Genomic DNA, 221,050 nt, shown 5'->3' on the forward strand with positions numbered 1-221,050 from the left:
GATATATTTTTAACTTATTTTACAGAATAATGGTGAACTTAATTTAAACCACTTGCCTTTTATTTTATTAGTAGCTACACAGCACATAAGCTATAACTTAAAGCAACATAGAATCTAATATTAAATACTCATTATATGCAGTGTTCCTTTTTTTAAAGATTTTATTTATTTATTCATGAGAGACACACACACACACAGAGGCAGAGACATAGGCAGAGGGAGAAGCAGACTCCCCATGGGGAACCTGTTGCAGGACTCAATCCTAGTATCACGACCTGAGCCAAAAGCAGACACTCAACCACTGAGCCACCCAAGCACCCCTATATGTAGTATTCTTGTAAAAGAATTAATTATCAAATCCTCCAATTTGGAAAATTTCTAGATTAGCAAAAGAATCTATCAAGTAAACATGTATTGTCCTGACAGTTTATCAATTCCTGCTTAGATCACCAATCCTGGAATATACTAGAACTCAGATTTTTTAGGTTTCTGTTTCTGAATATGATGTTCTTCAAAGAGAGGTTATTAAGTTGTTTCCCATAGGGAACATACTACATACACAAGTTAATCTCACATGCAGAATCTTTTCCACACAAGAACCACAAGAAATCCAAGAAATCTACCAGAAAAGTTGACAAAACTTTCATAATTATAACAGACTGTTAGAACTAGCAACATTGGTGGCACAGAAACGGGAGGCGAAGAAGGAAATAGAACCTAGAGAATTGGTTCAAACCTCAGCCAGAGGAATTAGGAAACTGGAAACTTGATGGTATGACCAAGATTTGCTTTTGTTTATTTCTCGAATAAAGTAAAGGAAACCATGACCAGTGGGAAAATTCTTCCCACCTCCCCAAAGGGAAGCAGAAGGGGCCTCAGAAGGCTGTCCCCAAATAAGAAACTGAAACACTTAGAGCCAATTTTACTGCCAGCAAAATGCAGGCTGTTTCTAAATGTAGCTAATGATGGGCATATCAAACTGGGACAACTTAATTTTAATTCCAGGACATGCACATCAAAGGCTTGGTTTTCCTCATCCTGCTTTTCTGTTACTGCCATAAGTGATGTAAATAGTACACTTTCTTCTTTGGGAAGAATAGTGGGAGTGGTTTGTTTTTTAACTCTTCTGTTTGTGTGGACACACTTGACCAGAGAGAAATCTGCCAATTGTATAATAATATGTAAACAATTCCACATGCACCTCAAGACTGCAAATTCTTTGATGATAAGGGCCAGTCTTGGGCTATTTCCATATCCTTCAGTCTCTGGCTTATGCACATGGGGGAGGTATCCATGGGAGCTGGTATTCGAAGGAGAATTAAGGAGGAGTTTCCTAGAGACCTGGGGTAGTCCTCACCCTGATGGTCACAGACCAGACCAAACTGTTGTGTCCATCAAATTAAGCAGCCAAATTAAGAGGTGGAGTCAGAGGAAGCCCCTCCCTCATGTGAATTTCAGACAGAAGGTGGTAACTGATCCCTCAAGGAAATCCTTTCCTGAATGTTGGCATCCTTGGTAGGATAATATCCTATATGTATTAATCATTGAAACTGGTTTCCGTTGATTTTTTTTTCCTTGTTCCAGTATGTAGCCAGCTGTGGATCCCAGGATCACTATGGTGGCAGACTGACACATCCTGTCTTCCTCACCTCTAGAAAGATCCACCTTTGGGCTCCTTCCTCTCCTTCCACCCCTCCTCTTCTTTTCCTTTCTCTTATCCCTCCTCCTCCTGCTCCTTTATCAAATTAAGCATGATCATTCACTGTTTTTCACCTAACATGCAACATTATAATTGTACATTGTCATAATACTCAGACTTCAGTTGGTGTCAACAGATCAATAGGCAATGTCAGTCAGAGCAACTGGGAGAAATTAGTCATTTATTATGGCTTTATAACCACCTCTGGTGGCAAAAAGAATAAATTATGCCATAATATTACTGGCTAGCATTTTTTGAGCACCTGGTATTTACCAGAGAGGCAATGTGATAAGTATTCTGTATATATTCTTTTATACAGTTCTTGCAACAACCTGATGAAGTAGGTACAATTATTCCCATGTCACAAATGGGAAAACTATAACTTAGAAAGACAGGTGAGGTCAATTGCCCAATTTTTCACAGCTAAGAAGTGATGAAGCCAGGTTTGAACCCAAGAATTTTGATTCTTGAACTTAGATTCTTAGTTACTATGCTATTCTGCATTATATCCTAGTGGTGGGGAGGGAGGAGCACCATTCTTGTTTTATTCCCCTGAAGTTTCAGTATTTTGTGTTTAATTTTTTGACATTCCATCTTGTGAACTTCTGGGAGTCTATAAAGTTGTCTCAAAGTCTCTTAATTTAAAAAAATGTTTGAGGATGCAATTCTAAGCATCTTTTTTTTTTTAAACAATTTTCTTTGTTATTTTATTTAACTAAACGTTTATACTTTAAAAACTCTGCTTCAGCTTCTAAGTGTCCCATAAACTCTGATGATCATTAGGACAAAAGCAGGAAGAAAACTCATGATCTTAGAATTGTTTTCTTTGTAACATGTGATGAGTCAGACTTGCAAAGTTCATAGCACAAAAGCTCCTGATGAATGTTAATTCTGTGGAAGCTGGCCATATCATCCTCTTTTTATAACAAAACTTTCTTTAGATGTTCTGTTTGTGGCAGATTTTCCCGGATGTAGATTAATTTTTTCCTTTCTTACTGATGCATGGGTAGAAGGTTTATTAGGTCATAAATTCCATGGCGGTCCCATATCTATCACGAGGAGACCTTAAGAAAGTCATTCTTTGAGCCTGAGTGCTTTCACTTTTAGAATGAGGTGTGGTATAATGAAGATTCCAGTGATAGCTCCCTCCCCTGACCCTCAACCACCCAGGGCAATAAGGGCGGCCTGCCTCTGTTTAACTGGATCTTCACCCTGATTGATAAAGAAGATAGGCATTTTAGTAAACCCTGAAAGTTTCTTATGTTTCTAAAGTCAGTGTTATCCCTTTATGATATGTCTTAGATTTTCTCATCTGAGAAGAGATTTTCTCTTCTGTAATGCTTAATTAATAGCATGTATTCTGATAGGAGCCAGCACATGTAAATAAGAGGGTACTGGACCATGAGCCAGATCAAGAGTACTACTAAACAGATTTACAGCTTGCTTGCTTGCTTTCTTCCTTCCTTCCTTCTTTTTTCTTTCTTTCAATTATAGCAAAATACACACAACAGAAAATGTACCATCTTAACTATGTTTAAGCATACTGCTCAGTGGCATTAAGTACTTTCACCCTGTTGTGCAGCCATCACATCACCGCCATCCATCCACAGAACTCTTTTCATCTTGCCAAACTGAAATCCTGTGGCCATTAAACAATAATTCCCTATTATTGCCTCCAACTCCAGCTCCTGGGAGCAACTGTCCGACTTTCTGTCTCTGAATTTAACTATTGTTAGTATTTCATATAAGTGGAACCATACAGTATTTGTCTTTTTTTGATGGCCTTATTTCACTGAGCAAAATTTCTTCAAAATTCATCTCTTGTGACATGTTTCATAACTTCCTCCTTTTTAAGGCTGAATAATATTCCATTTTATATATATATATATATATATATATATATATATATATATATATACCACATTTTGTTTATCCATTCATTTGTCTGTGGACATTTAGGTTTCTCCTCCTTTTTGGCTCTTCCAAATAATGGTGCTATGAATATGGATGTCCACATATCCCTTTAAGCCTCTGCTTTCAACTCCTTTGCAAATATACCCAGAAGTGGAATTGCTGGATTATATGGTAATTCTATTTAAAATGTTTTGAGGAACCGTTGTATTGTTTTCCACAGCAGCTGTACCATTTTACTTTCCTACCACCTAGCAGGCAGAAGGGTCCCAATTTCTCCACATCCTCACAAATACTTATTTTCTCTGTGTTGTTGTTTTAAATAATAGCTATTCTCTAGGTATACAACTGAGAACAAATATTTATTTAACACCTATTTAACCATTCACTGTTTTAGATGCCAGATCACCACAAACTGACCCTACTCTAATGGGCTTATAATTCTAGGGGAAAGAGCAGAAAGAAATAAACAGGAAATAAAATATTTGCAAATCGTGATGAATGCTGTGGAGGAAATAAGGAGATAAGGCAAGATACTAATGGGGACCTACTTCAAAAATCCTTTTATGAAGGCGTAACGTTTAAGTGAGATAAGCGGATGATAGCTAAGTGGAAGGGAAGAGTATAGAAATGAGCAAAAGGACAGGGGCAAAGGATGTGTGAGGAACTTGAGTCTAGAAAGACTTTGGAGTGTTCAAGTTGTGGAGGGCATGACAGTGTGACCAGAACAGTGCAGCAGGAGGACACGAATATGGTGAAAGGCAGGGGCCTTGTTGTTCAGGTGCTGATGAGCCATTTTTCAGATCTGGGATCTTATTCAATGTTCAGTAGGAGACCATTGAAGTTTAATGCGGGGAAAACAGTATGCTCTGAACTTTGGACCAAACGCTGACTTCTAAGCCTTGGGTTACTAGGTGTCTTCCCAAGAGCCTTTGCGGCTTCAGGGCTGCGAAGATGATGTTCCTGGGCTCCTGGAAGCTGTAGGCACAGTGGTTAAGAACTCACGTTCTGGGGTGAGGCATACTTGGATTCAAATTCCAGCTCTGCCACCTACTAACAGTATGACTTTGAGCAGGTTGCTTAAGCCCTCAGAGCCTCGGTTTCTTCAGGAAAATGGGAATAAAGGTACTTTTCTCATAAAATTGTTTAAGGATAAAATGAGAAGATGTATACAAATCCCTTACCATAGTGCCTCGTACACATGAAACACTACTAAACACTATATTATAACCTTATATTGATTCATTCAACAAGCTTTAATGAGAGCCTATTATGTCCCTGGCTCTGTGCCAGGTAGAGAGGGGTGAAAAAATGAGACTACTGTCCTGATTTTCAGAAAGCAGCAACAGCTCAAATGTTAATGGTGCTGAGTGCAGTAGAAGATGTATTATAAATGCACAAAGAAGATGCATAAAACCAGGAGTGGGGATGGGGAGTTAGAGAAGGTACCCCAAGCAAATGATAACTGAATCAAGTATTAAAGGATGAGCTGAGGGGGGTGGAGGGCATCCAGACAAAGAGGACAACATGAGCAAAAGCATGGAGACAAGAAGTGGCGTAGAAGGCAAGAGGAAAATGAGTTGTGGTTCAGGGGATACCACATAATAAGTGTCAGGATGGGGACTGAGGAAAGCTAGACAGGAACTGGATCCCAGAGGATTTTGTATAACAGGTGGAAGAACTTGGGGTATATCCTATAGGCAGTGGTGAACCATTGGAAGATTTCTAGAGTGGAATGCCTATCCAGATTGGAGTTTGGGATAGTTCACTCTGTGGCATATACAGAAGATGGATGTAATTGGGAAAAGAACAAAGAAAGGAAAACAGGTAGTGGCAGTTGCCATAAACCAGGCAAGAAAGAGATGGTGTGAGTCTGAATTAGGACATTGAACATAAAGTGGAGAGGATGAGGTGGATTTTAGAACTACATTTAGGAGGCTAAATTGGCAGAACATGGTGAGTTACTGGATGTGGAAGCTGTAAGGAATGGAGATGAGTCCAGGGTGACTAGAAGCTATTAAATTGGGTGCCTGAGTGGCTGGCAGACTCAGAAACGGGAAGACGGCTTCCTGTGCATACTATGGTGCACAGCTTTCAAGACAGAAGCCATCATCCCCGCAGCCTCCAGGAGTAATGGCAGCAGAGGGCTCGCAGCTGAGTCCCCTCTGGCCCAAGGGAGCCACTTTGCTTGAGGTTACGGCCCCTTGCCAGGGGCAGCCCTCATTCATTGATGAGCTGATTAAAGGGCACAAAAGCTAAACTCCTTTTCTCAATTCAGAAAAAACTCTGGAGGACCATTTCAGCCCCAGAGCTCTCTGAAGACCAGCTGAGAGGCCTTTGTTGTGTCTGTGAAATGCTTCAACTTCTCTCCATGTCTTCCAGGTGCTGTTCCCTAGAGCACTCCCCAGGAAATTCCCTGCACACAGATGGCTGTTTCAGTGTCTGTTTCTCAAGGGACCAGACCTTCGACAGAGGGACCATACTCTGTTTCTGATGAGTTTAGCATGGTATGTCTGTAAGACTTCTAGGTAGAGGTATCTAGCAGGCTTTTGGTCAGCTAAGCCTAAAGCTCCAGACAGAGCTGTGGCATAGAAATAAAGACTTGAAAGTTATGGCAGCACATAGATGGTACAATCCCTTAAGGGCAATTTCCAAATTAAAAAAAAAAAAAAAAACAACTAAAACCCAGAAGTCTTTCAAAAATTCATTTAGTGACAAAACCTGCCTGATCTCTTCTGACACCAAAACCTAACCTGAACATACATGAGAACTATTTATAACCCCTGTAAAAATCCCATTTAGTGTGAATATTTCTGTGTTTTGCTACAGAGATATTCATGTGTTCGACTACAAGGTGCTGTCCCAGACTCTTCTGGGATCAGTATATAATCTCCAGTATATGCTCCTTATTACCTTCCCAAAATCTGAAAAATTTGGAGGTCTGAAGCCATTTGGCCTTAAGGGTTTCAGATAAGGGATTGTAGACTTCTAATTGGGGCCATGAAAGAGGATAAGATCACCTAGGAAAGAAGTGTACACTGAAAGCTAGCAACAGATAGGCAATGGTAGTATTTCAGTCTAGCCAAGGGAAGGGTGACTAACAAAAGAGAGAGAGAAGAAATGTTCATAAGGTGTGGTTAGTCAGGAGAGGATAGAGTCATGAAGTAAGGAGGACAGAGGGCTTTAAGCAAGAGGAGAGCTATTGGTGGACTCAAGTGCAGCAGGAGTCTAAGGGCCAGGCACTAAAGCTCATCCCCCAGAGTTGGCCATTGGTGATTGACCATGGCAAGCACAGTTTGGGGAGAGTGGCAGGGGTGGGGGCTCAAATGCCATGGATTGTGGAATGGATGGGAAGTGAAGAAAGAAATGATAGATGCTGGAGGGGCAGGGGAGTGTTAGTTAAGCCCAAAGAAAGCATTGGCTGCGGCTGTAGGAAGGCAGAGAGGAACAGAGAGTGAGCGAGAGGTTGAGAGATAATCAGATAAGATGGAAAAGGAGGCGGGAAGACCTCAGGTGGGGGTTAGTGCCAGGTGGAAAAGGGGAGAATGAGAGCTGGTGTAACATTCAAGGAGGTTGGAACAAAGGGAATGAGAAACGGATTCAATGTAGAACAATGGGTGGGTAAGAAAGCCCAGAGTTGAGGTTAGTCATTTCTGATGACTTCCATTTGTTACTGAAAAAGACTAGGCCACCTGCTGAAAGTAAAGGGATGCAAATTGAAAGGGATCGTGAGGAGAGAGGTGAAAGTTTGGTGTAGAGAGGGAGTCAACTAATAAGATCAGAAGGATGAGAAATTGGTGGTCTAAAGGTAGAGAACATGTATTGACATTCATTGACACAGTGGTGTGATTTTTTTTTCCCTCAGCCTTCAGCTTTATGCTGAAGATAATGTTAATTAAACAACAAACTATCCATGTAACCATTGAAGTTGTCACAAAGATTATTTAATGACAAGGATAAATGTGTAAGCCATGCTGTAGGAGATATGGTTGGTACCTTCCTCAGAACCCTGTGGCATTCATCTCTGCACAGATCTCTCTGTTCCTGAGAGGCTGCTTGCTGTGGTCACATGAAACTCTCTGCCAGAGGCTTTCCCCTGACCAGGAAACATGCTAGAAGTCAGGGCTAAAGGAATGCCTGTCAATTCCTAGGGGAATTCTTACTCACTCCCCAAATTCCCAGCCCAACCAATTACTAACGGGAAGTGGATGGTTAAATACTTCAGCTTCCTCAGCCTTCCTTGGGGACAATTTTGAGTTGTTTTCTACAGTTTCCAAGAGTTCCCCAGTAAAACTCAGCTCCCTTGCTACAGAATGCCAGTTGGATTAATTATATACAATCTATCTACTTCCTTCCTGTGGTGATTTTTTGAAAGGCCCCAAATTCTTTGGCATTCCTCCCTTAAGTGGTAAGGTCTATGTCCCCTTCCCTGGGGGCTTGGGCCAGCCTTGACTCAAAGAATATGGCAGAATGGACACTAAATGATTTCCAAGGCTAGACCATAAAAAGCCTAGCTTCTGTCTGGTTTTCTTGGACTCTCACTATTGGAGAAACCAGACACCAGGTAAGAAGTCTGGCTACACAGAGGCAGCTGTACTGGAGAGTCCACATGCAGATGCTCTGGTCAACCGTCCCGATTGAGTTCCTTGCAGACCCTTAGCCATGGGAATGGGCCATCTGGAACATCCCGACCAGCAGGACCCTCAGATGCCTGCAGGCTCAGATCTCAGAGCTGAGCACCCCGCCCCCAATTCCTGATGCACAAAATTTTATGCAAAATAAAATGATTGTTAGTTTATACCATTAAGGAGTAACCTGTTACCCAGTAACTGGAACATTTCCCTTCCCTGTATCTCTTCCCTACTTTCTTACTGGTATTTCCTGAAGTCATTTTAAAAATGAAGTATATTCTCCTACATCTGTATTTCAGAATGTGTTTCAAGGAGAACTCAAACCAAGAAAAACCATGTTACAAAAATAATGATTTTGACCACAACCATGAAAAGATCACTAGAGAAAAAAAAGAAGAAATGTATAAAAATTTAACCAGGTTAATTCCTAGGTAAGAAGATCAAGGTTCATTTATATTTTTAATTTCTTTTTTGTGTATTCTGTAGAAGTTATAAAATATGTATGTATTTCTTTTATCAGAAAAAACATATAAAACATGGAAAAATGAGTAATATATTATTGAAATTTTTTCCTATGAAAATTGGCATGTAATAGTTTTTACAGTTGAACTAAGATTGTATGATGAAGTATTTAAGGTATAACTCATTCTTCTAGCTTAATGAGCCTACTGTGCTCATGCCTGGGACACAGTGATTCTAGAACCATGTGACCCACACTCACAGCTGATTGCACCAGGGACACCATATCTGAACCACCCCAAACCAATCCATAAACTAACCAGAATTCAGCCATCTCCTCTCTAGAACTAGGAAATGCAATGCCCATGGGGGCATTGCCAGAGGCCCGGTAGGATCAGGAGCACAGCCAGCCCTTCTCAGGCTGATGCTACATAGAAGCTGAAGTAGTATGGGGAAGCAGAGGCCGTGAGAAGGAGAAGATGCTGATGTGCTGTGGGGAGATGGGCCAAAGGTAAAGACAAACAACAAAGAAAACCTCTCTGTGTCTCTGTGCGTGTGTGTATGTGGGCGTGTGTGCACATACTCATGTAGGGACAGAGACAGAAAGATGACTTTCCAGTTCCCATGAGGCTTGGCAATACTTCTCATACTACATTTCCCTGGGATTCTCTTGTATCTCTTCAAAACCTTCTTTCACTTGACCTTACTTGAGTGGCTTCTGTTCCTTATAACCAGTAGAATCTGATCTGAATGAGTTCATTTCCCAAGACTGAAAATAATACTGATGCTGTCTTAGTTGAGGCTGCTTCAACACAAATACTGTAGACTGGGTGGCTTACATAACATGGTTCTAGAGGCTGGGAAGTCCAACATCAAGATGCCAGCAGATTTAGTGCCTGGTGAAGGTCTTTTTCTTGGCTAATAGCTGTCTTCTCACTTTGGTAGAAGGAGCCGGAGAGTTTTCCAGGGTTTCTTAATGAGCACGCTAATCCTATTCACAAGGACTCTGCCTTCATGCTCCAATCATGCCTCAAAGGCCCCACCTCCTAATACATCACATTGAGGGTTAGGATTTTAACATGGTTTTGGGGAGGGGACACAAACATCTAGTCCGTAACAAATAGTAACACTAATTACTTAACAAGAAAGTATTATTCATATTCCAATTTCATCTATGAGGTGGCTGAGACATAGGTAAAGTCCACGGTCCCATGGTGGACAAATACAGAGCGGGATTCCTGAGTGGGCAGTCCAGAGCCCAAGTCCTTAACTTCTGTGCCATTCCATCCCACATCCCTGCATTTCTAGGTTGGAGGCCTGAGGCTGTTGCTTTGGTTGATGACTCATCATATGCTGAAGAGGTAAAATGTCAAGGCTCCCCAAGCTGCTCAGTGGGTTGGAGGCTGTCTTAAAACATTAACATGTGCACAGTGCACCACACATGTGGTGATGGGCATATCATTCTCCCTCCCCACACTTATACTCCTCAATGGTAGGTATTCATTTTCTTTCTTTCTTTTTTTTTTTAAAGATTTTATTTATTTATTCATGAGAGAGACACAGAGAGAGGCAGAGACACATGCAGCGGGAGAAGCTCCCTACAGGGAGCCTGATGTGCGACTCAATCCCAGGACCCTGGGTTCATGACCTGAGCCGAAGGCAGATGCTCAACCACTGAGCCACCCAGGCGTCCCGTGCATATTCACTTTCTACCCATAATTTGACTGGCAAACACAAGATTGCTCAAGAATATTAAGAGGGAACCACACACTGTAAAATGCCAAAGGACAAGAGAAAGGCAAGGAGAGCTAATGGTGGGACACAACTGTGGTGGCATCACCAGGTTGTCTTGGGCAGGTGAAGTCTTGGGCAGGCTCAGGTGAGTTTACCTCAGGTGAGAGGTAGGAAGGAGGAACCAGTGCTTTCACTAATATTCTCTTATTTCATCCTTGCCACAAGCTATGAAGGGAATACCACTAAACTTATTTTAGAAATGAGCCACTCAGTGAGGCTCAGAGACGGTGAGCGATTTGGCGAAGGATACACAATGAGTAATGGCAGAGCTAAGATTCTAAATCCTGTGCACTTTCCATTTCAGGATACTGTCTCCTCTGTCTGGGCTACTCTACATTTGATTTTACTTACTTCTTAAGTCTCAGATTAACACCATAAGAGCTAAGGTAGCAAATCTGACCCTAACAGTATTAAAACTTAGGTAGTTTCTTTTTACTGTGAACCTCAAATTGTGCTATACAGTGACCATCTGTCTCACTCAGGAACATATAAGTCCAACACAATCAGTTTTTTACATAGGCACATGTTTTCTGAACGGAGCTGCTACAAATTTTTCAGTTTGTAAATTGAAAGCCAAGGCCAACCGAATCAGATGTTAGCAGGCTTCCATACCCATTATTAGCCTCACAGACAGACATACCAAAGAAGAAAGGACATAATAGGCAAGGAGATAGATCAACTCATATCTGATAGTACCAATTCCATAACTCATTGGAATAGGTCATCTTCTTTCAGAGCATATCCATAATACTCTGCTTGCAAATTTTTTTTTGTGAGTAACAGAAATAGAATCTCAAAAATATGCAACTATAAGGGTGAGGTTGGAAATTTCTCTCCAAGATTTCCAATGAGGAGATAGGTCCTCCACATAAATAATGAGTCCAGAGTTTTTAGAGTGAAATGAGATCAGTCATTTGTGAAAGATATGTCATTTCATACTTCAGCAGCTCTCTGCGCCTTTAAAAATGCAGGGCACGGCCACGAGTTAATGCTTGTACAGGACCGTATATCTTTTAATCCAGCCTGAAAGTCAGCCCTGAAAGCAGTGCATTTAACAGAGGACATCAGTGGCTCACGAACATTCAGGAAAAGAAGAGAACCTGCTGACATGAACGTTCAGGAAAAAGAGAATGCAAAAAGAGCCTTTCTGACTTTTTAATTTTTTTGCAAACAGTGACAATAAAGGGAAGAGACAGGCCTGAGAAACAGTGGGGGAGGGGAGTCACCAGCTCCTCCAAACAGTTTCTCCACTTCCATGACCCCGATCTGCTTTCAGATGGAAGAACTTCTGAGATTCTCCAAATCCACAGCTGGCCCAAGCCACTGAAATACGACTGGACTTGTAAGAGCCATGTTTTGGGCCCTGGCCATCCTAGGTGGTCCTCACCCCTGAACCCTCAAGACCCTAATGCTACTGAGCAGTTTCTTGGGAATGAGAATTACACAGAGTCAGTGTGGAATGTGAGAAAAGCATGACTTAGCCCCAGAGAGCCTTACATAACCGAAATCCACAGTGTACCGCTGACCAGCTGTTTGGTGATGGCTATGCTGCCTGAACTTGCTGAGCCTCAAGCATCCTCATCCACAAAGTTCACTAGACGAGCATTTATTTAGCATCCGCCGCTCTGTGTCACTCCAAGCTGTTCTAGGTGCTGGCGACACAATGCTGCCCTCATGGAGGTTTCCCTCCTGATCTCAAATCTTGACAGAAAAGTTTCCTCGAAGAATTGTGAGGACTTGAACTCACAGCACAGAGTTTCTGGAAGACTGCTGAAGGGCTTCAGAGACATCAGCTCTTTTATTATGAGAAGTTGATACGTTCTTAAGGTCATTCCTTGTTGCCACTCAATGGCCAGGGTCAGAGCAGGCACCAGAGCATTTGCACCAGATAGGGAGTTTGGTTGTCTCCTGCTTCCCGAGGAGGTTGCAACCTGTTCTGAAACTTTTGCACTATTGAACTTTAGAACTTGGCCTTGCATGAAACATGGCAAGTTCTGTCTGGCTACACAAGGTGAGCTACTCATGAGTTGCATCCCTTGACTTGTACAAAGTCTCGTCAGTTCAAGGGCTCAGGTATAAATTATTGGTTCCCAAATTTCCTTTGTCTGTTCATAGGAACTCAGAGTTTATTCATCAATATAGCTACTCTGTGCCGGGTGCTGGGTATGGGGTTAGGGAATAGCGAGGACAAGGTAGATGTGACCCTGTCCTCTTACAGCCCATTATCTAATGGTTTATGTGGGGGGGATGGGCTCAAGGGGAAAGGTTGGGGTTGGGAGTTACTGATAAATAGGCATTTAAGTGGCTATTTAGGCACACAGACCTTGAATCAGACTGCTTGGGCTCAAATGCCTCCATTTTCTCATCTGTAAACTGGAATAATCTGAATTGTGGGAGGATGGGACACCTGGGTGGCTCAGCAGTTGAGCGTCTGCCTTTGGCTCAGGTTGTGATCCTAGGGTCCTTGGATCGAGTCCCACATCGGGCTCCCAGAGGGGAGGCTTCTTCTCCCTCTGCCTATGTCTCTGCCTCTCTCTCTGTGTCTCTTATGAATGAATAAAATATTTAAAAAACAGAGAGAATTTTGGGAAGATTAAATGAGTTGGTATATATAAAACTCATTTAGAATAGTGCCTGGTATGTGGTGAATGCTATGCAAATGATTACACCAGTGTTGAGTCTTACTAAAGGAAATGTCGGTGTAGTCTAAGGGATCAGGGAGTGGTCGGTCTGGAGGAGTGTCATATGAGCTGTGACCTGAAGCTACCCGACTATTAGTTAAGTAAAACATATCTCTCAAGCATGACCCATAGGACACCATTATAAAACCTCTTTTACAAAGACCACAGTAGAAGGGGCTGGATTGGAAAGGAAGGGAGTGGTTGGGATGTTTTCTGTGTCCTTTTATTTGGAAGACGAACTCATTGGTAAAATTATGAGAGCTCAAAAAAATTCTAAAAAATTAAAAAAATAAAATGTTGGGAGCTCAAGAAGTACAAGTGTCAATCATTTGATCCAGATAACTGTATTTGTATAAATTCTACAGTCATATTGGGGAAAATTACTTGTTTTCATTAAAGGCAAGCCTTTGATCTCTGATCTGACAGCTGCATGTCTATATAAAATGAGACACTTTGACATCCACAGCTCTGATCTCAATTGGACAGGTGGTTTCCCACACACTAATGGAATAGAAAGACAATTGAGCATTATTAGATAGGAGAGAATGTCCTCACACACAGGAAAACAGCTTTTTCCTTTGAAAAACCATGATAAAGAACAGAAAATGACTGACAGAATCAGAGCTTCCCAAATGTCAGAAGAGCTGTTTCAGCTACACTCTGGCCTCTGTTGGGGAAGATTAGGATAGTTTTTAGACAAATATTGAACATACCTTAGCGTTAGCTGATTCAGAGTGGAATTTGCTGGCAAAAGAAGCCTGCTCTTGGAGCATGTCAAAAAGCTAAGATGTGGCTTAGACGTTTTGTATTCAAACAAAGCAAATTCCATGGGTAAGCCTCATTTATACACACTCACTGCAAAGTAAGTAGGCTGGGAAAAGTTAGTAAGTAAGTTAATAAGCAGGAAAATGTTAGTGTAAAACTTTCCTTGCTCCTTCATTTGGCAAATATTTAGAGAGTACACAACACACATATGCTAGATGCTGGGGATATTGTGGGGAGGATAGCCAAGGTCACTTTGCCCCAGTACTTTATAGACTAGAGGACAAGACAGATATTTATCTAAATGAGAATCAAGTCTGATGCATGTTGTGTCAGAGGAAGTAGAAGTGCCATGGGAGCTTCACCCCAAGGTGACCTAACTCAAGCCAATGACTTGGGGAAGGTGTCCAGTGTTCCAAAAGATGAGTAAGAGTTTGCCAGTTGGTGGTTGGAGAGGAGTGAGGCATACTTTGGGCTGTTTATTATTTAAATGATAATGTAGAAACTATTTTTTACATATTTTGTAGAGAACATTCAATTTTCCCTTCACCATCCAAATTATTATTGTACATGTTGAGAAAAGTCAACTCATATTTGTAGTAGAACCATGAAATAAAAAAGAAGCTTTTCTTAGAATACTAATAATAGTGGGCTCTTTTGTCCAAAATGCAAATCTGATATTTTCATTTCACTTCTTCTGTCACATAGAAGAAACCATCTAAAACCAGATGACAGTGGACAGCAGGCAAGGCTGTGGAGACCTTGTACAATTGCTGCTAGGGGAATGTAAAATGGTGCAGTTGCTGTGGAAAACAACCTGGCAATTCCTTAGTTACCATCTGACCCAGCAATTCCACTCTTAGGCATATACACAAGTGAAATGAAAATCTAAGTCCAGATAAAAAACTTACACTTGAATGTTTATTCCTAATATTCATAATGGCCAAAAGCTAGAAATAACCCCAATGTTCATCTATTGATGAATGGATCAACAAATATGGTATACCTGTATAATGGAATATTATTAGGCCATAGAAAGGAATGATGTACTGACACATGGTATAGCATACATGAATCTGGGAAACACTACGCTAAGTGAAATAATCCAGACACAAAACACCATATTATATGATTTCATTTATATGAAATGTGTAGAATAGGCAAATCTATAGAGATTGAAAGTAGATCAGTGGCTGCATAGGGATGGAGGAGGAATAGGAAGACAAAGGTGGGGATGGGGGGGTGGTCATAGCTACTAGGTGCAAAGTTTCCTTGTGATGCAATGAAAATGTTCTAAAGACTATGGTGATAGTTGCACATACCTGTGAATACACTAAAAACCATTGAATTGTATTCTTTAGATGGGTGACTTCCATAGTATATGAATTTTATCTCGATAAAGTCATTACAGAATAGAAGAAAAGGAAAAAAAGCATATGCCAGGCACCTTCCTCTCCGGGTGTTGGAGCCAACCAACATGGGCGGATGTGGGATTAGTGTATGATGCAGACACATGGGCCTGCTCTTCTCTGTGAAGGTTCTTTGGCCTCTGGTTCCTTCTATTCATTTTTTTCTTCTTCCTCTATAAACACCAGGAATACGTAGGTGTCATTTTTTTCCCCTTTCTTTTCAAATCCTTATCCCCTACCCTCTGATAACATTACAAGTGCAATACCTTTAACTTGGTTTGGAATTGCGATGCCTTACACTACTATACTATAACCTAATAACCTCATTTTCAAATTTTTACCACTGTTATTAACCATCCCCACGTATTTACAGGTTAGCCTTTTCCCTATGGCTTTAACCTTGCTATTTCTCCGTTATTAATCTACAGGATTCAGCTCCATGGAATGGCTGATAACTCATCAGCAAGCCATGATTACATTAGTTCTCCTCTCCAGAGGCCCAGGAAAAGGATTGAGGTCAGACATGACTGATCTGATGATCCCAACTGAGCCAGTGACAGCAAACATTTTAAATGTCAGAAAAGCTGTTTTGGGAAAATTAATACTAGTGTTCATACATAGACAAGATGTAAGAGTGTCAAGTAAAAATAAATAAATAAATAAATTTACAAAACCATACCATTATTTAGCCAGCTATCCAGTCCCCCTATGTAACACAAAATTAAAATTTTTACATCTGGCTTGTTCAGCAATCTTGGCAAGTAATGCAAGTTAGAGAATCCAAATGTCATAAATGTTTGGTTTTTTAATGTATCCCATTTGTGGCCGCAGATTTACCTTTCTACTAATGTAATACATAGCTTAATATTAAATTGTTTGCATTCTATAAACACACTAGATTGGTGGTGGGAAGTCAGCCAAGAGTAAATGAGGAGTTCGTGGGAAAATCTACTTACTTTCAAAATTTTGCTGGAGCTAATTTGCAAGGAGAATAACCCACATGTGGATTATTGAGGGTTAGCTGTGTAATCCCCAAAGAGCAAAACACTGGGTAATGATTCCTATTGAGAGAGATTTACTGCCAGTTTCTGTGTTTCAGGGATTTTACATATATTATCTCAAATTCCTACAATACATTTATGGGGTTGATATTATTATCCACATTTTCTAGATGAGGAAACTGAGGCTGATGAAGCCAATATTCAATAGGCCTGGGCTCACCTACCACACAACATTGTCTCATTTGTTCATGCATTCATTTACTCAGCTGCCACTGTAGTGAACAAAGAACTGTCTCAATTGTGGTATAGTACCAGTGGGGAGCAATTCACCAAACAAATCAAAGGGAGGACAAGTGAGAGGTTCATGTCTTGATTGTAAATAGTTTTAATGGCAAAGCCTAAAAAGGAAGGATAGCAGAGGCCAGCATCGATATAAAAAACCATCTTTTTCCCAAATCAAAGATCTCTAGTCAATAGGTGACAGGCTGCCGGAAGATCTCGGTTGGATCTCTAACTTGCAGCTGTGATGGGCGTCTCTCTCTCCACACACATGGTGCTGCTTTAGATGTTAGAGTCAGTTTTCTTTGATTTGTAAAGTTCAAAGGAACTTTGTTAGACCCAAGTTTACTTACTTGCAAGTTGAATAATAGCATATAGGCAAAAGAATTTGGGGTTGACTAGTAAGCTGTGGTCCCCACCCAAATTGCAAATATTTGGGCAAAATCAGGAAAGCATGAAATGACAAAGTAGCAATGAAGGGAAATGGACTACGCAGGAATCTGGTAACGGACTTTGATGCCCTTTGGCTTTATTGTATAATCAACAGTTCAAATCAAGCCAAGACAAATAGTAGCCAAAGAAGTAATATTTTATCTCATGGTCTCATGTGCAGGCTAGATAGCCACTCAGCTCATACAAAATACAATCCTCAATGTTCTTTTTTTTTTTTTTTTAATTTCTTATTTGGGTGTAGTTGACACACAATGTTACATTAGTTTTCGGTGTACAACGTAGTGATTCAATTTCTCTGTGCATTATGCTATGCTCACCACAAGTGTAGTACCATCTGTCACCATGCAACCCTATTAGAATATCACTGAGTATATTTCCTATGAGGTACTTTTTATCCTGGTGACCTATTCATTCTGTGAGTGGAAGCTTGTAGCTCCTGCTCCCCTTCACCCATTTTTCTCATCCCACCCCAACTCTGGCAACTATCAGTTTGTTCTCTGTATTTACAGATCTGATCATGCTTTATCTTGGTTTACTCATTCGTTGCGTTTTTTTAGATACTATGCATGAGTGAAATTGTTTGTCTTTCTCAGTCTGACTTCATTTAGCGTGATACTCTGTAGGTCCATCCATGTTATCACAAAGGGTTATCCAGGTGGGCCCAATCTAATCACGTGAGCCCTGAAAAGTAGAAGAATCTTTGCTAGCTGTGGTTGGAAAGTGATGTGCCTGTGTAAGAAATGTTGCAATACTGGCCTTAAAGATGGAGAAAAGTGGCCATGAACCAAGGAATGTGGGCAGCCCCTAGAATCTGGAAAAGGCAAGGAAAAGAATTCTTCCCTAGAACCATCAGAAAGGAAAACAGCTCTGCTGACACCTTGACATTAGCCCAGTGAGACCCAGATGGGACTTCTGACTTCAGAGTTGTAGAGATAACCCATTTTACTGTTTAAAGCCACAAGTTAGTGGTCATTTATTGCAACAGCAGGAGAAGATTAATATGGGAGAGAAAAAAATCAAGGCATTTAGAGAATCTGACTCCTTTGTCAGCACATCCTTCCACCCAGTAGCTCTGTGGTTAAACCTGGACCAGGATATTTCTTGGTTATGAAGCACATCTAAGTAATCTCTAGCTTCTTAGACCAAAGTCAAAACCCGTTAAAATCCTTGTTACCTTTATTGATTTATTAGATTGTTTCTTTGTTTTTATACTCACTGAAAAAATAGATTGCATGTTAATGTCTTTGAAATTTATTTATTTGTGCCTTTCCCTTAACTGAAGATCTATAGTACAATTTAATTATTAATCAAAAAGCATTCCCTTTATTATAAAGAAATTTACCAAATAGTCAAGGGCTCTTCTTACCTTAACACTGATTTAGTTGGACCAGAGAATACCAACCAAACAATTCAGTGGGCCCAGAGACTAATATTATCATTATCATCATTATGACAAATACACTTAGCCATTTTCCAATTTTTTACTGCTGTTGCTAAAAGCAAACCTTGTGTACTTTCCATTATAAAGTATAAAGTGGTCTGAGGCCCACATGAAAATAAGGTACAAAGTAATAGCTCAAATTAACTGTCAGTAGATAAATAGGTCCTTATAGCACAGACCTCTCTGGATTGAACAAAATCAAGTTCTCTGACTCCCTCAGTTAAGTAAATCAGGTTGACATTATCTTGTCTTTGAAGAGCATCATCTATCCTTTATAGTGGATATAAAAGAGAAAGGGCTCATATTTTGCATTCATAGCTTATTATTTCCATGCACACTACCACTTTCCAACTCTTGTAATGATCCTTTTCTCATTTGCCCACATTCTCTCCATTTTATCGCAGCCTGCCATTGCCCCAAACAGATTGTCTAAACTTTAGTCCCTGCTGCCAAAGTACACATGATCAAAAATTAAATATCTAAAGAACATACCTGTGATGAAGCTTAGATCATTCATTTCGCCTTGTGAAAGGCAGGTTTACTGTGAAGCAAACAAAACTTAAGCTTCAGGGCCTCTCTCATGGAGGAGTCCTCTCGTGCATGGACATCTTCTGGGGCCCGGGGAGGGATCCTGACCTGTTCACACAGTTCTAGATTTCTGTGAACTTTACACAAGCAAAATACTTTCCTTGTAATTGGTTAAGCCACTCTCTTTCCACTATGATTTCCTATCTATTACCCCACTGCCGATGGTGTTACTGTTTCAGGGATCTGGTTAAGGGAAATTGGGTTGGGGGCACATTAAGTTGTGATTTAGTGGGATATATTTGTGAGGGCTGCGGTCGCTTCCTTATATAGTAAGCTACTACTGACTGATCCAGTACAGAAAATACTCCAGGTACTTTTCCTGCTTAAGCCAACTTATCAGGCATTATGACTTCAAAGACCAGGGTCAGGGGGCAGGTCAGGATAAGACCGTGTCCTGTAACACCTAGCACTGGAAGTATGTGGGAAGTAGGTAGAAACAAGGTTTGTAATGATCAGAGCCAAAAGCAACTCTGAGTAAAATTCCTCTAAGCATCGGATGTGTAAAAACATCAGCAGAGGATTCAGTTATCCTCAATGCCTCATCAAGGCAGAAATTCTCTCCTGTCAGGGTTATACTTGATGATACCTCATATACAATTATAAACTCCAAATATATTTTTATGGAAATCATCTAAAATAGATTTTAGTAGAATTCCCATCTTTCTGGCTTAGAATTCTGTGGCAGCAAGAACATGCATGTGATGCATGTGTGAAGTTACATGTTTTATGCATCCCATCTATCAATAATGAAACATGAATTTTAACCGGCCATGCTAGAGGAAGACAACTAATTTTCTTTTCTCTCTGTAGAAAGCCATGCTACAAAATTGATGTGGTGTGAAGAGGTGATCAAAGAACATGCAGCCAAATTATATAAGAAAAAAGGCATCATAAAGGGATGTGAAATAATGAAAAAAACAAGAATGTTATATATTTCTAGATTTAGGGACATTTGTAGTATTTATCATCTTATATTTAGAATGTTTTCATTTCTTTTCATTGTAAGTAAACACGAACTTTTATTCCTAATCTTGTATTTATAATTTTACTCTTAGAGAAGATTAAATAAACTTCAGGCCCCACAAAACCTACATCCACTCCTGCATCCAGTTCTAATCATTGATTACCCAAGTTTGGCAATCTGTGGGGAGACATTTATTGTTCATTGAAGGCCTTTGGTTTATTCTACTATCTTTTGTATGTAAACCCACTGGGAAAATAAGAGAAAAAAACTAACAAAACACTGTGATATGTCTGAGAGCAAGGTTCATATCCTGAGCACAGGGTCAAACAAACATGAAAGACCACCCAAGTCCTTTTCTCAAAGTCTGCTTTCAGGGGAACCCAAAGTAAGAAACATGCCTGTGTGAGTTTGCTCAGGCTGTCGTAACAAAGTACCATGGAATGGGTGATTTAAACAACAGAAATATATTGTTGCATAGTTCTGGAGGTTGGATGTCTGACATCAGTGTGTTGGCAGGTTTGCTCCGCCTGAGGGCTGTGGGGGACAATCTGTTCCCTGCCTCACTCCTAGCTCCTAGTGGTTTGCTGGCAGTCCTTGGTGTTCCTTGTCTTGTAGCTGCATAACCCCGATCTCCACCTCCTGTTCACACAGTGCTCTTCCTGTGTGTGTGTCTTTGTACCCCAATTTTCCCTTTTTATAAGGACACCAGTTCTGCTGAATTACGGCCCTCCTCATGACCTCATCCTTACTAATTACCTCTTCAAAAAAAAAAAAAAAAAAAAAAAAAAACTTCTTCCAAACAAGGAGGTAGCAGGGATAAAGACTTTAACATGTTACTTGGGGGGTGGGGGGACACAATTCAATCCATAATGGTACCTTAATTTTTTTGTCCTTTTCTTCATTATACAAACAAGCAACTAAAACACCTGGTGCTGATAAGAACACAGTAAAGTGACCATTCCTATATATTGCCATTGGGAATGTTAATTAGAACATTAAGAACATAAAATCTAAGTTAATACTGGAATGTAAACTCTGTAAGGTCAGGATCTTATCTGTCTTCTTCACCACAGGAACTTCAGGTACAAAAAATAGCACATAAAAGGCATTCAACACATCTCCCTGTTTTATGTGAAACCATGACCTTGAAATGCCTATACTAAATGGCTATTGTTTGGTGATGATCAGAATACCCAGACAGAAATGTTGCTAAATACCAGAATCTTGACTAAATAGATGGAAAGGGTTTGCCCAGCCTGAAAATCTGTTCAAAAGAAGAATTTAGATCTTTATAAAAATAATAAAATTTGTTGAATATGCTGGGATTCATGCAATTGAACAGAAACTATAATTATACTTAACTGTATAGAAAACATGTGTATTATATATTCAGTAAACCCCAAACAAGCTTTCCAATTCTTTCTGCACTAAGGAATTGGTATCCTTACCCTAGCTAAGTCTTTCTCATTTTTCCAATTCCATTTACAATTTCAAGTCTCACAGAAACCAAAGCAAGATTCTCCGATGCTCTGAGTTAGGTTAGGTCCTCCTGTCATTGACTCTCACAGATTTCAAGACTCTTTTTTGATTAGTACTTACCACATTTGAACTTAAATAACAACTTGTGGTATTATTGTTCCAATCCTTGCTTTTACGTTCAATGAAAGCAGAGCTTTGTCTTTTTCACTAAGGTAACCTCCAATGCTTGTTCAGTGGCTGGCGTGTATTTGCTGGCCAATAAATATATAGTGAATCAACTAATAAATTAGTGAAATAGTGAATAAATGAATATGCTTGAAATGTCACTAAGTGGGCAATCTCTAGTCTGGTCTAGATTCCTCTCCTTTGGGTGTTACCTGAATTCTGTTGATGCTTTTCAACTTCTTTTTCTATACCAGTATTTGCAGGAATGTGATTTTCTTTTATTGTGACCTTTATTTCTCAGCAGAAAGCCTGATTGCTTTGAGTTTGACCAAAATAATAGTCTTTATCAATTTCATCACAAAGGAGACTTTGTTTTCCTTCCAGAAGCTCTGTGAAGATGCCTACTACTGCTTATTTCTTATCAGAGGCACCTCCCTTTTAATTGGCTGCCCCTGGCATTCTCTGTTTTTTTATTCTGGGTTTTGTGTGTTCCTAGGTCAGCAGCCTCTCTGTTCTGCCCACGTTGTAAGGATGGCGGAGAAATTCTCCTTTTGGTGGACAGAGTAACTTACTGATTGAGGTCAGTGCTACAAAGAGATCCCCACTGGACAGAAATATGTGCACGGTGAAGCTTCCTTTGTAACATTAAGACTTATTTCTGGCTTTCCCAAGGAAGGCTGCTTTCTAATTTAACTATTGCAAGTCCACTATATCTGCAAAGTATTATTTATATTATATAAATATTATATATATCTGCAAAGAAATATTTATATTATTTCTATTTAAAGACCATTATAAACAATCATATTATTTACTTATTTAAATAACAATTTTTCTCCAAATAAGGATTATTTCTTTAAGATAGTCTGTAAGTGGAGATGCTGGGTCACCCACTGAGGACCTTTTTTTTTTTAAAGGATCTTGATACAAATTCAGATAAATGTATAGCAGCATAAAAGAAGACCCTCCTTACTCAACTCTTCCTGACTGTATATTATGATTTTTATTTCTTTTTTTTTTTAAGATCTTATTTATTTATTTGAGAGAGTGAGAGAGAGCATGAGCAGGAGGAGCTGAAGAGGGAGAGGGAGAAGCAGGCTCCCCGCTCCGCAGAGAGCCTGACTGGGGGCTCCATCTCAGGCAGATGCTTAATCAACTGAGCCACCCAGACACTCCTGTATATTGCGATTTTTAAAAACAAATCTTTAGTTAATAGTAGTATTGCTGAAAAATTATAACAGTTTGTTGTGTTATTTCTTTGATTATTATCAAGAATCAACACTCTTGCATATGAGCTGACCAGCTGGATTTTCTCTTTTGGGTAATGAGCTCTTTTACGAGTATTCTATTGGCCAGTTACCACTGGGGCCCTATGGGTTTTCATATCCATTTGCATGAGCTCTTTTGCATAAAATATACTTTATTGAAAACATTTTTCATTTTAATATTTATCTCATGGCTTTTTATGCGTAGAATTTTCATTTCTATAGATTCAAATCTGCTAATCTTTGCTTTATAATTTCTTCTGTTATTTCTAAGCTTAGGAAATCTTCCCCCTTGTAGAAATTTTATAAATAAATGTCTATTTTCTTTAACTGTTTCTATTTTTGGAATTTTAAATATTTAACATTTTAATCAACCTAGAATTTATTTTCATGTATGGAATGAAGAAATCAACTTACTTTTCATTTTTTTAGACACTTGTCACAGTATCATTTATTAAATAATTAATCAGCTGCCTGGATGGCTCAGTCTGTTAAATGTCTGCTTTCGGCTCAGGTCATGATCCTGGGATCCTGGGATCGAGTTCCACATTGGGCTGGGTTCCCTGCTCAGCGGGGAGTCTGCTTCTCCCTCTGCCCTTCCCCTCTGCTCATAATCTCCCTCTCTCAAATAAATAAATAAAATCTTAAAAAAATTCATCACTGCCCAATGGTTTAATATACTTTCTTATGGCATAATAGATACATATATGAAATAGAACCAATTTGGGAGCATCAAAAGCAAAATTTCCTGGGTGCCTGGGTGGCTCAGTCAGTTAAGTATCTGACTCTTGATGTCAGCTCTGGTCTTGACCTCAGGGTCATGGGTTTAGGTCCCGTGTTGGGTTCCACAGAGCCTACTTAAAAAAAAAAAAGGCAAAATTTCCTAGGCAAAATTTTCTCGGTCGTGGGCTACATTTTGTTACCTTGCTACAAGAATACTAGCAAGGTGGCTGAAACAAGTATGCCAGTAAAAAGATGGAGGAATTATACAGATTATATATAGAGAGGTTCATTTTCATTTACAAAGTCATAAAAATATCATGTCTGTATCAGTTATTACAAAAGAAGTGTGTAGTGGGATGGTCCATTATCCTGAATGTGCATTAAACTTTTCAGGTATGTTTTAGAATGATTTTGTTCATCAATAAAAACAAATCACTGATATTTTGATGAGAGTTAAACTATTTATTTGGCTTCTGAAACTCTAAACTCTCCAAGTTTCTCCTCTATTTTACTAGTTGCCTCCTTCCAGTCTTCTCTGCTGGATTTTCTTCCTTGTCCCAAACTCTAAATGTTAGCGACCCCTCGACATTCCTCTGTGTGCATTCTCTCCACAGATGCCCTCATCCAACTTGCCAACTTTATGGTCCACCCATCTGCTGGTGGCCCGAGAAGTGCGCCTAAGTCTCAGATTCATAACAACTGCCTATTCAACATCTCCACTTGGAGTCCAATAGACATTTCAAGTTAATATGTTCAAAACACAGCTCTTGATTTCAATTCTCAGCTCCTGCTCCTTCCCTGCAGTCTCTGCCATCTCAGGAATTAACACTGTGATCCAACAAGTTGCTTCAAGACAAAAACTTAGGGACCAGCCTTGATTCCTCTCTTTCTCTGACCCCTTACCAACCCATCAGCAAACCTTTTGTCTATCTCCAAATGGATATGGAGTCTATTTCTGATTCCCCTGCCCCTATAACCCCAGCACAAGCCTGTTTTTTTTCCAGCCTGAATTATTGAAATAACCATCTAACTGCTCTTACTATTTCCCCCTCATTTCTACCCTATGTATTCTCAGCACTGAGACCAGACAAAAATGTTTTTAATGTAATTAAATCACATCGTCACCTGATAAAAATTTTCCAACGGCTACCATCAGGCTTAGGACAAAACCCAGAGCTTATATGGCCCACAAAGCCCTAGAAGATCTGTCCCACTTACCTCTGTCCTCATCCCCTACCAGTTTTCACTTAGCTTGCTCTGTTTCAACAACATCAAATTGCTTATTGTTCCTGGTAGATATCAAGCATGGCTTCATGTCTGGGTCTTTGCATTCACTATTCCCTCGCAAGAAACACTATCCCTTCTGGCAGCCACATGGCTCTCTACCATACTTTATTCAACTCCTTGTTCATATGTTACTTCCTCAAAGGCCTTTCCTGACCACTCTGTTCTAAACATTATCCTCCTTTCATTCCGTCTCTTAGCTCTGTTCTACTTTTATTCAATGCACATATTACCTGACATTATGTTATAGTAAGGCTTTATTGGATGTGTCAGCTCCATAAGAATCTAAACACCATGTGCGCAGAGTCTGTGTTATTCATTCCCTGCATGGTTATCTCCGGACCTAAAATTTTGCTAGGCATATGGTAAATGCTTGATAAATACTTGTTGAGTGTCTTGATTATATCTATATAATTTTGAAAATATTTAAATACTTAGTACAATGTCCTCATGTCCAGGAACACAATATATTTTTCCATTTTCTCAAGCTCTAGTAAATATATCTCAATAAAATTTTGCTCTTTTCTTTGAATAGATGAAAGATATTATGCATTAAGGCTACTTCTAAGACATTTTATATTTTTTTGTTGTTACTGTGTATGGGCTCTCTGTATTTTTTGTTTTCCACAACCATCTCAAATCTTTTTTAGAACTACATATAAAAAGGGGCACCTGGGTGTGTTAGTTGGTTATGAGCATAGGGTCCTGGGATCGAGCCCCACATTAGGCTCCCTGCTCAGCGGGAAGTCGGCTTCTCCCTCTCCTGCTCCCTGCCACTCTTGTGCTGCCCCTGCCTGTGCTCTTGCACATGTGAGCACTTTCTCTCTCTCAAATAAATAAACAAAATCTTAAAAGAAAGAACTACATATAAATATGAATTTTAAAAGTTTCCAACTGATTATTTCAATTATATTGGATCGCTTTTGATTCCTATTTATCTTACATTCATCCCCTGTGTTTAATCAATTTTTAAATTATTTCTTTGGGGCACCTGGGTGGCTCAGTCTCTTAAGCATTTGCCTTTGGCCCAGGTTGTGATCCCAGAGTCTTGGGATGGAGCCTGGCATCACGCTCCCTGCTCAGTGCAGAGCCTGCTTCTCCCTCTCCTTTTGCCCCTCTCCCCCACTTATATGCCCTCTCTTTTTCTCTCTGAAAGAAAAGAAAGAAAGAAAGAAAGAAAGAAAGAAAGAAAGAATGAAAGAAAGAAAGAAGGAAAGAAAGAAAGTCTTTAGTTAAAAAATATTTCTTTGGACTTATAGTTGTGTAATGACTTATCTCAAAATAAACATAATTTTATGTCTTCATTATTAATAATATACCTTTAATTTTGTATCATGTCATATTGCGTTGGTTATAACTTTCAAGAAAATTATTTCTTTGGACTTATAGTTGTGGAATGACTTATCTCAAAATAAACATCATTTTATGTCTTCATTATTAATAATATACCTTTAATTTTGTATCATGTCTTATTGCATTGGTTATAACTTTCAGGAAAATATTAAATAATATTCCTTATTTTGTACATATTTTTAATGGAGATATCACTAATGTTTTACCATTAAATATAATGCTGGCTATTGTTTTTAATCTTATACTTGTTCTTATATTAAGAAAATATTTTTTTCTATCTCTACTATTAAAATAATGCTATTAGGATTGGTGTTGAATCTTATCAAATACATTGTACATAGAAGCAATTATGTTTTTTGTGTATTTGGCATAACAATTTGATGTATTATACTAATAGCTCTCCTATTATTTAATGATTTCTAATCTCCTGTGGCTTTTTCCATTACTATGTAATGTAGCTAGATATTTATTTTGCAAAGTTGTAGGCATTTTATCTGTCTGTACATTGCTGGATATTTTAATTCAGGGTTTTCTTGCTGCCTTTTTCCCCCTTTCTTTTCTACCTATTTCACTGTTACTACCAAACTTTATTATTATTGACCAATAGATAATAGAGACTTCTTTGCTTCAGAGCTTGTCCCGAAAATATCTTGACATCTTCCTAATGAGTAAAAAGGACTGGGTGGCAAGTATCCAAAGAGGAAGTTTCCCATCAAGCTGGGTTAGCAGATTATCACCTTCCATTATAGATAAAACCTGTGGAGCCTCCATTCAACATTTATTAATGGGAACCACCATTTATTGAGAGCCTTTTTTTGTGTCAGGCACCTTATATATGCATTATCTCATTCAGATGTCATGCTAATCCTGGAAACTGGATATTAATATTCCCATTTTACAGATTGGGAAACTAAAGCAGAGAAGGGTTAAATAATTTGAACCAGCTCAAGTGGCTGTTGGGTGGCAGAGCTGGAATTTAAATACAGGGCTTTTTCTGGTTCCAAAGTTCACTCTCTAAACTGCTACAAGGCTCACAGGGCAGGGCCTGAAAGAACTGACAGTTCTGTAAAGGGGATGAGATATAGCCATAGATAACCGCATCACACGGCAGGATATAATGATTACCATGAAAAAGGGTCAAGCACAGTGTTTTTCCTTATGCTTCAGATTCACTTGGAGAATTCTGGATAGAGCCTTTAGGAAGGAGGTAGCATAGCACGGGGAGGAGGGTCTTGTAGACTGAGAGCACCCTAAGGGCACATAATTAGGAAAGTCTAGGACATGTTTACAAAAGAAAGAACAATGCTCTTTGGTTGGCGAATTGTGTTTGTGCTGCTGTGTAATCCAAGATCAGGCTGGAAACTTAGATTGTGTTTCTATTGTTGAACTTAAAAGATAGATGAAGGGTTTTTTTGTTTGTTTGTTTGTTTGTTTGTTTTGAAAAGGTAGGCTATGGGGTTAGTTATTTGTAGTTTTTTAAACAAAGGGTTAGCATAGATCAAAGACGGGAGAATGAGACCTCCATATGTGGCTTTAAACAATATAGACAAGAAATTTGGGAGCCTGATTTGAAGTGTGGCAGTAGGAATGGAAAGCTGGGAGTGGCTAAAGATCAGATACAGGGGTAGGTTTCTTAGGTTGGTGCAGATAGATAGGATGCTGGCCACACAGGGAGTGGCAGGATCAGAGATGCCTTTGGGTCACTGAGAGCCTAAGGCATTGGAAGGACTTTGCCCCTAACAGATGGAGTGGTAATGGGGGCAAGCCTGGCTGGTGGGCAAAAAGCTGAGGAGACACTCAGATAGAAGTTGGTTGTTTCTAGAGAGTTTGATTTGGAATCATCTGCCTAAAAATGATAACTGACTTTGGGGAGGTCATTAATGTCTTTTATGAGAACAGTCTTAGGAAAGGTTGGAGACCTGAAGCCAAGCAGAGATTCTCAATCCTAGCTACACCTCAAAGTCACCTATGGATCCTTATACACACAAACATGCACACACACACAACACAAAACAGGAATAGCTAAAAAAGCTCCATCCTCATATCTGTTGACTCAGAATCCCCAGACGTGAAGCCCAGAGCCCTGTATAATTTAATGGTTGCATAGGTGATTCTGTTGGGCAGCCAGAGCTGAGCGCCACTGGGGCAGGGGTAAAAGTTTGCTGTGAGAAAGGAGGAAGAAAGAATGATGTGGCTCTCATTCCTAACCTGGGGGAGAGATGCACCCTCGGGGTTTCTCTGTAAATTTCCACTTTCACATCCGTCAAAGCATCTCTTCATTTTGCAGATTCTATCAATATCTAGTTAATACATTAGCAGGAATCTATCCCTCTTATTATTGAACAATAAAGAATCAAAGGGTGTGAGAACTGAAAGTAAACCATTGTTTTTGTTTAGGGGGTTGCAAACTTTCTTTCATATGGGATACACTGCAGAAAATGAAATCCTGCATGAAACCCCAATGTGCAAACTGATAAAAGTAATAGTGTTTGGAGACAACTACAGCCCGGAACCTACTTACTCTCCCATTTGCCCCCAGCAGGAACTACAGGAAGTTCTTCACATCAAGATCTCTATCCCACACGTTCAGTCTCAACTCCGCCCTTCCAGGTAAGGAAGCTAAGGTTTTTCAGTAGCCAAGTAACTGAGAGAAGGTGGCAGATGATTTAGGGTAGATCCCCTACCCCCTAACACAGTTTTCCTTTCCTTTCCGCGGTGTTGCCTTCCTGGCTAACATCTCCCTAAAACCACACCTTCTATTCCAACAGAGAAAAGCGTGCAGGGAATCAAATTACCCACAGCAGCTTTGGTACAAGGTTAAGTGAGGGAAGAGGCTGCACCTCCTGACTGCCCTGAACCATGTGGTTTATCTACAGGGATCTCATTTATCCGAGCTGCTCCAGTTTCAATTCTCTCTGGTGGTTCGGAACGGAGTGGCCTGTGCAATCGTTATCTGGCTAACTCAGGGAGATAAAAAACCTTGTTAGTTTTAAAGGGAAAGTTTCAGTGATTGAAATTTTATCAGCGGGATGAGCATGGACAAACGTTTTTTTTTTTTTTTTTTCTCAGACAAATCTGAGGAAAAAGGAATGAGACCTAAGGAATTGTAATTGAAAATGAGAATTGTTAAATGTCTTTTGCATATTTTATGTGACTGTCCAAGGGGCTGCTTTGGGGGCATATTTGGCATCTAATATACTTCCTAATTATCCCAAAGCCATCTCCTGGTTGCCACCCAGCGCCTGGGGAATGTTTGTCACAATGGAAGAAGCTACAACTTCTAAAGGGCTAAGATATATTTCTGACCTGAGGAGAGTTTGAATTCCTGTAGCTTTTAAAATGTATCCAGAAACTTGAAGGGTTCTTCCCAAACAATTGCATCTAGGTGATTTAACTGCTCTACTCACTCAGGCAATTTATTTGTACAATGCATGTTTGCTGAGTTGAGTTGCTAATATTTGGTTGTATCATCATGATTCTAGATGGGATCAGGAAAAGCCAGTCCACTTCTCCATTAGTATGCAGGAACATATTCAATCACAGAAGATCGAATGCATCTTTAAAGAAGACTTGGGGCGTGCTTTTCCTTTTCTTAATGCCATGTGATTCTGCAGGCTACTATGTAACTCACAACTTCTTATTCAAGTCTCAGAGAGTGGTTGTTGTCTCTAAATTATCTCCCAGCTCCCTACAAGAGTATGCATATCTTTCATTTCTGGCATCATTGCAAATTTTCTTTATCAATATTGTAAGGAAGGGCCTGGACTTTGTGTCCATGGGGGAGACTGTGCTCTAACTACATCCATCTTTAATTTATGGTAAGTCAGCAGCAAAACTGACAGGATGGAATCCTGTCCCCAGTTGTGGCAAACCTCATGTAGATGACTACAATTTACAGGCCCCCTACTTTGTATGGCCCCGCATTGTAGGTGCTTACCTTAGTACCTGGATGGCTCTCGGAGTCCAACTCACATTTATTCACGTAGTAGTCCTGAAAAATAAATTGGAAGTTCAATAAATGAATAATTCAGCTAACATTCAGTTTTTAATATCTGAAAAATTCATGCTGTTTACATTTTCTCCCTCAATCTCCCTTCTTCCTTTGATTTAGATCAGCAGCCAAAGCAGCTGTGGATTGAAATACATATATATTAATTTCCTGATTCCAGCCTTTACTCCTCCTCTTCCCTTTCTCCTCTGCCTTTGGCCACTCTGCATGTTCTCCAACTTCTAGGACCTCAGGGACTGTGGCTGGTCATTTAGCCGTGTGTTGAGAAGAAGCTCATCTCAGCTTTGCATATTGTCCTGGAGGCTGTGGCTAAAGATATATAATCATGATAATGACAGTGTGCCTTGGATTTACAAAGACTATTCAGTGTACAAAGGAAACACATCTTCATTATCCCTTTGTTATTCAAGACAAGGCTTGACTCCATACAGGGCAGCACATGCACCCTTACCCCCACCCCTGAAACTAGAAGGCTCAAGGGACACTTTTTTTTTTCTTTTAGCAAGATTAAAAAAAATATTTATTCATGAGAGACACACACACACAGAGAGAGAGAGAGGCAGAGACACAGGCAGAGGGAGAAGTAGGTTCCATGTAGGGAGCCTGATGTGGGACTTGATCCTGGGACTTGATCCTGGGACTTGATCCTGGGACTCGATCCTGGGACTTGATCCTGGGATTCCAGGATCACGCCCCAGGCCGAAGGCAGGCACTAAACCGCTGAGCAACCCAGGGATCCCCTCAAGGGACACTTTGAAGAGTGTACTGAACTCAGTATTTCCCAAAACTCCCTGGTGAAGAACATCACCTAGGCACTTGTTAAAAATTCAGATTTCTGGACCTCAAATAGATCCCCTAAATATGATTATCTAGGGAAAGGGCTTGGAAATCTGTATCTAGATCAACAGCCCTAGAGGATTCGTATTACCTGACAATGCTAGAAAACACGGCTGTAGAAAGACTTCTACTGTTCTCAATAGCTCAGTGCCAGCAGTCCTGGGAGGACCCAATGACCATGGTGCTGGGCGTTTTACACGGTGGCAGGTTTATAGTGCCAGAGGTAGATCAACAGCAAGATGCTGGAGATTCCACCTGGCTCCGGGATGTGACTCAGACAGTGGTGAATACTGGGGGACTGATGGGTTAAGAGGAAGGGACAGGCATCCCTTGTAGCAGTGACTGACCCTGTCTTCATTGGCTTGGCCCAGACTTGGCATTTAGTCTGCCTAGGTCTGTAGTTTGGGTGTGTCCTTCCTCCCAGGCCTGGCCATTAGTGTAACACTGTACAAGGTTGATCCTCTACTTTACGGAACATCTTCCCTGTTCCAGACAGGGTATTGGAGAGAAGAAGGTGGTGATGGGCCAGGGGGAGCAGGTGGAAACTGAAGTTGGCAAGTTGTTTTGGGGGGTATATAGGCAGCAAGGTGCTAGAGCTCAACATACTGAGGGATAGTGGTTCCTGTTCTGTACCTCAAGTTTTCATTTTCCATGGTGATATTAGGTATTTGTAGAGCAACTTTGAACATAAAATTTTAGATTTTCAACAATCTTATGCTGTTTTTATTTTTAGAGGATAAACAATCATTGAATTGAAAATAAAACAAAAGTTAGCTTTTAGTTATATATCATTGCTGTGTATTTTATGCCTAATAACTTAATTATGTCACTCTGAAATTGATGAATTTGAAGAAACATGGAAAATTACATTGGCTGTGGCTGTGAATCTAGTGATGTGAAGATGCTGGATTTATGTATGTTAATTTGATTCATATGCAAGTCAAAACACGCATATTTTTAATCAGCAGATGGTTTAATATGCTTTCCACACTTGTAAAAAATGAAAAGTATTGCAAGCTATTTTTTGCCTTGTCATTCATTTTGTCAATAGTATTTATTGTGAACCTAGTGAATGTGGTACATTTGGGTACACAGAAGAGTTACAAACACAGTAGAAAAGATGTCTCTTTTGTAGGAGAAGATGGGTTAGACTTGAACACAGATTTTTCTCTCTATGCTTTGAGGAGTATTTCTCTAAGATTGTTTGTGTCACCTGAACTTTATGACTCAAGTAAGATCTCCTACATATTAGAATTTCAGAGCTGTTTTATAGCTGTTTTTGTTTGACCTTCCATGGCCATATTAAGTCATTTGTTTACTTATTCAGGAAATACTATTATGCAGCCAGCACATGTGGAATACTGGCCTGGCAATATCCTGCAAAGGGAACTTGATCCTGCCTTCAACAAATCTATAGTCTAATAGAAAAGGTAGCTTTGGGGGCACCGTGGTGGCTTAGTGGCTTCAGCTTCTGACTCTGGATTTGGTCCAGGTCATGGCCTTGGGATCATGAGATGGAGCCCTGCATAGGGCTCCACGCTCAGTGGAGAGTCTGCTTGAGATTCTCTCTCCCTCTCTCTCTGCCCTTCTTCCCCACACCATGCATGTGTTCATGCCCACTCACGCTTTCCCTCTAAAAAAAAGAAAGAGAAGGTAAGCTGAACTAGTGAAATGAAAACTCAGGTTTTCAGCTTAGAAGATAGCTATGCTCTCAATCACACATCCCTAACTCACCTCACGTGTATTGGATTCTTGCAGGACACTTGAGAGGGGCCAGAGTTATACAGGAAGACATACAGGTGGTTGGTATCCGGTCCGAGATTGTGCACAAGAGAGGGACCCCAGCTTCCTGATACTTCTACCACAGAGTGTTTCTGCTCTCAGGATAACTAAGGAAGCTCCTTATTTAAAGGTATACTTGGGTAAATTGCTTTGTAAAGTAGATACTTTTATATGCAGTTGCCTCTTAATTTTTACACTTCTGTTAGATTTCTTAAAGTGAGGACACACATAACATAGCCTTAGAATGCATATGTTGGACATTTAATTTTGAACATATTTAGACTTGTGAGAGCAACTTATCCTTTCTATTTGTTGAACTATTTCTCAGTTTATTTAAGTGTAGACTTTTTTATTATGGTAAAATATATATAACATAAGGTTTACTATTTTACCATTTTTAAGTGTACAGCATGGTGGCATTAAGTAATCTGTGCAACCATTACCACTATCCATTTCCAAAACTTTTTCATCATCCCATACAGAAACTCTACCTACTAAACAATAATTCCCCACTCCCCTGCCCTTCAGTTCTGGTAACCTCTATGTCCTGTCCCCATGAATTTGCCCATCCTAGGTACTTCATATAAGTGGAATCATGAGTCAAATATGCCCTTTTGTATCTGGCTTATTTCACTTAGCATAATATTTTCAAGGTTCATCCATGTTGTAGCATGTATCAGGATGTCATTCGTTTGTAAGTCTGAATAATATTCCACGGAATGTTTATACCACATTTGTTTATTCACTTACCTGTTTATGGACACTTGGTTTATTTTCACCTTTTGGCTATTGGGTTGCTATGAGCATTAGTATACAAATATCTGTTTGGGCCCCTGCTTTCAATTTGTTTGGGTATATATATGTACACCTAGGAATAGAATTGCTGAATCATATGGTAATCCTGTTTAATGCTTTGAGGAGCTGCCAAACTGCTTTTCATAGTAGCTATACCATGTAGTTAAGTATGACTTTAAAACTTATTCTATCATAGTTGTGACCTCATTCAAATAAATGATTCAGATAGAAGACATTCAGGTCTTGATTAACATAACTAGTTTTCGTTCCTAACAATTTTATCTTAGTGCTACTATTACAAAAAAGAAAAGGGAAAGAAAAAATAGATCTGGAAGAGGTTTGTATTCATGGTCTGTATGCATATTGCACTTTGTTGGAGTTCTGGCATTTAATTGACTCTGACCCGAGTTCTTACTTCTGTTGGTCTATTTCTTCCAGGTGCACTTTTAGGGCAGGAGCCGTGAACATAGGTGCTTTAACAGGAGATGTGCTCAATAAATATTTGTGGTTGAATCAATTGGTTCTGTATAGTAAAACCTAAATAGATATTGGGGGGAATCTGCTAGTATCTATTCCCTGCTTCTGAACATGAAGTTCAATGTTCCACCCATTATAGAGTCACTGAAAAGAAGCAAAGTTTTTAGAAATGAAAAAAACCTGAGTGGTGAAAGAGGGCAATTACTGGATATGCATGCCTAGCCGTTTAAATGGGGGCAGATTTCATAAGGAGTTGAATTATGCTTAACTGCAAAGTAATTCGTTCTGGTGATGGGTGGAAGGGTGGGGTTGGTTTGTGTGATGGGAATGGCCTTTTGAGATCCTTTGGAGCTGAGAGTGACTTAGGAATGTAAGGGAACATGTGGGCATGTTTGCCTTATAAGAATGGAAACACAATAATAGGTGGTAAAAAAGGAAAACACTCAAGGGCTAGAGATAGGGGGCGATGAGGTTAGCATCTTGATGGATAACCACAGCCTGGAAATTGAGATGGCCTTGCCTCTGTTCTGAGAGAGGATTTCTTGGCACTATTTTTGGGCAGTGGAAGTGGAAGATATAAAGGTTTGCATTTTTTCTCTATTGAATGAGATAAACCAGATAAAAATAATTATTGATGAAGAAAATATGTCAAAATACTGATGTTTTCCTCGGAAATGTTGTCATGGGTGAGTCTTTAAAAAATGTTTTTTGTGTTTTCTCGACATTGTATAATGAGAATAGGTTATTTTTGACATCGAAGTTGATGTTTTTCTCTGAAAAGTTCAGTTTTAAGAGTTTGCATAGTGTTATTAAGGCTTTTTTGGTCTAAGCCATAGAAATAAGCATGGTCTAATTTAATCAAAAAGAACTTTTACTGGAAAGAAAGAAACTGGCTATGGGAACTGAGGAAGGGTGGAAGAACCAAGAGGATCCAGAAGGTCTGAAGGGTTTATGTCCTTGAACTCCGGGTGGTTTTTTATCTTTTTGTTCCTCTGCTCAGTATCACAAAGGGTAGCTTCCTCATACTTGCTAAGGTGAAGGAAGGGCCTGGCACCTTGATTCATCCTTAGCCGACTACTTTCAAAGCAGAAGGAAATTGAGGTGGTATGTTGAAAAGAAAGTAGAATAAAATTGGTGCTGGTTCTGTCATATTTTGTAAAAGATAGAATCTTACTGTACAAGCAGTTATAATTGATTTCAGAAAGTGAAACAATTTTGTTCTACATACACTTATTTAATCATATTTTTGAGACAAATGTACTTTCTTTTCCCATCTCCTTGAGATTCTGAAAGCTAATCTTCTTTAACGGTACAGTACGCATGGGTTTGGGTTAGAGGGGGTGTGGGGCTAGTACTTGTCCTGGGGGTGCAATTGTTCACAGAAAAATATAACATTCTAATTTACTTGCTTTTCAACTAAAAACAGAGGGCACAATAGTTAATCCATTAAATATCATGAGGATACACTTTAATTTTATATTATGGATCATTAAAAAAATTAAAAAAAAACATTTTTTATTGGAGTTCAATTTGCCAACATATAGTATAACACCCAGTGCTCATCCCACGAAGTTCCCCCCTCAGTGCCTATCACCCAGTCACCCCAACCCCCCGCCCACCTCCCCTTCCACCACCCCTTGTTCATTTCCCAGAGTTAGCTGTCTCTCATGTTTTGTCACCCTCATTGATATTTTCACTCATTTTCTCTCCTTTCCCTTTATTCGTTTTCACTAATTAAAAAAATATTTTAAGTTGACCTCATTTCCCAATGGATTTGAGGTGGGATGACCCATTATCTAATCAAAGCTCTTTGATTTGCAAATGTGAGGTGCCCATTTCAAAGTAGCCAAAGCCAAAATGGAATGAGATGGAAGGATTCTACAGAAAAATCTCATAAACATCAGAGACAAGGCTCACTTGAAATCCAGAAGTAGAAAGCCTTTGGTGGGGCTGGAAGCCTTTCAGAGGACAAAGCACACAACCAGTCGTAGGGCCCACGCTGTCAGAGACTGCTGCTGTTTCTCTCAGAATTTATGCTTCCTTCCTCTTTTTGGAGAGAGAGAGAGAAAGAGAAGAGGGAGAGAAAGACTTTGGCTTCCTCCTGGAAACGCAGGCCCTCCAACTCTCCTGAAAACACCGCCATTTCAGCCACTTGAAGGGATCCTTTTGTTACTGAATCCCCTCAAGTGAGACAGACTCTCAGGCTGGCTGCGCTGGACCCACACAGTCCTGTCCACTGTGAAGTATAAACATGGCTGGAGGTGGGGAAGTGCTTTGTGGCTGAGAAAGGGGTGGGTGTGAGCCACGCTGACGGTGCCAGACAGTGAGCTGAAGGTATGGTGTGTATTATTTAAGAGAGACAGGAACAGTTGGGGAAGAGAAGAGAGAGGAGGGGAGGGAAATACAGAAAATGCATGTTACTGAGGGACACATGGAAAGGCTAGAGATGATTCAAGAGGAGAAAATCAAAGGGCATGGGAAGAGCTCAGAGGAGAGTGTTAAAGTCAAAGTACTTTCAGCTGCCTGAAACTGAAAACTCCCCTCACGGTGCCTAACCAGGCAAGTGTCTTCTCTGACAGGAAGTCCTGAGGTAGACTTAAGTCAGGATGCAATAATGTCATGAAGGCCTAGGTTCTCTTCGGTTTTTCTTACTCTGCCATCCTTGTGTGGTCTATTTACAGTCACGCTCTACGTGATCCAGGTGTTGTATCCAAACACAGTGAAATCCAAGGCCAAAAAAATACCATCTCTTAGACGTGAGAACCCCTCAGCAGATTTTCCTCCTGTCTCGTTGGCCAGAATTGTGTCACAGCTCATTTCTGAACCAAGCACTTGGCGAGAGCCAACTTTGGCTTAGAAGGTCAAGATGGTCCTTGGAGTCCCATGAGGGGGCTGGTCTTCCCAGAGTATATGGCTGTTAAAAGAGGGGGGACACTGGAACATTAGTCCGGTTCTGAGAGGAAGAAGGTGAAGGGGGAGGAGAGGTAACCAGCAGCGCTGCTTGCATGGAAGGAAAAGAAACGACTGGAGAAGCAAAGAGTAAAATAGAGAAGAAGGAGGCAGAAAGGTGGGCAGAAAAGCAAAACAGATACAGACAAGCCCATTAAATCTGGTGTCTTAAATCCGGTAAAATGCTGTTGTCATATCTTGCTGTTCAGCTGTGTAACTATCAGAAGAACATGCTTTACCTGTTCTCACTGCCATTTGAGAGGCTGATTAACTCTTCAGTAATTAAACTTATTAGCCATTTTTCAACTTCAGAATTATAGGGGAGATGGCTATAGCAGTCTCCAGGGAGCAAACTATTCTCCTTCTTTTAAGATAGATAAAAATTTATTGAGATATTAAGAAGTTGTGATGAAATAAATACAAGGATTACTCAGTTGTCTCATCTTTATTTATACTTTTATCTTTGTAATTGTAGAAGCAGTATGACCACATTAAAAAAAAATGGAAACCAGAAATGTGAAAACAAAATCACCCACAACCACAACTGTTATTACTTGGTGAGAATTAACTCCCAACTTATTTCATATAGTTGCATAAAATTTCATAGAGTGGTTTGTTTTTCAAAACAGTTATGTACATGGTACACATTTAAAAAACAAAAGTGTATCAAAAAATAAAGCAGGTCTCTTTCTCTATCATATCTTTTGTTTTTTCCAGTGTGCTCTCCAAACCCACCCCAAACCTCTATTAGCAGTTTTTCTTTTTTTTCTTTTATTTTCTTCTGTAGATAACCTGCCCATTATCAAGAAAATACGTGTATATACAAATCTTCCAGTCTCCTTTGCCAACATGTTTTTTTTACAAGCTAGTAGCCTACTGTGCCTGCTGTCTTGCACATTTCTTTTATCACATAACATTACTTTGAGATAATTCCATATCCAGTGCCCTTAAAATTTAACATTATAATGTATTCACATTGCCACATACTCTTTATAATTATCATCCTTAATGGCTGTAAAAGGTTTGAGTAAATGATTCATCCACTCGTTTAAAAAATATTTATCAAGCACCTGCCACATTACCAAGGCGCTAGTGCTGCTAAGATTAAAAGGAGTTGGGCCACACCCTTGCAGGAGTCACAGCAGAGTGGAGGAGACAAGCAGGGAAACAAGTAATTAACACGGAGTTTCCCAGTGCAAAATGGAAGACTAGGGGACATGTTGAGGAAACAAAGGAAGGAACCCCGAAAAACGCTGGGTAGGTGAAACAGGAGAAGGGGATGAAGAGCATACTTCCAGGATGAGCACCAAGTAAGGTGTGAAGTGTTGAATCACTATACTATACACCTGAAACTAATATAACACTGTATGTTGACTATACTGCAGTTAAAAAAGCAGTGTTCAGGTTAAGTAAGAGGCGTCAGCTCACAACCCAAATGCGTGGAGAGCACTTCAGGTAGAGGCAAGAATGACACAGGCAGAGAAACTTTTTTTTTTTTTTTTTTTTTTACAAGCAGAGAAACTTGAAGTGACATTGTGGTCCAGGTTACTACAAGGACATGGGTATGGTCTCTACTCCAGGATCTTTAAGCTGTGGCCATACCATAAATAATGGTATGGTGTACAAATTGCAGTATATAGCTTTCTCCATATTTTGGAGTATTTCTTTGGCTAGGTTCCCAGAAGTGGGACTGCTGAGTCAAAACGTAGGTGCACCCTGACCTGGAACACACAGCCAAAATGCTTTCCAAGTGGATGGTATCCCTTCGTAAGGTCACCAGCAATGAATGAGGAAGCCAGTGCTCATTATCTTTATGCCTTTATCATTGATTTTTAAAAAAGATTTTATTTATTCATGACAGACACACACAGAAAGAGGCAGAGACACAGGCAGAGGGAGAAGCAGGCTGCCACAGGGAGCCCAATGCGGGACTCGACCCCAGACCCTAGGATCATGCCCTGAGCCAAAGGCAGACGCTCAACTGCTGAGCCACCCAGGCGTCCCTTATCATTGATTTAAGATCTATTTCTTTGATTACTGGTAAGGTCAATCATTTCCATATCACTTGCTTCTATTGTTTCTACACTGAGAAATACTTCTAGCTAGAGGTTTAACGGATACTGTTTTCTTCTGTTGCTGTGTGTAACTCGTAATTCCTCCAAGGACTTACTTTTGACATATTAAATGAGAATTCACCTAGACCCTCCCCACCTCCCCCATTACTGATGAGTTATCTGAACTTTATCTTCTCTGTTGATTTTTATTTCAAAGATAAATCCTGCTTAGGGATCAACTTAGTCATCAACTGGATCTAATTTCTAGTCCTCTTCTGAACTGTGTCATCTCACTTAAGACAGACCCTTCCTCTGACTTATCCAGAAATCTATTTAGATATAGAGAGTTACCATACCGCAGGAATAGGTTTAGGTAAAGCCTGTCAGTGCTTTTCTGTTAGTAGGGAATCTGAGGTTGAAGGCAGACCTTACCTCTGAAGCCTATTAGATTGGTGATTAGTGTTCTGTGTGCTTTGGGTAGGTGGAGGGCACTTTTTTTTTTTTTTTTAAGATTTTATTTATTTATTTATGAGAGAGAGAGAGAGAGAGGCAGTGACACAGGCAGAAGGAGAACCCACCCTGCATGGAGCCTGACTTGGGACTGGATCCCAGGTCTCCAGGATCCCACCCGGGGCTGAAGGCGGCGCTAAACCGCTGAATCACCGGGGTTGCTTGGTGAAGGGCACTTTTGGGGGAGGGAGGGTTCTATCATCCAGAGGGCGGAAGTCACTGTTAGCCAGTATCATAGTTCTGTCCTACTGAATGGAGAGGATCTCGTGACCCTCCCACCTTTGTGGGTTCTTGGTGACCTCAGTGTAGCCTCAATCCCTCTCAAGGTCAAGCCTATCCCAATGGGTAGTGGTTTACTTCTCACAGGTAACTTCTCACCCCTTCAAAGCTGGATTATAGGTTGTCCACTAGCTAAGCCTATTTTTGAGAAAACTAAGGTGGTTAACCAGAGAAATCCTATGCGAATGGTTCTCAAGCATAAGTGTACTGAGCATCATCTGGGGGAGCTTAGGAAACACGCAGATTTCTATGTCCAGTACAGGTTACACGGGTGGTGCTGGAAAATTTTCCTGATCTCAGCTCTTTCCAGCGTTTTGAACCCTGGGAAAAAAACCAGAAAACAAAAAACCCTCCCCATAGACGTCACAAACAGTTCTGAGCTGCTCGTTCTTCTTTCGTGGACTACCGGTGCCCGCTCGCCAGCACCTGTGAATGCTCGAGGCGGAGGCTGGATTTGCAGCTCAGGGGCACACCCTCTCAGGGAGCGCTCCAAAAGTTTCCAGCCACTCGTTCCACCCTCCCCTAGAGGTCAAAAGCTTAATGGTTTATAACCAATAATACCAATTCGCATTTCCCGAAAGACATCCCGGAACTTCTGAATTGCTTCTGAGAGTGAGGAACGAGTCAAGGCCTTGGGCACTACCCCGTCTCCGGGGGCATGTGCTGCCCGACTCTGCGTTGCTGCGCCAGACCCGCGGGCGAGGATCGCATCCCGGCCGGGCTCCTTCCCTCGTCCGCATTCTGGGATGAAGCGTATTTTCCCGCAGGTGGGGGCGGGGGGGGTTGGGTTGGAGCCACACTTGGATTCCGGAGACTTTCCTTCGCAGCCCTCCCAATGCCCCCCCACCCCCACCTCTTTTTTCCTCCCCCTTCCCTAACACCCTACCCTACCCCTTTGCTCCCCGCGAAGTCTGCGCCCCCTTTCCCTCCGGCTCAGGGGCCCGGCGCCTTCCGCCGCAGCGCAGTCCCGCGGTGCAGGAGGGGGCTCGTCCGAGCGGCGAGCGGCTCGCGGGCTCCGCACTCACCCAGCCTCTCCCCCGCGTCCCCCCGGGCGCCGTCTGCCGCAGCGGGCGGTGGAGACGGACGCGCCGCGCGTCAAGCCGGGTCACCCCGGCGGGCCGCTCCCGCCCCCCCGTGCCCCCGGGCGCGCCCCCTAGCCTTCCGCCGGCCGCCCTCCCCACGCACCCCGCCGGCTGCGGCGCTCGGGGGTCGGGGAAGGGGCGGGGAGAACCGGGCGGGAGGAGGCGGCGCGGCGACGTGGTCCCGCGGCCGCCCGGGAGCGCGCGCGCCTCGCCGAAGCCGGGGCGGCGGGCGGAGCTGCGGGCGGGCGGCGGGCGGGGCTGCGGGCGGGGCTGCGGGCGGGCGGCGGGCGGGCGGCGGGCGGGGGACTGGCGCGCCGGGCGGGCGGAGCGAGCGGCGGGAGGGCGCGCGCGAGGGGCGGGCGAGGAGCGTCTCCAGCAGCATCTGCTGCGGCCGCGTTTGCCCGAAGCTCGGAGACCGACGGACGGACAGTCGCCGGGCGGACGGACGCGGGCTCTCGCCTTGGGCTCGGGGCCAGCTTCGGCGAGGCTCGGGGCTTGCAGCGCGCGGTTCTCCGCCGGCTCGCGGCCACCCCGGCTCCGGCGGCCTCGACGCGCAGGGGGCTGGAGGTGCGGGAGCGGCTCCCCGCGGTCGGTCGGCCGGTCCCGGACCTGCGTCCCCGCCCCGCGTCCCCGGCCCCCTGTCCCCCCGCCCCCCCCGCCCCGGGGCTGCTCTGAGCGACGGTGCTCCGGGGCTCCAAACTCGGGCTGCCGGGGCAAGTGTCTTCATGAACCCAGAGGATGTCCGGGAAGCACTACAAGGGTCCTGAAGTCAGTTGTTGCATCAAATATTTCATATTTGGCTTCAATGTCATATTTTGGGTAAGTTGGAGCGCTTCTGGGCTTTCAACTCTCGTGGCCGACCGATCCGCGACCATTTCCCCGCTCGTTGCCTGCTGCTTTTACTTTTCGCAGCCCCTCGGGCGCTTGCCCGAGCTCGGGGAGGCGTTTGCCTTCCGCCTTTGCAGCTCGCGCGTCGGAGACAGAAGCCTCCAACCCGCCCTAGGAGTGGAGCGGCGTGCGGGGGTAGGCGAGCCGGAGAGGGGGCACTCAGGCCTTGGGGTGGCTTTTTAAGGGACGAGGAGCAGGGATGCAGATGAAAGGAAGGGCTCGGCAGTTTGAGGCATGAGCAACCACACGAATCAGATTTGCTCCCGGTGGGATGTGGATGTTGGGCAGAGCGCGGTGTCATAATAGGGAAGGCTCATCGGGCCGAGCCGACCCCGAGGTCCACCTTCTCGCAGGGACCTGACTGGACGCGGGCTTGGCTCCGCGTTGCCGCGGCTGGTCTGTGCCATGCTCAGCTCAGCGTGTATCTTCTTGCACCATCTCGGGCTTTGTGTAGGATGCAGATGCGGTGGTATATGGTTCTGTAATGTGCACGCAAATAACGCTTCCTGCGAGCTCTTCCCCTTCAGCTGGGAAGCGCTCCTTTTGCATAATGGACTGGCCAGGGGGCGTGGGGGGGGGTGGAGGGTTTTATTTCCAGGTATGTATTATTGTCAGGATAATAACAAGTCACCGTCAACCTGTTTCAGTATGTTCGTGCCTCACATCCTTTTCTGAGGAGTGACAACAGAGCGGGCCGTTTTTTGGGAAAGCTTGGAGAAATGCAAAGAGGATGTGTGAGACATGTTTTATTGGGGGTACGGAGAGAGAGCAAATGCTTGAACGCGAGATTCAAACCGTGCTCTGGCTTTGCTGGCACCACAATGTGCTGGGCACCTATTGTAATTAGTCTGGGATGCCTACTCTTTTGTTTTGTTTGGATTCTTTGCCTTGATCTCACAAACGTGTTCAGCAACCAGACAAAGAGTTCACTAGGGCAAGGGGGAAAACATTGGTTCAAAGACTGTGTTATTCCAACCCCCCCCCCCCCCCCCATCCCATCCCCTCCTCTTCCTTAATGGGCACCCCCCTACCGGTGGAAAGTAAAGATGGTGGTTGTCTGGGGGTGTTCTCCAAGTTGCTATTCAGTGTAGGTTCAGTATGAGATAAACAATAATCCAACAGTGGGATCAGTAATAATCCACAGCCGCGTGAACACAGGGTGTGTTTATTTTGCTTCTCCTTTAATTTTAGCCATTTCTTGCAAACATATACATATACATATATCAATACAGCTTTTTATATATTTTCCTACACACATTTACCAAGCTATTTTAAAATTTTCCTCTATTTTCTGTTCAAGTATCTTGCGTTGGTTTGCATGTTTTGCAAAGGGAAATGGAAAGGTTTGGAGACCACTTTGTGTGTCAGCATGTCATCTGTCCTCAAGACTCATAAAGAGAATGGGAGGGGATGGAGAACATAAATCAATGTATCTAGTTATTCACAGGCAGGTTTGTTTTTTGTTTTTGCCAGAGATTGTATCTGATTCCTGTGAGTGGTCACCCCCTTCCTGCAGTCATACACTGCTACAATTATAGGAAGAAGAAATTTTCTTTCTTTCTTTGCTTCTCTGTTTTCACCTTTGCTGGAAATGTTGAAAAGTGGTGGGTAGTCACATTTCTGAATGAGGTGTTTTGATTTCATTGGAACTTGAAACTTTGTGACTTTGAGAGTCAGGTACTACTCGGCTGAGACTGGACCTTTTTGAGGCAGTGAGTCCAGGCCTCTTGATTCTATGTGAACACTTCCAAAAGTTGCATATTTCAGCTACCAGGCAACAAAAAGCACCCAGGAGCTTTCTATGCAGTTTCATAGCAGGAGGTGGAAAAGAAATAAAGGGATTTGGGCCTGGTTCCCTGACAGTTTGGTGTAATTTTGTACAGTGTACAGAGGAAAATTTAGTATTTTCTGTGGATTAGGTTGTGGCAAAACCATTAGAACTGTGGAGAGTGCGAAAGAATCGTGGAATGCTTGCAGAGAGAGTTGTGGAATGGAGCTGCATCTTGTCTGATTTTGAAGGTCTTCGACTCTTGGGAGGAGTTTTATGGGAAGGCTGATAGAAGACCTAGGCTGTGGAACTAAACAAGCTGCCCTAGGCGGAATTGTTAAATAGAGAAGTTTTTGCTCCAAGGCCCTTGTCTTATCTGCTTTCTGCACAACCTCTCCCTCCTTTCTATGGCTAATGCCTTGTACCCTGATGCCCTCCATACCTCTCCTATTCTGCTGTCTGCTTCAAAATTACCCCATATTTAAATCTCCCAGTTTATCAGTACCATGGTTTGATCAGCAGGAAGGTTACCATGACATTCAATTAACGTAATTTAGACTAAGATGTTAGTGACTGAAGAGCTGAGGTCAGTCACTTGACAGCCTGCTGCTGTAAAGTTGCACATCTCTGCCCAATACAGAGTCACCATCATCCAGTTACTGCCAGAAACCGTGGACTCAATGCTACTCTTACACAGTTATGAAGAAGAGATTGATAACAAAGAGTATGGTTTCCTAATCTTTCATTGTCACACTGTGAGGTGCTAGAATAAATTTGAAATACATTGAGGACATTTGGAGGTATAGTTCTGATAAAATAAAACTGAACATATGGTAGCACCAGCACTGCAAATTGGGTTCTCTTGCTAATGAGTAGTTTGACCTGTTGCTAGCCAGTTAACTGTCCTTGGCCTCAGTTTCTCAGCTTTTAAAATGAAGGAGTTGGATGAGTTGTAAGGTTCTTTCTAGTTCCGACATAAAAGGTGTCTGTCAAGTTCCAATAAGCTAGGGAAGAAAAAACAAGAGACAGACACTATGTATAATGAAAATAGCATATATTGGGACACTTGTTAAATTATAGACTTTTCTGTTACAGAGACTTGTCTGAAGATAGTTTCTTTTTTCTTCAAAGATCTTTTCATAAGACACACACACACACACACACACACACACACACACACACAAACTCCCCACATCTTTCCCTAATTTCTTCTTGGCTTGTTCATTCCCTGGTATAGTATGCATTCTTCCCTGTCCCCACTGTGACTCTCAAATGTAGTCGTGTGAGTCATTAAATATATTTTTATTATTAGAGTTACAGTTTGGTGTGTAAAATATGAATCCTTTTATAAAACAATTGTAATGATATTCTGAGTAACAAAGTCAACATCTTGTACAGATTCCTTTCTCATTAGTTATCACAGGGTGGTGGGGAAAATCTTACTTTCCCCATTTAACATTGGAAGAACTCAAGCCAGAAGGGAATTGGTTTTATTGAGGGTGTCACCACACTAGGACATTTCTTGGAAAACACTTAGTCTGCTTTGAGGTGGGTAGGGAGTTTTGTTTCAAAGTCACTTCTTTTGGGTATGAACCCTCACATCATGTTGCCCACCATTAATAGATGTTTTGCTCTAAACTCTTGGCTTTTGGTTCCAATTCTTAACAGTTCGTAGGTGAGCAAATTGATCTGATTCTGGTATTGAATTGTTGCTATTTAACAATCAACCCCCACACTTAGTCGTTTAAAACAAAACTTTCTTGTATCTCACAGGTATGAGATTTGACCAGGCCTATCTGGGCAACTGCATTTGGGGTCTTTTGGGCAGTTGCAGTGAGATGTGGCTGGGGCTGGAATTGTCTGAAGGCTCACTGGGGTAAGATGCCCAAAATGGTGTACTCGCATGACTGGCAGTTGATGCTTGCTTCGAGTTCAGCCAGGGTTGTTGGTTGGAGCACCTACATGTGGCTTCTTCCTGTTTCTGAGCCGGAAGAAGGTTCCAGCCAGTTCAGGCTACACCCAGAACTGGCCCAGTGTCATTTCCATCTATTTTACTCATTAAAGCACACGTAGAGCCTGCTCAATTTTAAGGGAGTGGAGAAAGAAAATCCACCTTTTGATGGACAGATGTCAAGGCTGTGCAGGTTGTGGCCATCTTTGGAACATACCTTCTGCGCTGAGCCATAATTTCTTGTTTATAAAGGAAGGATAACATTATCTAATGGAATTGTAGTTCCAAGGGTTCAATGAGATAGTACCCAGTACACTGTCTTTATATTTAGCAAATGGTGAATATCATTGTTGTTATTGTCTTAAGACTGTACTACTTCCATCTTGTACTACAGAATTTCTGGAATACTTCAGCCTGGTAGTTTGGCATTGTTGTTACTGCCGAGTAATGATAATGCCCTTAAGACCTGCCAAGGAGATGAAGCAAGTGGATTCAGTAAATTTAATTGTCACTTATTAGAAAAAAAACCCATGGATCACTGGAAACCTTGAATGACTTTGGGAAAACCAAGAATGATTTGGGAAAACCAACTTGTTTTTTTCTTCTCCTCACAATACAATTAGAACAGCCTTGGATACTTGAGCCCAAATTTCTCTTTGATGTGCTTTCAAATATTACATTGTGTCTTTAAGGGGAGGTTTATCCTGGGTTGATGGCAGAATGTTGTATCTAATTTGTTTTCACAGGGCTCAGACTCAGAGAGGAGAGAGATTTAGGGAACCTTGGGGGGGCATCAAGTAGGAAGCCTTATCTTATGATTCACTATAAATTGTAAGATGTTCTGGAATGACGATACATCAGCAGTTTATAAGTCATAATTTTTGTTTTAATTTGCTAGACATCTGTTAGCTTCGATGGCAACCATATGGGAGTCTAAATTGCCTTTTGAATTACAGGGAGTGGTAGGGAGAAAGCTAAATATGGTTATGAAAGTGTCATGTGGGAAAAGTGTAAGAAAGGTGTACAGATCTCAGTGGGGAAAATAATTGAATACTGGACTTGCTTGGTCTGGCTGCCCACACTTGGGGCAGTGAGAACACACTGAAGTATTTACACTTGATGATATGCTGGAAGATTGAAATGAAGCCAAGGGGGGAAAGTTGAAAAACCAAACGATGTTCCACTCACCATCAAATTGCCAAAGTGAGCTCATTTAGATGGATCACTCTGTCTTAATATGTCCACAATAATAGTTAGTCCCTGGCAAAAGGTGAGAGCAACCTGTATTTCAACAAAGCTTTATAATTATGATCTCTTTCTTCTAAGCATCTCAAAGCGTCTTACAAGCATATTATGACATCTTCGTGACAGATGAAAAAATTGGAGCGCAGGCATGTGGAGTGACTTTTCAGCTGTTGAAGAACATGTCAGGGTTCACTTTTGGAATATTAAGTCTCCTCTAGTAACGATAGCCCTAGCTTCTCCTTTGAAACTTATTTTAGAAGATGCTTTTCATTTTAAAATAAAACATCAAGTAAGTCACTTACATCTGTTCATAATTGAAAAGTGATAAGGTTTTTGCATATGCCTCAATTAACACCACCCACTAGCACAAAGAGTTAGGATGAAAATGTTAAGGAATATGATCATATAATAAACTGTGTAGTCTATTGAAAAATCCATAAATGAAAAATTGGATTATTAAAGACAATGGAGTATTGAAGACACATGCTTCTTTCCATATGTAACACTGCCTCACATTTCTAACTTCTGCATCCTTATACTTCACTGGATTATAAGGGCCTCAGCTGCAGGGACTGTCTCCATCATTTTCAGAAGCCGTGTCTAGCATTGAAACATAGAAGGTATTTAACAAGTATTTGTTGAATGAATGAATTACGAAATCACTGGAAAGTACCTAAGCATCATCTCCTCTAACTTCCTATTCAGCGAAACATTTTCTCTGTGACATTCTGCCAACAGGTTGAAGCATGGATCTGTTTTTGGACCACTTTAATCGTTCATGTTTCATTTGTCCTCCAAGTAGTGTAATCTACTTCCCTTAACTTCCATTCTCCTAATTTACTGTTGTTGGTTTTTAATCTTTATTTTGAAACTATCTCAAATGCAGAAAAATCGCACGTGGTATATAATTTGTTTTTACCCTGAATCACTTGAGAAAAAGTTCCTGGGATGATGCCTATCACGCCAACACTTCAGTGTAGATTTCCTGTAAACTAGGATAGTCTAGAGAGCCACCGGACAGCCATCAAAGCCAGGAAGTTACCACTGATACATTACCATCATCCAAACCTTAGATCTTTTTTCAAGTTTCCCAGTTGTTCCAATCATGTCTTGTAAAGCCAAGAATCCAGTACAGAACACACACTGTATTTAGTTATCTCCTTCAGTCCTTCTCTGTCAAGATCTTGACACATTGGAAGATTATAAACCAGTTATTTTGTATAATGTTCTCCAATTTGGGTGTGTCTTCCATTTTCTCATACTTAGATTCTGACTGTGCATCTTTGGCAGGAAAATGACAGAAATGGTGCTACATCCACCTCGTTGCATCCCATCAGATGGCACTGATTTCTGTTTGTCCTAGTACTGATGGTGGTCACTTGGTTAAAGTGTTGTCTGCCAAGCTGCTCCAACCATAAAGTTACTCTTTTTCCTTCTGCAATTGGTACATATTGTGTGATAGGTTACTTTGAAACAATGTAAATAGCCCAATCCTCATCAGATTTTTAATCTGTTAATTTATTTACAGCAGTAAGAACTTATTGTTTCCTTTTTTCCAATATGTTTGTTGAACTGTTGCCCTCCTGACTTGGATGTTCTAGTTAGTCCCGGTTTGGCGGGCAGGGATGGTCTTTTCATGCTGTCTCCTGTGCCTGTTAACTCCCATCATTCTTTAGCACTTCTTTGCTTTCTGGCGGAACAAGATGGTCCAAGCTCATCTTATAATTTACTGATTTACTTTTGTATCAGCCATTTCTCCAAGGAGCCCTAGTTGCTTTGAGTGGCGAATGGTATTTAGAAGCCAAGATCTGGTTGGTAAGTGTGCTCATTGCCATAAGGGTATCACCACCCTGGGAACTCTTAGTGGACAGAACTATGGAATATACATATTCCATACATGTATATCTGTATATACATATATGTGCATATATACACATTCCGTATGCATTTCTGTGTTTAGTTATATTTTGAAACCATGAGTTGAGTGATACCACAAATCCCTATTTGGTACCACAAGGTTTATTCTTGGTTTTTCCTTTCCTTTATTTATAATTATCTTCTTTGACATGAGATTCCTGGCTCCTGTTGTTCTTAACGGTTTACCTACTTGATAAATCCTCCTCATAGGTAGCCAGTCTTGTACAGTTGCTCCTGTCCCTCACACAATTGCCCTCCTTACCTGCTGATGCTGCAACGAGAATGTCACAAATCCGCACCTCAATACGAACACCCTTCTCACTCTCATTGGGCCCTGATACCCTGCTCTAGGCTTCCAATCCTTCCCCATACCTGTCCTTGCACGAAGGGCTACCTTGCTTTGCCCCCATTAATGGCTTTAGGGCAGAAGTTTTCAGGAAGGAGAAGGGGAAGGCCTCAGGTAACACTCGTGTGATACAAAACAAGATTTTTCTTCCTTTTCTGTAGACCCTCATTGTTTAAAAATAGGTATTATGTCATTCTAAAACCTTCTATTTTCTATCTTTAAAAGCTCTTACTTAGTTCCTTCATGTATTCTTCATGTATGATTTCCAGGTTGTTCTTTGCCCTAGTCATGATACTCTTGCCTGTGGTCCCATTTGGACACATTTCTATTAATGTAGCAACCAGAATGGAATGCACTCTTCACACACCCTTCTACTCTTCCAGAGAGCAGTGGGTTGTTACACTTGAACATCCTCTTAAATCTCTAGGCCATGTTGGACCTAGAGGTAGAAGCCTCTGCTACTGGCTGGATTTGTCTTTGAGGGTTACTCTCACAGGTTGTTTCTTCAGTTGTTTATCTTTTTTTTTTTTCTAAAGATTTTATTCATTCATTCATTCATTCATTCATGAGAGACACACAGAGAGGTAGAGGGAGAAGCAGGCTCCCTTCAGGAAGCCTGATGTGGGACTCGATCCCAGGACCCTGGGATCATGACCTGAGCCAAAGGCAGACACTCAACCACTGAACCACCCAGGCGTCCCTTCAGTTGCTTATCTAAAATAGGAGGAAAATAATTCCAATATCTCACAGAGTTTTTATCTAGTATTAAATGAGAGCATGCAAGTGCAGGTGCTTTGTAAAAGGTAAATCTGTCAATACAAATAGGAGTTATTAACCTAAGCTAAACTGCACAGGCTTCTCCTGGAAGCCAGAGAACACTGCTGGCTCAAAGTGAATTTCTAGTGAAATGAAACCTTCACTTCTTTGTCGGGTGAACTTCTGTTAAACCCATCTTCCTAGGCTAGGTGCTAATCAGAAGCCCTAACCCTCCAGGTAATTATTTGAATTTAGATATAGTTCTATGTATTTATCCCATTTACATGTCTTATTCTGGCCCAGTGGTTTTTAAACTGTGGTATCAGCAGCCCAAGGCTTCCTTGAGGTGTGCCTGGACTGACTGCGAGTGTCTGTGACCTCTCTTCCCCCACTGAGGACTCAGCCAATTGGTTTGATATTTTGGGATACCATAAAGGATTTGGCTTGAAAAAGGGGGTCCACTGCTCCAAAAGACAATTGAAAACCACCATTCTAGCCTTCAGATGTTTTTGAATCTTGATGGTCAAGGCATGTTTTAACAAAATTATTCCTTGTATGGGTCCTTCTCCTATATGTGAATTTCTTCATGCCCAGAAAGTCCCTCTCACGAACTAGAGTGACTTCTGTAAGATTTGTTGATATTTCACCTCTTTATAGATATAGCAGCCTAATTCCTAAGTTGTTAGGAAATTTTAGTCTTCCCACCAGGGGATCTGATTCAGTAGATCCTGGATGGAGCCCTGGTATTGTGGGGGTTTTTTGCTTTTTTGTGTTTGTGTTTTGTGTTTTTAAATCTGTGCTGGTGAGTCTGATGCTCAGCTGACTCTGAGAGGCTCTGGTTTGCTTTTCTTGACAGGGTGTGGCATCTCTTCCCATTGCTTTCTGGAGGGGACACTTGGGGGAGCTGGGAGTGGGTAGCGTAGAGCTCTGACCAAAGTGATTTCACCAGCACATGAAGCTACTGTTCATTGCTTATGAGAAAAATATAATGTGGCCTATTTTATCCTTCATGGAATTTTTTATTAATCCAAAAATGCCAGTTATTTTTAAATCTGAAAGTCCTAAAAACAAAATGAGAAAATTTCCACTAAACAGAACCTCTTGTGCTGCAATTAGTATGCTAAAAATTAGCATCTTATAAGGATAGAAGCTAGTTATTTACTTGACAGGAACAATGAAGAAATAGACATTTTGTTCTTTTGCCCCTGCTGTCCTGCACACTTTAGGGTAGTGAACTGGGTCTAACCACAGATGCCAGATAGTGACCTGTCCTCCCCTTCAGAAATCAGCCTCCCTGGCCAAGATGCTCTTCCTTTCAGCCTCCCTTTCCTGGGGCTTTCTCCTGTGTCCCCAGCCCTGAGTACCCTCATTTGAGAGTGGGGGAAAGCAGAGTTGCTTTCTGTATCTCTGTGGCAGTTTTATTGACTGCCCCACTGTAATGCCATGGCAGGAACATTTCTCCCATATCCAGATGGGCAGCAGTATCCCAAAGGGCTGACAGTATAGCAACGCAGGATTCCTACCCAAGCCTGGTATTTGTCAGTTTACTTTAGAAAGAGAAGGTTGAGTGCAGAATATTCAGAGATTGCATAGTGAATTTTCCTTTTATTTTCTTAAGTACTTCTTTTCTCCTATCCCATTTTAAAAAATTAGGCATTTGATTATGGCTGGGCTCTTAAAGTAGAAGTCTTTTGAAAGAAAGAAAACTTGAAAATAAATTCTAAGTTATTTCTCTGAAATGTTTTACTGGGACATAGTTATCACATCACTTCTAAAAAGTGGGGGGGGGGGGGGGGGGAGAAAAAGAAAAAGACCTGAATGGTGTATGAACTCTGTGGTTAGCACTGATAGTATCTGTATGTACATAAAATATCAAAATCTGAAAATATCATTAATTCTGAAATGCAAGGTATAATTTTTAAGGAATGTAATCACCAACCTCAATAACAAAGTAGTCTTTGGAAGTGAATGGCAAAGCACTGTGGCTCCCCTCATTGAAAAGGCCAAGTGATAATCTATACCTCTTCCAGCTATATTTACTATTTAGATAAGTATTATGAGAGATAGGGCTCTTTTACTTGTTGAGATTTTTTCCTAAATTATACTTGGCACTAAGTGTTGAATTTCTAAAAATCTGGAGGGAACAGCTGGTGCTCTAATAAATATTCAGGCCAGCTATTTTAATGCTTTGTACTTCATTAAGTAGTCCTAATAAAAGGGGGAATACTTGACTTAAGCATTTCTCAAAGTATAATGTTTTGCTTCCAACAAAAATTTCCCCCAGCTGTTAATATTTTCCCCTAAGCAGCCTTAAAACTTAATTCTGCCAAGTAAGTAGTTGTAATCACTGTTGAAGCAATTAATGCCAAAAGTTCATCCTCCTGTTTTGAGGTATAGTCAGTCCTGTGAAAATGGCCCAGCCCTTTAACTGATGAAGACTCCATCAGTTAATTTAGAAATTTAGAATTTAGAATTTAGAAAAAGTCTTTATTTGTGTCCGTCTTAGAGAATGATGATCCAGGTGCATCCTGACCTGGGCGTTCTAGTGCCGTGGTGGGAAGTGGGCAAACGAGTCTGGTGTTAAGGAGCTTGGACTTCAAGTGTGTCTGATTTTTAGCCAGCTCTCTTCCCAGGCTTTGATCTTAGGTTATTTAGCAACCTTGCAGTTCAATTTCCTCCTCATCTGCAAGATGGAATTCTTTTTTTTTTTTTTAAGATTTTATTTTATTCATGAGAGACAGAGAGAGAGAGAAAGAGAGCGAGAGAGAAAGAGGCAGAGGGAGAAGCAGGATCCCTGCGGGGAACCTGATGTGGGACTTGATCCCAGGACCCCAAGATTATGACCTGGAGCCGAAGGCAGATGCTCAACCACTGAGCTACCCAGGTGCCCTGCAAGATGGCATTCTTAGTATTAATTAATGTTATTAATACTAGTATTAAGACCTAACATTTGTCTTGGAGTCATGAGGATTAGAGGAGTTAATATGTTTCAACTGCTTGGAATACTACTCTATTTTCCTCAATATTTTTGGTTGTTTTTTTCTTAACTTCTTTCAGAGCCATTAAAGTAATCTTACATGGTAACATATATTTTTTGTTCTCTGTAATGTTCTGCCTACATAAGTGCATTCTCAAAATAACTAAAGGGAAAAAAAGATCTAACAATATTCACAGTGTTCTTTTCATTATAATGAATGGCATGTAATTCTTATCGTGGATACCAGACCATGAATTTGCATCTATTGTTTGTTGTTAATTTTCCCCTTTTTCTTTACCCATTTAGATTCCCTTTCCATCTTCTTTGCAAAAACCATAGGTCGTGTCTTAGTGTTTTGTGCTGGGAAGTTGAGTTTCTGATGTTGAGCTCTGGTGTTAGGCCTAACACCTGATGGAAATAAAAACCATTTTATTAACATCTGTTGAATCCAGATATTGTGGTAATATCTCGATGGCTGCACCTATATATTTTTAGCTTTTTTGGCATCACAAGTCCTGCATATTTTGGTCATTGTTTTACTCTGTATTGCAGACAAATTCTGTAGATTGTGAAGGTGTCCTTGATGCAGAAGTAGAATTTTGGCCTGAACTACCTGGTCATTGACTAAATAAATGGGCCACCCATCTTGGTGAACGAGTGACTCTGTGGCTTTGTCTCTGAGGCAGTAATGGGAGGCATCTGGAGCTGTGCTCTTTGGCCTCCAGTAATGTCACCTGACTCAGAAGACCCAGGCAGGCTGTCCTAATATCTGAGCATAATCTTCTCTCTAATTGGGCTCAACTCTGGGAGAAAAGGCCAGGGCATGCTAATTTAATAGGTGTAAAGAGCCTTGTCACTCATTCTTATGCAGAAGGTGTACAGAAATCCTCCAGCCCTTGAAGGGCAGAGGAGGAGGAATGAAAGGGAAGGTAAGTAGAATTTTTACTATAGGATTCACTGGTAAGAAAGATCAATGGTAGTATGACATGATATTATAGGAGCACACTTAATTTTAGCCTACCTACAACATGCGCAACACTATTGGTTTCCCTTTTCTCTTTGTTCTCATGATCCATTGATGATTTATGACTTCCCTTTGGTGGACACTGAAGTTATCCTCTTGTCCTTCTGACCTGTGCCTGCCAGTTTCCCAGAGACCATGGAGTATAGCCACCTGATAGTCCAAACAGCAAACCTCAAAGTTCAGTCATCTTCAAACTGCCTGCATGGTTTTAGATAAACTCCTGAGTCACCTTAGAGTTTCTCTAATTTAAATGTGCATGCAGTTCACATGGGGAATCTTGTTTGAAATGCAGATATGGGGGGGGGGGGTGTTGCCTGGATGGCTCAGTCTTTTAAGCCTTTAACTCTTGGTTTGGCTCAGCTCATGATCTCAGGGTCCTAAGATCGAGCCCTGCACCCTGCATCTGGCTCCATCCTCAGCGTGGAGTCTGCTTGTCCCTCTGCCTCTCCCCCTGGTTGCTTGTGTGCAAAATGTGCCCTTTCTCTCTAGAATGAATGAATGTATGCATGAATGCATGCAGATTCTGATTCAGTAGGTATGAGGCCAAAGTTCTGGCACTTTAACAAGCTCACAGGTGAGGCCACTGTGGCTGGTCCACTGATCTCATTTTGAGTTGCAAGGATCCAGACCATTGCAAACGGATTCTTTTCTTTTAAATTGATTCCATTTTAAACCTTAAATACATTTATTAAAAAAAAAAACACTTGAAAAATATCGTTATTCAGATGCATACAATGACAATAATATGGCTTATTAACTTCTAGGTAGTGATTGGTGCCTGCTGGCAGGCCTGAGTCAGAAGCTTATTTTCCTTTGTCACAGTGGAGGTTAACAAGTGTACAAAGTGTTCGACATCCTGGCATCAAATGGAGACTTTCTCCTTAACTAGACTAGAGGATTAAAAGAGAGTTGAAAAGGAAATGACTTTCTTATTCAAGATTATTTAATGCCGGATTCGAAAATGGTCTCCTCTGGTACCCCAGTCACCAGGGAATCTCACTTTGGGGAGCATTGCTTTTAAGCAATTTGAAGGAAGGCATGCATTTGTAAGCTCCAGCCTATTAGTGAGATGGATTGATCTCCGGAGGTAAGTGGTTGGGAAGATGTGTTGAAAGTTTTGCCTACTCTATGTTCTGTTTCTTCTCAGGGAAAAAAGAGAGGCCCTCCCCATTGCTGAGAAGTTGCTAACTCGGGGCCCAATGAGTAGTTCTGTCTTAGGTAGAAAAAGGAAAATGCTTGAAAAAATTGGATCTCAGACTAATAGGAAGTTAACCTTAAAAACGGAAGAAATCTTGCGCAGTGGGTCCCTTCGACATCTCTGTCTCCTCTTCCTTTGAGTTATTATTGATTATGTTCAATTGGGAATGAGTCCATTGATGCATTTTTAAGAAAAGGGCACTTTCTTTATACTTTTCTACTGTAAAAACAATACAGCAACACTAATATACATTTTTTTGAAGGAAAAGAAATTCACCACAATCCCAGTAATCCTCTCTTTCGGTTCGGTTATGTTAAAAATGGAGACTCTTAATCAAATACCCTGAGGGCAGTGAACACACACCCCAAAACAAAGAAACAAAATATTTTTGAGATTCAGTTGTAATCACTTACAAGGATCTGAATTTAGCAAACCTCAGTTACTTAACTTTGTAAAGAAAAAAATGTGCTTTCCTGTCAATAGCTCTTAAACATTTCTTCTGCCTTTCCCCCCCCCTCAGGATCACATTTAGAATGAGTGTTCCAACATACAGTACAAATATCTTGTGAATAAACATCAATTCCACACAACCAAAAAAAAAAAAAAAATCAATAGATCTGCTTTAGGCATTTGAGAAACCCTGCACTTTTAAATCAAAGAGTTATGGTGTTAAGTAACTGAAAAACAAAAACCCCCAAACTCACTCTCTTTGCTTTTAAATGTTTTCAACATGACCTTTATGTAGACGGAAAAATATAGCTGGAAACTTTCTGAGCACCAGTTTTATTGCGGATGCCCTGTTTATCCAAAGGTGCGCAGTACCTGCCCACATGGCATTCATGTGAGAAATCGCTACCTGGTGGTTTTTTTTTTTTTTTTTAATCTCATAAGTGGAATCCTAGGGAAGATAGTGTTTATTTGGTACCGGTTCTTTTAGCTTTGTCTATTGCTTTTGGAAAGAATAAATTGAATGAAGAGGTGGCTAGATGATATGATTATATGTGGCATTTTCATTTTTTTCCTGAGTCTGCAAGATTTAATAATCCCTAATGTTCTTACTGTATGCTTTGAGAGGTTTGAAGTTACTTTCCAGTGAGGATTTGAAACAATTGCATAAAAGTTGGAAAATCATGTTTTGCCCCCTTTTTTTTAAGACACAAAATCAGTATTTTAAAAATGATAGGATTGGTGTCACTAAAAAGAGGATAGAAGTATTTTATATTTCATGAAAAACATATATTCCATTTAAATATCAATATACTTGGATTTTAAAATATCAACATATATAATATGTTATCAATATATATCACTTATGAATATTAAATATTGATCTAGATCCTTGGATTTTCTTTTTTGTAAGTAGGTATATGCTTTCTTTGGAGAAAGAAAAGCAACCTAAATGACCATATGACCTCCAATTTTATTTACAGTAAACTAAAATTTCTTTTATGACAGTATGGTGAAAATATGCAAACTAAAAGAAAATTTAAGTTAAAAATAAAAAAAAGATCAGTTTTAGTCTCTATGACAGAAACAGAAAAAAAAGGTTATGATTGTATTTTTGGTTCTTAGGTGAAGACTAGAAAATTAACTCTCTGAACTATAAAACTACTGCATCTTAATTGGAGGCACCAACAGATCACTAATTATTGCTAAGAACCTTTCAAAATGCAGTTTTTTAAAAAAATTGTGAGCTTTCTATTGAATATTGCCCACCTTGCCCCCCTTCTTTCTGTGAATTTAATTTCAGAATTGCGAAGACAGTGCTGTTTGCTTTGAGTGAAGGTGAATCTCTTTCTCACTCCTTAAAAAGCTTACCCTTCTGATGACAGAACAGAAGGTTGGAATTATTTTCAGCAGGAGTGGCTGTGTAAATATGAATCCAGTGTTCTTTGGTGGGTCTTTTAGTGCCTAGGTATGGGAGCTGTCCTTTTGCTGGTCTTTTGTGGTCCTAATTATATCATCTTAGTGCTTCTGTGTCGAAAGGGACCTTGAAAGTTCTTACTTCCCTTCCCCACTGTTTCACCCCTCCTAATAGCAGAATCCTTTTTTTTTCCTTCCCCAACCAAGATTTTCAGCAGAGCCCCCAGGTTATAAAATAGGGAACAGCTGTGGTCTCTGGAGCCCCGTGACTGGGTGGGCTTGGCCAGCCTCCGCCGCGCTGCACCGGGGACAGTGTGTAGAGGGGACAAGGAGAGTCCTTGCGGATTTTGCATCTTGCTGAGGACGATGGGGAGGGCATTTAGGATTCACCTAGGATGAAGGCTGTGTCGGCTTGTGCTGTCTGCAGGCTGTGTGCACGCAGAATCGCCTCGTTTTCAAGTGCAAGTTCTTTGATTCCATTTGGTTCTTCTAAGCTGTTTTTGGTGCAGTCATTCTGATTAACATCAGCCTTGTTTATCTTAAGTAAGTATTCAGGTTATTTATTATGTATTACTCTTACTCTTTGGAATGAGCAGACTCAAAAAGTTGGCTTCATATGGATTCCATATGTGGCTTCTAAGTTAGCAGAAACACAAAGCCTTTCAATTAATTTGCACATAAAGTTGCATATTGAATAGATTAAGCTTGATGGCATAGGTATTATTTGAAATTCTTTGTCATCTCTAATATTGTTCATTTTTCATTTAAATAAGCTCTTAGGTGTTTGAAGATTCTGTGGTGATTGCCTTTATGAATTCATGTAGGTCCTATTTGTTTTTTTCTGTACTGCATGCGGATACCCATGGAATTTATTTTGTTTTGCACTGTTAGCTCCAGATAGTCCCACATGATCTAAAAAAATGGGAGATTAATTCTTTATAATTTAGCTTTTTCCTCTCCCATCCCCAGGATAGACAGAGAATACTGTCATATCTAAGGTCGTGGTTAAGAGTGAGACTCAGTGGGTTCAAATACTGGCCTTGACACCTCCGAGCTGTGTGACTCAACATTTACTCCATCACTGAACTGTTCCTTTTGGGCAAAAAGTGAGTCTACCCTTAGAATAATGGTGAAGGTTCACTGAGGTGATACATGCAGCTCTGAGAGGGGCAAGCACTCAGTGAGCATGGGCATTGTAATCAAGTATGGCAGGGATAGAGGAAAATTCAGGACAGGTGCAGGCTTTTGGTTCATTATCACCTGGGAAAGCTGGTGACGTCCAGGAGCCTCTGCTGTCCTTTAGGGAGATGTACTCTTTGTAATACAACTTCTCACTCATGGCAACATTTTCTTTGTTTCCTTTTGTCCTTCACCGACTGCGGGAGATTGTACCTCCATGCTTTCCTTTGGCAACTGGATCTTTCTAAGGGTTTCTAGCCAGGACAGCTGCTTGCTCCATTCCCGTATCTTCCTGGACCCTAATTTCCTTTCCTGGTTAGCTGCAGCTGTCCAGTAGGCCCACTCCTGGCATGACCTGATCAGCCCTCTGTTTCTATATCACAAATGCCAGCATTTCTCATGTCGTGCCTAGAGGGCCATTTTGAGGCCATAGACCTACCTAGGGTTTTTTTCTTTTTTTATGGTAGTATGTGCAGAACATTACAGTTCTAATAAAATAACATGTAGAGAGGTGTTACAGGCATGTTAAAGGCATAAGATGTTGTATGTCTAGAAAAGTATGTATTTTAGCTATCCAACAATTATTAATTGAAATGAATTAGTTAAATCTAAAATAATTTTCGTTAGGAACAAAATAAGCATCCATCTGGGCCCTCTACAAAGGCTTGTTATGTACAAATATGTACATATGTTTATGAACATGTTTCTCAATATATTACTTTTTTTGATAGTAATTACCAATTTTCTAATTGGATTCATTATTTACTTACATACAAATTTTTGTTGCAAATGGTGTTTATGGGCTGTTGAACTTTAAGGAATCTGGCTTTTTAAATTGTGTTTTCACTGTATGGGATGTAAAAAGTATAAGTCTGGCAAGAAGAAAGTTGCCTTCCTTCCCAAAGTTAGTGCCTTTCAGAGTGTGAACATTTGCCAAATGGAATTTTTTCTCACTGTTTTTCATTTTCTGAACTATCATAAGTGACTTTCAACTCTATGGATGAAGATTTCTAGAACTGAAGTTTTGCCCAGATTGAGACCAGCTTCTACTCTGTCCGTTATTTTTTTGGTTTCTTGTTCATTTTTTAATTTTCAAATTTTTTTTTTTTAAATTTAAATTCAATTAACATGTATTGGTTTCGGAGGTAAAGGTGAGTGACTCATCAGTCTTACATAACACCCAGTGCTCATTACATCACATGTCCTCCTTAATGCCCATCACCCAGTTACCCCATCCCCCGACCCACTTTCCCTCTAGAAACCCTCAGTTTGTTTCCTATGATTAAGATTTCTAAGCATAGAAAACTTCGAAAGGTGGAAGAGGTGAAAGAAAGGAGGAAGAGGAAGCAAAGGTGGTGTTGTCTTGAGGATAAGATGTGCTTGGGGGGTGGGGGGGGGAATCCCAGACTGTGCTGTTCGACTATGCAATTAAATTGGAGGGGGTGTTTCTGAGTTCCTTTCCAGTGAGGGGCCTATGCTGCTGCTGTTGTAATCCATGCCGTAAGTGTAGTGGGGGTTCAGGTGGAGGTTCTGGGACCATGAACTCCATAAAGACAGTCATCTAAATGTACGAATATACATAGGTTGTCAGGAGACACTCTTCCACATGTTTCTTGAGCTTCTACATGTCTTGCTGGGTGTGCCAAGAATGCTCTTTATCTGGGCCATTTCTTAGAGTGGTGTTAGCAGTGAGCGGTCTTGAAGGATGAGGTAATGTCTCTCCCTGGAATAAAGGGCAATCTCACTTACTGCTTTTTATAAAGCAGCAGGTTCCCTAATGCACAGGTCCTCAGCTGTGGTGTAGGCTTAAAGCACCATGTGCAACTTCCATCTGGGCCCCTCAGCACCGCCCACCTTGGACTTCAGGATGGGGAGAACAGACACAAACATGATGCTCATGCTCTCTGCTGGACTGTGAAGAATAGTCCTTTGTCCCGGACCCGGTGTCTTGTGTGTCCTTCCAGCTTCCAGAGACAGTAACAGGTTAATTTATTGTCTTGTAAGTAGGGTAAAAGCAAATATGGCTAGGCATAGGTGTGTTTTGTGTAAGTTGACTACTTCTCCAGTTAAATATATTCAGCTGTGTCCTGTTTAGAACTTAATCACCTGGGCCCGGCCTGCACCTAGTGTGGTTAGGATAATAGTGGGGAGTGGCTCCTCAGAGCTTCTGACCTTATCAGAGCTTCTCCTGTTCTTCCTATTCAGGCCACTGGCCTGTGCATCTCCAGGGAACCAAGGGAGACTGAGGCATCTTTGCCAAGAATTGTTGTATCCTGAGTCAGGTAAGATGTAAACTGACCTATGCAAGAGGTTGATCTTAGAGTAAGGAGCAGCAAAACCCAGAGGTATTGTTGGTAGTAAGAGGAGTGCCCACAATGTTAGGTCCCTAGGAAGACATCTAGAAGGAGAAACCTAGGGAAGTCCAGGCCAAGGTAGTGGGCCAGAGCAAAGAAGGGGCAGGAAGAGCCCATCTCAGAAACATCCTGGCTCTGCTGAATTGGACGAGGGAAGAAAATTTGTTTGCTTGTTATATTTGTGGAATGAATTGTTTCTCAAGCAGTTAATCAACCTATTGGAAAGTTACCCCGAGATCACCTCCAAGCTGGTTTATACAATTTAGAGAGTGTTCATAATTAGCAGTCATGCAGTTGATAAAAGGCAAGAGGAATATTTGTTTAGAACGATGTTGTTTTTTTTTGTAAAAGACCTGTAAAAGTGTATTTACTTGTTATCTGCAATATATATTTGTTCTTTCCTCCATGTAAAGAATATGTCTCTATGGTAATTAGGCCTGATACTAAGATTCCACATAGAGAAAGGACTCTCAGGGCTCAAATATGAGAAAAGATATTGAAACCTCACTTCTGTTGTTTCCACTGTGAATCTTATTGGCATTTAATCGACCAAATTCTAAGTATTTTTTTTATTCGTTTAATGATACGTGAAAATTATTAACTGTCAGAAGCCATCAAAGTGAGATCCATGATGACTACCAAAATCTAAGGATTCCTGATTAAGTAAAAAAATATATTGGATCAGGAACTGGATTTTAATGGGGAATTATTGGTGGGAGTGACCCCTACCCCATCCCAGAGGACTGCCATATATAGCTACACAGGTTGTGGACTGCACAACTCCTTGGGATGTGCATGATGTTCCCCAGAGTTGTACCGTGTAGAGTCTTGTGTGCATTGGGGGAATCATCCGAAGGTTTAAATAAGTGGCATATAAAGTGAGTGATCCTTTTAAGTTGAATGGGTTCAGACATTTCTGCTTAGTGTGTTAAGTACCACCTGTGTCTTTCAGCCCTTGAGGAATCTGGTGGTGGTGATGTAGGTAGTGGGGGCGGGCCGGGGGGCTTCTTGTGGGGAGTTGGGAGCTCCCTGCCAAGGAGAGGATTCCTCTGTCTGACAAGGACTGCTTAAGGTGCCTTGGGACCTTGTGGAACTTGGCTGAGAAACCTCAGACTGGGGTCTACTCTCCAGTTGGTCCTTCCTGGGCCCAGGGAGACCAAAACTGGGATGCTGAACCTCTGTTACTGGACAAGTAAACCATTTGTTTGCTTATGTTAGTGAGTAAGCTTAATCACTCATTCATGTTCAGGATAATTAACCTTGTTTGCGAAGTGATTGTTCTTACCCGTGATTCAAGATTCAAAGATATTACCAAAATGAAGAGGCTGGCAACCAATTTTTTTTTTTTTTTGGTTTTTTAATACAGTTACTTTCTTTTAATTACATCTTTGGATACACACATGCACAGTGTTTGCTGGTTTAAATGCACAGATTAATAGAGATCATTTTTTTGTATGGAAGATTATTGCATACCTCTGCAAGTAATTTTAGGAAGTAAAAACTAGGTATTAACATACAAACTTAACTTCAGTGTTCTGGATGCATTTTTGTAAAAAAGACTTGGGAGTAGAACTCTCCCCACTGCATAAAGACGCACTGCTGTTGCCCTTCTGCAACACACTGGTTCTGTTTTGTTCTGCCGCTCGAGCTTTGGGGGCTATAGCACAAGGAGAACGTCTAGCATCCTTATAGCTAGGTGGAGTTACCAGCCCCACATGTGTTCCTTATTCCCTATCCAGGCCTGCTGACAACCTCTGGGAAAGCCCAGAGGACTTTTCTATCACTCCTATGACCTTCTCCCCAAGCAGAAGTCCCTATATTTTATGTAAAGGGACTTTAAAAAGTGGAATGCTTGGGACTTGGCATCATCAGGTGAGGATTTGAATCCCACTTGAAATCTCTAGCTTTGTTGTCTTGGCTCATTAGAAGCTTTTTGAGGCTTTGTTGCCTCATAAGTAAAGTGAGTATGTTGAGAAACCCTTCTCTGTAGATGTCCCATGTTTCTTGTGCACATCTTATGAGTGGAGGCATGGACTGCCTTTGTCCCGGGCTCTTTTTAAGGAGGTTTGTATAGTGAAAAGCCTTGGTAATTAAATTCCTGTGACAAAAAATACCTGGGTTTCCTAAGTTCAGGGGCCTTGTGGTCCAGTTCACCGTATGAGCCCTCTTTGCATTGTCCTGTAGGAAGTGTTGCTCAGGGAACTGGCACAAGGGCAGATACTGTGGCTACTGCTCCTGCTATGAGTAAGAAACCATCCTTTGTCTCTGACCCAAGACTTTAGGTCTCCTGCCAGTACCCGTGAAACTGTGGTAGGCTAACTTGTTAGCTGATTGGTGGGTTACAATCTTGGACCCTGCAAGTCTTAACTTGATCAATGGATGTTTGTACGCTCTGCTGCTTCTCTGCCACCTATCGCTGCCGTGGTTTGGGTCCTTGCTGTTTCCCACGTGCAGTGTCGTAGTACCCCCTAGCTTCCCCAATACCAGATTTCCCCCATTCTGCTGCAGGGATGTTTCTCTAGTGGGAAATTGGATTGTGCCACATTGCTGTGCTTTAAATATTTGATTGGCTCTTAATTAGGACAGGATTAAAGGCAGGCTCCATTATAGGGACCTTGCCTATTTCTCCCTTTCCATGATTCATATACTGTTCTCTAGCCACTTGTATGGAGCAAAGGGGTAGAGATAGTTGATGATCATTATGAACTACTCAGCTTCCCCAAGTTCAGTTCCCTCTGCGCTGTGACATAATATGTTGTGTATGCAGGTGTCACCGGTCTGCTTCCCATCCCCTTGTGGGAATTGGGGCCTGAGGAGTAGTGAATCATGAACTCAAGTTTTCTGACTAACTTTGCACTCACCTCTGCTTTAAATGACCTTTTCTACCATTTCTGTCCATCTTCCAAAGATACAGCATCTAGCACAGAAAGTTGTAAAGAATAAAGAGGAGGTCATGAGGGCAAAGCACTTACTCAGGGCCTGATGAGCTGTTTCTGGTGCTGCTGTAATTCTTCTTTTAAGAGTTGATGCCAGAGTGCCTGGATGGCTCAGTTGGTTCAGTGTCCCACTTTTGATTTTTGGCTCAGGTCATGATCTCAGGGTCTTGAGATGGAGCCCTGCAGTGGCCTCCTAGCTCAGCAGGGAGTCTGCTTGAGATTCTCTCTCCCTCTGCCCCCCCCCCCCCATAATCAGCTCGCTCATGCTCAAACAATAAATTAATCTTAAAAAAAAAAAAGAGTTGGTGCCAGAATTAGAGCGTTTAGGAACTCTGCTAAACACTCTCTACCCCCACCCCATTATTTAGGTGTACTCCATTTAGCTGTTTAATCCTTTAGCATGTATTCTATATATATCTTCAGAAATATTTAAGCAATCATCAAAAATACGCCAAAATCTATTATAATATTGTAATACTGAAAAGAAGGCATTTATATCTTTTTTTTTTTCCAGCCAGTTGGATGGTGTCTATAGAGGGGGGCTGTGGAGTGTTCTTAGCTAGAGTACTGGCATGGCACTCTGCCTTTTTCAGTTTAAGTGACTCTGGGCAATCTGTTTTGTTTTGTAGTCTTTTTTTTTTTTTCCTCCCTTTTTAACAGCTTGTTTTCCACCTGATGGTCTTTGATTCACAGCAAATTATTTTCTAAAGGATAAATCAAAGGTGGGTTTAAATGGTTAAAATACAAGCTGACTATTAAATTGTGGGTCTTACAAGCCACCAAATCCTATGATATTCTATCTGGCTAGGTCTACCATTTGAACCATTTTGGACAATGGTCAGAAGATAGACATTGGTCAGTAACCCTTCCTCATGCAGACATTAATGGTGTTGGAATTGCACCTGTATCCGGCACTTGCCCCGTTGGCCTTCTCTGATGCTGATTTCAGTTGAGGGGGCCATTTCTCATGGGTTTGTGAAGTCCTTGTGAGACAGGGCCTGAATAGTGGGGTTTCATCCCAGGTCTTGATAGGGCCTGGCTCCCAGAAGGCATTCCATAAATTGTTTTGAATGCATGAATGACTAAGTAAGAAAATGTGAGTGTGCTTAGTTAACAGTAAACCACTAGCCAAATGCGAAAAAATCCTCCCCGCTGTGCCCCTTCTCTGATGTGGAAAGATGAGCTAGTGCAGGAGTGGGGGGCTGGCAGTGGCGGTTTGGGGTAATGGAAAAATGCTTATCACTATACTTGGCTTTCTCTCTGCCCGTGCCCTATCTCTTGCACCTCTCTCCCTGAAGGGTTAGCAAGTGAGGCTGTGGAGGAAGTCCTAAGCAGCTTATTGTCCAGACTTTTGGGCTCTGTTTTAGTTCAAACCTACAGGGCTTTCCAAAGAATGGGCATCTTTTGTCTCCTCTCTCACCTCCTCCAGCTAAGGTTTATAATCCTTTTTATCCTTTCATTCTCTTCACCTCTCTTTGGGTCTTCATCTGAAGAGACTTATCTCTGACACCATTTTGCTTATCTAGGATCCTCTTGCCTCCCAGAGCTGCAGATTCCTCCTTTGTGTTTCCTGGATATTTTTTCTGGGACCACTTTTTGAGTGAGTTCAGGTATGTCTATCTAGGCAAGAGGGGTGGTGGCTATCTGTGTTTGAAAATTGGGACAAGCATCTAATAATGGATCCCCCCCTCATTTATAGACTTCTATTGTACCTAATACTTTTAGCATCCACATTAAACTGCATTTAATGAATTGGTTTTATTTCAAATAATAAGATTATTCAAAAGAAAAAGTACATATATATGCATGTCAGCTGACAATATTTGAAATAGAAACTTCTAGAAAATCTGAGGATGTGACATTCTTAGGTAATGAAACTTGATAACACTATAACCCAGACTTTGGCCCCGGTTTTCCTTTGTTGGCCTATGTAGGACAAGGCAAAAGGTCCTTTGTACCTATTTCTTTAGAGATAGCACCATGGAGGGGCTCTGTTACTCCCTATCACTTGAGCTTTTGTGACAGATCTTGATATTTGAGTAGTATTTGCCTGCATGTGCTGTCGAGGTCACTGAAAAAAAATCAAAAACCTTGCAAACCAGAGGGTATGATAAAAATATGTTGTTAGGAATTTTTACTGTGAGCATTTTTACTTAAGTGCACAAGAATTTTTGGCTTGACATAGAAGAGGTTGGACACTTCTGTTTTTATGTGTGGTATATTTCATGAAAACCCAGTAGTAGTATGGGGTGGCATAGCTATCGTAATCCAAATGATGCCTTTCAATATATTGATCAGATTATCTCAAAGGGTGACTACCAATCTTTTTTTTTTTTTTTTTTTTTTTAAGAGAGAGAGAGCATGCATGTGAACAGGTGGGAAGGGGCAGAGAGAGAGAGAGAATCTCCAGCAGACTCCGCTCTCAGCATGGAGCCCAACACAGGGCTCCATCTCATGACCCTGACATCATGACCTGAGCCAAAATCAAGAGTTGAACACCAACTGAGCCATGCAGGCGCTCCGACCAATAATCATTGTAAATTGTTAATCAAAGTGAAGAAGTAAATGGGGATCAGAAGTGATTTTACAGATTTTCAATCCTAGAAATGATTTGCGATTTAAAAACCATCTCTACGGTTGAAAGGCAAACTCGATTTATCACTCAGAACTCTCACAACTTCATCTTCACTTGTATCATTGGGTGATATAATTGAAGAGGTCATGGCAAACACTGAGATTAAATTGTTTAGGTGAATCTGCCTGGTTTAGGCTGTTGAAGGATTCATTGACTTGTGGGTGAGGGAAAACTGGCAAGGTAGTTTTGCATTTCATTTTGACCTTACATTGCAAGGGATTTTTGAGGCTGTGTGAACAGGATTACAGGGCAAGCTTAGGGCAAGCTTTAGGGTCCTATAAGGAACTGGCTCTGGCTATCTAATGTTCAGGCCCTTTTTTCTACCCTACTTCCCCCCCCCCCCCCCCCCCCCCCCCCACTGAGCCAGAATGTTGGCAGCTTTCTGACCCATCACCAGGGTCTTCAGATGTTAACCTCCCGATCTCTTTCACATCTGCCCTCATTAGTCTGTCTACACGACCGTTGCCCTGGCTCGAGCCTTCACCCTCCTGATGGCACTGGCTGCCTGCTGGCTCTGCCTCCTGCCTTCCCTGTTGTCCTCTACCCTGAGCCAGAGAGGTCTTGTCTCAGGTCTGTCTGTGACACTCCCATGCTGTGTGTGCCCTCCACAGATTCCCGCTGTCCTTGCTCCAGCCTAAAATTTTCCTCATTATCTTCTCTCTCTCTAGGGCCCACTTTGCAGCCTTATCTTCTTCTCCTCCCCATCCTTCCTCTCCCTCTCCCCCTTCCCCTCCCCTTCCCTCTTCCCCTCCCCCTCTCCTCCCCCTCCCTCCTCCCCTCCTCCCTCTCCTCCTCCCCCCATCTCTGTCCCCCCTCCCCTCCTTTTCCTCTCCCTCTCCTCCCCTTCTCTGCCCCCCCCCCCCCTTTCTTTTCTTCCAGGAATCTTTCCTACTTCAGACCCTTTACATATGCTACCCCCAAATCAGGTTGAACGTTGGAATATTCTTTCCTACTACCCAGGACTTCTGAGTACCCACCATAATTCGGTTAGGTCATTGTTGTTTCTTTAGGTGATTCCTTGATTGTGTTCACATTAGCCAGTCAGCTTCCAGAGGGCCGGCCTATGCCTTGAATATGACCTTGGTGGTGGCCTCAGTCCCCGGGTAGGGGGTTTAGCCCCTCCATAGGGCTTGGCTTTCCAAAGCAGTCCTGCTTTATACTTGTAGTCCCATGTCCTAATAGTGTCCCCGTTCACTTGGAAAATCATTTCTCTCGGATAACAGTGTACATGGTGGTCCTATTTAAAACTGAAGGATGGTGAATCACTCAGGTAAATGGTTCAGTGGTCAGGGTCCCAGTGCAGGGTGGTGGACATTCATTTTTGTTTTTTTTTTTAAACATTTTGAAGAGGTTATATTCCATTGGGCACCAGAGATCTTAGAATATGCTAGTGGGAGGTGTCAAGGGTGTTAAAGAAACAAAACACAGGTGGCCACAGGTAGGTACTTCTTCTGGTCAGAGGGTGACAAACTTAATTGGAAGGGGTTGAGGATATTTTCACCTTGTTGGGCCAGCAGACATGATGGTCCTTGCTGTCCTCATTCTAACATAAGCTCGTCCCCAGGTGGCAGTGTGTTTGTTGGGTACCTGGTGGGAAGCACTGAGATAATCTGCCTCAGTTTCCTGACCCGTCCACAGACTCAAAGGAATGATACGGACAGTGCCAAGTGATCTTGTTGACTTACAAAAAAGTAAATAAATAGATAAAAATCTAAAAAGCAACACAAGGAGGCTCTTTGGAAGGCCCATCCTGGCACAGGCTCTCAGAGACTCAGTTTCCTCTTCTCCAATGTGGCACCTACAGGCACCTGCCTCAGGGAAGGCTCTGAAGAACCCAGCAAGAATAATGCTTTGTAAGACACTTTCAAATTAGTAGTCCCTTCAGGGGTAAAGGGCTTTTTGCAACACTAGTCTGAAGATAATTTTTATCAAATCTCATAGCCTGAGGTCTCAAAACCACACCCGGGAAAGCCCCCCTCAGGCTGGCTTCTGTGCCATGGTTGTGCTGAGCCCTGAAGCACTGGATTCCTTCATGTTGGCCCTGCAGGGTCAGGAAGCTGAGGGAGACTTGCTGAGGCCCAGGCAGTCACGAGAGATGGCCAGATAACAAGGTGAGTGACCGTCTTCTGTTTGCTGAGTGCAGATATGTTCATTTCCTACACGGCACATTCACCCACAGTCTGGGAGGGACGATGCACATTAAAGCCTCTCGCTTCTGGAATGTTCTAGTGGATTCTGGCGGTGGGCTCTGTGAAATTTAGTGCTGCCTTTCTAGCTTTTTTGCCATCTTTTGTTTTGCAGGTTGTGTGCAAGGAGTATTCACTTTGCTTGCCAATTCGGCTTAGGCCAGAGCAATAGATTATGGGAGATGTGCAGGCCTCATAGAGATTTTGCTAGTCCAGTGATTCAGCAAAGCATTTTGTGAGATTGCTCTAATAATTAAATATCTACGATAGGCCGCATTTAGGTTGGCTAGTAAGAAAGGTGAAATGAGGTAATCACAATTATGTGATTTTTTTTTTTTTTTTTTTAAAGTTCTGGCATCTTGTGTTCTCTGCCTACCAGAAATATTCCAGCAGAACTGTGATAATGCCTTTCATCTGCTAAGCCTTCCAGATGGCAGTTTCTCAGCCGGTGAGCAAAAGAGGGAGCGTTTGAGATTTATGAGTAAGTTACTTCCCTTCCTTGGTATGACCCAGTGAACTCTTGTGCGTGATGTGTGCTGAGTGCCAGTGGTACGTTGTCTGAAGTCCTTCACCCTGCAGGGCCTTTAAAAAGCACTGTGCCTTCTGTTAAGGCAAGGACATCTTCAAATTCCCAGTGATCAATGACTGCCTTAAAAGAGCACTTAAAATGCTTTCTCAGGATACTTTCTGTGACCTAAGTGGACTCTGAGTTCCTTGAGGACAGAGGCTGTCCCTCCTGCTGGGCAGCACCAGTGCCAAGGGAAGCCTCGCTATGCCTTTTCCAGTTGGCACGTGGCCTCGGTTTCTGGGCTGTATTTATACAGTTCGTCTGCTGGCTCCCAGGTCCTCCCTTTTTCAGTGCAGGATGTTGACTGAGCATGCAGGCCTGGAGCTATAGTACGGATGGGTTCAGATAATTTTTGGATTTTAGGAGCTCTCAGAACAGTGGAAGAAAGACTTATTTATAAATACACCAAAGGGAAGTGGTGTGTAAGCCGAGGCTGGAGTGGTCAGGGCATGTGTCAGAGGTGAAGTGGCTGTGTGTTTTCAAGGTTTAGGGATTGGCTGAGCAGAACAACACTTGCTGTATTCCACCACCACCACCCCCCCTCCCCCCAACAATAAGAAAATACCCTCCTCCAACTTGCTAGGATGCAGAGCTGAGCCTATATGATGCATTCTGCTATGTGGACTGGGATAGCTTCAGTGCTGGTTCTCTGTGGTCCTTCTCCTTTGTCTTTATCCTGTTCCTTTTTATGTGGAGGGCGCTTGCAGCCTACCTAGAGGAGTGCACCTCTATTTGAACTCCTTTAGTTGATACTCAGAGGTTACCAGTTCATGGATCTCTGTTTTGTTCCCCAACTAAATTTTAAGCTCAATGAGGGTGGAAACCACTCCATCCACATCAAGCACAGTGGCAGCTGGTGCATACAGCAAGCATGTAGGCTAGTTGAGGTGTTTTTGTTTGTTTGTTTGTTTGTTCTTTTAAGATTTTATTTATTTAAGAGAGAAAAAGCACTCAAGAAAGCATGAGCCAGGTGAGGGGCAAAGGGAGAGGGAGAAGCAGACTCCCCACTGAGCAGGAAGCCCAACACAGGGCTTGATCCTAGGACCCTGGGATCATGACCTGAGCCGAAGGCAGACGTTTAACTGACTGAGCCACCCAGGCACCCCGCTAGTTGAGGATTTTTACATGTCCTTATTACCTGGCTCTTTAAGTATGACAAGACGGTTCAGTCATGACTCAGGTATAAACAGAGTGGTGTGTTTTGTTTTATTTGTTTCATGGTTTTGTTTTTAGGAAAACACATGTCTGGTCAGTAGCATTTCATCAATTTGGTGTTCATTCATTCATTCATTCATTCATTCACTAGCAGGCTCCTCCTTTGGGAGCCTTTTTTCCTGTACTGAGTTTTTGAATGCTGTGTTTTTACTGCACTGGGGATTTTATTCTTTAAACTCTATAATTGTTTTTGATAAATCTCTATCTCTTGGATACTGGCTTAGAGATAATTCTTTTCTATTAAGTACTTCTTAGAGTGGTTGACCATAAACCGTTTGAGAAATCACCACTTTTATTAATGACTTTTGAGATTTGGCAGCAACTTAAATTGATAGTAATGGAATGTGCTTTGAGTGGAAAACTGTAAGATAGACAGCATTTCACTCTGCAAACCAGACTGGAGATGATGTATCTGACAGGAAAATATAACTTATTGGTGGTTTAGGTCAGTGTCTCAGGTAATGCAAGGCTCAGCAGTAGTGATTGCAACGTAAGAATTAAAAAGAAACACTTATGTGGTCGGGCACTGTTTTAAGTGCATATGCTATTCATATGCTTGTATGAATTTATTTAATCCTCCCAGTGACCACATGCAGTGTCTGTGCTGCCATTCTTCACCCTTTACTAATGAGAACATTGAGGCATGGAGAAGTGTGTGACTTGACGATGGGTATGGTCGTGTGACCACAAATAGTCCCTCTGGGACTGGAGATATTCTTTTTTTTTTTTTTTTCTTAAAGATTTTATTTATTTGACAGGATGAGCATGAGAGAGCATGAGCAGAGGGAGCAGCAGGCAGAGAGAGAGGGAGAAGCAGGCTCCCCATGGAGCAGGACGCCTGATATGGGACTCAATTGCAGGATCCTGGGATCATAATCTGAGCCAAAGGCAGGTGCTTAACCAACTGAGCCACCCAGGTTCCCAGAAATATCCCGATTATGTATAGTATGTACCTGGAAGATTGGGAAATTTGTAAATTATTCTTTTGGTGGTTTAGGGCAATTATGTTTACTGTTTCCATTATAGATTGTGTATGTTTATGATTGCTAGCTTTTCGTGTTTTTTACATTGTGGAAAAAAAACATGACTATGATAAGTTTTGAACTCCTTTAGAAGGCTTCTAAAACAAATAACATCATGTTTTGATAAGCTAAGAGACTTCCAAAGCATTCCTGTTCCCAGAGGAAAGTGGCTTCAGTTAAAAATGATGAACTTGGGGCACCTGCGTGGGTCAGTTGGTTAAGTTTCTGCCTTCAGCTCAGGTCATGGTCTCAGGGTCCTGGGATCAAGCCTTGCATTGTCAGGCTTCCTGCTCAGTGGGGAGTCAGTCTGCTTCTCCCTTTCTCTGTGCCCCCCCCCACCCCCTCCAGGGCTCTTGAGTGCTTTCCCTCAAATAAATAAATAAAATCTTAAAAAAAAAAAAAAAAAAAGAATGGATTAATGAGGGGTCCCTGGGTGGCTCAGTTGTTACGCATTGGCCTTTGGCTCAGGTCATGAATCCCAGGGTCCTGGGATTGAGCCCCATGTGGACCACCCTGCTCGGTGGGGGGTCTGTTGCTCCCTCTGCCTGCCCCAGCTCATGCTGTCTCTCGATAAATCTTAAAAATGATAAACTTTGCCTCTTTACCAAGTGATACTGGTGAGAAGGCTTTTGGAAAAATGTGAATGTGATTTATACATAATAATATGCTTTCTCTCTGAAGTCTTCTTACTAGAGCAGAATGTGTAACCTCTAGCTCAGTTATGGTATCCTAGCAAGCTGGCTGTTCTGTTGTTTTTTCAAAGCTGGGGCTGCAGATGCTTGTGCTTTGAGGGACGAGGCAGTCAGTAAGAAAGCCATTGAGGGTTGGAGGTGGGAATGCAGTAGGGAGTGATAAGGAGTGGGGTAAGGGGTCAGCCGTGCTTCTGCCCTCTGTGTGGGGAGCTGCTTTCCTCCAGTTGATGACTGACCAGAGAATATGTGGCATGGGTTGCCAGATAGAACCATTTTTTTCAGTTGGATCAACACATTCTTTAAATGAAAAATTTCCTGACTTCAATACTTAGGAAGAAAATTTAAATTAAAGCAGTACTGGAAAGCATGGTGGACCCCACATACAAAGGAGAATAGGGGACCTTGGAAGGAGCTTTTGCATCCATCCTTACACTCTCCTGTGGCATTAAATTCCTGCTTTTGTGTGCCTATTTGGTTGTATAGTACATAGATGTATACCTGAAAAGTTGTGTGTAAGCTAGTTTTGTTTCTTTTCTATATCTAAAAAATAGCCTTATGCCTTATTGTAGAAGATGTGGGCCTTCTGATGTGAGTCCTTGTACAGCCAGTAATCACTCAGTGTATTTGTTTTGCATGTTCGTTCTTCTGTGTTTAAAATGGAGAACACGGTTGGATATTGTATATTGCCTGAGTTAAGTTCATGAGCAAGGCCTGCTTTGGGTTACGCAGATTCTTATGGCTGTGGTGTTTGTTGTAATGAGATTTGACCTGTCAGGGGAGCTGTAGACACTTGGAAGAGTGTTTGGTCCTTAATACTAGTATCTAAATTCTAGGCATGTTGCCTGTATCTTCCAGTTTCAAAAAAATCTATGTCAATCTGTTTCTTTATAACCTAGTGCTGTTTCTGTTTCATTTTTTTTCTGCCTTGTTTTATATTCAATCCTTCTCTTTGGCTCACAACAGCAATCTGGTCCAAAGATTTACTTTTTCTATTTCCAACGCTATCATTATTTTTATGTAAAAAGTATGCTTTGAGTTACAGCAATTCATGAAGCTCAAGCTTCTACTCTGTAGGGAGAGAAAGAGATGTCATTTGCTACAGAGTTGATACAGACAAATGTCCTGCTGCATGCTGTGTTTCCACTGTAATCCAGGGGTTTATTTTTGTGACACTTAAAGAAAAATGACCATATTGGGGCTGACGCTAAGCCAAGATGACACAGGCCCAAAGTTTTTTTTTTGGAGGAGTGGGGGAACAAGGGGATAGAAACATTTGGAAGAAATAGTCCTTTTTCTCCTTCCTTTATGCATTGTGTTTTCGTTAACAGATTATTGAATGCATTACATTTACTCATATAATTCTGTTTCTTCTGGGTTTCCTGAGCACCCTTTGCTGCTGCTTTTGGAACAATTTCAATCTTGTATGAAAGTTTTAAGAAGACTGAAAATGAACTTCTACATGCCTTCACTGTAAGGCTCCCTTCGAGTTTCTTCAGTTTTCCCAGTTATGTCCTTTACATCTTTCTAGCCTCCTTCAACCTGGAAGAGTTCCTCATTCTTAGCTTTCAGGATGTGGACCTTTCGCAGGCCAGTAACATAGAACATCCTTCCTTTTCTTTGAGGATGTTCTGTATTCCTCCTGCAAATGTCTGTGAGGAGAGATGGGCTGTGCCTACGAGGAATTGGTGGCTCCTTCCTTTAGATTTTTACAGCACTCCACTAATACTTTTATTTGAGTATTTAGGATATTCAATTAGTAAGTATGGTTTCTTTCTTTCTTTTTTTTTTTTAATTTTTATTTATTTATTCATGATAGTCACAGAGAGAGAGAGAGAGAGAGGCAGAGACATAGGCAGAGGGAGAAGCAGGCTCCATGCAGGGAGCCCGATGTGGGACTCGATCCCGGGTCTCCAGGATCACGCCCTGGGCCAAAGGCAGGCGCTAAACCGCTGCGCCACCCAGGGATCCCAATAAGTATGGTTTCTTTGTGCTAAATGGGGATACATTTAAGAATACAATGGATTTAAAAAAAAAAATCCCTGCTTTTGTGAAGCTTACATTTTAGTGAGGGTAACATACCACTTAAAAGATAAATAAATAAACTAGCGGGTAGCCCGGTGGCTCATTGGTTTAGCCCTGCCTTCAGCCCAGGGTGTGATCCTGGAGACCCGGGATTGAGTTCCACGTCGAGCTCCCTGCATGGAGCTTGCTTCTCCCTCTGCCTGTGTCTCTGCCTCTCTCTCTCTCTCCCTGTGTCTCTCATGAATAAATAAATAAAATCTTAAAAAAAATAAATAAACTAGCAAGTATGTCAGATAGTGATAGGTGCTAAAGAGGACAAAATCTGGTGGAAGAGAATGGGGCAGGTATGATGGTTCTTGGTAGGGTGGCCATGGGAGGCTTCCCATGAGGGTGATTCTGGAGCAAGACTCACAAAAAAAGTGAGGTAAAGGCCATGCTGATAGCTGAAGGCGTGCAGTCCAGGAGGAGGGAGCCTAGAGGGTACAAAGGCTGTGCCTCAGATGGGCTGGGTGTGGGGAGAAGGCAGCATGGTGGTTGGAGCCAAGGGGAGAGTGATAGGAAAAGTGAAGCAGGGAACCAATCAGGGCTTATGGCCACGAGGGTCATGAGAAGCCTTTGGAGAGTTTTGAGCAGAGAAGTGACAGGATCTGACTTACGCCTGAGAAGGAACCCCCTATTATGTAGGGAATAGCAGGTATGTGGGGATAGCAAGAAGGGTAGAAACAGGAAGACAGATTAAGGGAATGTGGAAAGTCCTTTTGTATAGTTTTGTTCTCTATGGCACATGGAAGTGACTTAGTGGTTCTCATACTTCAGGATCCATAAGACTTATGTGGGCTCTTTGTGAGCAATGCACAGCTTTTTACTTAGAAACTTGAATCCATTAAGTCTCACCTGTACTGTTAACATCTACCCCTCTCCCCCCAAGCAATTCTCAGGTGAGTGGTCCTTAAACCACAGGTTGATACAGTAACAAGTGAGTTTGGAAGAAGTGAATAATTGGTTTATGGAAAATACTTTAAATGTACTCAGGTATGAAGTGTTTCTTACTCTTCTTGCTTGGTTTCTTACATATTATTCAACTTCTAAAAATCTAATAGTATGAATTTTCTCTTGCAACTGATTTAGTGCATAAAGATCTAACTAGGCAAGAATATTTTTTAAAAGAGAAGTGTGTTTTGTAAAATAAACACAATACTGACATGCTACTTTCCTGCCTCTAAGCATGTGGGTTCAGAAGGAATGAATAAATGGTACCAGTAGGATTCATTCACAAAGAAGCTATTAACTGTATTCAAGAAGAAATTGTATTTAAAGAGTAGGTTGGATGAAGCCACAAAAGATATGAATGAGTATTTTCGATACAGATGGGTATTTAAGAGCAAAAGTGGACTAGATCTGGCTTGGCATTGTATTGTACCAGAGGTCCATGGGATGTATGTCAGAAGGAGTCCTGGAAGCAGAGCTAAGTGTAAAGCACTAAGGGACTTGTCTCTTCTCCTTGGTAAATTAAATTTAGTCATGCATGGGTCACATTGGGTTGAACAAGCGGAAGTTATGCCTTGTTTGTGATGTCATGGTCAGGAGCACAGACTTCGGAGCCAGACTGGTTTCAAATCCTGCTCTGAACTATCAGGGTAACTCATGTTGCTTCAGTTTCCACAGAGGTGGGAAATCCTAGTACCAACCTCACAAGGTCATTGTGAGGTTGGAAAATTAATGACCACAAGGTACTGAGAATGGGGTCTGGCATATTATAAAGGATTCAGCAATTCAGCGTTTTGCCCCCTCCCCCTCCAAATTTTATTGTTACTGTTATATTGCAGTGCTTTCAAACCATGTTTTGCTTTCTGGAATACTATACATTTTCAGTGATTGCTGTTTGGGATGAGTATAGTTATTGGTCATGTCTAAAAATATGCTCACTCGTGCCTCTGTTTATACAAAGAGTTTCAAGTCTTAAGTATAGTTTTGGTCCTTTTTATTTATGACCAGCACATTCTGGAAGTTGGTTGCCATCACTTATGTAACATTAGCTCCACCCCCTTCTTATAAAAGAGGGATGCTCATGCTTGCTTCAGGGACATGTGGTGAGAATTAATGAATAAGTTAATGTTTGTGGCTCTACCCCATTAAGTACTAATTAGCATGAGTTACTGCTCTTATAGTCTCTCCAAGTACCATGATCAAACTGATTCTTAGAACCAGGGGCTTCGAGAGAACTTTTCCTTATGTACTGTGGGGAAGTAGCATCTGAGAACATTTGCTCTTATTACTTCCCATATCTACAAATTTTATACCTCCTCAATAACTGAAAACTAAAGTAAATCAAATAACTTCTTGTAGAACTTAGTCATAAAATGTTACTTGTTAAGTACGAAGTGAAATTTTTCCCTTTGGGAGATCACCATCTTTCATTTTTGACTTTCTCATTGTTATGCAGCAGTTACATCTGTACTTAGCAATAATGTTCTAAAAATTTGCCAAGTCTGTGAAGGCATAGTATGGTAGAGGCAGTCCTAGCATTGCGGTTCAAAGGAAAGAAAGTCTGTATTTCAGTTCTGTCTCACTAGAGGTAAGATTTGGAGCCTTTGTACCTCTGGACCTTTGTGTGTAAAACAGGGATAATAATACCTTTGGAATAACATATGTGAAATAGCAGGCACAAATACCAGCATATGTGCCTCATTGTAGTGAATATAATGATTTTATTACTTTTTCCAATATGATTGAATTTGGTAATGTAACTGGAACCAATTTCATAGTTTTCATATGAAGCAAAAGAAGATATCTTTTAGGGTCCTAGTGTCAATTGGATTTCTGCCTGACATACACTTACCTTAAAGATCTAATTTCCAAACTCACTCTGGGAGAACACCTCTTCTGTCAATTGACAAAGTTAAATCATTAAAAGGATGTGAATATAGAGTGAATATGGGATTGTGTGTGTGTGTATGATATTCAAATAAAGTAATTCAGTGTAACGCAATTTTACATTTCCCTATCTTGTATTAAAATTTAGTAGGAGTAGGCTAACCAAGGGCATGGGTCTGTATCCAAGGAGGGGCTTGGCCTGAGGGAGACTGGCCTTCTGTGCTCCACTAAAGATGATGTTTATTTAACCCCCAGTCTTTTACTCACCTAATTACAAAGTTAAAATTTAATTCCTCGTAAATGTACGCCTGAAAGGATTAGCTACACTCTTGATTGATATGTAAAGAGAGTTTTATAATCTCTGAAACTATGGCTCTTGAGGAACAAAATAAACTATAATTTTGAAATGGGACAGAAGATATTATTATAGGTTTATTCTTAGGATGCTCCTCTTTTGACTTGCCTCTGTAATTAAATATCTACTTGTTGGCAAGGAGGGTGTACAGAGGAACGATTATTCCCTTGCTTTCATCACTGTTGATTTCTTAGGGATGCTTTGAAGTGGTGTCCAACTGTCTTCCCTGGCTTCCAGACGCTTTGATGGAACAATAGGAACTTGTTAAGTACATAACCAGATTCTTTCCACACGGCTCCCTCACGAGGTCTATTTTAAGTTATTAGTTAGGTTTGATGTCCAGACTGAAAAGCACTTATTCACTAGTTCTGATACAAGGTCGAGGAGTTTAACTTCTTTTTTTTTTTGTTTTTTTTTTTTTGTTTTTTTTTTTTTTGTTTTTTTTTTTTTTTTTTTTTTTTGAGGAGTTTAACTTCTTACTAAGACCGAGAGCCTAAAAGTTTTGCCATGTACTACCTACCCCATCTCTCTTCCAAAAAAGAAGTGTAGAAGGAAGGAAGTAAAGCGATGCTTATCTTCTTTATTAAAGTGTCAGAATTTAGACCCTTTTCAGATTTCTGTTATAATTTTGGCGAGTCTCTTGTCTTGGCTTTGTCACTTTCCTCTTCTTATTCCACCTGTTTTATTATTTTATTTCTTATGGTGCTCCTTCTTTTGCAGCCTCCTATCCTCTACCCCACCGTTCATTTTTTGGAGCTCCTGAAAGGAGCCAAAACTTCTTTTTCTCTGTACTCTGTACTTTTTCTTTTTCTTTTTTTTTAAATTTTTATTTATTTATGGTAGTCACAGAGAGAGAGAGAGGCAGAGACATAGGCAGAGGGAGAAGCAGGCTCCATGCACCGAGAGCCCGACGTGGGATTCGATCCCGGGTCTCCAGGATCGTGCCCTGGGCCAAAGGCAGGCGCCAAACCACTGCGCCACCCAGGGATCCCTGTACTTTTTCTTAAGGAATGTCATCCATATGTGGCTGCTGAGTCTACAGTTTTTGTAGGTTTTTTTTTTTTTTCTTTTTAAGATTTTATTTACTTATTAGAGAACAAGCAGTGGGGACGGGCAGAGAGAGAGAGAAGCAGGCTCCCTGCTGAGCAAGATGCCTGATGTAGGACTCAATCCCAGGATCTGGAGATCATGACCTGAGCCAAAGACAGAGGCTTAACCCACTGAGCCATCCAGACACCCCCTGAGTCTCCATTTTTAACTCCAGAACTGACCTGCTTTTCCAAGCCTCTCCCACCTGTTGTTTCCACCTGGTTTTGAAGGGCATGTCAAACCCATCTGTCCCAAACAAACTCCTATTCTTTCACAAAAGCTGGTTCCTATTTTATTTTCAAAGCACAATTCTGTACAAAGCACAATTCCACCTGCTTGAAACTTTCCAGGGAACCCTAAGACCTCGCTGATATGAATGGAAATGGTATAGCCACTGTGGAAGACACTCTGGCCGTTCCTCAAAAAATTAAACCTAGAGTTACTGTATGACCTAGCAATTCCACTCCTAGGTATATGCCCAAGAGAATAGAAAACAAATGTTCGTACAAAATGTATCCAGGAATGTTCAATAGCAATGATATTCATAATAGACCACAAGTCAAAATAAATGTCCAAGGTATGAATGGGTAAATAAAATGATGTATACATATAATACAATGTATACATACAGCTATTGTATAGGGGAGTGAAGAACTGATGCATTCTGTAACATAGATGACTCTTGAAAACTTTATATAAAGTAAAAGAAGCAAGACGCAGAAGTCCACATGTATATTCAGATTATATGATGCCCAGCATAGGCAAATTCCTAGCAGATTAATGGTTGCCAGGACTGGGAGGAGAAGGAAACAGTATTTCCTTTTGATTTATGAAAGTGTTTTAGAATTAGATAGTGGTGATCATTACTATATTTTGAAGATGCTAAAAATCACTGAATTGTACAGTTTGAAATGGTGACTATATTAGTTTCTTAGGGCTGCTGTAACAAAGTACCACAAACTCAGTGATGTAAAATGGAGAAACATCTTGTCCCCTGGTTCTGGAGGCCACAAGTCTGAGACCCAAGTGCTGGCAAAGTTGTTTCCCTCTGAGGATGTGGAGGGGTTCCAGGCTTCTCTCCTAGCTTCTGCTGGATTGCTGGTGATCTGTGGCCTTCCCTGGCTCATAGACTCATCACTCCAGCTCTGCCTTCATCTTCATGTGACGTTCTTCCTATGTACGTGTCAGTGTCCAGATTTCCCCTTATTATAAGGACACCGTCCTTATTGGATTAGGGCTCACCTTAATTATCATAACTAATTACGTCTGTAACAGCCCTGTTTCCAAATAAAGTCCCGTTTTGAGGTACTGGTTTTGACTTCATTTGAATTTTTCAGGGTCCAAATTTAATCCATAACAGTAAACTTGTATGTTCTGTGAATTTTACCTTAATTAGAAGAAAAAAATCCAAACCAAAAAAACCTTTAGGGAGCTTCTGACTGCTGTCGAGTAAGAGACCAAAGCACTGAACACAGTCTGGGCCTCGCCTCTCTCCTTGGCCTATCCTCTTCTCTTACTCTGGGTCCTGGCCAGCTGGCTTTCTTCCTGTGCCAGCCATGCTCCCTCTGACCGCAGGGCCTGTGCCTAGGAGTTGCTTGTATTCCTTTTTTTTTTTTTTTTTTTTTGCCATCCCCTTCTTTCTATTTGTTCTGACCTCCGTTCCGGTGTTCCTTTCACATGGGACTTGCGGTATAAGGCTGCCTCCTCTCTCCTATACACCACCCCTGATGTGGTCATCTACTGCTGTGTGCCTGAGCGCTCCTCAACTTCCTGATGTTAGACAACAGCCATCTGTCATGCTCTTGGATTCTGCGGCTCAGGAATTCAGATTCGCTGATGGTGATCTGTTTCTCTGTAATGTCTGGAGCTTTGGCAGGGAAGATCTCAACAGTGTGGGGCTGGAATCTTCTGGGAGCATCTCCACTCCTGTGTCTGGTGCCTGGACTGGGATGACCCAAAGACTGGGTTCTGCTGGGACTGTTGACCAGTGCTGCTACCCATGGTTCCTTGATGTGGCTTAGACGTCCTCACAGCAGTGCAACCTCAGGATAGTCAGACTTGTTACAGGACAGTGTGAGGCTCCAAGAGTGGGTATTCTGGCAAATAAAAAGAAGAAGCTGTGTGACCTAGCTCTGGCAGTCCACAGCCTTGTTTCCATTCCATATGCTAATGGTTGAAGCTGCTGTGGCCCACCCAGATTCACAAGGGGGCACCTAGACCTCACCTCTCAATGGGAGGAATACCAGAATTTGTGGCTGGGTTTAAAAATAACCACAATACTCCTCAATCTATGTTCCTTCAGAGTGTCCCCCTGCTGTTAATCACTCCTCTGTGTTATTATTGCATTAATTTCCATCTTTCCAACTAGATGATGAGCTTACTTTGCTCACCATGATATTCCCAGCATCTAATACAGTAAATGGCACATAATAGATACTTGGTAAGACTACAGAATGGAAATTGACTGTGAGGAGTTAGAAAAGACACAGCAAGGAAAGGTATTCACTTATGCCCTAAAAATCATGAGCTTGTACGTCCGATCCAAGCACCACCACTACCAAATAAGCCCAGTGATCCGTGGCTGTATTGTTTCATCCTCATGATCTCAGTTGTTTGGCAATAAATCTGGCTGCCTTGTGACTATTGATCGTGCAGGAGACATCTGAGAGCTGATACCCATGAGAAAGTCCTCTTGACGCCTGCAGTAAAACATAGCAACATAAGTATAAGTGAAGCCAAATGTTTGCTGAATGAATTCCCCACAAGGGAATAAACAGAATTAAAAATTTAAGGTTTAAATAGGCTAATACTAATAAGGTGTGTGTGTGTGCCCATGGCTTGCTGTGCCTGTTGGGTGAAGAAAGGAAGGGTAGTAAGGGATCTGGTTTATTTTTAACAGACTGAGTTTATCAGAGCTGTGTGGGGCTGATCATATTTATTTAACATGCTTGACAGAATTTAGAATGAGATTCTCCTTTCCATCTCCTTGACTCCTTATTTCTTTGAAAAATTTCAAGTCTGAGACAGATACACATATAACCTTGCCAGGCACATGGTTCACTTGCTCCTCAGACTCCTGCATAGCTGCTTGACATTTGTGCTACAGACTTGGCAGCAGAATGCCCATTTCCCTTCCTTGCCTGTACATTTTCAGGGCAGTTGTTTACACAGAACCTCTTAAAATGCAGAGGGATGTAGTTCAGTAAATTAAAATGCAATTTTATTTAGTTTTTGCCTCTACATACCAAAGACTCCAAAGTAGTGTGGGGTGATAGTGTTGAAAACACTGGCTTTGGAGTCCCACGGACCTAGGTTTTGAACCTTGACCCTGCCACTTTTTATTGCTATGACCTTAGGCAAGTTAGTTACCCTCCATATGCCTCTTTCACTTAAAGGGGGAGGAGGGAGGAGATAATAATAGAGCTGTTAGAAGAATTTAGTGAGAGCATACATATAAAGATCCTAGTACCGTCTGGCACATAGTGAATGCTCAATCAGTGTTAGTTATTATGACTATTATCATGCAAATGTAACTGCTTGGGGTTTACTTGGAATTTAAGTATAGTAATATTGGAATGGCTTTCAAAGAGTGCTTGATCTTATTCTGATTTTGCTCTTAATTGGAAAGTAAGTTTATGCTGTTTCAAGTTTGGGATGTTTGTAGGTTATTAGTGTGATGGTTCCTACCTTGTCTTTAATACTTGTGGCTTTTGCTTTGAAAAGTGTCTGTTAAAGAATGAATAGAAATTCAGAAGGAGAAATGGTTTGAAATTCTGGGACTTTAGAAAGTTGAATGTCTTTGGGGCCTGGATGGCTCAAGCAGTTAAGTGTCTGCCTTTGGCTCACATCATAATCCCGGAGTCCTGGGATCGAGACCTGTGTCTGGCTCCCTGCTCAGCGGGGAGTCTGCTTCTTCCTCTTACTCTGTGTACACGTTCTCTCCCCCTCTCCCCATCTCCCCCTCTCCCCTCTCCCCCTCTCTCCTTCCCTCCCTCCTTCAAATAAATAAAATCTTTAAAAAATAAGTTAAATGTATTTTTCTAACATCTACCATCTACCATCAGTAAGACTGTCAGAATAAGAGACGCTGATTTTAAGATGTCAGCTTTAACTGTGGTGGCTCCCCATTTCTGGACAAGGGTCAGCATGGCGGGGCCTCTGGAAGGACCCCTCAGTTCAGAAGGCTCTTGCTAGTTGCTGCTCATGTAACCAGGGACAATGGCAGATCTGTGGTCTGTCGCAAAGTGAAGTTGGGGGAGGGAGGATTTTGTAACAGATGGTTTCTTGGCTATCTGGGGCCTGTCCAGCTCTAAGCTTTGAAAACGATGGGCCAGACCCTAAACTGGCACGGATATGGGCTCGATTGCCAGAACAGGAAGTGAGGTCCTAGGGTGATATCTTTGGGGCAGCTGCTGCAGCTTGGCTGGTGGGCGGCCCTGGCAGCATTGGCTTCCCATGGTTTGGTGAAGCGACTGTGTGTGGTGCAATAATGACAATGAGGTGGGGAACCTGGCCCGGAATCTGAGGTCGTGACCCTTGTGGGGCTGTTGGCCTGTATTGGAAGGGGTGTCAGCTACTGTGCCTTGTGGGGCTTGTGCCACCTTTGCCATGGATGAAAATGAGCGAATGTGGGAGCCAAAGATCTATGCCTCTTGTACCGGTCAGCCTGGCTTTCCGGTTTGGGTGTGAGAACAGTAAGCAATGCTGTGTGGGAGGGCTTGGCTGTTCGCTTTGACATTAGCTTCCAAAGACTAGGAGCTTATCCCAGAATTTGCTAACCTCCTCTGATACCTTTTTGGAATAATTAAATCATTTTTGGCTGTGTTTAAAAATGTATTTGGCCTGCCTCTTACTAGCTGGGTGTCCTTGGGCAAATTACTTAATCTCTCTGTGCTTAGTTTTTCTTATCTATGAAGAGGCCAGACTGGATGATGTTATAAGCATGAGATGATCTTTAACATCCAACTCTAATTAAATCCTTTTATGTATCCTCAAATATACACATATATATACACAGATATACCTATATACATATACACGTGTGTGTGTGTGTAGTTCTTTGAGTCTAGTTGACACCCAACATTACATTAGTTATGGGTGTATGACTTAGTGATTTGACAAGTTTATACATTATGCTGGATTCACCACAAAGGTAGCTGCCATCTGTCTTGCTACATCGCTATTACAATATGTATGTATCTTCATATATTTTGATATTTGCTTCTTTGAATAGTGGACTCCACAAATTTACTTCTTAGAGTGAAACATAAACCATTTCTTTTGCTCTTAACTTCTTTTTTAAATATTTAGGTGGTATTCCTCCATATCTAGTACTTAAGAATTTGGAAATCAAAGTGTCATTTTATGGAGGGAGGGATCCAGATTTTATTTTTCTTGCAGCCTGGAAATGATCTCATCCCATTTGTTGTTGGGACAATACTGGTTGCAGTTGCTGTTGGGGAGGTGACATATAGGACACATGGCATTAAATGATAAAAGCTTATTCTTGCAATGGCAATAGAGGCCATCTTGTCAACCCTTTCAGGTTGAGAGGAGGAGATTGAGACTCAGATAGGTTTCACCTCTTGTCTGAGACTGTGCTGCTAGATCCTGTGAGGGCCGAGGCTGTGCCCTGTTCACTGTGACCTCTCTCCTGCCTTTTGGGCATCTGGTCCAGCTGGTTTCTTTATTAGCATTTGTCAGAGTGACTTGAGGTAAAGATGGCCTCACATTACCTCTCCTCTGACCTTGGTAGGTTCTGAAATGCCAAGTTACCCATATTCAGAAGAATTATTTCAAGGTAGAACAAACTCCAAGAGCTTTGCTCTTCCTCTTTGGTATGGTCTGTGTAGACATGGGTGGTTTCTCAGGAGCTGGGCTCAGGTCCTAGAAATGTTTTTCATGAGAGGTCACTTCCTATCTCTTCTCCAACAATTCCTTTGTCTCTGCGGGCTCAACTTTTTAAGAGGAAAGCAGAGGTATAATTCTGAAGAATGATGCAGATTTGATGGAATGTAAGAGAGGCAAGAGCTGAGCAGGTTGGGTTAATATGGAACTAAGAAAGCATTGTGAGGGAAAAGTGCACCCAGAAAGGCCTTGCACATCTCCTAGTGTTTGGATAGAATTTAAGGCAGAACTCTGGGAAAAATTGGAAACATCCTCTAGACATTGTACATTCTCAGAAGTGAGTTCCCACATCTTTGTCTCGCTTCCTTTTGGTTCTCATTGTTCTACTTCTTAACTCCCCATAGCTGCCAAATGCCCTATATGTTTCCTAGGACTGTTTCTGCCTTAATTCCATCGCTTCTTCCTTTTTCTAAGATTCTATCTATCTATCTATCTATCTATCTATCTATCTATCTATCTATCTATTCATATGAGAGCACAAGCAGGGGGAGTGGGAGCGGAGCCGGAGAAGCAGGCTCCTGGCTGAGCAGGGAGCCTGACGCGATCCCAGGACCCTGGGATCATGACCCCAAGGGCAGACACTTAATCGACTGAGCCACCCAGGTGCTCCCCCCATTGGTTCTTCCTAATTGAAATAGACCTTATTTTACCATTTACCTTATTTTCTTTAAGACACTAACTCTTAAAAACATGTGTGTGTGAGGTGCCTGGGTGACTCAGTTGGTTAGGTGGTTAAGTGTCTGCCTTTGGCTCAGGTCGTGATCCCAGGATTCTGGGATGGAGCCCCAGGTCAGGCTCTTCGCTCAGCAGGGAGCTTACTTCTCCCCATACTGCACCACCATCCCTCCTCCTCCGTTCATGCTTGCCAGCACATGCACTCTCTCTTTCTGTGAAATAAATAAATCTTAAATATGTTTGGCATTCCAGTGGATCGAAGAATAAATGTGTGTATTTAAGGTCGTGTTTTTATTTTCCCTAAAAGCACTATTAAGAAACCTCTAGGGCAGCCTGGGTGGCTCAGCGGTCTAGCGCTGCCTTCAGCCCAGGGCCTGATCCTGGAGACCCAGGATCGAGTCCCACGTCGGGCTCCCTGCATGGAGACTGCTTCTCCCTCTGTCTTTGTCTCTGCCCCTCTCTCTCTGTGTCTCTCATGAATAAATAAATACAATCTTTAAAAAAAAAAAATCTCTGCATCTGAGAATCTGGAAATAATGAATTAAATGCTAGACTTTCTCAGTGAAGAGAGAAGCTGAGTGGTTGAGAGCAGAACTGTTAGAAATGAAGGGCCATGAAAACCATGGAGGTGGGGGCATTTTGCTAAGTGAAGTAGAAAAATACTGTATTGTTTAATGCCTGAGGTTTTCAGGCTTGGTTATATCTTGTACGGGGGGGAGCCTCTCAAGAATTTTTAGGAAAGCATGACACTAGGCTCTCCTGGTCCCGAGGCACAAAAACATTGTAGCAGGGTTGCTGTTAGGTTACAGGTGACAAGAGAGGGGAGAATCCATATCTAAGGATGCAGACCGTCCCATGGCCAGGCCTCACAGGTACTACGTTGATAGGTTTTTCTGGATCCAAGATCTAGATTGGGGATGTCACCAGCAGGAGTTTGTGACTACTAGCTCTGCTCTAAACCAGCTGGGTGACTTATTATGTGTCTTGCTAATTGTCATCATCTTTGTTAAGTAGAACTTCTGATTAAATTTTTTGTCTTCTCTCATTGGCCAGAGGGCATAGTGCATGTGATGTAGGGAGGATGGTGGAGGTGGTTGACTGCAAGGCCGTTTGGTGTGGGCCTCACGTGCAGGAAGGGCATCACCTGGTTCCCCTAGTGTTATCTGCACATGAACTTATACATTCCGTCACAGAGACGAACTGGCAAGATTGAAAGAAGATGGCATTCATCATCCAAATTTAAATTTGTTTCTCATTAAGGAGATTCTCCCTGTATGCACCATGAATTAATATGTTTTATAAATCTTGTAACTGTCTCATGAAGAGCATAATTAGTCATAAGTGTTTGGGTGTTAGAAATGTGAATTTGTTCAATGTAGGTATTAAAATATCCTGTCAATTCTTTATTAACCTAACTGGGAGTGTTGCAGTTGAGGGGGGCTCAAGCCTTCTCCACTCTCAAAGGCCCTGCTGACCCGTCTTTGCATTGGCTCTCCTGGATCATGGGCTCACTCCTACTCAGTCAGCTGTGAGTGGGGCCACCACCTGAGCTGGAAAACTGTCCCCTTGGTACTGGGAACAGCCTAGGGCCTTTTCCTTAGGAAGTGCTGTGGGTGCCGTGGACTTAATGATGAGATCGAGGTTGGAGATCGGAATTGAAGATGGAGACTGTTGAGAGTCTGGCTAGGAAGACTAAAGAATGGGACCCTCAGCAGAGCTCTGATTGAGTCCTGAGATACCCCAGGTCTTAGGCAGCTCAGCTCACTTCTCTGCATTTACTCTTGTAAACTATAGGTGAACAATGCCAAGTGGCTTTTGAAAACCAAACACTGTAAAACTCACTTGTGTTTTGAGATATCAAGCCACTGCTAAAATACTTTCTTAAAAATGAAACAATTGAGGCCGTTGACAGTTGTTTTGCTAAAATTTCACAGCGAACAGCTCTATGAGAAGAGCAGTCCCAGAAATAAGGAGAGGATAAAGATATGCAAGGGGCCATCTAGGCAGCTAGGTAAAGGCTGGAAGTGATAATTGGCTGTGCTGAGGGAGGGGTCACATTGGAAAACAATGAAAATGCAGTGTGAGTCGTTCTTGGGGGGAACTCTAAAATGAAAAACTGACATTAAGTAGTGACAGTGACCAGGCATTTAAAATTCATAGACCTGCCTTTCCCACCTGACCCCCTCCCCTATTTCTCATTATCAGCCTTTAATAATTTATGCTGTAACTACCACCAAGAGAGGACTGGGTTGCTTCAATCATCAGGTTTGTTGTCATTTGGCTAAAGCTTTGATATCCACAATAGGGACTAGAAAATTGTATGGGGAAAGATTGGTGTGTTAGCAGACCTCGAAGTAAGCAGTCTGGGACTCAGTTGCATTATGAAGGAAGGGATTTTGGACCTTGGTGTCTTGCAAAGACCACATTTGCATTATTAGAGAACACAGGATTATGTGAAAGATGGTCTTTGCAACTGTTAAACTAGCTTAGTGGGTATGGATTCCTGTTCACTCACAAAATCCCTTTCTGATGTGGTTGTTGAAACTCTGACCATACCATAAATGACCCTAATAAAACCTGCCTGGGATATCAAAGTATCTGGAAATACCACGAGAGCATAGGCACCATTTGTAAGCCTGCTGCTTTATGGACAAAGTGCTTATCAGTAATTAAGGCACCACTTTACGTTTTTCTTCAGACTTCTTTCATATAGAGGATTGACTTGGTATTTCAGTATGTTATTTTGCCAGGAAAATGTCAGGTTAGTGCTCCTCTCGATAGGACACTGTACATCTCAATCAGCTGTGGAACTTAGGAAAGTGCAGATGCCGGGCTCAGCCTGGAGCTGTTTGCCTTATTCTCCAGCACAGGGCCATCACTGTGGTTTTGATTGTAACATCTCGGATGTTACCTTCTCCTGAGTTCCTTCAGTAAATGCAGACCCAGCTTGGTGATTGTCACTGAGCTGAGTATAAAATGGTGAACAAAACAGAAATGGTTCTTGACATCCTGGTATTTACATCTAGGAGGGAGCCAGGAAATAAGTACATAAATACTGCAGGAAAAAGAAATGTGTAAATCGCATTAAGCGCGGCTGAGAGAGAAACAAAACGGGGCATTGGAAGAGCCTCTGCACCAAGAGCCCAGTGTAGGTGGGAGGACAAGCCTCTCTGGGGGAAGTGATGCTGCAACTGGAAACCAAAGAATGGAGAAGACTAGCTGAGTGAAGAGAGGGGCCCGAGTATTTCAGGCAGGGGAACTGTTGGGGGGCAGGGACAGCGTATTGGAAGGTCCTGAAGAGGGAAGAGGCTCCCTGGGGAGTGGGAAGTGAGAGAGGAGTATGCTCCTGGAGAGCTGATGGAAGGTCATGTTGTGTCTCTTCTACATTCCCATAGGATTGTGCTTACCAGGTGACCTGCCTGTGTTGCCCTTTATTATTATTGCTCTTTTATTACAAATTCTTTTAAGAGGATCTGAAGCAGACTCTGTGCTGAGCCCGGCTCAGTGCTCAGTCCCATGGCCCCTAGATCATGACCTGAGCCGAAGTCAAGAGTCGGATGCTTAAGCGACTGAGCCACCTAGGCACCCCTATTATTGCTATTTTAATTAAACTTTTATTTTGGGATAATTGTAGATTCCACTGCAGTTGTAAGAAATAATACAGAGAGATCCTGTGTACCCTTCACCTGGCTTCTTCCAGTGGCAACATCTTGCAAAATTACAGCGTAATATCACAACCAGGAAACTCACATTGATGCAGTCCACTAAGTTTATTCAGATTTTACCAGCATTACCTGTGTGTGCATGCACCTGTGTGTGTAGTGTATTTCTATGCAGTTATATCATATGTTGGTTCATGTATCACAATAGTCAAAGTATAGAACAGTTTCGTTACCACAAGGATCTCTCATCCTTTAGAAAAAATTGAGATATAATTGACATATAACATTAGTTTCAGGTGTACTACATGATTTGAGATATATGGTGGAATGATCACCCCAGCACACATTTAAATGTCTCTCTAAAGGCAAAGGGGTCCTTGCCAGTTACATCAGCTTCACTGTTTAGGTCCCTTAAGCTAATTCTAGGGTTTCTGTTGGCTTAGTTTTGGGAGTTGTAAATGTATTTCACTTGAACATTACAAAAACTGAAAGATTAGTTTAAGCAAAAGAATATAATTGAAGGATGCATCATTGTTCTTGTAAATCCCTTAATGCTTGGCCATTGTTTTCTAGCCTTTTCATTCTGTGTTGTCCCCTGCTTGGAGTACTGGGCTGGAAGCCTTCACCTCTAACCTGTCTCTAATGCCTGCTGCTTGCAGCTCACTTGGTGGTTTCTTCCCTCCCTCCCTCCCTCCCTCCTCTTCCATGGAAGGGAGATGGGATAGAGAATTTACTTAGCTATCCTTTGGAATATAATATATCTCCGTTTCCAGTGAAGGAATTCTGGTGGGTTTATTGACAGGTATTGGTTTCTCTCCAGAATTAGGAAACCCAGGAAGTATTAGGTACAACTGCATTATTGATGATAATGCCTTTTGTTCTTTAAGTTTGAGACATTGCCCTGTCTGCAGTTGTAATGTGTTTTTCAGCACAATGGCTGCTGACTTAGGGACAAAAGGAGGCTGAATCCACTGAAATGTATCCCACTCTCCAACCGCCAAGGCTATGGAGAGGCATCAGCTTGGAAGAGGGGTAGGTTCTTTTTTTATTTCTCATAAAGCAACTGAGGAAGCCGAGCCCATTTCTAAGATCCTCTCTGGGTGCCATAAGGGCTGGCCGTGGCCATGCCTGAGAGAAACCTCAGTGGGCTCTGGGTCCTGCATCCCTGCTCAGGGACATCCTGCTCTTACCTGGTGAGATGTGATTGGAAATATGTTTAGTCCTCTGCATCACATGGAGCTGCCACCCTTGTCTCTCCTGGTTACTAGTTTTTATTTTATTTTTAAAATTTTAATTTCCGTATAGTTAACATAGTGTTACATTAGTCTCAAGTGTACAATACAGTGATTCAGTAATGGTATACATTACTCAGTGCTTTTTGTGGTAAGCGTGCCGTTCATCCCGTCACCTATTTCCTCCATCCTCCACCTACCTCTCCTCTGATAACCATCAACTTGTTCTCTAGAGTTAAGAGTCTGTTTCTTGATTCATCTCTTTTTTCCCCCCACTTTGTTTTGTTTCTTAAATTCCTTATATGACTGAAATCATATGGTGTTTTCTTTCTCTGACTGATTTCATTTAGCATGATATCTTCTAGATCCATCCATGTTGTTGCAAATGTCAAGATCTGATTCTTTTTTATGATGGAGTAATTTTCCATTATATATATATTATATATAAAGAGTATATAAAATATACTCTTTTTAATATACTACCTCTTTTTTTTTTTTTTTAAAGATTTTATTTATTTATTCATGAGAGACACAGAGAGAGGCTGAGATGCCAAGACATAGGCAGAGGGAATTGATCCCAGGACCCTGGGATCACGACCTGAGCCAAAGGCAGACACTTAATCATTGAGCCACCCAGGTTCCCCAATATACTACCTCTTTTCAATCTATTCATCTATTTGCGGACACTTGGATTGCTTCCATATCTTGGCTACTATAAATAATGCTGCAGTAAACATAAAGGTACAAAAATTAGTGTTTTTCTGCTCCTTGGGTAAATATTTAGTCGTGGAATTACTGGATCATATGGTAATTCTATTTTTAATTTTTTGAGGGACCTCCATACTGTTTTCCGTAGTGGCTGCACCAGTTTGCATTCCCGACAACAGTGCTGGAGGGTTCCTTTTTTCTGTACATCCTTGCCAACACCTGTTGTTTCTTGTGGTGTTGATTTTCACCAATCTGACATGTGTGAGGTGATACCTCATTGTGGTTTTGATTTTGCATTTCCCTGATGATGAGTGATGTTGAGCATCTTTTCATGTGTCTGTTGGCCATCTGTATGCCTTCTTTGGAGAAATGTCTGTTCATGTCATCTGCCCATTTTTAATTGGATCATTTGGATTTTTGCTGTTGTATAAGTTCTGTATATATCTTGGATATTAACTCCTTATTGGATATGGTATTTGCAAATATCTTCTCCCATTCAGTACATTGTCTTTTTTTGTTGTTTTTTCCTTTGGTGTATGGAAGCTTTTTATTTTGATGCAGTCCCAATAGTTTAATTTTGTATTTGTTTCTCTTCAGAGACATTTCTAGAAAAATGTTGTTATGGCCAATGTCAGAGAAATTACTACCTATGCTTTCTTCTAGGATTTTTTGGTTTCCAGTCTTACATTTAGGTCTTTAATCCATTTTGAATTTACTCTTGTATATGGTAGGAAAGTGGTCCAGTTTCATTCTTTTGCATGTGGCTATCCTGCACCATTGTTGACTTCTTCCCATTGTCTATTCTTGCTTGCTTTTCTGAAGATTGACCGTATAATCGTGGGTTTTTCTGAGTTCTCTAGTCTGTTCTATTGATCTATGTGTCTGTTTTTGTGCTAGTATCTTAATCTTTTGATCACTACAGCTTTGTAGTATATCTTGGTATCTGGGATTGTGATACTTCCAGTTCTTTTTCAAGATTACTTTGGCTATTTGGGGTCTTTTGTGGTTCCATTCAAATTTTAGGATTGTTTGTTCTAGGTGTGTGAAAAATGCTGCTGGTATTTTGATAGGGATTGCATTAAATCTGTAGATTGCTTTGGGTAATATGGACATTTTAACAGTATTTGTTCTGCCAATCCATGAGCATGGAATATCTTTTCGTTTGTTTAATCTTCAGTTTCCTTCATCAGTGTCTTATAGTTTTCAGAGTGCAGGTCTTTTACCACCTTGGTTAATTTTATTTCTAGGTATTTTATTTTTGGTACAGTTGTAAATGGGATTGTTAATTTTTCTTTCTGCTGCTTCATTGTTAGTGTATAGAAATGGAATGGATTTGTGTATGTTGATTTTGTATCCTGTGAACTTATTGAATTCATTTATTCTAGTAGTGTTTTGGAGGAGTCTTTAGAGTTTTCAACATATAATGTCCTCTTAAAATAAAGTTTTATTTCTTCTTTATCAATTTGGATGCCTTTTATTTCTTGTCTGATTGCTGCTGGAGGACTTCCACTAGTATGTTGAATAAAAGTGGTGAGATTGGACATCCTTGTCTCGTTTCTGATCGTAGGGGAAAAGTTCTATTTTTTCCCCATTGAGTAGGATGTTAGCTGTGGGTTTTTCATATGTACTTATTTTTTTATTTTGTTTTCACTTTTATTTCTTTTTTCTCTTATTAATTTTCCCCCAGTTATGGCTTTTATTATGTTGAGGTATGTTCCTGCAAACCCACTTTGAGGGTTTTTATCATGAATGGATGTTGTAATTTGTCAGGTGCCTTCCTGCATCTATTGAAATGATCATTGAGTTTTTATCGTTTCTCTTGTTGATGTGATGTATCACACTGATTGATTTGTGAATGTCGAACTGCTCTTGCATTCCAGGAATAAATCCCACTTGGTTGTGATGAATAATTTTTTAAAATGTATTGTTGGATCTAGTTTGCTAATATTTTGTTTAGGAATTTTGTGTCTGTGTTCATCAGAGATATTAGCCTGTAGTTCTTGTTTTTTGGTAGCATCTTTGGTTTTAGTAACAGGGTAATGCTGGCCTCAGAATGAATTTGGAAGTTTTCCTTCTATGTTTTGGAATGGTTTGGAAAGAATAAGTACTAACTTTTCTTTAAATGTTTGGTAGAATTCACTGTGAAGCCCTCTGGTCCTGGACTTTTGTTTTTTGGGAATTTTTTGTTTATTGATTCCATTTCATTGCTAGTAATCAGTCTGTTAAAAGTGTCCATTTCTTCCTGATTCAGATTTGGGAGATCGTGTGTTTAAGAATTTATCCATTTGTCCAGTTTTTGGCATATAATTTTTCATAACATTCTTATAGTCCTTTGTATTTCTGTGGTGTCAGTTCTGATTTCTCCTCTTTCATTTGAGTTTGAGTCCTTTTTTTGGTGAGTCTGGCTTAAGGTTTATCTTGGTTACTAGTTTTAATGGGTGTATTAATGTCTGTGCATACAAATCCTATTTGTAAGCATTTGATACATTTAAAATATGAAATATTTTATGAAATATTCATGGTGATGAACTGACATTTTAGCTTATCAAAAAAGTAGTATTCTGGTATAACTCAAACCTAGTTTCATTCTGGGGCAGTACTTTCCACAACTATGTGCATTGCACTTACATCCTATTCACTCACAGAGGCTGCCTCACGTAACTTTCCAAGGCATTTGTACTTTGATATTACATTTGATACTTGTTATTAATAAGATTGAGCAAGTGTACTTTATCCTCAATTTATAAAGGAGGAAACTGTAGAAGGGGAAGGTTAAGTGGCTTGCCCCAAACAAATTAAATGTTTGAGTCAGGGCTAGAAAATGGGTTCTCTGCTTCCTTCTGGAATTCGTGTGGAGTAGTCTCCTGTGATAACACCCCTGAGTACATGGTCCTCAGATCATAATTCAGAGGTGAGTAGTAAGGGCTAAGGGGAGGCAATGCCTTCTTTCACCCCTGGCCAGGTGGCTCCCCTTGTCACCGTGTCTCAGTCAGTGGTGCGAGTAGCTATATCTTTAACAAGGTGACCTTGAAATTGATACATCCTTTCAAGTCCTATCAGTATAGTCATAGGAAGTTACACAGCTTTAAGGGAGCCTGGGAAGTGTAGTCTCTACATAGCTGGTTAAAAGTAGGAGAACAGAGGAGCGAGCAATAGGAAGATGCCAGGGTATGTTCTTCCACCTGAGTCATCATCCCTTCTAGTCACAACATTTGGGTGTGTGTGGGGACATTAAATGAGTGGTTAGCTAATAAAGATGGATGGTGAAAGGCTACCGCAGAACATTTTATGATTTTACTGTAACTAAATTAATCGGACTCTTTTTATGTTGTTTTGTTGTTGGTGGTGTTTTTTTGTTGTTTTTGTTTTTTTTTTTTTTTTTTTGTTTTTTTTGTACATGCTTGAATGTGCTTCTTGGGTCCACTTCGTTTGTTCTTTGCTGGAATGTCTTCGTATCCAGTTATGGTTGGTACCTGTTGAGACTGCCTCGGTGAGTCAGCTCAGGCTGAAGGTCCACTTTTGCAGCTCACTTTGAACCCTAAACAAGAAGGAAGTTGACTGACCTGTCATTAGGTTTTAGAAGAAAGATTTTTGCTATTTAAAAGCCACTGAGTGGAGCTGAAGCAGGAGAGGACTGTGTAGGCTTAGGGCATTTCCTGTACAGCAGCAGGACTAATGATGGCAAATTCTATTAGCTCATTTGTGTTGGATGCGGAGCCCTCATGCTTGTTACTTGAGGGCAAGGTGCTCATGCAGCCACAGAAACCAGTTAGCCTCTGATTTACTCTGTGCTCCCCTTCTGCTCAGAACCCTTAGGCTCTAGCTGGTTGTCATGCTCTCTCTCCCTCAGGCTCAGCTCTGTCTCACCAGGCCTTTAACCAGGTAGAGATCTCCAGCCCCATTAAGGTAGGGGACAAATTCTGCCCTGCCCATCCATGGAGTTTGGGGCATTAGGAATCCTCTGAACATGAGAGGTGGTGGTGCTGAACAAGCTCCTAGAAGCTTGTCCATTAACACACCCATGAGTCCAAAGAAAATTTGGATAGAGTCGGTCTGTACCCAGACCCCAAGAGGGATGGAGACTGGTTTGGGGGCCATGCACAAGAGGAGCTTCCTTCACTGCCCCACTCCTGTCCCCTGTGCTACATGGGCTGTTGAGTATCACCAGTATTGCTCAGAGAATGGATTCCCTGCAGACACTTCCTTGGGTGAATATGTCTCCTTGGGGGGACCAGCAAAAAGGGACACATCTGGTTTTCCCTTCATTCTCGCCATCACCTCTGCTTTTGCTCTGACTCTCCCTGCTGTGCTCACATCACTTAGAATGGCCTGGAATGGATGTTTCTCTACTCTGACCCCACAATGGACTAACACAGAGCTTCGAAAAATCCAATATTCAGATCCTACCCCAGTAATTTTGAGTTAGTTATGGATAAGGCTTGGGTGGCAATATCATCTTTTCTTTCTTTTTTAAACTAAGATCTTTCAGTTGAATTTGATGTTATACAAGTGGGATTGAAAATCTTGATCCTAGTGGACTATTTTGGCGTTTGTGGGTTTTTATTTTGTTCTTTTGCCTTTTCTCTCTCTCACCCCTTTTCTTAAACTATGCTCTAGGCCATTGTCATTGTGATTTCTTAGTTTAATCCTAATTTGCTACATAAAACTGTGTAAATTTAAGTCTTAAGGGAGTGATGTAAGCCTTGGTCCATAATAAGAGATGCCTTGCTCAGTAAACAGAAATAAATACCATTTATTGATAACCACAACTTTATCTGGGGGAGCAACAAAAGAATTTAAGGGGAGTGGTGGGGAAAAGAAGACACAAATATGTATTTTTGAGGGTGAATACTAAGATTTTGGAGTTAGTGGGAGAAGTCCTCAAAGGCAAATCGGAGAAATATTGGGGGGAGAGACTGATGATAGAGCACCATGTGAATTTTTTTGTGGGTGAAAATAAGGCACTGCATTTATTTCCCTTGTAACAGTGGGAAAGTATTATATATATATAACACACACATATGTATGTATATATATTTATTTATCTATCTACCTATCCCTCCCTCCCTATGCCCCCCCTCCTATCCCCCCCAGAGGAAGCATGCTGCCACTTAATACTGGAGATGGTGAAAATCCCAAGAGTTTTCATTACAGTCAGGAGGCCTGGGCTTCATTCTCTCACTGTCACTCACCAGGATCGGGATCTGCACTGTCACAGAAGACTGTTCCTTTAGGTGGCAATTCACTGGGGACAGACAAAGGCGCAGTGGGGGTGTGGGGTGGGGGGTGGAGAGGCAGGTCAGAAGCCTGTAGCCCCGTGTGCAGCTACCCTGATGGGCAGATTGAATACAGGAGAGGGACTCCATGTGGCTGCCTGCAGTGGAGACTACTCTTGTCCCCACAATCTCTGTGGAAGAAGGAACCCAGATGAGTTTGCGAAGGCCTCAAAGTTATGTGTTAAACATTGTATGTGTATGTGAGGGTGTCCATTTTTTCTAGGGGAGAAGTTCCATGGCTTTTAAAAATCTAAATCTTTTAGGGCTTCAACTGACTTTAAAAGGAAGCAAAGGATTCCTATCACAGGTATGTTTGTGTGTGATGGGGGAGGGGTGAGCGACTGCATAATGTAGTTGAGAATCCTGTGAATTGAAATAGGCTGTTTTGTTTTGTTTTGCCTTTTGGTCCTTCAATTCACACTCCAGCAGCTTATGTCTAGCATGTTATGCTATAATGAATAGGTCTCCAAAATTAAACTTCTTTGATTTCTTAAAAAATAAAACACTAGGTACAATGTATATTACCTTTAAGACCTTACAGTGTTTCTTAAACTACGCAATCCAATCACAGACAGTAAGTATTTAAGGAAAATTGTAAGAAAATGTATGTGTAGATGATAGGACTGATAAAATACAAATGAATGGTCAAAACCACATAGAGAAGGAGGAAACATGGTGAGTATTAGAATTCCTTCTCTCTTTTTTTTCTTTCTTCGAATTCTTTAAGGAAATTAAATTACTTCAGTAGGTAAGGGGTTAATGTCTAAGATTTTATGGCGTGTCTCCATGTATGTGCCATGCTCTGCACTTTTACCAAACATATGGAAATGCTTTGCTTGTGACTGCTTTCTATTTCAACAGTTGTTTTTTAGGGCAAGTCTTTGTGTGGGATACTTAGCTAATGGGATCCCAGCATGTGGTTCTCTGAGCTTTCTCCCCCATCTTTTGAGAACTTGGTTGTTTTAGCTGCCAGGAATTGTAATAGCCAACAATATGAGATTACACCCAGAACACGGGTAGTAAGGAGGGTGATGGTGTGCTTTCCTTGAGGACTGCCCTGCATCAGTGATGATTTTCTTCTATGGTAATTCAGGATCCTGCGTGGAATTTCTTTTGGGATGGAGGGCCCTCTCATCTTCGGGAGCTGAGCTGCAGGAAGGTGCTTTGCTGTGGTCCATCTACACCTTGCCACTTTATGAAAAAAATTTTTTTTATCTTCTTGTGAAGCACATTCACTTCAGGACTATTCATAAATGCCTCATAAAGATGAAAATGTATTTTTTTAATTTGGAATGAGATTCCTAGTAAAGCCTCTTTAGAATCAAATTACATTTCCTTACCAAGCTTTCATTTTCTGTTCTTCTTCATTAAAAAAATAGTCATAAAAATTCGGGAGTAGAAAAGACTTTTTATTTCAATTCCTCATTTCCTTTCATATGTGTTCAATGGTTGTGTAAACCTTCCCACTTGGGCCGTTGCTAATAATAGCCATTATGCTGTTTTGGAAAACTGAAAAGAAGTATCCCAATACAGAAATACTTCAAAATAGATTTCCTGGATAATAATATTTGATCTGGAGGGAAAGGTAGAGAATAAGACGGGCAGTGGAAAATGTTTAAACGCTGGCATAGCTATATAGATAATTCTTAAAAACTAGATCTCTCTTACAGTGTTATCCAGAAATAGTACATGGTGCAGACAGATGTTTCCTTATCTTCCTTGAGTAGTTTGTGAAGAGAGTCTAATAATGCTTTGGAAGGGTTTTGTGGTCTAAGTGTTTTATGTTTGTCCTATTTTCTTTTGCAACTGCAAATCCGAGCATGGACCTTATAGAATGGGGTAAAGCTAGAATTGGATTTGATGAGTTGCTTTATGTAACAAGGACTGTTTCAAGGTACGGGTAATCTGCAAAAATAAAATCAGGCTTCTTTTGGCCCATTTGCGACTGCATCACACGAAAATAGTTCAGTAGATTTTCCCTTTGATTCGGAGAGCATGTTTAGGTTGTTCGGATGTAAGATACAGGCTGTTGTGATGTGCATAATTTTCAATGGTCGTGATTGCCCAGAGCAGTTGAAACTGCTGTACAAAGATATGCTGTTCAGCTGCCCTTTGGGAGAAATATGCTGGATGCATAAAAATGCCATGGACAGAGATGATAGACGGTGATTTCAGCCAGACCCCCACATCAGGTAACCAGAGCACACACTGCATTCTGGGGGTAGAGTTGCAGTTGCTTCTGATGAAGCCAATTGCATCAAGTCCACACAGCAGAGAGGAGCTACAGGGAAATGCATATTTCATGGTGGCCCATGGTTTTCCTGAGCAGTCCTGGATAGACAGCTGTGATATAGTACCAAAAACACACGTAATTCAAAATGGACGAATTTTAAATAGCCACGTGTGTATCTCCAGTTTCAGACTGTTTAGAAGTCATTAAAAATGGCTCCTCCTATGGTTATTCCCAAGATGAAATATTCTGAGGGACTGACAGTCTGGGGCTGAGCTAATTAAAGGTTGTGCAAATAAATACAAGGCATTTTAAATTAGCATTATAAATGAACTGCAGTATCTACAGAATATTTTGCTTAAAAATTGTATGCTTACTGTCCTCTGGGCATTCTTTGGGTCAAAGATTGAAGAGATTTTCTGCAGGAGGGCTCAGGGGGTAGCAGCTGCCATGCATGGGAGGTGGTAGAAGGCCAGACATCTGTCTCTGACCTTCTTACCTGCTGCAATTGTGTGTTGGTGGCATTGTCCACAGATTAGTTCTGGCACCAACTTTGGAATTGTGGTGCAACATTCTTTGCATTGAATTATTTAGCACTCCCACCATTAAATGTTAGCCAAGTTGTTGCTTGATAATTGGCATATTTCTTCTCTGACATGCTGATAATCCAGTTATTGCTTCAAGGTTATATTAAAATGTTTGACTCTTTCATACCTTAGGGTTTGTGATGATGTCAGTAGACCATCAGAATTTCTGAAATAGTTCTTTGTTTTAACCAAAAGGAAAAAAAACACCCAAAGAAAGGGAGAGAGAAGCATAAGTAATAACCTATAGGGACAGAAGGATTGAGGAATGCTAGCTGGATGTTCCTGGAATAGACTGCTTCATATATTTTAGTCTTGTTTTCCAAATTTGTACAAAAGGCATGAAACCTAGTTTTAGGGTTGTGTTAGAGATTAAGTGAAGAGTCCTATGAAGTGTACAGTTGGAACAATGTAGGGGTTGGGGGCACTGACACCCTCCCCCACAGTCAAATGTCTGCATATAACTTTTGACTCCCCCCCCCCCCCCAAAATTAACTACTAATAGCCTACTGTTGACCAGAAGCCTTATTGATACCATAAATGGCAATTAACAGGTATGTTGTATGTTATATGTACTATGTATTGTATTCTTATAATAAAGTAAGGTAAGAAAAAGAAAATGCTACAAGAAAATCATAAGGAAGAGTAGAGTACTGTACTATATTTATTGGGGGGAAGAAAATCCATGTATGAGTGGAGCCATGCAGTTAAAGTCCGTATTGTTCAAGGGTCAAGGGTACTAAGAACATAGTATATGCTCAGTAAATATTCTCTTTCCCATTTCTCTTCTTTTGGATTTCAAGGATAGTTGTAAAACCTTTTCTTTCTTTCTTTCTTTCTTTTCTTTCTTTTCTCTTTTCTTTCTTCTTTCTTTCTTTTCTTTCTTCTTTTCTTTCTTTTCTTTCTTTTCTTTCTTTTCTTTCTTTTCTTTCTTTTCTTTCCTTTCTTAACACCTATTTCTCTAAATATAAGCCTCCAGGGCTGGTTCCAGTTTGTTCACATATCTTGAAAATTGGAACCTCAGGCTGCATATGGCATTCAAGTACGAGTCCCACTACTGCTTAGGTTATGGCAGGGAGATGACTTCATAGTCCCTACATGTATTATTTTTATTAATACATCCCATGTCATGTTAGCTATTTTATAAGACAGTTCATTGCCGATTCATCTGAGTTCATCAATTCCAGAATGGCATGGTGTCAGAGATGCAGCAACTCTGGCATTTTTTTGATGAGGAGATGTTAGAATGGTTTTCAGTGTAAGAATCTGCTTAGCATTACAGAGCATTCAATTTGTGGGAAGAAGTCCTTATGAAGCCCAGAAATTGGCTAACATAACCTTTGTTTGTTTATCAAGAATAGAACATAGGGGTTGCCTGGGTGGCTCAGTGGTTGAGCACCTGCCTTCGGCTCAGGGCGTGATCCCTGGGTTCTGAGATGGAGTCCCACATTGGGCTCCCCACGGAAGCAGGGAACCTGCTTCTCCCTCTGCCAGTTCTGTCTCTCTCATGAATAAATAAATAAAATCTAAAAAAAAAAAAAAAAAAAGAGTAGAACATAGGTGAAGCATGAGCAATTGGTGATGGAGAGAGTCCTTGTATGAGTGGAGTTTGGGCCTCATTTCTGCAGTGACGATCATGAGTTGCCCCAGTGCTGCAGCCCCACTTGGTGCCTATAGAGCATCAGGATCTTACTGCGGTGCTGATTGATTGAAAGTGCAGATACTCTTTTTTTCATCTCACCTCACCCCATTTTCATCCAGCTCCAAAGGTTAAGTGAGCATCAGACAGGGAAGAGGAAATGGCAGGTGATCAGGGCGGTAGTTCAAAATGACCAAGTAATTCCAGAGATTCAAGAAAGTAATTGTTTCTCAAGTGCCCATTAGGATTGGGCTGCCTTAGAGTCTGCATGGCTCAGCAGTGATGAGAAGGGTGTTGTGACTTTTCTCCTCTCTGATGGCTGGTGCTGGTCTCCAGTTCCGGAGTAAGTAGCAGGGGAATAAGAAGTCTCGAGAAAGCCGTGTGCATGCCAGTTTCTCCTTTCCACCGGGAGGGAGAGCTGGGTCTGTCACTTGCCCCAGGGCCAGTCCACCGAAGCAAACTGGACTCTTATGGTACATTCACTCCATATTGTTTAATTGAAACATTTCTGATCCACTTGAAAGTGTTTGTTCCACTAGAACTTGGAGGTGGTTGCATAGGCCGGAAGCGTTTTGCCCGTTGCCCAGCTGATCGATAAGCTCTCTGGATAACTGTTCGTGAGAGAGGAGACAGAAGACGGAAACCACAGCAGCACATGGATGTATCGAGGGCGTGGATGGTCTCTGTCTTCCATGCCCTAGTGTGAGCTGGCTAATAATGGTTTATCTATTAACAGGCGTATTTTGATAGCAACATTGCTTTGATCGAATTTGTGAAATCAGATCTTTTATGGTAGGCTCATGGCAAACGTCCTTTGTCAACCTCATGAAAGCATGTGAGGTGAACTGTGTGGCTGGGAGATACTTTAGCAAAGAGCCTGGTAGGGTGCAGTCTATGGGTTCTAATGTAAAAAGAACGTGAGACTTTTTGAGAATTTGTGAGTTCAGAGGTATAGAAGAAGGAAAGAAACTGAAAAATAACTTTGGGGGACAGAGAATATGACTTGGCCTGTCTAGCCTGTGAACTTCTCATCCTAAAATAAAAAATCTTCCCCTGCCTTACCTCTTAAACCCATCTCTCATCATTTCACTTTATTGCCTTGCTCCATATGTCCTACATATTAGGGCCTTATTTGGAATAAGAGCACTATTGTAGGATTATAAAAACTGCTATCTTTGTAACCTCTGTTCGAACATCTTCATTTAAGGGGGTTACCAGTCTTTCATGCAAAAGGTCCATTTAATCAGATTGCCTTCCTTAAACATGAGCAATTAAACAGGTGCAGAAGTTTTGATTTGTAGGGGGAGAGGAAGGAAAGGAGAGGAATGTAGCTTTGGAGACTGACACTATGGAAATGGGAGTGGAGGGAGAAGTGCATAGATGGGGCTTTGTCAGAAAGAAATTTTGAGATGGGCAGAGTGTTTCTAGTTTTGCCTATAGCAAAATGTGGAGATAGAGCACCTGGGTGGCTCAGTGGTTGAATGTCTGCCTTTGGCTCAGGTCATGATCCCAGGGTCCTGGGATTGAGTCCCACATCAGGCTCCCTACAGGGAGCCTTCCTCTCCCTCTCCCTCTGCCTATGTTTCTGCCTGTGTCTTTCATGAATATATAAATAAAATCTTCAAAAAAAAATGGGGAGGAAATTCTCTTATACCACCTCTTATACCATAGTCCTCCTTTTTATCAGCTTAATGATGATAGTATCAGGCAAACAGCAGATTGAAAAGACATTTGTGGGTCAGTTTCTAAACTTTACCATTAATTGCAGTGTCAAATGGTACAATAGTGTGGAAAAATCATTTAGCAGCTACCAAAGATAATTAAAACGTGTTCACATAAAGACTTGTGTGTGAGCTTTTATACCAGCCTTATTCATAATAGCCAAGAACTGAAGATACCTAGGTGTTCATCAGCCAGTGAATGGTTAAACCACTTGTGGTATAGTTTATACAGAGGAATACTGCTCAGCAACAAAAAGGACCCAAGTATGGATATATATACAACATGCATGAGTCGCAGAAACATCATGCTGAGTCAGAAGTGTGACACAAAGGATTACATACTGTATGAACCATTTGTGTGAAGTTTTGGAACAGGCAGGACTAGTAGTATTTACATAAGCAGATCAGTAGTTGTCTGGAGCTTGGCATGGGGGAGATTAAGGGATTTTGAAGGAAGGGTGGGAATGTTCTATATCTTGATTGTGGGATTACATGTGTATATAGTTGTCCGTTAACTGTACATTCAGAGTATAATTTAAGTAAATTATACCTCGGGGTTGATTTTTTTTTTTTTTTTTTTTTTTTGCATTCCTGTTTAAAAAGTAAAGACGTGGCATTTCTTGGAAACATTACTACTAACTACGACCGTTTCTATAGAAAATGTTGCTTTCCAAATTTAAAAAAAAACCAAATAACCTTACTGTAATTTGTACAAAATTGGCAGTTATCAGCACTTTCATTATTGATCCACTTTGATTCTTTTAAAGCGGCATTTTGGATTATCTGCTAATTTCAGAAGGCTTTTGGGGACTTTTTAAATGTATATTTTAACAGGATTTTCCTGTAGATCTTTGACAAACTTAGCCACTCTTATTGTTTAAGGAGTAAACGGTATAAATAACAGCAGAACAGCACTACTTTCTAGTACATTTTCCTCTTGTCTACTTTTTTTTTTTTTTTTTACATATATCAAATAACTCTTCAGTCCCTGTTGCTCCTGCCTTTGAACTTAGCAAAACAGACTATATCATTTACCAGAAATTAAGAGAAAACACCTAACATACAGGAGGGGCCTCATAGCCACGCTGCTGATTTCTAATGGGCTGTCAATGAAGCAAAAAACCAGGGAAGCAGATTCCCCGCTTGAGGCAGATGCAGATATGTGAGGTTCACTGGATTACCAAAATGTGTGTTCCTTTTTGTCTTCTCAGGTTCCTGTGCTAATGGGTGTTTATATGGAGAGTCAGCTATTTGAAGAACTCTGAGTTTAAGATCTCAAAATTTCATAGCTATTATCTTGTCAAGGTAAACCTAAATTTGATGGGGCCCAAATTAAAGGGAATTAAATGTCTGAAGAAATCAGTATCTTGTATATTTTGTATGTAAAACGTGGTTGAAGTGGTTGTTCACTTTTCAGGGGGGGCTAGTTCCTTCATCTTAGATGGCATGTTGGGGCCCAAGACCAAGTTCACCTGGGTTGCCATGCTGTTTGTGACCTCTAGAGTTCCTCTCCTGTTCAAAGCCTTCTTCAAGATACCTCCTCTTCCTTAATACTGGTAATTTGGCTCCAGCAACCACTTTATTACCCTTGAGGGCCCTGGTTCAGGTCACGGGGTAGAAATGGCACTAGACTTGGAGTTTGACTCCTGTTCAAGTTGTGACACTACTTGACTTTCAGCAAGTAAATTCTTCTTTTGGGCCTGTTTCCTCATCTGTAAAATGGAGATATCCACAGTGTTCTGTGGAAAATTGGATGAGATGAAAGAGGTGGTGACATCTGGCATTGTGCCTGGCACAATTGGCACTTTAGTTAAACAGGAGTTGATGTCCTTTATTGGGCAGCTTCTTGGCTCTGGTCCCTATGACATACGACTATATGTCCGGTGGCACAGTATCCATTTTACAGAATGCTTCCCCTCAATGAGAATGAGGTTAGAGGAGTTTGTGACCATGCGTGTGGCTCTTTTTGCAATGGAGTTGGTGTACCTTTCTCTCCTGGTCTGTTGTGTGCCTGGCCTTCCCCATGTATAGGGATGTGACTGGAAGTGCATACAGCGGGCTGGGCTACCAAGAATCAATCTGGTGTTGGAGGCTTGTTACCTGTGACTGCATCACAGGAGAGAGGTGTGACTGTGTAAATGGAACTTGATGTGCTATTGAATTAACTCGACAGATTCTTAAAGGAAAAAGAAGCAATCACCCTCTGTGGCAACATTTCCTTGCTACACTTCTCCTGACACCGCAACACCTGATAGATATTTTGCTTCCGTGTTTTTACGCTTTGGTCAGAGAAAACACACTTACCACAGGTAATGAACATTTTTGGGCCATGGTAAAGTGTTTGTAAAAACTTAATTACATCCTTGGTGTTTCTGTTCTGAGCCTAATTCTGGTAGTCTGGATGTGGATGGCATGCGAGTACCCAATTGTGGGTCTAGGCGATTGCAGAACGGAAACAATTAGCCAGCTGAGGTAAAGAAATCCTGCTAAGGACGAAAGAAAGGCGCCCCTCACCCTCTTGTCAATTACTCCAAATTGGTGTTTATAGGGAATTAAGTTCTCTAGTAATTGCCCTCTCTCTCTTTCTCTCTCTTCTTTGTCTGTTGGAGCCCTCATCAGAGGCTTTCCCGAAAGTCCTGGGAATATTTCCGACTTCTTCTCCAAGTCAGTAGTGATCTGGCTGTTAAATACTCACATGCAAGGGCTGGGGCTTCTATGGTACTTCCTGGCCAGGATTGGTCTTGGATTGGAGGGATTAGTTCACCCATAAGAAATAGTACAATCCAAAAATACACCTGCCTCAATTTGCTGACGAGTGTTCGCTGTGCAGTAGTTCACAAAATGTGATGGCCTACAGTTGTCTTCTGGTAAAGATTAAGTAGGTCTCCTTTGTTTCCAGCATGGACCAGCCCAGGGTGGACTTTCTTCCCTTTGGAAAGCATTGAGCTGGGAGGTCTTGCTGGAGCAAGCCCACCATGAGGATATAGGGGGTGGAGTCTAGTCCTGGAGCCACCACTCTCAGCCCTATCATTTTCTAGACCTCATACCGATAATGGACCTCACTATTCTCATCTGTAGAATGTATTAGTAGCTCTTTTCCAGCCAGCCTTCTAGGGATTTTATTTAAAAAAAAAAAAAAAAAAAGTGACATTTATAATGACACGTCGTCAACGACGACACCTTAAAAAACAAAGCACTCTACAAATATGTTATTAAATGTAAACTTAGTGACCTTATTTCAGTGCTCATGCTGGAGAAATGACATTTGCAGTCTTCAAATGTTTCTCCAATGGGACTGGAGCAGCACACAAGTGATTGGAAGGCTTATATTTCCCTTTCATGGGGCTCTGTAATGACAGATCCATATGCCACAGGGCCAGTTTATCTATATGAATATCATAACTGAAATTTCTTTGGCTTCTTTTTTCTGTTGTTTCGTCTTCGTATCTTGGCCCTTTATTTTCAAGAATTGGGAATAATGGGAATACTGGGAAGTTTTTACAAACCGTGAAAATAAGTGGAAGGATCTATGGGAGAAGATATTGTCTAGAAAATAGGCAACGATAGTTTTAAAATCCCTTTTTTTCAGATGTGATAGACTCAGGAACAGAAAAGAGTTGTTAACTTTAAAAAAACAAATTGAAGTTAACACCCAGTACTGCCCTTTCTTTGCTTGGTGAGACATATGGTAAAAACAGATTTCTGTGATCCTCTGCAGCCTCTGTTACTGGTCACCGTGTTCATGTGACATTGGCACAGTTGGCTCATTTAAAAAGTCTTGGAGGCCTAATGCCTCTTTTTCCTTTACTTTGTCATCCTGCAGACCGTGATAAAATTAATTCCTTTTTAAGAGGATCTCTGTGTGGCTCAGCGGTTTGGCGCCTGTCTTTGGCCCAGGGCGTGATCCTGGAGACCCAGGATCGAGTCCCACATCAGGCTCCCAGCATGGAGCCTGCTTCTCCCTCCTCCTGTGTGTCTGCCTCTCTCTATCTGTGTGTGTGTCTATCCTGAATAAATAAATTAAAAAATTAAAAAAAATTTCCTTTTTAACTTCCTGAGACCCGACCATTTTTACAAAGTGGGAAAATTGAAAGGGCTCTCAAAAGTGGGACACAGAACATCCAGCCGGCAGAATAGACCACACAGGCCTGGGCTTGGCAGGAGGACGGCTGGCCCTGGGTTTCATGTAAGAACTCAAGAGGATGGGGTGGGAAGTGTAGGGAATGCCTTCAGAGAAATGCCAAAGGGGCTTATTATTATTATTATTATTATTATTATTATTATTATTATTAATTTTAAAGATTTTATTTATTCCTGAGAGACACCGAGAGAGGCAGAGACACAGGCACAGGGAGAAGCAGGCTCCTTGAGGGGAGCCTGATGTGGGACTCGATCCCTGGACTCCGGGATCACGCCCTGAGCTGAAGACAGATGCTCAACCGCTGAGCCACCCAGGTGTCCCAAGGACCAATTATTATTAGAAAACTTAGAAGTGTCGGGCTTTGCGGACCTGGGTCCATGTGCCACGTTGTGTGTGGAGGTGGCAAGTATGCGCCACCTCACCGGGGTCTGAACGGGAGGACTTTGTTTCCGACTTGCTTGCATCTCCCCCACACCAGTCCCCTCCTCTAGAGTAGTGTAATACGTGTTTGCTCCTCATCGAGCTGAGAAAAAAGGCAGACAGCGGAGGAAGAGACTAATAATTAGGCCTCTTTGGAAGGTGTGAGACAAATTGGCAGCACGGCTGCCTGCGGAAACACAATGGGTCTTTGTTTGCAACCGAGAAGGCTAGAAATCCCGGTGTCCTGGTGCGCCAGGGTTCCGTGGCTCTGGGGAGCCTGGCCCAGCCTTTGCCAAGCAGGGCTGTCTAATCGGATTGCTGATGCACACAAATGTTTCTTGGGCTCTGCCTGCGTCCCTCCAGAGAATCTCTTTTGTCCCCACAGTCTCCAGAATGACCCATCCCCATCCCCCCACTCCCTTAGGCTTGCTTCAGTTTCTTGCAGGACGCGGGAAGCGGCCTTGGCCCGTGCGGTGGCAGCGCGGCCTGCGGGCCGTCGGAGGATACGCATCCGGCCCCGGGGAAAGCCGCCCTCCCTCGGCCCCTCACCCTTGGCTTTTGGCCCCCTCTGCCTCCCCACCGCCAGCACATTCAATTCCCTGCCTTTGTCCGGGGGCAGGACAGCACCACCTCCTTGGCTCCCCTTTCCCGTTGGGGAGCCAAAGTCACTCCTCCAACTGGGGAACTGTGAGCTTCTTGTGCGTGCCGCTGGCGCGGTGGCAGATCAGACCGGGATTCTGACCGCTTGTGTGAAGGGTTGGCAACTCTGCCTGTGCTGTGCCATTGTTTGTTATCTGTAAGGGAACTGCAAAAACAAGTGTCTAGAATTAGATTCAGTGCTCCAGGACCCCCTTTCCTTTCTCCGTTTAGACTTTCTCAACAGAAGCTGCTTTTCGCTTGATTAACTGTAACAAACTCTCTTTGGACTTTTGTGTTTTGGAAACCACATTGCCAAAGGGGAATCGTTGGGCCAGTTGTAAAAGCCCCAAATCAATTCCCCATAATATAAAATGGAGAAGAAAGAATAGAAGGCTTTAATCTCTCTTTTTGCCTATCAGTGAAATCCGTGGCAGTGACCTAGTTCATCTGCATATTAGATGGGTTAGACTTATCTGTATGTCCCCTCCCTCCCCTTCCTTTGTTACCTTGGAAACGATGCCCTGGCTCAGAAATTGCATGAGGCCTGCTGCAGATCTGAGAAGCCAGTTAATAGGGAAATGTTGGATTTTTTCAAGATCTTCAGTGGTTAGTAGAAAAGAGAGAAGGGTGGAGGAAAAATACAACAGATTTACTCTTCCAGTAATAGTTCCAGAATAGTACTTTTAAATGAATTTGGAAGCAGTTTTACCTCAATTTTAAAAGAAAATAATAGTACAGCCTCTTCTAACTCAAGATTGCCTTTAAAGAGAAACTTTCCCGGTACATTTGGCTACACTGGTGTCGGGAAGGGTCAGCTAGCAGTGGAGGACACTGGATTCCAGACGTGCCATTATGGAGTCTCGATGCTCACTGCTTTGTTTAATAGCACTGATTCTTCCAGATTGTTTCGTGGTGTGTTATTTTGTCCGGCCAACTTTTTCAGGAGACTGAGAAATAGGATTTAAAAATAGGATTTAGTCAGTGGCCGGAAAGCAAAATTGGCTCTTCTAAGCTGCATATGCAGTCTACGTGTTGTGGAACGGCAAGGAACCTTCAGGATCTTCTGTGGTGCCTCATCTCACATTTGAGATTGGTGTCCAGAGAAGTAAAATAAATCACCCAGGGCACACATCTGGTTTTGGGCACAGTCTGGACTAAAAATCCAATTTCTTGACTCCAGGTCCAGTGCTGAATCTTTGAACATCAGTCCTGACCTAAAGAAATCCCTTTTGCTCAGACCTCTATCTGAGGAAAGGTCAGTGAAGGAAGTGTGAGAATGCTATTCTCTTGAAGCTGGCCACCAGTCAGTTTGTTTGGGAAATTGTGGGAGGAGGAGATACTGTGACCTCAAGTTTTAGATCTCTTCTCTGTTGGTATTTGTTAATAGAACGAAGCAGATCGAATCTGGGACCTTGAGTGCTCTGAAGATAAATTGTCAAAGATGTGCCTTAACATGATTCCCTTGGTATCTCCATCTTCTCTAAAGTCCAGTTTATCATGCTTTGCAGGGGCGATGGTCCTAAGGCACGAGGAGGCAAATGTCTTTTAAGCTTTTCTCTTGAAAACCTTGGACCGGGGGATGCCTGGGTGGCTCAACAGTTGAATGTCTGCCTTCTGCTCAGGGTGTGATCCTGGGTCCCGGGATCCAGTCCACATCAGGCTCCCCTTCTCCCTCTGCCTGTGTCTCTGCCTCTCTCTCGAATAAATAAATAAAATCTTAAAAAAAAAAAAAAAAAGAAGAAAGAAAACTTGGGACAGGGACAAGTTAGCATAGGGCAGTCAGAATTTTTGAAAAGAGACTTTTATTTAGGAGCTAGTTTTTTCAGTACGGTACAGGATTCTGGTCATGCTTTTGGCCTGGCAAACCTGTGGGTAAAAGTAGGAACTGGCTCTATCTCTGCAAGTAAATTACCTGTATTTGCTCCTCATTTGTAAATATGTTTTCCTACCTGCTAGTTATTTGTTCATTCAGTCATCTATTCAACAGTTGTTGAACTTGTATTAGGTGCTTATGCAGTATGATGGTGCTTGGGAAGCAGAGTTGAGTATTATACACATTCTCTGTCCTCAGTAATACTTAGGTGTATATGCTTGCTCAGTAACCGGAAAGTTTTAAATAAAAAGAGATGAGCATTTTGACTGCTTATATATAATGTTAAGGATGGAATAACTCTTTCATAAGATGGCAGTAGTTCAAGTGTCCTTATTATAGTAAGAATAATTCTGGAAGTCTCTGGAAGGTCTCTCCACTCATTTTCCTCAAAACAAGCTCTCAGTGCCACAGGGTGTAGTGGGGCCGTGGCCTTTGGCTCAGGGGGTATCTTGAGATTAGAAGGTGGGCCTGGGGGCAGAGAGGGAGCTGGCACCAGCTATGGCAGGTTCCAGAGTCTGTGTGCATATAAATACCACAGAAACCTATTGACTGTGCAGTAGGAGTTGGTTGAAAGCAGGGAGTGGCAAAGTCGTGAATCCTAGCAGGTGCAATTTACAAAATACCTGCCATAACCCAGGCTCCCCATGAGATGCTTTACGTGATTCTCCCACTTACTCCTCTTAACCGCATGAGGGTGATGGTTTGCTTACATATTTCCACATTGCTGATGGGAACACTGGAGCTATGAGGACCAAGTCCTGTGGTCATGTGAGGGAGCTTAATCCGGGACTCCCTGCTGTCTGAGCCCTACCAGCTCTTGCCTTCACACAACACTTGAAGTTGAAAATTTGTCAGGACCATTGGGCTAATTTTCTTCCTCCTTTTAATCATTCAAATGCCATCTCTGTGGAGACAGAATGAAGGAAGATTATACTGATGTGTGAAGAATAAAAGTGGAAATTGAGACCAAAGTGGTAAAGTGAAGTAGAAGTGAAAAGAGTCACCTAACATAGCTTTGACTTCCAACCCACTTTGTATTATTTCAGTTGATAAATTGAATTTAGGGTAGGGTTGGGGGGGGGGTGTGGTGGAGGTGGAGAGTGGGTGACTTCTTGATGAATACAACATTTTGTGTTCTAGATGTACATAGTTCTGCTCCTCCTCTTTGTAGATACCAAGGATTGTTTCGTTTTTATCTCATGTGGGAATTCACAACTAATGGTAGTTATTTTCCAACTCTTGTGGATATACCATGCTACCATGTACACTTTTCTTCATTCTAGTCACTAGTGCTTTGATAGAGATCAAGCCAACGTAATCCCTGCCTTCAGGGACCTTGCAGTTTAACAAGGGGGACACATTAATTACAACATACAGTTGGCCGTTGAACAGCTCAGAGGTTAGGGGCACTGACCACCCATGCAGTCAGAAATTCACATATAACTGTTGACTTTCCCAAAACTTAACTACTAATAGCCTATGAAGCCTTACTAATAACATAAATAGGCGATTAACACATATTTTGTAACATATACGTATGTGTTACATACTGTGTTCTTATAATAAGGTAAACTAGAGAAAAATGTTAAGAAAATCATAAGACAAAATGTATTTACAGTACTGGAGTGTATTAGGGGAAAAAAAATCTACCTCTAAGTGGACCCATGTAGTTCAAACCTGTGCTGTTCAAGGTAGGATTAATACTGGGGAGGCATTGATAAAGAATATAGTGTGAATTCATCTTTGAATTTTAGTGATGTGGAAAATAAGCTAGTGGGAATATAATTTGGACTTTACAAGGAGCTTGAGGAACTCCTGAAAAAAGTTGTTCTGCAGCATTGTTTGCCCCAAGACTTGTGATTTTAAGCTTAGTGTAGAGATCTATGTGGGTTTGTTGATGGGGCTTCCAGTCACATCTGTGTGTGGCAAGTCAATGTGTGGTGAATGCCATCCTGCACCTGCTATCAAAACTGAAAACAAATCTCTTCTGCACGCTTCTCCATCTCATTTTCTTTGTTACTGCATATGTGGTGTGTATCGATTTTTTTTTTTTTCCTTGCAGGTTTGCATGAATTTGGTCCCAGACAGCATCACAATTTGAACCAGATTACTAGTGGTAATCTCTCAGGGCCAGACATCCTGCTTAGCACCTGAGTCTCTCCCTACCAAGTCCCTAAGTGACCTCAAGGTCTATTTGGTCTTGTGAAAAATAGTGTAATTTGGTTTCATGCTGTGGGTCTCTTAGGCAAAGATCACATTTACAGGCAGACTACTGACTGCACAGGTTACTTGGAAATATTTCTAGTGCTCTTTTGAAAAAAAAAAACAAAGTTGGTGGAGCTGAAGGCAAAGGGAAAGTATTACTTTTTCCTTTTTTAATGCCCTGGAAAGTATATGCTAATGATATAATTATGATATATTAAATTGTTAATAAAATAAATACAGAGTTAATCCATTTTGGACTTTATTGTATCGTGTTGTCCTTGTTTGTGGAGTAATGTAATTGTGACAGAGTAATTAATACCCTACGCAGAGGGATTAGCATCAAAGATTGAGATAAAGGCACAAGGAATAAAAAAGGAGTCGCTTACAAGACGGGGGAATGTAGAAAGTGCTGAGGCATGGAACTCCTCCCTGATGGTGATGTTGAGCTTTCCTAACCCTACTCACACATGTCCACATCTGCTAGTGACGATCCCCTGGGTTATCCAGGTAAAATGGATTAGGAAGTATGGAATTCTGAGGGGGACCTACTTTTTCTCTGTAAGCAGTTTGGGATTAAGAATGATGTTCTATCCAAGCCACCAGCACTCAACTGGGCTTTGCTATGTTCTCAGAAAGGTTTTCCCATCTCTGTAACTTCATGTTTTTGTTATTTTGTTATTAAAATAATCTTTTTGGTCATCATTTGTTCTACACAAATCTTAGAAAATGAAAGCCAAATCAGGAGGAGTTCCTGAAAATGAGTACTTGTTTTTATAGGAGAGCATGGTGGGCCTCTCCGGGCCAACAAATTGTTCCAGTTAATTTTTCTTACCCCTTTTATTGCTTCTGGGGTTTCTAATGGTCAGCCTGTGCTTCCAGATTGAAGTCATTAACTTTGACCCACATAGGAGGGATTCGAGAAGAGGCAATAAAGAGGAGAGAGTGGAGATCGAGCTGGAATCTCTTGTTTTCTACAGAAATTACAGTTGGGCAAAACTCTGGGAACAAGGTATGTACTTCTTCACGGCTCCTCCCAGCAGAGAGGAAGCTCGCTCTATTCTGTCTGCATGTGGCTGATGTTGTAAATATTCTAAAGTGGCAGGTTTCTCATTCTTAATGGAAAAATAGGCTTTCATATTATTCAAAATTCTGTGGCTTGGCTTTAAAATCAAGTAACTCAATTTGTTCACATGTGAATTAGACAGGACTTCTAGTTTTCTTTCGATTATTTGTGTTCCGGTGTTACTCATGATTCATGTTGGCTTTTATGGCCATCATCTTAGTGAGCTGGTGTCCATCCTCCTTCTCTCCTTGACTTTTCTCTGGGCAGCCTTCTCTAGGTTGAATAGTTGTGCTGTGTGCTGGACTGTTGAGGAAGCAAGTGTAGATGGAGCTCCGAGCCTAACCTGGAAGTCTGAGCCTGGGGTAGTTATACCTTCAAAATCTTTCCAGCTTGTGTCAGGGTAAAAGAGGTCAGACAGCTTGGCCTCACTAGAACTGAACAGTCTGGGTCAGGAGATGTCTCCATGGACTGTTTCGTGGGCTCGGATAGGCTAGTCTTTGCAGCCAGCTTAATCAGCCCCCATCCACACTAGCTGATCGGAATGGGTGATTACCACCTATAATAGTGGCTCAGACCTCTGTGTGTAAAACCTTCATCTAAACTGTATGTTCGCAATTGTGATGGGCAAGAGCTTATTTTTCCTAGAGGAACAATTCTGTTTCACCTAGTATTTCTATTTTCTCTAGGCAAATAGGTATGAAAGTGCTTTTTTTTTTTTTTTTTTTTAATAGATGAAACCTGCAGAGAATCACTAATGGAAAAAATTGCTGTTGTGTAATATGAAAATGTCAGAGCAGATATCTTAGGCAATCATCATCTATGCATATACATTCTTTTATAGGGTGATTTAAACATCCTTTTGTGTATCTAAAAGATTTTTTAAACACCTCATCTGGCATATAAATAGAAGTGTGTGAAAAATTTCACATATATTCTCACATAAAATGTCACGTAATTGTAATGCAGTAATTTTTAAAAAACTTTTCATGTCTGTCCTTTATATTGTTTATGGAGACCTGACCTGAATAAACAACCTGGGAGCTTTTGCTTTCTATAGATAAGCCAACATGCCCTCTTAGTTCTGCATGAGGTGGCTAGGAGTAGAGAAAGTCTTGGAAAGCCATGTTGGTGACAGAGTGATAGCTGTGTGTGGAAGCCTTAATGTTGAAGTACATTCTTATAGTGCAATTTTCCTGTCTTTATTGTTATCTTGCACTTTTAGTGGGAAAACTAATAACAATGTAATTTCAAAGGAATGTTAAAAAATAATCAAGTTTAACAGAAAATGGAGCTCTGGCCTTTGGTTAAACATTCATTTACTCAGTTTGCACATTTTTTTTTTAAAGATTTTATTTATTTATTCAGGAGAGACATAGTGAGAGAGGCAGAGACACAGGCAGAGGGAGAAGTGGGCCTTGATCCTGGGACCCCAGATCACAACCTGAGCCAAAGGTAGATGCTCAATCACTGAGCCACCCAGGTGGCCCTCAGCTTGTGCTCTTGTGTGCACTCCCTTTTAAATCAGAGCCATGAACCCTTTCTGCATAGCTGCATGGGTTGTGATATTAACTCTTTCTCAGGTTATTCATTAGTTTAGGGCTCTAGAGATTCCACTTGCTCTTGGCTCATGTGTGGAATGCTGTACTGGGGCATAGGTTTGTGGAGGTTGAGAACTTATTTTTTCTTCCTCCAACTGAGGTTATGGAGGTTCTGATTCTGGAAGAGGAAAACACGTGAGGATCCTGGAGGATGCCAGGATGAAGCTGGGAGCACCGAGGGGGCAGGGCCGGCTTGGGCTCACTGGGCATGGGATACTGGTATAGATGTTTTGTGGCAGCCGACGTTGCCCTCTCTGAGGACCTGGGGGTGGCCGCTGAGCAGCTTTATGTGGAAGAAAGCTGCCCTCTCCCCAACTTCTCCACCCCACGTTTCCCTATATCTTGGACATTTGTAATCACACCAGGGATATTTATTAGGTTCTAGAGAACACAGGGCAATGGTCACTGGGAGTATGCAGGTGAAAAATAGACCATCCTTCCTCTCTCTAGAAGTTTTAGATGGTGTGGTGTGGGGAGGTGTCCCTTGGGGGCAGTCCCCGGCTCAAGTTAGAGGAGAGGACTCTTGAGATGGCCAGAAAGGACTGGAGGAGGAGTAGAGAGGTGTGCTGGAGCTGGAAGGAAGGAGATGGCTCTGGCCCCCTAAGAGAGTGGTACTCTAGTAATTTGCTGTTTCTACCATAGTCTAATGGGACAAAGGCATGAATTGGAAAAATATTACGGTACAGGCAGATGTGTGGTTTTGTTCACTCTTTCAGGTGCATTATGCCCAGAGGACCTCTTTCTCACTGCTCATCTCATCCTAGAGCCCAATGGTCCGGTCTATGGTACCTAACTTCACATTCCTCTGCAGTGAATTTCAAAAGTCTCAAATCCAGCAGGCGTGATTTTTCTAAATAAAGGGCAGACTATTCTCAGCTTTCAAAACGGGAAGGGACTGTGACTGTTTTGTTTGCATCCTATCCCCCCCACCCCCCAGCCCAGTGCAGGGTTTGGTATATTATAAATGCTAATAAATACTGGGGGAAAGAAGGGAAAAACCTGGGGTTATTGTTCAGGAAAGGGCTGGGAGAGAAATTAGTCTCTGAGTAGCTAAACCGAATTTAATTCTGGGATTATTTCCTCTTTGAGTATAAGCATGTAGGGGGATGGTGAGTGAACTTTTTCACAGGTGGGTTGGCTCTTCAGGGATCAAGGTGATGGGGTTTTCAACTCATGTTCCAAGTTCATGCCTCCGGTGGAGGATCAACGAGACTTGGGACTGCCTTCTGACCAGACAGCTTTGCATAATTGATTAGTTCCGCATAGCTGTTTGCATTTCTTTCCTAAAATAAATTTCATTTTCTAATTAGCTCTCCAGAATTAATAAGTGCCAAAAACCAGGATGTGTGTTGAATCTTATGATCTGACGTGATGTGGGCAGCTCCTCTAGAAGGTGTAATTAATAATCTTGGATCTCTCAGGGAGTTCTTAGTTCCCCAATTGGCAAACAGGTCTGTGGAACTAGCTAATATTTACTGTCATGTGGCAGGCATTGAACTGAGGACTTCAGCTACTTACTTTCTTTGATTATCTTTTTATCATAATAGACCCCCGAAGACTTAGCACTATGAGTATCTCCATTTCTAGCTCTGGGAACTGATTCACAAAGAGGTGAAGTCACCTAGTGTGACAGAGCCAGTGAATAGTAGAATTGGATTTGAGTCGAAACAGTTCAGCTCTGGAGCCAGTGCTCCTGAAGGCTGCATAACCTTATTGCTCTTCTTTCTCCTGGCTGGTCCCATTTTCATTGGTGCTTCCTCATTTCTGCTGTCTGTTGTCCTTGACACTCTTGTCAGATGTGAACCAGTGTGAGTGGGTACATTACCAGTCTGAAATCAATGGACCCAAGTACCATAACTTGGGTTAAAGATGTTGGCAAATCAGGGACACTTGAGTGGCTCAGTGGTTGAGCCTCTGCCTTTGGCTCAGGTCATGATCCTGAGGTCCTGGGATTGAGCCCCATATCCATTGGGCTCCCTGCTCAGTGAGGGTCTGCCTCTCCCTCTCCATCTTTCTCTCCCCCTGCTTATGCTCTCTCTTGCTCTCTCTCTCTCTCTCTCTCTCTCTCTCAAATAAATAAAATCTTTAAAAAAAGGATGTTGGTAAATCACACCACTTGCATGATAGTAGGTCATCATTTGATGCATTTGGAAGTCAATTTTGGAGCAATACTATGAGGGGAAGGAGTGTATTTTACACCAGCAGAGAGACGCTCAGGTAGGAGAAGCCATATGATGAGAGACTTGAAGTTTCAGAGTGGAAAATTAAGGATTCGAGTTGGCCCACTTGTTAGAAAATTTTAAGGGCAGTAAACCTTTTAAATTCAGTACATCAGTGACTTCTGGATGAGAAACGCCAGGTACTAGAGGGGGAAGTGGGCAAGGGGATGGGGTGACTGGGTGACGGGCACTGAGAGGGGCACTTGATGGGAGAAGCACTGGGTGTTATACTATATGTTGGCAAATTGAACTCCAAAAAAAAAAAAAATATACAACAACAACAAACCCGCCAGGTACTGTACTTCACAGCCCTTAAATATGATGCATGAGCATTGTGATTGATAAGCAAAGGTGACATTGCTTCTTTTCTGTTCATAGAAGAGAAAGAAGTTGAATTTTTTTATAATATAGTTTTAGATTTTGGTTTTTATCTTAAAGCAGGATAGAAAACCATTTTTACTCTCCATTACTGTCAGGAGAGAGGACATAATAAAAAGCAATAGTTAAGTTTATACTAGAAAAAAATCTTTATTAGTCATGACATCTTTTGAGTCAGAATGTCTAGATAATCAAAGGTAATCAACATATTCAGGTAATCTAATTTGGTTGATGTGCAGCTGTTGTTTTTTCCTTCTTTTTAAAAAAGGCAAAGTATATGGATATTGCGAACTTGACAGTACAGCTGTAAATAAGATTTGTGGCATTACGGGTTGATTTTTGAGTTAAATAATTTGAAGTTTTAATAAGATAGGAAAGTAGATGTGTGCACATAAACGAGGTGTGGGGGGAAGTACTGTTTATCTTCTTAAAGATCATGTGAATATCCAGAAGATGAGAGAATACTCTAGGCCTTCAGAGAAAGGAAATAGCTTTTTTTTTTTTTTTTTTTTTCTTTTAAGGAAGATGGATGGGCATGGCTTTGGACACAGTATTCAGGATATTGTACTGTAGTTTCTAATGAAAGAGGAAGAAGTTCATATGTAAGGTACTGATTATTTAGAAAAAAATTTAAACCATAAGATTTTTTTTCATTAATTAGAGATGTAAAAGAGCTTGGATATTATCTCCTGAGCCTCCTTTTCATTCTGAAGAAGAAAACTTACAGTTTAGGTCATATGTATGTTGAAGAGCTTAGAGTGGAAAGATTAGCATTTCTTTGTGTCAGTGTGAAAGAGACAGACAGTACAGGCTTGCTCTTCCCCCATTATATTCTACAACCCCCACTCCCCCCCGTTATAGATATACTACATGTTCAAATCATTCCCCCAAATCCTGAAAACCTGTATATAAATGAGAGAGAGAGAGAGAGAGAGAAGTGCTTGCCCCTGTTAATTTATGTATTTTAAAGTAATTTTACATTTTCCCAAATATTTATATATACACAATGTATTTTATAGTTGTGCTTCATTTTTTTTCAATTTGCCACTACATAGTGAGCTTTCCTCTATGTCACTAGATATTCTTTGAAAAGAGGATTTTGTAAGCTCTGCATCCCTGTGGCTTTGGAGAGCAGATTTGTTCATCACCACTTGGCACTCGGTATCCCAGTGTCTGCTGTGCTTGCACCTCTTAGCCTCTGTATACACTCCAGCTCCTGCCTGCTTCATCCAGGTCTTAATCTTCATCATACTTTCTTATTTGGATGGATTTAAATAAAGAAGAAAGCGGGAAAAGACTGTTTTCACTGGATTATAAAAAGTAGACTTTGGTTGGGCAGGACCATCTGTAACTTGTTTGGTACGGTTGTCATTTATTGTGTGTCCATTGTGGATTCAGCACCCTTCATGCTTGTTAAGCACCCTTCATGCTTTCACATAATATTCATAGTTACCCTGGGTTGGAGGTGGCTTTATTATTTTAGAGAAGGTGAAACGGGGCTGAAAGTAAGGTATGAGGCAGAGCCAGGATGGGAAGCTGTCTCTGTGTCCTTCAATCACACTACTGTTTCTTTTAATTGTGACTCACTAGGCCATTGCCATTGAAAGAGGGGGAGAAATCTCAGTAGGGTACATGATGTACCAGCTTGTGTTAAGGATTACCGTGTCCCTGTGAGACTGTAAATACAGATGGTCCCTTGATTTAGGATAGGTCAACTTACGATCTTTCGGCTTTATAATGGTACAAAAGCAATATACATATAGTAGAACCCATACTTCACATTTTGAATTTGGACCTTTACCAGATTAGTGATATGTGGTACAATATTCTTGTGATGCTGGGCAGTGGCAGCAGCTGTACCTCCCAGGCAGCCACACAGTCCTGAGGATAAACAACCAATGTACTTAGAACCACTCTGTTTTTCACTTTCAGCACAGTATTCAGTAATTTGCACAAGATAGTCAATACTTTATTATAGACTGGGCTTTCTGTTAGATGATCTTGCCAATTGGTAGGCTAATGTAAGCATTCTGAGTGCATCTAAAGTAGGCTGGGCTAAGCTAGGATGTTTGGTAGGTTAGGTATATTCATTTTCAATTTAGGATATTTTCAACTTACCATGGGCTTGTTGGGATGTAACCCCATTGTAAGTTTAGGAAGACCTAGTCCATTGTAAGACCTAGTCCTAAAATCCCTTAAGTTAAAGAAGTCTCTGGGAGAATGCTTGAGATCTCTGAGGAATACTTTAAAATCTCATAAGGATTTGGCTTCTGTTACATGCGTGTATATAAAGTAAATGCTTTTGGTGGAGAACAGAAAATAGCCTTTAACAAAATTTCTCATCCATGAGGGAGGAACACTGCCAATCATTAATAGTTGGTAAGTTTAGAAAAAATAGATGCAACTCAAGTTTCGTAGTGCTAGACCTTTAAAGGTTTGAGAGCTTGATTATTTTGGTGACAAGGGTTAACTTAAGGATTAATGAGTCAGGAGATCTAGAAAGTTAAAATTTCTCTTTGTACCAATTTAGCTCAACAAATACTTTCCCAGACCACATCAAGTCGATAGCCTTGTAGGAAATTCTTGGCCATTTTTTAAATGATGGAATTGTGGCCAGTTTTGTAAATATAGTTTATTCTTGATTCTCTAAACCACGGGTCAGATTAATTACAAAATTAATGCCCTAAAGGAAGTGAGTTGATGAAGATCTGGTCTCTCTGCTTTTTAGCAGTGTTAATGACCCGCTTCCACCATGAGATTCTAATATTCTTGAGTTGTCTAAATGCCTTAGTGTTCTTTGCCATGTAATTTTAAACTGTAGGCACATTTTTGGGATAATTTTTATTCATAATTTGCTTAAAAAATAAACTAAACCAGACTAAAATCTAGAACATTTTGTGCTGCTGCTTATTCTGATTGTTTAGTCATTGGTGGGTAATATGAGGAGAAGATAGTTTGAGAATTCTCGCTCTCAAATCAAAATAGCATTAGATGCCTTAAAGATTTTATTTATTAGATTATTATGTGAGCAAGATGGGGGAGTAGCAGAGCGGGGAGGAAGAGGGAGAGAATCTGAAGCACACTCTGTGCACAGTACAGAGACCAACCTGGGGGCTTGATTTCATGACCCTGAGATCATGACCTGAGTGGAAACGAGGAGTTGGACACTTAACTGTGCCACCCAAGTACCCTAGGTGACTATTTTTGTATGGTTTGAAACAATAGTTTATCTACTTTAAAATAGTTACTCTGATTGCAAAGTTGGTATTTGATGACTTGGAATGATAAAATGCAGTAGACAATAGATAGGAAGAATTGTTTATAAGATGTATTTGTTTGGGTGCATTTGTGTTCATATCATTAGGTCAAACCATAGAAAAGAACTAAAATTCTGGGTCTTTGAGCTTATTTACTCAAGGTAAGAACCCCTTCAGAAATTTCTTTTTTTTTTTTTTTTTCCCTTCAGAAATTTCTAGAAATTATTAGAGTTGCTTGAGTTGGCAGCCATGCACAAAGCATGAACAGAACCAAATAAAACATTTTAAAATTAAAAATGGGCCTTTCTGGTTGGGTTCAGTATGGTAAGGAACTCCCATCTACACTTGCAGCCATGGGGTCCACAGGCCCTCTGTAGTCCATGCACGTCTTTAGCTGCAAGAAGTTGGCTGCATAGGGAGCAGTGACCTCATCAAGGTGAACAGGCTGCCCCCCAGGATAGTGAGCTTTGTATGCTGCATCACAAGCTGCTGGAATCTGTTCTGCTTTGGGCAAGGAGCAATTTGCTAGGTTGGACATCTGAGTCCGCATGAAGGGTTGTGGTCGCGTGGCCCAGATTTATACAGTCCATTCCTAAAGCCCTGGTGGGTTATTACCAGAAGTACATGGATGAGGCTTCCAAGGAAAGTAGAGACATCCTTATCCATTATGACTGGACCCCGCTGGTAGCTGATCCCTGTCGTTGCAAATCCCAGGGAGTTTGGAGGTCTTGGTGCCCACGCTCCCTACCAGAAATCCTACCTATCAGCCCACCATGAGGATCAGGGCTCACCTTTATAATAAACGATGGTCATGGGGGGACAATTAAATTTAAAAAACATGATAATGGAGAAGTATGTGTTCCCAACACCACATAGCCCCTCCACCATTGAAAAAATGGATTTGTAGTATTTTTCTTGGGGCAGAGTGTATGTTACTTCAGTTCAGTCCTTGATGAAAACAACATATGGTTAGTTTTATGAGGACTTAGAGACAGATGGTGACCTATGGGCTAATTATGCAGTGGGCAAGATTCTTTAAACAAATCGCTGTGATTGTGACATGGCTCTTTCTCAGGAGTTAGACAATCTGGACTGTTTATTGTCATATGAGGTAAACATGTTCCAGGTGGATGGGGAGAAGGTGCTACATGAGGGAAGTATATTTACAACTTCTTTTCAACTCCATATTCATTTTCGTGGCTAAAAGCAAAAAGGGAGGCAAGAGCTCAAAGAGGGAATACCACAAAGCCCTGGCTTATGTGAAGGGAGCATGATTTTGGGCAGCTGACTTTCGGAAGGGCTGAGGGTTTCCCCTGTTAAACATCCCCATTTTTCTTCTCATTGCTTTGAATGGACTTCTTTCTGAAGTATTCCTTGCCCTTTGGAAACATAAGGTTGGGAACATAAATAAGCTATTGAGATGAACGCGCCAGGCAGCTTCCACCGCTGAGCCTTCCCACTTGCTTTTCAGTCTGATAGCTCAGGACTCCCTCTCATCCACCCAGCTCATCCCATCTCCTTCTCCCTGACTTGAGTTTACAGTTCTCAGTTCTCTGACATAAGTTCTTACCTGTTTATGATATTACATCTCCTTCCCCAAATGTAAGCTTTGTGAAGGCAGGGGCTTTGGTCTGTTCTCTGCCGTGACCCTGGCCCCTGCAACAGTTCAGGCACATGGCAGTATTTAGATACTTGCTGAAGGAAGTGATTGATGAGTTAAAACTCCTTGAGTTTTCATAACTGTGAATTATGCCTCTGCAACATAGGTTTGGTGCTGTCTAGTTCGTATTCTGATCATCTGTCCGTCTCATGCGTTGCTTCCATGCTCAACAGTTCTAGGATCTGGCCCACTGTGGTGTTGAGGTCTTTCTTCTCTGGGTCCCCCACTGGACTATCCCATCCCTAACAGTGCAAATCTTGGAGGTTCATTGTTGTGTCCACAGTGCCTGGTGATGCTTACTTGTTTGTTAAATGTATGAACAAACTAATACACCAAGGGAATTAGTCACTGCCCTGGGCTCCTTCCTTCATGAACTCCTATGAGGCAGAGGGTTTCATGCCCATTTTATGGATGCTCGACTGAGCAAAGCAGCTATGATTTAAATCCAGATGTCTGACTTTAAGGCCTATCTCTGATATATTGGTAGTTCCTAATCTTTTTAAGCACAAGGACCCTCTTTTTTACACTGTCAGATTTCCCAAACCCTACAGGATAGATGTATTTTGTTTTAAATTTTATTTATTTATTATTTTTAAAGACTTTATATTTAGAGCAGTTTTAGGTTTACAGTAAAATTGAGAGGACGGTGTGTAGACTTCACATACACCCCCTGCTCTCACACATGTATGTGCTCCCCCATTATCAACAGTACTCACTAGAATGGTGGAGATAAACCTACACGGGTACATTGTAATGCCCAAAGTCTATAGTTTACCTTAGGGTTTACTCTCGGTGTTGTCTACTTGGTAGATTTGGACAAATGTATAATGATCCATATCCATCATTATAGTACATGTATGTATTTTTGCTTCTCTGATAGAATGGAATTTTATTATACAATTTTTGTAAGTTTAATAGTACTTTTATTAATGTTTTGATCATACTAACATCATAAATGTGAAAAATAGCTGACACATTCTGTGGGAAGCCTTGTTGTCCGTGACAATTCTTGGTGCTCCCAGGAGTTTGCCGGCCTCTGGCACAGCACACACTGTCCCCCTGGCAGCCCGGGGCCTCCCACCTGTCACCACATCTGCCCACCCCCAGGCAGCAGACTGTCTCCCCTCCATCAGTGGCCACAGACTTCTGGGTGGGGCCAGTTTCTTCACATGCCCTTCAGTGTCCTCGATTCTCGGCTTTAACTTTTGTCAGTGTAGCTTGGGGCCAGCCCCTTGCATCACTTCTTATTTGTTGCTTTATAATAAGCCTCTGGTTTGAAAGCCAGGTAATCCAGCCCACTAGAACTCGTTGGAGTGAGGAAAGTGAACAGGTGGGGTCTGAGTAAGCTGCAGGAACTCCCACTACCCAGGGTTTGGTCCCTCGTGGCTGGCTGTAGGCCCTGAGAGGCCTGGTTTTTGGGCCTTCCCAGGTACTGTCAGGTGTCACCTGGGTACTTCCTCCACACTAGCCGGTTTCACTTGGTTCTGTGGGAAGAGGGTTGTCAACTTAAGAGTGGTAGAGAGAGGGAGATGCGGGGTACGATGAAAGTGCATTGACCTGGTCAAGGGTGAGCAAGGAGAAAGCTGGCTTTCTGTCGATGATTCCTCAAAACCCTGTCCCTCTGTTAGTGTCCTTCCCTCCCTGTCTGTGTCCCTCCCTCTGCTAAGCTACCCTGGCTCTCAGCTAGTTCGGACACTGTGTTGTGTTTTGTCATACATGTGTTTTTTTTCCTTCTGATCCTGTGAAGGGCTGAAATTTGCATTGAAGATTTACATATGCTTATAAGCAGACAAATTAGGGGTATGAACAAGCTGCTGCTGTGGATCGTAGCCTGTCTCACTACAGTGAAATATTAGTTTTTGTTTTGCTGCTTTATCACAGATCATGGCTAAAACTGTTTTTAAGGTGGGAATCTCTAGATTGCAGCCCAGGGTAACCAAGTCCCACCTAGCATATCTCTAGCCATTTGCCATCGTCTGTGCCCTTTTTCCAGGATAAGGTTGAAAAGCCACTATGGAAATGAGGTAATTGCTCTACTTCTTCACACCTTCTTCAGTTTACTCCTCCACCCACCCATCTCTTCATACCCTAATTTTTCCAAAACCAAAATTTAATATATCTGAATATATAAAATTTAATGTATATTTTAAAAATACTTGGTTTTAAGGAATCGTAAGGTAGAGGATATATAGCTAGGCTATGGCATTATTTGCTGTTAACATTATTCTACTTTTTTTGTTTTTAACTAGGAGAATGTGTGAATGGAAAATAAGGGATCAAAAATAAGGTTTTTTAAAACACTGGTAGGCAGCTGAGCTTCTGAAAGTGAGCTTTTTTTTAAGCTTTTTCTAAGCTTCCTATCAGCCAGTGCAAAAGTGAAACACAGCTTTTTTTTAAGCTTTTTCTAAGCTTCCTATCAGCCAGTGCAAAAGTGAAACACAGCCTCATGCTACAAAGTACGTAATATTGCTTAGAGAAGTCATGGAACGTAGTACAGTCTCTATAGTAAATAAGAATTTTTAGGGCAGCTTCCTATAGTGTGCCTCAGTGTTGGCTAGTGGACAATCAGAAATCCCTCAAAAAGAGCAGTCTACCAGGACAAATGCAGTTTTGAAGACTTACTCTATGGAAAGTGTAATGGAAACATTTTTTCCTCAGTCTTCTAGTCTTACTTTTCTGCAAACACAGCTTGTACATTATACTAAGGCTAGAGTGGAGGTTGGGGATGAGGGAGAAAAAGTGTAGGCAGGATGTATCTTGAGCTCTGTGTCTGTATCTGCTTTTTGAGATCTCTGCATTTTTTTTATGTCCATCATTCATGCTCCTAGCTCTGTGTTTTCCTCTGTACCTCCATTCACCTGTCATGGTAATTGAGGAAGATCCTTGCCTTTCCAAGATTTCCATTTTTGAGTGGCCCTAGAATATTTTCTTTGATTTATGCACTTGAGATTATTACTTTTCTGGAAAAGCCTGTTGGGTTGCAAGATAACAGTATCTTGCGATTGCCTTGCTTCCTAATTTTGCCTTTCTTATCAGCCCTGAGATTTTGTGATCTCTTCAATTTTCAGTGAGTAGAAAATTAAATTAATATGAGTCTCAGTTTGGTAATTTTGTACCAGATGATGAAATCAGATGAGTGTGTGGTCTTTATGTAGGCAGGCAATGCGTTACGTAAGGGTTTGGTTTTTGGCCTGGATATTAGATGTTTGCCTTTTTATGGGCTGTCATAGATCTGGCATCTGCCTTTATTTTATTATTGAGAGTTTTCTACACATGTTGCTGCAATCTCTCAGCAAAGAGCACATTTTCTAGTCCTCTTGCTATTTATTTTCACCACGTATAGAATGAAAGAAAGATATGGTTTGATATTTGATTTAAAATCAATAAGGTGAAAAAATAACTTTGATTCTTTAAAAAATGATTTAGCTCTTTTGGCTGAAAAAGTTTACTTCTCTTCCCCGTGGTGTTCATTATTTTAGATGTTCCCATTGTACCACCCGTATTTACTAAAATAGCAAATTAACCTGCCTTTTGACGCCACTAGACAGCTTTTTGAAGACAGGGCTCCCGGTGGCTGGTGGAGTGATATCTGGCATATTGTCAATACTCAGTAAACTTTAGTTGAAGCGAAAAAAGTGACCAGCAGTGTAATGAATACCTTTCTGGTCCCAATCAGTCATCGGCTTGCACGTAGTTACTATGCGTCATCGCAAATGAACGTCTCAAGCCAAATTCATGTTTGTGTTTTAGAGATGGGGAGTCCCTGAAATTGAAAATCTCAGAGTCCTCTTTGCATCTTTTTTGCCCCTTTTTGTTTCTTTTGTAATTTCCTTTTTTTTTTTTCCCTTCCTCATTCCTCTTGCCTCTCATCTAGTTTATCTTTTTGGTTCCCTATCTTCTGTGTCTTTTAAGCTAGCTTTGTTGGCACGAGGCCCCCTTGCTTTCCCAGTCACCCTGCAGGTAGCAAAGTGAGTTTTCCCAGGAGGTTTTGTGGAGCAGTGCATTCTAGCGGACATCCTTGGTTCTTGAGGGCCCCCAGCTGTGTAGGCTCAGAAGTGGATTTGATGAGCTTTAACAAGAGTTCATCTCTCCATCACGTTGGCTGGGTTCAGGAAGTGGATATATAAAGCCAGATTGCCAGCCTACTGACTTAAACCGAGAATGGAACTGCTTCTATTTCCCTTTCATGGCCTGGGATTCTAGTGTGGGAACAACCAGCACACATTCTCTTCCTGTAGCCAGGCCTGCATGGGGAGCCAAATCATTATCAGATGCTTAGTTGGCCAGTATGGAATAAAAACAAAGAGAAGTTAAGTGTCAGATGGCATCAGGTTAAGTCCAAGGCATCCATTTCACGGTCAGGAGGCCTGCCAGTGGGAACACCCAAAAGGAACCAACTTCAGCTGCCTGCCTCCTGCTCTGCAGCAGGGCTGACTTGGCCAGGAGGTCTCAGGATGCTGCCTTTGGCTCCCTTCTTCCTACTGCTCTCAGAGGCCAGGCTGCCACGGCTTTGTTACCAGGCCCCATCTGACAGACATGCTTGCCCCTAGATTTAATACTTTCAGTTTTGTAATGCTTAGCTGTTTCTCTGGGATGTCTTTGCCCATCCTGACTTGAAAAATTTAGTTCTGAGAGCAGTATGATTTTCCCAATTTCAGAGCCTCCCTATTAGTTAACACCTCCTCCCCATCCTGTAGTTCTTCTTCTTTTTTTTTTTTTTTCCAAATCCTTTTATCCTCCCTGACTTTTATTGATGGAAGTCTACATTTCATTGCCTAGTCTTTGAGGTCCTCTGTCAGCCTGCCTGAGCTCTCCAGCCTTATTTTCTACCCTCTTCCTGTCAGAGCAGAAGCCCCCAGTATAAGTCCTCTTAGGTCTCTGCTGGGGTTTTCTGAGCCCTAAAAATTTGTCTGGTCTATCTCATAGGATTGTTGTCAGGGCCAAGTAAAATGATGTGTTTTCATTTATTTATTGGTGCAAGACTGTGCATGGGTGAGGTGACTTTTTTTTTAAGAATTTATTTATTTATTCATGAGAGACACAGAGTCAGAGACACACAGAGAGAGGCAGAGACATAGGCAGAGGGAGAAGCAGGCTCCATGCAGGGAGCCCTTTGTGCCCTGAGCCAAAGGCAGAGGCTCAACCGCTGAGCCACCCAGGCGTCCGTGAGGTGACTTTCTTTAAGCTAGCTTACGCTGAGCTTTTTATAAACACTTTACATGCATTATTTCACTTGGTCTGCTTTGAAGTAGATACTGTTATCACCCGCGTCTTACAGATGAGGAAAATAAAGTTCAGAGAGGTCAGTGTTTGTGCCTCCAAAGTCTCTGGTCTGTTAAAGGCTATTAGAATCTGTCCAACCTGCTCTCGGCTTCCAGTGCCCTCTGCTATGTGATGCTGCATTCTCCACTCACCCCCCAAACGGTCCAGCTCATTTCTGCATCTCTACCCTTTCCTCCTAGCTAAGAGCTGCCCTCCTTTCCAGGCCTCTTTCAGTTGTACCCCTTCTCCTCTCCTTTTCCTCTGCAGCCCTCTTTGCTCACTAGTATCCCTGAACTCCTGTGGTACTCAGGGATGTACCAGGGTCACTCCCAGCTGGGGTTATATTCAGGCTGTGCTGTGTTGCCTCAAACAAGTCAACTAACCTCTCTGAGTCGCTGGAAAAAGGGGCATAACAATGACTATTCCCTCATGGTGTTTCTGGATTATTCCATAAAATAGCATGTGTGAAAGTTCTTTGTAAATGGGTGGGTGTTACTGTTTTCCTCAATAGATCAAACTTATTTTTACTTTGACCCACAATAAGGAATACATGAGAACATCATGACTTGGTAGTAGTGAACATACATACTTGATTCAGAAGTTCCACAAGAACTCTGTCTCCTAGTCTATCTATGTGCATGTTGTGAAAGACCGTGCTGATTTTGACCCATTCGATTGATTTTGACTTTCCACCATGGAAGGCTACACACAGTTTGGAAAAAAAATCACTCGCCTTGGATGACAATAAGCCCCTTGAGGGCAGAGAGAGCATTTCATTCTTCTGTATATATCCTGCGAGGCCTAACCGGTTGCAAGAAATTCGGTCAGTTCCGGTGGATGGATTTTCCTGTGGGGGTGGGAGGAGGAGATTGAAGCTGCGATGCAATCATTTATTGAGTGTGCCCCTTTGCAACCCTTTGCGAGTATTGGCCAGCAAGCCGCCAGGGGCAGCTTTGTTTCTGCCGAGCTCAGGAGCCTGCACCCTCTTGAAGACGTCGTGCCGGCGTCCCTGCACTTGGCGGGGTCAGCTGCAGCACAGCTGTTTCTGCCACAATCGGCCGCAGTGTTTGGTTCCTCCTCTCCAGGCCAAGGCACGTTTGTTGGCCTGGGGGGTGACGCGCTGGGTTGGATTCTGAGTCCCCTGGCGTGCACGCTCTGCCTCTGCCCGGGGGCACGCACCCACCTGTCCCGGTGTTGGCCCTGCTGCGAAGCTCGGCTGCCTCTGTGCTCCCGCCTGCCTCCCCAGCACGCAGGCTTCCAGGGTGAGAGCCTCTCACGGCGTACATCCTCGGCGGGAGGAAACAAGCCCGCTGCTGTGGTGCCTTAGCACCAATTTGTCACCCACTTCACTCGGCGCTGGCCCTCGGCTTCTCCGCTGTATGGTATCTTTCTTTCCCATGGCTGCTCCAGCTGGGCTCTAGCCTGACACTGGAATCACATGTTTTGGCTCTAGCCTTTGGCAGTCTTCTCGAGGTTGTCAGCATACATCCCTACTGCCATCTTTTTCTGATGCAAAATCTTTTCATTTAATAGATGTTTGTTTTTTGTTTTGTTTTCCTGGGAGACTTGCTTAGGCTGATGCTTTTTCTCCTCCCCCCCCCCCCCCCCAGGAGGAAAAAAAAAAAAAAAAAACCTCAGGGTTTTATGTGCCAAAGTCATAGACTGATTTCCCGCCACTTGCAGAAAATGCTGGGCTTCGCTTTGTTTTCAACACCATCAGCACACGCATAACTCTTGTTCTGCTTCAGTTCTGTTCAATGTTGCTGGCTTCTCCTGACCCTAGAAAGAGTTTAGAATTATTAGCCTGGCTTGTGAGCACTCCTATAACCTCGGGAGTCCGAGTAAGGGAAACTTTTTCTGCTATTTTCCTAAAAGAGACCTAGCAGACAGCTGTTGCCACCTCTCCTCCCCTTTCTCATCCAAATGTGTCCAAGCTGCTCTCTGCCTATTTCTTTCTCTTCTCTCTAAAGCCAGAGGACTTTCCCTCGCGTTTCTCTGTGGCTTCTAAATTGCTCACATGGCTTTTTTTTTTTTTTTTTTTAATTTTTATTTATTCATGAGAGATACAGGCAGAGGGAGAAGCAGGCCCCACGCAGGGAAGCCCGATGCAGGACTCGATCCCGGGTCTCCAGGATCACGCCCTGAGCCAAAGGCAGACCAACCGCTGAGCCACCCACGCATCCCTCACTTGGCTTTTTATCCAGGCTTGTACTACATGACTTCACGAGTTCACGCCTAGAGAGTCCCTGGCACGACCTGGCTCACAGAAGCGTTTTTTTTTGGTTGTTGTTTTTTGTGATTGGACCACGTGACGACGGCATCCGTTTATGCCTGAGTTGGGTGCACAGGTGGGGCCTGTGTTCTGGGCTGGTGGAGAAGGAAGGAGAGAACACAAGGCCCTAGGCTGACCATTGGCAGCTGTGATTTACTCCGCAGAGATGTTGCTTGTGTGGCTTTCAAACAGCCCTTGGGTCCTTAGCAGCTTACAGTAAAGGCTGCAAAAAAGCTGGCAACTTCAGCTCCTGTAGGAAATTTGTAACTTCCCTACTTGAAAGCAGACTGAATCTAGCACAGAGCAGTGGGGTTGGATGTATATGAATGTCACCTCAACAACAGTATTTTCAACAGTTCCATTCCAAGAGGATTAAGTGAATTTGGGAAATCCATATATGGGGAAAATTTCTCAACCAGTAAATGGAGGGGTCTACTGTGTATCTGTATCCTCTACAATCCTCAGAGACCCCTGAAATGAGATGAAAAGTTGATCAAAATTTCTCATGCAAAAGTAGAAGAGCAAGAGATCCGATCCACATGGAGATTCTATCAGGAAGTAATCAAATAAATATGTATCTAAAATCCTATTAAAATGCTCAACAGTCATTAGAAACATGCAAATAGGGGCACCTGGGTGGCTCAGTGGTTGAGCGTCTCCCTTGGGCTCAGGTCGTGATCCCGGGGTCCTGGGGTTGAGTACTGCTTTGGGCTCCCTGCATGGAACCTGCTTCTCCCTCTGCCTATGTCTCTCTCTCTGTCTCTCATGAAAAAAATAAATAAAATCTTAAAAAAAAATATATATATAAGCATTTTAAAATTTAGTTGGCATGTAAGAATTGAATGTTCCTGTGATTTTAATAAAAAAAAAAAAATCTCATTGCACAAGGGGAGGAAAAAACCCAAGTGTCAAAAGGAAAAATGCCCTTTATCTACTTATGCAAACAGTCCCTTGTTCCTGGCTGTCACAAAGGACATGACGAGCCATATTGTGCAGGGTCCAAGGTTCATGAGAAGCAGGTTTGTAAGTGGCAGGTAGAGGGAAAGTGATTTATGTTCCATGAAAATTCATTCAGCGGTTGTAGCACTCCCAGGGCATCTGACGCTTAAGGGAGCCATTGTCTTAACATTGGGGGACCAAAAGGCTTCAGTTACTGAAGGGGGACTGGTTTGGGACAGCCATATCCTGTCTCCCTTTCCAAGGAAGGGCAGGAACAAGTTTGTCCAGGGTTTTTTAAAGAAGAAATTCTTGTGCTTTCTCATCTAGTTACAGTAGAAATTAAAGTAGAACCTTAAACATTAGGAACACAGTCAATTTTCATGTCAGGATCCAAGCAAATGGTGGAAGTTAAATCAGATACAAAATGTGTACAAAATGTGTGAATGTTATTTACTCTCGTTTAGTTGTTGAGAAAAGAAATGAATGGCTGGCTATTGAGGTTAGGTGTGAGGAGCAGTCATTAGTAATGGATAAAAGGGCTCAGAGTGAGATTAACTTAGATGACCCATATTTAGCTTCTGCTTTTATTTCATTCCGTTTGTTTTTTCATTCATCTAAATTAACTGCCAGAATTGCATTTCTCAATATGTAGAACAATGGTCAAGAAGTGTTTTTGTGTTTCATAGTAGACCGTTATTTTTATTTACGTGACTCGGAAAATAATAATGAAATTTTACATACAACGGCATAATTCTTGTCAAAGATTTTATTTTGGGGGCCAGAAATTAAGAATTTGATAGAATGGCTAGAATTTGTTTTCTCAAACAACACGTAAACTGTATATATCATTTAGGCTTCTAATACTTCTTAAAAAAAAAAGATTTTATTTATTTATTTGAGAGAACACACAAGGGTGGAGGTGATGAGCAGAGGGCAAGAAGCTCAAGTAGACTCTGTACTGAGCACAGGGCCAATGCAGCCCCCATCCCAGGACCCTGGGATCAAGTACCTGAGCCAAAATCAAGAGTCAGTCACTCAACCGACTGGGCTTCTGACACTTCTTTTGACTTTTTGGTTGTTTGAAAAGCCTAGAAGGGAGGCGGCAGTGACAGCAGAAGGAAAAAAAAAAAATAAGTGAAATTGTTGCCTGTTGCTTCAATATGGTGTGATAACTGTCTTCCTTTTAATTTTGTCATAAACTTTTTTGAGCATCTGCCTGGACCAAGAAGTGCTTATTGGTCCTAGGCCTCAGAAAGCTGATAGTTTAATACTAGTTTTCGTCAGCCTTCACACCACCAGGTTTGGGGCCAGCTAATTCAAAGCAGGGGCTGTCCTGTGCCCAGTAAGCTGTTTAGCAGCATCCCTGACTCCACCCACTGGATGCCAGCAGATCTCCACCTCCTGTGTTGTGACAACCAGAGATGTCTCTGCACATCGTGCTTCTCCCCCAAAGGACATTTGACAGTCAGCCCCGTTTCAGAACCACTGGTTTGATACTGTGTGTACCTCGCTGCAGAAACTCCGCATTCTGTGCCATTATAGGGCTTCAGTTTTTATGTTTATTTCTAGTTTTGGAAAAGCCATTTGAGAGTGCCTTGAAGGGGTGCCTGAGTGGCTCAGTCAGTTAAGTGTCTGCCTTTGGCTCAGGTCATGATCTTGGGGGTCCTGGGATCGAGCCCCAAGCAGGCTCCCTGCTCATTGGAGAACCTGCTCTTCCCTCTTCTGCTGCCCCTCCCACTCCACTCATGTTCGGTCTCTAGCTTTCTCTCACAAACAAACAAATAAATAATGAATCTTTTTTAAGAAAATGCCCTGAAGTTATTTTTATCCTAGTCTCCGAATGCTTGAAGGCAGGGGGAGAACTGTTGTCTGTGTCTGGGTGACCCTGTAGGTGTAGGGGGGTTTCATCATCTCCAGCAGCATTTTACAAAGAAAACAGAGCCCTGGAACATGAAGCCAAAGGAAGACCCCTGAGATCTTCATGAGAGAGCAGGGGGAGAACTTTGCAGGAAACTCCTGATATTCCCTGTAGCAATGGAATTGTTGAGACTAGGAGAGGTGTAGGGGTTAGTAAAATTGTGACCTTCACTGAGGGGGTATAGAACAGTTTTGAAATGATGCCTAACAGAAAGAGGTTTGCTTTGTCCTTTTTCTCCCTCACATGCCTTCTCCCTTTTTCTTCTCTTTCCTTCCTCTCACCTCTGCTTGTTTTGGAGGAGCTCTTTTGGCAAACCTGTTGCTCATCTATGCAATAACTTTGCTGAATTAGAAGAAGATGCCCTTCCCTCTGGTTTCATTACAGGTGTCTACCAGAGCAGTAACGTGGCAGTTGTACAAAACTGCAGCGACCCAGAGCCACTAGAGCTCTGGAAGTTGTGTAGTGTACAACTTGTATAGCAGTTGTGGCCGTGTTTGGACAATTTTCTTTATTCCCAAGACATTGGCTATCACCTGAATGCCGCTGATTCTCCCGTTTTTGACCTTAGACCAGAACTTTTTCTGGAGCATTGTGCCTGCATGTCCAACTGTCTTTTGGACATTTCCTCTTGGAAAACCCTCAAGCATCCCCAGTGGAACAGATGCAAAATTGGATTACTGCCGTTTTCTCCAAAGCTGCTTTTCTTTGTATTTAAGTCCTCTTAGACTCTTTTTTTCTAGATATGTAAAATCACAAGCCTCTGAGCGCTCCCCATATAAGTTCCTGAATCCTGTTATTTACCCCCACTCTCCTCTTATTTCAGTGTTAGCCTCCTATCGTCTGAGGCCTGGGCCCTTGTAGACATCTCTTAAGGCGCCTCTTCTCTAGGGTCATCGCTCCTTCATGCCGCTTTCAACTAGAGTGCTCTTATAAAATGCAAATCTGAAGTTGTCCCCATCAGGACTCTCTGATTCCTTCTCCTTTCTCATTCCTGCCTCCTCTGCGGCCTTATTTCTAACCTTACCTCCCGCCCCAAATCTTCGGGCATTCCCAATGTGCTGAGTGCAGGCCCTGTTCCAGGCCCTTGGAGATTCAGCAATGAATAAAACCAATTTCTTGGGGCACCTGGGTGGCTCAGTGGTTGAGTGTCTGCCTTTGACTTAGGTCATGATCCCGGGGTCCTGGGATCGAGTCCCGCATTGGGCTCCCTGCAGGAAGCCTGCTTCTCTCTCTGCCTATATATCTCTCTCTCTCTGTGTGTCTCTCATGAATAAATAAATCTTAAAAAACAAACAAACAAACAAAAACCAAACAAACCAGGTCCTTGCCCTCCTCGAACTTATCTCTAGAACATTGAGATATTTAAGCCTTTGCTCGCCTTCTTCCTCTAGGATGCCCACCCACGGCTCATCTGCCTGGACCACGTCTGCTGGAATTTCAGGACTCAGCTACAAGGTCAAAGTCTCTAAGTCTCTAGCAGAGTTAGCACTCCTCCTTTTTAAAGTCCTCTTTGCATCCTGAACTTCAGTACTCCCCTGGAGTTGGGCCTCGCCTTCCTAGGCTTTGTGCCCTGACACCTTAAGCATACTTGCCTAGCACTTAGTAGTTGGATTGGATTACTGCCGTCTATTTATTTATTTATTTATTTATTTATTTATTTATTTAAATAATAAATTTATTTATTATTTATTTATTTACTGAATGAAGGGTATACAAGGATGGACACTTTTCTGGATCTTGTCAATATCTAATATTCCTGTCTGCTCATGCTCTTTCCTCTGCCAACAATATCTGCCTCTATACCCCTCCCATCCCTTAGGAGCCACTGATTCTGTTCTTAAAAATGTCCTTATTGTGAACTCTGGCTAATTCATTTCCTTGATTGCCCTTTAACAGAACGAATTGCTTTTTTCACTATTTTGGTAGCATCTATTCAATTAATATTTGATTAATACTTAGTACCTACTATTGGCCAGGAGTTGTGGCAGGCTCTAGGGATATGAAAATGGAGAGCATTTTGTTCCTGCCTCACTGTGTGCTTGGCCAGTGGCCAGCTGCCCCGTGGCAGCAGGGTTGAGGGACCCAGGCCCCTCCCATATGGCTCTGCTGACCTCATTATGCTTCACTGTATGCGGAAGGGAGGAAAAGAGGGCATGGAGCAGACATGCCTGCTTCTGAAAGGTTTGCCTCAGGAGTGACACATAACACTTCTTTTACATTCCACTGATAAAGACAAGTCACAAGACCACCCCAAACTGCAAGGGCAGCTAAACGTGTGGTCTTGCTGGGTGCCCAGTGCAGTTCTGGTACACAGCTAGCAAGCCCAGCCAACATGCCCTGTTATAGTGGTTGCAAACTGTGTTGTTATTAGTTGCCCATGTATAAGTTATCTTTGTTTAGAGTACTTTCACCCAAAATACTTTTATGACTTGTTCCCCCATTTCATTTAAATCTCAATCTCAAAAAATAAATAAATAAATAAATAAATAAATAAATAAATCTCAATCTCCTCAGAAAGTCTTCCAAGTATAAGGTGACCCAATCTAGAAAAACTCCCCCTCCCCTTATTCTGCTTTTTTCCCCCTTAAGTACCCCAGTTGCTCCTCTATGGTTTTTGTCTCCCCGTCTCACCTCCTCATCTCTCCCCGCCCACCCCTAATATAAGTGCCAAGAGGACACAAGGTTGCTTTTGCTTACTGCTCTGTGTACAGAGGTTGGAATAGTGCCTGGCACTTCAAGGATTATGAACTCCTTGAAGGCAAGGGTTTGTCTTTCACGTTTCAGTAAATATTTGGTGAGCAGTGCCCTTTGTGAGGCAGGCACTGAGGGCACATGGCGAGGAAGGTATGGGCCCCTGCCTTCCTATATGTTCTATTTGATATCTCTTTCAGCTTCATTCTCTTGTACTTAGCATTTAGAAACATTTAAATGTATGTTTGTGGAGGGTAGAAAAATTCATTAACAGCGTACTTAGAAAATCTCCCTGTAGAGAATATATTACTCAGTTTTAGGAGATTGTGATAATTCATGTAAAAGATTTTGCAGATTATGGGGAAAACTTGGATGAAAATCTATCCTGCTCTGCCTCAGCCTTTGAAAAAGTCTGCCTCTAAGTCACTCTCTTCATTGCTAATAATACCACCAGTCGGGGGGACACTTGAATAAAGAGGCATTTGTCACCAAATGGTAAATTAGAAGTGTGTCTTGTTATCTGGGTGGAATCCATAGTCATTAAGCAGCGTTGGACTAAATCTGATTAGAATTTAGAATCTTCTTGGAGACGGATGGAAATGCGGATCTGTTTGCAAAAAATAGCTTTTTCCACCTTAAGATGTTATGGATTAGGAAAAGATTAAAATTAATTTTAAGGGTATGCTCGTCTTTGAAGTGTTTGGTTGCGTGCTGGTGGAAGTTCTTCAGGGAAAGGACGTCTCAGAAGCAGGGAGTAAAAACAGCTCAGTGCAGTCCATCAAGGCATTCTGTGTGGAGGAAAAAATAACCAAAATGCATGTTGGTGTTTTGTTGGCTATACCAGTTGGTTGGCTTAAGTTTCAACTTTCTACCAATTGTGAAAATTTAGCCTTAATTTAAAGAGCACTTGAACGTTCAGTTTCTGTCTGAGGATATGGGGACCAAAGAACATAGCTCTGGCTTGTCTGTAGGTACGGTTTTTGCGCATACAGAAGAGCTTTTATTTATTTATTTATTTTTTAAAATATCTTTTTTTTAATTTTTATTTATTTATGATAGTCACAGAGAGAGAGAGAGAGAGAGGCAGAGACATAGGCAGAGGGAGAAGCAGGCTCCATGCACCGGGAGCCCGATGTGGGATTTGATCCCGGGTCTCCAGGATCGCACCCTGGGCCAAAGGCAGGCGCCAAACCGCTGCGCCACCCAGGGATCCCCAGAAGAGCTTTTAGAATGTTTTTTTTTTTTTAAAAGAATCTTTTTTTTGAAAGATTTTATTTATTCATGAGAGACACACAGAGAAAGAGAGAGAGAGAGGCAGAGACATAGGCAGAGAGAGGAGCAGGCTCCACGCAGGGAGCCTGATGTGGGACTCGATCCTGGGACCCCAGGATCATGCCCTGGGCCAAAGGCAGGCACTAAACCACTGAGCCACCCAGGCGTCCCATGCCACCCAGGCGTCCCCTTAATCATGTTTGAAGTATTTTTTTACTAGTGATTATTAAAGTAATTCAAGCAAAATCAGTATCTAATGATGGTAAAAAAAAAAAAAAAAAAGCTTCAAGTGTTCAAGAAAATGGTGTGTATGTAATAATTTAGCATATATAAATGTCTAAATTCTCTTGTGAACTCCTACTCGTCAATTCTTTATTATCGTATTTTTACACATATTTATAAATTTTTCTTCCTTTCTGGTTAAGGACGGGGATAAATAAGGATAGATTTAAAAACTTTCCCCCTCATTATAACATCGCCCTATTAGGTTGTTAATGCCAGCAACATTCATTTTGAATATCTGGTCATGTTTTGCCATTTGTACATATTATGTGTACAGTTATTCTTTATGATTTCCAGATCTGACAGGCTGGGAAGGGAGAGTGTAGCCTGATAGAAATCCTACCAAAACAGCAATGCCTTTTTGTGGCAGGGGATGTAGGAGGGACATTGTCTTACTGTCTGTTGATGCTCTTGGCGTTTTTGAAGGGCTTGTTTGCATCTGTATGTTGCTGCATTGTGTTCAGGAAAGGAAACATGTAAGCCAGAAAGAGTACAGGTTTGAGGCAAAGAGGCTTGGGTTAGAATTCTGCTCTGCTACTTACTCTTTGATGGAGTTGTTTCTCATTGCTGATTCTGTGTCATCCTTATCCAAGTGAGGACGTTAACAGGACCTACCCCACAGGGTACTGGGAGTTTAAAGGAGAAGACCTATGGAGACTCAGCACAGGGTAGGTGGGGACTCTTGTCCTCGCTTATGCTCTGCTGCTGAGAACAAGGATTGGAAATTTTCAATTTGTGTCCGAATAACAGCCTGAAAAACCTAGCTGTTTCTCAGACTCAGGCCTGTTCACAGTCTGATCCGCTTGCCCACGTTGGATTTCCAATGACTTCACTCTTCTCTGAGGCTTGGTAAGTGTGAACAGGTGGTCAGCAACATGGAAGGCTCAAGGGAAGCTAGGAAAAGCTAAAACTAAATATCAGAATTGAGAAACTGCCTTCCTGGAGTGTTTGGATGACAGGGGTAGGGAAGGGGGGGGTGGGTAAATACAAACAAAAAACAACAAAAAACCCTACCAAACTTTTAAAAGTACTTTGAAACATTCTCCATATGTTAAACAGGAGCCTGAGCAGAGGGAGTAGATGGATCCCTAAGGTTACCTGCATACACGTGTGGGGACACACACACACAGCAGCAGTGCATAGGCCACTTACCCTCGCTTCTCTGCAACTTTTAAAGCTTTCTGTTTAATCTCAGTCTGGCATTTGGTCGGTCTGAACTTAAATTTGCCAGCATGGAGATTGAGATCCAGGGGTAATGTAAAACATGCGTTTTAATTGCTAATTTCATTAAAAATTAGTTTTTTAAGCTTTTTTTTTTTTTTTTTAGGTTTTTAGTTGTCTAGTCTTATATTCCATTAGAATTTGAAATGCTTTTAATTTTTTCAGTGGCTTTTAAAAATTGGAGTAGTCTACCAGTGTGAAATTTTAGAGAGCGAAAAAAATTTTTTTAGATTGCTTTAAGGAGAGGAAATCCTAAGCAGGTTCCACGCCCAGTGCAGACCCCAACTCGATCTCATAACCCTGAGATCATGACCTGAGTGAGCCAAAACCAAGAGTCAGGCACTTAACTGACTGAGCCACCCAGACACCCCCCCACCCTCGTTTTTTTTTTTTTTTTAAAGATTTTTTTATTCTCAGTTCTTTGAGACAAACATACCTTTTATTTATCGTTAGCCTTCTTTCAAACTGCTGTGTTTTTTTTGTTTTTTGTTTTTTTTTATTTATGATAGTTACAGAGAGAGAGAGAGAGGGAGGCAGAGACACAGGCAGAGGGAGAAGCAGGCTCCATGCACCAGGAGCCCGATGTGGGATTCGATCCGGGGTCTCCGGGATCACGCCCTGGGCCAAAGGCAGGCGCCAAACCGCTGCACCACCCAGGGATCCCCTGCTGTGTTTTAAAGTTGGTATTTGAGTGATCAGTAAAATAGCCCCAACCCCAAAGAGGATTCTAAAGTGGGTTCCTGTGTCCTACTCAGGGACATAGCTGACTAAAAAGTCTTGGTAAATAAAACCCTTACTCCTTTAGCCATGTGGGATGACTGATACATTACAGTGTAAGCTACTACTTATAACTATGGTGGGGCTCCTGGGAAGGGAGGTGACCCCTTTCAACATTTATTAAATCTGATATTTTGGAGCGCCATGCAAACCTCACATCTCAATATATTTGATTTTTTAAAAATAAAATAATTCCGTTTTAGGGGCTCCTAGGTGGCTCAGTTGATTAAGGGTTCACCTTCAGCTCCCTAGGGTCCTGGAATCAAGCCCCAGGTCATTGGGCTCCCTACTCAGCAGGGAGCCTGTCTCTCCTTCATCCTCTGCAGCTCCCCCTGCTTGTGCTTGCTCTCTCTCAAATAAATAAAATCTTAAAAAAAAAAAAAATCGTTCTATTTAGTAAAGAAATTGAGAAAAGAATAAATAAATTTAAATAGAAAATTTTAATTTTTTCTCTGTATTACTGTTCATACCTCTTCATCTGTTTTTTATGAAGTCATCAGAAGATCAGCTTAGACAGGAACTTTGGGTCCTGATTGCCTGCTGAGAAAGATTCTGTTCTTATCTGCAGTGACTGACTCACAATTTCTGAAGAAAGATCTCCAAAGTACTATCACTCTTCCTTTCAAATTAAAGTTTATAATCCTATCTGCAGGGGCTGCATAGCAATGAGAAAATATACTCTGGAAACTTTTCTTCCTGTCAGATGAAAGCACATGTTCTAATAACCCTCATCATACACACACACACACACACACACACACACACACACTTTTTAATTACAAGCTTAGATAGAAAAACATAAAGGTTGAAATCTGTCTGCTTCACTAACTAAAAAATATGTAATGGTGAATACTAGGGGATGAATAGATTCACCGTGTTACAGAAATTGAGTCCTGGGTGCTGCAGGGAAGGGGGTGGGGGTTGCCAGAGAAGGCTTTTATAGGAGATGGTACATCCCTTACCTCTGGATGCTTGACCACTGCATTAAGAGCTGGGTTTCCCAAAATTGTGCCATGAAACCTATCCCTGGAGATGTACCCCCCCCCCCCCCACTCCCAATACACACACACCCTCATACAGTTTTCTGGTCAGAGAAGTTTGGGAAATGATGTAAAATATCCTCATCACTGTGCACATTTAAGAAGTTCAGCCATAAGGGAACGTGTTTTACCTTGGCATTCCTAAGCTGGCCAAGGGATTGTGGCACAGAGCTAGCTTAACATGTACCCACACTCTTGACTGTTCTTTGTAGGGACTTGGTGGAACTGGCCGTCAGTAGAAAACACTTTGGGGAATTTTTCTCAGGGGCTTTGGATTTACATTTGTCAAGAAGTAAGGTGATGCTGGTCAAATTTAATAGCATAGGAGGTACTATTGCTACCTGAGAGGGGTGTAGACAAGAATGAGCTCATTTTAGACTTGTGTTTTGGGGCTGATACTGCTAGAATCTCTTTTGTTTTAGTTCAGCCTACAACACCAACATCGGAGCAACAATGAAAACAAATTTTAAAGATGGACAGAACTTTTGTCAGCACGTTTCTACGTTGTCTGTGTGTACATAGAAACAGATATCAAACTCAAAGTTATTAAAATATTTCTGAGTTTTAGATTTATAAAAAAGTTTCAAAGATAGTACACAGTCCCTTTTTACCCGGCACTCAGTTTCCCGTCTTAACAGCTTATATGTTAATATAGTACATTTGTTCCAATTGATGAATTGATCTCAATACATTATTATTAACTGAACTCTGTACTTTATTCAAATTTCCTCATTTTTCCCTAGTGTCCTTTTCTATTCCATGTTTTTTTTAAAATTTTTTAAAAATTTATTCATGGGAGACACACAGAGAGAGAGGCAGAGACATAGGCAGAGGGAGAAGCAGGTGGTGGGGAACCCGATGCGGGACTGGATACCAGGACCCTGGGATCTCACCCTGAGCCAAAGGCAGATGCTCAACCGCTGAGCCACCCAGGTGCCCCTCTAGTCCATGTTCTCATGCAGGATACCGCCTTACATTTAATCAAAATGATTTCTAGGCTTCTCTTGTCTGTGAGAGTTTCTCAGACTTTTTTTTTTGATGACCTTGACAGTTTTGAGATGTACTGTTCAAGTATTTTGTCAAAGCTTCTTAAGTAGGATTTGTCTGATATTTTTCTCAAGAAACTAGGGTTATTGGTTTTGCGGGGGAAGACCACAGAAGTAAAGTGCCATTTTCGTTCTATCAGGGCTACCTACTTTTATCAAGATGATTTATATTGTTGATACTGGGCATGGCCACCTGGCTGATGGAGGGTCTGTCAGGTTTCTCCACTGTCAAGTCACTCCCCATCCTGCTTCTCCCACACTAATGGTCTTTGGAAGGAGGTCACTATGCACAGCCCAAAGTTCAGGCATGGGGAGTTATGCCCCTTCTCCCATTGAGGGTAGAGTATATGACTTGGAATGCTCAAACATATTTCTAAGTGTGTGACTTGAAACACGACTTGTATGGTAGAGTGGTTGCTGTCATATTCTTTACAGTTACCTACAAACTAATCCTGAAGGACATTTTATTCTAACTAAGAAGGAAAAGTAAGCTTCGCAAATTGAAGCCACCCAGCCTTGATCAGAATTTGTACCCCTGCCAGTGTTTGTCCTTAGCAGCATGCCAGAAGTTCCAGATGCTGCCCTCTGTTTTTTCTGTGTCAAGATTTAATCCTGTTTGTGCGTTTTTTCTGCTTCAGTTGCATTAGTGACATTTTTGGAGACCACAGACCTGTTTGTACTGTTTATGTTACTGTCAAGTGTGTACTCTGTTTAGAAAAGTGTTATTATGATAAAACTATTTTAACATCTTTATGTATTTTAAGGGCATTACTACCAAAGACATTCTTTCCATGTCTATTGATTGGCTTTGATCTTGTCACCCCCAACAAGAGTATATAAAGATTTTCTGTGTAGTCAACTTGAAGGTTACTTCATATTTGACATTTGTGCACATTATAATACAATGTGGTGGTAGGGATCATTCTGCTTTTTTGGTTCTTTCAGAATATTGGTATAATTTTAAATAAATTTATTATCTAAAAATAGCCATTCAGTTACTTTTTGATAATTATCAACTTGGTGAGAATTAAATTTCTTGATATATATATTAATATATATATATTTCCTCCTTTACATGTATATATTGGTTATATATATAAATATAGGTTTCAAGGTTATATATATATAAATATAGGTTTCAAGGTTTTATATATATAAATATAGGTATAAAGGTTATATATATAACCTTTACATATATATAGGTTAGAAATATTTTTCAAGATTTTATATATATGTGATGAAAAAATGTCTTTTCCTTACCTTTGGCCAAGAGTAATAATAATTGGACTTTAGGAGAAGACTTCCCTTACGGTAGTGCTTGCACTCACTCCTCCAACGCAGCAGGGTTTTTTTGTGTGTGTGTGTGTTTTTCAATCCAGCAGTTTTATTGCTAAACATGAATAATGGCCTATCCCTAGCCACAGAAGAAAAAAATGGGTTAATAGAAATAATTTTTCAGTTTCAAATTTTTCTCCTGTCAACCTTTCTGAAGCTTTTGGCACCAGCTACCACATCCTGCCGGTGAGCATTAGCAGACGTGAGTGAAGGAATGAGTAGCAAAAGACAATTAACAGAAGAACTCACACAATAGGTCAAGAACTGTCTCTGTATTATTTTGAACACACACGTTTAGCCTGTGGTTTTACATGGCACTCATATCCTGCCCTTTCTGCCAGAAAAATTGTTCATAATAAGTATTTCAGAATTTCATGTTTTTCCTCAATGGGCATCTCCGCTTCCAGGTGTTCCATCATCTGGGCAAGTTTGAAACCCACTGTACTGATGAATAAGAGGCAATTAGGGAGCCTCCAGGAGCTTCCTGAGACAGGAAGGCATGGGTCATCCTAAAGTTGTGTAATAATTGCCTGTATATCCTTCTGCAGGAAGGATAGAATTGACTTTCCCACCCACAAATTTGGCATGAAATTTCTCTGCATCTCAGGCCAAGGCTGTGTGGAAGGATTATGAAGTTCCCCAGTGGGTTGGGCTGTAGGTGGAGATACCAGTCCAGTGCTAGAGAGCTAGTCCTGCTAGAGAGGGAGGGTGAGTGTGTGTGCTTGCACAAGAGTGCAAATGCCTGAAGTGATTTTTCCAGCGTTTTCACAGGAAGAAAAAAAAATTAATAAGATTGCTTTTATACTTAATAACACCTATTGGTGTGGTAGATCTTTTTTCTTCAGAAGGGTAGGTGAGAATGCTGAGAAGCTGTTAGTGTATTATTTTGTCATCAACATTGTGATGGGGCTGGTAGTGGTGGTGAATCAAGCAAGGTACATGAAAGCAGTCTGAAAATAGAATTTTAATTGTCTCAGTACAAACTACTTCCCAAGGTTTAACTACTTTCTTTTTAAAAAATCTGTGTATTATAGTACTTGGCAAAAAATGTTCAAGGTGAGGTGTTATTTACTCATTCAGCCAGTTTGCTTCCGAACACTTAATGAAGTGCAAGATGTGCTGGGAAACATCAGCAGATAAATATGGTCTCCATTCTCGTGAAGTGTACATTCGAGTAAGGGAAACAGTTGAAAAATGACTACAGATATAATTAAGAGAGAATTTCAGGATGTGGGAAGGTGAAGGGGGAAATCAAGTGATGTAGTAAACACTAGCAAGGGTGAGCAGAAAAGACTTCTCTGAAGGAGTGTCATCTGAAGTGAGCCCCTGACTGATGACAATAACCCATCCTCTCACAGAGGAGAAGGAAGAAATTCAGTTAGCATGGTGGTTGAGGTGGAAAATTGCTTAGTGTGGTTAGAGAGTAGAAAGTAGTCTTGGATGACTAGAGGGAAAGATGCGAGGTGAAATTGAAGAGGTGGTAGGGAAAAATATGGAGACTCCCGTGAGTCATGGAGCATGATGTGCCTACAGAAAAGTTGCTCATATGGGTGGATTTTCACAAATCGAACATACCTGTGTAGCCAGCATCCAGATTAAAAAAACAAAACAACAACCTGAACCTCTCCAGTACCACTGGGAAGCATTGTCTTGGGGCTCCTGGAAGCTAGAGCTCACCCACATTGTTAGTCCCTTGTGTTTATGGTCTAATTGCATTTTAGGATCTTGCTTTGGGGAAACTTGTAGTTTTTATAGGCTGTGTCTTTTGTAACCATCTAGCAGCACACATGGTATTTTTCTATGAGATTTCATAATTTGTATCCCCCCCCCCACCTCCAACCCTCACCATGAACATACATATGGGATTATTTAGTAAATAGGACACCTATCTATTTTCTAAAAAACTTCTCTTTAGAAAACAATAATTGTCCTTTTAGAGGATTCTCATATTTGTGGATCTGTCCTTTAGGTCCACGCTGAAACTTTTTGTTTTCTTTCAGAATTTATGCATGTTAATAGAGTTTATATTTTCTGTGGTAATGGAATATTTTAGGGTTTGTTGCCTCATTATAGTTAGCTGCTTTTATAAGAAGCCTGCAGGGCCATTTTACCAAATTTAAGCTAGAAATAAATTTAAGCTAGAAATTAAAGATAATATAGTAATTTCAAATAGCTTTGTGTTCAAGATGAGATTTTAAAGTTATTATTCCACAGTGAATTTTAATGATTATTGTATACAATGACATTTATGGATGTGCAGTAACTGAATGAATATAATTAGTACATTAGATTATGGATTTGTAATGTGAAATTTGAACTTTTTAATAAGCTTTCTCCATAGTGGTTCATGCTGTGAACACACAAAGTAAGACACTGAACCTCACTAAATCATAGCAGGGCTTTTGGAATCAGTAGGCTCATGTTTCAAATCAAGATGAGTTTCAAATTTTCTAAAAACACAGCTAAAAAGTTGAAAGGCTGTTACGTAACTAGATATTTTATATCCTTTTGGGGAATTGGGATGAGATGTTTCTTTTTATATTGTAATGAAAATTTTACTTTTGATGGGATCAAGTATAAGATAGAATTAAACTTACACTTTGAAAAAAAGTTGTTGATTATAAGACCTTGTTACTTGTTAGCATTTAGCACATCACCAAAAATGCTTTTGACATTTTCTTTGGGAGACTTTTGGAGAAGAACTAGCTGAAGTCTGAAATTTGGTTTGGCCCAAACTGATGGTTAGTCGTTTTGACCCTCTGATCTGCTGATCCCAAGAAACTTTCTGGAAACCTACCCAAAAATATATAAATGACTTTTTCGCCATGTGAAGTTTCTTTTAGTGAGAGCATATGAATAACTTCCTAATGAAATGAATCCCTTCTTACAACATTTTGAAAGAGAAGCATGTTATTTTCAATCTGTATCCTGTTATCTTTTTAAAAACTCATTCTTTTTCCATCATCAAGATAATATGATCTGGATGGTCATCAATTTGGGAATGATGCACGATTCTTTTCGTTCGAATTTTCTGTAATACCGCCACCTAGGGATAGTAATTTTTAAACTGTCTAGTACTTCATGTATTGTTTTCACTTCCTTTAAGATGCATTTTAGTGTTTTAGCCTGGACTTTAATCCCCCCCCCCTTGGAGATTTAGCATTTAGCCCTAAAATGCTATCCTACTGGCTTTAGCTTTTATTTAATTTACTCAAATACATTTGGACAACAAATCAGATACTTTTACACTAGTGATGTTATTTAGCAGTGCATTTTGCTTACTGTTCCATTTTAAACTTTTAGCTCATAAGAGTTTTTAATATAAATACACATTAAAGGAAATGTTGAAAATCCATACCTTTAAATAATGGCCATTGTTTTGCTAACTGTGGCATTGTTATAGTGGCATCAAGTAAAGTAACAGTAAATGAGTCATTCATCATTTTATTTATTTTTTAAGTTTTTTTATTTCTTTAAATATTTGTTTATTCATAAGAGACAAATATTCATAAGAGGCAGAGACATAGGCAGAGGGAGAAGCAAGTTCCTTGCTGGGAGCCCAATGTGGGACTTGATTCCAGGACCCCAGGATCACAACCTGAGCCGAAGGCAGATGCTCAACCACTGAGCTGCCGAGGTGGCCCTCATTCATCATTTTAAATCTTTCACATTGTGTGACAACCTAGTAAATTCCAGGCACTCCTTGGAAAGCGAACCTAGTTACAGGGAAAGGATGGAGAAATACAGAACTCAAATTTACTGTGTAATCAATGCAGTTTGTGAAGTTGGGGTTTATTAGCTCATATACTTGAAAAGAGCTTCAACCACAGCTATATCCAGTGACCAAATCATGTCATAGGAATCTGTTTCTTGACTTTTCCTTCTCTTGGGTTGACTTCATTCTCAGGGGATCCCCATATGGTTTTAAGATGGCCCCCAGCAATCCTTGGGGGCCACCTTTCCTACCTTTTTAATTACTAGCAAATGAGAATTTCTCTTTCCAAATACTCAAGTAGACGTCTCACTATTGGGTCTCATTGGATTAGCTGTGAGCATTTGCTATTCCAAAAGCAGTCATGGTGGTGGATGAAATGTTTTGCTTACCAGGTTGGGTGATGTGACCCCTCCTACCTCACCAGCGTATTCGAAGATCAAGATGATGTAACCAGAAGAAGGGAAGCAGACTGAACAAGCAGAAAAGCCCCTGGATATTCACTATGAAATCAATGAAGAATCAAGTCTAATTCTTTATGCCTTTAGCTGGGACCATAAGATTTAGCATATCTCTGTCTATGGACTTCTTTTTTCCCCCACCAGTGCTTCAGTATATTAGTTTTGTTAAGATGAGGGACTGAGCCTTTCACTTTTTTTTTTTTTTTTTTTAGATCCCTTTTAGCAGTAAGCATGGTCCTACATAAACTGATGCTAAATACTTAATCAGTTGGCCATTTGTGATGTGTAAAAGAATTAAGTAGGTAATGTTGACATCATGATTTTGTTTTGTTTTGGTGTGTATTTATTTTGTGTAAGAAATCATTTAACTCCATAAGCTGGAGGATTTTTTTTGGTGTTTTTTTTTTTTTTTTTTCCTACAAATAGGTTGAATACCATAAAAGGTAATAGAATTTAAAACTGAAAATATTAACCTGGGTTTCGTATACTTTCTAAGAGACCATAGAGGACTTTTTCGATGTCTGTGGGCCCCCTAAGAATCTAGCAAAATTGTGTGTATGAGCTTGTGGGCACATACACCTGTACATCTGTGCACATTTTTCTTGAGAGAGGGGCCCATCTTTCATTAGATGCTCAAAGGGAGATCCTGAATCCACAAAAGGATCAGAACCACTGATAAAAATTTCTTCTGACAAGAAATTGTTATAGACTTCATGAGGCTAAACAACATATTGTGTGTGGGAGAAGCAAAAGGAGTAGTGATGCACCTTTGGAGGGACACAAAGGCAATTAAGCTTTACGATGAATTGGTAACTCAGGTTAACGAATTCAGTCTGTCCAGGCTTCAAACAAAATCTATTATGGATGAGCCTATAACAAAATGGGCTTCCACAGTGCTGCCAGTTCGATGGTTAATGACTGGAAACGTGCTGCCAGCTGATTTTGGCTCCGTGCTTTGAAGCGGGCACAGGCTCCCCTCTTGCCATTTGGAAATAAAGGGCAAGTGATAAAATATGTTACTCTGCTCTTGGAAGCAATTTATGACAACAGTTTAATAAAAGTTTAGGACGTATTTCTTCCCTGGGTGAGGGGGGAAGCCAGGAAGCCTTGGTGGAAGTTTAGTCTCCAATGTTAAACCCATTGGCATCTCTGTGTGCCGCTTTACACTGGGAGCTCCCTGAGAAAAGCAGAGAGGGAGAGTGAGTGAGCCTGAGGTTTATTTTAATCCTGTCAGGGCTGCTGCTCTACTTGTCCATTTTGATTGCCCCCTTCTCCCCAATTCAAGTTGTCCCAGTGAGTTTCAACTTCAGCCTTATGCCGGGGGTGCTGCCCAGAGCTCTGGCTCCAGTGCTCTTAGCTCGTGAGCCTCATTAGCCTACACACAGCACATTCTGCAGTCATATCATTGGCTTCACTGTTTTCAGTTTTGAATTACTACATAAACATCAGATATTGTCCGTTTGGTGAAAGGATTTGTAGTCCCTAGTATTTAGTTAGGGAAAGAGAGTTCTTCTCGGGAGTCAAATGGATTGCTTTAAAGGACTGCCTCATGAAAATGAATTGGGTGGGTTAGTTTTAATTGAACCCCAGCTCTTGAGGCCATTTGGTGTTAATGTCTGCCTCTCTCCCCACCCCTGACCTTGTGACTCCTGGTTTGGGTGATTTCACAGCCAGCATGCACAGAGCCTTTTGCTCTGCCCTAGTGGCCTTAAAACTTTACCAACAGTGATCTACATGATCTACAGTGAGACGTATTTTACATCATGACCCAGTATATACGTGTGTCAGTGCATTTATATGTATAACTAAAAAGGTTTCACAAAGCAATATTTACCTGTACAATATACACTACAGAATCTGATACTATATTTTCTGTTCCTTGGGGGAAAATGTTGCTGGTCTGCATTCATTAAATTAGTTTTCATGACTCGCTGATGGTTTGCTACCTGCAGTTGGAAAGTCGCCTCTCCAAGGAGTACTGTGTGGCATAGTGTCTTTTGTACCACCGTAGTGAGGGATGGCTCAGGGCACCACAAAACAGCTGAACCTCTTTGTGTGGCACAGCAGAACTAAGTTGCTTGTTGTTAGTAGCACTGTGATCTTTTGGAGGCGGTAGGGCATAGCAGTTAAGAGCAAATGTTCCGGTTCGTTCTTGGCTCTGTGTCACCACTCTTTGTCTCTGGTGCTAGGCAAGTCTCTTAACTTTTCTGAGCTAGTTTCTCGATATTTAATATAGAGATAGTAATACTTAAAATGTTGTGAGGGTTGAGTCCTATAAAACATTTAGTGTTAAACACATAATAATGTTTAAGGAATATTTGCTATGAATGTTAATATTGTATCTTAATATTTACATGTGTCCCCAATTGGATTGCATTTTCCTTCTGCCCTTGGAATAATTTATAGTGAGCCCCCGAAGAGTGTGTGGCTCAAGTGTAAGGATAAACTCTATGATCCAAACGTGGATCATAAGTAGTATGGTGAAATGGGCACAATATATTGCAGCCATTTACACCTTGCATTATTCAGGGCTAATTTCAATTACAAGTGACAGAAACCCCAATCAAACTGGCTTAAGCAAAAACATGAAATTATTGATTCACATAATGGAAAAGTCTCGGGGTATTGCTTTAGGCACTAGCCACATCCAGCTGCTCTGACGATATCAGCAGTGTCTGTCCCTTCATTTCTTGCTCTGCCTTTCCCTATTGGTTTATTTTCAGGCAGGCTTGCTCCAAGCAGTGGCAGAAACAGCTACCAGCTGCTCTAATTTCATATCCCAGGAGCAGAAAGAGAAAGCCTCTTCTCTGGTAGTTCCAACTTAGTTCTACATCTAAGGGGCATTGACTCTGATGGATGCTTGTCCTCCTTCCTGACCCTCTGCCCCCTCAGTTGCTGACCCAAAGGAGGCAGGAGCACCTACACCGTGGGCTCAGCCCCACTCAACCCCCTTGTGGGGAGGAGGGGGAGGGATCTGTACGGGGAAGTCATAGCAGGTGTCCACTATGCTCTTCCACCACCATTCCTTCTCAGAACATGGGACTTTCCCACATAAGATATTGTCTTTGAATAATCAAAAGAATAGTGTTAACACTTAGGTACTTCAGTGTCAAACTACATCTACTTCAGTACAAACTACATCTCATTTTCACTCTTACAATATAGCTGTATTTGAAGATCTACCATACTTTTCTGATCACTGCTAAGAAAAAGGTTTTCAGTCACCCCATCCTTTTGTTGCTATTTAAAAGTCCTTCCCTAGGGCACCTGGGTGGCTCAGTGGTTGAGCATCTGCCTTTGGCTCAGGTCGTGATCCTGGGGTCCCGGGATCGAGTCCCGCATTGGGCTCCCCACAAGGAGTCTGCTTCTGCCTCTGCCTATGTGTCAGCCTCTGTGTGTGTGTCTCTTGAATAAATAAATAAAATATTTCTTAAAAATCCTTTCCTTCTCTTGGGGCACCTGGGTAGCTCAGTCAGTTAAATCTTCGACTCTTGATTTTGGCTCAGGTCATGGGATTGAGCCCTTTGTGTTGAACTCTGTGCTTAGTGGGGAGTCTGCTTGTCTCTCTCCCTCTGTTCCTCCTGCAAGCCCCCCTCAACCTCTTGCGCACGGGCACTCTCTCCTCTAAAAGTCTTTAAAAAAAGAAAAAAAGTCCTCCTTGGGGCAGCCTGGGTGGCTCAGCTCTTTACTGCTGCCTTCAGTCCAGGGCCTGATCCTGGAGACCCGGGATCAAGTCCCACGTCGGGCTCCCTGCATGGAGCCTGCTTCTCCCTCTGCCTGTGTGTCTGCCCCCCGCTACCCCCCCCCCCCCCCCCGTCTCTCATGAATAAATAAGAGGACTTTTTTTTTAAGATCTTATTTATTTTATGCCTCCTCCTCTCATCTGCTTTCCCAAGCTTTTAGCACCTGTTGCCTTCATTCTAAACAATCAGATACAAAGATGTGACACCCCACCTTCTTAGTGGTCATTCCCTTTCATTTTTGTGGTCTGGGCAGTCTGAAGGTCCTAACTGTATTATGTAGCACCCTTTTCAACCTCTGGCTATGAGTGAGGATTAAACTCCATGAGGCTGGGTGTCTGGGTTATAGGACAGCCCAGTACTTTCCCTCTACATGTGCTTGTGCATGCACACACATACAGATGGGGCAAGAGACAATGGGCACTCTGGTTTCAGTAGGGGCTTCAGATGGTGAATCCTACCTGCCAGGGTGTCTTAAGAGAATTGTGGGTGTGGAGCCAGCGGAGTTGAGGGCACACCCCGGAGCCTTTCATCTGCAGTCCACTAAGTAAATTAGAAATAAGGTAAGCACTCCTTTATTTTTTTAAAATTGTATTCAGATACACATACAATTTATCATCTTAACCATTTTTAAGTATATGGTTCAGTGGCATTAAAGATATTTACATTCTTGTGCAGACATCAGTACCATCATTCCCATAATTTTATTTTTATTTATTTATTTATTATTTTGTTTTGTTTTATTTGAGCGCATGAGTGGGGTGAGGGGCAGAGGGAGAAGCAGGCTCCCCACTGAGCAAGGAGCCCAATGTGTGCCTCCATCCTGTGACTCTGGGTTCATGACCTGAGCTGAAGGCAGATGCTTAACCGACTGAGCCACCCAGGCACATGGCCAAAGCTCTTTTCATCTTGTAAAACTGACACCCAGGGGGTGCCTGTGTGGCTCAGTCTGCTTTTGGCTCAGATCATGATCCCAAGGTCTTGGGATCGAGCCCTGCATTGGGCTCCCTGCTAAGGAGGGAGCCTGCTTCTCCCTCTCCTCTCCACTCATTCTCTCTCTCTCTCTCTCTCTCTCTCTACCTCTCTCAAATAAATAAAATATATATTTTTAAAAACTTGGCACTTGGTACTCATTAGACAACTTCCTATCCTCCCCTCCCCCTAGCCTCTGGCAACCACCATTATACTTTGTGTCTTTATGATTTTGACTATTTAATGTACCTCATATAAATGGAATCATACCATATTTTTCTTTTTGTGGCTAGTTTCCCTTAGCATAATGTCCTCAAAGTTCATCCATGTTGTAGGACTTTCCTTCCCTTTTAAATATGCATGATGTTCCGTTGTATGTATATACTATGTTTTGCTTGTCCATCCACTGATGGGCATTTAGCTTGTGTCCATGTTTTAGCTATTGTAAATAAATGCTGCGGTAAACATGAGAACAAATATCTTTTTGAAACCCAGCTTTCAGTTCTTTTGGGTATATACCCAGAAGTGAAATTGCTGGGTCATATGGTGATTCTATTTTTAACTTTTTGAGGAACCTCCACACTGTTTTCACAGCAGCGGTACCATTTTGCATTCCTAGCAGCAGTGCACAAGCTTTCCAATTTCTCCACAACCTGGCCAAAACTTGTTTTATGAGTTTTTGATAGTAGACCTCCTAGCGGATATGAGGTGGTTTCTCATTGTAGTTTTGTTTTGCGTTTCCCTAATGATTGTTGATGCTGAGCACCTTTTCATATGCCTATTGGCCATTCACGTATCTTCTTTGGAGAAATGTGTATTCAAGTCCTTTGCCCATTTTTTGAACTACTTTATTTTTAAGCTCGTTACTGTGCTCTAATATTTTATAACTGTATAGGATGGATAAACCAAATGTAGTGAAATCTAGACAAAGGCATGGATTCACTCCAAAGTATGTATTATCTTGGGGGCAAAATTGGGAAATTCCCTGAAAACCATTTAAAAACCCTTCTTACAGTCTCAGTTTTTATATGCAAATTTATATCCATGTACATATGTTACATAAGTATATAAAATAGCAGACAAGGAATGGGTGTGATTTACATGCATTATCTAATGAGCTTTGCAACCCCACTGAGTACATCCATTGCGTGAAAACACATGTGCACACAGAGGTGAAGCCCTATTGTCGCACTAAATTGGGACTGGTAATTAGTTAACTTGAAGAATCTATTATAATGGTGGTACATGAAAAATGACTCATGTTTTAGACATTTAATTTTAAATTAAAACATTATTTTTCAGCAACATGCTGATTAGCATTTTGTTTTTTCCTGGCTGTGCATATGGAGACCTTGATATTCTTCTGCCAGAGTGCTGTGACTTGCTGGAAAATTTTGAGTACTCAAAATGTTTTGATGTTGGCCCAGGCCCTTTTCTTTGAAGAAGGATCCGCTGACTTAAGGATCTTATATAAACATCACCCAACAACTTGTTGACTACATCTGACATTTACTTTTCTTTAAGGTGGATCTAGAATTTAACAATACTTGCAAAGTAATCCATGTTCAGGATCTTTCCAGAATTTTTCCAGCCTCTTACAGTTGTCTCTCCCACACCTAATTCAATAGCAGACTTTTTTTTTTTTTTTTCTGCTGTTTGCCTTTGCTGAGCCTTTACTTTCCAAGGCATTTAATTCATTTTTTACAGAAGTGACTTTTTTTTGACATTCATATCTAATTGCTTTTACATGATGCATGGGTAGTATAAATGCAAAGTAAATACAATTGGTGCAAAAATGCTTGAAAGGAAACACGGCCCACCTGGCATAAGCACACAGCTCTGTTGGTGGGAACAAAATGTGAGCAGGTGTGTTGGCACTGACCGCCAGAAGCTGACACTTATATGGGACTTGCTATGTGTTCTAAGCTCTTTACATACATTGACTTAATCTCCACTATAACCCTATCAGGTAAGGTACTATTATTTCTTTTTCACAGATGAGGAAAATGGGCACCAAGAGATTTGCCTAAGAGTAGCCTGCCAGCTGCCAGCATTCAACCTGCCTTAGGGTTTAGTCAATATATTTTGCAAAGGGAATGAGAGCATTTTACATGACAGTAAATTGAGTGGGAGAAAGAACAAGTGAGAGCACAACTTTATAGAGATGTCTGTCCCTTAAATAGAAACCCCATCATAACAGATACAGACTTCTGAAACCTTTTCCAAGCACCCTAAAATTAGAATCTAGGTTTTTAGAGGTAGAAATGATCTCTAACATACCTGACAGGATAACCAAGGCCTAGGGTGTGAGATGATTTGCTTTACAAGCACCCAACTAGTTAATGGCATATTCTTCATAAGATTTAGTTTCCTGGCTTACTCTACATTTTCTTCCAGAAGAAAATGATGCACTGCCAGGATATAATGTTCCTGAAAGAAACATTTAGGAAATGAGATTCTCTGAGTTTGCCAAGAGAGACAGAGGGTTGGTAGATGTGAACACCTCAGTGTTCTTGAACCCATTTCTATCTCAAGCCAGTGCAAGACTTGGTTCAGAAAATCTTGGGCCTGGAAAGGGTCTAGTGATGTGGCTTTATCCATCCTATCTTGAGAAGGAAGGAATGAGTCCAGCTGAGTGCATACAAGGTAGGTGATGGTATCTCCACTATTTTACAGATAAGGAAGCTGAATTTCAGAGAGGTCAAGTCATTTATCCAAAATCACGCAGCCAGAATGAAATGGAACCTGGGTGTGAACCCAGTTTTGCTTAAGCTGAGGCCCATGGTCTTTGTGCCAATTCATGCCACCTCCTCACAGGGCAGGGTAATTGTTCACCGTGCACAGTTGTTTCACAGGTGTTTTTGGTTTGTTTGGCTAATCATCCTGAAGCTAATCCTAAATCTCTCTTTAGTTTAAATCTGCATCCTTCTATAGTCCTCAGCAACAGAAACACTTGATCATAGTATTTTGAATAATCTTTACATTTTGTGAATGAAATTGCATCTTGGATGGATATTTTTAAGTCTACCTGAGGGGAGAAAAGAAGAGAGACTGCTGCGGGTGTTTGAACATTGGTTGAATCTCAGAGTTGGAGGAATTTCTTTCAGCTTGCCATTATCTACACCTGTTTTAGATGCTTCTCAGCCCAGGAATTAAGAGCCATAAGACAGAGGGAACTCACCACATTAGATAGCCCATTTCATCTTTGGCCAGGAAGTCACACTTAATATAATCTTTTACAGGATAAAGCTTCTTAAAACATTGCTTTATATTTCTGTTTATAAAAAGTAATTCATGTTTATAATAGAAGCTTTTATAGCTGAAGAAAGCTCACATAAGAATATGAAAGCCTGGGGATCCCTGGGTGGTGCAGCGGTTTAGCGCCTGCCTTTGGCCCAGGGCGCGATCCTGGAGACCTGGGATCGAATCCCACGTCAGGCTCCCGGTGCCTGGGGCCTGCTTCTCCCTCTGCCTATGTCTCTGCCTCTCTCTCTCTCTCTCTCTCTCTCTCTCTGTGACTATCATAAATAAATAAAAATAAATTAAAAAAAAGAATATGAAAGCCTGTATATATTAGTTATCTACAGCTGTGTAACAAATTACCCCAAAACTTAGCAGCCTAAAGCAACAAACTTTTGTTACCTCATGTGCATGAGGAGTCCAAAATCTGAGAGTGGCCTATAGCTGGGTAGTTCTCTTCATGAGGTTGAGGTCAAGTTGCAAGTTGAGACTGTAGTTATTTGGAAATTTGACTGGGGTGAGAGGATCTACTTTTAAACTTAATCATGTGGATGTTGGCAGGAGGCTTCAGTTCTTGCCACATGAGCCTTTCCATAGGGTTGCTCACAACATGCTTCCTTCAGCACCATGCTGTTCTGAGAGCACTTACACTAGAGAGCCAGCAGGATAGAAGCCAGAATCTTTTATAAGCTAGTTTAAGAAATGGCATTCCATCACTCCAGTTGAATTTTGTTGGTCACATAACCACTCCAGGTACAATATTGTAGGAGGGGACTGCACAAGAATGTGAATACCAGGAAGTGGGGATCATTGAAGGCCATCTTGAAGGCTGCCTGCCATAGTTTAAGTTAAAATTTTGTTAGCTTGAATAACATAAGTTTGTACTCCTCCCCTGCCTCCCACTGAAGTTTACAAATTACAAATACTGAAGTATTACAAAATACAGAGATCACCAAGGAAAAATAAAATTGAAGGGAACACAGTATTCAGGGATGAATGTTCAATAAACTGTCATCCCCTCTCCGCTTCTGGAGGAACTTCCTGCTTTTATTCCAAGTCTATCATATCGACATGTATATGGTTTGGGGATGAGAGGAGTAATGGCAAAAGAATGGATAGAAAGATCTGGATGTGCCATGTTTTTGAGGTCATTTGTGATTGTGGGAACATGAGATGGGATGAGGAGCTTAGAATTCATTCCAGGCTGTAACTTGGGAGAAGGCACATGGTTCCTGGACCCCTTCACTCTGCTGTTTTGGATGCAATGTAAGAAGCAGAGATATGTAAGAGACATTCCAATTTTTACAAGTAATTATTTGATGAAAAAGATATAAATATGTCAATCATAAATGTATTGAAAGGAACTTAAAACTTTTTTTTTTTGAGGGGGGGGAGAATTTTGTTTATGCAAAAACAATATATTGAGATCCAGTAGAAAATCCTGACATCCAGATAAGCAATATTCTACAGCCCCTTCCCAGCTATTAAGTCATACAGTATAAGAAATTCATGGGTACGTGGTAATATAACACATTTATAAACAAGTAGATTTTTATATTACATTGTAGAGCTTTTTTTAAAAAAACCACACATACCTGTATAGTATTTTGGTGAATAATGGTAATGTGAAAGCAAACTATAATAATCAAATTTGAGTGAATTCCTTTGTACATACAGCCAAAAGAAATTTATAGGTAAAAACTGGCACCAGACAAACAACGAAATGGAATAATTTTTTTTTCAAAATGGAATAAATTTGAATAAATTCCTGCAAAGGCAGTCAATAAGACATGTTGATAAACGTTTCAACATGAACTGATACAAAGTATAACATTATTTTTGTAGGAGTTCCTATGTCATGCATTCAATAATAGGGAATATTTCATTGAGTGGTAATTTGTGCATGCCAAGCAATGGGGAGAAACTGTGTTTTCCTAAAGTGGCTTGAACCTAACATTTTCCTGCTGGCTTGGAACTGCAGGTTGCAGCGATCACATGGATGTGAACCTTAGCTGTTGGGGAAATGGCCCACATTTGGCTTCTGGTCAGCCGAGTGGTCCTCGGCCCCCTCTCCGTCTCAGGGACCCTCTGGCAGACTGAAGCACCAATACAATGAACTGGTGTGGCCTCTCCACCCAGCCTCCCTCAACCAGAGGAGACCCCTGGATTTCTCCATCCCCAGCCAGATCAGTTGGTGGTCAAGTATAGAGAGCAGGCCAGGTAGCCATGAAGTAATTACTCTTCTTTGGTTGGACTCTGAGAGGCCAAGTGTACCAAGTCATTGTTTTGAAAATGGAGCAACTTCATAACTGGCAGTTGACTCCAGGGCCCTTTCCACATCTTTCCTTTCAGGCCTTGAGGTCTGTGGCCTTAGAAGTCGGTTTCCTCTGCTGGGTCCCGATGTGGCCCCCGAGAGCCTTCCCATAAGCATGTTTCCCCCATTGCTGCTCATGTTTTAGAAAAGGCTGTGCCAGACAGAGACACGACCCGGGGTCCCGATTGCGGGGCATTGAGCCGAACTCCTTACAGGCGGCTCTACTTAGTCCTGCTGCCAGCCGGAATCCAGACAAACCAGCTCAGAGCACAGGAGACATTAAACCTCAACCTCCCTCCATGGTGGGCAGTGCGGGAGAGAAAAGGGAGCGAAAAGGGCACCAGACTGCAGAAGCCACAACTAGGCTTCTTGCAGACCTCCATGTGGGTTCTTGCCACCTCCTAGCAGAGAGAGTACCTGAGACCTGAAATTTGGCTTGTTCAGTGGCTCACTTGGTGGGGAGGGGGGGGAAACAAGGAGTTTGGCAGCTGGAAGATCTTTCCTCAATTGCATAATCTCTAGGCCTCAGCTTTCCTTGCCTGTGAAATGGGCTACCTGCCTAATAGGATTGCAGCGAGGATTAAATTAGATAATGTATTTAAAGGTACCAGAGCCCATTCTGGTCCATAGCAAGGGTTTAGTAATTCCTAGTTAAAATATAAAAGCTGTGTCATCCCATGTGAATCTAATGTCTCTAGTTTACTCTGTAAATGAGAAGACCTGGCTGGCCTGTAAAATCTTTGTCGGTGCTACGTATCCCTTCCTCGGGTTAGCGCCGTTCCTTCCTTCCTTCCCAAATCCGCTGCCCGCGCTCTCTGCTCCGTCTCCGAGGCCTGAGAGCAGATGGGGTGGGGAGTACCCCTGGCAACGTGGAGACCGCGGTGGGGCCAGGAGGCGCTGGCCTCAAACTGCTTCCTAGAACGGTGTCACCCCCGAGCCTCAGTTTCCTCATCTGTCCAAAGGGCATAGCATTGCACACTTCACGGGGTGACGACAATTGTCACCAGACAGTAGGTACGTGTGGTTCCTGGCTCCGGCTGGTGACCGGCACGAAGTGTCTCGTATCACTGCCTCTCAGTGTCAGGGGCACTTTCCTTCTTGGGCTCCTGAGGCCTGTCTGCGCGGGCACTGTCTTCTGCCCCAGTCTCCCGGGGGCCTTGTCGCCTCCTGGCAGCACACACCCCCCGTGTTGCCTGGTCAGTGAGGGTTGGCGGCGTGGACAGCAGCGGGGGGGCCGTGCCTGAGGCCTGCAGAGCCTTGGGGTGGGTCCCCCGCAGCCCCACAGGTGAGGTCCGACGCCAGCCTTGACGAACTGATGGTCTGGGCGGGGGGGGGGGGGCGGCTGCGCAAGTGCTGGTCCGGCTTTCTGACCACAGCTGGGTTTTATGTTCCTAGAACCGAGGAGATCTCTCTGCTGGAACACGCTGGAAACCTTCATAGTCTTCCGTTGTGATTCTTAAGGTCGCAGTAGTTCTTGGTCCCAAAGCCAAAAGGTTCTGAATTATTACAGATCTGTGTTTTTCTGACAGGATAAGATGTCTCAGCCAACCAAATAGGACAAGTAGGTTACAGATTAAACCGGTTGCAGAAGTCCCAAGTTCTGAGGAGGAGTGAAGTGATGAGGATCTTGCCGGCAGGTCCACTCCCAGAGGCCAGGTCGCAGCGTGTTGCCGTTCTGGAGCTGGATGCTTGGCTGCCTGCTCGGGGACTGGTCACTTCTGTCTTTTAAGCCCAACTTCTATACTTGCAAAGTGATGAAGTTAATAGTGTTCACCTCTGAGAGTTGTTATGAGACTTCAATGAAATGTGATACAAGTGAAGTGCCTGACTATCCCCGATCTGTTTCAAGGACTCGAATAAATGTCAGCTCTTGTTTTTTTTTTTGTGTTTTTAACTTATAACAAGCATATCATTTTTAAACTCACTGCCTGCATCTCGCAGTTTTTTACTCTGTTGAAGTAATTGTAATCAAAAAAAAATTTTTTTTTTTTAATATTTATGTATTTGAGGGCAGCCCAAGTAGCTCAGCAGTTTAGCGGTGCTTCAGCCCAGGGCCTGATCCTGGAGACCCGGGATCGAGTCCCATGTCGGGCTCCCTGCATGGAGCCTGCTTCTCCCTCTGCCTGTGTCTCTGCCCTCTCTCTCTCTCTCTCTCTCTCTCTCTCTCTCTCTCTGTCTCTCATGAATAAATAAATAAAATCTTTAAAAAAAAAAGATTTATATATTTGAGAGAGTGTGAGAGAGTAGGATGGGGAGAGGCAGAGGGAGAGAGAGTCTCAAGCGGACTCCACGGTGAGTGTGGAGCCCGACATGGGGCTCAATCTCATGACCCTGAGATCACAACCAGAGCCAAAACCAAGAGTCAGATGCTTAACTGACTGAGTCACCCATGTGCCTTGTAATTATAATCATTTTCAAGCTCTAGAGTAGGCCATCCTGGTTCCCGGGGAAAGTCTCTGATATCTTTTTTTTTTTTTTAATGATTTTATTTATTTATTCATTAGAGACACAGAGAGAGAGGTGCAGAGGCACAGGCAGAGGGAGAAGCAGGCTCCATGCATGGAGCCCCATATGTGGGACTCGATCCCCGGTCTCCAGGATCACGCCCTGAGCCAAAGGCAGGTGCTAAACTGCTGAGCCACCCAGGGATCGCCTGATGTCTTTTTGATCTTTGAGTGCACCTGTCTTAGCTGAATGCAGAATAACCAAGTGGAGGTAGGCAGTTAAAAATATTAGCATCTTCCAGATCATGTCCTCAACCACATTATAAGTGAGTGCTTGGCTGTAAGGGCAGTGCCTGCATCTGTGTGTGTATTCTCAGCTCATGGATGTGGGTCACATGGTGATTACAGTGGTCAAGAGGCATTTGTGGTTGTGAGCTTGGGGTCTGGAGTAAGGTTTCCTGGTTTTGCATCTTGGCTCCACTGCTATCAATTTGTGTGACCTTGGGTAAGTCACTTGACTGAGCTGTTTCCTCATCTACTACATGTGGGTGACGCACATTTTCCTCCAGGGTAACTGGGAAGACAGAGATCAATGAGAATCCATTGGCACTATGGCCATACTAAGCTGGGTGCCGTGAGTACCATGCTCCTGTTCCCAGCAGGATGGTGGGCAGTCTAGCCCTCATATGTGTGCATTGCAATATAGTTCATTGCTAATAAGCATATAGTTTCACAATGGGAAAAATGTTTCTCACTTCAGCAGTGGTTGGATTAGTCACCCATTTAATGCATGGTCTCATTTATATATAGAATCTGAAAAAGGTCGAACTCCTAAAAGCAGAGAGTAGAATGGTGGTTGCAAGGGGCTAAGGGGATGAGGGAAATGGGGAGATGTTGTTCAAAGGGTACAAACTTTCAGTTATGCAGGATGAATGAGTCCTAGAGATCTAATATACAGCACATTGACTGTAAATTAATGGCGTACTTGAAATTTGCTAAGAGTAGATCTTAAATGTTCTCGGTACACCCACATTGCTAACCCTGTGAAGTGATGGATATATTAATTAGCTTGGCTGTGGCAGTCATTACAATGTATTATATTAAAAACATCACACTATACACATTAAATATATACAATTTTTATTATACTCTGCGAAGCTGGAAAAAAATCGTAAATCTCAGTGATGCTGCAGTGCTACCTCTGAAGCAAATAAGAGCCGTGTAGAGTTATCATGTGACACCTCATCATAATTGGCTGACTTTGGGTTAAGTATGAAGTCTGATCATCCCAATCTGGCCTCTAGGTTTTTTGCTGTTTTGTAGAACATTCTTACGTAAACAAATGTTCTCTGTGTAAACATTTATGAAAGTCAAAATACCAAAACAGATTAAATATAGAACCAGGCTGGATGCCACATCAGTGTTTTAGTGGCAGCAAAAAACATCATCTGTTACATTTAATTATTGTGGTTAGTTTGAGTTTTGTTGGTTTGATACTGTTGGTAGTTGATCTGTAAATGTATTTGGGATTTTGTACCAGTTTTCTGTTTCTGCACATTTAAAGATATTTTAATAACAATAAGTCCACACTGAGAGTCTGCGAGTATTTTATTTTAAAGAGGGTTCCTATGTCAGTTGAGAAGTCCAGACTAGATGATTCGGTGTGTGCAGAGAAGAGTCCTGTGCCCAGCTGATTTTTCCAACTTGCTGGATACTCGGCACACATTTCTCTGTCCAACCCGCACACTGGGCAGAGGAACATTTTTACCCTCCTGGTTTCTGTGAGTGTTAGGTGGTTGGTTGGGTCATTTTGGCTTTGTGGAGGAGCTTCTTTGATTCTTCTGTGCTTTTAGCAGAAAGGGGGAAGATGTTTCTTTTTCATTGCTCACGAGGTTCTATCTTTCATCTTCTATTCATCAGACATAGCAACTTGCAAATTCTTATTTTTTCCCCCTTAAATTAGGCACACCATTATTCTATCTTGCCATTGTTTCTTTTTCACGTTTTTATATTAGGAAGTCTAGTGTTGGCATGTTCTCAGCCCCCCAGTGATAATATCTGAGCTTCCTCCGGCTTGCTTTCTCTGGGAGCTCTGGGCTCTTCACAAATCACACCATTAGCCCTCACAGTGGCTCCCCGAGGTAGGTAGGATCAGACACAGACGGAGTGTCTGGGTGTGGGAACAGGAGGGCTGGAGGGAGTATCTGAGCAAAGCAGTAGGTCACTCCTTTTATGTTAGCACTACTGCTTTAGGCAGACCTCAGCAAGTGTACCTATTTTCATATTTTCTTCAAAGCCTTTTGCAAGTGATAACAGTCATTAACTTCATTGCTGCAGAATGAAGTAAAAAGGATACTAATGTAGCTATTGAGAAATAAGAACCTTCACTCAAATCTTTTTTAGGGTCATTAAGAAAGAGCAGTTTTAACTGTTGGTTTGGTGTGATTTTTGCCTAGGATTTGGAGTGTATTTAAATTGCTCTTAAATTCTGAAATTGAGTGATCAAAAGAAACCCCTCTAATAATGTAGTTGTCTAGTCTCTTCAGTTTAGCCGTTTGAAGGTGCAAGATTAATATTCCTAAAGCTCAGCTCTGATCATTTCAAAATTTTGTTTTGTTTCTTTTTAAACATTATAAGCTTTGAAGTCAAAAGACCTGGCTTCATTTTATGGGCCAGTTATATAATCTGTCTGATTCTCACTTCCTCCTCTATGGTGGAAATAATAATACCCACTTCAAAGGGTGATTGTTGCAATTAAGCGAGATCATGTGTGGGATGCTAAGCACAGTAGGTGTCCGTAAAACTAAAAATAAAGTAAAAAAAGCTGAAAACCTGTAATGACTTCTCTGTACCTACAAGTGTAAAATTAAATTCTTTTTAATAAAAAAAAAAATTTAAGCAGACTCCACACCCAATGTGACCTTGAACTCATGACCCAGAGATCAAGAGTCACATGCTTTTACCAACTGAGCCAGCCAGGTACCCCCAAATCCTTGGATACCACATTCTAGACCCTCCACAGTCTGGCCTGTAATAACCTAATAACTGAGTTGTTCATTTCCAGCCAGATAGACAACTTCACTGTCTTTTCCATAAAATAAAATAAAGCAATGGTTTTCAAACTTTTGACCAAGACCCTCAGTATGACATATATTTTGTTTTAATTTTTAAAGATTTTATTTATTTATTAGAGAACATGTGCGAGCATACAAGTAGAGGGAGCAGCAGGCAGAGGGAGAGGGAGAAGCAGACCCTCACGGAGTGGGGAACCCAATTTTGGGCTCAATCCCAGGACCTGGAATCATGACCTGAGCTGAAGGCAGATGCTTAACTGACTGAGCCAGATTCTCTGACATATATTTTATATATGAGACAAATTTCTTGAAACCTTCATCTCACCTCATGAAATACATCCTGTTCTGTTTCATTGAGGAAGGAAATTCTGGTCTTAATCCATTAAACTGCTACCAGCAGGTTTTCAGACCTGGTTGAAAAACACTGATCTGGAAAGGCTCTTCATCTCCATTTTTTGAAATTCTACTCTTCCCTCAAGACCCATACCCTCCCACGAAATCTTCCCTCATCTTGGCATCTTGTGACCTTCTCTGAACTTATCATTTTTCTCAATCTCATTGATGGCATTTACCGCAAATTGGCTTTTATGTTAATTATTGATTTATAACATTTCTGTGACTAGATTGTAAGTACCATCGGGCTTGGTCCCCATGGTCGTTTATCAACCTGTGCTGGTAGGTAGTGCAGGTCCTCCCCACTGAAGCCCTCTGAGGGGTTTGTTAAGAAATCATGTGGTGTCTTGGATGCTGACCTTTGAAAGCCATAAAATCAGTGCATGTGTGGGGGTGGGGAGCTTCCTGCTATGACTGCTGCCTGGATTGGCGGTTTTATCAGTTGGGCTGCCTCAGATTCCTTGGGTATCTGGAAAAGAATGCTATTAGGTTGGGATTGTAATTCCAGCTTCTAAATACAGATTCTCCATTTCCCTTTTCCTGACATGACTGGATCTCAGAGGCTTCTTTCAGTTCCTACGATATGCGAGCCAAGATAGTAACTGCCTCCTCCCTGCTGAAGCACAGCCTGGGATCTTGAACCCTTGAACCTTTGCAGCATGGAACCCATAATGATTTTAGCCCAGGAGATCTATTATTTTATAACACCAGATGTTTTTAGGTAGGTTTCCGTGTGTGCTCACTGCTCTGTAGACCCTATATGTGAGGGGAGTTATACACAGTATTGCTCGTGTGGAGCCTTTCTTCTGTAAGGAAAAAAATACCATAGAGAGCAGGATAGAATGTTGGTAACTAAACCCTTTCTTTCACATTTGGAGCCCAGTTTGGAGATCCTGACTAATGATGAGATTTAGAGAAGTGCAGGACCCAATTTGTGTTTACACAAATTATCTACCCAAAGGTCGATCTCATTTAAAGGAACTGATTTAATTTAGGAAAGTTATTTCTTTCTCTTTTAAATCTAATTTCAGGAGCTTGACTGAAATGGTAATAGATACCAGAGAACTGATATCTGCAGTAAACGAACAAATCTAGACACCGCAACATCAGTCTTGGGACAGTGATAGATAAAATACATTTCAGAAATATCTGGGAAATCATATACTTAAAAACAAATGACTCGTTGCTGCTTGCTTCATTAGATGTTAAGAAAACACACTGATAACAGCATAATAAAATCCAGTTAAAGTTACGGATGCACAGTTTTTATAATGACTTTCTTTTTAAAGAGACTGATGGACCTTTAGGTTTCTATAGAAAATCTGTTCATGCATAGGCAATTTTTTTTTTCTCTTTTGAGCACCAAACACTTATGGGGACTCATGAAGTGAGTTTAGCTTAATTTGGTGCTCAGAAAATTTGCAGACACACTTCCTGATTTAGAGTCTCTCCCATCCAGTCTGCCTTTTAGCAGAGCTAAAATGTGTGTCCAAGGAAGCAGGATTTGTCTCAAAGGAGTTTTGGAGAAAAACTTCCTTCGATATTTAAAGTGCTTGACAAAGTCATGTTCACATGGAAGTCAGTTTTGAGATGAGGAAGTTAAAATCAAGTGGCTTACTTTATATTACTGGCTCACAGCCCATCTGATAGGATTGGCATGGAGCACTAATTAATCACCCAGGGTCTCCTCATTCACTAATCACATGGCATGAAACTTCCCTGCTGGCTGAGGCTCAAGGGCAAACTGTGGGCTTCCAGCCAGCTTACTTTTCATAAGCATTATGCTACCTCTGTAAATTAATGTGAACCTAATATATGCTGTCAGTGGTTTACTTTCCCATGGTGACCCTCTCTGGTTAAAGCAACTTTAAATGAAATCGTATATGGAGAATGAAAAGTTCCTTGCACAAGGGTGGGTGGGGGGAGGAAGATTTAAAATCCTCTTTGTAATCTTTTTTCCCATGGTATATACGATTTTGGTTCTGATAAAAATCTGCTGGATTAAATAAATAATGCACAGATGATATGATAATTGCCTTATCTGAAAAGCCAGCCTAGATGGTACTTCTTTCCATGATATTTTAAATTGCAACAATAGTGTGTTTATTGAGTCCATGCTATGTACAAAACACAGACTTTAACTTATTAGTTTTCATGTCAGTCCTGTGTGTATGCTATTACTGCCTCCATTTATAGGAAAGAAAATTGAGAGTCTGTCAACTTGTCTAGGGTCACATCCAGTAAACGCTGGGGCCCGGATTTGAGCCATGGTTTGTGGCCACAGGGTGTGCTCATTGGATTGTTTTACTATTCATGATTCATTTGGTCCCTTTTAGCTTGAGGAAAATATCGTGGTCTTAGTCTTTAAAGATACAATTCCTGTTTCCATATTGGATTTTTACATTCATCGGAATGAATCATTTTAGAAGCACGTTGATCTCTAGGACATTGTTTCATGTCTTCATTTTAATATGCACCTTTGTTCAGAGAACAAAAAGTTGTGGGCATCTTTAAGCCAGAGGAAATAGGTACAGCTTATTCATAAATCACTCACGCTGTTGTTCATCTTAAGACACTTCCAGACAATTCTAATAGAAGAGGAAAATTCCAGAGAGCACATACATGGATCATTTCCAAAGCAGTGCCTGTTGAGAACCCAGCCTTCCATCCTGAAGCTGTGAATGGTTTGGCTGCAGCTTGTCTTATATGTAAATTAATTTCCAAGAGTCTGGGTAATAAACTGTTATATAAAAGAGTGATTTGTCAAAACCCATTTCCCTTGTTAAAAATACCTAACTAGAGAGAACAGGTTGATATTTAGTGGTTTATATGGGTTCTGTGTGAAGCCAATACTTTTCTCCTTAGTATGCAGCGCTGATGTTCTTGGTTGAAAAGAATCCATTCCATTTCTTTTTATAGTGTCATGAAAAGTTGGAAAGAGGAAAAACTGAGCTGAACATACAGAATAAATAACTAAATGGTGCCTTCAGTCCTGCCCTTTTGTTTTCAGACATTCTCCCTCCCCATCCTTTGTGAGTCATTGAGCCAGTAAGACTGATCAAAGATGCCTCAGTGTATAGAACATTTTATGTGGAGGTTTATTTGTCATCCACAACAAAGGACTAATTGCCTCTAGGCCTTCTTTCACATGATAATCAATGGATTTGGATCTCCTGGGTGTGCTCCATGTATCCTGCATTCATCTTCCAAGATGTTTTAGGTTTTGATTGAATATAAAGCATCAAAAAGATGACGTCAACCCAATAAAAAATATTAAGGGGATTTTAAGCATGAGTATGGAAATGTAAAATGTTCTTGCTCGATTTGATCAGAATTTTAACTTCTGTGATAGCTATTCAGAAGGCCACATAGCATTTCTAGGAGGAAGCATGTTTCTCAAATTTTAGCATTTCAAAAGGCCCGCTGGGAGAAAATTGAGTTTTCATTTTAATATGAACTTGAAGTTTTCAGAGATGATTTCTTGGGTGCCTATGTTACTAATGTTATCAATAAGGTTTTATTTTAAAGAAACATTCTGAATTCTGACAAGGAGTAGTGTGGTCTGCATAGTTTCCTATAGTGACTTTGCCTAAATGAGGTGTGTGTGTGTTTGCAGGCGCATACCATGGGGATGGATAGGTTGGGCACTATCATTCTGCTCATTCTGTGTAATGTCAAAAGAACTGCATTTCCCTTCTTCTGGTGTTCTTTAACAAGTATTTCTAACTAAGGTTGAGTGTTTACTAAAATTAACCTGAAATATGCAGTAATTTCTTAGGAGTGTTTTTAGTATTTATAGTCAAATGGGAATACTTAAAGAGTTATACATGGACTAAAGACCTCTGTTTAGTAACAGTGACTTTTTCCCCAGAAAATGTAGAAGTGTCATTGTGTTTCTTAGAAAAGAAAGTAGATTGGGATCCCTGGGTGGCGCAGCGGTTTCGCACCTGCCTTTGGCCCAGGGCGCGATCCTGGAGACCCGGGATCGAATCCCACGTCGGGCTCCCGGTGCATGGAGCCTGCTTCTCCCTCTGCCTGTGTCTCTGCCTCTCTCTCTCTCTGTGTGACTATCATTAAAAAAAAAAAAAAAAAGTAGATTATATTGGCAAGACAGGAGAAACAACAAGATTTTAAAACCTCCAGCTATGCAGACACAGAGAGTATTTTGCATTAGGTTAAAAAGGGGGAAAAAAGTACCATTGCCTCTGCCTTCTTGGAGCTGACTTCCAGTACGGCAGACCAGTGAGACATGGTGCTGGACAACAGTCTTTTGGGTGAGAGGGAAACTCTAACCTCTCTTCTGTAAAACAAGAGCACCGAATGCCAAGAACTGTGAGGGATCTGAGATGTTGCCCTACCTGCCAGCTAACAAGTTACTTTGCCACAGTGTCATGGATGCTGACGGAAACACCAGACTCCTAAGTCAGAGATCTAGGACTTTATTAATCACAGCACTACTAGTAGCCAGAGTATCAGTATTTTACATACTCCTTTCCTGAGCCCCAGTTTTCATAGGGTGATGCAGAGGAGGCCAGTTGACCACGGTTTACATAATGAGCTGTGTTACAGGAGAGGATCCCTGAGTTTAGGGAACCCGACACTTTTATACTTGGCAGTAAACCTCCCTAAAACTTTGCAGGATCTCTAAGGAAACACTATCTCTGTCTTCCAGGGCCGTGTGTTATACAAATTTCTTTGAAGATAGTCTGGAATTACAAGTGAGTCATTTGTTACAGTCAGTTCCTCCCCCATCCATAAGAAGAGGAAAAACTTGAGGAAATTTTCTCCTAACACAATATTCTGGTAACATACCAAATAAGCACAGATTCCATGGATGATTGGTGTGTGCTGATCCTTGAGGGCTGCATAGGCACCAAATGACATGGTGAGAAGCTACAGCGTGTAACTTATCCTATGGTTTTAACAGATGGATAAAATGTGATATTTTCATTACATTAAGTATCTACATGGCATCTCCTTTTCAAAATGCCTTCCTTTCTGTTGGATCACCACAGTCCTATGTAGCTAGGGCAGGTGGTAGTATTATTCTCCATTTACACTTGAGGAGACTGTTGGTCAGTTACATGACCAGATTTACACAGCTAGTTAACATCCCGGTTGGCACGAAATCTGGAGTTTCCTGACACCCAGTCTATTGGTCTTTGAGTCTTCTACATAAGGCGAAGGACGTTACCGGCCATCATAGAAGTGACCCCAGACCAGTCCCAGGTTCCTCTGTGGTTGATGCCAAACCTCCTAACTAATCATGGGGGCTTCCCCAGCCACACCAGGCACAAGGGATAGTCTGGTGATAGTGCCGGTGGTGTCCAGAGTCAGGAAACCAATTTGAAATAAGGACAGTTACTTTCTGTAATCCTTTCTTGTTGTTTTAAGTTGTATTTTCCATTTAATTAAACATGAGCAGTTTCCACTGTTTTAGCCTTTCTCTGGCAAAAGTCTTATGTATAAGTACAGGTGATGGATTCTCCCTCTGCGGGCTTTGTGTGATGCCTCTTTCTTAATTCCTGCTATCCCTCTGTCTCCTTCTTTGCCATCTCCCTTTTAAAAAATTTATTTATTTATTTATTTATTTATTTATTTATTTATTTATTTATTTATTTATTTATTTATTTATTTATTTATTTATGATAGGCACACAATGAGAGAGAGAGAGGCAGAGACACAGGCAGAGGGAGAAGCAGGCTCCATGCACCGGGAGCCCGATGTGGGATTCGATCCCGGGTCTCCAGGATCGCGCCCTGGGCCAAAGGCAGGCGCCAAACCGCTGCGCCACCCAGGGATCCCGCCATCTCCCTTTTGAATTCCTTCTGTGTACCTTCCCATAAATCTTAGGGTTCTCTAGGAGGATGCCTTGGCTCTCTCCTGTACAAACTCTTTATATGGCCTCAGCGATAACCACACCACTTACCGAGCTTGTTCTATGAGCCAGGCACTTTGTGAAGCACCTTGGGTACATCATCTCATTCAGTCTTCCCAGAGACCCTATGAGACGGATACGGCTATTCTCTGTATTCTGTAGGGAGGAAGAAATAGAGAACCGAGAGGTTAATTATTTGTTCAAGTCTAACCTGAGTTCTCCTTAGAGTGACCTTGCTGACCGGCTGCTTGGTCCTCCTGTGTATGTGCCAGGACATTTTCAGATGAGTGCTTGAAAGTGAACCCTAAAATTGATCTTGCTTCCTTCCTAGTGTTCCTAACTTCAAACTCGATGCTATAGCCTTCTAGCTTAAGTTAGAACCCTGGACATTTTCTTAAATTCTTTTCTCCATCTCCTGCAAGTAATTCCCTTGTTCATTTGACAGATTTTTAAGATCCACAGTGAAGCACACATTGCTTGTTAAGCACACATTGCTCTCAGCCTTGTTAAGTTTGGGAGCTGCAGAATGAACTAAAAAGACAAATCCCCCTGCTTCCATGGAGGTTGTTTTCCTAGAAATGAATATCCCCCTTTTCTAGATCTGGACATTGAGGACTAGGGAGGGTAAGTGACTTGCCCAGGGTTACACGTTTAGGTTTCAAACCCAGGCATTGTGATTCAAAAAACCATAGTCTTAACATTAACATCCTCAGCTTCCTGTCACAATGTCCCGTAGAGTCTTCCCCTTAATCTCTTCTGTATTCATCCCCTTGCCACTGCCTTTGCCTTTGGGGCTGGTGTCCTTGTCACCAGGATTACTGCAATAGTCTTTCAATTTGTGTCACGGTCTGCAGTTTTACCTCCCTTGAGTCTGTTCTCTGTGCTATACAAGAATGATTTTTTCTAAAATGCAATCTGATCCTGTCACTATTTCTGCTAAGACCCTTGGTTGGCTTCACAAAGCTTGGTGGTGCCTCAGTTTCCCCAAGACAGCCTGTGGGGACTGGGCCCCTGCTTAGCAACCTCCATCCCAAAGGTTCTCAAACTTTACTATGTGTCACGGTTACCTGGAGGGCTTGTTAAAACAGGGCTTGCTGGGCCGCACCCCCAGAGTCCCTGATGCAGTAGGTCTGGGGCCACCTGCTAATTGCATTTCTAGCAAGTTTTTGGGTGCTGCTGGATCGAGACCCACACGAGGAGGAGCCGTGCCTGCCAGGGCCTGGCCTGACCATCCCTGCTTCAGCCCTGGAAGCTCTTGCCAACGCTGAAGAACATGGTCTTTCAGGCTCCAATGCTTTTGCACAGGCAGCTCCTGCCGGAGGTGGTCTTCCTGTCTCCTTTCTTCTAGAACACAGTTCAAGTGTCCCTTCCTAGGAAGCTTCCTCTGACCCCTTGGTGATCCCCTAGCCCCGCCTGTGTTTCCATGGCAACATATGCCTGGGAAGGCTCCATTGCCTGGTTCCCTGTGCCTGGGGTGGTTTCACTTGTTTGTTTCCCACCCACTGCCCCTCAGCAGCTAGGTCCTTAAGAAAAGAGATCCTCGGTTATGTTTTCCACCTTTCTGTGCCTCGCACCTAGCACAGCACCCGGGGTATGTTGAAGGTAAAATTCATAAATGAATTATATAATTCGACTTGTGCTTTAAAAAAAGAATGATCCTATTTTAAGTTTCATTTGCATTAACCTTTAAATCTTGCCCAAGATGTTGTTTAAAACCTGAAGATGTTTCACCACCACACAGTACACATCTGAGAGTATTAAACTTTCAAAGCTGCCTTTAGCTCGAGCTGCGCAGCTTGGCTGTTTAATACAAACAGCAGGAGCTTATTCCCACCAAGGCCGATGTTTGTCTGTAGATAACTTCACTTCTCATGCCTATGATTGGAAATACTTGAGTTATCCCTCAGTCCTCCTCAGCCTTGAGAACATCTCTCTGGTCTGTTCTTAGCCTTGGTTTTATCTAATCAGGGGGTTACAGATGGAAGAGCCCAGGCAATGTAAGCCTTGCTTTTACTGAGACAAAGATTAGTGAGCTGTAAATTTTCAGCCTCCCTGTTTCAGAATTGTGTAGCTTAATCCCTCACGTTCCTTTCTAAGTGCCTGCATTGCCTGCATAATTTCCAAGAAGAATATAGGTTTTATTGCCTGCATAGCCCTCCCTTCCCAGCTCACATTACTAGTTCTTGCCAAGATGCTAAGTTCCAGACTTTAACAAAGGAATTTCCGAACAAGATTGTCCCTGGATTGTAGACATGTCTTCGAGGGGCTGCTCTGGCCTTCTCTTGGTGCCGTACAAGTTCAAAGGCAGAGAGCCCTTTCTGGGGAAAACAGAGAGAACATATGAACCACAGGAGAGGCTCCTCTCCTGCTCCCTCTTACCCTTCTTTCAGGCTCTGCCCTGGTATTGCTTTGAGAACCGTTTCTTGTGCTCTAACCATAGCCTTCTGCTCCCAGAACTCAACAAGCAAGCAGAGAACAGCTCTTTCTTTCATGGGGATGGGTAGCTGAATTATGTGTTCCTTCTCACACCAGGTGACAGCAACTTTCCCCAGTAGTTCAGAACCACTAGAGCTTCTACTCAGTTATTTGGAAAGGAACAATCCCTCCGCCTCATCTTTACTAGTCTCCAGAGCACCATCATGCTCATGCCTGTTCTGCACACGTTAGCATGAAGGATATTAATCTGGTCTCTTTTTTATTGTCTTAGGACTCTTTTGGTTACAAGTAACAGAAAGCCCCCAAGGTAGCTTGGGCTGAGATGGGAGTGGGGAGATGTATAACAAGGACCCAGGGCCCTGCTTGGAACCTGGGGTCAGGAAGTGCAGCCAGGGCTCCTGATGATAAGGAGCAGAGAGTGGTCAGGAGCGGAAGTTACCCCGGTCTCTCCCCTCTTCTCTACATGTGATACTTTTTCACCATACCCCGTCTGTTCTAGAATCAGGGAGATTTGGGCTGACAAAAATCACTGTGTTTGGTACCTGATTCCTGGGGAAGAGGGACTCTGTCTTAACCTAGTATTTGATGGATTGACTTTTCCTGAGCCACATGTCCCACCTCGGTCTACTCATCAGTCTAGAGAGGGTAGACTGGGAATGAACCCACTCTACCCTCATGGATGAACATGGATGCAGGGGCCCATCCTGTGGGTACATTGGGAGGGGGTACACCGAGAAGCTAGCCCCCACCTCAATACTGGTTATAATTTACATTCCACATTCTTGCAAAATAATTCTATTTTTAAATATGGGCACAATGAAACCAAAACCCTTCTACAAAGGATGTAATACAAAAAGAGTGATAAAGTTAGGGAGAGGGAAGATGCAACAAGAAGCCCTGATGGGAAGAAACCTATTTAAGCGTGGGATTTCAAAATTAGTAGGCTTTTAAATTCTGGGTCCGATTGTACCCCAAATTCCTGAGTCAGACTGCTAAGATAAAAAAAGATTTGAAATTAAGCATGATGTCAGTATTCTGACTAGAGTTTCTTAGTTTCTTTTAAATGCACAGGCATGCTTGGATATGTTGTTCCCAGAAGGAGCCTCCAGCCGGTATCAGGGGAGGGAGAGGATTAATTGGAGGGCGGTGCTGCTGCCCCCTTCACCAGCACCTGTGATCTGGTTAACACAGCCCACATCACTTCTGCTGCCGGAGCGCAGGTTATGTCACCCCATTACCGTCCCCTGTGTGGGTGAATGGCAAAGAAGGGTCCACGTGGCGGGCGGTGCAGAAGTTCAAAAGAGAGGGGCTTCTGATCACTGTGAATGATGAGGCTTTCTCATACTTGGAGGAGGCCGGGCTTCATCTGGATCTGCAGTATGTCTGGGCAGAGGAGGCAGGCTGAGAAATGTGTGAGGAAGGGGGAGGCGCTAATACTCACCAGGTAACCACAGCAGGTGCTGCCATTGGCTCTTGGGACGCCACCCAGTCTCACATGATCACGTTGACCCCGTAGTCATTTTGTGCACTTCCTTAGGTGTCCTTGTTATCTCCATTAGATAAATGAGAAGCATGGGGCTCTAGGAAGTCAGGAAACCCTCAAGTGGTTCTTTATCTCCCAGAGGAGATCCCAGTCATCACAGGGGCTCCAGAGCTTCACCCCACCTGGCTCCTATTACTTCTGCCACAGGGCCCAGCCAAGCTGCTGCTTTGCTAACAGTCTCTCCACACCCCACTCCCCCCCCCATATCTACCAGCCAACTCCTTCATCTTTATGTATTTTCTTATGTGCAGCTTTCTTATTGGACACCTGCCTTGGCTGCTCTATTTTAATACTCTAACACCTCGTTCCACCTTGAGCCCCATTTTAGTCCCTTTATGCTGCCCTCCTTTCCCACAGGGCTTCTTCTCTTTTAAAATTCTATAGACTCTTCTCACTTACGTTTCTTTTTATCACCTTAACCTCCCTGTGTAGTTAGAATGTCAGCCCCGTAAGAGCAGGCACTTTTGTCTGTTCTGTTTCCTGATTTATCCAGAACCCCTAGAGCACCTGCCTAGCTCGTAGTAGATGCTCAAAAAATATATGTTGAAGGAACGAAGAGCCTTTCCTGAGATGGCAGGACCATGGGGCACGAAGCGGGGCTCAGCAGGCTGTGCGTGTGTGTGTGTTCGGGTTACGTGGAGGCCATTCGGGCCCTAGCAACGTGAGAGAGAGTGACCCCGGCTCAGATGGGGAATGTCCTGTTTACAGGTTTGAGCTTTATCTGTCATGCCATCTCATCCTGAGCATTCTGGACAGTTTGGATGCACCAGATGGGACACGGGGACCTGGTGGCAAAATTGGGATTGACTTTCTGTGTATTGACTTTGCTAGCAGCCTGTCCTTACTTCTTTGACGTGGCAAGAATTATGCCCAAAGGCTTTTTCTTCCTAAACTCAGCCCCTGCTGTATAAAGACAACGTGTTTTGTTCGTAGGTACTTAGCACACTTGTGGGGACTGCTCCGCCCACCCGTCCCTGCCAGAACTGGGTGTTGGTCACACTGCAGTGTCAGAAAACATGTACTAAAAAGTACCTGTGTTGTAGTTTAAGGAAAATGCATTTTTTTTTCCTGAAGGCACTCTTTTCCTCTCTTCTGTGCCAAATGTTTTCAATGAATCTCTCCTGTTTATTCAGGCAGAGCTTAAAATTTTTTTTATAACTCCATCAGAATGTTGAAGGAAGAACAATTCCTTCCATTGTTATTTAGGATAATATTTTTGAGGCTCTCATTTCATTTGGATGAGAAGATTGACCTGATCTTTATTTTCCTCTGTCATGTTTACCTTGCTGTGTCGTTATTTTGAGTCTGTTCACGGGTTGCTGGGCAGATGCCATTGACGTAATTGTTTTTTAAAGCAAAGAGGATTGAAAATGTCCATTTAAGAGTTGACTGTGACCTTTAATGTACACCTGTACATAAATAACTGCTTCCTTTTATGAACAAAAGTGTGGGGGGGTAGGCATGTGTGTATAGAAGTTAAATAACTTATTTTTTTAAGTATACAAGCTGAAATATGCTCTCAAGAGAATTCAGATAGCAGCCAAAATGCCATAAAAGAAAGCTGTCCTTCAGAAATGCCACTAGATCTTAAGCTAGTTATGAAATTGGCACCTGAGATTTATTTCTGTTAGAGAGGACATAAGATGGATCTTCAAGAGCCATGGTCTCCACATAGAAGGTGCCAGAAACAGGAGTTATCCTAATGCCCTCTCTCTCTCTCTCCCCTTCACCTTTGCCCTTTCCCCCCACCATATCAAGCCATCACTGAAAAATGTCAGTTTTACTTCTAAATAGTCTCAATTCCATCTTTTTCCTCACATTTCCATACAGGACATGATGAGGTATTGTCTGCGTGACTAAATCTGATAAAGGCCTGTGTCCTTGCCCCATCCCAGACCACTACGCACAGATGGTGCTTAGCGGCTTCCTGTCTCTCTTAGTGTAATGACTGAACTTCTTAATTGCCTCTTGGGGCCCTGCATGGGCTGGTCCATGCTCATGTCTCTAATGACAGACTTGCACTTTTCCCCTATTCTTCACACACCAGTCATACCAGTCACCGTTTAGACCTTTATCCATGCTGTGTTCCTCTCACCACAGAGCCTTTGTACATTCTCTTTCTGCTGCCTGAAGCACTCTTCCTCTCTGTCTTTGCCAGTTTAACAATTTCTCATCTTTCAGACCCTGGTTCCTACATCTCTTACATATGAAAACCCTTGTGGACTGCAACGTGGGTCAGATCTTCCTCTTTCGTCTGTATTGGCCTTAGTTTCTTTTCCTCTATAGCACCACCAAGGGCAATTTTGTCTTTTATGTTTTATTTGATTGAAATCTCTCTCTCACTAGACTGTATACTCACTGGGGGCAAGGACGGTATCTGCATTTATCACAAGAGAAAAGTACCTAGCATAAAGTAAGAGCTCAAGAATATCTGAAGATTGTAGATGGATGGATGAGTGGCTTCTCAAGTTATCTCATACCAGTTAGAACAGGTTACTCTTCTACTTCCAGGGTGTTGGAGGCTCAGCTAGCTGGAACTGAAGCAACAGCTGGCGGAAGATCTTCTGTTCATGGTCCCCAAAAGGGGGCAGATGTGTCCCTCCTGACAGAGACGCCCCGTTGCCCTAATCAACCCTAGGGCCATTTTCCTGAGTGTCAGCTCCGCTGGCTTTCTATTCACCCCATGCCCAGCTTCCGTCAGCATGCCACTCTGTTTCCACCTAGTGCCATTCTCAGTTCCAGTCAGGAATACACACCTTTGCCTTGGATGTCAAGAAATTAAAGGGGCGATTTTGAGTCTTTGGACAAGCCTTCCAGGAAAGTACTAAAACACTTTGAGCTTGGGCTGAGGAGTCCAATCTCCTGAGCAACACAATTTAAGGTTTCTGAGGGCTGTTTCCTTATCTATATATTCTGTCTAATTCAGAATATCCCAAGTTTATAATTTCAATATATAATCAATAAAATAACTAGTGATGAGGATTTTCCATTCTTTTCATTTAAAATCCAGTGTATGTTTACATGTACTAGCACGGCTCAGTGTGCACTAGCCACATTTGGAATGCTCAGTAGCTAGTGGCTGCTGTATCAGACAACGCTGTCTTAGTGAGTTCCTAGAAAACGCAGTACCTAGTTCATACTTAGCATTTAACAAATATTGGCAAAATTACCATTACTCGTTTTAAAACCTTAAAAATTGGGTGGTCAAAAATTTGTACTGCATGTTTGCATATATTGCCACGTGGGGAGAGGGCTCTGATTTGTTGGGGTTTTTTTTTTTTTTCCCCCTCTTTCAAAGGAATGAAGAGTTGACCTTGAGTGTTCTTCCCATTTCCTGGAAGTTGGCCTCAAGGTTTCAGAATGAGGTCAGTTTGGTGGTTTACAGTCAACTTTTCTTCTGGAGGTGGGAAGGGGGAAACACAGCATGCCTCAAGTGCTGCGTGCCTGTCTCTGTTTTTTGGCTCTTTTCTGTTTAATTATTTGAAGCTGGAACAACTTGATTTTAAAACAAAACATATGGGCTGCGAGTAATTGGGAGGACGTTTGCTAGTGATGTAGCAATGAAGGTATGTGCACTTGAGGCCCTGGCCCCGCGCGGCTTGCTTACTTAGGTACCGAGTGCTTTCCTTGACTTCACAGTCAGTGTTTTTTCTTCAAATTCTTAAACCTTGTTTGGAAAGTCACAGTTAAAGCAGGAAGTATTAGAGCAAGATGGTAGAGGAAATTGTCCGTGAGTCTTCTTTAAATTCTGATTTTTTTTCTTCCTTTCCTCTCTGTGGAAAATCAGAGGTTTCCAGTCTGTTTATATGATTTGCAAAGAAGAGTTTTCAGAGTGCACAGAAGAGAGGAGAGCTTCCTACAAAGAGGAGAAAGTTGTATTTCTCTGTTCTTCTATGCCACTCCATTGCCCACACGCATACGGGAATTTCTGATCTACACCCAATCCTTATGCGAAGGCAAGGTTCTCAGTGTTTTTAGCTCTTCAGAGTCCACTTTGCTTGCTGCGGGAGGAATATATGATGTCCTCATATCACACATCATTCTAACCTACATGCTTCCACTTTCTGCCTCATGGGGGGAAATGGGAATTTCTAAGGACCGGTAAGAATGTGTACGTTGATGTTCCTAATCTTCTCTTGGTTCAGATCCTGCTGCTTCACTCAGTAGCTATGTGCTTCTAAGCAAATGAAACTCTGTGAGCCTCATTCTTCCCTTTCTTAAAATTGGGTTCGTAACAGTGCCTATTCCAAAATACAACTGTTGAGAAGCCTCAAAGAGACACTGCATATACAAAGCTCTAAGCACGGTGCCTGGCCAGTAATGAGAAGGGATAAATGTTAGCAATTAGGCAGGAGCCCTCAGCAGGAATGTGTTCACCCAAGAGGAACAGCTGTCCGTGATGTTCTCTGCCACGACATCCTACCCATTGCTTGTGGTGACGGTCATTAAGTACAGCGTTGGCGAAAATGGTTGAACATTTGTGCATGAAGAGTTTTAGTTGTTAGAAGGTGAGGCATTTCACGGAGATAAGCTTCACATCAGTAGTTGTGAAGCCGAGCACTCTGATTTCGAGGTCTGTTGGGATGCTGTGTATGCACTTGTCACTTGTTACCCTTCTGTGCCTAGGACCTGAACATAGGAAATTCACATGCTGAATTGCTCTGTTTTTGTACTATAGAGTCCCGAGTATCTTGGAGTCATTTTGGGGACTGGTGCATATGTCATTTTCCATCAAAACCATAGAGTGACACAGCACTCTGACCAGGGCCGTAGAGAGGCAGACCGTAGTTTTCTGTAGGGATGTTCAAAACAACAGCTCTTTCTAAACCCTTTTCAAACCTCTAAGAGCAAGAGGGAAAGGAAGGGGTCTTCTGTTTTTTGCCAAATCAAGGACATGCTGGAGCTTTTGTGATAGGGGTTCAAAAGGTATTGCCTGTTATCTCATTACACAGTCTGATAACTGGCGGGAGATTTTGGAAATTCTGCTTCTAAAAAACACAACCAGATTTTCTGGGCAGTCAGCTGGCTGGTTTTTCAGTCCTGCCTTTCCCCTGTGCTCCTGCTCTTTCCCCCAGTCCTCCTAGGATTGATAAGCCAATGCCCACAAAGTGTCAGCAACCCCCTGCTGTGAATGAAGACCTTGCCAGGTAGACAAGCTCTCAGATTTCCCCCAAACTGCAAAGAATAATCACCATCACGCTTGTTTTCTCTGTGCGCCCCTCTCAGTGGACAGCTTTCCTGACATTTAACTTAATCAAGATGTTAGTAAAATAAGCAGGGTACACTGCTGCCATCAGATGGAAACTGCTCGTTAACCTGCCCGCTCTCTTCACTTCAGCATTTGGGAAGGAAATTCAGAGTTGCTATTGGAAATGAAGATGAAGAATAAGATGTGTCTTTCTTCATGGCCAATTACACCCGGTCCTGACCACTTAGCTCTTTGTGGGTGGACAGCCCTGTACAATGTGTCATCAAACATGTGATACCCAGATTACAAGACATGCTGTTATTTTAGGTAAAGTCAAAGGGAAAAAAACTGAGATACTATCGATTTTAAGACCTGTCCCAACTTCAGACATGTTAAGATGTGGGGGGAAAAGATGAGTATCTTAGAGCATGTGACAGTGACAACCAACTAAAATGAAGAATCCCCCTGGGTACTGCTTGGTCCCCCATCCCCACTCAACACCACTCAAGCTACTGGGCAGCACACTGGGGTGTGTGTTGTGTAAGAGGCAGCTCTGTGTTGGGTTCTCCTGTATCTCACTGTGGTGTTTGTGTGTGAAGTTATGGCGCTGAGATGAGAACAGACCAAGCCGTGGAAGCCCCCTAAAGTATGATAGAAGTTATTTAAGTTTCTGAAAAATGGAAGAATCCAGGACTTTTCTTTGGGTCACATTGGACTTGCTAAGATTCATGTGACCTTTTGAAGAAGTGGTAAGGAGTGTGTTGAGGCCTTCCGTGTGCCATATTGGACCTGGACCAATTCTCACGGCCTGATGGTGTGGAGAGAATCACTGGCTCTTTTACATTCATTTTTTAGTGAACACTGGGCTTGGATTTATGGGGGCAGGTGCTGTGTCCTCTCTTACACTGAAAGGCAGCATTAAACATTATTAATAACTTCGATTTTACTCAGGGTTCTAATTTTTATTCTTCATAATATCAATGACTTCGAAGCACCTACATGTCTCCAACCCTTCTTTTTAAAAAAGTTTTAAAAATTTTATTTTTCCGCTTTATTGAGATATAATTTACAAATGAAATCATATTTAAAGAGTAGCGCATGATGATTTGATATGCATATACGTTGTGAAGGAATTCCCCACCCTGAGTTAACATGTATCACCTCACATAGTTACCTTCCTTTGTGTAACATCATTTCCGTTCTTTTAGCAGAAATTCAATTTTACCAATATAGTGTTACCAACCGTAGTCACCATGTCTACATTAGATCCTCAGACCTTATTCATCTTAAGCTTGTACCCTTTTACTAACCTTTTTCTATCCACCCCCCCCCCCCCCCCCAGCCTCTGGCAACCACTTTTTTACTTTGTTTCTAGGAGTTGAACTTATTTATTTCAATTCCACGTGTAAATGATACTGTGTTGTTCATCTCCTCTGTCTAGTTTATTTTACTTGGCATAATACCCTCCAGGTTCATCCATGTTGTTGCTAATGAAAGGATTTCCTTCTTTTCCAAGGTTGAGTAATATTCCATTGAATATGTATAGCATGTTGTCTTCACTCAACCCTTCTTAATGCTTAATTTTAATCAAGATGATCATGGTGTTTCTTTTTCTGTTAAGGGCTGTTATGACAATACTATTTCTCAGCCAGATAAAGTGACAAAAGAATTGGTTTCAAACTTTTTTATTTGTATCCGTAAAAACATGGCATTTACTCTTTTACTTAACACCCCTTTTTCTTTTTTCTTTCAGTTTTTGGGAATAGCATTTCTTGGAATCGGACTGTGGGCGTGGAATGAAAAAGTAAGTTGAATATTATGAAAATGCACACATTTTGGTTGTTTAGAGGCTGCACGTTATGCTACATGTCTCCTTTTCTTCTGACAACTACAGAGTATGAAGAAACATGGTTCTTTAATGAAAGAAAGTGTTCTTGGGAGATAAGTCATATATATATTTTTTTAAGGTTTTATTTATTTATTCATGATAGACATGGGGGGGTGGGGCAGGGACACAGGCAGAGGGAGAAGCAGGCTCCATGCCAGGAGCCTGACTCGGGACTCGATCCCGGGACTCCAGGATCGCGCTTTGGGCCAAAGGCAGGCGCCAAACCGCTGAGCCACCCAGGGATCCCCAATAAGTCATATTTCAAAGGCTCTTTAGGAATGAAGCTTAAATAAGCCTTTATATCAAAATAATTACAAAAGTAACAATACATATGCATAACAGAGAACGTCTGTTGAAATTTTATCAGTTAGCTGGAGATACGTATTTTTGTGGACAATTTCCTCACTCTGGCACAAGAATTTCAGTAATGCTCATAAATATCACTAAACCACCTGTAGCCTTCTCTCTCTCTCTCTCTCTCTCTCTCTCTTTTAACCCTTTGGAAGATTTTTCAAGCCATAAAGATGATTTTTCAGTGTGAGTATTATGTAATAAGCTATTAGCATGTTGTATGAAGGAAGCTGGATATAATTCATGTTTGAATATCAGATAAACTTCATGTTAATACTAAAGAATGTGAATGCTTGTCTGCTGATTGAAAGTATTTAGGAATGTTCAAAATCTGTGATCAAATATAATATATAATGTTTATGTCTTTATGAACAAATACAATATACAATATTTCCCGGAAATATTTCCACAATATCCAGGAAATATCGTGGAAATATGGAGTAGCATATTCTAGTCTATGGTGAAGATACAGTGTTCTGGACAGTTTATGCTCTAAACAACATGCTCATGACCTCACTGCCTTGTGTCTTCTTCTCTGGCTTCCTTCCCATCTGTACCCTTTAATTGTTTCTTTACAAATTCTAATGGGGCCAAGCACCGGAATTCAAAAACTACACTGGAATTCAAAAATTAACATGAACTCCTCTTTTCTACCTTCTCTGGGAGCAGAATCATCTACAGCATTTTATCTCCCACCTTGGGGAGTTGAGGGAGTGTGCGGATGCGTGAAAACTTGCAAACACAAAGGTTAGCTTCAGTTTTCCCAGAAGACCTGTCTGTTATCCCTTTGGTATTTCTTCCTGTGACCTTAACTATGGCCTGAAGCCAAGAGTTTCTGTGAGATGTTCTGTGTATTAGAGAAAAACTAAGAAAGTCCAGCAAACAAAAGCCCCTCAGATGCCAGTAGGAATTTCTGCAAGTAAAAAAAAAAAAAAGTTCAGACTGCATCAGATAAAACTCAAAAGGTAAAGCCTGAGTTTTGAAAGTAAACCACCTTCTGTTTATTTACAAAATACTTCTACAGAATGTAAAATGTTTTACAGAAAACAATCTGAGGCAATGCAGTGATAAAGGGGGACAAGTTCCCCAAACAGACATAGTTTCATCTCTGGAAACTGGTGTTGAATACTGGTCACCTTTTGGATTATGATTAGCATCTGCCTGGTCCCCTTGTAGACTTGTACGTTTATATTGGTGGAATCTCAGAAATGTGACTTTCAGAAGCCTTCGGATTGGTTAATGCCAGATAACGCAGCTTTTTGTAACTCTCCCTTAATAAGAGTCCATTTCTAACTGATTTGAAAAGATGTTGGAAGGCATTAAATGAACTGATTGTCTGTTGTAGCGATAAACAGACCATTGGTAATGTTTCTCTTTGTGAAATATAATTATGTTCTTGTTTCCTCAGTTGCCCCAAATGTCTCTTCTCTGATAAAAATCACAAAATTCTAAAGCTGGCAGCGTCACACAAATATCAGAGCAAGGGGGGGGATGCGGTCTTTGGGTGGGGGTGAAGTAGCAGTCCCTTCTCCGTCAAGTCCGCTGCCCTGTCAATGGAAAGTTTCCTGGAGAGCTGAAGTGACTTGACGGGTTACACAGCTACTATGTAGTGGAACTCTGTGAGCTGGGTCCACGTGGAGGTAGCAGAGGGTAAAGGACGTGTGGCAGCCCACTTTGGTGCTCTGTGGCCACATGTCTGCCCCCTGCTCTCAGGCATGGGGACGCAGCAGTGAATGATGTAGAGTCCATGCCCCAGTGGGGCCCTGACAGTAAGCAGTTAACTAGCCGAGGACTTCTTCCCACAACCCTGGGTGCTACATGCTGGCCACCTAGAGGTCTAACTGCAGTGGACTCATACTGGTCCCACCGCTACCTCAACGGGCTTCTTTAAGATGTGTATGTCAGATAATTTCACTCCTCTGCTCCAGCCAGCTGATTTACCATAGTTCGCTGTAAAACATAAAGCTTATATGATTCCCTTTGGGCTCTGGGCCCAACACTGAGATCTTTTCCCTGCCTGATGGCTTCTGTATGTCTGCCCTCACTGGCCCTGTTGGAGACTTCTTCATCCCCCCCCCCCCCCCCCCACCCCAGGAGTCTCACGGGACATTTGCCTCCCTCTGCTCTGAGCGCTCTTTGCCTAGCTATCACCAAGCTTTGCTCCCTCTGTTCCATGTCTGGCTCAGATGACCTTGTGTGGAACCTACCTGACCACCCACCTCCCCACTTTGGATCTGCTTCCTCTTGCTCATGTCCATGTCCTATGCTGTTTCCTATCAGCAGACCTTTCGTGACATGTCCTCAGCATCTTGAACAGTGCTTGACACAGATGGACTCTGGGGAAAGGTATTTTCCAAGAAGTAAATTCAAGAAGAGGGGTGAACAATAAATCCAGGTCCCAGAGAAGGTGCAGTGGGGTTGGATGGGGTGCACAGGGAAGAAACCCACCTGGGCAGCCATAGGCCAGTGGGAAGGCGGGATGGGGGCGGGGTGGCAATCTTCCCCATGACAGTCTGCAGGCTCTCTTCTTCTCTTTGGCCTTCATACCCCTACTTCTAGGGTATCTTAAAAGACTAGGTGCAGAGTGGGTGCTAAGCAGGCCTTTGGACAGCCCTCATCCCTGCAGAACCAGCACCCATAATGTGGGGCCATGGAACCCGAGGTGACACCATGAGTGGTCACCAAGCCACACTGCTGGGCTGCCCTCTCCTGTTGAGCTTCCGCTTCCCATGACCTCCTCCCTCTGACCCTTCTTCTCATGACCCCTTTCTACTGACCCCATTCCCCTTGACTCGCCCCCTCCCCACCAAAGAAAAAATGCCACCTGCATTCAGATACTGGTACATGCTGCTGAGAAAGATCAGGTAGAGAATGGTAGGAGAAAGGGTCTCTTTTAGAGAAGAGTATTTGGGGATGGTCTCCCTGTGGAGGTAGCATTGGAGCAGAGACCGGGAGGAAGTAGGAGGGATCTGCAGGGTATTAGGGGAATAACATTCCAGGCAGAGGGAATAGCCAGTGTGGTGGCTATGAGGCAGGGACTTGGGGATTTCAAGAAACAGGAAGTAGGCCGGTAGGACTGGAAGGGACAGAGCAAGGGCAAGAAGGAGGAAGAGATGGGGCAAGAGGGACAGGCAGAGGCCAGAACAGGCAGAGCCTTGCAGAAGTTTGGATGGAGGAAGTCACCAGAGCATTCTGAATTTTGATAAGGAAGTGTCCTGATCTGGCTTTTTGTTTTTTTGTTTTTAAAATATCTGGCTTTTGTTTTAAGAGTGCTCTGGTTGTTGTATGTAAGAAGAGCACAGTTTTGGGCTGAAGAGACCTGAGGTCAAATGCTGGTCCCTCTGGGCTACTATGTTAACTTCTCTGAGATGCCCTTTCCTCATTTGCACAAGGGGGAGACAGTAATCTCACTGCCAGGATTGTTGTGAGGATTAAGTGAGGCGGTCCCAAGAAGTGCCAGTACAAAGTAAATGCTTCTTGTATACAGAGCTCTGTCCCCTGGGCACATGACTATAGCACGGCTGCTTCTACTTGGGAGGAGCAGAATGATGGCTTTGGAAGCTGTCTCAGATTTTAGGAGAGTTCAGGCTTTGATCCACGGACCGGAGAATTCATTTTGTTCTGCGGTCTCTGAAGGAAGATATGATCTGCATTGATCCCCTTGGAGACTGCAAAGGCTACTCTGTCCAAGCCCTTTGGGTTAACATCTCAGCTGGACCAGGCCTCTGATGGGATGAAGTTCTGGGGTGAACCAGAATTTGGCCAAAGGCAAGTGGGCAGCATGCTTCTCCTGGGCCGGTAACACCAGCCTGTGAATCAGTAAATTCCTCCCAGTAGGGATATGGTGACATTTCCTTGAAGGAACTCCTAGAGTTGGATAATCTCCAAACTGGGTACAGCTTGAAGGATCAGATTTCCTTAATAGATTAGACTTTACACGTTTTTATGTGGAGTACAGAAATATTCAAGACAAAGATCAATACCCTCCCCATACATACATAATACCAGGCTGAGCCTTAAACCTAGGGCTAATATTACCATTGACTTTTAGACATAATAAATAATCCATTTTATTCTAAATTCTGAATTGACTCTGCAGATGCAAAGGATGACTATGTCTACAGGGAAAACTGGTTTGTGTGCAGTTTTTCAGAAATCATAGGATCAGCTGTTTTAGAAGGAGCATTAACAATTTGTAGCATGAATCACCTCTATAACAGGCTTAGTAGCATCCAGCTGTTCTCAACTTACTCTTTCAAATAGCAGTTATTGAGCACATAGCACGGGACAGGGCTCGTGCTGGACTCTGGGGGTGTAATTCCTCAGGGAATTTACAGACTAGGAAGAGTGTGCATATATATGTGTGTGCCACAATTTCTGTGGCAAAATACTCACCACTTCTGTCTCTTTGGGTTACTCTTAGTGTTGGAAAGACCTTCCTTCTACCAAAGAAGAATACTGTCCTACTAGTTTTTACTTAGTGATGGTAGATCAACCCTGTGGGATCCCATAAAGCAAGTCTTCTGCATGTTAGCCCTGAAGGTATTCAGGGTGGAGGCCTGGTCTTCTGACTTTTCCAGCTAAGCATTGGCTTCCCTCTGGGGGGAGTCCCTTGACCATCTTGGTCTTGCTCCTCTGACCTCTCTCTAGTGTGTCCCCGGTACTGTCAAGAGGGTGCTTTCAGGGCCAGAGAGGGCATGGCTGGGTCATATCCCTTCTCCTCTCGTCTCTTGTCCTTGCAGCTTGAAATTCCACTGTTGATCACCGAGACTCCCAAGTTGGTCTCAGATCCAGCTAAGTTTACCCTTTCCACCTCATGTCTGGCTGAGTTTTTGGAATCAAATGCAAGACTCCATTTACCCAGCTGTCTTCCAGCATATTCTCTATCCCCCTGAGCTTGGTTTCAGCTGTACATTTGAATCAAGCTTCTCCTTCAATTCTTTCTTCTAATTCAGGTCTTCCTCAGCTCCTTGCTGCCCACCCCCTCATGCTCATCTGGGGAATTTCTGATTCAGTAGGTCTGGGTGGACACTGCAGGGGGGATGCTCTATTTTCACACACCTCCTAGATTGTTCTGACTGCAGTCAAGTTTAGTTATCACTGATAAAAGCCACTGATATCTTGAGTTAGTCAAGGACAGAGCCCAATGACATGTCACTGGAAATTTCCTTTAGGGTTGACACTGATTCACTTATATGTGCCCTTGGGTGTCATCAGTCAAGCAGTTTCTAATCCATCTACTTGTCATTACACCAGACTGTTTTTCTGCTGCTTGTTTTTGTAGACAGACTGTATCCTTCCCTGTTTGTCTAATTAACCAGCCTGGTAATTTAGTTGAACCTGGTACATTCTTACTGAACCCATACTAGGTCCTAGAGCACATCACTCTCTCATCCAGAAACTCAGAAACTCTGTAAAGCGAGCACTAAGGCATGATTTATCATTTCCCCCTTCTAGAAATGGTATCCTCACTTGGCTTCCAAGATATCCCACATTCCCAGTTTTCTGACCCCCACGAGCAATACCTTCTCATACTCCTTTGCCCCAAGCTTGGTCCTGAGACCTCTTCTTGGTTTTTACTCCGGCTTTTAGGAGATCTCATCCAAGCTTGGGGCTTCAAAGGCACCTGTCTCTAATGACTTCCAAATTTAGATATTTGATGCAGACCTTATCTGAACTCCAATCTTGTATGACCAGTAGCTTACCCAACATCTCCATCTGAATGTCTGATGACTTCTGAAACTTAATCCAAAGCAACATTCCCAATTCCCCTCCTCAAACCTGCTCTTCCCAAATGCAGTAAATGGCAACTCTTTCCTTCCCCTTGCTCAGGTATTCATGACATTCTTTCTCCTTTTATTCTCACCCACATTCAGGCCCTTGGCAAACACTGTCAACTCTGCCTTGAGAATATGTGGGGAATCTCATTTCTTCCCATTGCCTCCTGATCTAGACCCTGATCTAAGCTGCTCCCACACCTTGCCTGCATTCATGTGGAAACACTCAGTGATTTCCCTGCCTTGGCTCTTTTTCCCCTACTCCTACCCCAGGCGCATCTCCATGAAGTAGCCAGAGTGATCTTTAAAAATGTAAGATAGAATGGCTAGTATCAAAAAGACAAGAAATAACAAGTGTTGGTGAGGATGTGGACAAAAGGGACCTCCTGTGCCTTGCTGGTGGGAATATAAATTGGCGCAGCCATTATAGAAAACAGTACAGAGCTTCCTCAAAGAATTAAATAGAAATACTGGATGACCTAGCAATTCCACTTCTGAGTATTTATCCAAGAAAACAGAAACACTAATGCAAAAAGATATGCACACCCCTATGTTCACTGCAGCATTATTCACAGTGTCAAGAATATGGAAACAGCCTAAGTGTCCAGTGACAGATGAAAGGATAAAGAAGAAGTGATGTATGTATTATATAATGGAACATTAACTCAGCTGTAAAAAAAAAAAAAAAAAAAAAGAACGAAGTCTTACCATTTGTGACATGGATGAACCTAGAGGGTGTTCTAAGTGAAGTAAGTCAGAGAGAGAAAGACAAATGCCATATGATTTCACTTACATGTGGAATCTAAGAAAATAAAACAGACTCCTAACTAACAGAACAAAACAGTGGCTAGAGGGTTAGGAATTGGGCGATGAGTGAGATAGGTGAAGGGCATCAAGAGGCACAAACTTCCAGTTATAAAATTAGTCACAGGGATGGAAAGGACAGCATGGGGCATATTGTCAATAGTATTATAATAATTTTTTTATGATGACAGGTGGTCCCTAGACTTTTTTGGTGATTATTTTGTAATGTATATAATGATGAATTACTATGTTGTATACCTGAAACTAACATAGTATTTTATGCCAACTATATTTAAATTAAGAGAAAGGAAAGTAAGACAGATCCTATCACTTGTCTGCTCCAAACCTTCCATTGAACTCAATGAGCTCATCATCTCATTCCACACCATAGATGGTGCCCCCATTACGTCTGGGACCTCACGTTCCGCCCCGTGTCCTTCCCTGCTGCTGTAACCCCCACTGACCATGTTGCTGTTTCTCCAAAATCTCAAACATATCTCCCCCCACCGCTACCTCCTGCCTGGGCCCTTTGCACTTGCTCTTCCCCTGCCTGGTAACGCTGTCGTCCCCTTTGGCGTTTTTTCTTTACTTTCTGATCTCTGCTCACGTGTCACCTCTGTCCACAGGCCTTCCTGGCCTATTTAAAGTGACCACTGTCACTGCACCCCCAGCCCTCTATTCCCCTTTCCCCGTGTTTTTCTCCTCCCTGTTTTCATAGGATTTAGCACTTTCACACCAGCAAGTAAGTGCATTGCTCTCGCTCCCCACAAAAAAAAAGCAGCTCTGTGAGAGCAAAGACTTCTGTTTCCTGCTACACTCCAGTACCTAGAACATTGACTAGCACATAGTTGGTGTTCAAAAAATATTGCTCATAAAACAGTGAATGAACAAATGAATGATGAAAGCATTCTTTTAAACCGTGGCTATTTGGTGGCCTGCCGCGTTCAGTTAGAGAGGTGTGAAGTTGCTTCAGATCTCTCATACGCGTGCGATGTCGACAGCTTTTAAAAAGCAAGTAGAATTACATGTGGTTCTGATGTCTGATTTGATAGTGGTACAGTGTTACAAACAACAAATCTGTTAATTCTGCCTGTCGGGAAAGAAGATAACCGTTTCTTTCTGGCATAAAAATAGGAATCTATATATGATCATCCCATTGCATGGAAAAATGGAGGGGTACCTTTCCTTTTCCATCTTGCCCAACATTTATGCTGATTACTTAGTGTTCAGGTCAGGGTGAGAGGCAGAGTGACATGTCACTGGCAGTCACAAGTGAGGGTGCTGCCAGCAGAGTTGTCAAGGGCCAGGGGGAGACTGCGCTTTTCAGAGCAGGAAGAGTGTCGATCACTGGCCTGTAAGGTGAGTCCAAGCGGCTGGTCCTGCACCCCCCAACCCTGGTGCTAGCCAGCTGGTCCAGCTGGCTTGTTGGGCCTGAAAGCCCCTTGCAGGCAGGAACCTGTCTTCTGGGCCCTTTTACACTCAGTTCCAGCTGCGTGCTGCCCACACCACAGATGTCGAGAAGATGTTGGTGAGCAAATGAATGAGAAAATGCGGAGGAGCTTTAAATACTGTAAAGACTGCACAGGAAAAAATAGTTCTTCATCAGGGGGTTTCGTTTTCACTTCTGTGATATGTGGATCCCTACGGTTAAACTTTAAGAAAAGGATGACCTGTTCTTTCAGAAGTGGGGAAACTGAGGCCCAGAGAGGTTACACTGGAAGTCTGGCCTCTCTCCTCGAGACCCCATCCCACCCCTCCCTCCCTCTCAGGGCCCACCTGGCTTGGCTCCACTCAGTAGGGAGTGGGCTGGAAGGATAATTGGTGACAGTCCTGAGCCACCAGGGGAAGGGGAATTAGAAGAGCTCTGGCCTGCTTTTCCCTCTGGCTTTCCTGGGGTTGGACAAAGAGGATTCTTTCTCCTGGAGGCTCTCCCCTGATCACTGTCTCGCTTTAAGCCTCACTTCAGAACCTTCCAGTTGCTTCTTGCCACAGTCATTGACAAGATTGTTTTCCAAGTCTCACCTTGGAAAAACTGCCCCAATGTTCCTGGGAAGGAAAATCTGAGTCCGTGAGATACGGTGGTTCAGGCCGTTCATAATGGTGGCGGTCAAGTTTCCATAGCAGAGGGAGGCGGTAGGTAGAGGTGGTTCTCCAGATAACTGGAACAGAAAAGGGTGCACTTTGGCTTTGAAACAACTTTAAGGAGATGTTTCTGAGATGCTGAAAATCCTCCTTTGAAGATAGCATTTTACTGACCAAAATGTAGTAAGTTTGTTGGCATCTCTCTCTCTCTGTCTCTGTCATCCAAGTAATTCTCTCGAGTTTTCTGTTGTAGCCAAAATTCTGAAAACCAAACAGCTCTTTCTTGCTCAGTACCTCCAAAGTTAGCATGTGAGCCTCGTGTGTTACAACCAGGATGTTCAACAAACACATGAGATATATAAAAAATTCGTTTCTTTTTGCTTGTCTATGTAAACTTTTTTTCAGAGGGATTTCTCAGGAATGAGAATTTAGGTGGGTCAATGTTGTTCACTCTCAGATGCCATAGGCCTACTCTCGTTTTGAGCCACTGGTCCAGGCCCGGATGAGTTGGATGGTAATCAGAAACTCCAAACCTGTCTTGTGTTCCAGTGTTCTCCTCGCCTAGCTCCATCTGCCTGGGCCCCTGAAGAGGGGAGCAGGGTGAGGCCCCTTCTTCTGCCTGTCACCCCTCCCCCGCTCACCAGGTGCTTCTCTGCCCACTTCCTGTCAGAGCTGAAGTGGGGGGTGGCCTTGCTCTTGGGACCTGGCAGTGGTGAAGGGGATGATATCTGGGTCTTTTTGAAGCTTCCCTGCTGAGTCTGTGTGTCTGGTAGTTCCCTTGAGTTTGGCAGCTCTCTCTCGTAGGTGGCTGCCTTGTTCCCCTGCTCAGACCTAGCCGTCTTCCTCAGCCCGTGCTCCTCTGCACTCTGCCTTCTGGGGTTTCCTGCTCTCACCCCAAGCTGCCTCTCCCTGGTCGCACTCGTCTGGGGGTGAGGCCGGTACCACCACCAACAGCCCTCGCCTGCCTGCCCTACAGCCCTCCTCTCTCCCCAGGTTTCTAGGACAGGAGTCCGAGCCAAGCTCACAGGCACCTTCCTGGGCAGTCTGGCCCTAGTTACTGTGTCCCAGAGCTCCCCCCGTAGTGCCCTTGAATCTCCTCACTAGTGGGGGGGCACGTTGGTGGCTCAGTGGTTGAGCCCGTCTGCCTTCTGCTCGGGCGTGAACCCAGGGTCCTGGGATGACTCCCACATCGGGCTCCCCGCAGGGAGCCTGCTTCTCCCTCTGCCTGTGTCTCTGCCTCTCTGTGTGTGTCTCACGAGTAAATAAATAAAATCTCAAAAAGAAAGAAAGAAAGAAACTCCAGGCTAGGTTTAAGGTACAAAGCAAGCTGCGGGGGAGAGATGGGGCACAGCACAGCAACCACTTTTCTCTAGAGAAAGGAAATTCTCTCACTCGCCTCTCCCTTAAGCTACTTTATATCCGCTTGATTTGCTGAGGTGTGCCAGAGAAAGAAGTTCTTCTTTGCCTGTGAGTGTGTGTGTGACTTGGGGGGTGGGGGTGGCGCCGGGAGAGGTGTCTGTCTCCTACTCACATTGGTTTTCAGATAGTGATCAGGGAAGTCCAGGGCAAGAATATTATTCTAACATCATGTTACATATCTTTCTTAAATTTTAGAAACAGATGTATGATGTTATAGTGAAAATAAAAATCTTGCCCACTGCTGCTTGCTTTTTCCAGAAAGTAGAGCATCATGGGGGCAAGTAGGCAGTAGGCCGCTCTGGGATCAGTTAGCCTGGGCTCGAAACCCTGCTCTGTCACTTTCTCACTTGGTGAGCTGGCAGGTTCTCCGTCTCCGTGTCTATTTCCTGCTGTGGCCAGTGGTCCTACCTGGTAGGTCCATTGTGACGTGAATTCCTCTAGGTACCCAGGGCCAGGCACAGAGTGGGCTCACTAGTGTGGCTCTTATATCCCTTTTGTTCTAGCTTTCAGGGTAGCCCACTGGGATCACCACAGAGCCTACCGGCTGCTTCCATAACACCTACCTGCTGCCCAGGTTGTGAGCTCTCTAAGTGCACAAATGACCTGGGCCTTCCTCTGTTCAGAGCGCCCTCAGATTCAAACCAGCTTCCGCCCTGCCCCTGCCCCGTTAGTCTCCTCTTCCCACCTGTTACGCTCACACATAGACCTCTCCATGAGCCAGATCCTGTAACTTTGTCTCTGCCCTTGCTGATGTCTCCTTCGACCCGTTCCCTCTGTGCTCCCATAGCACCCACTGCTACTCCTGCCCAGCCGCTACTTACCTGCACGCCCCTCCCCACTAGACTAGCTCCTGATGGTATCACTGTGCCTTCACTCCGAATACCCATGACACATACAGTACCTGTCACCTCTCAGGTAATCCCCGTGAAAGTCTTTGCTCAACAACTGAATGATTTATATCTCTGGGGCCCTAGAATAATACAGTGATCACCTATCACTAGGCTGTTTGCTTGTTTTTTTCACATTAGTTTAGGGGAGACACCACAGTCAGAGCCTCTATTACATATTTCAGCTTAAACTTTATACTTAAGATTGTTCCTGGGTATGTATTCCATTGTCAGAGCGTGCACATGAAAGCATCTGGGGAGTGGCCTGGGAAGATGCTGGATTTCTGAAAAGTGACACTTTGGCACATGGCTTTGTTTCCATGTTCAGAGAGGCAGTCGCTCACGTCAGAGTGGCATTTCTGGCTGGTGAGTGGTACCAGTGGATGGGACTTGGCATAGCTGGCCACCCTGCCAACTGCTTGATTGCAAGATTTTATGGAGGCCTGAAAGATGACTGCCTCTTCTCCTCTTCCTCTCCCCAAACCAGGTCATGGCCATTTTTTTAAAAAAAGATTTTATTTATTTTGAGAGAGAGAGTGTGTGCATGAGCCCCTGTGAGAGAGCAGAGGGTGGCACAGGGAGAGAGAGAGAATCTCAAGCAGACTCCTCACTGAGCGGGGAGCCCCATCGGGCTCAATCTCAGAACCGTGAGATCATGACCCGAGCCAAAATCAAGAGTCGGACACTAAAATGACTGAGCCACCCACATGCCCTGTGGTCATGACCATTTTTTATCTGTAAGAAGAGATTACTTAAGTCTCACCAATGACTTTTTTTTTTTTTTTTTGACAAGGAAAAACGAAGAAACCACATGCCTTTAGCACAGCTTGGCCTTCCTTTAACTGTGCATCTCTTCGCCAGGCCCTAAGTCTGGCTGCCCCTGCAACTGTGCATCTCCCTAGACAACTTGGGTCCCAGTGAGCATCTGTTCCTTCACCTTCCAACTCCTCTCTCTGGACTCTGCCACAGTTCCTTAGGCAAATGGATGTTTTGGGGTTTGCAGAGTAGCTTAGCTTTGTAATGTTCTTTGGGGATTTCTGGTGAGTGTTGAAGGAGTAGGTTTCCCTGCAGCCTTGTGTTTTCAGCTTGGTCTTCCTGTGGACATTGCTGAAAGCTGCATCTCCAGCTCTCCAGCACCCCCACCCCACCTCACCCCACCCCCCCTGTCTCAGGAGCTCATTTTTTTTTTTAAAGAATGTCCTGTCTTGTCATCCTTTCTCAAGTAGGGAAATGCTTCTCTTTGTTTTACACTAGGAAAGCTGCTGCAAGTTCCACCCCAGTCAGGTTTGGTTTATGGAGGGGTGGGTGAATCAGGACCCAGTCCCATAAATCTCAAAGGGGTCCATCTGGCCTGGCTGGGGGTGCACATTCCACATGCCTGCCTCTTTGTTTCTCATCCAGCAGTTGGAAGGAATGTGCTTGTATATGCCAAAGCAGAAGAGTCCCAGACCTTAGGGGCTTATTAATGCTATTTTTGCATTTCTTTTCTGTGTGGGTTGAGAGAGAAGAAACTGAAGCTTGCCAGGTGGCACACAGAGGACTCTCGGAGCTGGTGGTGGAAAAAAACCACAGACACTCCTGAGGTTTATTGGTTTGAAACCCTTCTGGAGCTTTGTTTGCCTTTTCATTTCTGCACGTGCATAGACATCTTTTCCAAGAAGAAATAGTTATGCTCAGAACATACTCCCTTACTGCAGAACCATGGGTGAGAAGCTGCTTTAATTTCAGAGGTGGTTGAGTGAATGAGGTGCTGAGGAGGAGGAGGTCGGAGGGAAGGTGGGCCAACTTTTCACATTCTTGCCGAATCGGTGTTCATCAAACCACTGGACAATGAGATCTACCGCCCTGCCCAGGGGGGATCTGGAAGGCTACTCAGAAGCAGTGAATCTTCGAAGGCCAGTGTGCCGGGCTGGCTCCTTGGCCGCAGAGGCCTGCTTTTCCTGGTTTGGGCTGCCGACTGCCGAGCGTGCTCACCGTGCTGACTCCTCACTGCTCTTTCCTCCACTGCACTACCTCTGGGTACTGTTAGCTTCTCCCCACTCCTGGCTTTGGCTTACTCATGGCCTCTTTCTTCCGCCTTTACTTGGAGTGTCTTTAGGTGATTTCCCATTCCCCAGCAGAGAAGATCCGATTGGCCAGTTAGCGGCACCTCCATTGGGCGCGACCATCATGGTCATGGCTTCCCTTCAGAGCGCCGGACACAGCACACGTACCCGAGCAAAGTAGATTCCTCTCTAGTTGCAGCCAGACACCTCTCCTGTGTGCTTCAGTAGCACCTGATGTCTTCCTTTTGGTCTCATGTAATAGTGGTGATGAGGAGGGTGATAAATTTTCATTGAATTCTTATTTTGTGCCCAGCACTTAGCATAGTGTGTGGATTTACTTGACTCATTTCCTTCATCCTTATGATGTAGGGTACTGTCTCACTCATGTGGAAGTTGAGTTTTAGGCAGGTTTGCTAACTTGCCCAAGATCACACAGGGAGTAGGTAGTAGAACTAGGATTGGGGACAAGACGCCTGTATTATCATGCCCTGTCTTGTTGCCCTGCGTCTAGCACTATCCAGGCTACCCTCTTGCAGTGTTGTAGGATTTCAGGGGAAATTGTAAGTGAGCTGGGGGTTGGGGGGTGGGCTTGAGTACAGTGCAAGATGAATGCTCCCTGCCATGCTCTAGATAGAGCAGCCTTGTTTAAGTGACTCGAATATCAGAGTCTCCTTTTACCATGGTGGATGCACATTGATACATTTTTTTGTTTGTTGGCCTCTAAGCTTCTGTATATTAATTGCTTCAGACATGTTCTATGAACCTATCTTATTTCTTTTTAGACACATACTTGTCTTCTTCCAAAATTCAGAGATACTATCTAGGGCCCTAGTAGATCATGGAAATCTCCTATTTTCACTGGAGGATCATCTCTTAATGGCTCTGAATTGATATGCCAAGAGCTAGTTGTCCAAAAGCCAATTTGTGGAACAGCTTATTTGCTGAATATATTTGTTTTTCTCAACTTTTTTAGTTGGCTGGTACTCACTTTGCCTTTAGAGCAGCACTTTGTGTCATGGGCAATTTGTTTCTGCCTCTGCTGCAGCACCAGCTGTAGATCTGGGGAAGCTGGCCGAGGGGCATTGGACTGTGGATACAGGAATATATAGTATGTCTGTGAAGAACTCTTACAAACGAGTTTCTATCAGTATAATCTTAATGATAATAAAGAATATATTTTTCTTGTGACCTGTACTCTTGGTCTCTGGCTTTCTTATTCTGACTCTCTCTTTCTCCACTGCTACTGTTCAGAATACCATTTTCATGTCAATCCAGACAAATGGATAAAGGAATAAATACATGTGGCTAATTGCTCTAGTTCTCATCCATTTATTTTCATTACAATTAGATTCGGCTTCGTAGGATGCTATTTGCTGACATTATGCGTGAAGTCCAGTACCCTTAGCAGCCTGAGCTCCCAGGGCTCTGCCTGCAGGATCCTCATAGAACAAGTACAAGAACTTATTTGTGGGATGCAAATAGCAGGCTGTGTGTGTGTACTTCTCACATAAGCAGCAGTTCTGGGGACAGAAGAGAGTAGCCAAATGACATTTTGTATTTATTTTTTTCAGTAAGTTTGAGTTCTGAAAAAGTTGATATTTAAGTCCAAAGAGAATTTGGAGAATTGGAGCTTAGATCATGTAGTATTTGTCAGTGACAGAGATGAACCACCTAAAAGTTCCATCCAGAACTCATTTCACTAACGATGCTGAGTTGATGGCAACTCAACATGAAAGAAGACTTTTTACACTGGCTTAACTGCTCTGTTAACTGGAAGTACCAGACAGCTGAATAAAGGGACCATATTAAGTCCAACATTTACCTCTGCCCCTTTTCTGCTCTTCATCCCACCCCCAGAACTTTTTTTCCAGCAGAAAGTGAACTTCCAGTTTTGGTCATGTGTGTGTGTGTGTGTGTGTGTGTGTGTGTGTGTTCTGCGCCTGTGTGTATATACACACATACTGCCCTAAACTCCTAGTTTATTCAAAGCTCTTGTCAGGTGCAGGACAACTCAGATGCAAATGCAGACCCCCGTGGAGCCCCCTTGTGCAGTCAAAACGGTGGTGTATTCCAAGGATTTTGGAGTGATTCGCAGAACTCACTGTCAGGCCAGGGATTTTAATGCTGACAGGATTTTCCCTCCCTACCCTTATTCTTTGTTTCTTCCTAACCTTGGCTTTCTGTTTCTCACTGCAGACTGAATTTCTCCACATGGTGAAAAAAAAAAAAAAAAAAAAACCTATTGCATGTGGCTCTGAATTTTGGCCTTTTATAACTTCAGCCACAGGAGGGAGATGCCTCTTTTAAATCCCAGGAGTCCCAGGAAGGCAATTCATTGACTACTCAACTGTCATTAGGGCAGTGAGGTCATGTGAGAACTGGCGACTCAAAGGGGCACAGGAAGTGCATTTGGGGGAGAAGGAATCCTTAGAAGAAGGGGAAAATGCTATTCCCCAAAGAAGAAGGTGGTGCCCACAGGTTCCCAGAAGACTAGGTGTCTGCTGCTGTTGTTCTTGTGCATTCCTGAGGATTTACCACGAATCGGAACATCTATTTTAAATTACTTGGCTGACTTAACTGCAATCTTAGAGCTTGTATTTTTTTCTTCCGGCTTCTTGTCAACTACAAGCTTTAATGATAATTATTCTTCAGCAGGCATGTTCTAGCACTTCTTACTCATTTGTCACATTGAGCTTAACAAAATTAAAAAGTCCAATGAGAGACCCTGTCTCTAAGACAACAGAAGGCCGAACCGTCAGCTCCCCATCATTTTTGTAATCTTAGAATCTTTGCTGCCAGGATTAAGTTTGGCCCCTCTCTAATCTCTCTGTGTAGTTGGAAGCAGTAAGACTGCATTTCAGTGGCTACTGGGGAGCCTGGTAGAGGTGAAAGAGTGCAGTGTTTTGTTCGTCTCCATGTAGGTGAGTAATTCCAATCCCGAGGAAAATGAAACCGGGCATTGGGCATTGACTTCCACACTTGGTGCTTTAAGACTTGAGTTAGTTCTCAGCTGATAATGAGCTGTGTATGTTCTGAATCCATTAAAAATACAGCTCGTCTTAGTCTTTTTCATGCTTTGCAGAATATTATTTCCCCGAAACACTCAGTATCTGTCTCCAGCCCTGCCTTTTGCCAAAATTTAGGATTAAAAGTAGAATCTGCAGGCCAGCAAGGCCCCCCAAATGATTGATGTTTCCATGGAAACAGTTGGAGGCCTCTCACTTAAAACTGCCCCTGTAGGCTGGACAGAGTAAAAGTATGAAAATAAGTTTGTCTGAGAAGCCAGTACTCATCCTCCAAATTAAATCCAGGGAGGACAGATGATCCAGGAATCTACTGACAGTTAAGATCATATTTTTTTGTAGCCTTTTGGTGGTGTAGCTCAGTGTTTGAGACACAGGTGTGCATGTTGGTTGGCTGACTTGTTTTGCCAGAGTTGCCCAGATAATTGTCCCTTTACTCCATGACCTCTTTGTGTATAGCCATAGAGCATGGAAGAGTGGGAACAATCTGATCTTTGCTCAGACTTGAGTGTGAGTCACAAAAAGCCCATTAAAAATGGGTGAAATCATAGAATGGTCTTAAGGTTGGAAGGAGCCTAAAGGTCATTAAGTCCCAGTGTCCCCTCCACTTTGGGAATCCCTCCTACAACACAACTGGCAGAGGTTCATAGCTGTGGCTTTCCCATGAGCAGAAGTCTTCTCTGATCCATTGCTGGAGATCTGCTGGTATCAGAAAGGCCTCTTTGTGACCGAACCAGCATCTCTTCCTGTCACTTCCACCTCTGCTGCCTCTTTTTGGTGCCAAGGCAATTGAGTGTCCTGCTCTCATAGTTAACTTTTTAAATGTTAAGAATGTTATCATGTACCCTCCAAAATCATCTTTTCCCCTGGCTGAGCAAATCCAAGATATTAAGACTTTAAGTATTAATACCTGTGTTGAGGCCTTCCACGGGGGAGAGGTTGATTTCCTCCCAACGCTGGACCCTCACCACTCTTGCTTGGATTTTGTGTGACTTTTCTGGCAATTTTTTTCTTAGTATCATCTGTGTAGGTGGAGAATTGGTAACAGTATTTCTGTGTTCTCCCCCTACCCCAAAGCGCACATCCCCTCCCCAGAGTATTCATGATTCAGAGCTTGGAAATCTAAGAAACACAAGACTGGAGCAAACCATTGGTCCAAGAAGTCTTATGAAGGGTGTGGTTGCATTTGTGATGTCACCTCAGAAGTAGTGACTACGCCCTACATTCCTAACTGCTTTCCTAATCTCTCAACCCTTCTGTGACTTTATTTAAACCTTTGGCCTTTCCTGTAAGGTTTAAATTGTATGTTTTAAGAGTCCTTTATTTCTCATACGTGTTCTATTATTAATATCCTATTACTGTTCTTACGTTAATGTCCCCCTCCCAAAGAAACAAAAACCCAACAAACAAAAGATGTTTTTGTTGGAATGATCCTGCAACCTTAAAATGGATTAAAACTTAAAACTTCTAAACTCAGGTGTTGATCCACGGTGACTGGGAAGTGCTGGGAAGCAAATACATGGCTCCCACTTGGTAGGGAAAAAACACTGAAGTGGACATTCTGTTTTGGTTCAAAAAACTCAGTAAATAGCTGTGTGACTCTTCAGCAAGCCACCCAGCCTCTCTGAGTTCCATTTTCCTTAAAGTATAAAATCAGATAAATACTTTCTGTTCTTTCAGGTTGCTGGGAGGGCTTTGAAACAAATTAAGACTCCACAGCAAGCTATACCATGATACTCTGGGATATTTTGGGAGTTCAAAACAAATTTAATAAGAGAAGAAAAAATGTTGATGATATTGGGTACTTAAGACTCCTCCAGTACATTCACGGTTTCAAAATAACAGTAGTCTTTCTCTATCGGATTGAATAGCAAATATGTACCTTGCAGTTTAGAGGGGAAAAAAATCTTACAGTTTCTAACATAGGTTCTGGATGGTGTTTGATATAGCATCATGGTTGAAGGAGAAATCCTTTTTGTAAAAAAAAAAAAAAAAAAAAAAAGTAGTGTGTTCATAGAGAAATGAAAGCACTCTGGGTTCCTTTGGCAGGAGAATAAAAGGTGGGAAGCCAGGGGCCAGGGAATCGATTTGGATTTGTGAATCATTTTAAATCTCAATTCTTTAAAAAAAAAAAAAAAAAAAGGTGGTAATGTAATACCCTTAAGAAGTCCATGTAAGACAGCCATCAGCACAAACCACTGAAGTGGACTTTGGGAATATGAGCCTGGTAGGGTCTCCTGTGAAGCTCAAGGGTGGATTCTGAGGCATGGATTTTTCCCTGGAAAACTTTTAGGAGCTTGTGGCTGGGACTGGCCTCTGTGTTCGCCTTCAGCATCTAACCCTACCCTTATTTCCTAAGAAATGCTACAGGCTTGAAACAGGCACTTGTCTGACATCTGCAGGCCCTGGGGACTTAAAGATGACCCCTCTTCCTTGGCGTTAGGAAGTATGTTTTCCTTACACACTGTTTTTTACTCATGACCACTTATATTTGGGACATAGAAAACAAAGGTAACATCCACATCTTGTCCATCCAGGGGTCTGATTGCAGTTTCTTGGGGTCATTCCTTTGCCAAAAATAAGAACCCATCTAGACCTTGGATAGAAAGTAAGGGTTTGGGGGTTTTATTTTATTTTATTTTTTGCAGTGTTTCCTGAGTATTAATCACACCCAATCAGTTTTACTCTGAAGTTTTTCTTTGCATGGGGGGAAAAGACCATTGCAATGATCCTTGTATGTTGAAAAACTGACCCTACATCCTGGTGTCCTGTTGTGTGTGCTTTTCTGTCCCCAGGGAGTTCTGTCCAACATCTCTTCCATCACTGATCTCGGCGGCTTTGACCCAGTTTGGCTCTTCCTGGTGGTGGGAGGAGTGATGTTCATTTTGGGATTCGCAGGGTGCATCGGAGCGCTACGGGAAAACACGTTCCTTCTCAAGTTTGTGAGTATCACATTCTGCCATCAGGCTCAGGGCCAAGCTCCTGTCTTACCGCAGGAGGACACCCTATCTATAGGCAAGGTGGTTCTACCAAAGACACGGTAAAAATATGGCCCAGCTAACACTTTCCTTTCAGGAGAATTCTCTAGATCTCCTCCTACCTGCCCCTCCATGCTTCCTAAATAATGTAAGTACCATGCCCAACCCATGCCATCCATGGAGATTTTGTACATGTATATCAGGACTTTGCATTCCAGTCCCTAAAATACCTTTAGATTAAGGTAGGTGTAGGTATAGTTCTCTTCTTTTAAGTTCTTTTTCCTCTTTTAAGCACATAGTTGGCAGGGAGCTGTTCATATAGTTGGTTTAGAAAAAACCAGACCTAAGCACAGTGGCTGTGGCCTGTTCAGATGAAATCTATTAAGCAATACGTTTCAGGGAATATGGAGAGACAGTAAGAGGCACATCTTCCTCCTTCTCTGCCAGCACAGAGCTCCTTCTGTATGATCGGCATAATTTTTAAATCCCTTGCAGGGTGTTTGGTGTGATCACTGTTAGCATGTATATTTTTGAGGAGGAGTTTTACCAGGGGCACATAAGTAATTACAGTAAAAAATGAGAAGTGAAAGGCTTTCCTTTGGAGATTCCTTCCAAAGGAGAACAAAGTGGCATATGCTTACATGTATGTGTGCAAAACAGGTTTGATAAGTGTAGCCAAAGGTCAGCTGAATATGCCTGTCAGTCTGGAGCTTGGCCTTCCGTTGGGCGTCTGTGTTGATGTTCTCTGTGCAACAGTGTCCACTCTCCTTTCCAAAAATAGAGAAAGGATGGGGAAAAAAAATCCACCTTCCTGTGGTGAGGAAAGATGGTAGGATTTCTAGACAACTTTATTAATGTGGTATTACTTGTTCATAGGATCGTACTCAAATCATCCAGGGACACTTGCATTGAAGACAAGAGCACGTACTAGCACTAGTCCCAACAGCCACGTAGTATGTGACTCTCTTCCCCAGCATTTCTTCCACATTGTCCTCTGGCATTTCTCTTGAATATTTGTAAAGAGAGCAGACTCACCATACCCTACCCAGGGTAGCCCATTTTGAATTTGGGCAGCTCTAGTGCAGATGAGGTTTTGGGGACTCAAACCTGAAAGTTAATATGTTTAACCTACAAGTTTACATGACTCTGCTAACAGAGAAAACTGAGGGATACTTGGTTCTCTGTATGATTGAATGAGTAGTTGGGTCTCTCTTCTGTGTTTCATTGGTCTGTGGTGGGAGCAGCTCATTTCCCAACACTCCATTTGCCTTATGCCTTATCTTCCTTTTACACACACACACACACACACACACACACACACACACAGAGTTACTTCATTGCCCACCTAATCAGAGACCTGTGGAGTCCCCAGGAGAGCTTTGCTCTTGATCCTAATCTGCCAACCTGCCAGTCTTTTTGACGTGATATCCTTCTAAATGCGTGGGCTCACCTCACTCAGCTTTTCTGTAGCCTCATCAGCCCCAGATAATACTCACCATTTGCCACTGTTTTATGAGTTTTAGCCTCCAAGCCCCCAAATTATGGGATCCCCGTTAATATGATTTACTTGAATATATTTACAGGAGTAGTCCTTTAACATAGCTATCATATTTGTAGTTGAAGATACGAGAGTTAACAGGCAGAAATAGATACATTTTTCTAAATTGGCACCTTAATTTATAAGGTCCCATGTTGGAAATGAAGAAACTTGTAGGGGATCCCTAGGTGGCTCAGCAGTTTAGCACCTGCCTTCAGCCCAAGGCATGATCCTGGAGTCCCGGGATCAAGTCCCACGTCGGGCTCCCTGCATGGAGTCTGCTTCTCCCCCTGCCTACATCTCTGCCTCTCTCTGTGTCTCTCATGAATAAATAAATCTTAAAAAAAAAAAAAAAAAAAAGAAGAAGAAACTTGTATTGTTTCTTGGCTTTTAAAAATCATGGATAATACTCAAAATGGCTTCTCTATGTAGTGTAAACAATAAAAACTGGCCCAGAATATTCTTTGAGTAGGAGCTATGAAATAAGTAGGAAGCGAATGTCAACATGCCTTTAACAGCCTCAGACATCTGATACTGCAAGGCTAGGAGATTTGCTGAGGGCAAATCTGAGAGCTAAGATCATGTGAAATGGAAATAGAGCTTCCTGGTCGACTGAGGCCCTGAGATGAAGCCCACGAGTCATTCCCTTTGGGAATGGGGGAAATGAGGTCCATGGGGGCCAAGGCATACAGGTTTCTGCCAAATATTCGATACAAATTTAATTTGAACTCAATTTTGGATAAATCTATATCATAGAGCATTAAGAGAAATTCTACCGGGGTAACTGCAAAGTGAACTTGCCTTAACTTTTATGGTGATGCGAACAAAAATCTAATCAAAAATCTTGCATGATGTCTGTCATGGTATTTTGTGTGCACATGCATGTGAGCTAGCTGTGATTTTTCTCAATACAATAGTGATAACTTACTGTATTTCTGTACCTAATAAAGGGAGGGGAGTTGTTTTATACTATGGGGTAGGCATTCAGTAAAAGATTTTTTTCCCCTGTCTTTTTTTCTAGATTAAGGAAATCTTACTTGAAATTATTGGCACCACTGATGATAGTTTAGATCCTAGTTCTATTGAATTCATCAAGGACAGATAACCAGGAGATCTATGGAGCCTGAAGGGTTGAGTTCTAGAGGATCTAGATTTAGAGCCTGAACCTTGGGGTCCTAGACTTTGCCAGGCACTTCTTTCTTTCTTCTACCCCTCCCCTCATGTCCACCCTCCCAGAACAGCACTTGGCACCCTGGATAAACACCGTCCAATATGTGGATGTCCCCTGTGCAATGCCCCCCACAACTACCCTCACCCCTATCCCCACCCCCACAGCACATAAGACTGTTAGGTCTTTGGAGGCAGGATTACTCCTCACTCCTTGTTTCTGCAAAGCCCACCAAATCTAGGGCCTGATCTATTATGGGTCCTTCAGATGGTTGCTGGAGGAATTTGCATCTTTTGTCTTTTTTTCTTGTTTTAATAGGTAACTCTGCAGTTTCCTTTGAAGCACTCCCCCAGCATGTTTTTCTCTCAGTTGGCCCTTTGATGTGTGCTTGTGGAGCATAGAAACAGCAGACATAGAAACAGCAGACGGCTTTAGCCCCTCTGCCTCCTCAGCCACGGTGGCCCCGATGGCCCCCTGTCTGTCCTTACCACCAGAAACCTGCATGCTCCCTCACACCTTAATTTCTCATAATCTGTTTCAGCAAAAAAGTCGGGAAAGAGTAAAAGTGTGGGGGTGAGAGGAAGTGGAAAGAACCATGGGCGTGAACGGTACTTTGGTATAACCGAGGTGGGGCTCTTCTGAGTCTTTGAGATGAAAGGGAGATTTCTCCAGATTTATGGGCAGTCACCACATTACCTGTGGTCCCCAGCCTTCCTGTGTAAATTCTTGCTGTCTATATCAGCCAGAAATCTTCCTTCAGCTGTGGGTTGATTTTATTTAAAATCTTCCAAGCCTGGTATTTACAAAGAAAGGTAAGCAAGTTACCTAAGAAAGCTTTCAACCCGGATTTCATGACGGAAAATGATTTTCCTGTTATAGTCACCCCACACACAGACACACACAAACTTCCTCTTTGACCTCTTCATCTAAGATGAATCCATCTGCTGTTTTACTTCATAAAGAAGGTGCAGAAGGGGATTAAAGCAATGTCTGAATCTGATAGAGGAATGTGTTGCATACAGAATCAAGGCCGTAGTAACAAATGACAGTCGATGTTAAAATACTGGGATGGTTTTCTCTTTCGACATTACGAGAGCTTACTAGAGGTAGGGGCAGGTCATTGTTCAAGAGCGTGGCAGTGCATGAATCCGGAGGAACTCATTAGCCCTTAATGTGAGTCTAATGAGAAATTCCTATTACCCATGTTTGCATTTAGGCTTTGTTGTTTAATTACCGAATGGACCACCAGAGCCCCTAAAATGTGATTATGAACGTTTTTAAAAAGTCCTTTCTTGGAGTGTAATATTCTATTGATGTATCTTAAGAAACCGAAGATTATCTGCTTTGGACATGTGTAACAACCCAATGTGATTATAAACCTTTTAAGAAGGAACCATTTGACTATATATGATCAAAATAACCCTTTTAACTGTTCTGTGTGTGTCTTTTGTCTTAGTTTTCTGTGTTCCTGGGAATTATTTTCTTCCTGGAGCTCACTGCTGGGGTTCTGGCATTTGTTTTCAAAGACTGGATCAAAGACCAGCTGTATTTCTTTATAAACAACAACATCAGAGCGTACAGAGATGACATTGATTTGCAGAACCTCATAGACTTCACACAGGAATATGTAAGTTTAAACTTAGTTTATTTTTAAGTTGAAAGCCTTCTCAAGGAATGACCCCAGTGAACGTTACTCCTGGCTTCTGCTTGTGCCAACTGGAACCTACGTCTGACTTTGCCACATGTTTTGTTGTTGTTGGTTTACTTGTGTATTCATTATTTTCTAACCCGCGTTATGGCTTACATGATTTGTAGCCTAAGTGGCAGTGTCTTATTTTTTCACTTATCTCAATTTCTACTAAGTCCACGGGACAAAGAAAACCTCTTGAGCAATAAGATTATAATCACAGTTGCTGTTTCCCATTGGCATCTGAAGAATATTGTTTTGCTGCAGGTGTAACATTTTATTTGGTGTTTTATGTGGATTCTTTCTTGCTGTTTGCCCCCTTTCTGGTCAGCCTCCACACTTCACGGCTCATAATGATATACTTAGCAATAGATAATTTGTCCACAAAGTTCCTAAAATATGCCTGTCCAAATATTATTATAGCCCACGCAGTTCCACACAACCAAAAGTTGAGAAACTTCCAAGCCCTGGTGGCTTCTAACAAGTGGAGAATCTGCTCCGCAGAGCCTCCAGGTTTCTGACCCTACTAGGTGATGTCCTCTGTCATGCAAATGAAGCAGCAGATGTCCTGTTTGTCTCAGAATGCAAAATGGTATAAACAAGCAGTCAGAAATACAGATCTAGTGCCCAGATCTAATTAGCTAGGTGACCGTGGGCTAACAGAAACCTGACCTATTTCCCCAGTAGTAATATGGAAGCTACTGCTTGTGCAGACGTTAGGACACTCTAATAAGCTGCATGCGGTTTTATATTAGGCCAAAGGCGTTACTGTCCTCAGGTGTTAAGGTCTTTATTTGCATGCCCTGAGACACTGGAGAAGCTGAGCAGACCCGGACAGCGCTGTCTGGGACAGAAGTGTCCGCAGCAGGACCGGAGGGCAGACGGGAGCCCACGGACCAATGGCTGTCCCTCCCTGGGACGGCTTTCCGGGGTGAGCTGGGGCCCCTCTGATGAAGGCAGGAGACGGCTGCATCAGCACTCACCATAGGGAGCCCGGCCTCCTTCCTTAGGTGCTCAGGAGGGAGCTGGGTTGTGCTGGTTTTGTGAGTGGCCTCAGTGACTGTTCTGGAATGTGCTGCAGCTCAGGTGTGAGATGAAGCCCGGTCACCTCTGCAGCGGACCTCACTGTTCTGTTAGGTCACAAAGGGTGCAGGTGCACGCCCTGCCAAGTAGCATTGCTGACTAGTTGGCATGACAGACCTGATGAAGCTTCGTAGGCAAACTCTGAGATCCACAGCCCACGGCCTCGGAGGACCAGATGAGTCGGAAGAACACGTGTATCCACGTTCTCTCGAAATGCTGTCTGCTTTATGTGGAAATGCTGTTTCATGTGATTTTCTTTTGCTGTCATGGAGTGTAATGGTTTGCAGTGGCTATTGGTCCCAAAAGCCTTAAAATGATCAGGGCTTGATGTTTACCTAAGTCGGAGGCAGAGCTAGTCCAGCAGGGGGGTGACGAAGGGGCTTCTGGAACAAGCAGTCCTTGAGCTGACCCTTTTGAGACTCGCTGACTTGAACAGCTCATATTAGATATATTTTGATTAGATGATGGGATTTTTTAAGTTGAAAATGTAAATGCGTGCTCTTAGAAGAAACTCAGAGCAGTAACAGATACCTAATGAAAAGGAAGCCTTTAGAACTCTTGGGGGTAATGAGTGTGTGTTCACTGTCTTGATGGTGGTGATCACAGTTTCGCGATGTATGCATATGTCAAATCTTAGAAAATTGTACACTTTAAACGTCACTTTATTATAGGTCAGTTATACCTCAATAAAAAGGATTTTCTGAAAAACCATTAAGGCTGTAGAGACCCAAAGTTTTAAAAAGAAAGCCTCTAGCTCTCCCACCCACAACCCCAGTTGCCTCCTGCAGACACTACCACGGTTTAGTGTCTTGCTTATCTTTCTAGAATGTTCCTGCCTGCACCCACGCCAGGCAGACCTTGTTCTGACTGAGCCTGCCGTACAACCCCTGCTCTGTCTGCCCTTCCCCCACCTAACACCACAGGTCTCATCAGTCCTTTAAATCAGATGCTAGCACCTCCTTACAAATCTTGAGCCTTAGTCACTCTGGAAGCTTTTCTAGGGGCCCTTTTGGTTTAGTTTGGTCTAAAACTAACTTCTGAGACAGAAAAGGAGGTTAGAGTTCTCAGGAGCTGGGCGTCGGGCATTTGGCGGTGGTGAGCGTAGGCGCCTAGTCGCCTCCAAGTCGAGAGGTTCTAATTCTCTCCTGTTTGCTCTAGTGGCAGTGCTGTGGGGCTTTTGGAGCTGATGATTGGAACCTAAATATTTACTTCAATTGCACAGATTCCAACGCAAGTCGAGAGCGATGCGGCGTGCCATTCTCCTGCTGTACTAAAGACCCAGCAGTAAGTGCCTGCTGACCATTGGGCGGCTCTGGGCATCACATGGAGAATGTGGGCTGGGTGGGCAATGAGCAGAGCAATTCTTTTCTTGAAACCTTACCTGCTTATTCCTAATTGTAGCTCCTCTCGGGGACATAGGGCTCAGATCTCCCCAGTAGGAGTAATGATCGCTGACGTTAATTTAGCAGCGCACGCTGGTCTCTGTTCTCAGCCTTCTTGTGAGTTGGCTCAATAAAATTCAGAACCTTCCTGTTGGCAGTACCACCATCATCTTCCGTCTTTGGGTGAAATGGAGGCCCGTGGAGTTTCAGTAACTTGCCCGAGTTCCCATTGCTAGCAAGGGACAGACTGAGCTTTAGACCCCGAAAGACTACCTAAAGTGCCTGTTATTCCTTCTGTGTGAGAGGGATGGGCCCAGGTGAGAGTTGTCTGCTTTGACTAGGTGTCAGTGACCCTTTGCTTCCTGACTTGCTTCTGGGGAAAATATTAGGGATAGGAGAAGAGTTTGAGGCAAGATAGGGCTAGCCTACCTATGTAGGAAGACCGCAGCTGTCTGGGTTCTCAGTTGTGATGATGATGATAACTGCAGTTTGTATTTTATTTAAGAAAAGAAAAAGCATTAAACCCACTCATAACCCTTTCACCATGGGCTTGGTTGTATTTAGGGTCACATCATATCACTGTATGTAGGATGGCTTAAAATGCAAGTGTCTTGTCAGTTAAAAGCCAGGAGTGAGGGACACCTGGGTGGCTCAGTCGGTTAAGCATCTGCCTTTGGCTCAGATCATGATCTCACAGACCTGGGATTCAGCCCCATGTCTGGCTACCTGCTCAGTGGGGAGTCTGCTTCTCTCTCTCCCTCTGCCCCTCCCCCATGCTCATGCTTGCTCAGTCTTTAAAAAATAAATAGAAAGCCAGGAGTGAGTGTTGGAACAAGTGCGAGAATCTGCTTCTGCACATGTCTATTCCACGCTCTTTGGCCTCCCAAGTTATCAGTCCGGGCAGTCCCCCCTCCCCAACCCCCAAACCCCCCTTCCTGAAATCAGGCGGAGCCCAGTGGGTGCTAATGAGTTCAATGGCCATTTCCCCCATGTAAGGTGGAGGTTGTGGGGCTCTTTCAAGGGGCCCATGGTCTTGAGGTGAAACAGTAGCCCTCTAGGGGCCTCAGAGGGGTCTCTGAACTGTTACTCTTGGTCTGAAAGAGGCCAAGAATCAGAAAGGACTGTGCTTCCTAGCTCTGAAACCTTGCCAGGAAACCCACCTTTCCCACTGGCTCATTTCTTGCTTTCCTCTGAGAGAGGACCAAAAGACGGGAGAGTGCTCAGCACAGAGCCCTGGGTGTCCACTCAGTTGGCCTTGTGCTGACCAGCAGGTACAAACTGCTCTGTCTCCAGCTCCAGCTGTCTGACGGAATTCCGTCAGAAGAATTATGAAGAGTGTCAGAAGGCATTATGCCTCCCCTTTCAACTACAGATACTCTGGGTAGAGATTTCTCATTCCATAAATGCCAAGCTAATAAAATCTACCCTATACCCTGCAGAGGGGAAAAATAAACAAACCTAAGACAGGAGAGAACCCATGTTTCTGATGAGGCCTGTGAGATGTCAGGATATCTGTCCATGTGATAGGTTGTCAGGGCACTGTTTTGTTTCTAATTATTAAAGTGTAATGCATTCTCATCGAAAAACCATTTAAATGATACAGAAGTATATAGATTAAGAAGTAGAAGTTCCCCCAAAAGACCATAAATGAAGATAGTCATTGTGCGCTTTCCCCACAGTTTTATCTCTGTCTCAGTTTTCTCACCCCTTTAAGCTTCCTGAGATTGTCAGTAACGTGCTTCGTATCCTTATCTTGCCTGAGCCTCAGTTTTCTTCTTCTAGAAAAGAGGGCATACTTTAATACCTACTTCTGAGGATTGTTATAATAATTACTTGGGATGATCAAAGTGTTTATTTAGCCTAGTGCCTAGGACATCCACATGCCCAAGTATGCATTCGATGAAGGACACTTAATGGAGCTGATCTGCTAAGTCTTCAGCAGGCTTCCTGTCTATTGAGTGAATTTCACTTTTCTGTTTTCTCTCTCTACCAGGAAGATGTCATCAACACTCAGTGTGGCTACGATGCCAGGCAAAAACCAGTAAGTGGAATCTCATCTTGTCACTTAGCACAAAGGGTGTTGGAAGAGCTTTTGAACTTGCATGGTGACGCTGTGCTCTCCTCTTCCCTTGTGAAGGAAGTTGACCAGCAGATTGTAATCTACACAAAAGGCTGTGTGCCCCAGTTTGAGAAGTGGTTGCAGGACAATTTAACCATCGTGGCTGGTATTTTCATAGGCATTGCATTGCTACAGGTAAGACAAGGCTCCTTTAGGGATGTCACAGGGAGATGATGCCCTGGGAGAGCCCTCCCCCATGACAAGAGCTCTGCTTAATCACCTTAATGTCACAGTTTTTAAGACACTTGGAGGGCTGGGGAACAGACCTAAACTATTTGGTTTGTATTTTATTTAAAGCCCTGATTTTAGATGCTACTATCCTGAAATACTTCAGGAAATCTTTTTTCCTTTTCACAGTGGAGAAATCGATTGGGTCAGCAATTGCCTACTGGTATTCCAGTGTTTCCATGGGCAAAATAATACTGCACTGTGACAGGTGGGGCAGGTAGGAATGGTCGGATAGATCCCACTGGCAAGATTAAGACTTTTTAAGAGTTTCACAGATATCCTGTGTCCCTTTTTCTCTCTGGACCGCCTGTCAAAGTGCTAAGTGAGGGGAGGAAGCACCCATTTTCCCTCCTAAGCAGCCCCAAAAGCTAGGATTTTTATTTTGTGAAGATTTAGTACTTTTCTTAGAGGATTGCAAATGGGGCATTGCGGTTGAAAGAAATTAAAGATCGAAATAAATGGAAAACCATTCCACATTCATAGATTGGAAGACTTAACATGGTTAAGGTGACAGTACTCGTCAAATTGATCTACAGGTTCAATGCAATCCCTATCAAAATTACAACTGTCTTTTTTTGCAAAAGATGGACAAGATCTATCTATCCTAAAGTTCATGTGGAAATGCAAGGGACCAGAATAGAAAAAACAATCTTAAAAAGGAACAAAGATGGAGAATTCACACTTTCCAGTTATAAACTTATTACAAAGCTCTAATGACCAAGGTAGTACATAACACTGAACATACAGATCGGTGCAATAGAATTGAAAGTTAGAAATAAGGCCTACATCTGTGGTCTGTTGATTTTTGAAAGGGACCTAGGATCGGTCAGTGAGGAAAGAATAGTCTTTTCAACAAATGGTGCTGGACCAACTGGATATCTATACAGAAAAGAATGAATTTGGTCCCCTACCTCACACCATATATATAAATTAGCTCAAAACAGATCAAAGACCTGAACTTATAAGCTTCTGTGCTGAAAAGGATACTATTAAGAAAGAGAAAAGACAACCCACAAAATGAGAGAAAATATTTGCAAATCATTTTGTCGATAGAGATCTAGTGTCTAGAATATATAAAGAGCAAGTTAACAATAAAAAGACAAACCCAAAGAAAAGATGGGCAAGGAATTTGAATTAGATATATCTCCACAGAAAGTATAAATAGCCAATAAGCACATGGAGAGATGCTGATCATTAGATATTAGAGAAATTCAAATCAAAACCACAGTGACCTAGCACTTCACACATACTAGGATGGATATACGTAAAAAGGAAGACAGTAACAAATGTTGGCAAGAATGTGGAGAAATGGGAATCCTCGTACATTGCTCAAGGATGAATGAAAACAGTAGTCACTGTGGAAAAGAATTTGGCACTTCCTCAAACTTAAATGGAGTTCATGTGGGACCCAGCAGTTCCACTTTCCAAAGAATCAAAAACCTGTTCACCAGGAAGTTGTACGGGAACGTTCATAGCAGCACTATTCATAATAGCCCAAAAGCGGAAACAGTGTAAATGTCCTTCAACTGGTGAAGATAAATCTACAATATTATTCAAGCCATCAAAAGGATTGTGCTACTGGTACAAGCTACTGTATGGATGAACCTCAAAAACATTTTGCTGTGTGAAAGCAGACTGAGGCAAAAGGCCACATATTACATGATTGCGTTTATATGAAATGTCCAAAATAGGCAAATCAGAGAGAGAGAAGGTAGATTAGTGGTTGCCAGGGATGAGGGAATGGGAATTCCTGCTAAAGGCTACAGAGTTTCTTTTCAGCATAGTGAAATGTTCTGGAATTAGATAGCGGTGATAGTTGCACATCCTTTTGAATATACTAAAAATCACTGAAGTATATTCTTTAAGAGGACATATTTTATAGTCTATGAGTTATATGTCAATTTAAAATATCAAAGATAAGAAGGGAGGGGATTCATTGGCCAAGTGAGCTTCACTGTTTGACTCTCTTCTTCCTTTCTCAGATTTTTGGGATCTGCCTGGCTCAGAACTTGGTTAGTGATATTGAAGCTGTCAGGGCTAGCTGGTAGAGCCCTGCCACACTGCTGTGAGACACTGGACAGACCCGGCCTTCCCGACCCTCCGGCGTGCCCAGCTCAACCCACGCTGCACGGACCCTGATCACAGGCATCCTGCAATCCCACCGGATGGAGCTGCCAAGAACTTGGTTTGGGGCGGGTACCACTGGCAAATGCTGCTCACTGACAGAATTAAAATATAACCAGTATGAAAGTCGTTGCGCCGTGAATCTCTACTGTAGCCATGAATTTCTGGATGGTTGGATACTCACCAAAAAAGAAAAAAAGGGAGCGTGAGGGACCCAGATGTCCTTGAATTTGTGGAACAAGCAGTCTTGTTCTCTACTTCAGTAATTGGAGGGCTGGGAGAGGCAGTTTTTGCTCTTCGTCACACCTTGAAGGGACTTTCTATTCCATGGCCTGAAGGGGAGTTGCATCTTTTCTAAAACTCAACCCCTTACCTGGGAGGGCTGTGGGGTTTTTGGCACCCCTTCACTGTACATTTCAGGGAACTGTTGACAACCATCATCCCAAGAAGAAACAGCTTGTCTTTGGGTTCAGATTTTGTGATCGCATTCCACGAGTACTGTGAGTGGGCTCGCCGGGTCTCTCCCGCAGTGTCTCTTAGAAGAGGGGGTTGTATTCCATGTGCGTGGAGTTAGGGCCTTGGAACACTTCGTGATGCTGAGTTTTAGCAGGACAGATTGTTGTTGTTCTAAGTAGGCCTGAGCTTTCTTAATGAAATTCAAGGAGAAAATGAGGTTAATGAAGAGATATTAATTAATACCCCTCACCCCAGCCCACCAAACTGGTTGTTGGATTCTTTGGAAACTGGAATATTCTGGGTTTCGTTCTGCTTTTTTGTGTGTGTTTCTGTTTTTGTCTCCCCAAAGTGAGAGCTAGGATACACTTTCTCTTCAAGAGTTTTCTTACTCAGCTCGAATATTAATTTTTTGGTATAAACTCCCTGCATGACCTGTGAATCTCAATCTACCAGTTCCTTTTCTTGCCATCTTTCCTACAAACATTTACAAGCATTATTTGTCAGCATTTATTTCATAGGTTCACTGCCTTGAGAGGTGTGGCGTGTCCTCCCTGGCTGGGAGGGGACCGGCCATGCCACTGCAAATGCTTCCATGGACTCAACAATCCCTTTACCCCATCAGTCTCTGGGGCCTCGTTCTGTAGCCCCCCCCCCCCCCCCCCGCCTTCTCTTTGAATGGACTTGAACCTAATTCTGAAATAGTGTTGACACAATCAAAAAACTTCTAATTTTTTTTTCCTCTTTCTTATTTGGTTTTAGTTTGCTTTTATTAAACAACAAAAGTGCATGGCCAGAGCTCCTTCGGTTCTCATAGTGCAGACTAACCATCAGGATGGTAACAAAGCACAAATACTTTGGAAGGAAATGCATTGATGGGGCAAGTGTTCTGTGACCCAAGGTGGGAAACCACTTCCAGGTGCTGCCACTCACCCCTGTCCGCACTAAAGTGGAGAGGGATGAATTTTGCCCCCAGATTTGAAACCAACTGGTATCTCCCAGGATGTCACTCTCCCAGGGAGCAGATATTAGCCTGTGGAATGCTGGGAAAACCACAGGTCTATTTTGCGGTGATGACATACTTGCCAACACAAAACTGGGCAGCCAGCTAGCACGCTGTATGGAAATTGAGCAAGATTTTCTATTTTAGCCTCATGTTGCATCGCTGTGGCTGATGAACGTGTTAAATCTGCTCGGAGAAAGGACAAAAATTCTTTGAAAATTGTCTCCACAGTGTGGGTGTATGTGTGTGGCTGCATGTGTGTTTTTGTGTCTCTGTATAGTTAGAGATGTTCATTCCATATTCTGACTGTAAGATGATTTTATGTCATCTCTGCCCCCACACAGTTGTCATTCTGTAATGTCATTCCAACATGGAGAAGACTTGAGCCCTGCAGTTGGCACTCTTGTCTTTTTTTATTACCTCATTCTCCAGTGAACTCCATCCGACCAGTTGATGCAGAATCAGGCGAGATTCCCTCCCTTTGGCACATCCAGTGAAAGGCCAAATGGCAAGGCCAAGTGAGTTCTAAATTTTAATTAATCACCCTTTATTTTTTACACTTGAGAGTGGTTGTAATTAAGGCTGTCATTAATAAACTGGTTCTACCTTACATGGAGTTATGTCTTTCTTCATTACTTGTCTTGGAATTGCAAAATTCTCTAATCCAGTGGTTCTCAGACTTTAGCATGCATCGGAATCAACCTGAGGGCTTGTTGCAACAGATTACTGTGTTTGCTCCACCCCCAGATTTCTAATTTAGGAGGGCTGGGGTGTGGCACGAGAACGTGCATTTCTGAACAAGTTCCCAGGTCATGCTGTTGCCTGTGCGTCTTGGAGGCACAGCGTGAGAAGCATTGCCGTGATGGGTTCTCTAAAGGGGAAAGGAACCTTTGTGCTGCTGGAAGCAGATAGCCGGGTATGTAGGAGATCTCTGTCCTTGAGGTCACTGTCCGCTGGTCGCAATCACTTGGGGACCATGTAGAATGCAGATAACCAGGCCTTACCCCCAGCAGTTTTGAAGCAGGTGAGCCAGAGCCTATGTTGTTAAGAAGCCGTCATTAAAAATTTAATACACAGTGAGATTTAGGACTCATTATCTTGATATCCACATCTTTCTTCTAAGAAAATTTCTAGGAGATCCTGAGAACAAGAATCTTAAAAACATTTGAGAAGTGCCACATAAATGTCCTTTCATTATGAATGATCCCTGTAGAATGACTTGTCTTTAAAACTGTTAGGGGCCTTTTTTTTCCAAGATCAAATGAAAACAAAATTGTAAGGTTCATATACTATTCTCAGACCCAAGTATGTCCCAAGATTTATTTGAGAAACGTTTTACTTCATTTCCCTGGATATTTGAGTCCAAAATAGTATTTTGACTTTAAAGAAATTTGTCAGCGGCAGTTGGAGATAAAACAATCCCTACTGAGTTTTCTTAGCTGTGCTGTAGAGATCATCTACTATATGAGGTAGGTGGCCCTCCCTGCTCACAGCAAAGCCAACAAAGAAAAATAAAGATGCTCGGAAGTGAAAGGATGCTTTGTCGAGAAAACTCAAAATTTACAGGAAGTTTCTTCTGCGTTTTAGAAGGTGGACTCTGGACGATGATTACGTCTCTCTTTATCTCTGTTGTTTGGTTACAACAAACACCATTGCTTCCATGATTTAAAAATATCTAACACAGTTTTAAAAAATGAACCCACGAATTACAGTAGAATTTTGCATCATGCAGCACTTAGAAGAGAGGTCCCTTTATGTTTTGTTCCTCCTTTCTTCTCCCAAGGAATAAATCCTTTTGTTTCCTGTCAGCCTTCTTCCTGCTGCAGGTCCCAGGCATCCTTCAAGGGGGTTCTGGAAGGTGTCTCCTGGCCTTATTGTGCAGAATGTTTTCTCACTCGTGCCCTATGGTGGGGTGAGGGGGGGCAGGAGGGGAGCAACCCTGCAGCTCCCTGAAGTCCCTCTGCAGTTTCCGGCTTGCTTGGACAGGAGCCCTGGGAAGCTGGTGGGCTGAACAATGCGGAGCCAGAGCCCAGTGACCTGGCTGCGCCTCCGCAGCTCTCTTTGTCATTTATTCGGTGAAGCCCTATTTCTCCAGGGAAATCCTGTTTGGACCTCCAAGGAAGGACCGGAAACCTCTCCATAAATGCGGACCAAAGGGGGTTTGCGGCCAGCACTCTCCAGTGAGGTCATGGGGCTAAGCCTCATCTTGGAGAAGGAAAATGCAGTGTTTGCCTGGAAAGGCGCTATTTGGGGCTTCCTGGCGATGTAATAAAATCTCTGTATGACCACAGATAAGGCAGATGTATCTGGGTGGGGGTAGAGGGCAGAGGAGAGAAGCCATCCTTAGACTTACCTTTGCCTTCTCTCTTTTTTGGAGGAGTTTGAGACAAAGGTAGAGTTTATAAAATTATAGAAGTCCTAGATTTTAGGACTTCTTTAATGTGAGGAATTAAATACAGCTTCCTTTGGATTGTTCATGCCGAGTAGTTCTCCTAACGAGCGGGGCACCCGTGGCAGGATGCCCGAGTTCGTCCACTCCTGCTATCCATTAACCCAAACCAAAGGCCTTGCGACCTGCCCTGGCCAGTGCAATGTTTTCCTTTCCTTCCAGGAACTCCCACCCGGAGAAAACCCAGGGGAAGTGCAGGTCACTTTATGGGTCTCACACCGTGTAAAATAGACTCCAAGAAGGAAGCATCATGCAAACAAGATAGTGCGTCCCATGTTGTCGCTCCTCATCAAATGTGGACTTGGGCACTGTAGGTGGAAGAGAGACACCTTTTAAATCCGGAGCTTACCTTTGTGTATGAACTTTTGCAGAACAAATGGTTCGACAGGTACGTTTTAATGGCCTGCCCCCTAGTGGTGACCACGTAAAACAACTGCCTGGAGTTGGAATCCTAACTGCAGGAATGAGAGGACTCTGCAGAGGAACTTGTGCTTTAGAAGAAACTTGAGGGTTATGCGGCTCTATTTGGTGTGCCTCGGCGGGGTAGGTCTTTCATTCCCTTTACATACTCCTGAAAATGACAGAGCTTGTTTTGGAAAGTGAGAGCGCAGGGTGTTTGGCTCCCTTCGCCATCTATGTCCTGACCTTGCTTCTGGGACTTTAACTTTAGAGCGCCCCACGGCAGGGGGCCTGCAGGTGGTAGGTGGGCCCTGCCTTGCCGCCACGACTCAGACACGGTTATAGAAGAGGTGGTGGCTGTCTAAAACTGCTCGTCTGCCAGGCAGGCAGCTCTCCTGAGGCAATGAATATGACATCTCTTGTGTATTCCTCTGCAAGCCCCCATGTGGATCACCTGGGGTTTGCTTTGATCTGAGAATCCGCAAGTTTGATTTTAAAGAAGATTGGTAGGGTGTGGGGGTGGTCTGGATCACCACCCATACCTCGTGTTTTAGGAGTCTGTCAGGGGTTGAAACTGCCTTTCAAAAATTCATATACAGAAGTCCTAACTCCAAAACAGCAGAAGGTGACCTTATGTGGACATAGCGTTGTGGCAGGAGCAATTGGTCAGATGAGGTCATGCTAGAGTAGGATGGGTCTTATCAAAAGGGGGAATTTGGACGTGGATACACGCTGAGGCAGATTGTTCTGTGGACATGGAATGCCGGAGACTGCCAGAAAGCCACCAGCAGCTTGGAGGGACGCATGGCATGGATTTTCCCTCAGAGCCTCCAGAAGCAACCAATCCTGCCAATGCCATTGGACTTTCACACTCCAGATGTGAGACCATTTCTGTGGCTTAAGCCACCGATTTGGGGGTACTTTGTCACTACAGCCCTAGCGAACAAATACAGTTTGATTGTCTAGTGCTGGTTTTCAGGGTAGCAGTGGTAGGACTGCTCTGAGGTCCCTATGCTGCTTTTCACCGGTAGAAAGATCAGCGGGTAGGTGCTCGGGCCAGAGGCCTCCCCATTATTATTTATTTTTTTTTTTAAGATTTTATTTATTCATGATAGTCACAGAAAGAGAGAGGCAGAGACACAGGCAGAGAGAGAAGCAGGCTCCATGCATCGGAAGCCCGACGTGGGATTCGATCCCGGGTCTCCAGGATCACGCCCTGGGCCAAAGGCAGGCGCCAAACCGCTGCACCACCCAGGGATCCCCCCATTATTATTTAAATGGACGCATCTGAACAGGGCCTGGGGTGCTCTCTCTGGGCTCAAAAATAGTCTCAACATGTTTCATGGGGACATAAACCTAGGGAGTGCTCGATTACATTACGGTTAAGGATGGTGGTCCTGCAGTCTGTATTTAAGTAAATGATCTTAAATATAACTTGTTAGGGCAATTAAAGCCTTATAAATAAAATAGCTGTATTTCCATGATGTGTGCTTTCTTCAAGTCTTGTTGCTTTGTAACCAATGAGCCCACTGGCTCAGGGACACGCGGCTAGAAGATGGGACTGGAGCGAATGGGTCCTCGCTCTCGCAGTCACAGGCGGGTCTACCCAAGTGTCCTATGTTCCAGGCACTGTGCACTGAGCACTCTGCATAGGGTGTGGAGGAAATGTAAACTGAAGGGGGGAAAAACCCCTAACACATGGAAGATCTAGACTTCATCCCAAGCTAAATGGCTATCTTCCACAGTGGTGCTGGCCCAGATGGGAAGAAGGAACACAGGGCAGTGGAAGAAGGCGTCATGGAGGAAGACCCCCTTGACTGGGGGCCCCCAGCCAGCCGAGGAAGCCATCCCGGGGCAGGAGCCAGAAGCTGAGTGCTGCTGGGCAGGTGTGGAAGCCCCAGGAGTGGGGAAGTCAAGCACACAGAGTCTAAGAACTGTGGCCCCGGCCCTGGCATGTGTCAGGGCCTTATACTTGCTGAATGAGGAGGTGGGGGTGGGGGGGTTGGCAACTGAAGTGATCAGTAGCCACCATCCTTCTGGAATGAAGAGGCGTCTGAATGAAGAATAGGATTTTTGATAAAGCAGGACAGTGTCTGCAGGCACAGAAAACCTGGCTTTTGAGGAGAATACTTTAAAAATCAGTCCAAAAATTTGCCAAAATTGTCAGTCAAAGTAGTTTGTGGAGAGCAAATAAAAGTAATAGCCACAACACCTGTGCCCTCCCATGAAGTCACTGAAACTTTACAGATCAAATGGTCAAATGGCCTTAGATCTCTGTAGGGCAGCAGCAAATGCCTTATTTTCTCCTTGTTTTGGAAACCAATTGTTTCCTCTGTCCAGTTCCACCGTCCCTGTGAAATTTTATGACCTGGGAGCTGGCAGGGTGAGCATCAGCAGCAGGTTGTTGCAGCAGCAGCGGTGGGGGTGGGGGGGTGGAGACGTGACATCGAAGCACGTGGACAGTCTTGTTTCTTTCAGGTTGAAGCCAGACCCCTGCCTGAAAGCAATAGGTTCTCAGCAATAGATGCAATATTAGAATCACCTGGGAACATCAGACGCCATCAACTCGAAACAAAAACAAGCCCAAAACACCATCATGCATTTCTAAGCTCCCAGTTCATGCCTACTGTACTGTCAGGGTTTCTCATATTTTCATGTTACACGAATCACCTGGGTCCCCTTAAATCACCTGGGTCTGATTTAGCAGGCCTCTTGAGTGGGGGTGGAGTTCCTGGTTCCAGCAGGCCCCAGATGACACTACTGTCATCTGTAAACCACACTTTGAGAGGCAAAGACAATCCGTCGGTAGGCCTTATTTACAGCAGTGCAAAATTTATGCCTTATCATTGACATTTCTAGGTGACATCTTTCCTAAAGCTACTAAGCTGAAATTTTCAGGTCTGGGAAGGAAAGCGCAGGGTGACAGTAAATAGGCAGTATGTGTCTATTTGCCAAATGTATCTTATACTGATTACAAGAGGAAAATCTGCTCAATGCAGGAAACACAGGAAAACAGAAAAGTATAATTTTTATTTTTGTATATATTTTATATTTTTAACATCTAAAGGTCTAACTGGTATAGACCCACAAATTAGTGTATGTCTTTCCATGACTTTTTTGTTTTAAATGGTTTAATGTTGTTTATACTGTTTTATAGTCTGCTTTCTTCAAAATAGAACATGTTAATGATCGGTTAATCTTATGCAATAAACATTTTTATGGGTCAGATAAGTATTCTATTGTTTAGATCAGGGCAATATGAAGGCACAAGTTCAGGCAGTTTTGGGGGGTTCCCAAGACCCTCTCAAAGAGTCCATTATGTCAACACTATTTCATAATTACACTCTGACATTTCCTCTTTAATACCCTTCCAGAGTGCACAGTGGAGATTTTCAGAGACTGCAAGAGGTGATGATGCCCGCACTCTGACAACTAATGGAGTGTATACTTAGGATTTTTGTTCTTTAAACATTTCTCCCTTTTAATTTTTAGTATAGTAAATATTCGTAGAAATAACCCATACAAGCCACAGTTATTTGGGGCCTCAACCATTCTTAAGTGTAAAAGGATCCTGAGGCCAAAAAGTTTGAGAAATGCTGGTGTAGATAAACTAAGCAACCAACCATCACTATTGGAAAGTTAGGCTCTTCCCAACTAAATAAAGTTGCAGTCAACTTTCTGTCCTTTTTATTTTTTTAAGATTTTATTTATTCATGAGAGACACACAGAGAAAGGCAGAGATAAGGCAGAGGGAGAAGCAGGCTCGTGGCTGAGCAGGGAGCCTGATGTGGGGCTCAATCCCAGGACCTCAGGTTCACAACCTGAGCTGAAGGTAGACAGTCAACCACTGAGCCACCAAGGCGCCCCTGCAGTCACCTTTCTTAATTCTTATATTTAGCAGATTGATAGACCCCTAATAGTGGAAGGATGGTATCATCCTTTGTAGGTATCATACCTACACAGGTAACTGTGTTACCTACAGTTAAGCCTTATTTAAAGCTGCACAAAGTCAATACCTTATCATTGACATTTAAATTTTAAAATAAAAATTGTTAATTTTGTCAGGATTTGCACCTAAAAATCAAAAGAGGAAAATTATGCTTTTTATCTGTTCCAAATTAGCATTTATGTTAACCTAATAAAATATTAGAACACCAGTTACCTCACTGCCCAAATCTGTTGTGATGGAGGTATTCGCCACCGAGACATCAGAAGTTCAGAGCAGTGCGGTCCTCCTCCACCATCTGCTCAGTGTGAGAACATGAATGAGAAAATGGCTCTCGAGGGTATGTCATACTTTTAGGAAATACCATCTCAGGACTCTGGCTTCAAGTCCTAATTTAATTTCTACTATTGCTTTTGTTACTCTGCTTCCTCGAACAATTGCTAATGCTGGCTCTCAACACGTGTCTTTTGAGCCACATGTATTTTAAGTATTCTACTCAATTTTAGGATGAGCAAGGGGAGAGAGAGTACTAAAACAGATATGAAGTGGCAGCCCAGGTGGCTCAGCGGTTTACCACTGCCTTCAGCCAGGGCCTGATCCTGGAGACCCAGGATCGAGTCCCACGTTGGGCTCCCTGCATAGAGCCTGCTTCTCCCTCTGCTTGTGTCTCTGCCTCTCTCTCTCTGTGTCTCTCATAAATAGTAAATAAAATCTTAAAAAAATATATAACAGATACGAAAGAGTCAGGTCTTACTCATTCACTTGGATGCTAAGGAAAGCCTTCATGAGATGTTGATTCCTTTATGGACTTTGTCATGGAAAGAACTGGAGTCAAACTGGGCATTGGGATATATGCCTTAATGACTCCGTCTCTGTGACTAGGAGGCTGGTCACTCACTAAGCCCAAAGTATACTTTTGTTAAAAAAAACAAACAAACAAAAGTCAACTGAGTTTTAAAGATCTTACTGACTTTATTCAATGATTCAGGTTGAAGAACTGGGCAGTGTCTTTCTAGCACATAGAAAGGAGCTCAGAGTTGCTGTACAAAATGAAAGACTTCTAGTGGCAGAAGAGTGGGAACAAGGAAGTTATATTAGCAAAATGCAGATTGGCTGTGGGAAGGTCACTTTCCTTTAGAGGATGGCAGGAGTCTGTCAGGCACATTAGCTCACTCGTGGGATTAGGTAATTCCTGGTTGACTGGTTTAAGATTCCATTTCTGGGTGATGCCAAAACTGTAATTGTCTTGGTTTGGTGTCTCCATTTTGCACCCATTTTCTTGTTTTTAATATTGTGCAATCTACACGCAGTAAAAACTCTTCAGGTTGCTTTTATGAGAAAAAGGAAACCCATTTGTGGTAAAGGAAGAAGGTCACAGACTGTGTATGTACTACTTAGAGCTTGGTCACCGCCCATGGTGGAACCTTGGACACACTACTTTCTCTCCCACCTTCAGTGCCTTCCCTTATAAGATGGAGATAGTGGTACCTACACCATGGGATGAAAAGGGTCACACCGCTCTTCTTCCCCAAGCTCTATGCATGCCCTAGACCTCACCTAAAAATTGGCTTTCTCAGGGAGGTTCGGTCAGAATTCAGGACCCTCTCTCTGCTCCAAGACAGACTCCCCAATACTCCCTTTTAAAGTACTCATAACACTCGAACTCCCTTGAACTTTGTCTTTTTTCCACGGACTTGGCCTACATTGTTAACTTCTATGTCTCAAAGACCTAGACATTCATGAGGCTGCTTTTTTGAACATGTCAATAGAGGATGAGAATAACTTTGTTTCTGGGTAGAGAGTATATGCTCACCTACGGGATGGACTTTCATTCTGTAAAATAGGTCTCCACTCCCCTGTAAGATGGTTTTTTTCAAAGATAGACTGACCCTGACAAGTGCCAGATAACTCTGGATGAGCTCAGGCCTTTGTTCAGCCCTCCTAGGGCACCTCCTCTCCCCACCCTCCAATCCTATTTAAGTATCGAATAGGAAAGGCACATATGGTGAGGATCAAGCCTTGGAAGAAACTATTTTGCTAATGAATTCTGAGTTTCTCCCAAGTTTGAAGGATTTTGGAACCAACTTTTTTTTGAAATAGCTTTGTTGCTGGGAGTGGGGGATCAACATTAAACTGAGGAAGACTCTTGTGGGATTGCCAGATCAAATTGAGATCTTCATGAGTATAGGTTCAAATAGTAAGAGTATTTGTGCTGGACTAGATGGTCATCCTTCAGGTGTCCAGAGGGTGGGGAGAGAAACCACCCTTTCCCCAGACAAGAAGAAGTCATAAGTCCTCACATGGAAAGGCTGTAAGCTACATGTGGACACATGGAAAGCTGAAGAGAAAGGCCATATGCTTATTAGGGGTGTAGTCACTCCCTTTGCCTTCTCTAGAAGCTAAAGGCTCCAAATCATCAGCAAGAGTCTCCTAATGTCTGGACTTTCCATCAGGGTGACAATGCTGTGGACAATCGTTGTATCTGGGGTTGTGCCCAGTAAGACTGAGCAAGCGTGAGGATATTCAGGTGATATCACCAGAAGATGTGTCCAGACTAACTATTCTAGGTAGTTTAGGGTGGCAGAAAGTTCTCTGACCATTCTGGGAGATGTTTACCTTAGACCACATCTGGAGTGGAACAGCTCAGGGAGTCCGCTTGCTCTAAGTACAGTGGTTTACTTGGCAAGAGATAATTGATCCCTGGGTCAGAACTTAGTGGCCTCAAAAAAGGATGAAGGTTGAATGATGATCGTGGGTTATTGATGCAGTAAATGGCCACCTGCTTGTCCAAATAGGCTAATTTTCCTGCTGGTGTGTGTGTGTGTGTGTCCTATTAATAATAATTCTGGTTCTAGAACAAAAAGCAAATATTCCAAACTCCCTTTAAAAACTTTTGCTTTTCGGGGTAACCTGGGTGGCACAGTAGGTTAAGCATCCGACTCTTGGTTTTGGCTCAAGTTATGATCTCAGAGTTCTGAGATTGAGCCTTGTGACCAGCTCCACACTCAGCATGGAGTCTACTTAAATTTCTCTTCTCTCTCACCACACACCCACCCTAAAAAAAATCTTAAAAAAAAAAAAAAAGGCTTTTGGTTTTCTATGACATCATAAAAAGCTAAAATGTCTAAGAACCCCCGTCCCCATTCTGGTCTTCTCTATTTTTCCCACCATATTTGCCTCCACCCTTTCATATGGATCCTCTGCCTCAGGATGCTCAGTGGCCTCTCTCTACAGACCTCTGTTAACTCTGTTTATGCAGTTAGCAGTCTTGTTTGATAGATTAATGTTTCTCATCCTTTCCCCAGGGAACATACTCCCCTTTGGTATATGATGTCAATGACACATTTAGGAGCAGGGTATTTCTCTTTTTGTCTTCTCATTCTATCCCAACATGGTACCTGATGTATATAGGAAGAATTCGGTAAACTTGTGTAGTGAGGAAAGCTGCTATCTCAGCAAATCAGGCTGGGGTTTTTTTCTGAACTTTGAGCATTAAAGCTGGTAGC

The 221,050-nt window shown here is 42.3% G+C and overlaps 1 protein-coding gene and 2 long non-coding RNA genes across 12 annotated transcripts; 2 read left to right on the forward strand and 1 right to left on the reverse strand.

Annotated features, from left to right (window-relative positions):
• Positions 1-22,201: 22,201 nt before the first annotated feature.
• Positions 22,202-33,014, forward strand: LOC111093585. 2 transcript variants are annotated; one of them, XR_005382799.1, is made up of 3 exons: positions 22,202-22,296; positions 28,884-28,951; positions 32,946-33,014. It is a non-coding gene; the product is annotated as an uncharacterized LOC111093585 (long non-coding RNA). The 2 variants fall into 2 exon arrangements; XR_005382798.1 differs by lacking the exon at positions 22,202-22,296 and adding an exon at positions 22,984-23,037 and having other exon boundaries at positions 28,881-28,951; positions 32,946-33,003.
• Positions 33,015-40,630: 7,616 nt separating this feature from the next.
• Positions 40,631-211,360, forward strand: TSPAN5 (tetraspanin 5). Of its 4 annotated transcripts, XM_038582070.1 has the most exons (9): positions 41,830-41,934; positions 68,688-68,786; positions 178,466-178,516; positions 197,784-197,930; positions 202,128-202,298; positions 204,600-204,725; positions 206,817-206,864; positions 206,961-207,077; positions 209,153-211,360. In XM_038582070.1, exons 2-9 carry the CDS (start codon positions 68,769-68,771, stop codon positions 209,216-209,218), a joined length of 744 nt encoding a protein of 247 aa, XP_038437998.1. In that variant the 5' UTR covers positions 41,830-41,934; positions 68,688-68,768; the 3' UTR covers positions 209,219-211,360. The 4 variants fall into 4 exon arrangements, with proteins under 4 accessions (XP_038437997.1, XP_038437996.1, XP_038437998.1 ...); XM_038582069.1 differs by lacking the exons at positions 41,830-41,934; positions 68,688-68,786 and adding an exon at positions 40,631-40,800; XM_038582068.1 differs by lacking the exon at positions 68,688-68,786 and having other exon boundaries at positions 41,514-41,934.
• On the reverse strand, positions 134,857-203,486 carry LOC111093584. Of its 6 annotated transcripts, XR_005382794.1 has the most exons (5): positions 203,342-203,486; positions 201,368-201,464; positions 167,597-167,701; positions 166,480-166,579; positions 166,114-166,373 (listed from the first exon to the last, which is right to left on the reverse strand). It is a non-coding gene; the product is annotated as an uncharacterized LOC111093584 (long non-coding RNA). The 6 variants fall into 6 exon arrangements; XR_005382795.1 differs by lacking the exons at positions 166,114-166,373; positions 166,480-166,579 and adding an exon at positions 134,857-135,132; XR_005382792.1 differs by lacking the exons at positions 166,114-166,373; positions 166,480-166,579 and adding an exon at positions 165,675-165,734.
• Positions 211,361-221,050: the final 9,690 nt, after the last annotated feature.

Source organism: Canis lupus, chromosome 32, assembly GCF_011100685.1.
Source record: "Canis lupus familiaris isolate Mischka breed German Shepherd chromosome 32, alternate assembly UU_Cfam_GSD_1.0, whole genome shotgun sequence".
Lineage (NCBI taxonomy): Eukaryota > Metazoa > Chordata > Mammalia > Carnivora > Canidae > Canis > Canis lupus.

Bases quoted from the DNA above. Each gene is read 5' to 3' on its own strand.
- TSPAN5 (XM_038582068.1), top strand. From the start codon at position 41,854: ATGTCCGGGAAGCACTACAAGGGTCCTGAAGTCAGTTGTTGCATCAAA. The intron at 206,865-206,960 runs GTAAGTGGAATC...TCCCTTGTGAAG, and splicing joins ACGATGCCAGGCAAAAACCA to GAAGTTGACCAGCAGATTGT. The intron at 207,078-209,152 runs GTAAGACAAGGC...TTCCTTTCTCAG, and splicing joins TAGGCATTGCATTGCTACAG to ATTTTTGGGATCTGCCTGGC.